This window comes from Anser cygnoides, chromosome 22, assembly GCF_040182565.1.
Source record: "Anser cygnoides isolate HZ-2024a breed goose chromosome 22, Taihu_goose_T2T_genome, whole genome shotgun sequence".
In the NCBI taxonomy this organism is placed as follows: domain Eukaryota; kingdom Metazoa; phylum Chordata; class Aves; order Anseriformes; family Anatidae; genus Anser; species Anser cygnoides.
This window is the reverse complement of record NC_089894.1, coordinates 6,785,290-6,990,877: the sequence shown is the minus strand read 5'-3', so window position 1 is coordinate 6,990,877 and position 205,588 is coordinate 6,785,290. Positions and strand designations below refer to the sequence as shown.

General features: G+C 62.2%; 21 protein-coding genes and 1 long non-coding RNA gene across 54 annotated transcripts; 11 read left to right on the top strand and 11 right to left on the bottom strand.

Annotated features, from left to right (window-relative positions):
* Positions 1-1,015: 1,015 nt before the first annotated feature.
* On the bottom strand, positions 1,016-4,571 carry GHDC (GH3 domain containing). Of its 2 annotated transcripts, XM_066981399.1 has the most exons (9): positions 4,436-4,452; positions 4,175-4,405; positions 3,914-4,044; positions 3,229-3,805; positions 2,805-2,994; positions 2,649-2,720; positions 2,409-2,542; positions 2,211-2,299; positions 1,016-1,835 (listed from the first exon to the last, which is right to left on the bottom strand). In XM_066981399.1, the coding sequence occupies exons 2-9, from the start codon at positions 4,395-4,397 to the stop codon at positions 1,635-1,637; spliced, it is 1,617 nt and encodes a 538-aa protein (XP_066837500.1). In that variant the 5' UTR covers positions 4,398-4,405; positions 4,436-4,452; the 3' UTR covers positions 1,016-1,634. The 2 variants fall into 2 exon arrangements, with proteins under 2 accessions (XP_066837500.1, XP_066837499.1); XM_066981398.1 differs by having other exon boundaries at positions 4,175-4,571.
* A 585-nt stretch (positions 4,572-5,156) lies between these two features.
* LOC106047991 (signal transducer and activator of transcription 5B) lies at positions 5,157-22,040 on the bottom strand. 3 transcript variants are annotated; one of them, XM_066981724.1, is made up of 19 exons: positions 21,884-22,040; positions 11,566-11,703; positions 11,252-11,408; positions 11,072-11,161; positions 10,349-10,523; positions 10,138-10,268; positions 9,910-10,061; positions 9,669-9,824; positions 9,383-9,562; positions 9,189-9,276; positions 8,822-8,944; positions 8,600-8,692; positions 8,231-8,437; positions 7,695-7,789; positions 7,488-7,618; positions 6,988-7,158; positions 6,710-6,761; positions 6,268-6,375; positions 5,157-6,177 (listed from the first exon to the last, which is right to left on the bottom strand). In XM_066981724.1, exons 2-19 carry the CDS (start codon positions 11,691-11,693, stop codon positions 6,051-6,053), a joined length of 2,364 nt encoding a protein of 787 aa, XP_066837825.1. In that variant the 5' UTR covers positions 11,694-11,703; positions 21,884-22,040; the 3' UTR covers positions 5,157-6,050. The 3 variants fall into 3 exon arrangements, with proteins under 3 accessions (XP_066837825.1, XP_066837827.1, XP_066837826.1); XM_066981726.1 differs by having other exon boundaries at positions 7,003-7,158; XM_066981725.1 differs by lacking the exon at positions 21,884-22,040 and adding an exon at positions 15,264-15,285.
* A 10,143-nt stretch (positions 22,041-32,183) lies between these two features.
* STAT3 (signal transducer and activator of transcription 3) lies at positions 32,184-47,807 on the bottom strand. Of its 4 annotated transcripts, none has more exons than XM_066981728.1 (24): positions 47,657-47,807; positions 41,884-42,030; positions 41,208-41,352; positions 40,958-41,056; positions 40,564-40,659; positions 40,391-40,472; positions 39,866-39,960; positions 39,522-39,673; positions 38,891-39,049; positions 38,675-38,767; positions 38,008-38,067; positions 37,727-37,756; positions 37,500-37,593; positions 37,366-37,413; positions 36,999-37,082; positions 36,656-36,754; positions 36,347-36,482; positions 36,068-36,120; positions 35,883-35,977; positions 35,457-35,596; positions 34,908-35,120; positions 34,587-34,629; positions 34,174-34,286; positions 32,184-34,059 (listed from the first exon to the last, which is right to left on the bottom strand). In XM_066981728.1, the coding sequence occupies exons 2-24, from the start codon at positions 42,009-42,011 to the stop codon at positions 34,004-34,006; spliced, it is 2,313 nt and encodes a 770-aa protein (XP_066837829.1). In that variant the 5' UTR covers positions 42,012-42,030; positions 47,657-47,807; the 3' UTR covers positions 32,184-34,003. The 4 variants fall into 4 exon arrangements, with proteins under 4 accessions (XP_066837829.1, XP_066837828.1, XP_047907828.2 ...); XM_066981727.1 differs by having other exon boundaries at positions 34,905-35,120; positions 47,657-47,806; XM_048051871.2 differs by lacking the exon at positions 47,657-47,807 and adding an exon at positions 43,325-43,694 and having other exon boundaries at positions 34,905-35,120.
* A 1,169-nt stretch (positions 47,808-48,976) lies between these two features.
* CAVIN1 (caveolae associated protein 1) lies at positions 48,977-66,886 on the bottom strand. The gene is made up of 2 exons (XM_013199771.3): positions 66,261-66,886; positions 48,977-51,118 (listed from the first exon to the last, which is right to left on the bottom strand). Exons 1-2 carry the CDS (start codon positions 66,678-66,680, stop codon positions 50,453-50,455), a joined length of 1,086 nt encoding a protein of 361 aa, XP_013055225.1. The 5' UTR covers positions 66,681-66,886; the 3' UTR covers positions 48,977-50,452.
* On the bottom strand, positions 56,462-66,254 carry LOC136786819 (uncharacterized). The gene is made up of 2 exons (XR_010826280.1): positions 58,428-66,254; positions 56,462-58,185 (listed from the first exon to the last, which is right to left on the bottom strand). It is a non-coding gene; the product is annotated as an uncharacterized lncRNA (long non-coding RNA).
* Positions 66,887-70,592: 3,706 nt separating the features above from the next.
* ATP6V0A1 (ATPase H+ transporting V0 subunit a1) lies at positions 70,593-100,956 on the top strand. 11 transcript variants are annotated; one of them, XM_048051812.2, is made up of 23 exons: positions 70,593-70,768; positions 70,870-71,002; positions 71,210-71,288; positions 71,616-71,713; positions 72,215-72,343; positions 77,071-77,174; positions 77,987-78,113; positions 79,442-79,524; positions 80,196-80,289; positions 81,628-81,840; positions 82,475-82,625; positions 82,834-82,973; positions 83,345-83,502; positions 83,961-84,051; positions 84,864-84,982; positions 85,290-85,506; positions 86,126-86,233; positions 86,961-87,035; positions 89,490-89,597; positions 90,251-90,268; positions 92,115-92,232; positions 92,684-92,855; positions 99,044-100,956. In XM_048051812.2, exons 2-23 carry the CDS (start codon positions 70,886-70,888, stop codon positions 99,135-99,137), a joined length of 2,613 nt encoding a protein of 870 aa, XP_047907769.1. In that variant the 5' UTR covers positions 70,593-70,768; positions 70,870-70,885; the 3' UTR covers positions 99,138-100,956. The 11 variants fall into 11 exon arrangements, with proteins under 11 accessions (XP_047907769.1, XP_047907771.1, XP_047907770.1 ...); XM_048051814.2 differs by having other exon boundaries at positions 70,597-70,768; positions 77,092-77,174; XM_048051813.2 differs by lacking the exon at positions 90,251-90,268 and having other exon boundaries at positions 70,597-70,768.
* A 1,070-nt stretch (positions 100,957-102,026) lies between these two features.
* Positions 102,027-106,017, bottom strand: LOC106047992 (serine/threonine-protein kinase 17A-like). Of its 2 annotated transcripts, none has more exons than XM_066981730.1 (7): positions 105,588-106,017; positions 103,905-104,117; positions 103,532-103,676; positions 103,325-103,451; positions 103,196-103,244; positions 102,807-102,986; positions 102,027-102,724 (listed from the first exon to the last, which is right to left on the bottom strand). In XM_066981730.1, the coding sequence occupies exons 1-7, from the start codon at positions 105,680-105,682 to the stop codon at positions 102,472-102,474; spliced, it is 1,062 nt and encodes a 353-aa protein (XP_066837831.1). In that variant the 5' UTR covers positions 105,683-106,017; the 3' UTR covers positions 102,027-102,471. The 2 variants fall into 2 exon arrangements, with proteins under 2 accessions (XP_066837831.1, XP_066837832.1); XM_066981731.1 differs by lacking the exon at positions 105,588-106,017 and adding an exon at positions 104,527-105,410.
* A 492-nt stretch (positions 106,018-106,509) lies between these two features.
* On the top strand, positions 106,510-110,993 carry NAGLU (N-acetyl-alpha-glucosaminidase). Its single transcript, XM_066981553.1, has 6 exons — positions 106,510-106,914; positions 107,860-108,007; positions 108,094-108,240; positions 108,389-108,474; positions 108,648-108,904; positions 109,030-110,993. The coding sequence occupies exons 1-6, from the start codon at positions 106,535-106,537 to the stop codon at positions 110,244-110,246; spliced, it is 2,235 nt and encodes a 744-aa protein (XP_066837654.1). The 5' UTR covers positions 106,510-106,534; the 3' UTR covers positions 110,247-110,993.
* Positions 110,994-111,133: 140 nt separating this feature from the next.
* Positions 111,134-113,320, top strand: HSD17B1 (hydroxysteroid 17-beta dehydrogenase 1). 3 transcript variants are annotated; one of them, XM_066981555.1, is made up of 6 exons: positions 111,134-111,501; positions 111,615-111,776; positions 112,025-112,204; positions 112,277-112,370; positions 112,469-112,652; positions 113,072-113,320. In XM_066981555.1, the coding sequence occupies exons 1-6, from the start codon at positions 111,384-111,386 to the stop codon at positions 113,240-113,242; spliced, it is 909 nt and encodes a 302-aa protein (XP_066837656.1). In that variant the 5' UTR covers positions 111,134-111,383; the 3' UTR covers positions 113,243-113,320. The 3 variants fall into 3 exon arrangements, with proteins under 3 accessions (XP_066837656.1, XP_066837657.1, XP_066837658.1); XM_066981556.1 differs by lacking the exon at positions 111,615-111,776; XM_066981557.1 differs by lacking the exon at positions 112,025-112,204.
* Positions 113,321-113,973: 653 nt separating this feature from the next.
* COASY (Coenzyme A synthase) lies at positions 113,974-119,785 on the top strand. Of its 3 annotated transcripts, XR_007159364.2 has the most exons (10): positions 113,977-114,594; positions 115,016-115,230; positions 115,318-115,449; positions 115,920-116,109; positions 116,402-116,466; positions 117,137-117,221; positions 117,711-117,808; positions 117,912-118,058; positions 118,517-118,659; positions 119,682-119,785. XR_007159364.2 is itself a non-coding variant. In XM_048051851.2 (9 exons), exons 1-9 carry the CDS (start codon positions 114,006-114,008, stop codon positions 118,586-118,588), a joined length of 1,593 nt encoding a protein of 530 aa, XP_047907808.2. In that variant the 5' UTR covers positions 113,976-114,005; the 3' UTR covers positions 118,589-118,952. The 3 variants fall into 3 exon arrangements, 2 of the variants coding, with proteins under 2 accessions (XP_066837655.1, XP_047907808.2); XM_048051851.2 differs by lacking the exon at positions 119,682-119,785 and having other exon boundaries at positions 113,976-114,594; positions 118,517-118,952; XM_066981554.1 differs by lacking the exons at positions 117,711-117,808; positions 117,912-118,058; positions 118,517-118,659; positions 119,682-119,785 and having other exon boundaries at positions 113,974-114,594; positions 116,591-117,221.
* Positions 119,092-120,996, top strand: LOC125180625 (coenzyme Q-binding protein COQ10 homolog A, mitochondrial-like). The gene is made up of 5 exons (XM_048051854.2): positions 119,092-119,538; positions 119,682-119,783; positions 119,886-120,075; positions 120,422-120,523; positions 120,626-120,996. The coding sequence occupies exons 1-5, from the start codon at positions 119,498-119,500 to the stop codon at positions 120,785-120,787; spliced, it is 597 nt and encodes a 198-aa protein (XP_047907811.2). The 5' UTR covers positions 119,092-119,497; the 3' UTR covers positions 120,788-120,996.
* Positions 120,997-122,002: 1,006 nt separating this feature from the next.
* MLX (MAX dimerization protein MLX) lies at positions 122,003-127,471 on the top strand. The gene is made up of 8 exons (XM_066981435.1): positions 122,003-122,126; positions 122,596-122,632; positions 122,758-122,847; positions 123,650-123,756; positions 124,031-124,130; positions 124,386-124,485; positions 124,835-125,036; positions 125,751-127,471. Exons 1-8 carry the CDS (start codon positions 122,082-122,084, stop codon positions 125,805-125,807), a joined length of 738 nt encoding a protein of 245 aa, XP_066837536.1. The 5' UTR covers positions 122,003-122,081; the 3' UTR covers positions 125,808-127,471.
* Positions 127,472-127,712: 241 nt separating this feature from the next.
* PSMC3IP (PSMC3 interacting protein) lies at positions 127,713-130,622 on the bottom strand. Of its 3 annotated transcripts, none has more exons than XM_048051855.2 (8): positions 130,093-130,585; positions 129,915-130,018; positions 129,758-129,847; positions 129,294-129,439; positions 128,795-128,848; positions 128,351-128,410; positions 128,195-128,255; positions 127,713-127,962 (listed from the first exon to the last, which is right to left on the bottom strand). In XM_048051855.2, the coding sequence occupies exons 1-7, from the start codon at positions 130,395-130,397 to the stop codon at positions 128,196-128,198; spliced, it is 819 nt and encodes a 272-aa protein (XP_047907812.2). In that variant the 5' UTR covers positions 130,398-130,585; the 3' UTR covers positions 127,713-127,962; position 128,195. The 3 variants fall into 3 exon arrangements, with proteins under 3 accessions (XP_047907812.2, XP_047907814.1, XP_047907813.2); XM_048051857.2 differs by adding an exon at positions 129,551-129,662 and having other exon boundaries at positions 127,713-128,255; positions 130,093-130,200; XM_048051856.2 differs by lacking the exons at positions 127,713-127,962; positions 128,195-128,255; positions 128,351-128,410 and adding an exon at positions 128,417-128,701 and having other exon boundaries at positions 130,093-130,622.
* Positions 130,623-131,607: 985 nt separating this feature from the next.
* RETREG3 (reticulophagy regulator family member 3) lies at positions 131,608-140,509 on the bottom strand. Its single transcript, XM_066981434.1, has 9 exons — positions 140,266-140,509; positions 139,174-139,280; positions 137,546-137,576; positions 136,321-136,447; positions 135,567-135,651; positions 134,993-135,130; positions 134,410-134,489; positions 134,065-134,197; positions 131,608-133,448 (listed from the first exon to the last, which is right to left on the bottom strand). Exons 1-9 carry the CDS (start codon positions 140,442-140,444, stop codon positions 133,015-133,017), a joined length of 1,314 nt encoding a protein of 437 aa, XP_066837535.1. The 5' UTR covers positions 140,445-140,509; the 3' UTR covers positions 131,608-133,014.
* Positions 140,510-140,630: 121 nt separating this feature from the next.
* TUBG1 (tubulin gamma 1) lies at positions 140,631-148,860 on the top strand. Its single transcript, XM_066981433.1, has 11 exons — positions 140,631-140,782; positions 141,121-141,233; positions 142,301-142,468; positions 142,676-142,744; positions 143,932-144,011; positions 144,622-144,748; positions 145,408-145,494; positions 145,743-145,892; positions 147,140-147,292; positions 147,571-147,732; positions 148,186-148,860. The coding sequence occupies exons 1-11, from the start codon at positions 140,734-140,736 to the stop codon at positions 148,381-148,383; spliced, it is 1,356 nt and encodes a 451-aa protein (XP_066837534.1). The 5' UTR covers positions 140,631-140,733; the 3' UTR covers positions 148,384-148,860.
* A 1,549-nt stretch (positions 148,861-150,409) lies between these two features.
* PLEKHH3 (pleckstrin homology, MyTH4 and FERM domain containing H3) lies at positions 150,410-158,056 on the bottom strand. Of its 5 annotated transcripts, none has more exons than XM_048051889.2 (13): positions 157,791-158,054; positions 154,729-154,784; positions 154,013-154,101; positions 153,638-153,832; positions 153,364-153,521; positions 153,149-153,272; positions 152,642-152,939; positions 152,340-152,547; positions 152,005-152,141; positions 151,750-151,870; positions 151,125-151,574; positions 150,858-151,049; positions 150,410-150,729 (listed from the first exon to the last, which is right to left on the bottom strand). In XM_048051889.2, the coding sequence occupies exons 1-13, from the start codon at positions 157,935-157,937 to the stop codon at positions 150,547-150,549; spliced, it is 2,358 nt and encodes a 785-aa protein (XP_047907846.2). In that variant the 5' UTR covers positions 157,938-158,054; the 3' UTR covers positions 150,410-150,546. The 5 variants fall into 5 exon arrangements, with proteins under 5 accessions (XP_047907846.2, XP_047907847.2, XP_066837533.1 ...); XM_048051890.2 differs by having other exon boundaries at positions 152,014-152,141; XM_066981432.1 differs by lacking the exon at positions 154,729-154,784 and having other exon boundaries at positions 152,014-152,200; positions 157,791-158,056.
* A 2,129-nt stretch (positions 158,057-160,185) lies between these two features.
* On the bottom strand, positions 160,186-164,361 carry CCR10 (C-C motif chemokine receptor 10). Its single transcript, XM_066981473.1, has 2 exons — positions 162,744-164,361; positions 160,186-161,715 (listed from the first exon to the last, which is right to left on the bottom strand). Exons 1-2 carry the CDS (start codon positions 162,834-162,836, stop codon positions 160,633-160,635), a joined length of 1,176 nt encoding a protein of 391 aa, XP_066837574.1. The 5' UTR covers positions 162,837-164,361; the 3' UTR covers positions 160,186-160,632.
* Positions 164,362-164,955: 594 nt separating this feature from the next.
* On the top strand, positions 164,956-174,586 carry CNTNAP1 (contactin associated protein 1). The gene is made up of 24 exons (XM_048051848.2): positions 164,956-165,125; positions 166,963-167,064; positions 167,294-167,487; positions 167,590-167,737; positions 168,031-168,234; positions 168,319-168,503; positions 168,587-168,730; positions 169,135-169,396; positions 169,483-169,632; positions 169,709-169,880; positions 169,947-170,053; positions 170,155-170,274; positions 170,384-170,587; positions 170,673-170,829; positions 170,929-171,056; positions 171,379-171,546; positions 171,621-171,839; positions 171,929-172,168; positions 172,271-172,507; positions 172,585-172,712; positions 172,801-172,894; positions 172,986-173,219; positions 173,368-173,415; positions 173,509-174,586. Exons 1-24 carry the CDS (start codon positions 165,047-165,049, stop codon positions 173,697-173,699), a joined length of 3,915 nt encoding a protein of 1,304 aa, XP_047907805.2. The 5' UTR covers positions 164,956-165,046; the 3' UTR covers positions 173,700-174,586.
* Positions 174,587-174,819: 233 nt separating this feature from the next.
* EZH1 (enhancer of zeste 1 polycomb repressive complex 2 subunit) lies at positions 174,820-190,907 on the bottom strand. Of its 3 annotated transcripts, none has more exons than XM_066981471.1 (20): positions 190,822-190,907; positions 188,985-189,105; positions 188,241-188,369; positions 187,875-187,994; positions 186,658-186,778; positions 185,849-186,022; positions 184,850-184,952; positions 184,417-184,580; positions 183,484-183,575; positions 182,707-182,881; positions 181,757-181,953; positions 181,216-181,307; positions 180,587-180,627; positions 179,976-180,101; positions 178,777-178,955; positions 178,080-178,175; positions 177,635-177,716; positions 177,405-177,485; positions 177,011-177,095; positions 174,820-176,894 (listed from the first exon to the last, which is right to left on the bottom strand). In XM_066981471.1, the coding sequence occupies exons 1-20, from the start codon at positions 190,869-190,871 to the stop codon at positions 176,834-176,836; spliced, it is 2,289 nt and encodes a 762-aa protein (XP_066837572.1). In that variant the 5' UTR covers positions 190,872-190,907; the 3' UTR covers positions 174,820-176,833. The 3 variants fall into 3 exon arrangements, with proteins under 3 accessions (XP_066837572.1, XP_013055255.2, XP_066837573.1); XM_013199801.3 differs by lacking the exon at positions 190,822-190,907 and adding an exon at positions 189,344-190,173; XM_066981472.1 differs by lacking the exon at positions 190,822-190,907 and adding an exon at positions 189,481-190,173.
* A 1,611-nt stretch (positions 190,908-192,518) lies between these two features.
* LOC125180630 (receptor activity-modifying protein 1-like) lies at positions 192,519-194,000 on the top strand. 3 transcript variants are annotated; one of them, XM_048051876.2, is made up of 5 exons: positions 192,519-192,594; positions 192,960-192,998; positions 193,123-193,149; positions 193,232-193,373; positions 193,498-193,973. In XM_048051876.2, the coding sequence occupies exons 1-5, from the start codon at positions 192,534-192,536 to the stop codon at positions 193,799-193,801; spliced, it is 573 nt and encodes a 190-aa protein (XP_047907833.2). In that variant the 5' UTR covers positions 192,519-192,533; the 3' UTR covers positions 193,802-193,973. The 3 variants fall into 3 exon arrangements, with proteins under 3 accessions (XP_047907833.2, XP_066837837.1, XP_066837838.1); XM_066981737.1 differs by lacking the exon at positions 192,519-192,594 and having other exon boundaries at positions 192,727-192,998; positions 193,498-193,982; XM_066981736.1 differs by lacking the exon at positions 192,519-192,594 and having other exon boundaries at positions 192,648-193,149; positions 193,498-194,000.
* A 1,187-nt stretch (positions 194,001-195,187) lies between these two features.
* On the top strand, positions 195,188-197,840 carry RAMP2 (receptor activity modifying protein 2). 2 transcript variants are annotated; one of them, XM_048051795.2, is made up of 5 exons: positions 195,188-195,555; positions 195,778-195,928; positions 196,909-197,007; positions 197,159-197,261; positions 197,368-197,840. In XM_048051795.2, exons 2-5 carry the CDS (start codon positions 195,868-195,870, stop codon positions 197,618-197,620), a joined length of 516 nt encoding a protein of 171 aa, XP_047907752.1. In that variant the 5' UTR covers positions 195,188-195,555; positions 195,778-195,867; the 3' UTR covers positions 197,621-197,840. The 2 variants fall into 2 exon arrangements, with proteins under 2 accessions (XP_047907752.1, XP_047907751.1); XM_048051794.2 differs by having other exon boundaries at positions 195,189-195,632.
* Positions 197,841-198,368: 528 nt separating this feature from the next.
* Positions 198,369-201,547, top strand: VPS25 (vacuolar protein sorting 25 homolog). The gene is made up of 6 exons (XM_066981829.1): positions 198,369-198,520; positions 198,674-198,819; positions 199,469-199,522; positions 199,864-199,952; positions 200,268-200,343; positions 200,874-201,547. The coding sequence occupies exons 1-6, from the start codon at positions 198,474-198,476 to the stop codon at positions 200,984-200,986; spliced, it is 525 nt and encodes a 174-aa protein (XP_066837930.1). The 5' UTR covers positions 198,369-198,473; the 3' UTR covers positions 200,987-201,547.
* Positions 201,548-205,588: the final 4,041 nt, after the last annotated feature.

Sequence of the window (205,588 nt, the reverse complement as noted above, 5' to 3'; positions counted from 1 at the left end):
GCCCGTATCCTGCAGCCTGGTGCTCAAATCAACCTCGCGCCCTGCAGCCTGGTACCTGAAAGGAGCTTGCACCCTAGCATCCTACAGCCTGGCACCCAAACCCAGCCTGGCATCCTGCAGCCTGGTTCCCAAACCCAGCCTGGCATCCTGCAGACTGGTCCCCAAACCTGCATCTTGCAGCCTGGTGCTCAGATCAACCTTGCACCCTGCAGCCTGGCGCCCAAACCCAGCCCACACCCTGCAGCCTGGTGCTCCGATCGACCTGGCGCCCTGCAGCCTGGTGCCTGAAACAACCTCACACCCTGCAGCTCGGTGCAATGCCTGGCCCAACGCCCTGCTCGTTCAAGCAGGGGGGCTCGAGGCTTTGCTGCGGGGCACAGCGGGGTCCCCAGGAAGGGCTGCAGGTGTGCATGGCGCAGGCAGAGGGATGGGCAGCGCCACGGGGCTCCCCAGGCTGTGTGCTGCTGTACAGCTCCCTGCCAGCACCAGGGAGCCGGGAGCAACCCCAAACCCTACCCCGGCCACACCATTTCTCCCCTGCTTGCAACAGGAATTCTGCTCCAGGCTTTTCTTCCAGCAGGGGATGGGAGGGAAGGGGCCTTTGCATGATTCTCATCCCTGGCAGGGAGGCTTTGGCTGCACCATGGGGGATGCTTCATGCGTGCCTTGTTTAAGACAATGTCTTCTGCCAGAGGCCCTGCTCGCCCCCACCCCGGTAACAGCTGCCTGCACAGCAGGTCCCCTAAGCATCACGGCTCAGTAGCCCTTAAAATAAACCTTAGCGAGCAGGAGAAAGGACCAGTCCCCGCCACGTGTCCCCACCAGACACTCCCAGAGCCCCAGGACAGACGCTGAACTGGTTAAATATTCATGGCTGACCCTTCCCCAGGACCAAGAGCAAGCAACAACGGCAACTTCTCCTCAAAGCGGATAGTCGGGGTCGTCATCAAGAATCTCTTAATGAGGATTAAAAACGTATTAAAAAAAAAAAAAAAATCAATCCCAGAGCGCTGCCCTTTGTTTATATTTGAGAGATAATCCTCCTTTATTTTGCTTCTGTTCTTTACAAAACACTAAAAAAGCCCTTCCTGGAGCTGATTGTTCCCGAAGCAGCGGACACAGCTGGAGCCCGGCGGAGGGGCTGCCCCATGGCAGCAGCTCCTGCGGCCACCGCGTGCCCTGCCTGGGACATCCATGCCAGGGGGGCAAAATGCCACCGGGCCCCGAGGCTGCCAGCTCCTGGGGAGTTTTCTGCTGTCGCCCGTGCTGGCCACGGGCTGTGAGCACCGAGGTGGCCCTCAGGAAAGCCTTAGAAAAGCTCTGAGGCTGGTGGCGGGCACTGCCAAGGCACCGAGCAGAGTAGGGACCAAGCCTGGCACATCCAGAAAGCCCCTGGTGATGCTCACCCACGCCCACGGTCCCCCTCTGTGCCCCCAAAAAGTCCTGAGAAGGGCCAGCAGCGGGCTCCAGAGGTGTGGGAGCAGGCACGTGGTTGAGCTCACTGCCTCCATCCGCTCTGCGCAGCCAAACCCCGCGGGGCCGGGTGCCCTCGCCCCCGCTAGGGAGGCACCCTGGCCCCGATCCCTCCCTGGAAGGCACACACCAAGCAAACCCCGGCGGCGAGCGGGCTGCTTTCAGGAGATAACGGTGCTCTGGATGACGGCCAGCAGCCGCTCCTCCCGCAGGACCCTGGGCATGGGGACGGGGGAGCCCAGGGCCTCCCGCAGCTGGGCGAAAGCCCCGGCCCCCACCAGGTGCAGGCGCAGGGGCCCGATGCTGCCCTTGAAGCGGAACGATTTGTAGACGGGGAAATCCTCCTGCAGGCAGTGGTCCAGCTGCAGAGAGACGGGGAGGAGGCCCTCGCAGGTCCTAAAACCGTTTTCCCTACAGAGCAGCCGCCACCCGCCGCAACACCCAGAACCCCCAGGCTCCCTGCTCCAGGGAAGGAGCCCCTTTGCCAAAAGTCCTCCCGCACAGCCGTACCCACGTCCCCCCCTCCTGCACGCAGCAGCCCCGCGGGCACTGCCTGCGGGCTCCTGCAGCCAGCACAGCTCAGCAAAGCCATTCCCAAGGTGCCCAGGCTGCCGGCGAGCACTGCCACCGCGTGGCTGCGGGGCTGGCAGGGGGCAGGCGGGGAGCAGGCAGCAGGATCTGCAACCTGCCTGCAGCCAGCAGACCCCCCCCCCAAAACCCCGAGCCCCCCCCCTTACCTTGTAGCGCTGCCCCTCCGACAGGTCCCTCAGGCCCCGCAGCTCCACGAACACCTCGTAATGGGGGGCGCAGACCCCCGAGGAGGCGCCTGCAGCAGTGCCACGAGCGCGTTAAAGCCGCCCGCAGCCCCCAGCCCGGCTCGGGTGGTGCTGGCTGCGCTTTGGGGCGACCGGTGGGGCGTTTTGGGGGTGACTCACCCAGCAGGGAGCTCTCCACGCAGACGTAGTCGATCAGGCGAGCGCCCGGCCACATGCCCACGGCGCGGCACAGGCTCCGGCAGAAGCGCTCCTCGGGGATGCTCTCGCCCCGCACGCTCAGCACCTGGCTCTCCCTGCCGGTGTGGGCACGGGTGGGTGCCGCGTGCTGTGGGTGCCGCCAGCACCTGCCCCGCACAGAACCCCCCCTAGGCGAGGGATGTGGGTCTGGGGTGTCCTCACCTGCGCACGGGCTCCACCACGGGACACTGCTTGTTGAAGCCGGCCACCCTCAGCACCTCTCCGGCGCGGCACCTGCACAGGCACGGGGAGCGTGAGGCCGGCGGGGGGGTGGCGCAGGGCGTGCAGCCCCCCCGGAGCACGGCAGCAGGGAGGCACCTGTACTCCCCGGGCCGGGCGGTCAGAACCAGGCTGTACTCCCGTCCCTCCCAGAGCTCGCCCAGCAGCACCGTCCGCTGCTCCTCCTCTTCCTCGGCCGGGCAGGGCAGGAACTCGCAGAAAGCCCAGTCGGGGCACAGCAAGAAGCGGGGCTCTGGCTCCTCCGGCCATAAGTTGACACCGAGCAGAGCTGGACAGAGGGCAGCACCGGTCAGTGTGACCCCCCCCCCCAGGGCCCTCCCTTCTCACCCCCTCCAAGAAGAGACCAAGGCACGGCTGTTTTTTTGGAGAGCTGAGAGGTCTCTGCGGGGCGGGATACCGCACGCAGCGAGGCACCCACCTCTGCCGGGCTTTGCGCTGCCATACAACAGGGGTCCCCCCACCCGCGCCCCCACGGGGACAGCCCTGCTCGGGCCGCGCTCACCTCCTGCCGCCCGGTAGAAGGGGCAGTACAAAGGCAGCCCCCTGCACTCGGCCTGGCGCAGGGCGTCGCAGTAGAGCCGCTCCCCGCCGTGCGCCGTCCCCACCACCACCACCTGCAGCTGCGGCCACAGGCGCTGCACGATGCCCTCGAAGCCCCGGGCGCACTCAGCCCGCAGCTCGGCCGCCCGGGCGGCGTCGGGGACCAGCAGCGCCTGCAGCCGGCCCCGCAAATCTTCGGGCAGCCCGTTTTGGGGGCTCAACCTGCCCAGCGCCAGGTCCTGGGCCAGCTGGGGCCAGCCGGAGCGCAACGCCGCCAGCGCATCGTGCAGCTCGGAGGCCAGCCCGGCCTCCAGCACCCGCAGGGAGCGCGCCCGCAGGGCGAACAGCAGCTGCAGCCGCAGGGCTGCCGTCCGCGAGGGCAAAGCCCCCACCTCGGGGGGCGCGCAGTACAGGGCGGGCAGGGGCCAGCCCGCCGGGGCGCGGGGGCGAGCGGGCGCCCAGCTGAGCAGCGCGGTGCTGCGGGGGGCCAGCGCCTGCGGGAAGGCGGCGTGGAGGACGTCCAGGTAGAGCAGGGACCCCTGCGTGGGGAAGAGAGGCGAGGGATGCAGGGCGCCGGGCCCCGTTTGGGGTGCCGCGGTGCTCCCCTGAGCAGCCCGGCTGTGTCCCCCCCCCCCCCCCCCCCTTACCTGCAGCGGGGGCTCGCAGGCCCAGCAGCACCGGAGCAAAGCCCAGAGGCTGAGCGGCGGCACCGTGTCCCCCTGCTCCCCATCAGCGCAGCCCCCCGGCAGGGGGTGACGCTCCCGAAAATCCTCCGACCCTGCGAACAGACGGGACGGGCTGAGACGCGCATCCCGCAACCCCCCCCCCCCCAAAAACCCCCAAACCCCAACTCCCCTCCGCTTCTTAACCCACCCCCCCCAACCCCCCGCAGCCCTCCCCGGGCTCACCGTGGGCCGTGCCGGGGGGCAGCAGCCCCCGGAGCCGCCGCTCCTGGCTGTGGCGCACGTCGGTGCCCAGCACCTCCAGGCGGCGCCGGTGCCACCGGGCGGCGCGGCGGAGCGCGGCCGCGAGCAGCCGGGGGGGCAGCGGGGGGGGCCCGGGCAGCACCGCGCACACGGCCACGGCCACGGCCACCGCCAGCAGCAAGCCGGTGGCCACCGGCAGCAGCATCCCGGGGGGGGCCACCGGCAGAAGAAGCATCCCGGGGGCCGTCGCCAGCAGCACCCCGGGTGCGCAACCGGAGACCCCCCCCCCAGCACCGCCCCGCCGCCCCCGGGACCCCCGGCCCTTGTCGCTGTCCCTTCTCCCCCAACCCCCCCGCCCCGTACCGGACCCGTTAGCACCAGGTCCGCCCCCCCCCGGTGTTTTCCGGCTCCGGCAGAAATGACGGGCAATGAGCGCGCCCGGCCCCGCCCGCTGAGCGCGCCCCCCCCCCGGGGGGAAAGGGCGGCTCCGCCTCCGCCTTAAATTACGGGGTTTATTTCCTTTTGTTTGCTCCTTTCTACAAATTAAAATAAAATAAAATAAAAAAGACACAGCCCCGGCCCCAGCCTCCCCCAAGCCCCTGCTCCGCCCCCCCCCCCGCCCAACGCAGGCAGAGAAATAAAGCGGGGATAAAAAAAACCAAGAGCGAACCCCTCCCGCCCTCCAAACCTTGGCAAGGAACGGCTCCTTTGCTTTAAAAAAATAATAAAATAGTGCAATTTGTTTTGCTTTGCTTTGCGCCTGGGAAAATGCCCCCAGCCCCCCCCCCCCCCCCCATACGCTCGCCTGGGGGATGGAGCAGGGGGCACCCATGCTGCCCGACCCAAGGGGGTGCGGGAAAAGGGCTCCTTCCCCCCCCCCCCCCCCAACAAAAAAAAAAAAAACAAATTTATTAGGGCAGGGGGCTGCGCCCCCCCCTCCCAAGACACACGTGAAACCCAGAGCTTTTGTGTTACAAAAATATTCCGTGCTTTATTTACTCTGTGGTAGAAAAATAACATCGCCAGGCAACCAGAGTTTCGGGGACACGGATGGGACGAGGCGGTGGGGGGGGGGGGAATCGGAGGGCTCCCATCCTGCCCCCCCCCACCCCCCCCTGCCACCCCTTGCCCATCCCTGCCGCCCTCGCTCCGGTTCCCCTCCCGCTCTGCCCCCCCCTCGCTGCGCTGGTGCCGGAGGGGCCAGAGGGGGACACGGCGGGGCCGGGAGCCGAGAGGAGGGGGGGGGCTGCCAAAATCCTTGGGGGGGGGGGCAGAGGAGGAGATGAGGTCCGGGAGGGGACCCCCGATGGCGCCAGCATGGGCCATATCCCCCCCTCCTCCCGCCCCACGCTCCCCCCTCCCTTGGGGAACAGAGTCAAGGAGATAAAAACACCAACGCGCACATGTACATTCTTGGTGACGACTGCAGAAAGCGAATCCGGGCCCCCCCCGGGCCCCCCGCCCCGAGTAGCCCCACATTGTTTTTTTTTGGGGGGGGGACACACAGGCTACGGGAAGCGGGGCAGCTCTGGGGGCCGGTGCTTGCAGAAGCGGAAAGCCGAAGCCGGGCCTTTTTGAAAAGGAACATAGAGGGGGGGGGGGGGGGGGGGGGAGAGAAAAAAAAACCACGCGACAAATCCGCTGCCTTTTATACAAGGGCATAAACACCAAAAGAGCCGGACACCACCCTGCGTTTCTGGACAGCACAGAGCAAATCTCGGGGGGCGAGAACACCCCCCCCCCATCGCCGCCTGAACAACCCCCCCCCCAGCTGGGCACAGAGACACGAACACAGCACAGTCCCCACAGTGCCGGGGGGGGGGCGGGGGGGCCGGCGTGGGGCCGGGACGCCCGGCGGTCACGACTGGGCGTGGGGGATCCACTGACTGTCCATGGGGCGCCGCAGCAGCTCCTCCACGTGCCTGGCCACGTCCATGGTGTCGTCGAGGTCGAAGTCGCCCTCGGGGTCCAGCACGGCGTCGGGGCTGCGGGAGGCCAGGGGGGTGAGGTTTGGGGTCGGGGACAGGCTGCTGGAAGAGCGGGGTGGGGGGGGGGACGGGGGACCCGATACCTACTTCTGGGCATACATGTTGTAATGGGGCTGGGAGCAGACGGCGGGCGAAGGAGCCTGGTCCATGTAGGTGGCCCCCCCGGGGGCAGCGTCGCCTGATGCGCTGACAAACCTGCGGGGACGAGGTGGCACGGGCTGGGACGTGGATACGCCCCGGGGAATTTCACCCACCTCCCGGCACGGACCCAGACCCCAAACCCTATCCCCGTCCCCATAAAAAGCAAGCAACCAACGAGGTCCCAACCCTGCTGGCTGGGGGGAATTCGGTCTTTTGTGGTGGGGGGGCGCACAGCAGCCCTTGCTTGGCCACGGCACCGCACCGCGCTCTCCTCGCCCCCCCAGCACTGACACGGTCCCAGCCCTAGGGCTGCGAGGGCAGGGATGCAAAGCACCCGGGCTGGCTGCCCCGGGGACGATCCCGCGGCGCCGTGCGGCCTCGTACTTACTCTGGCACTACTTGCTTGATCTGTGGCTTCACGTACCCATCCACGGCCTTAGCTAGAGGGACAAAAAAAAAAAGGCAGTGCTGAGGCTCGGAGCAGGAGGCGCGTGCTGCAAGCCTGCGGAGGGGCTGGGGGCTCACGGCACGGCGAGCTGCAGGGCCACCCCCCCCCGGCTGGATGTGGCCCAGGGCAGGGGGTGCCGGCAAGCCCAGGCTCCCCCCCCACCAACCCCGGTAGGATGCACAGAGAGGGATGCGTGAGGGGTGAAGGGGCAGCGCTACCTGGCGTGGACTCACAGAGAACCGGCGTGTAGTACTTGGAGAAGACCTCGTCCTTGGGCCGGTCGGGGAACACGTAGATGAGGTAACTGAGGTCCCCGAGGCGGTCGGCCAGGGAGCGGATGGAGAAGTCCCTGGTGGTGAAAGGCATCAGGTTCCAGAACATCCTCTCAGCTGGAAAACAAGAGCGAGGACCGCGGTGATGCCCGGGGCTCGCCGTGACGGCGAAACCGGTCCAGAAAATCCCAGTTTCCTGCGCTTTATCCTTCCTGTAACGTTTAGGGACGAGGCGCAGCTCGCCAGAACGCAGGACGGGGCAGGAGCTAACGGGACCTGGGGGCAGGTTTGTCCTCATAGGGGCACCGTGCGCCTGCTGGTGACGGTGCTGGCACCGAGGGGACACACGTAGGTGCCGAAGGAACACCACGAGCCCCACGGACGGGGACACTTCGGTCCCCAAACTGGGAAAGCCAAGCAAGGGGGAGCTCGAGGGCTGCGCTCACCGGAGTCGAACTTCCACGCGATGGTGATGCCGCCGATCTCCGAGTCGCTGAAGCGCAGGAGGAAGGTGCCGTCGGGCTTGTTGATGAGCAGGTCGTGCGCCTGCTGCTTGTTCACGAAGCCCAGAATGGCCCTAGGCAGAGCGAGGGCGTCAGGGCGGGCGGGCAGGCGGGCGCGGGGCGGCGCGCGCGGGGCGGGAGGTCTCTTACCCGTCGTTCCAGTGCGGCTTCAAGTGCTTCTTCAGCACCTCCATCACGCCGTCGAACCACTGCCAGAAGGTGTAGTTCCTCCCGGGCAGGTTTTCCTGTTGAAATGCCCAGAGAATGAGCGCTCTCGTCTCCAGCCGCGTAGCTGCTGTTAAACAGCACAAGCGCACACGGAGACCTGGCCCATGGCACGGAGGCCGAGGCTGCGAAGCCAGGCACCAGTTGGCCTTGTACCAGCGCCCAGCCACATGGCCCAGCCCCGGGGGAACACCAGCAATGCCTCCCCGAGGGCGCAGAGCACAGCTCCAGCCCCCCATAACCTTCCAAGCACAGAAGGCAAAGCCTTCTGCCCCGCTGCAGCTGGCTCCTGTTTGGGTTTTGCATGACTCTGACAAAACCCAGCTCCTTGGGAGGAACGTGCCCCATCCTATCCCTCGGCACAAGCGCTGGCACCGTGGGCGTAGCAAAGCCCCGGTCCCGGCGCACGGCAGCACCCCGGGGCTCCCCGGCCCTCCCAGCGCCGAGCCGCCCCCCCTCACCCGGTTGAACTGGGACCAGGACACCGTGGTGCTGCTGTAATCCTCCAGGTGGGAGCTGGTGCTGTTGAAGAGCTTCTGCGCCAGGAACACCAGGTTCTCCTTCGTCAGCCCGCGGCTGCTCTGCACCTCCGCCTTGAACTTCATGTTGAGCGCCTCGCAGAGCTGCGGCCACTGCACTTTGTCGGGCACCGCGAAGGGGACGCGGCCCTTGGGGGGGGGAACACGGCGCAGGGTCAGCACAAGGAGCCGCCCCCTGCCACCATCCAGCCCCGAGCGCGGCCCCACCAGGCGAGCCCTGCTCCCTCCCGCAGCCCCCCGGGGGGATACGGAGCCCCTCTGGTCCCCCCCCCGACGGGTGGTGGCACTCACAGGCTCCGCAAAGGCGTTGTCCCAGAGCACGGTGGCCGTGGCGTTGTTGTCCTGGCTGCCGTGCACGATCACCACCACGGGCAGGGACAGCGTCTGCCAGGAGGAAGGACGACGGGACGGCGCTGAGGTGGGAGGGGACGTGGGGCACCGCGGCTGCCCCATAGCCCCAGCCCGGCCCCACGGCGTGGGCACGGTGCCCTTGCAGCTCGCTGGTGGCTTTACCTTCACCTGGAAGACCAGCTCGTTGCCACCAACGCTGAACTGCGACTCGAAGAGGATGGTGAACTTCTCCTCCGTCACCGACTCAGCACCGCGGCGGTCTGAGCGCTTGATCCGCTTCAGGGACTGCAGGGACACGAGGGGTGAGCACGGGGGGGACAGGGGGACAGTTGGGGGACACAGGGGATAGCTGGGGGCACGAGGGGCGAGCGCATGGAAGGGGAGCGCAGGACAGCTGGGGACATGACCTGCGAACACAGCAGGGATGGCAACACAAAGGGTGACCGCGGGGGGGACATGGCGCAGATGGGGACACGAGGGGACACGAGACGGGGTGAGCGCTGGGACAGGGGGACGGGGGGGCTCTCACCATGTTGCGGAAGTGGGCGCTGAGCGTGCCGGTGGCCTGGTGATACTCCATCACGCAGCAGTTGTTGAGGATCTCCCCACTGCTCTCACTGCGTGGGAACACACGGGGTCAGGGGGACCACCAGGACGGGGGGCAGCCCCCCCACCGTGTCCTGCTTCAGGCCCCCCAGCCCCCCCCGCCCCCTCGGGCATTACTTGCGGGTGCTCTCGTTCTTCAGCAGGGCCTTGGCTTGCTGCTCGCTGATGATGGTGGCCTTCACCTGGGGGGGGTTCATGTGCACGTTCAGCTTCCCCCCCACCAGGAGCCGCACGGTGGCCGCGAACTTGGTCTGCGTCTTCAGCACCTGGGGGGGCTGCTTCTCGATGATGAAGGTGCTGGGGGGGCACGGGGGTCAGGGGCAGGCGGGCACAGAAGCCCAAGGCCCCCAACCGCCCCCCCCCCCCCCAAATCCCCCCGAGCCCACGTCGAGGCCGCCTCTACCTGGTGACCAGGGCAGAGATGATGTCGGTGATGGTGCCGTTCAGCTCCGACAGCATCTCCTCCACGGGGCCGGGGATGGGCAGCTGCTGGCACAAGTGCTCGGCCCTGCGGATCTGCTGCCGGTTCTGCCAGATGATCTCCGCCAGCTTCTCGCACCTGGGGGGGCAGCGAGGCTCAGCACCCGCCGTGCAAGGGCTCAGCACCCTGCCCGCCCCCCCCCCCCCCCCCCCGGCGCACCCACCAGGTCTGCAGCACGTCCAGGGTGCCCTCGGGGGGACCCCCGTTCCCCGCCAGCTGCTGCCGGCGCTTCCACTGGATCAGCTCGTCGTCCAGGATGGTCGTTTGCTGCTTGCGCAGCAGCTGCAGCGTCTTCTGGTGCTTCTCGGCCAGCTCCTGCGAGGCGGCACGGTGTCACGGGGCGCGGGGACGGCGGCACAGCCGGCGCGGGGACGGTCCCCCCGGCACTCACCACGCGGTACTGCTGTAGTGTCTGGGCCTCCCGGTGCAGCCAAGCCTCCAGCGACGCCTTCTTCTGCTGCAGCGTCGTCTCCCGTGACAGGCGCTCCTGGGGACCCAGCTGGGAGAGCTGGGAGAACTGGGCTGGGGGACGGGGCGCAGCGTCAGGGCCGGCACCGCCAGCGCCCGGGTCCCCGCGTCCCCTCCCTGGTCCCCCCAGCCACCTTGGAGGCGCATGTTCTCCTGGTACTGGATGATGAAGTACTCCTGCGTCTGCTGCAGCTTCTTGAGCTCGTTCTCCGAGTCCTGCGTGATGAGCCGCAGCTCCTCGAAGGTCTGGTTGATCTGCAGGTGCTTCTGCGACATGGCGTCCACCAGGGAGCCGGCCGGCGAGGGGCTCTGCACAGGCACCGCCGGCGCTCAGCGCGGGTTGGGAGACCCTCCCCACCCCACCTGGGTGCTGGGGGGCAATGGGGACCCTCCCCGCCCCACCTGGGAGCTGGGGGGCAATGGGGACCCTCCCCAGCCCACTTGGGAGCTGGGGGGCAATGGGGACCCTCACCAGCCCACCTGCCTGCTGGGGGGCAATGGGGACCCTCCCCACCCTACCTGGGAGCTGGGGGGCAATGGGGACCCTCCCCACCCCGCCTGCCTGCTGGGGGGCAATGGGGACCCTCCCCACCCCACCTGGGAGCTGGGGGGCAATGGGGACCCTCCCCACCCCGCCTGCCTGCTGGGGGGCAATGGGGACCCTCCCCAACCTGCCTGGGTGTTGGGGGTCAATGGGGACCCTCCCCACCCCACCTGGCTGCTGAGCACCCCCTGCCTCAGGGCTGCTCCCACAGCCCAGGTGACGGACACCCCCAGCACCCCCCCCACCCTGCAGGACCCATGGCCTCCCCCCCCCCCCCCCCCCCAAATGGTGATGCCCCTCAGCCCCCACTCACGTTGTTCGCCTCCCGCACCAGCCTCTGCTCGTGGTAGAGGATGTGCCGGATGCAGCGCACCAGCTCCATGGGGCACCGGTCGTACGTGTTCTGCACGGGAGGCGAAACTTGAGCCAGGCGTGGGGCAAGGACCCCCCCCCCCCAGACCCCCACCCGCCGCAGCCCCCCCCCCCAACTCGCCTGCAGCTGCGTGGCATAGTGCCCCAGCTTGATCTTCAGCAGGAAGCCGTCTTCACCCACTTGGTGATCCGCCTTCTTCTGCAGCTCCTGGATCAGCCCCTCCAGCAGCTGCGTCGCCTTCACGTTCTCCTGGGGGTTGTCGAGGTCGATGGAGTCCCTTGAGAGGAGGGGGGGGGACGGACACAGAGCGATGGCATCAGGCCAGCCCGGCCCCACGGGGGGGGCTCGGCACAGCGGAGACCCCCCCCCCCCACGGCACGGACACGGGGTGGGGGGCAGCAGGACCCACGGGGACGGGCACCCCCCCGACCTACCATGCCTGGCTCTCGATCCACTGCGACAGGTAGTGCCGCACCTCGATGGGGAAGTGCTGCCCGTAAAGCGCCTGCATCTGCCGCAGGGCTTCGCCCTGGAGCTGCTGCGCCTGGATCCACACCGCCATGGCTCACCACCTGCCGGGGACACGCGGCGGGCGGGCATCACGCGGGGGGGCCCCGGCACCGAGCACCCCCCCCAGATTTACAGGAGTTTCCCGGCTCCTCAGGCACCGAGCGCTGCCGGAGTCACCGCAAGGGGACGGGGGGGCCCCCGGCTGCGTGCTACCCGCTATTTTCTAGGGAAAGCCCTCGGAGAGCTCTGCTGCCAAAGCTCTGCTGCCTCGGCCGCGCCACGCAGCCGTGGTTTCCCTTTGCAGCACCGCGGGCGCACGGCCAGGGAAGCGAGGAGGGATGGGGGGGCTGGAGAGGAGCCCCAGCACCGGCCCGCCAGGAGCAGCCCCCACGGTCACATAGGATCACAGCCGCCCACCCCGCGCCCCAGCACCACAGCGTGGGGCTTTACCAAGCGCCTTTTGGGGTGACCCTGGCATCCCCACTGCTCCTTGGGTCATCGTGGGGCAGCCACACACCCACCAAACGCAGCAGGGAGACGGCACCTCCGAAAAGCCCGAGCTTTCCTCCACACCCTGCCCCATGCACAGGAAGAGGAACAATAACCCAGTTGGCTATAAATGATTTTTTCCCCTATAAAAAGCAAGGAACATTTCCACATTCACGGAAAAGGCGCTGCGTTAGAAATCCTTCTGGTAAGGAGGACCTGGGGGAGGCAATAAAAAACTGAAAGCGATGAGGGATAGGGAAAGGGGGAAGGCCGACAGCAGGATGCGTACGGGCACTCAGCAATTGCGAACAATTGATAAGAGGCCCTGATGGAAAACGCTGCTGCTGGCGGAGCTGCAGGGAACGCCAGGAATGGTTTGTTTTTTTTTTTACTGCGCCAGGAATGGATGAAACCCCGGGAGCAGCCCAAGCCCAGCGCAGGAACATCAGCACGGACAAAACCCAGACAAACGCTGCTCCTCCTATCGAAACGGGGTGATGTATTCCCAGCGTACAGCAGCTGAACGCTTCCTATTCCACTTCACCGTGTTGTTAAGCAACAAGTATTGCTCTGCCGCTGCGGTCAGCTCGCCATCAGGGCGGACAAAAGGCTGTGGCCTTGGAGCAGGAGCTGTGAATATTGCTGCTGGGAACGGCCGGGCGCAAACCGAGCCAGCGGCACGCCAGGGCTGGCGAGGGGAGCGGCAGGACGGCGAGGACAGCCCCGAAAAGCACTCGTGAAGGGCTCTGACACACTCGCTATGTGCCGAAAAGCACCACCGATGCACCCGCGGGCGTTCCTCCGAGCGGCTCATTTTGGTCTCCCGTGCCTCACCCGCAGGCTGGCAAACCTCCCCGCGGAGCCGCAGGGCGCCCAGAGCGCGCCCGCAGCCGGCGCGGCGCCAGCCCCCGCCGTCACGAGCGGAGCTTCCCCGCCACGAGAGCCGGCCACGGCTTCAGCACGATCCCAAAAGGCACGGCAAGCCCCGCAAAGGGCATCCCCACCCCGCAGAGCATCCCGAGCCCGCGGCGTGACCACGCCGCAGCCGAGGTGCCGTGCTTTGCCAGCAGCCCCACGCTCCTGCATCGCACGGGCGAAGCCGTGAGCGATCGGTGCCTCGGCCGGACCCAGGACCGGCACCATCCTCCCCGAGCAGCACCCGGGGCCGGCTGCAGCAACCGGCCACACGCACGTTCGAACAATTGCAAGAGACGGGTAATTGCAGTGGTTTTTAAGCTGCTTTGCATGTGCTTAGTGCTGGCAGCGAGCTATAATCCCACCCATTACCGCAGCTCGGTTAACCAGCAGCAACTCAATAAGCCACAGCGACTTGCTCGCCGGTGACTTAGCGCCTGCGAGGCTGCACGCACGGCGGCTGGACAAGGGTCGGGGACGGGGACGGCAGCCCCCGAGGGGACAGCTCGGGCAGGGGATGCCCGTGAAGAGAAGGATGGGAGATGCGGACGATGCTTCAGCATCCAGTGGCCTTGCTGCCCAATCGGCCTTGCCAAACTGGCTGCAAAACGGGCGAAATTCACCTCAAAGAGGTTTCCCAGCGGGCTAAAGGCGGTGACGCGGGAAGGAATGCACGGAGGGGTGCGGGAGCACCCTGGGGGATAGCAGGTGGCCAAGGGACCCTCGTAAGGCAGCAGCGGGGCCGGGCTATGGCCAAAGTCCCCCTTGGCAGCCCCGGAGCCTCCCAGACACAGCGGCGGGCTGGCGGCCAGCTCCGGATTGCGTGCTGCAGGAGAGCCAGAGCCCACGGGCGAGCAGACAAAAGGAGGGAAGTGTCTCACAGGGCGAGGCTGGCAGCGGCGCGTTCCCATGCGCGGCGAGCACGGCAAAGCCCCGCCGCGGGCAGCTCCTGCCCCGGGGCCTGCACCCAGGGGCTGCTGCTCGCCCCAGCGAGCTGGCTCGGGCTGAGCCACGGGATGCTTATGGGATGCTCGTGGCGCAGAGCTATGGGGTGCTGGGGGCACAGAGCTGCAGGATGCTCGCGGGACACTCCTGGCACGGCTGTGGGATGCTCATGGCACAGCCGTGGGATGCTGGGGGCACAGCCACGGGATGCTCGCGGGACGCTCGTGGCACAGCCACGGCACACTCCTGGCACTCAGCTCACAACCCAGGTTCACCCCCTGCCCTCACCCCGCCACCGCCACCGAATGCAGCCCCAGCTCCCTTCCTGCACCCCGCAGAGCCAGCTAAAGCCCTGGGGGGGGGGGGGCCACCAAAGGGCTCTGGCTACACCCCCCCCACACGCCTGCCCCGTGCAGCCCCTCTGCCGCCGTGGCTCCCGCGCTGCCCTTTGCCTGGCGCTCCCCCGGCCCCGCGGAGGGGGGGTTCTGGGTGCAGCTTCCTTCCCGGCAGGGAGCGCGGGGCCCCAGCGGCGGTGCAGCCGCGGCGCCGGCTCCGTCCCGCCGGCACGTAGCAGCCCTGCGCCCGCCGCAGTAAACACACGGACACGTGGTTTCTCGGCACCTCCGGGAGCCCACGATCGCTTCCAGGTCAGAGCCGGCCTCGCTGGCGGCCGCAGGGCCGGACCCCGCGCTCCCAGCAGGGTTGGTGCTGCCGGGGGGGGCGGGAGTCGTCTCCGGTCCTGCCCTGGGGGCATCACGCCTGCCCCCGCCGGATGGGAGCCCGCATCCCCCCGAGATGGCAGCCCCATGCTGGCTCCCCTCTGGGGCAGGATCCGGCCCCCAGCCCCCAGCCAGGCCCCGGGAATGGTAACGCTGGCAGCCGACAGTGGCTGCTCGGCACATGGATGGGCTCCAGTCCCCTCCCGACCCCCCTTGCAGACAACCGCTCGTCCCCTGCATGCCACACGTGTGCCTGGGGGATGCACGGAGCCCCCCGGGGCAGCCCCTATTGGCTCGACCCCCCCGGGGCTGCCCCAGCTCAGCCCCCTCGCCTCGCACGTGGCCGCCGCGCACCGCGTCCTGCCCTGCCCGGAGGGGACACGAAGGGCTCGGCACGCACCCAAAGGGGCCCGGAGCCCACGGGCAGCCGTGCCACGGCCTCCCCACGCATGGCTTTGGTGGGGGGTGGATGAGCCCCCGGGGACGGTGCTCAGTTCCTCCTCAGCACCGGACCAGCAGCACCGGCTGGGTGCCCATCCCGCGGCCGTACTCACCGGGGGTCAGCGCCTCTCTACCCACTGCGGCCCCCCCCCCCCCGCCGGGGGCAGCCCGGCCACGGCTCCGGGCAGGCGCTGCCGGCGCAGCCGGGCTCCCGTTGCGGCCGTTTCGCAGGCTGCGAGCTACAGGAAGGAGCCGAGAGCAGCTATTTCCTTCCAAAATGTCAGCTGCCTGCGCAGTCGGGCAGCGCCGGGCTCCGGCAGCTTCCTCCGCTGCCGCCTGCATGGTGCGGCCGGGGGCACGGGGCCGGCGCCCCCTGATCCTTAACCCCGCAGCGGGGCACGGCCTCTCCCCGTGGGGCTGAGCCCCCCCACCCCCACCCCGGTGCCCCCACACCCTGAGGGCAGCCGGGGAAGGACCCGGAGGACTGGTGCGGGAGGGATGCGGGAGGTACGGAGGGCTTGGACTCACCTGCACCCCACGGCTCCGCTCGCGGCCCCGCGCCTCCCCCGGCGCACGGCACCGGGGCAAAGCCCCCGGAGAGCGGCCCCCGGCCTCCCCCCCGCCCGCTCTGAGCTCCCCAGCGAGCACCGGGCTGCGCCGGGGCCGGCGTGGAGGGCAGCCGGCGCTGGAATTGGCGCGGCTCGCCCCTTCTACGCCTGCCTGTGGTTTCCAGCTTTCGGTCGAGAGGTGGAGGCAGCGCCGGGCGCAGGAGGCGAGCTCCTTCTAGAAGCGCGGCGCTTTGATGGCTTCTGGTCGCCTCGTGCACCAGAGCGGCGGCGGCCGAGGGCTCGGCCCTGGCGGCATCAAGGTCGGCGCCCTGCCCGCCACCGGCCTGCTGCCCACGCTGGAAACCGCCCGTGCCGGGGCAGGGGAACTCGGGGCTCACGGCCGAGGCATCGGCGGCTCTGAAAATTCACTATTTCCTCCCCGGGGCAGGGCCGAGGGCCCAGCAGCCGGCGGGCGGAGGTGCGCTGCCCGCTCTGGGCTCTCCCATCCGGCAGCGGCCCCGTGGGCCGGCGGCTTTGGGAGCCAAAATGGAGAACTTGAGCTCCGACAGGAACAAGGAAACCCCAAACGCGGCCTGACGCTGTCCAGGGGGAGAAGCTGGCCGCGCCCGTAGGTGGCAGCGCCCCAGGGCCCCTGCGCAGCCTCAGCACGGGCAGGGAGCAGCGCTGCCACCCGAAAACCCGCAGCCAGTGACTCAGGATGGCAGCAGGGACTGCCTCCAGGTGACATTACTACGAGCCGCCGGCGCTGGGTTCGATTTGCCCTCTGGCATTTGAAGCCTTCGGGAACGCGTGGCTCCCCTCTGCAGATTTTCCCTCACGACCACAAAGGCCCAGAAACCCGCGTCATAACAAAACCACCGAAATACCCGACGAAATCCCGGCGAAATCCCTCGAATCCAGGGGCCGAGAGACAACAGCCAACAGCTCCTGCGCGCTGCAGGAGCAGCCCCCGGCTGCCCCCCCCCCGGCTCACCCCAACCCCGCGCGTCCGACGGAGCACAATATTTTCCCCGACACACCGAAAGCTCAGCACGACGGCGAGGAGCCCAGCCCTGCCCCACACCTCGGGATGCAGCACCCGTCGGACACGGTGCCAGCCCCTGCTGGCACGCAGGGGACCGGGCGCAGCCACCCGGGACCCGCGCCCCCCCCCCCCCCCCCCCTCGCACCCACCAGCCCCAGGGCACGCCGCTAATTCCTGCCCAGACCCAGCACAAGCCCGGGAGGGCCGGGCTGATCGGAAGGACGCGAGGATTAAGCTCATCGCAGCGTCGAATTAGTCCCGATTTGGGGCTGGAGACACAATTTCATTTTATCTGCCATGCCTCGGCGAGCGCGCACAATCGGGCTAATCCAGTTACCCGCCCAGCGGGATTTGCAGCGCGGAGCCCAGACGGGGCAGCGCAGGCACCGGCGGCCCCGCTCCATCCCGGGGGGGAGGATGTGTGGGAGCCACCGACGGGGGACCCGCAGTGACACCCCCCCCCCGCCTCCCCCGGGGGTCCCGGCGCAGCTGGCAGCATCTGGGCTCCCTTGGGTGCAGACGAGCAGCCAATTTGCGTGCCCGGTCAGGAGGAAAACCGCCTGCTGTCGGTGCATGCATGCCGAGGCTTCCCGCCCTGCCGCGGCACACCGGGCAGGCACTTTGGGGGTTTTTTTGGGGGAGTTTTTAGGAGCTGAGGCGCAGGTGGCACAATGCAGCCCCGCGGGGAGATGCTCCTGGAGCGGGGCAGCAGAGCAGGCAGGGAGGCAGAGCAAACCTCGCTGCAGGAGGAGGGGGCGTGCAAACACCCCGGGAAGCCGGGAGCAGAGGGAACTCATCAGAATGGGAACAAAAAGCCAAAACACGGATGTTTGAGGCAACAAAATCCCATTCCTAGCAGCACCCCGGGGCTGGCGGGTCCCTCCCACGGTGGTGGCAGAGCTCAGCGTTTGCCTTCACGCTCCCGGTGCCCGGCGCACGCCCCGGCCACCCCGCGGAGCGGCCCCGTGGGGATGCGACCCCCCACAAACGCGGGGATCAAAAACCAGCCGGGTCCTGCCCATGCCATGCCGTGGCTCCTGCTGGGGGTGCGGGCAGGGCAGCGTGACCCCCCCGGCAGCGTTCAGGGGGCAAAGCGCAGCCCAGGAGCCGGAGCCGGCGGCGCTCTGCGGGACGGCAGCGCCTGCTCCGCCAGTGGGAGCAGCACCCGGGGGCACCACAGCCCCGAGTTCAGCAGTGACACTTGGCACGTGGGCACGGGCTGCGCCGCAAATCCCCCACCTAAACATTTCTAAGAGGCCTAGGTGACGAATGGGTTTATAAAAGGAGCGTGCCGGGGCCGAGGCAGCTGTGCCGTCGAGCCCCGAAGCGCCAGGGCTGCGTTTGAACAACAGCTAGGCCAGGGATCGTTTTACAGCTGTGTTTTAGCCCAGGCGAGGGGCTGCGATGTGCCACAAGCGAGACCTGCCTCTTTTCCCTGTAAAAAGCTTTGCAGGCGGAGGAACACAAAACCAGACAGGGGCACTCGGCCGCCGGGGCCGCGCAGGCGCTTCCAGCCCCGGCCGAGCACCAGCCTTTTCCCCAATTCCCTCCCCAGGCAGAGCCCTGCCGGAGCCCGGCCTCTCCGTACGGCAACGAGAGGAAGACGCGAAGTCACAGCGAGAAATGGAGATTGCAAAACTCACCAGCGGCCGCTTCAAAAACGGGGAGCAGCGTCGCGACCGTGTCCCGGACCGGCTGCGGCATCCCAGCCGCCAGAGCCCCGCTGCGGAGCCAGGCGGGCGCGCATCGCTCCCGGGCTGCTTGGAGAGCGCGCCCCGGGGCGAGAAGCACGCCCTTCTGCAGGCAGCCGGCGCTCCTGGCCCCTCTGGTGCAGCTAGATGGGTGGATTCTGCTTTATCAGCAACTCGGCTCACCCCTATCGGCCAGGAAGCCGTGTTCACATGTGTGCCTCCCCCTCGACATTTCCCAACGCGGCAGGGAGAAGCAGTTCACGGCAAACGTACCTTTTATCAGCCAGCAGATGTTGCTAGAACTGTTGCTGCATGTAAAATACGGGGCATGCCCGGCGCAGCTTGGATCCCTGCACCGGACACGCGGTGCCAGGGTGAACACCCCCGCCCCCCTTCCTCCCGGGATCAAAACACTTGGGGGTTGCAAAATAGACACCCCATGAAAGGAAAGGCACGCCACAGAAACATTACAGCTGTCGAGGCTGCTCCTCCTGGAGCATGCTGGAGCCCCGGGGCAGGCTGAGCCCAGCCAGCAGCCGGCACAGCCTCCGGGGCCAGAGCCCAGCCCTGACCCCCAGAGCGGCACCAGCACCCCCGGGAGCCCCTCGAGCAAGGGGACGGTGCCCCCGCGACGCAGGCACCCCCACTCCACCTTCCTGCCGTGCCCGGGGACTGCTGCGAGGCCCCTCGAAGGCTTACAGTAATTCCTTGCAGAGCAAAAAAGTCATTTCCCAGCTGACGGGGCCGCTTTACTGTACGCAGCACGGCACAGTCACCGCTCACCACCCGGCCGCCCACGCGGGGCAGGAGTACAAGGAGCAGGGATTTTTCGCGAGCAGGGTATCTGGGTTTTGCTATCACTCGAGAGAGAGCTGGGAAACCCCACGGCGAAGACCTCACAGCCTGTTTGGAGTCAGCACTTCCCCTGCAGCACGAGGGGAAGGTCCCTGCAGCGGCTCCGTGTCACTCATGGCGCAGAGCATCCCCGGCGGCTGCTCCCCGGCCCCGAGCGCTCGGGCGAGCATCCCTGGTGGGGCCACATCCCCCCCCCCCGAGGCACCGGCGTCGTGCTGCAGAGGGACAAGACAGGCGCATTGAAGCTGGTGACGCAGCTCCAGAGACAACTGCTGGGGGGCCAGGCACCCCCCGAGGGGCCACACCACAGGGAAAGCCCTGAAATGCGGCGGTGGTGACAGCAGCCCATCGCTCCCCGTTTCCAGCGTGGGCTCCCCCAGGGTCAGGCTGTTGACGCCTCTCGGTCTCAGCGGGAGCTCCTCCTCCCATGCTGTGCAGCACGGCACGGCCGGTCGCCTCCCCGGTGCTGGGGGCAAGCCCCGAGCTCCAGGGATGGTTGCACAGCCCACGGTGAGGGGCTCCATCCTCGTGTCAGGCGCTCGGGAGCCAAAGCAAGTCGGGCTGGGATCCTGCCAGCTTCGGGAGCCCCAGAGCTTGCTGCAGCTCCCCCATGGGCGCGTGAGGCAGACACCCCTAAAACCTTCACCTCCTGACCCCAGAGCAAGGCGCCGGGCCCCAAGCACCCTTCCAGCACCACCAGGTAAGGATTGCCGTGCTGGTGCACGAGGCCGGGCTGCTTCCCCGGTCCCTGTGGCACGGGCCAGGCTCTGCAACCGCCCCGCACCAGATGCCCCGCGCAGGATCCAGCTCCAGGGCTTGCACAAGCTCCGCGCTGCAGCCACGAGCTCTGATGGAGGTGCAGGGCTGGCAGGGGGGCCAGGGGTGCCCTGCTGCACCAGCACAGCCCACGGCATGCTGCTGGCGAGAAGCACGCCTGCTTGCATCCTCCGGGCTTCCCAAGGACGTTGCCAAGAGCTGACAGCGTGTTGGGGTTTAACCCACGTTCCCCCAGAGCACGGGGGCCGGGCAGCACCGCAGCTCTGCTCCGGTCGCCGTCCTCCAAAAGCCCCAGGTGCTCCACAGGCTCCTGGGGACTTTCTGAGCCCATGTCTTGCCACGGGTGAGCCCTGTTGCCCCAAAAAGCATGGCACGGTCGTGCCATGCCGCAGCGTGGCCCATCGATGAGAGCCAAGAACCCACGGGCAAATTGCCGGGGGTCGCCTCCCCTCCCCGAGCCGTGGGGCTCTCCCGAGCAAGGTGGGGCGCGCGGGGCTCCGACTGCAAGCTCTCGCGAGCCAACGGCCCCAGCTCCGCGCTGCCATCGGAGGTGTTACCGCCGTCAGCAGATCAGGCGGAGGTGCCTGAGCCGGGCCATGCCCCCGGGGACGAGCCCTCACCCGGGGCTGGGTGCTGGCACCCCGGGGCCCTGCAGCGTGGCCAGGAGCACCCGGAGAGCCCTGCCTGGCACGGGCCCGCCGGCTGGCCGGACCCACGCAGGGCCCTGACAGCTCCTATATCCTATCCGACAGGTGGCTCTCCCTCCCGAGGGGTCGTAATTAGCCCTGCCGCTAACGCCGGCCGGCAAACGAGTTGGGTGAAAGGCCACCGGGCGCCGCACGCCAGGGCGCTCTCGCCGCTCCCATCTTGGCCGAGGGATTTATTTTCCATCCCGCTGCGGCTCTGCCCAGCGGCACGCCGCCGCCGCCGCGCTCCCGAGCACTGGCGAGCAGGAGGGGGCTGCCCCGCTTTCCCCCCCCCCCGGCACCCCAAGCCCGGGGGGGTGCCAGGCTGTCCTGGGCACGGCGCACACGACCTCCCCAGACACCGTTTGGGCACTTTCCGAGTTGCCTCCCGGAGGCAGAGCCGCTGACGAGCGGCCCCTTCCCGCACCGCTGCGTCCTCGGCGGCTCCAGCCCTGCAGACGGCGGCCCCCCCCCGGTGCCGTGTGGCCCCCCCCACGGTCCCGTTTCCCCCTCCCACCCCCCAGTTCCTTGTGTCCCCCCCCCCGGTCCGGGATGCGCCGTGCCCCCCGCCGGGCTCCGCGCAGCGGCCGCGCAAAGTCCGCGCCCCCCGCGGGGGCGTGCGCCCGGCCCGGCCCGCACCTGCCGGGCTCCGGGGGGGGCCGGGGACACCCGGGGGGGTCCGGGGAAGGTGGGGGCTAGGCGCTGCCGCCGCCGGGGTTCCCGGTCCCGGTTCGCCGTCGAAAAAAAGCGAGGCCAAGGGCCCTGCGCCGGGCCCCGCCGCGAAGTTGCGTTTGGCCGCCGCGAGTTACGAAACAGCCAAAATATTTACCAAAAGGAGGAGGGGAGGGGGGGGGGGAGGCAGAAAAAAAATAATAAAAACGAAATAATCAACATTTTAAAAAGCCGAACGGCACCGAACCCCCCGACGGCGCCTTGGCACGGCCGCGGGTGCCCCCCCCCCCCTCCCCGCATCGCCCCCCCGGGAGCGCGGCGCTGCACGGCCCGGCTCGGCACGGCTCGGCCCGGCCGCCCCCCGCGCCCTGTTTACGGCCGCGGAAAGCGAAAGCGGGCCCGGCCCGGCCCGGCCCGGCTCGGCACGGCCCCGTTCGGCGGCCCCGCGCCCGCCCCTACCTGCGGCCGCGGCGGCGGCTGCGGCTCCGCTGGCTCCGGCGGCTCCCGGCGCTCGGCTCCGCCGCCGCTCTGCCCCCTCCGGCCGCCGCCGCCGCCGCCGCCGCTGCCTGCGCCGCCCCCCCCCGCCGCCGCCCGGCCCGGCCCGGCCCCGCTCGGCCCCGCTCGGCCCGCCCCCGCCGCCGCTGCACCGCCCCGCCCGGCACCGCCGCCCCCCCCCCCCCCCCCCCCCACCGGCACCGGGCACCGGGCACCGGGCTCCGGCATGGGGGTTGGGAACCGGTATCGGTACTGGTACTGGGAAGCAGCACCGGGTATCGGTACCGGTACTGGGTTTGGGCACCGGGCACTGAGTGTTGGGACTGGCACCGGTATTGGTACCGGTATCAGGTTTGGACACCGGGCACGGGGTGTTGGCACTGGCACTGGGTATCGGTACTGGTACCAGGTTTGGACACCGGGCACCAGGCACCGGGAACCAGCACTGGGCGTTGGTACCAGTACCAGGTTTGGGCACTGGGTGTTGGCACTGGCACCGGTATCGGTACTGGTACCAGGTTCAGGCACCAGGCACCGGGCACTGGGTACCAGCACCGGGCATCGGTACCGGTACCAGGTTTGGGCACCGGGCACCAGCATGGGGACTGGGAATGAGGTGTTGGTACTGGCACTGGCACCGGGCACTGGCACTGGCACCAGGCACCAGGTACCAGCACCAGGCATCAGTACTGGTACCAGGTTTGGGTGCTGGGTGTTGGCATCAGCACCAGGCGTCAGTACCACCAGTACTGGTACTGGGCACCAGCACGGGCACTGGGAACCAGGTATTGGTACCGGCACTGGGCGCTGGCACTGGGCATAAATACTGGTACCAGGTTCAGGCAGTGGGCACTGGGTGTTGGCACTGGCACTGGGCACCCACATCTGGGCATCGGTATTACCAGTACTGGTACCAGGCACTGGGGACTAGCAGCCATACTGGGCACTGGCACTGCTACCGGGTACAGGCACTGGGCACCGAGCACTGGCACCAGTACCCGGCACTGGCACCAGGCTCTGAGTATTGGCAGCGGCACCGGGTGCTGGCACCAGCACTGGGCACCAGCACAGACACCGGCACCAGGGCCAGCACCAGCACAGCGCCGGGCACTGGGTGGTGGCACCAGCACCAAAGGAGCTGCGAGCTTTAGTTCTGGTTACAGGGGGAGAAAAAACCAGCCTCGGGCATTGGCACCGGGTACAAGGGGAGCCCCAAACAGTACGGGGATTGGTGCTGGGCAGGGGGGGAGCCCAAAACGGTACCGAGCATGGGCTCCGGCCTGCACCAGCAGTGGGATCTGGCAGCAGGCACGGGATGCTTGTACTGGGGGATCTGCTCCAACACCGGCACGTAACGGGGGAGCCCCCAGCAGCACCGGGCACTGGGCTCCAGCATCCCCCTCGCCGCCACCCCTGCCCGCAGGACAGGCTCTTCTCCCCTCCGCCAGCGCCAGCCGGCCCCTCCGCGCTGCATCCTGCTGGTTTTGGGGCTGCGGCGGAGCTGGGGACGCTGTCTTTCGCCCCAAGAAGGGTTTCTGCCTGGTTTCTCCGTGCTCCGCTGCCTGCAGGCCTGGGCTGCTTCCTGCTCGCGCGGAGCCTCTCCCCGGCAGGTCTCCTTGAGGGCCGGGGAGGCCGTGGCAGGGTTTGCACGTGAGAAAGGAAATCGCCACTGAGATGCAGGATGAGTAACTCCAGCACCCCAAATCCCACTGGCTATGCAGACTTCCTTATTTCTGGTAAATCAGCGACAAGCACGTGAGGGCTGCCCCGTGCCAGGAGCGCGGGGCCGGGGCTGCTTGAGCGGCAGGGAAAGCTGTGGCTGCGCCAGCCCGGGGAGCTCCGGAGACAGAAGCAACCCAAAACGCAGCACTGACGAGGACGGCACGGTCCCCAAGTGCCACCGCAGCTGCAGCTCCCGGCAGAGCACGGCTGGGTTTGGGCAGTGGCCGAGGCTGGGGCTGCTGCAGGACCGGAGGCCAGCCCTGCGTGGCAGCGTCTGCGGGGTTTCTCAGCACCCGCCGAGCACCCGCTCTGCCAGGACACGGTGCCCAGCGTCCTCTCCTCGCTGCTGCAGTACGGGGCGATTGCACCAGGCCCACCACGTGAAATGAGCTCGCCCACCCCGTTGGGATGGCAGTGCCCTCTCCTGCTGCAAATCCCAGCGGCTGGCACCACGAGGACCACGGGCACGGCTGGAGGAGCTCCGCACCTTGGCCAGCAGCAGGTCCCCAGCCCCGCCGCAACCTCTTGCACCCAGTGGGACAAGGAGGATGGGAGCAAGGGCAGGGGACAGGCAACGGGGGAAATGGGGCACCCAGGGCGACGGGGCACCCGAGGGCGATGGGGCACCCAAGGGCGACGGGGCACCCAAGGGCGACGGGGCACCCCGGCAGCAGGGCAGGCTGCTGCGCGGCACAGCGGTGGCGGGGCAGGAAGCAATACGTGCCGTACTCGTTTCTGCTTGAGCGCTCTCGCCAGCCTCATGGGATCTCCTGGGCTTTCACTTTCGTTACCGGTTAATCTTCTGCGGCCTGAAAAAACTCTGGAGGGAACTTCAGCGCGGCGCTCAGGGCTGCGCCCGGCCGGCACAGCACCGGCCACCGCAGGGAAGCCGGGAGAGAAGGGCTCTGCTCGCCTTGCTCCGGTGGTGGGAGTGCTGGGGCAGGATCGTTACCAGCCTGGTTAATGAGCCAGCAATTGCAAATCGCTCTGCGATCATGTAGGAGCACGGCCCCGTGTTCTCACCTCTGCATTATTATTTTTTTTTGTCTGTTGCTTTTGTACTTAAGCCTTTCTCTTGCTTTCCAAGGAGTGCAGCAGTGGGAGCAGGAACACAGTGGGATGCTCTGGACTCTCTTTTCCTGCAGCCACAGCTTTGGTGAGCAAAGGCAGGGCCTTCCCCTGGCCTCCACGGCCCCCAGGCCCTGGGGCTGGGTTTTCCTGCCGACGCTGACACCCCCAGCCGCAGCCCATCTCCAGTCCCAACTCGCAGCATCCAAAATATCCAAGAAATAAACGTCTGCAGAGCGAGCAGGCACCACCCCAGCAGCTGCTCCATCCAAAACCAGCTGCAAAATGCTGCTTTTTGGCTCATTACCCCCTGCAACGTCCCCAAAGCATCCCAAAATTAACGCTACAGCCTGGGGGGGACAAGTGCCAGCAGCGCCGGGTGCTCCCAGCTCGCCCTGAAGTGTTTCCTTGCCTGCTCGGGTACGCTGGGGAGGCACCTCCTGCACCCGGGGCTGACACATCGCTGCTGAGCTGCTGCCAGCCAGCCCTGGCCGCCTTCCCCAGCGCTCCCACTGTGCTCCAGACGTCGCGGGGAGGTGAGCCGGGAGCCCGGTGAGCCGCAGACGGACTTTTTTTCCACCAAGACAAAGGAAAAGAGAAGAAATCAGCTGAAGGCTTGCACTCCCTGCCCTCTCTGCCTTTACTAGGAAAGCTCCCACTCCACGAGTTGCATCACACGGACAAACGGCTTTCACAATCCCTGGCCCATGAAACCTCCCAGCGCTGTCAGCCAGGCACTGGCTGCTCCGGCCGAGAAAATCAAGGTCGTCGGCACCGCCAGCGAGGGACGGGCCCTGGGGCAGCAGCTCCTGGTCCTCAGGAAGGGCACGAGGCACATGGAAAGGCCGGGAGATGAACGCGAACCTCTGTGTGTTCGCTCTCCTCTGACCTCTTCCACCCCTTTTTAGTAGGGAAAAAAAAAAGGAAGACATTAACGATGGCAGAGAAAGCGGAGTTCCTCTATCCCAAAAGGGCAATGGAATCAAATCACATGAGAGCAAATCCCAGGGAAAACACTGAGCTGGCTGGCAAAAATGTTACAGGAGGGAAATTTTCCTTTCTGGAGGGAGGACAGGACCGGGCACACCGCGCGTTGCGAGAGGGCGGCCCCAGCCCGGCCCTGCGGCTGTGCTGGTGGAGGCTCTCCAGGACCCATCCCGGCAGGACGGATCCTGCAAACAGCAGGGGAGGCTCCTGGGGCGTGAGGCCAGCCCTCAGCTCCCACCTCTGCCATTTGGGGCCGGGAGCCAGGCAGTGAGACCCCACGGACGGGAGAGGTAGTGCTGGGGCCGAGCTTCGGCATCCCCAATGGCGCAGGGCAGAGCGGCGCCTTGGAGAGGGCCGGGGAGGTCGTGTCCAGCCCTCCCTGTGCAGCAAAGCACCCGGCACCTCTCACAACGGCCCTCGGGAAGCCTCAAAAAGCATCTGGGAGGTAAACGGTGTCCAGGCTGAGCCGGGGCCGAGCGCTTTGTCATCTCGGATGAGCTCAACAGGATGCCGGGTGATGCTGCGCATTCAGGGGAGAGAGGGAGCACGGGGCTTCGTAATTGATTTCCTAGAAAATTGCCTCTCCTGCCTCCTCTGTTTGGAGCACGAGCGTGAGGAGCACAAGCGCAGCGGCCTTCTCCTCTAAGTGGCATCTCGAGGGTCTTAATTATTTTTCAGGACTGGAAGCATTTATTTAGGCAGCTGCTGGAGAGGTCCCGAGGGGGCTGGTTGCTGCCCTTCCCTCTCTTCCCCAAAAGCCCTCCCAGCACGTTTTGTAAGCAAGGCTCCTCTGCAGCCCTCGGCGCCACTCGAGGGATGTGCATGGCACAGGGCTTCATGTTCTCAAGCACAAAAGCCATAGAATGGGGCAGCTGCAGGCTGAGCCCCTGCTCAGCACCCCGGTGCTCGTCGGGAGGATTCACCCAGGAGCGTGGCCTCGCCTCCGCCTGGGCTCCCACCCGGTCCCAGATAGACGTTAAGTCCAGAAAAATACACTGTGATAATCCAGCCCGGGTAACGAAAAACAGATGAATCCCCAAATTAGTCACAGCTTTGTGCTTTCCCACTCCAACATCCTCGGTTTAAAATGCTCGGCGAGGGCGCAGCCGCGGGGAGGCTGCTCTGGCACCGCGGGGTCCCGCTGCTGCCGGCACGGTGCCCGGGTGCTGCTGCTATGGGTGCTGCTGCCCTGGGTGCTGCTGCTTTGGGTGCTGCTGCTTTGGGTGCTGCTGCCCCGGGTGCTGCTGCTCCGGCTGCACCCACCTGCAGGCAGAACCCCGCAGTGGGGCTGAACCCTGCGGTGCCCCGCGAGCCCCAGGCATTTCCCACCCCGTGCGGATTTCCCGGCACTGGAACCGCTCTCGGTCCTGTCCCCACGCCCCAGCCCTGAGTCAGAGCTGATTCCTCCCAGCCCCCTGCACCGTGCAGCAGGACCCGGGGACCCGGGGACCCGGTGCCACCGATTGCCGGCAGCCCCCTCCTCGCCGTTTCTCCCCGTGCACCCACCCAGCTCCCACGGTCCCAAAGCTCCCCGCGCGCTGCGCTCAGGGTCCGCCTGACCCCGCTGCGGCACCGGGGGCCACTCCGGCGGGCGAAGCCTGCGGGCTGCTCTCATTTCTTTCGGGCCTCCTCACGCACACACGCACTTGGGAAGGGGCCATTTCCTGCAGCGCCGACTTAGTCATCCTTTGAGGTTCTTCCCATCCAGCCCGTGCCAGCTGCCCTCGGCAGCGATTTCCCCGCCGCAGAGCACGGGGGAGCTGGGCACCTCCACAGCCCTGGGGTGGGACGGGGAACGGGCTCAGCAGGGCACGGGTGGGCACGGAGGATGGGGACGAACCCAAATCTGCAAACGGGGCAGCAAGGGCACCAAGAGCTGCTGCTGGCTTCGCCCTGCTGGCTTGGACTTTTTGCTGCCCCGACCCCGGCTGTGCTGGAGGAAGATGCCAGAGGACAGCATGTCCCGGGCACGGAACATCTCTCAGGCCTCCAGATTTAACTAAACTGGGCCATAAATCATCCTCTGGGGAGCGGGGGGATACACTCAGTGCTGCCAAAGACAGGGTGGCCGCTGGGCGCAGCCTGGTGGCCCAGGGCATGGTTGTCCCCTGGGACTGGAGCCTGACGCAGCGGGGTCGGTGCTGGGAGCCGGTTGGGTTTATTTCTGCCGTGGCCACTCCGGGAGCCGCATCCTGCCAGCCACCATGGCTGGGAGATGTGCAGGAAGATCTGGTTGGAGGCAAAACCCCGGGGATGGACAAGGGATGGAGGCCACGAGCTGCTGGTGGAGAGCAGGGGATGGAGCTGGGAGCACGGAGCTGCCGTGCGGGGAGGAGAGCGGGGGGCCCGGGGCACCTTGGAGGAGCTGCTGCAGTGGAATACCTGGAAGGGCATTCGGTCCGAGGGGGAATTTCCACAGGAAACCTCTGCTTCCATCCTCCCAGATTCAGCTGAAAGTAACCCTAGCGAACGCTCAGGCTCAGCAGCCAGGAAGCTTTGAAGCCCGGGCAGGAGCTCTTTGTTCCCTCGCATCGTTCATCCAGCTGGGAAAAACAAAAAAAAAACCAGCCAGCTTTCTGCTCACGGATAAACACAGAGAAATAACAGCCAGCACGGGGTCCGCAACGCCACCAGGAGCCCTCCACCAGCCCCATAAGTGCTGCTGCACGCAGGGGTCCCATCCAGCACCCACGGCCCAGCCGGCACCGAGGGCAGGAGCATCTGGCCGGGGGTGTCGGGAGCGGGGGCTCAGCGGGAGCGCTCGGCCCCCACCTCGCACCGGTGCCGCCGCGCATCCCCGTGCTCCCCAGGTTGCCACAGAAACGGCTCGGGCTCGGCCGGCTCCTGCCATAAACACGCTGCTGCCGCGGGTCAGCCCAGTTCAGCGTCGCCTCCCCAGCCTGCAGTGAGGCCTCATGGAGCCGGGGGTCCCTGGTGCACCCGGTGAGGGATGCACCCGGTGCGGGATGCACCCGGTGAGGGATGCACCCGGGCCGAGCACAGTTGGGTTCAGGCCAGGCTGCAGGAACGGGAACCGGGGCCGAGGCGGAAGCAAGAAAAGCAGCAAAAAGCAGGAACCCGAAAGCAAGAGCAGCCCCAAGCCCCCCCCGCCCCCCTTCCCCAGGGACCCAGTGGTGTCCCTGCAGTAGCTGGAACTGGAGGAGCAGCACTGGGGACAAGCCCAGATCCCGCTCATCCTCGCGGGGCAGCGGGATGGGGACGGGGACACAGCCCACGGGACCGGCACCCACTCTGGGGGGGGCTGCGGTGGGAGCCCGGGGTGGGCGAAGCACCAGGAGCAGCTCGGGGGTCCCCCACGCTCAGGGACCAGCTCGCAGCCCCCTGCCCAGCCGACGGGCGCGCAGAGGGATGGCCGCACGCGGTGGCATTTGGGGACCGCGCTGCGCCCGGCTCTGACCTCTGCCACACCTGGCAGCGGGCGCCGCCGCCGCCGCCGAGACCTTGCTTGGCTCTGCTCTGCTGCGTATTAAAGTTTGAGCGTGATGCAATGTTTGCCTGTTGCTTTAGGAGGTTGAGGAGGCAGGGATGGCGCTTGGCTCGGGCGGCCGGGGCTTGCGCTCGGCAGCTCAGCACAAAGCCGCCCTTGTGTGTCGAGCTGGCGGCGGGGAGGGAGCTCAGATGGGCGGCCGGAGCCGCATCCCTGTCCTCACTTCAGGTTTCACCTCGGTGGCCGGCGGAGAAAAAGGACGGAGGAGACTGCAGAGCCTCTCCCCCTTTGCAGAGCAGCAGGTACGGGGCGTTTCGCTCGTGCAGAAAGCCTCGCTGAGCTTTGCAGGGCCGCAGGCTCCGCGGTGGGCACGGGCAGCGCAAGTCTTGGCGAGGGGGGCACGGGAGGATGGGGGGGAGCTGGGGCCGAGCAGCAAGCTGTGCACAGAGCCAGGGGCAAATGTCCCTGCCCGCCCCGTGCTCGGGCACACGGCGCCCCGTGCAAGCAGCCTGCGTGCCAGGGAGGAGCGCGGTGCCCGGGGGGAGCAGCTCGGGCTGTCCCTCAGCCCGCTGGAGATGCCCCTGGCTTTGCAATCCGAACCTGCGGCATTTTGGAAAACCCCAACGGCACCCCCGGGGGCACGGGGATGGGGTCCTCCGGGAGGGCGAAAGGGGAGGCCAAAAAGGGAGGCCGGCTCCATCGGCCGGAGGAGCAGGAGCCCCACTGGGGCAGCTAGCCCGAGGCCGGGCTGGGCGAGGGGCAGGCTTGTGGTTTTCCTGCCTCATTGGAGCCGCCGGGGTCATTGCAACAGCAGTCAGGGAGCGGAGGTGCACGGCCCAGCGGCCCTGCACGTGCCCTTCTGCTCGCTCCGGGCTCACGCAGGAGCTTGGCACCCCTGGGCAACGCTGCAGAGGGCACGGCGGGGCCGGTGCTGGCACCCCATAGCACCCTGGTGCTGGCACCCCAGAGCAGCCCGGTGCTCAGTGCTGAAGGCATTCAGACCGACCTGGGGCTGGGGGGATGCAGAGCTCGGTGCTCAGGGGCTGCCGTTCCCGGCCACCAGCCTCCTCCAGCCCAGTGTGGGGTGGGCACGGCCTGGCTGGGCACGGAAACCCTTTGGGGTGCAGGGAGGGGATGCAGTGTCCCCCAGAAACAGCCCTATCGCCCCGATGTCCCTGCCACGCGGTGCTGCCTGCGGGCTTGAGCGCCGTGTGAAACAGCCTGGGGACAGCAAAGGAGCACGGGGACAGGCAGCGATGGCACTACAAGAGCACCCCAAATCCCGGTCCCCACCCCAGCACGGCGGGGACCTCCTGGAGCAAGGCAGAGGCACGGCTGCAGCCAGGACCCCGCGGGAGCTGCCGGCTCCGCTGTGCCCACGGCCGCTTGCTGCGGGTCCCCGCAGCGCAGGGCTGCCCTGGCAGGTGGCCGCCCGTCCCCACGGGGCCACCCCTGTCGCTGTCACGCGAGCGTCTGCAGCCCAAGCAGCTTATCCGCATTTGGAAACCCCTAATCCCTTGCCGCGTGTTCGACCCAGACGCCGTCCCCGCTCCCTCCCCGCTGCGCGGCCGGGGGCTGGAGGGGAGCAAAGCCGCTCCAGTGACCTCCTTTCGGAGCCACAAACAACCCCACACCCCACAGCCCACCCCAATGCTTCCAGGGGACAGCAGGACAGAGCCCAGGCCAGCCAAACCCCGGGGTGGTTTTGGGGACCAGGCTGACCCCAAAGCGACGAGAGCACCCTCCGAGCTGAGCTTTGCCGGGTTCTCCCCAAAACCCCAAGCCCTGGGGCTGCAGCAAGCCCTGCCGGACCCCAAATTGCACGCTGCCTGGTGGCTTCGTGCTGACGCTGCCCCGTCCTGCGACTTTCCTGGGGTCCGGCCCCGTGGCAGAGGCAGGGCAGGGGATGCCCGCTGCGGGGCCAGGGAGCTCCGGCGGCTGCCTCATGCTGCAAATCAGGCCGCCGCACTCGCCAAGCGCTCTGCCAACTGGAGCGTTCACAACAGCAACGATTGCGATCAGATTGGCAGCCAATTAACGCAGCCAATTAACCCGCGTTACTCAAGGGGCCGGGCCCCGGGGCTAACGAAGCGGAGCGGAGCAGGTTGAGGCAGGGATGCAGCGGGGCATGTGGGCGCACGGAGATAAGAGCTCCCTTATCTGCTGCGGGACGGGACGGGACGCTGCGTTCCTGACCCCCAACGGTTGGGGTGAGCCCAGGGTTTGCATATCGGGGAGAAAATTCCCTCTTCTGGGGTTTTCCGCCCCATCCCGCAGCTGGGAACGGAGGGGGAAGGAGAGCGGGGCTGGGCGATCCCGTATGGGCCAGCTGGGCTGCAGCAGGTGCCAGGAATGGGCTCTGCGACCCCAAACTGGGGGGGGCTGCATGGTGACATGGAGGGGACAAGGGGGTCCTGAGGGGCCCACAGCGGGGCTCACGCCTGCCCCTGCATAGCCCAGATGGGAGCGGGATGCTGCAGGGGGGGGGCAGCTCCAGGGCCCCTCCAGCACCTCAGGGGAGCGCAGGGCAGAGGGGATCGGGGGATTTATTGCGCGTGACCTGCATGAAAATCCCCCTGCTAATCCCGCCCCGACGCAGCAGTGATCTCTCCCCTCTTGGTCTCGCCCCAGCCCCGCATCCATCCCGCTGCTGCCCCCACCCTCCTGCTGTGCAGGGGACATGGGCGGAGGTGCAGCAGCTCCAGGGGGAAGCCCTGCAGGAGACTGGGGGGGCTCAGCCCAGTCCTACAACCCCCAGCCCCATAAATTCCCCCCCCCCCCCCCCCCCCAGGGCTGCAGCTCCCCGGCGCAGCAGCGCTCGCTGCAGGCTCCGGCACCTCCCCACGAGAGGGCAGGGCAGGCCCGCGCTGCAGCGCTGCAGGGCCCCAACGCAGCCGCCTTGGGCTAAAAACCTTGCAAAAAGGGGGCTGGGGGGGGGCCCAACCCCATCCCTTCCACCCGCAGCCTCCCCACCAGCGCTGCGCCCACCCTGGGAAGCGGCCCAAGGACCACGAGTTCCGAGATGCGCGGGAGAGCCGGTCGCTTCAGAGCCTTTTATTTTGGAGAAAGTTAAAGCCTGTAGATACAGCAATACAATATACAAAAAAATAAAATTTTTTACAGTATTGAAAGTTGCCCAGGGCTACGGTGACTGCAGCTGGAGGCAGCTACGCGCCAGCACGGGGACAAGCAACGAGCATCCCCCCTCGTCCCCTCTGAGCACCTACCGACTCCAAAGGGCCACCGTCCTGGCCCCGAGGGCCACCGTCCTGGCCCCGAGGGGGGCCACGACCAACTCCGCAGCCCTCTTCCCCCTTTCCCGGGGCGCGGGACGGATCCTGCCCTGCCCACGACACTGCCCTCTGGCTCCCTGCCTGATCCCGACCAGCACGGCCCGGGGGGGCAGGAGGGCTGTGCGGGCACCCCGGCACTGCTACGGGGTAGAAAAGCCAGAGCCGTGCCCCGAAGCCACCATGCAGAGCCCCCCTGCCCCACAGCATGGCCATGGGTACGGACAGCTGAGCATCTCTCCCCCCCCCACAACCAAGACCTGCACACCCCCGTGCTGCTGCCCCCACTAAGACGTCTCTGCTGGTGCCAGCACCTCTGGGTCCCACCGCTCTGCCCCGAAGTGCACGCACCCCCGTGCCACCCCGCAGCCCCCGGTACCAAAAGGGGCTCCCAGCTGCTCTCACGCTGCCTCTCCCCGCATCTCCTTGGCCACCAGCATCTCGTTCAGACCGGGGCTGAACCAAAAAGCCTGTGCCCGGGAAGGGCAGGAGGGCTGCCCCAGGCTGGGGGGGCACAGAGCAGCTTCTCCAACCCTCCTGGAGCTGCAGCATCGCCTTCCTACGGCCCCCAGCAGCCTCCTCCCCTTCATCCGCCCCGCTCCCTCCAACCCTCGCCACCTCCTAGCATCACAGCCACAGCCGACCCCGGCCTCGGTGCCGCACCAAGCCCCCGAGGAGCTGCAAGCCCCCTGCCCGGGCCACCACGAGCCACGTCGGAGGGGAGAGGGCCGAGCCCGGCCACGCACCGCTGGTCCCTAAAGAGACCCGAGATGCAATCGCTGCGCGCTCGCGGTGCTGGGACACTTCGCCCCCGTTCCCCAGGGAGCTCTGCCCAGCAGGGAAAGCGGCCGTGCCCGGGGCTGCCGCATCTCACCGCGTCCTTCTGCCCACAGCAGGAGGGCAGCGGCCAGCACGGGCAGCTACCGAAGCTCCCTGCTCCCGGCAGAGCCCCCGAGGACGGGGACGGACAACTGGGCTCAGCGCGGAGCCGCTCGCGGGTCCTGGGGCCAGGGGGAGGCGCAGGGGCGAGCCCCCTCCGCCAGCTCCCGGGGGGGCTGCTGGGGGGGGACCCGTGGCACAGCGGGTAACCCCCGGAGGAGATTAGGGCTGGCTGGTGCCCTCTCAGCCCCGCGGAGGAGAATCCGGGCTCGCGGGATGGCCGCGGGGTTTTGGGCGCTGGCGGTCAGGGGGGGGGGCAGCGTTCAGCAGCACGGCAGGGGCTGCGGAAGCGTTGGTAAGAACCGAGGCTGCGATTGGAGGCTGAGAGGCACTTGAATGAGCAAAACAAGGATTAAAAAAAAAAAAAAACTGGTACGGAAGGAAATAGAAAAAAGGTTCTACACCCCCCCCCCTCGTCCCCCCCCCCCCCAAAAGAGGCGACAGCCAGCACCACCGCCGAGAGGGGGGTGTTCGGGCGGGTCAAAGGAGGAGGCGGTGGCAGGGATCACGGCCCCCAGCTCCTCCTGAGAAAAGGCCCAGAGCAGACAAGACCTAACGGGGTGAGGCCGGGGGACGACGGGGAGCCGGGCAGCCCGAGCCGGGGGGGCCCCGCGAGCAGGGGGCAGCACGTCACATCGGCGAAGAAGCGCACTCCGGGGTCAGCTCCATGTCGAAGGTCAGCGACTCTGGGGGAAGCAAAGGCAAGGGGGGGGGTTACAGGGGGCCGCATCCTGATCCCTCAAGGCTCCAGCCGCCGCCAGGCTGCCCTCGGGTGCTGGGTCCCCCCCCCCCAGGCTCACCGAACTGGCCGCCCGCGTTGGCCTCGGCCCCCTCGCTGCTGTTGCCGAACTGCATGAGCGAGTCCAGGGTGCGCGGGGACATGGGCAGGTCGATGGTGTTGCTGAAGGAGGTGCTGGCAGAAGGAGGGGAAAGCAAAGAAACCACCCGAGTCAGGGCCTGGCCGGAGCTCTCCGACACCCCCTGCCCTCCCCCCGGAGGGCCCCAGGGCGCAGTGCAGCCGGGCTGGGCGCTCTCGGGGAGGAAAGGGGCCCCCGGAGGGGGAGAACGGGCTTCGGGAACCTGGCTCAGCACCGCTGCGCTCTCCCCCTTCGCAGGCAGGGAGCCCCAAGGCACCCGGGGCAAAGCAGCTGTGAGAAAGAACCCCCCCCAGCCAAGGCTGAATGGGTTTAGAGACACCCCCGGGAACACTTACGGGGTGACACAGATGAACTTGGTCTTTAGATAGGGAGCAGCACCTGCAGGGGAGAGAGCAGCCTCGTCACCAGCTGCCGGAGGAACAACTCCTGTCCCCAGAGGGGCACAGCCCTGCAGGCAGCCCCCAGGCACTGCCCGGACCCCGCAGGGTCCCCGGACCCTCCCCAGACCCCGCAGGGTCCCCGGACCCTCCCGTAACCACCACGGCATCCCCCTGCTGGAGAGGGCTCTTCCACCACGGTGCCGTCCCTGCAGCCACCCCGCGACCCGTCCGAAAGCGGGCAGGAGCCACGCTGAGACGCGGAAAGTCAACGACTACCTGTGTCGGTAGCTTCCGAGTGCTCCTGGCTCTCGGAGCGGCAGTACTTCCCGAACGCCTCCTCCTTGGGGATGTCCGGGTACAGGTACACCAGGGGGGACACCAGGATGTTGGTGGCGTCCATGATCTTGTAGCCCATGATGATCTCGGCGAACGACATGCTGTTCAGCTGCTGCTTGGTGTAAGGCTCCACGGACTGGATCTGGGTTTTCCCTGTACAAGGAGGCTTCAGACGCAGGGCACGACACCTGCGCTCCTCGGGAGAAGGCAGGGACTTTCCTCAAACACCCCGGGGACGGGACGGAGCAGCCTGGGGAGGCACCCGGCGGGGGCAGGACAGACCCGCACGGCGGTTTCAGTGCCACGGGAAACGGCTCCACGCGGCCAGGGGGCACCCAGGACGCAGAAAGCAGCGGAAAGGGCACCCGGGCTCAAACAATTAACCAGGGAGAGGGCCCAGCGGGACGAGGACAAGGGAAAATGTCTCATCAGGGGGCCCCGAGCCCCTTCTGGAGGTGGGGGGGGAGCGGCGCGCCCGGGACGACGTACCGCTGATGTCCTTCTCCACCCAGGTGAAGGTGATGCCGCCCTCCTTGCTGCTCTCGCTGAAGCGCAGCAGGAAGGTGCCCGGAGGCTTGGTGCTCAGGATGGCTCGCTCCCGCTCCTTGCTGATGAAGCCCATGATGTACCTGGGGGCAGGGAGCAAGGCGGGGGGGGGTCAGGGCACCGGGGAAGGTGTCCCAGGGCTTGAATCCTGCCGGTTCTCCGCACGGGCAGCAGCCGCCAGCAGAGCCACCGACATTTAGGGGACGGTTTGGGGATTCCCAGGGGTTTTCGCCCTGAACCAGCCGACAGGGCTCGGACAGAAAAGGCAGCCCAGGAAAGCCGGCCTGCCCCTGAACCCCCCCTTCCAACGGGACAGGACTCAGGGGTCCCCAGCCGCAGATGACCGGATCGACGCTGGCTGAGGCTCACCCTTCGTTCCACAGCGCCAGGATGTATTTCTTCACCAGGTCAATGATGTTGTCCAGCCAGACCCAAAACGAGAAGCCTTTGCCAGCCATGTTCTCCTGCGGAAGAGAGCAGAGAGGCTGGGAGGACAGCTCGGAGGGGGGGAGGCGGCCAAGCGGAGGCACCGGGGGGGGAAGAGGGACTCGCACCTTGCAGAACTTGGCCCAGGTGATCTGACAGCCCGAGTAATTCACGCCTGGCCCTGGCAGAGAAGAACAGGAGCGTCAATTTTTGGTTGCCACTCCCAAAATTACCATTTCCAGACAGCAACTGAAAGCTTTACGGTGTTTGGGGGGGGGAAAACCAAGCAGCTAAAATTGACAGCTTCCTTCCCAGACACCCTGATCTTGCCGCTGCACCGCGTTTTTACAGGCAGGGAGCAGCCAGGAGGGGTGGCAGCGAGAGGCAGGACGCCCACGGCAGGTTACCGAGAAGTTTTTCTGCCAGCGTCGTCAGCTGCTCGATGCTGAGGCCTCGCTTGGTGGTGGAGGAGAACTGCCAGCTCAGCACCTCCGCCACCTGGTCCCATGTCCCGATGGGGGGCTTGGTGAAGAAGTTGACGTTCTGCGGGAGGGAAAACGCAGCCCCTGAGCAGGACGAGGGGGCAGGAGCAGGGCCGGGTCCTGGAGCCAGCCCTGCTGATGGGGCTGAGCAGTTTTTCTGCCTGCCAGCCAGGATGCTGTGGCCCGAAGCAAGCCCCGCTCCTCCGGCAGCCGCCGCGCGCTGCTGGGCCCTACCTTGGGGTTGTTGGTCAGCATGTTGTACCACAGGATGGACGCCCAGGCATTGGGCATCTGGCAGATGTTCGAGATGACCACCACGGGCAGCGAGTGGGTCTGCAAAGAGAAGACGCGACCACGGGCTGGGACGTCTCACCGACCCGCGACCTGAGCTCCGTGCTGCCTTGCCAGCCAGCCTCCCCAGCCCGGACACATCCAGCAGAGCGGGGCACAGCTCCAGAAAGCCCTCGGGCTGCAGATCTGCCTCCTGGGCTTCACTTCTGAGAGAGCAGAGGGCGCCCCGAGCTGCTCCTCCGCAGCGAGGCACGGCCCACAGCCGTGCAGCTACCCCACGGCTCACCTCCAGGTCGATCTTCAGCCCCTGGTGATACACCTCCGTCTCGAAGGTGATGAGGTGCAGCTCCTCGGTCACAATCAGAGAGGCCTGGGGGGGGAGGAGGACACGGTGAGCCCACGGGAGACACCTGCCCTCAGCCCGAGGCACGGTGCTGATGGGGTCCGGGCGGGCAGGGCTGGGCTGGCAGCTGCCAACGTGCCAGGGGGTGCCACGGACACCCCCCTGGGGCAATCCCTGCTTCCCCCATGGTTTAACTGGGAGGAGACGCAGGGAAGGAGATGCAGCGATGGCTCCGGCTGCCCTGCGCAGAGCTGCCGGCAAAGGGCTCTCCTTGCCGGGACCCCCCCCCCCAGAAAAAAAAAAAACTTACATCGCAGTTGGCTCTGCCTCCGTTCCCGCACCGCTGCTCCCGCAGGGTCTGCGGAGGGAAGGAAGAGGCTGAAGCATCGCCACGAGGGCAACACGGCCCCGGCAGGAGCAGCCCCGGGGGCTCGCGGCACCTACCAGGTGCTTGAACTCCGCCGAGAGGCTGCCGTTGTTGGACTCCTCCATGTTCATGACCTTGGTGTTTGTCCCCAGGATGTTAAACTTCCGGGACCTCAAAAGAGGAAAAGACACAGCGTGGCTGGCGGCCTCCTCGGGGCGAACGTGCGGTAGGACATTTGCCAAGGTTAAAAGCAGAAGCAAGCAAGAAAGGAAGAAAAAAAAAAAAGAGAAACCATTGCGCTTACCCCCGCAGTGCTGCGACATCACCAGAGTCCCTAGGAAAGGGAAGAGAGACAAGCCGTCACGGCCACAGCCTTCCTGCACTGGTGGGGTGGGGGACAGCGGCACGGCATCGAGTCCCACGACCCCCCCAGGCTGTCCCCACAACTTGGGAACGGATCTCGGGGACCCACGGCCACCCTGCGCCTTCCCCTTCTACTTGGGGCCACGTTGGCCCTAAGTGCAGGAACACGTCCGACCCCAAAACCTCCACGCAGCGCTTCCAGGGTGAGAGCACAGGACTCACTTGTCGATGCAGACTTTGATTTTCAGCTGGTAATTCAGCTCTGGAAACTTCACCAACAACCTGCGGAGCGAGCAGAGCGCGAGCATCAACATCCGAAGCCCAGCAGGACGCGGCACCGCCCGGCTCCTCTGGCACCCCTAAACCCCTCTGCACACAGGGCTGTGGCACGTCACCCCGACACCCGCCCCCAAAAGGGGACTGCTGCTCCCCTAAGCCCCCCAAAGAGGGCTTGTTCTGGCTGCTGGCTGCCCACATCAGGCAGATTTTGCCCCGAGCAAACCCCATCTGTGCTGCCCTGCGGCCAGAGGCTGCCTCGTGCCAAAGAGGGGCACGGAGGGGTGGAGAAGAAGCTCGAGGTGTCACTGCAGGGGCTCCCTGCAGAGGGACGCAGGCCAGATGAGAGGCATCTGGCCGGGGTGTGCTGACGCTTCCCGCCGGCCGCCCCCGCAGCGGGATTTACCAGAACCCTGCCTGCCTCCAGGAACGCGGCACAGCCCCGGCCAGCAGCCACGGTCCCTGCCCTGAGTCACCCAGGCTGTGCTCCAGCAGCATCAGCCTGCAGGGAGCCCTTCCAGGGGCTCCCTCCAGCTCCCCTCCAGGGAGGCTGGGTCTGCAGCAGCATCCCCGGCTCCTGTCCCCCTCCTGCAGCACGGAGCCGGCGACCGACCTGACTTTGGTGGTGAACTGCACGCCGGTTTTGATGACCAGGGGCCGGTCGGGATGCATGGGCATGCAGGGCTGCCTCTCCACCACGAAGGCGCTGTAGGAGACGACAAGAAGCGCCGTCAAAGCTCAGCGCCCTCCCGGCGCGCCCGGTGCTCGCTCCTCAACGCGCTGCCCGCGACCGAGGAGCTGCCCCCGGCTCCCTCCCAGCCCCCGGCACCTTTTCATCAGGTTCCTGAAGAGCTCCACGATCCGCTCCTCCAGCATGGGCCGGTGCTGGACGATGGGGTCGCCCTTGTAGGACACTTTCTGTTGCAGCTCTTCCAGCTTCTTGATCTGCTGCCGGGTCTGTAGCTGCGATTCGGCGAGAGAGGTTATCCTAGGGGAGCAGGAAGAACCAGCGTTAGCTCCGGGTGCCGAGCACCTGCACAGCCCCAGCCTACAGAGCCCTGCACAGCCCCGACCTACGGAGCCCTCCTCTTCCCTTGCTCGTGCACGAGAGGCCGCTCGCCGTACCGAAGCGGCAGAGAACAGAACGTGCCTGCAGCTCCTGGCTCAGGGCATTTTTCTAGGCTGTGCACCACGAAAGAAGCCCGCCTGCGCCACGCTCAAGGGGCGCAGCAGCCAAGGGCTCACAAACAGCGGTGCTGGGCTGGGGATTTCTTACACCCGAACCCCCCCCAAGCCTGGGGCTCACCAGCCCCGCGCTATCAGGATCACCGAGCGGTGATTACCTCTGTGCCTGGGGGCATCAGTGACCACTTTGGCAGGACGCTGCCGGAGGCAGAGCTCATTTCCACGCGACCGCTGCCTCCCTGGGGACCGACACAAGCCCCAGGCGGCTCTCTTACCAGTTCTCGAGCCGGTCTAAGCAGATATTTGGTGGGCCACCGATGCAAGCAATTTGCTGCCGTCTCTTCCAGTCTGCCAGCTCCTCGTCTGCCAGCATCTTCTGCACGTACTCCATGGCTGACAGCAGGCCAGCCAGCTCGCTTACGATACCCTGTCAAAAAGGAAAGCAGACCTTCAGCTCCCTCTGACACCCCCCAAAACCTGCAAGTTTCACACTCACGAGACGCGAAGTTGCCCAAGGCCGTATTTCCAGGGCTGCTCCATGCACAAACCCCAAACCCACGTCCCAGACAAAGGCACTTCCGTGCCCCGGGGGATCTGGAGGGCCAGGGGCACGACGTACCCTTCGCATCTGGTCCAGCGCGGTGAGCATCTGCTCCAGCTGCTGCATCTTCTGCCGCGTCACCGACTGATTGTTCCCGTTCAGATCCTGCATGTCTGCGTGAAGAGGAGACAGCGCTTCAGCCGAGCACGCTCCTCCTGCCCCCCCAAACGTCACACAAAGAAAAGACTTCACGGCTGGCTGCGAAGGAGCAGGCACTCAGAAAGGTGTCTGTATTTTAGCAGCGAGCTCCTGCTGCCAGCGCTGCCTCCGAGCACCTGGCTGGCATTCCTGCACACCCAGCAGCGCTACCACCTCCCCGCAGCCATTCTCCCTTGGGGATAGAGCTCTGGTTCAGCTCCCACAGAGGCTATATCAGGGGCAGAAACAAAACCCAAGCTCTCTCCAATCAACATGCAAATGCCCGGAGCTTAAAACACCCCCAAGGCCTGGGGAGGAGGCAGGAAGGGCTGGAACATGCCCCCCAGCAATGCTCCTTGCAGGAACACATTTCGGCTTTGCCAGATGCTAACGAGCTTCCATTACCCCCTTGGCTTTTCAAAGTCTTGTAGTTAAAATCAAAGTCATCCTGGAGATTCTCCACCACTTTCATCTTCTGCTCCAGATCCTGCAAGGCGAGAGAGGCAGGAATTTGCTCCAGGCACTCGATCCCGGCGGTGCTGCGGGGAGAGGAGGCGGTGTCCGGGCAGCACCCTTACCTGCACCCTCTTCCTCACATCCTGCAGGTGCTGCTCCAGCATCTGCTGCTTTTCTGTCACCACGGCTGCTGTCGGATGCGTCGCCTGCCCTCCTTGCTGCGGAGGGGACAAGGGGGGGTGTTAGAAAGGGGCCGTGACCCGATGGGACAAGGTTCTGCAGGGAGGGTCTTTGTCCCCTCACTAAAAAAGCCAGGGGCGGAGCGCCCAGGAGGCAGCCCGGAGAGCAGGGGGTCGGGCGCCCTTCCCTGCAGCCCGCCCACCCCTCTGCACCACCACTGCTGAAGGCAGCGAGCAGGGGGGCTTCGGGCTGGAGCTTCCCAGCGGCACCGGGAACCTGCCCAGCGCCACGGGGCGGGCGGCAGGATGGTGGCCCCAGGACACCCGAGCCCCTTACCTGGGCTGCGGTGGCAGCTGTCTGCAGGAGCCGGGACTCTTCCCAGAGGCAGCGAGCCACGATGCGAGCTATTTCCATCGGCTTCTCCAGATACCTGCTCTGTAAACCGGTCAGATCCTCAACGTTAGCCTCCAAAACCCAGCTCCCGGCGTCCCCGCACGCTCGCGAACAGAAGGTTTGCGAGCTGTGCCCGGGGAGCCGCCGGGCACCCGCGCCCGAGGGAAAACCGAACGGGGAGCTCCCGCCTCACCTGCAGGAACTGCTTGATGCGCCGCAGGTTGTGCTGGTACAGGACGTTGGACTCCTGCAGGAAGCGGCTGTACTGCTGGTCGATCTCCCCCAGCAGGTTGTGGAACACCAGAGTGGCGTGCGACTCCTTGTTGGCGGCGTACGCCCTGCGCGGGGGGGGGAGAACAAACGGTGAGTCCCGGTGCCCCGGGGGCAGAGGCACGGCAGCGCCCAGTGCCCCCCCGCGGGGTTTAGCATCCCTAACCCACGCCGGGACGGCAGCCAGAGCAGGCTCACGTTTGCTCGGCACCAATAAACTGAGGCAAGCGACCGCAGGGTGCTGGAGGCGTCCCGGATTCGCGCACGGACAGCACGCCCCAGCACCGCACCGGTCCCCCGTGGCCTCCGGAGGGGACGCGGGAGCTTGCGGCTCCATTTCATCCTCGTTTGCAACAGAGGGCGAGGGAAACCGGCCCTGGGTGGGGACAGCCCTGCTTTGGACCTCCCCTGGCCTGAGGTCTGATGCCACCCACGCAGAATCCCGCTCCCTTTTGTGCCACGGGCATCTCGGGGAGAAAAAGCAGCCCGGCCACGCCAAGGGGAGCTGGCAGAGCTCCCCCGGGGCTCCCCGGCACCCGCCAGCACCCAGGCCAGTGTCCCGAGCACGGTCCGTACAGCAGAGCTCGGCGGCGCCTTACCAGTCCTGGCTCTCAATCCACGGGGCCAGGAACTGCCGCAGCTCCATGGGGAAGCTGTCGCTGTAGAGCTGGTGGAGCTGCTCCAGGTAGCGCGTGTCGAGCTGCTGCAGCTGGTTCCACTGCGCCATCCTGGCCGGCTCCGGAGACCTGGGGGGGGACAGGGGGTGGGTCGGGTCAGAACAGCCCGCCCTCAGCCTGCGGGAAACCCTGCACGGCCCCGAGGGGAACGGAGAAGAGCTAAAAGAGACGGCTGGGACCGGCCGTGTGCCCGAGGGGCTGAGGCAGGGGGCTCTGCGGTGACCCCAGGCACGAGCAGGAGGGGGCTCCCTGCCTGTCCTCGGCACCCAGCGAGGCAGGACCACGGCCAGACGGTTTTCCCCCCCGCCCTAAGGACCCACGAGCGCACCGGCACGGCTCCGTCTCGGCAGGGAGCGCAGCACAACGCAGCAGCTTGCCGTGGAAGCCGCAGCTCCCCGCGCGCTGAGCACCAGGACGGCTTTCTGCTCATCCCAGCGGCTGACGTCTGGCGCCTGGGGGGGGCGGGAGGGGGGGGCTCGGGCACCGCACGCAGCCCCCAGCCATCACCCCTTTGGCCGCGTGGGGAACGCAGCTCGCACACCGGGGCAGAACTGGCAGGGTCGAGATGGCAAAGCGAGCACTCGGCACCGCAGCGTGGGGAGCCCTGGCTCTCCCCTCCGCTGAGCTGGAGCTGCCAGCCCCGATGCCCCCCTCCTCGTCCCCGCCGAGCCCCCGGGGTCCCAGCCCCGATGCCCCCTTCCTCGTCCCCGCCGAGCCCCCGGGGACCGAGCGCCCCCGGCTCTGGGTGCAGGCGCCGCTGTCGTCACCGGCACAGGGCCCTGCGTCGAGAGGAGGCGGAACCACAGACCCAAACCACAGCGCCGGCGAGGGCATAAGTGAGCAAAAAAGTGCGTGTTTTGGGGGCGGGGTGGGGGGGGTGGGGAAGCCCTGCTGGCACCGGCCGTGTTTGTGCGCCAAGCGCCGAACCTGCCCTGTCCCCGGGAGCCCAGGCCACACGGGGAAGACACACCGGGGCACCGGGCTGCTCGGCACGCAGCGGCACCGCGCCGGCTCCGGGGTCTTGGCGTGAAATCCGGCCGCAAACGAGCAGGTTCTGCTGCTGCCGGGGAGCTGGAGAAAGCCCAGGTCCTGCCCCCCTGCCTTTGCACCCCGTGCCAGGAGATTAACCCGAAATAGCTGAGGTCGGAGCAGGGGGCCCAGGGCGCAGAGCTGCGCCCCCGCCTCCCCCACTCGATTTCGGGGTCGTGCAAACCCGGAGGACTTGTACAAGCTCGGGCAGGCCCGGAGCCTCGCTTGGGTTTCCTCGCAAAAAAAAACCAAACCAAACAAAACAAAAACCATTTCCCCAAACGCTGCCTTCAGCCAAACTTCCTCCCGGAGAGAGGCACCAGAGCTTTCCTACCTTCTTGCCGGGGGGAAGAGGAGGGGTGTCGGGCATGGAGGTGGCCAGCGAGAGGTGCGGGGCTGTGACCCGGTGCCCGTCCCTGGCACACGCCCTCCGGCCGTCCTGCGCCTGCTCCGGCGGGGCAGGGAAGGAGCTGCGGGGCTTACAGTAAGCGCGGAAGGCGGGGACTGCCGGGAAGCGACAGAAACAAGGAAGGAGCAAATTTCGAGCCCGCCGCTTCGCTGGAAACCGAAGCGAACCCTGAGGAGGGGACGGCGAGGCCGGCGCGCTCGGGAAGCGAAGGCGCCGGGCGGCCGCTTCCCCGCGGGAAGCCGCTCGGTTTTCTGCCCTGGCCACCCCCGGCGAGCGCCACGTCAGCTGGCGGGCGGCCGAGGGGCCGTGCCGCGGCCCAGGAAGTCGCAGGGAGCCTTACCCGAGGGGCACGGGGGCAGCAAGGCGGCCGGGGGGGGGAGAAGCGGAGCCACGGCACCACCGTCGTGCTCGGGGAGGAGGCGGGTGGGAGGAAATCAGCGTTGAGCCCCATCCTCCCGGCTCCAGGATGGGCTGGGAACAGGAGGAGGCAAAGCAGCCAGCCCCGGGGGGCACCGCCGGGTGGGTTTTTATTAGGAAATAAAGCAATGAGCGAAGCCTCAACGCGTCCACCCCCTTAGCTTACCCCCCCGCAAGCTCCGGGCGCGCGGCCGTGCGCGCTCGTGCACGTCTCTGGCAGCGCGGGGGACACGAAGGACGCTGCCCGCGCCCGCGGCTTCGTCACGGCTCCGTGCCACCGCGTCCCCTCCCGTCCCAGAGAGGCTGCTAATCGAGCCGGGCTCAATTATCGGGTTCTCCAAGGGGCTCCGATCACCACCGGCCGAAATCAATGCCAGCTTTCCGGGTGTCTGCTGCACACCGCCTTCCCCTACGTTTTTCGCGAGGTTTTTTTTTTTTTTTAATAAGAGGAGGAAAAAGGGGATATTGTCCTGGGCTGAGACGCGGGGAGACGGCAGGCACCTGGCGAGGGGCTATGAGGGTTTCTACGCCTCCCCGGGCACCACGCAGCCCGGCCGGCAGCGGCAACGCCCGCAGGACGTCGCAGCACGGGGCTGGGTTCAAGGTTCAGCTGCAGAGAAGCCCCACGTGAACGCAGCCTGGGCTCGGTGCAGCAACGGGCGGGAGGAGGAGGCAGGGGCAGGAGCCTGGAGAGAGCCAGGAGCTCCCCCGGCCTGCAGAGCTCCCCCGCGCTCGGGGCACGACCCGGCTCCGTTTAACGGGGCCTTTGCAACCCCAGGGACGTTTGGGTTTTGCATCGCGGCTGCTTGCCGAACGCGGCGGCGAAAGCCCCGTTTCGCAGCTCCCTGCTGGTCGTCCGCATGCCTGCAGCGGCGCGGGGAGGGGGCCGACACCCCCGTTCGCTGCTCCTGGTGCTGGGGGGAAACAAAACGACAAAACACGCGGCCGGCAGGAGCCGGGAACCCGCAACCCACCCGCACCCAGCGCCTCCTGCCCTGTGTTTCCCTGATCCAGTGGGCATCCCCCCAGGGAAGCCCTGACCCGGGCACCGCGGGGTTGAATTCGAGCCCCAAAACGCCCAGGACCAAAACCCCGAAGCAGAGCAGAGCCTGGGGGCAGCGGTGCCTGGGGGGGGGGGGGGGCGCAGGCACGGCGCTCCCTGCCCAAACAGAAGTTGCGTGCGGCGAGAGGCGAAGGCTCGGCCCCGTCCCACCGCAGGCGCCCCTTCGCCGCGCGGGCGGCCGAGGAAGCGGAGGAAGTCCCCGCAGACCGCGCACGCAACGCGAGGGAAAGCGGCCGCGGGGGGGATTTGGGCCCGCGGGGGAGCGGGGCAGCAGCGGCGGCCGGGAGCCGTGCTCGTGGGCAGCCCCGCGGGCTCCCTCTCAGCCCCGTCCTGGCCTCGAGGGATCGAGGAGCAGGCGCGGGAGGCGGTGCTGGGTTTTTACGGCCCCCCCCCCCAGCTCAACGGGGGGCCGGGCCGGCGAAACCTTCAGGCGCTGCTGCGGGGGGAGAGGGCTGGGAACGGCCTCGGGATGCGATTAAACCGTGGGCTCACGGCGAGCGGGACGGCTCCGCCGCCGGGGGTTGATCGGGGGGACGGAGGAGAGGCCGGGGACGTCGGGGAGCGGCCGGCGGCCTCCTGAAAGGGAGCTCCCCCTGCGGCGCAGCAGCCACCTCCAGCGCCGCGGGGCAGCGGCTGTCCTCGAGGAAAAAGGGCCCGGGGATCCCCCCCCCTCGCCGCCCGACTCGGCGGCGTTACCGAAAACGCCATCTCCTTCGCCCAAAGCCCGACGTGGGACCTCTCTCCAGCCCGGCCCCGGCAGCGGGAAGCCTCCCTCGGGCAGATTTGAAGATCCGAGGCCGGGACCTCCCCGATCCCGCTCGTCGCTGGAGCGGAGCCCGAGCGCGGCGCCACGCGGGCCCCGAGGTAAAGGAACCGGCCGGAGCCCGGCACGAAGCTGCCAAAAATCGCCCGAGAGCTCAGGGTCGGCTTTCGTCGGCTCCCCGGCAAGGGCAGAGCTCGGGAGGCGGTGGTGGGAGCCGTAACCCGTGCGGGGCGCCGGGGAGCCGCATCGTGCCGCGGGGCCTCGCGTCTGCTTCTGCGGCCTGGTGGCTGGGGGCATCCCCAGGGACCCCCCCCCCGGCTGCTTCCAGGGGTCCCGCGGGCAGCGTGAGCGGAGAGGAGGCCCCCCCAAAAAATACGGGGTCAGCGGCGAGAGCACCGGCACGCTCCGGACACGGGCCCCCACCCACCGGCAGCGCCTCGAGGTCCCACAGGAGCAGCGGCGGCCGAGGGGCTGGCGAAAAACCCCCTCGAGCGGCTCAGCAGCTGCTAACGAACGCTAAAAAAAAAAAAATAATTAATTAACGAAGCGGCCAAGCGACAGCTCCGGGCAGGCGAGGGCTCGTTTTGCGAAGGAAGGATTTGGAGTAAAAATTCGGAGTTTTCCTCGGCTCTGCTCCGCCGGGGGGGCTTCCAGAGGGAGCCCCGGGGGGGATTTGGGGAAGGGGGTGGCCGCGGCGGGCGGGGGGGGGGGCTCGGGGCAGCCTCAGCGTGGGGCTCCCCCAACCCCCCCGTTCCCAACCGCAGCCCCGACCACGGCGCACGGTGACGGCCGCCACCGCGACGCCCCCGGGGATTTCGGGGTGCGGAGCGGGGCCCGGTGCTCCCACACAGGCAGCGGCGCCCCGGGGCGCTGAAGGGCCCTCCCGGAGAGCCCACCCAGGGCATCCCGGCCTCCCCGGGGCGGGGGCGCAGGCCCAGGACCCCCCCCCACCTCTGCTCCCAGCGGGCGCTCCCCGTGCGGGCCCCGTCCTCCTCCTCCTCCTCATCTTCCTCCTCCTGCCGGGGTCGGCAGCGCTGGACGAGGCCGTGCAGAGCCGCCCCGGGGTACGAGGCGGCCGCCCCGCTCCGGTCCCGCTCCCCACGGGGCCGAACACGGAGCCGAAGCCCGGTCCGGGGCCGAAGCCCCCCGGTGGGTGACGGCCGAAGCCCCCCGGTGGGACACGGCCGAGCAGCGCCAGCCGGGGGGGGGGGGCACGGCCGCAGCCCCGGGCCCCACGAGGGGCACGAAGCCGTTCCCTTACCCCGAACCCAACGAGCGGCCGCGGGACCCTCGGCTCGGGACCGGGACAGCCCCGGGGGCCGCCTCCGGTAACACCCCCCCCCCCCGGTCCGGTAACACCCCGCCCCCTCCGGTGGTAACCCCGGTGCTGTGAAGCCGGGGCTGGCGGCCGCTCCCCGGTGCTGCCCCGCCGCTCCCGGTGCCGTCCCCAAACCGAGGAACCGTCGCCTTGGGGGGCCCCCGGTCAGTCCCGGTCGGTGCCCCCCCCCCCCGGGATTTGCCCCGTGCTTACCGGATCCTCCCCCCCCCGGGGGCTGTCAGAGCGGGGCGCCGCGTTAAAACCCCCCCGGGCTCCCCGAACCTACCCCGGTACTGCAGGGGCGCAACGGGGAACGGGCAACCGGGGACAACCGGAGGGCAGCCGGTACCGAGCGGGGACGGGGCGGGTAGGAGAGCCCCGGTAACACCGGCACGGCGCCCAGGGGGGCTCGGCAGCACGGGGACCTCGCGCCCGCGGCGGCCGGCACCGGAGCCGCGGTCCCGGTTCCCCCCGGTATCCCTTGGTACCTCCCAGTTCCCTCCGGTTCCCTCCCGGTTCCTCCCGGTACCGCCCCGGCTCCCCCCCGTACCTCCCAGTTCCCTTCGGTTCCCCCTCGGTTCCCCCCCGTACCGCCCCGCTACCCCCCGGTTACCCCCCGGTTCCCTCCGGTACCTCCCGGTTCCCCCCCGGTGCTCCCCGCCCCCCCCGGCCCGGCCCCCCCCGCCCCGCGCTCACCGTCGGGCCCGGCCGGGGCGTGGCGGCGGCTCCCGGTACCGGCGACGATCGCGCTCCGCTCCCTGCCCCGAGTGACGCCACCGGCGCTGCCGCCCGCCAGGCCCCGCCCCCCCGCCTCGCGTCACGCCCCTGCCAGCCAATAGCAGCGCGCGGCCCCGCGAGGGACGGGCTGCTGCGAGCCAATCCGCGCGGTCTTCTCCGCGGTGACGTCACGGCGGGGGAGGGGGGGCTGCCCCTCGCTGGCTGTTCCCGGATCTGCGCCTCCTCCCGCCGCGGGGCGGCGCCGGGCGGTGAAGGGAGGGAGGAGCGGGGGGGGGAGCGGCGGGTGCCGGGAAAAGCCGTGCGGGAAACCCGGCTGAGTTCCGGGCAGCGCCGTGACGTCAGCGCGCGGCCCGCCGCCGCCGCCGCCGCCTCTTAAAGGGGCCGCGCCCTTACCGGGGGGGGGCCCCCCCGGGGCACCGGGGTAGCACCGACCCCGCACGGGGCGGCGGAGCCACGAGGCCTGGGGGCGCGGAGCCGAGCCCCGACGAGGCCTGGCTGCCCCGACCGGGCTCCCCAAGGGGCTTTCGGTGGCGGCAGGGGGTGCCCGGTGCCCCCCCCCCCGGTGGGACGGGTGCCCCCGGCCCCGGGCGCTGTGAGCAGGCGGCAGGCCGGTCCTCGTAGGAAAGAGCCTTTATTAGCAGGGCTGCTCACCGGGAGGCAGCCGTAGGGAACGGTTAGAGGCCTCAGCATCACCCCCCTTGCCCCCCCAGCACCCGGTGGTGGCACCGTGCCCCGGGCGGCTGCTGGGCGAGGAGGAAAAAGGCGTTAAAAATAAAATAAAATAAAAGGCGATAACCGGGCGGTGGGGAGTGCGGAGCACGGGGGTGATGAGCCGCCCGCGGTGGGCCCGGCGGGAGCGGCGGCACATGGGGCCGCCCGTCCTGGACCCCGGGGTGGGGACGGTGTGGGGCCCGGAGCACGTTGATTTGTAGGGCCCGGAACCGGTTGATTTATGGGGCCCGGAGCTGGTTGATTTGTAGGGCTGGGAGCCGGTTGATCTGTAGGGTCCGGAACCGGTTGGTTTGTAGGGCCCGGAGCCGGTGGATTTGCTCTGTCCGCCATCAAGGAGCCTTCACCTCGCAGCCCCCGTTCAGCCCACGCACCTTGGCCCCTGCCCGCAGCCGCCCCCCAGCCCCGCGTCCCCGGGGGTCGCACGGGGCTGGCGCCTCGTCCCCTGGGGGCAGCGCAGGCGGCAGGGCAGGACCGGGGGCTGGAGGCGGGCTGGGGGGCACCGGACAAGAAGAGGGGAAACAGGACAAGAAGAGGGGAAACAATGCGGAGAGGAAAAGCAAGTTTATATATTTAGTCGGGCCAGCGGCAGCAGCCCTCCCTGCTCCTGGGGAGGAGCGGGCTGGGAAGGGAAGCGGCGGCACCGCCGGGAGGTGCTGAGCCCCGGTGCTGAGCACGGCCCAAGGCCTCCCTCGCCCACCTGCCGGGAGCAGCCCCGGCGTCCCCACGTGCGTCCGCAGCTCCCCCGGGGCGAAGCTGCCGAGGCGAGCGAGCGGCCTCCTGCCCTCCCGCCGGCTCCCGCGGGGCCGGGGCGATGCTGCGGCGCTGGCTGCGTGCGTGAGAGCCGGAGCGTGGCAGCCCCGGGGGGGAGTTGCGGGGTGCGATCCGAGCGCTGCCGTGCTGCGGGGGACGGAGCGAAGCCGGCGGGAAGCAGGGAACGGCGAGGAGGGAAAGCGCAAGGACGGGGGTGCGAGCCTGAGCCGTGCCGGGCCCCCTGGAGGAAGCAGGGGCTGAGGAATACTCAAGGTGTCGAGGCCGCTCCCTGATGGTCGAGCGCCTGGCGAGGCACCGGCACATCCCGAATGCCTTCTGGCAACGAATTTCACCTGGTGCTGGCTTCTCCGGCACCGCTGCCTGCCTTCGCCCTCTCCCCGGCCAGCGAGCAGGCACCTCGCTGCCCGCTGCCACCGCAGAGGGGGGGACGCGGCGCCCCAGCTCTGCGTGCTGCCTGCCCCGGGGAGGGTTTTGGCAGGCAGACCTTTACCCCAAGCACGGGAACGGGCGCCCACCCTGCCCCTGCAACGGCAGCGCCGCGGGGAGCAGCGGCAGGCGCGGGCTGTGGGAACGTGGCGGCGGCCGGGCTTCGGGGTGAGCCTGTCCTGGCACCGCGCGGTCCTCGGGAGGGGAGAGCGGAGCAGACCCGCCTGCGCGCCGCGGGGCTCGCTCAGCTTCGCCTTCACCCTGCAAATCCCCGGGATTTGCTCGGTTCTCCCCTCCCGCCTGCGGGGCGCGGCGCAGATCCTCTGCCCCGCAGCGCGGGGGCTTGCTGCCCGCTCGGCCTGGCACGGGGAGCCGGGGTCCGGTGGGCTGGGCAGGCTGCTTGGCGCGAAGCTTTCTTGACGCCAGGGCTTTGCTCACAGAGGGCGCTTGGGTTTTGCAGGTGTACAGCCGTTATTATCTTGGTTTTAGCACTCTCCAGCTGGGCTGGGTCCCCGTCGCTCAGAGCTCGTCTTCAGGGCCGGTGGCTGGAGGGCTCTCACGCAGCCTGTGGCAGGAATGGTCTCCGAGGGTGATTTTTGACGTGTGTAAGAAAAAACAGTCCCGTGTTCCTAGTGTTCCTGTGTGCTAAAACTAAAATATAAAATACACCTCGTCCTAGCAGGCAGGGGATTGGCGTCGGCTCTGCAGGGTAGTAAAGATGCTTGGTGTACGCTTCCCCCGGGGCACCGGGGCGGAGAGATCTCAAACTGTGACTGGTTCCGCGTTCAGCCGTCCATCCGCAACCCTTCCGCGCCGCCGCGGCTCCTACTCACTGTCACTCTTGTCCACCAGTACCGCGTCGGACTCCTCCGTGATCTCCAGCAGCGTGTGCATCTCGGGGCTCTCCCCGCGCATCAGATCCGAGTTTTCTCCCTCCTCTCCGCCAACCTCCACCAGCTCCGTGGCTTTGACTTCCACCTCGCCCTCTCTTATCTTCTTGACGTGGAAAGTGAAGGGTGGCACTTTGTAGACGGCCGTCTTGGACCTGGCGTAGATGGTGTGGTCGGGGGTGAAGGACTTCCTCAGCTTGTCCCGAGAGGTCTTCATCTTCTCCCTCCTCTCGTTAGTCACAATCTTGGTGCCCAGTTTGTTCATCCTCTTCTCCAGGTTGTGGCGGGTCTTCTCCAAGTTGTGGCGGGTCTTCTCCAGGTTTTCCTTGGTCTTTAGCTTAGTCTTCTCCATCTTCTCCTTTGAGAAGGCCTTCTTAAAGTCATCCACTCTCTTCATGCCGCTCCTTTTGATGCGCTCTGCCCTTGACTCTTCGATAATCTCCTCGATCTCCACCTCCTCATCCGAGGAGAGCTGGATGTGATCCTCCTCCGCGTGGTCCTCGCCAGCCGGCACCTCCTCACCCTCGCCTTCCTTCTCTTGCTTCTCACCCTCCTTCAGGGACTTGCTGATGCTCAGCTTCGAGGGGAGCTTCACTTCATCCTGCAAGACACAGAGCGGAGCCAGTGAGACACGCACCCAGCCTCGCCACCCCCCGCCGCGCTCCGTGGTGCTGCCGAGCACAGCGACGGCTCGCGGCCGAGCAAACCCAGGCAGCCTCCGGCCCGGGCTCGTCCTCTCCGTCAGCACACCTGATAAATTACTCTAAAGAGGATCAGCTCTGTCCCACTGCGTCTTTCGGCTCCGCTGTATTTCAGCTCCCGTACACCGCTCTGCGCACGCCGGGCCGGTTCCAAACCCACCGCTCACCCCGGCTGGGCGAGATGGGGCAGGCGAGCACTGGGACTGGAGACTTCTCCCTTCCTCCTCTGCCCCTGCCACAGCCCCGTCCCCTCCTGCTTCATCCTCGTCCCAGAGCCCCCAGGTCCGGCTCTGTCTGTCCCCTTCGGATCCTGCAGCTGAGCCCGTCCCCACACGCAGAGGCTGCTCTGCCCACGTCCCACGCCACGGACATGGGGAGGATGAGGCAGCAGGACAAACCACGGAGAATCCGTAATCCTGCAAACAGCAGGGCAAAGCCAGAGCCTCCCAGGAGCTTCCCGCTGCAGCACGCCATCCCTCTCCCTCGCAAGAAGCGAGCAGCAGCCTGCCCAGGGACCAGCGGCTGTGGTACAGCCCAGGCGTCCTGGCTGCTCGCCCCGAAAAGTGCCCAAACCTGCGGGCAGGGCAGGGCAGAGCTGCCCTGCAAGGCGCACGGCGACGCTGCGGCTCTGGGGCTGCATCTCCCCCCCTGCCCCAGGGCTCCTGCAGCAAAGGAGGGAAGGAGACGGGCAGCAGGAGCCCCGGAGGAAATGCCAGGCGTTATTTATAGCCCTGCGCCTGGTGGCTCAGCGTGCTGGAGCACAGCACACCTCCGCTGTGCACCTAAGAAGCACCCAGCAACGGCGCTCGTGCGTGGGAGCAGAGACCGGGAGCTGGAGCCATCGAAGCGCGGGGGAGCCGTCGCGGAAAGCTCCCAAACCCAGGGCTCCTGCCTCGTTCCTGCCTTTCCAGCCCCGGTCTCTCGGCCGAGACCCCTCCAGGGCGGAGGACGTGGGCTGTGTCTGCCCGGTGGGCACGCAGGCTCCAGCCGCACCCAGCCCGCAGCCGGGGTGGTGGAAATGCTGGCAGCCGGCAGCGGCAGCGCTCGCTTTCCCAACAGCCCTTGACCGGGGCGTTGTTTTCGCGGAGATGTGCCTGCACCGCGGCTGGAAAGCTCGCACAGGGCTGTGAGCCGAGAAGCAGCTGCCTCAGCGGGCACTCGCCTCTCTGATCCACCCACCCCCGGCACCGCCTGCCCGCGGCAGGACCCTGCTCCTGCTCCCACGCGAGCTGCTGAAGCATCCTCTGCCCCTCTGCCACGTTGTGTTCCCCTGCGCCTTCCCCTCCCCATCAGCCCGAACCCCTTCCTGGGGCTTGTCTTCTCCTCCCAGTGATCCCAGTGCCCATCCCAGTGCGGCGCTGGGCTGCAGGTGGCAGCACAATCCGGCCCCGGGCACCCGGGCACGCCGCCCAGCCCGGCCTTGACCCCTGGGTCTGCGCTCAGCCTTTCCCAAGGCCTGCAGGGATCCAGATGCGGGGCCGGGCCATCTCCCGGGACGGAGCGCGCAGCCCTGTTTTTCCCATTTCAGCGCTGGGGAGCTCGGTCAGGGCTCTGTCCGAGCCAGTATCCGAAGGAGGCAGGAGGCGACGGGTCCTGAGGCGCAGCGGGGTTACGCTGTCTCTGCTGGGGACAGAAGGCGAATTCATTCAGCTTCTCCGCTCCCCTGGGTCAGCCAAGTTTGTGATCCCTGCGGCAGAGGACAAGCATGTGCACAGGAGAGGCGCTCGGGCCAGGAGAGGGGCACAGGTCTGGGGCGGGATTGGTTTTCATCCGAGCAGCACATAGCGTGCGGCCCTGCCGCCATGAATCACCTCCGTGTTCCCAGCACAGGCTGGAAATAGCCCCTCACTGTACAAAGCCTCGCAGCTGCGGGGCTGCAGCCCACGGCCCAGAAAGTCATTGCCCGAGTTGTTTTAACCTACGGAGCTGGGAGGGCGAGGCGCGGAGCAGCGAGCCGGGCACGGCCAGAAAGCCAGCAGGAAGGAGGCACGGCCGCCACTTAGCCCGAACGTGCTCGGAGCGGAGACTGCGGGGCTGAGATCGGGAGAAAACTCTGCGGGGCTGAGATCTGGAGGGCTCGGATGGGTTGAGATCCGGAGAAGACTCCGTGGGGTTGAGATCTGGAGAGGACGACGGGAAAGCAGGACGCCCAGGTGCCACTCCCAGCCCCGCAGGGGACAGGACTCGATGGGAGCAAGGACCGGGGGTCCCGGCACAACACCGGCTGTGGCCACTGCACCGACCCGGCCGCAAGCCAACGAGCCACGCAGATGTCAAGAGCCGGGACGTGCCGGTCATCACACCGTCAGAACAGCCCCTGGGGACAGGTCCCCGAGGAGCCACGCTGCCCCCAGACCTGTTTCTGTGCAGGTTTTTTCGGCGCTGCCTCTGCGCCAGCCCGGCGGGCCCGCGGCGGCCGGGGACGTCCCGGCCCCTCGTGCGGTGCCAGAAGGGACAGCGCGTTCACGCGCCACGCGAGTGGAATGCGAAAGTGGGATGTTTTCGGTTGTTTTCTCATTCTTCCCCAAGAACAGCGCTGCTCCTTGGGCAAGGAGATCTAGAAATGAGGGGGGATCTGAGGACAAGTGTGTAAACGGTGACAAACGAGCGCCACGGCTCAGCGAAGGGGTTGCCGTGCCGTGGTCAGAGTGCAATGTCTGGGGGTCTCGTTCCTGGATTTTATTCGAACAGAAAGCTGCAATGGACGAGGCTCTTCACCCCTTGAACCTCAGCTCGGGTCTCAGATGCTTTCTGGAGGTGAAGGTGACGCACCAACACGTGTTTTCTCCATTTCATTAGCCGCTTCAGGAGAAAACAATGCCCACACTCTCAAGAGGGCCAGGTCAGGCCGGAGTAAATTCCCACCGCTAGGAAGCCGGGACCACGTCCTCCACAACAACACCTGCTGGAGCAATCCCCGAGACTCGCACAGACCCTGGCCCCACGGAGCCAAGAACATCAGGAACTCCAGCACTTCCTTCCCTCCGCGTCAACACAATGAGCCAGAACAAAGGCATCCCCCGCTCCCCCTGGCACGACTGTCACTGGAAATGGGCCATATCCTGCGCGCTCCGATACCTATCAGCCCCTTGTTAACTCCAGAGCATGTGCGTCCGAAAAGAAACACCAGCGCAAAACCCCCACGTCTGCCGCGTAGGATAACCGCCGTCCCTGGTGTTAGAACCATCAAATTTTGTCTTCTCGCTGAGTTTTTCCGATGCAGCTGAACGGGTCGCAGCGGCAGCTGCGGTGTCCCTCCCGACAGCCCCAGAAATCTGCTCCCCTCGCAGGCGCGAAGGCGCAGTTCCCACTGGGCAGCCTTGCTCTGGTTGGGGTGAAGGTGCCGCTCTCGGCAGTCCGCCCCATTGCATTCTGAGAGGAGCAGCTGACCCTAATTCCCCCAAACCGTACCTGTTTACCCATTTACACGCAGCCCAGAGGCACTGCGGACTCGGACTCTGCTCGCACCTCTCTCAAGGCACCCTTCTTGCTCAAACACCAAAGGCTCCGCACAGCTCTCTCCGTAAGGAGGCCCCCACACGCCCCAACCCCAACCCCGGGCCGTTTCCTAGAGCTCACCTCCAGCTGTGTTCGGGGAACCCTTTGCAATTCTCCCCTGTTCCCTTTCCAGCAGGGCCTGAAAACGAAGGCAGGGTGGCCAGGGGGGCACCGTGCCCACTGCAGGGCCTTCACGCCAGCCCGGGGGCTCGGGGCAGCACCTCTCTTTTTTATGATTTCTGGTACGATTCCTACGTTTCTTCCCTGACTCTTCTTCGGCCTGACCGCTTACCCTAGTGGTAGATAACCGGCTGGAGGACAGCTGCTGGATTTTCAGCAGCGTTTTAATTCGGGTTCCTTTCCCGACTTTACATCGACCCGCACTGAGGGAGCGTTGCTGCGGACCGAGCTCCAGGTTTGGCACTGGGCAGGGGTGCGAGAGCCACCAGCAGCTCCGGCGTGCTGCGGCGGGGACAGGAGCGCTGCTGCCGAGCATCCCCAGCGTGTCGCCCCCAGCTGCACCCAGGCGCTGCCCAAACGTCCCAGCAAGGATCTTCTCCTCCGTGCCTGGCGGGACAGGCACGCTCGGGTCCCCTCCCCACGCTGTGACAGCAGCGAGGGACAACGGGGATCCGCTGGAACAATCAGGAACCATCCCGGGGCCACGGGTGGCTGCCGCCCAAATCCCCGCTCAGGGCAAGGCACTGTGCTGCGTGCGCTTTGTCGCGCTCGTGACCCGTCCAGATGAGCCGCAGTTTTAGCAGCAGGCATTCCAACCGCTCTATTTTTACTGGGAAAACGCTGACCCTTGAAGTGGGCGAGTCCAAAGTCCTGGGTCTTGGCATCCCTGCGTGGTGGGGCGTCCGAACGCTCCGTCCCCATCGGCAGATGCAAACCAACCCTGTTCTCTGAGGCAGCCTGAGTCCAGCTGGCACAAAGGCAGCGGGTAAACAAGATTTCGCAGCAGATTTTTATCCCGAGACGACAAAAATCTTCCCGCTGTGTGCACACAGCACAGATACGCCCAGCACAGCGTGTCCCTGCGTGTGCCGAACCGAGCAACGAGCCCCTGCCAGCCCGACGTGCTTCACGTTCGGCTCCGGCTCCCGTTCGACCGTTCCGCTTTCCTTTCACCCCTTTACAGCCTGCCGCCCCAAAGCCCATTTCATAATCTGACACGTGCAGCTGCGCCATCCCTTCGGCACGGAGCTCCCCGGGGGGAGCAGCTCACTTCGGGGCGCTCCCTGCCCGCTCGCGGAGCCCGCGGCACCGGCAGCCTGCCCGCCCGGAGACCCGGGGGGGGCACCCGGCAGGGGCTCGTGCACCGTCCCCAGCTGGCTGCCAGCTGGCAGGGGGCCGAAGCGCCCCGTGTTGGTTCTGCTTCCAGCCATTCAAAGCTGCTCGGGTCTCCGCTTTGCTCCGCTAAGCGGGCCTGTTTTAATCTGGCTTTGTTTTCGGAGCCCCGAGTTCCCTCGCAGTGAGTCAGCCGGGGCCGCGCGCATTCCGCCCGGTTGCCACAACACGGGTAAACACGTCCCCTTGTCACACGCGGGGGGCCAACGAGACACAACGCCGAGCCGCGTTCCCAGCTCCGCGGAGCTCCCCAAGGGCTGCGGAATCGCCAGCAAACCCGGGGAACGCTCCCAAAGCTCCTGAAGGGCCCCTGGATTGCTGTCGAAGAGAGGGCTCGTTTTATCGGCATGTTAAAAAAAATAATAAAAAATAAAAGAGTCCCAGCACTCCCAGCCGGTCTGATCTCCAGTTCGGAGGTTTAATGGAAGGACCGAGGCATTTTTCACACGCGCATGCTAATCACATCTGCAATTCATTTCGTTCAGCTATTTTTACGCGGCTGCAAGAGCACACGGGGTTGGGTTTGGTTGACATGCAGCTGTAACATGCAGAGCACGACCAGCTCGCGTCCCCCCCCCCGTCCTCCTGTGACCAAAAAGGGCCGATCCTGGCTGGCGGCGGCTGGGCCTGAGCTCGCTGCACCCCCTGCGCCCTTCCCCTGCCCACCCAGGGCAGGGCGGACAAGCCGTGGCCCGGGGGAGGCTGCGGGAGGAATTACAAGCATCTGGGCACAAGGCAGCCTTCCAGGTCAGGCTGAGCCCCGCCAGAGAAGTAAAAGTTCTGCGCTCCCACAGCCGCGCGACCTGCTTCGCTCTGCCCGTCCTCTGAGGATGCTTTGCTGTGCTCGCCTTCCAGCAGTGCCAAGGGAAGGAGGATTCAGGTATTGCTGCGTAACAGCAACGTGCCTGATAGCCACCCAGGAGAGCTCGGGGACTTCGAGATGCCCTGCACGGAAAAGAGGAAGGCTGTCCTTCCTTCTTTCAGCACCTTGCTGGAAAAGGCTTTGCCTTGGGAGATAATTGCTTTCAGGCTCTTGGTGTATCCCTAACGATAACTGGGGGGTTTTGCTTGCTTGTCATTTTAAATATCTCGTCACTCTCCTTGAAATGGAAAAGTTTTCACTGGCAGCTTCTGCCAGGTACCCAGATTCCTGCGCTGAGTTCACCTTCGCCTGGCTCTCCTTCTGCTCCTTTCCTCCGACGGGACGGCATTTTGTACGAAACTGAGCGATCACCCCGAGCGCAGGCAACTGGAGACTGAGATATTCTCTCCAGCAGCCACACAATAAAAAGAAGCGTAGCGGGGCACTGTGCCCGGCCACCCTTATAGCTTGAGATAAGTGGTAGGGAAATACCTGTCAAAGTCCCTGCCCTCTCCAGGTGCGTGCGAAGTGTAGTCCCTAGGGAACAGAGCCCGGCACTGAACAGAAACGGGTGCTGCACTGCTCGCCTGGGACAGATTTAGTTTTACACCATGCAGTTCGTGCTATTAAAAACGTCTCCAAACCATTTCACAAACACCCACAAAAACCTTACGGCAAGTCTGAGGAGGTCGGTATTATCAAGTCTGGATTTCAGAGGGAGAAACCGAGGCTCAGAAAACGGGCAGGATTTGCCCAGCCACGGCACGACTAACAGGGCCAACTGCACTTGGCTGCCAGTGCTCTGCGCAAGCCGTACGGCGATGCCTCCCTCCCTGGCGGCAGAGGTAGCGTGAGACAAGTCCCGTAATGCCCGAGAGAAAACGACAGCTCCTCAGCTCCCGTCCTAACGCCGGCAGCAGCATGCAGCAAACAGCGAGCGGATTAGTCAACAAGCAGAGGCGCTTCTGGCAGCTGCAAGGATCAGCCCTGCAGGTCCAAAGGCTTGCAGCAGCCTCAGACAGGCGGGGAAGGCAAAGGCGCTGGAATTAGCAGCTTTCAGAGGTTCAGAAGAGGTTCGAAACAATCTTCGGGGGTTCTCCTCCGAGGCCCTGAGACTGCCGCCTCCTCTCACGTCTTCTGCTGGGTTGGGCCACGGCACTTTGGGCAGCGCGGGCGTGGGGAAGCGTTCCTGGAGAGGGCTCAGAGGGCAGTCCCTGGCGCAGGCTCACAGGGCGCACTCTGCATCTTCTCGGGCTGAGGTGAGGAAAACGGCATTTCAATGGCCGGCGGAAAGGAAGCACAGTGGAAAAAACTTACCGTCTCCCCGCTGGCCGATCTGGTTAGGAATATTGCCAACAAACATAATTCCCCGTTAGTGTAAGCACAGGCAGAAGGGAAAGACACGGCGGGATTTAGCAAAGGGAGAAGGCAGGCAGCAAAATGTGACAAAAGACAGTCAGCAAAGATTTATGAGAAGGAAGAGTATCTTCCTCTACCTCACGACAAGCCCTAGGAAATGCAGAATCCCCGCTGTGATTTCATGCACGTTTATGTTGAATGCTGCCTTAGGGTCAGACCCTGCTCTCTTTTCACGCTGCTGTTCAGAGTGGTTTGAGACAAGTTACGCTGGAGATACCTCCACTTCGTTCGGGTGTAGCTGAAAGCAGAGCTTGTTTCGATGTGTGAGATTCTGAAAAGACAGAGACTGTAAATTCTGTACTTGTTAACTCAAATACACGAGCTGGGGAGATGGAAAAAGCCCTGTGCGATTCCAGAACTCCATCCACCCGGCTTTTCAGAGCACTGACAATGCCCTGAACCAGCTGGACAATGCCCAGCAGCTCAGACAGCTCCGCTCAGCGACGCAGCAAATTCGCTCCCCGCAACATCAGAACCTCTCTCGTCTGCTAAACACATCCTGAGGACAGCGGGTGGCTACTCAGCAGCCCGAGGAGCAGCTGGCATGTAAAATTAACCCCTCCAAATGCAAAAAGCTTGGCTTTGACTCTTACGGTCCAAAAGCTGGACGGATTTTGTCCATAGTGTCACAAGAGGTCCAGAAAAAGAGAAGCTTTGAATCCTTTGCAAGACTACTGAACCCTGCAGTGAGAAGTCACCAGAACAACGCTGCTGAGACAAAGGAAAAGCTCTAAAATATGAGGGGAAAAAGCAAAATAGGTTGGGATTAGATAAATGTTAAAGGGATAAACTAATTCCTTCTCAAGCAGCATCTCCCTGACTAGCAGAAGCTGTTCTACCCTCTGTAATTTTGTGCATTGTGCAATCTTTCTGGCACCTTTTTCGAGCAAGCATCTCTAGTTACTCCGTGTCCTAGAAGTTATCTCTTAAAAGGCCGTATCTTCTTCATTAGCTGGTGAGAATGAGCAGCTTGGTACAGGCGCTGGAGCAAGTTCAAACTTGATGGTGAAGGGCCAGGGAGGAACGGTGCAGGGAGTCCTCGCTGCGAAGGAGGCTGTGTTTGGAAAAAATGCTTTTGCCTAACAGTGAGTCAGAAGAAAGGCAGGTCTGTAGGAAACAGCCAAATAAATAGACTGCAGAGAGAAAAGGCTTTTTTTTTTTTTTTTTTCTTCTCTCTCTGTCAGAAGAAAAATGTTTTGATTCTATTATCAGTCTGTTTGCACAACTGGCTCCTCCCGGATAAACCTGTCCCAACTGATTAATAACTCCAGACCTATTTCTGAGCAGCAAACCAATAAAGATGGGCTTTGCCTTACAGATGATAGGCAGATGGATCGGTGCTGATACTGACATTTGCAACCTCACGTAACAGGTACAGACTAAACATCCTGAGACTTTTTATTCCAAATATTTGATTTTCCCTAACTGACACGGAGCATCTTTGTCTCTGGTCTTTGTCTTATCTCGCAGCTGGACAGCGCTGGGCAGGATTCCTCAGATACCTTATAACTTGGAGAAAATCTTCCAGAACTAAGAGGACAACGTTATCCTAAACAGGAAAAAGAAGGCTAAGCATGTTGCCTCGAAGCCTAGGAGGCAGTACCGGGCTTTATGCTGCTCACAGATGCATCAGAGTGGAAACTGCATCCGTCTCTACTCGCTACTTGGATACAGACAGCATTTTACGCTTCTGGCCAGCACCACAGAGCAAGAAGCAGCTTCCACGAAGACGCAGGAAAAAAGCCCCAGCTGCACAAAGTCTGTGCGAGTCAAGCAGCGAGCTCTTTGGAAAAATGGCTCTGCTGGAGCTTAGCTTCTCGCTCCTCGCGCCCGCGGAGCCCTGCAGAAAGGAGCGTGCCCTGCCCGGAGCTGGGATGGAGCGACCGCGCTCTGACTCACGCGCGAGCAGCTCGGTGCCTGTTTGTGAGCAATGCTGGAGGGCGCAGGGGGAAGCGTGCCAGCCAGCGCGTCGCGCTTACTCAAAAGCATGAGAGCAACTAAGATGGGAGAAATGGAGATGATATGCGGGAACGCCGCTTCTTCCATGATGCTCGCATCCCTTGCGGTGTTCTGCGGGGCCCGTTACACCAAGCAGCCTTCACCAGCTGGTCGGACTCCCTTCCAGGGAGGGGCGCAGTCTGAGCACAGACCGGCTTCTTGAATCCTTTGGCTTCTAATCCCAGACCTGCAAACCGGGTTACATGTGGCCTCGACGGGTTAATTTGTGTGTGCTAAGCACTCTAATCTAGCTTACGAATGGGAAAATGAACCGCGATCTCACTGGGAACTAGAGCACAGCAGCCACCTTGCCCAGTAAGCACTGCGGGCAAATTCTGCTCTCGGTTATTCTGCTGTGTGCAGCGGCCCTGCTGGCATCACAGACACGATGACAAAGGCTCAGATCCACTGCTGGTAGGCACCAGAGATGCCTGCGAGAAGAATATGTGATTAGAAGGAATATTACCTTTGGTTTTATTTTTATGAGCCACTAAAAATCTAATCTAACCCTATCGCAACTGGCTGAGAAACCTCTGGCCCTTTGCTCTGAGACGATTTATTGCTGCACAGCTCAGTGTGTCACGTTAGTGCTGAAAGGGTTTCAGCAAAACAAACAGTCCTGGCAGTAGCTGCTTATAAATAATACCTGAGGGATGAAATATTAATCAGGTCGATTCCGAGCTGCAACAGAGAAACCCACGATCCAGAGCTGTCTTTTGGTAGAAAGACTGACAATTTGCACTGGGGAAAACCCTGGAAACGAGAGCCATTAACATCCTGAAATCCTTCAGGGTCACAGTCTCCTCTGAACCATTATCTTGAGACTTTTATAGTCCAGCAACACGCAGAGAATACGACGGGATCGTTGCCCATCGGGACGTCAACACGGTGCCCGTACAACGGAGGGAGAACACACAGCTGAAGTCGGGGCTGCAGCCCGAAGGAAACGACTGGAACAAGATTTCCCCCCTTCCCCGGGATGGCAGTCTTTCACCTCTCATTTTGCTACTTCTGTGGCCAAAAGTAGGAGAAGTGAAGATACAACAGCTTTCTGGGTTGATATTCCCACAAAAAAAAAAAAAAGATGCCTGTAGTTGGGTAAACTCCGCTGAATCCAAGCTCTGTAAGGCACACGGGCTGTTATTTGGGACGGCAGATCGCTCCGGTAGTCACAAACTCTCTGCTGTCCTTAGACTCATACGGTTTTCATTTCAGAACAATTAATTTGAAACGAAACCGTAGCTGGGGGCAGCCAAAATGCTGCTGAGGACGGGGAGAAAAGCGACAGCCGCGGGGAAGTCGGGTGCGGCTGCTGCAGAGGCAGGAGCTGCCCGTGCGCCCTGCGCTGCCGGCGGCTCTCCTCCTGGAGCCCCGCGCTCTGCTTTGGGGAGCGCAGCCCCCAAAAAGCTCAGATCTGGCTTCCGAATCCGCCACGGCAAGGCGTGGGTTTGAAATTCGTCCCTCCTCCCTGTGATCTTACTGCTCCCGTCCGTATAAGGCCCACTGGAGGCACAAAAGCCAAGCCGTGCTATTTATACTCCCCGCGCAGCCCTACCTACCCCACTCATTGTACCGCCGGCGGTCGCTTTCGGCCCTGCTGCAGTAACTTCCCGGCCCTTCCCCGGCAAAACTCCGCTCCTTGCGGGGCTCTGAGCGGCTGCTGGGTTCAAACAAAGAGCAGAGAAGTCCTGCAGGAGCTCCCGACCCTGCGAAACCATCGGGAATTTGTATTTCGTATAAATGAAGCCGTACATCACGAGCCAGGCTTTCCCTAGAGCTCAGCTCCCACACAAGCCTCAAAAGAAAGGACCGGCACATTTCAGAAACTCAACACCCAGTACGTGTGCCGAGGGCTGCGAGCGTTCAGATGCCCGGCTGTAAGAAAAACCAGGCCCTTGACATTTACAGGAATAGGTTTAATTGTCAAAAAAAAAAATAATTTTGGAGGAAAAACCCCGTGCTTACATAACTGCTGACACGTGCTGCTCGTCCGATGAATGAGGCGCCCTGCCTGGTCTGGGCGCGCAGCTTTGTGCATTAGGCTCCCATTATTTCACCGTGAACTGCAGTAACCAGCCCAGTTTCTTCTGTCTAAACCCAGGGTATTTGGGATGAAGTCGCTTCGTTTTGTTTTCGTTAGCAGCCGCTCTAACCGGGTTTGGTACTTCGGTGTCCTAATTTCTCTGCAAGGCAGGAGCCTGGGACCGAAGGCACGAAAGGAGCGCTGAGGAGCTCCGTACGCGCTGCTAACAAACGCACGCAGCCATCCGACACCAAACGTTTTAGGAAGGAAAGTCCAGTTTCTGATAAGAACGCTGAACTTCTGTTCACATGAGTGGTGTCACCTTTTTTCGGTGGACTCATTTTCAAAACCAAAAGATGTGGCAATTTGGAGGAGTTTTGGTTTTTTTTTTTTTTCAAATTTCATTCTCCATCTAATTGCCCAAGTTAAGCCCGTAGGAAAACTCTTACCTCGGCGGCGATCAGAGCAGCCCCCGACAAAACCAGGTCAGAGTGTATTTGAGAAAATGAGCAAAAGCAAGTGTGCCTACATCTGTTGCTGCAGGTGATGTCCGTAAACGTTCTGTCTAATGCCTTGCTCTCAGCAGGCCCCCGCGGACGTGATTTTCAGTACTGAACTTCTTCCCCCACATTTTAAAACTAACACAGATGCGCTGTAGGCTCATCTCCGCAGGTCAAGCCGAATACAATTTGATTTTCACTTCTTCCTAAGCTAACAGCTAGCAAAATCTAACACTTGCATGCAGTTTGACCTCTTCTCTCAAGGTGCCAAAAGATCTTATTTGCACTCCTGAAATAGTCCCTTCCGTAGCTGCTGGAGACCCAGCATTCATCGCTGAGAGAAGAACCAAAAATCTATAACCTGGAAAGAGCTGATTTGTCTGTAACACCTTTTATTTCTTCAAACCTCAGAATTGTGCAATATTAAATCTGTTTAGAGCATGATGATTGAATAGCCATCGCTGTTTTTATGTGATATTTGGTGTCTAGAGTTTGTCTCTTCTCCAGAAGAGAAGACTAATAAATCTTTGCATTTTTATCCACAGCAACTGAAAACACAATTACACAGGGAAGTTAATCACAGCTTTCCAAAGGCGGCTTTTTCTGAGTTAGAAAGTAGCAATAATGTTGTTCCCCATGACAGAACTAATTAGATTTCCAAGAGACTACATAACTTAAGCTTTGATAGGCGGTTGGATCTTCAGAAGCAAAACACTGAATTAGACAAACGTTATTTTGTAATTTGGCTGTTTGTTTTTATGATAGACACAGTTAGGAAAAAATAGTAATTTCCACATTTAAACCCCCAGGGTGGAGGCCACTGTAAAGCTTTGGCTTTACAGACTGTTAATACATTGCAAATATTTCATCATTATTAAGACTAAAACACAGAAGGATATTAGTAAATGGGTAATCTGGAGAGAATCAGTAAGGCTTCTTGCAACAAACAGCATCGTTTGATATCAGTAAAGCAGCACAACGTCATCCTTGGTTTGATAAATGCCTCTGCGATGTATACACAAAAACTATCACGTCTATCCTTGTCGAGTTTTACTATTTAAATGCATGAGAATAATCTGTTTTGCGTAACTCCAGACAAAGTACCACTCTTGTCATTGATACGCCTAGAATTACCGACAGCAATAAAATATACAGATGAATAAATCAATACACAAAATTGTAACCCGATGTTTTGGCAAACCTGCTCTGCAATTCCCAGTCAGCCTGTGTTAGAAATAATTTCTGAAGATTGGCATCTCCGTAATTACAGTAAGATGCAAGCTCTAAAAACACTGTTGTCCCAGGTAGGGGAAAAAAAAAGTAGGATAAAACTCCCCAAAGCCTAAAGCTACGCTTCCCAAATCCCCCCAAATGTTTAACTTCCATAAAATAGAAGCTTTTCACCAGTAAGAGAGACTCTTACACACAAGAGGTGCTTTTTCCTTACACCAAGCCACACCGTCCGGGTTTCTGTACAATGAAAATCTCGTGGTGATCTTTTTATGGAGTTCAATCTACAGATTAATGCAGCTATCAAAAAAACGTTTCAGTTTTCTATATGAGAAATAATCACTGCAGCTCTGAGACAGACTGTAGACTGATATAATTTAGGAATATTTTCTGTTGACCAAAACTCTGTGTTTCTGCTGTATGCGGAGGGCAGTGGTTATGCTGCAGAGGACGGCAAAAATACACCACGTTCTTTGAGGGGATTCCCTGTGGTCCTAATCCTACAATCCAATTTCTCGTTGCATGGGTCTGCCTTTGTCACAGCAACACAGCGCAAGAGTACTCTAGATAACGGTGTTTGTTACTCAGTCACATTAATATTCTTCTTGCCCAGTCCTTTCTAGTATTCACACATCAAAAACCCATCGTGGATTTTATTGTAAAATCCCTGATGCAGTTCCCTCTCATCTGATTCACTCAGAAGTTGCTCAGGCCTCATCGCATCAGTGTCAGTTTTGCCCCGATTTCCTTCAGAAGCTGATTTGTATTTTTTAAAGTCAAAGAAAAGTTTTACTTTACATTCATGAGCAACACCAAAACCAAAACGAACAGCTCACAAACTGACTATCTCAATGTTTAGGATGCTTCCAAAGGACCCAGGAGCTTGCCAACTTCCTACCTATTTCCATAACCACAAGGAATGTTTTGTTTAAACAATTCCCTTCACTCTTCTCATTTTGTAACGTTTGTGGCTTCTGCAGGACACTGAGAGAGTTCTATCGTATTTTTCCACGGTTAGGTCCGTCCTCCCAAAAAAAAGCCTTTAAGGAGCTTGCAATAAATACAGCCATGAAACTGGTTATGTTGCCCGCAGGATCTGAATATGCTCGCGTGCTTCAGCCTTTCAGGCACGATAAAACTACAAATGCTTAAGCTCTGATTCACAGAGTTACACGGGCCCCACACTTGTTAGATTCCTGAGCCTACTATGATAAGCTCTCCCTTCAAACACTGTAGTGAGAAGTGTTTTCCATTTTTTTTTCCTGGTTTTCTTCTCTCTCTTCCCGGGATCAGCGCTAGGCACTTCTCTATTTGTCCCTGTCGCTGTCTAGTACTAACCCCGAGGCTTCCAGCTGAACCATTAACTATTTCACTCGCTTTTCTTTCGTGGCCCAATGTGAGAATTTGCTCTGACAAGGAAGACTAGCTCCAAACAGGAAAAGAGAGAAACGTATTCCTCCTTCTCCTCCTGTTTATTATTAAAGGAAAAATCCAACCCTTAACACGGGGGATGAACATGAAGCAGACTAAAGCCGTTACTGCAATTAGACAACTAGAGGACTCCAGACGTGCGGGTTACGGTGACGAGAATGTGGAAATAGTTCCAACACAATGGCAAAGGCAGACCCAAGAACTAATGACTTCATGCAATTGTTCTGTATTTTCTCTAATGGCTCTGTCCTAGCCAGTGAGATTAACCCCGGTGCCGGGGTTACTGTGTCTTGTTGTTATAAAATGCACGTCCCAAATCTGAAATATTATCGCTCCCCACGGAGCACCACACATGTTGCCCCTCAGTAGAAAAGACGTTAGCGGACAGATTCACCACCGAGCCTCCCAGACCCCAGTGCATTCCTGTTTGTTTTTTTTTCAGTTAAGCAGTAAATCGGGTTATTTTGGTACTTCTAATCCTTTGCAAGAAGTGCTTAGGGCCGTTCTCGCTATTTTCATTACAATTCCTGTTAAATGCAGCGACTCTGTCTTAGGACACACAGACGGCACTGAAACATGAATGAGAGCTATTTCAGACCCACCTCCGTTTGCAACACCAGCCAGTCAGGGGAACTGGGGCGAGTAGGGGACCGTGCAGTGTGTCAGAACCATCGGGGATGAAAACACCCGCTGACAGAGCGTAAAGAAGTCGCGGAACAGCTCCTTACCTGGTAGATCATGACTTTGAAATTCCTGCGTTTCAAGAGCTCCGCTTCATTGGCCTCCAGCTTCTTTATCTGCCCAGCCTGCTTCTCCAGGTTCTGCCGAACCGTCTTCACGTTGACGCTCACCTTGCGCACTTTTTCCAGCATCTTGTTGACGGTGTTACTGGTGGTGGTGTGCGCCTTCGTCAGCTTGGTTAGCTCTCCTTGGATGCTGGTCACTGCGCTATCCATCTCTTGCTGTCTCTCCTCCAACTGGGTTTGGGTCAGCTGGATCTGATCCACTGCCCCGATGATCTTGTCCAGAAGGGTCAGCACCATCACGCCGTTGATCTGGTCTGATTTGATGGGTTCTTCGGGCGTTTGCTCCTCGGAGGCCTCGGAAGCAGTTGGTGGCTCGATAATTTGCAAAGTAGTATCCTCCATGATCGCTCGCGCAGCCCGGGGACGCTGTCACCGCAGGGAGAGAGGGGAGGGCAAACTAAACCCGAGCCTCAGCTAAACTCTGTGCTGGGAGACACGCCAGAAATGGAGAGCACAGTGTGCGGAGGTCTGTGCTGAAATTCAAATGGCACAGCCCTGCAAAGCTGTCCAGTGAAACTGCCCTGCAAAATTTTCCAGGCTTGCAGGTCATTGGCTGACTCCACCTCGGCTATATAAAAGGAGCCCGCTGCCAAATGCCTGATGACCCACCCTTTCTGAAATGATTAAAATAGTTGGAGGGGAGGCGATGGCTTTGCATGCAAACACAGGCACGGCTCAGCGAGGAATGCAAAGCTCTGGAACTCAAAAACCTTTACCGTAAGTCTAGAGGCACGACAAGCAATGAGAGGAAAAAACAAAAACCTTGAGCAAACGGCTCGGGAAGCTGCTGGAAAGAAAGAAACACCACAGCTGTATATATTAAAGGAAGGCTGGGTTAAACAACTGCACGCGTTCAAGTGCAGCTGGAGAATTCAGATCTTTTGCCAACAGTTAGCCTTTTTTCCAGGATTTTGAGAGCCTGATTTTCAACACTGTGTAAAAAAAGCTGTGATTTGGATTGAGTAGTTACGGCACATAACCTCCTGGGTCATAAAAACACACGCTCCAGTGTGTGTGAATGTAACTGTAGGAGTGCCCCTGCTGCAGGCAGAGTGCACCACAACTCCGTACAGATTTAACGCAAAAGGAGTAAGAATAATTTGCTCCTGAAGTGAAGCAGCTGGCCGCTCCTGCCTCAAAGCAGCTCTCTCAGCTCTGCAACCCTCAGTCATGGACAAATCTAGTCACCAGCCCTAAATGCAGGGCACGCTTCAGCAAACGCCATGCAAAAATTTACCTGTAAGTGCTCGCATGCACGGTGCTACGCAGGGCTTTACTGGATAAACAAACAAAACACCACCAACAACAAAACACCAACCTATTTATTTCATAAATTAATAGGATTCATAAATTAACAGAGGACAGAACGCTTTGGAAAACGAAGGGAAGGAATAACCCTTATTTTGCTGACTTGTAACCTCGGGGCTGGCACGAGGCATGTTCTGGACTCTGACACAGTGTCGGCAGAAGATTACAGCTTGTGGGACCAGCACTGCCTGGGGACCGTGGGGCAAGGAGGCGCTCGGGAGGAGCTCCCAGTGTCCACAGCCCACTAAGACCAAGCACGGGAACACGAAGAAGGAAAGCTCATGTCTCGGGAGCTACCCTGGACGGGGTCACTTCGCTACTCCCGTGTTGGCTCAGCCAAAGGAACGCGGCCACCCATGGATGGGCCGAGCTGCTGCCCAAGGCAGCAGAAACCCTCCCAGGCTCCCAGGGATCTCTGGAGGGCTGTGGGCACCCTGGCAAGGCTGCAGGTTCCTCCTTGCCTTGATAACGCATCCTGCCTTGGGTCGGGGTCCAGCCCGCCCTTGCCCTTTGCCCCAGGCTGGCAAATAAAACAAATGCCCGGCAGTTTTTGTCCTTTCCAGGCTCACAGCCTCCCTCGACCAGCGCTGGAAGAAGTCCTTAATTCCTAGCGTACAAGCTGGGGAACCCACTATGCGCAAACAGATGTATAGGGGCATTGTTTCATGAGGAATGCTCGCTGCGCTCAGCGCTTTCCGTGCCCCCGTGCTCTCCGTCGCGTGACAGCTTGCTTTTTAGGGCCGTTGTACCCGCACCGCGCCATTGAGCTAGGCTGGGTTTTAGTAAGCCGCGCTGTGCAGCCTCCACTATGGCATTATGTCACGTATTAAAAATAACTTGCTTGTCTACGCCCTGTTTTTTTTCCTGGAGGGACCTTTTTTTTTTCTCCCTGCGCGTTTATTTCCAGCGTTTGGTGCTGATGAGTCAGTCCCATGTAAAAAACCATCCCCCCTGCCAGAACGCGTTGTTTCTCACCGGGGATCTCTCTTCGGAGTGGCTTCCCGCAGCCGTCTGCTGGGAAGTTCCACCGCGGGCCGGGCCGCGAGCACCGCGCCGCTCTCGTCCCAGCTCTGCCCTGCGTGACTTCGGCACAACCGCTGCGCCTCGGTTTCCCCAGCTGGGAATAAAACCACCAGCAGCAGACCGAGCGCATCAACCTAGACAGGGAAACATAAATCGTCAGAGCAGGAGTTTGGTTTCGGTCCTGATGCTCAGGATGCACCAAGAGCCACGTACTGTGCTCCCCGAGCACGCAGCAGCCGCGCCCCGCGCTAAAACGCGATGAGTAATTTTCTATCTTGAGCCTAATTTCGTTTCAGCCATTTTCCGCAGCGGAGACATACCGGGAAGAGCCAATAGGTGGCAAACCGCAGCCTTCCCTCGGGAGCCTTCCCGCTGGTTTGATCCCAAAGGGCAAGCGAAAAGTGTCTCGACCTCTTGTAGCGCGAACAATGTCTCGGTGCTCTTATTGCGCACACACAGTTTGAGCCTTGGATCTTCCACGCCTAGGCTGTGCCACAGATATTGAAATATCCCAGAAATATCTCAGACCATTCGAATACCTCAGCAATTTTCACGGCGCCACCGTGGCCTCTTTCTATAGGCGGGGGCCAGGCAGTCCTAAGAAAAACGAGAGTAACTCAGGTTCAGAGAAAAGCTGCCAGATGTACGCAGGACGACAAAGGAAAGCGAGGCGCAGCATCTGCTTCCACACCGGCCCGTGGAAGTTCCTGTGACCAGAGGAAACCGCTCAGCTCGCCGACTTCAAAAATAGCCAGACCCAGCTGCCCGGGGCCTGCGGGAACAAGGATTAGCCGCAGCTTGCAGCCGACAGGGTCTGCGTTAAACAGTCACCGGGAGCAGTCGACACACTTTGTGTCCTTACATTTAGCTGCAGTGCGGAGGAATGACTGGACAGAGAGAAAACCTATCCCCTCTGTCCTCCAAAGAAGAAAACGTGCATGGAAGCTTCGTGGATTTTAACTTCGGACCAACTCATCTGTGATATCTGGCTCGCTTCCCAAAGAACCACATTTACAGTAACCGCCGGCCGTAGGGAACCCCTGACAGGCCGCAGGGTTTCTTGTATTTCACCGGGTTTCTGCGTCACGGAGCTGGCCCCCATGGGCTGGCCTTCGGTCTGCCGGAGGGAATGCCCTACCCACCAGGACGCGCTTCTTCAGCGCTCGGGTCTGGCTCAGACGAGCTCCGCGTTTTGCTGTTTTGCTCTTTTTTTTTTTTTTTACCCCGTAATTCCACCGACTCCGGCTAAATCACGCCTGTTCCAGGGCAGCCCAGCGGGCTGGGGGGGGGGGGGGGGGGGGGGCGCAGGGGGCTGGTTACAGGTGCACGAAGTGAGCGCAGAGCACGCGGGAAGGGCTGGAACGGCACGGGGGGGCTTGGGTGGGGGGCTCTGAGGGAGGGGGAGTTCAGGGGGGGCTCTGAGGGGGAAAGCCTTGGGGGGGCTCTGAGGGAGGGTTCTGAGAGAGGGGGAATTTGGGGGGGGGCTCGGGGGGGTCTCTGAGGGAGGGGGGTCCCTGGGGGGGGCTCCGAGGGAGGGCTCTGAGAGAGGGGGAATTTGGGGGGGGGGGGGACTCTGAGCAGGAGGCCTCAGGGAGGGATCTATGGAGGGGGTTTCTGAATGGGGGGCCCTAAGGGAGGGGGGGGGCAGCTCTGAGGGAGGGTTGGGGGGGGAGGTCTGAGGAGGGGAATCTTTGAGGGGGGGCTTTGAGGGATGGGGGATCCGGAGGAGGCTCGGGGGGGGGGGGGGGGGGGGGGGGGGGGGGCTGAGGGGATAGGGCTCTGAGGGGGGAGGGTTCAGCCCCCAGGCCCAGGCCCCCCAGGCCCAGGCCCCCCAAGCCGTGCCCCCCCCCGTGCCCCCCCCCGTGCCCGCCGCAGCCCAGCCGCACCCTCACACCTCGCCCACGCGCCCCGTGACGTCACCGCTCACACCACGCCCCCCCAGCGTCACGAGCAGGCCGGGCCCTCCTTTTCCCCCGGCCGCTCATCGTCACTTCCGGTGCGGCGGCGCCGTGCGTCGTTGCTAGGAGACGTGCGCGGTGACGTCAGGGGCGGGCGCCGCGGTCGATCAGCTGGTGGCGGAGGTGCGGCGGCGGCGGCAGGTACCGGGGCCTACCGAGGCCGGCACCGGCGCTGTGAGGGGCTGGCTGCGGCCTGGCAGCCCCCCCGCCCCCGCCTCCCTTCTCCCCGTTTGTCCCCTCAGGGACCCCGGCGGCGCCATGGGGGAGCTGTTCCGCAGCGAGGAGATGACCCTGGCGCAGCTCTTCCTGCAGTCCGAGGCCGCGTACTGCTGCGTCAGCGAGCTGGGCGAGCTGGGGAAGGTCCAGTTCCGCGACGTGAGTAGCTGCTGCCGCCGGCAAGCCGCAGAAAGGGCGGCCCCGGCACCCCCCCGCCACCCCCGGCCCGGTGCCCCCCTTAATAAGGCCCCGAGGGACCCCCCCCCCCAGTGCCTGTTGGCTTCCCCTTTCCCCTCGGCGCTGCTCCCCTCGGGGGGGACCTTGGCGCTTGGGTGTCGCTGAGGAAATGTGTCTCTGTCTTGGCAGCTGAACCCGGACGTGAATGTGTTCCAGCGTAAATTCGTTAATGAAGTCAGGAGGTGCGAAGAAATGGACCGCAAGCTGAGTACGTTTGTCACTGGGTTTTCATGTGCCCGTAACTCTGGGGCTTTTTACAGAAGGAAATTAACGTGGGTTAAACCTGCAGCACCCTGTTAAAAGGCAAAGTGCAGAGCAGAGAAGTGAAGGCTGCCTTCCTTCTGCTTATCAGCCAGCCAGGCTGCTTCCAAGGATTCATTTCCTTGTTGAAAGATGACTCTAACCAAATTAGACCGTGTTGGAATAGCAGGTGAAAGGGCGCATGGCTACTAACCAGCCTAGGTGGGGGTTAGCGTGGTGATAATTTGACATTGAAGGATCTTTTCAGTTAACATTAACACTGCTATTTCTCCAGGGTTTGTTGAGAAGGAGATTAAAAAGGCAAATATTCCTATCATGGACACTGGTGAAAACCCAGAGGTGCCTTTTCCGCGTGACATGATTGACTTGGAGGTAATAATGCGTCTTAAGACTCAAGTAGTGTTTGACTTTAGATGAAAATAGGTGACGTTAGCTCCCCTGATAGATATAGAGTGACTTTCGTGGTAGAGATGTCCTCAGTGGTCACTTGAAACGCTAGCTGTGCTGGTTCACATCAGTTTGGCTTTGATTCACAAGCACTGTTTTGCTTGCACGTTTATCCAAATACGATTAGAAGCGAAAGCTTGTAATTTGGCTCACTTGAACAGGTGAAATGCCACCAAAACTGTTGGGCTTGCATGATTTATGGTGTGTCTGTGTTGAAGTTGTTGAGGGTTTCTAATGATTTGAAGAGCAATATATAAGTCCTGTCTAAAATAAAGAGTGGCTGAGTATGAAGTGCGTCAAGTTTCCTGAAGAGAATGTTTGGAGATAGCGTCTTTATTTGTATGCAAAGTGCATGTAAATTATTTTAATAGGCTTAACAGCACGTATTTATAGAATTGCTTTGTCATTTCTTTCTCTATCTTGCAGGCAAACTTTGAGAAAATTGAAAATGAGCTTAAAGAAATCAACACAAACCAGGAAGCTCTGAAGAGAAACTTCTTGGAGCTGACAGAGTTAAAATTTATACTGCGTAAAACTCAGCAGTTTTTTGATGAGGTCAGAATACCGGGAGTGGGGTTAGCACTTGGGTAGCAGGTTTTTCTCCCACAAATTACCATTGTTACTCTCAAATATATTTTTCGTTGCTGTTTCAGACAGCAGGGTCATTTTTCTGCTTTATTTATGAAAGCTTCTCAAATTATTTTCCGTTTTTCATGCAGTACACATAGCTGCCCATGATTTGCCTCTTTTGATGTCTTTTTTTTTTTAATCTTAAGCAACGGTTTCACTAAAAACCATTGAAAATAAATAAGGTACTAGTAGCTCTTAAAGAACATCAACAGACCAAAAATTTTGCGCTACAGTGAGCGCTTTCTTCACTGGAAAAGAGTTTTAGTATGTATGCAGATAAGCAGTTATGCTTCACTTACCCAGAGGAATTACGATGAAATTTAACTTTTCAAACCCTGGAATTGTAAGGAGATTACTCATTAGGGACGTAATACAAAGTCCATTTAAGGTAATGGATTTATTTATTAATTTTATTGAGTCTTGGATCAAACCCCCAAAATTTTCAGAGGTAAGTACTAGAGCAAAAACAACACTTAAGGTAGCCAGCATTTTGTTAAATAAGACCTAGGCTGGAAACTGGCATCGCTTTCTTTCTCTGATGTCATTCACCATACAGTGGCATAAAGCCCGAATGAGAGAAGAGTTAATGCTTCATCTGAAAGGTTAAATGTTTCAGAGTCTAGAGAGTTTTCTCAAAGAGCTCTTGTATGTTTTTTGGAATGGTAAGGATGTGTTTTTTGCTGAGCACATGTCCAGTTTCCTCTAATCAAGGATTTCCTCAAAGAGTTCTTAATGGATATGGCTTCTAGTATTTACAAAAGCTGTGGTCAAGTGGAGCTGGGCTCCTGCGAGCTTCGGTTTATCTAACGGTTCTTTTTTTTGGCACGGGATGCTGCCTGTTCAGGCATTAAGGCTGTTCCCGTGCCAACATAAGCCTTAGCTGCTGCTTACGTAGGTACTGCTGATACAATCGGTTGATTGGTCGTGGGGTTGGTTTCAGTACAAAAAGGCTCATCTTCGAGTGTTGAATGTCCACTTAGAGGTTGCTGAGAGTCTCTTTGGACTAGCAGCATTACCGTGAGAATCTATGACCAAGCTTCATTAAGAAGCTAATCAGCTTGCCTGTTCTAACTGAATATTGACTAAAATAAAGTACAGCTAGTGCTGTGCACTTTTTTTATGAATTGTTATTATCTGGTGAGAGCAACCTTTTGCTTTTCTTCAAGTACGGTATGAACATGCGAAATTGAAAGATTAAAAATTAATTTTCTCCTGAAACGATCCGTGTCAGGTCACCCCCAGAAGGAGTCCTTGTGTCAGGCTTCAGTGAACTGGCCAGAGAAGGTTTAGATGTGTTTCTGCTCCCGTTTGATAAATGTTCTCTGCGGTAATAAATACGACACGTTGCTATGTGTAAAAGCAAACTGAACAGTTCGTGTGTGAAGTTCAGTACAAGATAAGTGTCAAAACCAAGTTTCACTTCACACTGCAAGCAGTTAACAGCGCTGTGCGAGAGATCCTGACCAGCCCAGGGCTTCTGAGCCTCGTGCAGTCTTATCCTGAAGTACCAACCGCTTCATTTTGTCATGCTGTCATTTGCACAGTACCTTCAACACTTGAAGACCTTAAAAACTTGTAATTAAGATTGTGCTGTTCATAGTAATAAGTTGCACAAGAAATGGCTTCCTCCTCGCTCTTTTACACTTGGCATTTGCTCTGCTGCCTGGAGTTCCTGCCCTGGGGGAAGGGGATGGTGAAATTCTTTAGTTCTTTTTGTGACCGATCTAGTCACAGTAGCCATTTCTTGTCTCAACGCACCATGTTGATGATTATGCTCCTTTTCTCAGTCTTCTTGTCTTTGCTTGTGAAGAGCAGTAAGAGCCGGAGAGATTTCTCTGGAAGTTTTGCCATAAGCATCCTAGAGTGTGAGCGTAAAAGAAGACTGGAAAAGTAATGGTTAATGGCATGCAGTCCCCTGTCTTTCTTCCCTCTAACTCTTCCCACCATCTGCTTTTTTTCTGTTCGTTTCGCATCTGTCATTTCTGTCTGGGCTCTGGGTTAATAGCTTAGATGGCGAAATGAATCCTTTTTAGCTCCTGTGCAAACTGGTGTTTGTTCTGATCGTGGACTGGAAGGGGCTTGAATTGTATGGCGTTGCGGGGAGCAGTCCGGGGCCAGCACAGAGCAGAACCTTAAATCAAGAGCAGGGGAAATGAAACTTTTTCCAGGCCTTGAGATTAAAGGTGCTGATTTGGGTGAACAATGAGCAGTTCTTAAAAAAATATTTGATAATGAAAGGGGCATGTTCTAATTTCTGACGTGTGAATGCTTGAGGTTTTTCTAATCCTGAATGACCTGATGTTGAAAAAAAAAAATCAACAAACAACTTCACAATAATTTTACGATGTTTCATTCACTATTGGGGAAAATCATTATTCAAAGTACATTTCCTAGAGTCTTGTCTCTCTGCATTGTAAATGGCTAGCACTTTCATTCCCTTAGTCTTTTTTTTTTATTTCTATTAAATCTTCTAACACTGCACATATCCTTCCAGAGCAGAGCTGATGTTCCTGTGCCGTTTCCTTTTTAAAAAGGGCGTGATCATCAAATTAAAGTGATTGGGAGATGAATTTGAAGAACATGCTGTTTTGTTTTTTTTACACAAATAATTATCGTGTATGTAATTCTTTGCTAGTAAAACTAATCTAACTAGGTTTTCTCTAAGGTGTTTTGTTTTTTAATTTTGACTCCTCTAAGCAGGACTTTTTGTTTTATATGGTGTCCCAAACAAAGGACACAGCCCCAAGAGGGTCAGAGGTACCACTGAACACTTGTAAGAGCTACTCTCGCAAGTGAGGTGGATCCAAAGTTTTCATGTGCTAACCTTTTTATGCTAAAATGTGGTGATTAGAAGCCACGCTTCAACTACTCTAACATTTGCCTCGCAAAAATTATCAGAGAGAATCTTGCTTGCTGATAAATGCAATACAAGCCTCTTAGACCTTCAGTGGTCTTGTTGTTTTTCAACATCTTGAGTCTTGATACTAAATAATCACTGGTGTGTTGGCGTGTATGTTGTGTTTTGGGGTACCAAACTTGTTTTGCTGTGTTCTCTGTGAAGCAAAATTTTCATTCTGTTTGTTTGATATTGCAACGAGTTGGCGTAAGGTCAAAAGGACCAGAACTTGTTGTCTTTCCAAAATAAATTAAGGGCTCCCTTACTTTTGTAACATCTATTAGCTAAAGCAAATGTGTGGGCAAGCAATTGAGCTGGATTCGATGTCAGCCTTGCAAACGCTTTTATTTGGCATGCAAGTAAAATGTAGCAGAGTTTTCACTAAAAATATTATGCAACCATTGCAAGAATAAAGAAATTATGGCTGAGTTGTTAAACTTGCCATATACATTTGCAAGGCTGCGTTGCTTGCGTGCGTGCATTTTACGTGTTGTGCGGTCAAACTCTACCTTCCAATGTACTGTAGCAAGTTCCCCAGCAGCACAGTGGGGAAGGCTGAAGGCCTCTGTGTACCACAGAGGGTAGAATTTGGCCCTTTGCTTGTGCTAAAGAGCTCTATCAATTTCTTCCATTTCATTATATAAGCTGCAGAGGTAGAAATACCTGTGACGCTGGGTTGTGAATGAAGTATGAAGATGATGCCCAAGAGGATGTCATTTGAGCATCCTTCCTGACTCAAATTGCTGATGTTTACAAGCTGTATTCCCAAGAATTTCAGTCTCCAAATCAGTTGCAATGAAGGACTGTATAAACTGCTTCATATTTTAATGCCTAGCTAGTCAAAAAGTAACGTTGTCAGACAGCCTTAAGCAATACGTTGTGTGTGACTGGCAAGAATAGACATAGTGAATAGGAGAATAAATGCAGAATAAATGGATTTAAGCAGCAAGTGTGTGCTTAAGCTGGAAGTACTGTGTTTTTCCTGGAGGGAGATTTTTTTTTTTTATAGTCAGTAAAGAGAATTCATACCCAGTCCTTCTGGATTTTGTTGCTTATTCTGACTGTATCCATGCTGATGTAGCATGGAATTCATCAAACTATTGTCACCTCATTCGCAAAGGAATAAAGTCCTGCCTTGTCTCTGAAGTATGGCAGAAGCCTGATGTATAGGATATGCAGGTCTTGCGTAACTGGGTTGGAGGGTTACAAATTTGTGAAGTTATAGGGTCAGTTAAGCTGTCTGTCGAAGGCTTACCTGCACAGCACTCTTATGCCTGTGTAACTTCACAGGCACCTCTTAGAAATGCCTTCTGCATCTTTATTAATATGCAGAAAATGCACAAATAGGGCAAGAGTGAATCAGCCTCTGCTTTCACTTCTTTCTCCGTTTAAAATCAAGGGGAAGATAAGAGTAAGGTGTGTTGCTGTTTTGTGCTGTTAAAAATGGTTCTTGGGAACATCACTTGTATTTAAAACTGGATAAATTTCTTGGAATTCTGCCTTTCTTCAGACTTATATATCCCCCAGCCCATCTGTTCTGTTGCAGCAAACTTTGGGCTGTGGGAGCTTAGAGCCATTCCACTTTTCCTCTTGTTTTTTTCCTCCTTGTGTGATTCTTGCTGTCTTTTCTATCATCTGGTTCCTCTTTCCACTGTTTTTTGTTCTTTTTTTTGTCTCCCCCAACTATCTCCTGGTTCCTCGTTCCCTGCATGCCACTAACTAGTTTCATTAGATATTAATTGATTTGTGAATTCAGGCTGAATTGCATCATCAGCAGATGGCGGATCCAGACCTGTTGGAGGAATCCTCTTCGCTCCTGGAGCCAAGCGAGATGGGAAGAGGTGCCCCGCTACGGCTCGGGTAACGGCAGTTTGTGCTTTCGTCTGTCTTGCGTTAGGGTTGCTGGCTTGTGTTTATCTTGCGGGGAGTCCGTGGTGATTTGAGCACAGTTGTTGCAGAACTTCCCAGACTGGCACTTGAAGCAGCTCCAGGCTGATCTAAAACTAGCTGTTGGTCTCCATTCTTGTCCCATGTGCATTAACTTTCCAGTTCATATTTGTGCTTTGCACGTTTCTCTCTACACAAAAAAAAAATGTACTAGTTTATTTATAAATCTGTTCTGCTTGCTTTTTCAGACACTGAGCTCTCCCAACTTTGTTGAAACCAGTAACTGTGAGCACCTAATGCTCTGAGAAATCTGTATAGTTCTGTATCTTCTTTACTAACTGCTTCCAGGCCGTATCCATACGCGTGTAATTCTTTGTCTGGACATAGACATTTGAGTCAGTGAGGTCTCCTGAAGCACCTGCCTAGAACATAGTCAGTGGTAGCCTTGCCTGGTAAATGCTTGGTGTGTAACGTACCGTGAGCCTGTTGAAATGAACAGTAGCAGGTATAGAAACCGTATGTCTCAATATATTTTTCTTCTCCTTTTTTCTTGGTAGACATTTTTCTGTCAAAAGTCTTAGTTTTGGTATAGTGCCACTGTTTTTGTTGTAGTTTTATCTCTGTGTGTGTAGAGGATTTTTCATTTTGCATCAGGAACTAATTTCAAAGCAAGGTTTTTGTCGTTTTCAATCTGATGGTAAACTCCAGTCGGTGTCAGTGTTTTGGGTGCTGGGCTGTGTATTCTTGTAGGTGCAGGGCTCACACTCATACTGTCCCCTACACAGGTTTGTGGCTGGTGTGATCAACCGCGAGCGAATCCCCATGTTTGAGCGCATGCTGTGGCGAGTGTGCCGAGGGAACGTGTTCCTGCGTCAAGCAGAGATTGAAAACCCCCTGGAGGATCCTGTAACGGTAAAGGAAACCATCATTTACAATCGGATTTGTAAAAGGATCCGCTTTATAGATCTAAGCCTGTATCCCTCCATGAGCTCCATGCAGGCAAACATTTGTGTTGCATCCCTTCACAGTACCTGTGTGCAGCGCCTGAGGCTCTAATGGCAAATGTTTTTCTGCTCTTTAAAAAAAAAAAGAAAGTGAGATGGGTAATGAATGCTGTCGAGAGGGGAAAAACAACTCTGAATTTGGACTGCAGCAGGGCATAGCTGCTTCTCTGGCAAAAATGTACAAACACAACTCCTTCGTGCAGTTCTGAGTAAGTGGTAAACCTTGAAAGAGAGGCTCCTCTGGACATTAGCATGACACCAGTAGCTCGTTTAATTTGAGCTTGGACCTTTCATTTTTCTTAATTTGTTACCCAAAAATGTAAACATCCACTTCAGAACTGTTGGCTTTATTACGAATATAAATAGTAAATGTTGTGATTGGGCCTGGTTTTACATACGGAGTCCTCTTTGCTCAGATCAGTGGACAACGCCTGAATTTTTGGAGCTGTTGATCTTAACGTGTGAAAAGAAGGGCTGTATGTAAGCTGCGCTGGAACAAAAAAAAAAAATAGGCATGATGAAAGTCAGTGACTGCTTCTGTTTCTCAGAAGGCTGACTTGTTCTCTTGTCCCACCAGCCCCGGTAGTTGACCTGTTGAATTATCTGTCAGCAAGGAGACACTTTGTTCTTATTGTGCAACACTTCCTTAAACTGGGGTTACACCTAATGTAATTATTCTTGAAACATTATGGTAAGGTTTCCTAAGTAAGGTAGAACAATAACTTATCAACAAATGCAGGAAAGGGGAGCTAGCTACCGACATGAAAACAGCTGTGCAAAGAATGTGCTCTTGGCCTCCCTGGAGAATCAAAGTTGCAAAATTCCCTCTTACTTTAATTCACTCTTTAGCTTTTTGCTTGATTCTGTAGGCGGGCTGCCTTCAGTTAGTGATGAGATATATATATATATACATATATAATTTCATTGCATCTCTGTTCTTATGATATTTTTCCTCAAATTTTCATGTTTATTGTTTGCCATAGAATAGATAGTAGGATGATCTAGAATTTTGCTTCGGTAACCACAAGTACAGCTTTGATGTTCTATACTGTGTCTAAGGAAAGTGCTTTTCTCGTGACTTCGTGTGTTAAGGTGCGTTCTTGACTTGCTATGCAAATACGATCCCTATGTGTACAGATTTCAGTGAAGGGAAAGTAGAACTCTGTTGTAATCTGCTGTAATGCTGATTTCTGCAGACAGCTGGGCTATTACAACACACCCTTTCTTCTTTTCTAGGGGGATTATGTGCACAAGTCTGTGTTCATCATCTTTTTCCAAGGTGACCAGTTAAAGAACAGAGTCAAGAAGATATGTGAAGGGTATGCAAGTTACTTGAATGTCTTACAGCTAGGCATCTCGCTGCGTACAGTACCCGTAAAGGAACACACTCGAGCGTTTGAAATACACTGAAGTGGCTTAATGGCCGTAGTTTTCAGCTACTTGTTTCATGATGACTGTAGTCTGACAGCAAATAAATCCTACCCTAACTAGGTGAATCATGTTTTACAGTCAAACTGGCTACTCCCTAAGCCTATAATGCTCGACGCAGATGACTGCTTTGTTTGAGGAATGCCTTAAACAACAAAGTAAATGTTGAATTCAGGCCTGTCGGGATGTCAGCAGGCAGTATTGTCACAGGGGAGACCAACAATGACTACTTCTAGCAGCAGCTGCATTAGTGTGATAACAGCACCCTGAACTGGGATGGCTAATCAACTGCACAACAGCGCCTTTGAAATGCTGTCAGTACAGGGAACAGAGGATTTTCTTTCGCTTCATTTTTTCCTAAACGTTTAGCTTCTGTTTTGGCCTTAAGCAAACTTCTGCACCCATGTGATTTAGCAACTGAAACTGCTTGGCAGGTTTGCTGAACAGAAACTACTTTAAAGGTGCTGCTTGCTTTATGCCTGTGTTCGGTCTCAGCCATCTATTTCCCTGACTGGTTTATTCCTTCCATCTTTGGTACTAAGGAGGCTTGCATGTATTTCAGATTCCGTGCCTCCCTCTACCCGTGTCCAGAAACACCACAGGAGCGGAAGGAAATGGCTTCTGGTGTCAATACCAGAATTGATGATCTTCAGATGGTAAAACAAATCGGGTCAACGTGTTTTGTTTGTTTAATTGATAGTTGAATTCATCTGTGGATCCTATTAAAAGAGGAGAAATTTCGGACGTATTAAGTGACCATATTTTCAGCTCAAGGTAGCTTGAGACCAGCAGCTCAGCAGTGCAAGAAAGGTGTTTGGAGGCTTTCTCTTCTGCTGTTTTGTTTTTCAGGGCTTAGGGTGGTGAGGTGGTTGGATCTTTCCAGAGGGCTGAGCAGTTAATTATACATATGTAAATACAGTGTTAATATAGAACTGTATGCTAGGGAGCAGAGAAGAATATTCATGTGTAAGAAGATACCCTGCTTCCAATTCTGAAAGCATGCTTGTATAATTGTCTGTTTCATCTGCAAGAATTTAATTAAAATAAATTTTAAACTTAGTATTTTTATCTCAGCTTGGAAAAAAATTTGACTTAGCTATTTTTTTTCTGCCTGTCTTCGTATTTTCACATTGTGTTGTCCTGAAGAGTTTCTGCTTTAAAACTAAGCTCTTGTGCAGCAGCCTGGATGTTGGTAAAAAGCAATCACCACAGAAAACTGCTGGGTGCCAGCTCTGAAATATTTGATGCTTGCTTCAAGGGAGAAAGGCAGTATGTCATAATGCAAAAAAATGTAAGGGATCCAAGATGAAAATAAGGAAAAAGGTCAGGAGCTAGAAGAAGGAATGATTTAATTTGACCACCTTATTTTATACAGAACCCCTCTCAAGCTGGAGTTGTGTGGTGCAGCTGTTTAGTAATTCTAAAGAATGCAGAAGCAATTTGACTGTTAGAATTCAAAGCTGCATGTGATAGCTGTGCCCTGTGTCCTCACTTTCCCTTGAGTATCAGACTTTCCAGGCTGGGAGTCTGACTTGGCCTGAGTTAGACTTGTTCCAGTTGGAAAACACCCGTAGTAGAAAACACTTTCTCCTTTTCATTTTTTTTTAAAAAAGTCTGTAATGTTTTTGTTTTCTTAAGGCAGTGTACACCTCACTTGTAGAACTCTCCTCTGCTCTTTTAACCTGGGTGGAGGAAAAAACTTCTCTGTGATCACAGAACAGTTCATTGTTTGAAATAACCACTGACCTTGGAGTTGGAGGAGGAAGGTGTTCAAAGGCTATACCTGGAAGGAAGCCCTAAAATCTTTTAGCGGAACATATTAATATGGAGACTAAAGCATATATGGCAGGCATGTGGCAGTCTTGTGCACGGGATGGGTGTCAGGGCTCAGGCACCCGTCCTCTGGTGGGTAAGCCCCACTTCACTGCAGTTCTGTGTGCTGCAGGTTTTGGCCACTGATTTTGCCTCATTTTTGTCCCACTTTTCTGTGAAAGGTGCTGAACCAAACAGAGGATCATCGCCAAAGGGTTCTGCAGGCAGCTGCTAAAAATATCCGTGTCTGGTTCATCAAAGTACGCAAGATGAAGGCCATCTACCATACCCTGAACCTGTGCAATATCGATGTGACACAGAAGTGCTTGATTGCTGAAGTCTGGTGTCCTGTTGCTGACCTCGATTCTATCCAGTTTGCTCTCAGGAGGGGCACTGTGAGTATCTGCTGCGCTGCTCCTGTCTGCTTCTGTTCAAGCTGTCAGCAAACGCAACGTGGATTAATTGATTTTTCTGGAAACCATCCCTTTGGGCTGTTTGAGTCAGTCCTCACAGAGAACAGCTTATTTAACATGCAGGAGTCATGGCTTGTAGCTATAATGCTGTGTACCTCATAAATCCGTTGTGTAAGCCTTGAAGTTCAGGAAAATGCTGTGATCAGGTGTTTTTCTGTGTTGGAGTCGTTTGGTTAACCTAGCTGTGCTTTGTAGTCCTGCTGTTTTTATATGTAGTGCAACTTCCTGAAGGGAGGTATCCAGGACGTTAACAAGCTTGCCTTCTGCTCAGGTAGATAATGAAGAGTCAGGTGTCTTTTCATTTGCTGTTTTAGTAAGGAAAAAAAAAAAAGCTTCTCCATACTAAAAGCGCTTCTCCTGAAACACGAAGTGGAGAGCAGAGGAGATTTGGCAGCCTTCTTCAGCTGCTCAAGTATACTTCTTCGTTACACAAGCAGGCTACAAAAATGCAAGCCTGCAGTTTAACAAATACTAACAAGAAAGTAATGCTTTACTCTGTCCTCCCTTACTCTGAGGATGTTTTCTAGGCCTGATTTTTTATTTTTTTTAAAAACAGGAGCACAGTGGATCCACTGTCCCATCCATTTTAAATAGGATGCAAACTAATCAGACCCCACCAACATACAACAAAACTAACAAGTTTACTTGTGGCTTTCAAAACATTGTTGATGCTTATGGCATTGGAACTTATCGGGAAATAAATCCAGGTAAATCCATACTTATAAATGTGACTTCTTCTAGTCATAGTGTTTCTCAATGTTGACTGTCATGTGTGAAAACTTCTATTAGTGAACTTAACACCTTTCAGGAGCAGGGAACAACCCTGGGAATTGTACTGCATGTAAATTGTACCGTAGCAAGGCTGGGCTTACTCAGATACAGCGCACTAGGAGTGTCATTTCTTTTCTCCTGCAGCACCGTACACAATCATTACCTTCCCATTTCTGTTTGCTGTGATGTTCGGAGATTTTGGCCATGGAATCCTGATGACTCTGATTGCTGTCTGGATGGTGTTTAGGGAAAGTCGTATTCTGTCACAGAAAAGTGACAATGAGGTAAAGAGACGTGGCATGCTCGGCTTTGCATCTAAAGCAGAGAGTTGCAACTTGACTTACTTGCGTCTTCCCCCTCTTCAGTTGAAAATGCCTGTTACTCCTTGCACTTGATATTTGTGAAGCACTCAGACTGACAAGTCTGTAGACCACAGACTGAGTAGCGTCATTCCATAGTCAGATCCTCTGATTTTCCCTTCAGATGGTTCTAAGAAATTATTCCTATTATTTCTATACCACAAGAGAATAAAGACTGTGTTTTTAGTCCATATGGCCGGTGTTGCTTGTTCTGCAGCTGACTGATTTTACTGTTTTGTCTGTATGAGAGACTTCCCTTGTTCTCATGGACTTTCTTTTCTCTTTTTTAATATCAGATGTTCAACACTGTTTTTAGCGGACGATACATCATTCTACTGATGGGACTATTCTCCACTTACACGGGCCTCATCTATAACGACTGCTTCTCCAAGTCTCTCAATATGTTTGGTTCATCGTGGAGCGTCCGGCCGATGTTCTCAAAAGGCAATTGGTCGTGAGTAAATAGTTGGTAATTACGTAACTAATGAGTGATAGCAATAAGTAGGTGACTTATCTTTACCCGTCATCCTCCCAAGTCAGTAAAACCAAAACTTCTGAACTCAGGCTTGAGCAGAATTAGAAGAGGGGTGTCAATGTGATACCCATCAAGTTTCAAACCAGCTTCTTTTCAGAAAATTCATACAGAAGCACTTTAACACCGTTTTTCTCATAGATTCATGAGATTCAGGCAAGATTCCTGTCCCCTGAATCTTTTTTCATTGTGGCACTGAATAACAGGTCAGGAGACAAGTTTGTTACTCACTTGGCAAATCTCTAGGGCCGCGTGGGAACCTTAAAGTTCTCTCAATTTGAGATATTTCTTGCTCTCACAAGGGAAGAATGCTATTACTTTTAAAAGGAGGTCAGCATTGCTTGTGCTAATGTTTATATAATCTACTTATACCCAAACAGAGATGCTCTGCTGGAGACTACTCCTCTGCTTCAGCTGAACCCTGCTATTCCAGGGGTGTTTGGTGGACCATATCCCTTTGGCATTGACCCAGTAAGAGCTCTTCCTTCCTATGCTGTCCTTTAACAACATCTTGCGTAAACAGAAAAGCATCTGTCCAGTTCATTGTGAAAGATTTCCCCATCCCAGCCATTCCATTAGCAGTCTTTATCAGTGTTGGAAACAGTCCTGAATGATGAAAATGTTCCTAAGAGACGCTAAATGGAGGATAGAAAGACTTGGGGCCACAAGAGGCTTCTTTCTCATCCTTTCTGACCTGCAGCTTTTTAATTGAATCTGGCATGAGACGTAGAAATCATTTTATGATTTTTTTTCCACCTTGGAGAAAGTTAGTTATCTGTCTTTCCAATCAGTCTTGGAAATGTAAGTTTGTGAGTAATCCTGACATTTTGTAGCTGCCTATATCAGTAACGCTGCTCCTTGCACTTAGAATATTTGACCAAAATTTTGTGTGTGTTCCACATCAAAAAGGAAGTGCAGAAAATGAGAACTTCTATGTGTAATTGCTCATTGAAATGGATAAACTTTTTTTTTGCCAAGATAACAGCCTCTGTGCTCTTTTCCTGCAACTTCTGCCTACCATGAAAACAAGCAAGGCTTGATTCCTGCTCTGATGGTGGGATCAGCTGCTTTAAGTGCTCTTATCAGAAAGATTGTCTGCTTGTTTCCTGAATAGGTATCTGCATGACAAACATCTTTGTTAAAAGCCAAACAAATAGAACCCTGCCCTTAGAGCCTGATACTTTCTGGATGGTTAATGCTGTTTAGCTTAAAGAGAACACTTTCATTCTTCTCTGTTTTCCTTTTACTCAGTGCTTGGCTGACTTGGTGGTGTTTTTTCACAGATCTGGAATATCGCCACCAATAAGCTGGCCTTCCTCAATTCATTTAAGATGAAAATGTCTGTGATTCTTGGCATTATCCACATGCTCTTTGGTGTCACGTTGAGTCTTCTCAACCACATGTAAGTGCTTTGTTCTGCTTTCCTGATGGGGGAGGGAGGAAAACTTCTCTGGGTATAATGTGTGTATCTGTTTAAGACGCAGGAGTCTATCAGACTTTAACTGAAAGGCATAATACAACTATTTCTGTGTACATATTACCATGCATGTTAAGTAGTTAACTGTGTTAAGTCCTAACTATTATAGAAATGTGTAGTCTCTGCAGTTTTGTTCCAGAGGTGCTTTTCCCCTACTCTTAAAAGTTTTTCTCCTACACATGCCTAATGTTAACTAAATATAATTTCAAACTCTCTCCTTTTTTTTCTGTAGATATTTTAAGAAGCCACTGAACATATACCTTGGATTTATTCCAGAAATTATTTTCATGTCCTCACTGTTTGGATACCTTGTTATTCTCATTTTCTACAAATGGACAGCGTACGATGCTCACACATCAAAGGATGCACCAAGCCTTTTAATACATTTTATCAACATGTTTCTGTTCTCCTATGGTGATACCAGTAACAAGATGCTTTACAAAGGGCAGGTGCGTGCTCTTGCTAGAATAGTAAGATCAGAGATGATTCATGATATTTGTCTTTCTAATGTAACCTTATAATAATTGTAAAATCAGGCATTAAACGGTTTTTTCTTCTGAGACAGAAGAAACGTGGCATCATTTCCAAAGCCTGATTCTATGTAATGTTGAAGAAGGAAGGAGTAATTCCTTTGCAGAGAATTTGTGTCATACTGAACATAAGTCAGCTGTGCCCCCGGCGTATTTGGATCCAGATTAACAGTGAAAAGTCATTAGGGATATTGCCCTGCATCCGCAATGCAGTGCCTTGAAGCTTAGCTAAGCTGCTAATGCGACTTCCCCACAGCACTCTCAGATATCTGCCAAGTTGTCATTCCCTGCAGAATCCTTTGTGTTTTTCCCTAATCTAAACCAGTATCAGCATAAGTAGCATGTGTACAGTCAGGCAAGTTGCAGTCAGTTATCAAGTACAGCTCGTGTTGCTGTTCCTGGGGGTGGGGAGAGAGTGTGTGAAGCATCCACATACTCTGGGAATTGTCGTTCAGTGTTGCATAAGACCCTCTTGAAAGGGTTTGGTTTTTTGAGCGTGGACTGCCACTAAATCATCTGAGACTTGTTTCTGTTACAGCAAGGGCTCCAGTGTTTCCTCGTGGTGGTGGCGTTACTGTGCGTGCCGTGGATGCTGGTAGCTAAACCTCTGGTCCTTCGCCATCAGTATTTAAGGAGAAAGCACTTGGTGGGTGACTACCTTGTATATTTTCAGTATGAGAACTTATTACGGTTGAAAAGCTTTGTTCTGCACCTGGATACATGAGTTCACGCTGCACTGTGACCTGTAAAGCCTCTTTGCATATTCCTAGTCAGAGAGGCAGGTGGGTTTTACTGGAGACGAAGTATTGCCTGCCTGCTTAGCAGATCTGGATCCAGCATCAAATCGGCTTTTAAAAACCTTACCTGTGGGTAATGATAAAAACAATATAACCGCTTTGAGCATTGTCAGCTGGTTTGGGAACAGCTTTATTGGTTGCTGGATGCATTTCTGTGCTTTTGCTAGGATGACAGTTTAAAAGCAAAGTAAGCTTCATGGCTGACAAACTTAATGGCCATATTTCTTAAAGCAGTTTGGATGGTTAAAAGTAACAATGATTGCAGAAGTCTGTTTTTTCCACTTTTATTTGAGAGGTTATCTCCTGGGGTAGTCTGTAGGTTTCCAACTGTGCTGTAAAGTATCTTTATATAAAATGCAGGGACCTGGCACATGTGCACTGGGGATACTTGAAAATTTTCCCTGCATGTATGGCAGACAGCTTTTAGGATGTTAAGCGAGTCAAAGATCAGTTCAGTTAAAGACACTCCCTCTCCCTTCTCTGACCATCTTTCATCCTCCCATGTCCCCTCCATTCGTCTCCCTTTCTCTTTTTGTTTTCTTCCTCCTCCCTTTCTTTTCTTCCATTCACTATCAGGAAGGGCAGCCCGTGGAGGCCCAAGTCAGCACAGTCCCGAACGAGCAGGCACTAGAGGCAGCAGCGGCTGCAACAGTGAGTGGATTTAAAAAAATCACGTGATGGATTTATATCTAATTATCAAGAGAGCATGGAATGTATCTGAATTTCCTAAGCGAATGCCAACTGCACCTTTAGGGTGAAAGACTCTTTGTCTTGGAAAGAGCAAAGTTCAGCGAAATTGATACATTCTGGAAGAACTACCAGGCTGGTGGACAATAGTTCCATATGCACAGAATGCAGAGACACTTCTTTGCAGGAGTGTTGCTGAAATCAAAACCTGCAGAGCAGCACCAGAATACCTTGCTACCACATCCCCCCAGGTTAAGTTCCCCTTTTTTCCTTTTCTTGCATATTTGTTTAAGCTAGATTAGGATTCTTCTCAGTGAAGCGTTTTTGTTTGCATTGTGTGTTCCCAAACATCATGTTTATGTGATGGCCTCCCAGCAAGTTCATACCAGTAATGACTGGATTTTTAACATCTGTGCCCTTGTAGACACTTGGACTTAAAAACTGCTATAAAATGGTTATGCACAAATAAGCAGTTGTTTCTGCTTCCTTGTTTGTGTCCAAACCTATAGCCAGCCCTTTAATGTGAAAGCTTTCTGGTGGAACGAAGATTGCAGCAGCTCCTAGAACTTTATCTCTTTCTCTGTACTGCATGTTTCAAATTGGTTTTGGTTATGAATGCTACCTAACTAGGAAGCTTAAATCTCACAAACAGTGAAACAAATTCTGTGCCTTACGTGCTAAAGGTGCTTTGAGGATAACTTCTTAGCTGTTGGCCTATGTTTCTATCATAAAATTGTAAGTAGCCTCACAAAAACATCAGAAATAACAATGGATTTTTTTGTGCATAATCCATCCAGCATATTGAGTGCCTCTCGGTAAAAGAATCTGCAAGTGAAGATCTCTGTGTGAGGTGTGGCTGGAGTATGAAGTAAACGGTTGGAGCTTTTGGAGCTGTGTTTAGTTTGGACTCTTTACAGAGAACAGATGCAAGTTGGGTGTGAGGGAAAAGCTGCAAAAGTACAAATTCTTGCAGGCTAGGAGGATAGAAACGGGGTGCTGATACTGTTCAACAGTAACTTACAGTGTTTCAAAGATACTGAAAACTCAACGCATTGTCTTACCTGTAAACATATTCTATTTTTTTCATCTTATTTCTATTTTCAGAGCGTAAACAGCTACCTAACTTGTTTTTAGAAACAACTTGACAAAGTCTTTAATTCATGTCTGCTAGTTTAGGCAAATTCATAATTCGGCATAAAGTAAAAGTAGGCTTCTAAGAACAAAGTGGCTGAAAGAACATTGAGAGGCTGTTCTGCTCATATGCCAGAGCGATGAGCTGTGAAAGCCACAGAATCTTAAGCCTCCTCGGTTTGTGTTGTCATCCCTAAAGTTATAAAGTATTTAACTTTGCTGGTTAGCCTGTTTACATTCCGTGTTACAAATGACCCTGGTACAGTCCTAAAGCTGAACGCAGGGCTTTTATTTCCATTTGTGGCATTTCAGTCCGCCTCTTTAGGTGGGTCAGGCTCAGAGGTCTTCGTTTATAGTATCTCAGATCAGACACAAGCGTTTTCTGTCTTTGGAACATCTGGGAGGAAACAGAAATCCTGCTGTACCGTGCACGCAGCTGCTCGCTGAACAGAAATCCAGAAATAGTGATCTGCAAGTTAGGCCTTCATTGTCTAGTACGTATTTACAGTGCATAAAAGCTCTTCTTGAGGTCACTATCAGATGTTGAACGGTTCTCTGCATCCTTTCTTGGTGGTGGTGAGACAGTATGGAGGAGGAAGCCTGCTGTAACTGTGCAATGAGCGCAGTCATCAAGCGATCCTATCAGAGGAAAGTTTCAACTTGCTTTGTGGATTATTCTTTCCTACTCAGAGTGCAGTAGATTTATGAGCGTCAGACGCTGAGTGTCAGAACCAATGTCTATAAAAGGAACTGCTTGCACAACACCGAATTTCCAAGTAAGGGAACGTCTGATTTCCCACGTGTGTCAGTATGCCTGGCGCTGGTGGGGAGCGAGTGTGTGTGTGTGCCCAGATTTGTGTCAGTCAGTTCTGCTCTGAGTTGCCACTGTGCGACTTGTTTCACTTACAGCAGTGGTGCTGCAGTCCTTCTGAGTGCTTGTTCAACAGCTGCTGGGCAAAACGCTGGTCTGTTGCACATCAGTTACAGCAAATGTTCTTGTGAGAGATGTGGCATTTATTTTACTCAGGATTGCAATTACCTTTAGAGAAATGTATCAAGTATTCATGCAGGAAGACTTTTTTTTGTCCCCCCTCCCCAGCCCTAGCAGGAATCAGCACCTTTCCCATCCAGGCTGGGAAACAGAATTGTACAGCTGCTTTAACCCGGGCCTTAATGTCTTGTCTTCTTCTGTGAGCTACTGCTGCTGCACTTGGAGTCGTAAGAAGCACCCCCTCTTGTAATAAAGCACCAACAACACTCTGTTCTTTCTTTTTCTGCATGTATTAGGGGACGCACAACTTTGGTGGGATCCGGGTGGGCAATGGACCAACTGAGGAGGATGCTGAGATCATCCAACATGACCAGCTGTCTACCCATTCTGAGGAGGGGGAAGAGGTAAGCACCTGGCCAGCCTCTGTCCCAGGTCAATGTGCTTGGTAGCAGAACGTGCTAGGTTTTTTGGACTGTATTTACTGATTCCCAAGCTGTTTAAATAGCAACCTTTTCAGTGAAGTGTTTTCATAGCAGTAAAGTACCACAGACCATCTTTTGGTCATTCCCAGGAGTTCTGGGGAAAAAAAAAAGGCAGCATAATTTGCAGATACAGGGAAATGTGGCTTTGTTCTCATTACAAGGAGCCATCATCTTAGAGGCTGCACAGTGAGAGCTGCAGAGTGCTCCCAGATGGCACATTCAGCTCTTGCTCTGGCTGAAGCGCAGTGCAGTTGTGCTGCTTGCTTCTCCAGTGTTAGCCAAAGTCCAAGGGCCGTGTTTCTGCAGTAATGAGATCTCAGTTTATGTTCATTTTGACTGTTGGGGGTTACTTTAGCTGCTTTGCCTTACTTCTGATAGGGGAGAAAAAGGAGACAGTCTCTTAATTTGGGAGTTTTCTGATGCTTCTTAACAGTTCTCCAGCATTACCTTGCTTCCATAGTGCATGTAGTGGGTAACTGCTTTACTGTGTCGTGTTTAGGAGGGAATTACTGAATGTGCTCGTGATTAATGTTGTGATTGAGAGACCTCACTAAATGTAAACTTGTGTTTTCAAGCCTACAGAGGATGAGGTGGTAAGACTACAGCCAGCTTGGCGTTCATGTGTATCCGGAATGTTTCCCATTGGCGTAAACCACACACCGAATTAAACATGTTATGTCATGGCATCTTATCTTCCAAATGATCTAGCTGCTTACGTATTACAGGCCATTTTTAATTCTTCATACAATGTCATACCCATTAACAGACCTTTAATTACGTCATCTATTTAGCTTGTGTCTTATCCCCTGTCTGCAGATCTTCTCTTAGTTTACCTGAAAAGCTGCTAAGCCAGAGATCTGAAATGGAAAACTTTATGCTTCTAAAGTTTGTCTCATTTGCCTTACGTTGTGTCATTGGTAATTCTGCACTGCAACGACCACCATCTCGAAATGATTTTTCCCAAACTGACTTTATTTTTAAGGATGATACCAGTTGTTGCCAGTGAGTAAATAACAGCAAAAGCAGTCTGGTTCCATACAGCTCAACAACTTACCCAGCCAGGATCTTTCTGTAGAAGAGAGTCTCTGTTGTGAGAAACTGCTCATTCATAAACACTTGTAACAAGAATGAGTATTAAAAAATTGGATTTTAGGAACTCTCATGCTGAACTGATTGTAGGTTTCAGGCTATCAGGTAACCTTTTTTTTTTTTTTACAAAAAAAAAACACAACATAAATGCCATGAAATTAGAGTAGCTTTGCAACAACGAGGTCATAAATTACGCTAAAAGCGACCCTGTTATGTGGAAGGTGGTCCTATTATGTGTGGGTCCATGTGGAATTGGTGGGGTGGAGATCAGCATGCTGGTGTACTGTTAATTCTGTTTATCAGTAATCCTGTGAAAAATGGCTAAAACTGCCAATACCCTGCCAAAGCAATCTTGCTGATTCTTCTGCTCCCTAGCATAGTGGTGGCTCTCTCCATAGCGGTGACTCCAGCAGTTGCATGTGGCCGTAAATTGTCATTGTTTAAATATTTGTCACATTCCGTTTATTGCACGCTGACGTGCCATCTGTGCTGGGAGGTGGTACTGTTTGCGAGGGCAGTCTTTATTAAAGAACTTTGCAGTTCACATTCTGTGGAGAAGAAATTAGGCTTTTGACAGCGAATTTAACTTCGTTGTTTGAAATATTTATTGCCCTGGATGTACCAAGGGAGAAATAAGAATATAAATAGCCTGCTCTGCATGCCTAGAACGCTAGTCACACGATGTCTTTAAAGTATCACATTGACTTAACTTAAATATGAGCAGTTTCTGAAGCATGGATTAAATCCAGAATGTAAGGAATGCTTTCCCGAGCTGCGCAGTAAGAAACTGTCCTTCATGGCAGATTTTGAGTTCTTTGTTTATTATTATTAAAAAAAAGACTTCGCCAATGAATTGTGCACACATGACGTTTTCTAGACTGTTTTGTGCATTCTTTTTGCTTTCAAAGAGGGAAAGTTCCCATCTTGTAAAATGCTTTTGATGATCCTGTAGCAAAGGTACATGCACAGTATCGACTTGGAATACTGTCTCCTTTTTTGTAGAAGTCCATGCAGTTTACCAGTGAATTCATATGAATACCATCTTGTTGCTGAACAGTCTTTTCCTGGCAAAGTCCATGGCTGAATTTACAGTATCTTGCTTTCGTATGATATAGCAGGAAAGCAATAATATTCAAGCAGTGAACTATTATTCTGCAAAACCTACAAAGACAAGAGAATTAATTTATAAAACTGACATGCTAAACCAGGAGAAGACAGTATCAGTGTCTAACTTTCAAACACGATGTCCTTGGTGATAGCACCAGGTAGTGTGCCCGTTTTCCCCAGCCAGCCACTCTTTCCTGCTTGCAAGTCTTGCAGCTTTGGTCATTTTCTGTGTTCGCTTTGCAGTTCGACTTTGCCGACACGGTGGTGTACCAGGCAATCCACACCATTGAGTATTGCTTGGGGTGCATCTCAAACACCGCGTCCTACTTGAGGCTCTGGGCTCTCAGCTTAGCCCACGCACGTGAGTACTCTTTCTGGAGCAGGAGTTTGGATCGGTGTCACGGTCAGCCTGGACCAAAGGCAGGAATGCAAGCAGCTTCCCCGGAGCTCTCTCCGGCAGTGTCAAACGCTGCTGATTTAGGACAGAGCTGTGTGCGTCAGCTGCTAGTGACCAAGTCTAAACACCAAATATCTGCTTGCATAGCACTCTGCTAGAAGCTGTCAGGGATGGATGGAAGCTAAAACCCTAAATAAAGCAAAGGTCTGCTGTGCAGGTAGCCTGCCCTGCACTGCTTACAAGAGATGGGGGCAACATCCTGGTTTACTTGCCTGCAAAAACTGTCGTTCCTCTGAATTTTCCCACCTTGTCAAGATGCGAATTTGCTTGACTCCAATTTTTGCAATGTAAATAACCTGTAACCTTCTTGTTGAATGCTCTGAAATGAGTCCTCTCCTCTCCTTTCTCCTGGCAGAGCTCTCGGAGGTGCTCTGGACCATGGTGATCCACGTTGGCCTCAGTGTGAGGAGTCTGGGTGGAAGCCTCGTCCTTTTCTTCATATTTGCTGCTTTTGCTGCCTTGACGGTAGCAATTCTCCTGGTCATGGAGGGCCTGTCTGCTTTCCTCCATGCTCTTCGCTTGCACTGGTGAGTTACAGGAATGTTCAGAAACTGTAGAGCTCTTTGTGGTAAGGAAATTGATGTCACCTGGACTACCTGGAGAAATGCCCTCTTCCAGAAGACTGAATTGGCTGTTACACAGTAAAACTAAGGCTATAAAATGAGGGTAGTGGATAAGACTGAGTTGAGATCAGTAATGTTCAGAAGTGGGAGAGTACCAGGGATCTTATCTAAACATCTAAATGCCCTATAGCAGATATGCTCTGGCAGCAGAAAGCCTTTAATAGGACCAGAGATTTTCGCTCTCGTTTCTAGGAATACACTTCTTTCCTGATTGCATGCATAAACGTAGAAATTACGGGGAATAGCTGTTCTACAATTAAAAATAAATCAGAGTAAAGCTTTGTGAACAGTGGGACTGGAAGGTTGTGCTCGATGGATGAGAGTGCTTTTGGCTTTCAGTAGGATTTTTTGTTCTGTCCTTTGCTCTGTTGCTTGGTCCCAATGTTTGTTTTCCCTGATGTGTGATAGCTGCTGATTGCAGTTCCCTTCACATCTGGTCTGCTCTACGAGGAAAACTTTGTGCCATTGGACTGTTTGAATAGGAAGTGTGAAGAGACAGGCAGTAAAATAACAAATCAGCGTATCTGGGCGGCAGTTATCTGAAAAGGGATGCTACCCTGTAAATATCACTACTTTAGCAGATAATAGATTTTTTTAACATGGTAATCTATTCTAAATAGATTTTTCTTTAGTGCATTTTGCTGCCTTACAGGAAAGCAAAATCTGGGACTGCAAGCTCAAAGATCAGTTCAAACTGAGCTCTATAAGTTGTCTCTAAAATCTCTCAGCCGTGAACTATTGTGTGCACGTGATTTTGTAGCTGTAGCTCGGCGTGGTGCATGTGACTTTGCTCATCTTCACAAGACCTGACATTGAACAGAGGGCAGCTTTGTCTGTCTGCCTTCTGGGGTGCTGTGGAGTATGAGGAATATTTCTTACTGCTCTTGCTTATTGACTGATGCTTCCTTAGTCTCTTTCCCCTGATTCTTATGCTCCTATGTACGCAGCCAGCCGGAAAACAAGAAGGAATTACTCACTTAGAGTGCTCATCACTTTCTCTGCACCCAAGTACGGAAAAAAGTGTTCAAGAGCTTTCTCTAATCCGTGTTTAAGAGCACCTATTGTTCCACTTCAGATTCTCCGTTTGGCGTGCCGGTGGAATCAAAAGAGCAGCATGGGAATGCGTTGTGCTCTCTGCTAGGGTTCTCTTCAGGCTAAAGCGCAGAAGAGTGAGTCTGCGCCTCTTCTCTGGGGAGTTCTGGTTGCTGCCACCTCTTATGGTCATTCCTCTCCTGGTAGGTTGAAAGTGAAGTCACATGAAGTTCACAAGGAGAATTCTGTTTTGCTTAAGTGGGAGAAAAAGGCTGTTCTGAGCACTTTTTAAAAATAGTCTCATAAGTGGAAAAGGAAGCCAGTGCCTTTTGGAAACAAACAAGCAGAAGTCTCTTTGCACTCTTCCCCATCTCCTGGGGAGTGAAAACTTCGTCCTCTCATGTTCTCCGTTGACAGGCGTGCTTCAGTGCACACTGAAGCATCGCGGTGTGCCTGGTCTCTGTAGCTCGAGTGAGTCGGGATTCGCCCAGGAGTTCAGAGGTGTCTCCATCTTGTGCTGAGGGAGCCTCTCGTGGGGGGGCTGCTCCTGCAAATGGCTGCTGGATGGTGCTTCTGTTTTTCCTGGCATCCAGCCTAGAAATCGTCATACCAGTCACTTGAGATCTTCTTGTTGACTGGCTGGTGTTTCCTCATCCTCACACTGCTGTCACTGTACTGCACGGTTGCATCAGTGTGAGGAGAGAGCTCTGCACACCCTGCTCGATACTTGTGCTAACAGCACAGAGCAAACAGCGCTCTAACTCGGTGTGCGGCGTTCCTGACCTTCAGTGGCTTGTGAATTCGTGGATTTTCAAAATCTTGCTTGTCTGGACCGCAGTGCTTTATGGCACACTCCTGAATAACAGTACATGAATGGTTCTGAATGCCTCTTCTTTTTTACTCTAGCTAAGAAAGCGTGTTTTTCTGCAGATACTTATCGTGTGATAATAATCGCAGACCACACTTAGGGATACTGCTGACAGAGCACCTGAAACAAGGGTGAACTAGAGTTTACAGCTCAGCAAAGAGGTGGCTTTTCACATTGCCACGCTATTTCTCAAGTATGATTAAAATATGGTCTAGAAACGTTTAAAGGGAAGATTCACGTCACTGAAATGGCAAGCAAAGAGAAAAATCCAGCTGAGCAATAGCAGTAGGCACGTGGATCACAGGTGCTGTGCAGAGCAGTGCCAGGCACCTGCTGGAGAACTGCAGGACTGAGGTTCTTAATCGGGATATTTTCCCTGAACATATGTTTCAAATTTCTATGAGAATGTAAATAAAAGTTTTACCAGAAATCTGCTCGAGCTTAGGGTCTGAAAAGCAGCAATTTCACACAGCAGGTGATGTGCTGGAATTATTTTGGGTTTGTTGGATTTTCATTATCCCGGTGGAAAGGAAAGCACCTGCAGTTGTTCAAAAACAACATGCTGTTAACATTCCTTTTTGCTTCTGAACGTGGAATCAGTATGTTTCCAGCGCTAGGTGTTTCCTTTTCAGAGGGTGGGGGGTGGAGGATCAAATGCAGCTGTCCTGGGAAGAGCAGATCATGTTTTGTGGCTCTGGGAGAAGAGTCACCTATCTGGAATTCTGAAGGTGTGGGCGGCTCAGCCTTCCTGGAAAGGAGGAGTCACTCAGTGGGAAGAACAGATTTTTCCACGAGCTCTGCCTATCGGTCCCAAATGAGGAGGATTTGCTGCGTGCTCTTTCAGAAAGCGAGCATTTTTTCTGCGGGCTGGGTTCTTCTGGGGCATTTTGAGGTGGAGGAAAGCACTCCAAGTGCTGCCAAGATCGCAGTCTCCTTTATCAGAGGTCTGCTGGAACTCAGTAGCAGTCTGAGCTATGCCCATGTTGTGTGGTGAATTCCTCTCGTTGCAAAATCCCTGTTCTGAAATATAAATTGTATTTGTTTTTTGGTAAGGTAGCTTGACATCTCTGCTTACATTATTGTATCTCACTTTTTTTTTTAAGCTGCTCAGCAGTTCTCATGAAAGCAAACGTAGACTTTGCCCAAAAAGAGACTGTTGTATCTGGATGCAAAGCTGGGTCGCAGCATCATCAGTTGATGCAGAAATGTTGTTTCGGTGGAGGTGACTGCCTGGTAAAGCAAGGTTATAGGCTTGGTTTGGATCTGGAAGCTCTTTTCCTTAGAATACGTCCCAAGAGCAGGCCATTTCAGCATGCTGAAAAGAATGGATAGCAGCAGGCATAATGCAAAGCAAATGGGGTTATTTCAGAGCAGCAAAGAGCGGGGTTTGTGCTGCTCTGCAGGAGACAGGTGAGTGATAAAAGATCACTGATGTGGAGGCTCAGTTCCAGGGTTGGGAGTTTTTACCCTTGCCAATGCCACAGCCAAACCGTTGTCCAGGCTTGGCTCTAGTCACCCCGGTGTGTCTCAGCTCCCACACCTCAGTCCACGTCCATCAGAGTGGAGAGAGCGGTTCCCAGGCACGTGTGAGCAGAGGTTTGGCAGGCACAGAGGACCGTCTGCTGGTGCTAAAGGTTTTGAGTCTGGTTTCTCCTTCCTGAGTGCATGAGCAGCTTCCCTGGGAGGTGTGTGCACTTCACCGTGTACTTGAGCCAGATATAAATGTGATTTTTCTTTACCATGCGTTGCCTGAGCTGTCGGAAGGTCTGTGAACTGGTGGCAAAGGATGAGCGGAGTCCCTTGGAGGCAGCGAGACGGATCCCAAGCATTCCCCCCGCTCGCACGGCGTTAGGTGCAGCTGCAGGTGGGGAGCTCGCACAAAGCCCGCTTTGTTCCAAAGGCTGTGGGGCCGCGCGGCGACACCAAAATAGGTTTCAAACACGAGCGTGGTCAGCCTCAAACAACCGTGCGGAGTAAATAAAAAGCAGCGGTTCTGTGGTGCCTCGCAGACGGCTGTTCTCAGCTGTAAACTGAGAAGAGAGGCAGGCCCTGCCCTGCCCTGCCCTGGCATTGCTCGTGGCCTGCAGCCAGCGAGGGGGAGTGCTGCTCTCTGAGAGGCGTGGGCGTGCTGGGGCTGCATCCCACTTGCAATCCAGCCAGCGGACGGGGGAGTAGTAAAGCCCAGCTCCCCACCCACTTGCCAGAAATGTATTTATTTTCCTTCACAAAGGTCATAAGCCAGGGTATGTCTTTTAGCGTGACCGTAACAGCAGAGTACTGCTCTAAAAGGCCATCTGCTCTAAGTGTAGGATGGAATGATCCCACAGCATGCGAAACTGCTGTCCTTTTGGGGAAAGGGAGGCTACAGCAACCTACACGAACACCCTGCTCGCTTCGTACCGCAAGGTGCGCCGTAGGCTACCCTCGGAGCCGCTGCCAGCTCGGGCATCGACGCGCTCCTTAAGGACATAAATACCAAGCAGGAATTTGCACTTGAGCTAACTGCAAGTTAGGTTTCCTGTTCAACAGGTGCCTCTGCAGTTGCTTCCCGATGGGACGGTGAGCGGCCTGGTTTTCCAAACACTTTGGTTATTCTGTGACCAGCGGGTTGGAAAATCCCTGCAACTTCAGTCCGGCAAACGCTTAACTGTTGCTACAAAAAAAGCTGAAGAGAGGGTTTTCTTTGATGCAAACCGCCAGAAAGCTTTCTCTGGTCTGTTTATTTACTTCGCACTGCTGTCTAGTAAATTCTTCTGCAGAACTCGATCACTGAGAGGCAGTACAAAGTTTAGCAATAAAGTTAGCGGGCATGAGAGTGAGTGACCCTGGGAACAGCAATTTCTAATGTCAGAAGAGGACCTTGGGTTCTGGGCACTGCTCTGGAGACAATTGCAGGAAAAACACACAGTTGAAGCTGCGGAATTTGGTTAAACTTTTTCACTGGTTTTCTAACCTTACAACAGCCTCTCCTTGAGCTGCGGGCATCCAGTTGTGGCCAGTTGTAACCGAGTCTGTCCAAACGGAGCTTTCGGATGTCAGGGCCAGCTGGAACAGTTAATCATCGGGGTTAAAATTTCATTTACAGTGGGTTCTGTGTGAGTCAGATACCCAACCGTCTGCCTCTTATTTCCCTTTGCTTACAGAACAGTCACTTAGTCACAGGATACTTATGGAGATTATCAGGGTTCCTGAAAAACTGGAGCATGCTGGCAAGGAGCCCTTCCTCCCACACGGAAAATCCTGTTCATCCTAGGGATTCCTCTGCAGGGAACTCTCTGCTTATCAGCATGAACAGGCAGCAGAACATATCAGCAAAAAGCTCTTTTTATGAGTTTCACTCCTGAGCTCTGTTGAGAAACCACTTTTTGCCAGCTGAAATGCCATCGGCTTTGGACCTCGCCACGATTCTCAAACTTGAAAAAAAATAATTAGAGTGAGTTTTTTTGTACTTATTCTGAATTGTGCTAGAACAGCTGTACAATTTGCTGCCGCTTGATTCCTGCAGAGACTTAGGTTTTTTAGCGGGCCACGCAATGGAAAGTGTTGCTCATGAGGCTCCTGAAACACTGTGCTTGTTTTTGTTGTGAATCATGGGATTATTTTTCTCTCTCCCTATTTAGCTGTTGCTGACCATTGGACAGTTCTCGAGAATAATTCTTTTTTTAAACGGAGTTTATTAAGGGGAAGCAGGCAAACAAGGCGAAGTTAATGTTCAGCTTCAGACAACAGGCACATCTCGAGCTCGGGAGAAGGAGTCATGTGGGCAGAAACCAAATATGCTTAAGTAAATAAACAGAAGCAGCCGATGGAGGAAGTCGGAGCCAGCACCGTGCAACTGAGCTTTGTTGTGGCGAAGATGTGAACTTTGGTAACGTGATCTTGTAGGAAACGCTGGGTGTTTTTAGGTGCTTCTAAGTGATACCACGGTTCAAGAGTTCTTATTTTTGTTGCCCTTCGTATTGCCTGTGGCGCTGGGATCAGTACCTTGACAGTTTTCCTGTGCTCTGTTCCAGAAACATCAAACAAACTGGCTTTTGTGCCAGTAGAGGTGGTACATCATAATCCTGCTTCTTCCTCTTTAAAGGCTTATTTTTATGGTCAATAAACAGCTACTTTTTCATGGGGTTCTTGCTAATCTCTAGCTCATATGAGACCTGCCTTTCTAACGAGCAATCGCTCTGTTCTCTTGCAGGATTGAGTTCCAGAACAAGTTCTACACTGGCACTGGGTTCAAGTTCCTCCCCTTCTCCTTCGATACCATCCGCGAAGGGAAGTTTGACGACTAGAGATCCCTCTGCTCCAGCAGTGTTAAGCATCTGTGATCTACGGCTAGTACTGTCCCGTGTGTCTGAGTTGCATGTACTCCTCCCCTAGTGAAAATAACTTATTGCAGCAGACTCGAGTGTTACCGTGGAATTTCAAAGCCGAGAGCTTTGGCGTTCCCGAGTACTGAGTGACACTGGATCAAAGAAACTGCTCCTTCCTTAAGTTTACCACTGAAGATACTAAGTGCATGAAGTGTCAGTGTGGTGTGTAGTAGTGTCCTCCTCGTGTTGTGAGCTTCCTGGCAGGCTTAGCAGGGCAGCATGAGAAAAATGCAGCTACAGCTGAGTGGGCATAAAAGCACACGGAGAAGAAAAGGCAACTTCAGCTTGCATAAAGCTTGCTGCTCAGGAAAAGAGATTTTTACAGGAAGCTTTACATGTGGATCTACGTGTCTCTGCCTCTGATTAAATTATGAGCAATGGGCAGTTCAGGGTGTGCTTCTCCTACCTCCAGTGCTTCCACATGTGCAATGTTGCAAAAACAACCTCGTACCCTTTGCTGAGATTCAGCTCTTCTCTGAACTCTGGACAAGGCTTGAGGTGCTGGGATAAAGGGGCACGGCTCAAGGGGCCTCAGCTAAGTGTAGGGTGGTTCTCTGTGCCCCCTAGGGATGGGGAAACGCCTGACCTTTGCCTGGCTTGACCTTGAGGGGAAAAAAAACAAAAAAAGCTGGTTCCTCTCCTTCATGGAGAGGAGATGCTCCTTTAACTGAGCTCAAATATCCCAGGCAAAGCTCTGTGGCTGGTTCTGCTGCTCCTTTCTGGAGTCTGGTGAGCACGGGGGCTTTGCTGCCGTGCTGCTGCTAACCCAGGCCTGTGAGCAGGTGCCCTGGGGCCAGCCCGCACAGATCAGCCTAAAAACATGACTGGAAAGATGGACAGAGAGAGAGGTGGGGTGGTTTTTGGACAGACGTGGGGTATGTTGGGAAGTGCTCTGGTGTTTCTTACACTTGTGGCACGTGTCCCCATTGTGCGGGGCTGCTGCTGCACAATGGGGACGTGGTCCAGCTGTACTCGGATACCGCCAAGTACCGGTTGGGATGTCTTGGTTTTCTCATTTAAAAGCAAAGCCCTGGGGCTGCAAAGCCCTCGGAGGTCCTGGCACATCCAGCTAACGCCTTGCGCACGTGACAGCAGCGGGAGCAGCTTTTGCAGAAGCAGAGGTACCGCTGCCTACGCCGTCGTGGCGATGGTACGCTCATGGTCTAAGAGGGCCTTCGAGGGAGAAGAGAGGCTGGGTCTTCCCCAAAGGGTCTTCCTAAAAAAGTCTCCATGGCAATGGAGTCTCTGCCGTAATTCCCCACTGCAGCCGTTGCTTTTTCTCCTGTGCAAGATGAGGGATTTCTTGCCCTCCTCACCGTGATGTAGCTGTAGGAGCAGTGAGGTGTGTATGTGTGTCTCGGTGTTGTGTGTAAACTCATTGTTTTTAATCGTCACAGTGGATCTGGAGTATTTATGTATGGACGGATCAGAACAGTAACCAGAATCATCGTACCCTGGATCTGGAGAAGAAAGGCCACGCAGCGCAGGGCTGTTGAAAACAATGGGGGAAAGGGGAAAAGTGTGTGCGCACTTGGTGCAGGTGGGGTCACGCGTGCGTGCGGAGCTGCGCTTCGTCACCTTCTGGGCCACTGCTGTGTTTACAGGCAGACGTTGCTGTATGTTTACAAGGGTGTTTGCAGAAAGCCAAAATCAAAATGCAGCTGGAGCAGCGACAGCAGTCCTGCCCAGGCGGAACGTGTTGCCGATGGTCACTATAAATTAAACTAACTGCACTACCTCTGGTGTGGCCTCTCCTTGTTTCCTCCCCCTGGTGCTGGGGAGGCTTTGGGGGAGAGCGGGGCCCTTAAACCTTCCTGCTCTGGGTTTTTCTGTCACCTTGGCGGCCGCTAGGAAGAGAGGGGATGAGAGAGCAGGCCTGTAAAATGAGAGCAGCATGCCTGTGCCTCGGCTGGAATGTCTCCGTGCTTTTCAAGCCCCGGTGCCCAGCCTGAACCGAGGCCAGCTGGGGCACAGCAGGGCTGCCTCGGCTGCTCCCCGCCCCGCTAAATCCCTGCTAACTCGCTGAAACAAGCACGGACGCAGGAATTACAAACTAAACCTCGATTAAACCCGGTTTTTGCGGATGCCCTTCCAATGGGGCTGAGGCAAACACCCTCTGCTCCAGGACAGAGCCCCCCGGGCCGTGTTTACTCAGGCCTTTCCTGCAGGCTTGGAGCTGCCTGCGGGTTTTTTTTTTCCAAATGCGCAGGAGGAGCGGAAGGGAGGTTGCCGTGGGGTTTTGGGTTGATTGTGTTTCCGAAGCTGCTGCAGCTTGCTGTGCTTCCCGTCTCCTAATGGATCAGGGAGGGCAAGGAGCGGGGTTGGGCAGCCTGAATTTGTCCCTGGAGCTGGCGGCTGCCTGCCCCATGCAGGGAGGGGGTTCCCCCGCTGCTCGGGGTGCCAGCTGTGTCCAGGGGCTGCTCTCCCCTTTCACCCCTTCCCCTGCTGCCTCGCACCGCTCCCAGAGCGAGCTCCTCGCCTGCAATCCAAATCCGTCTTCTCCCCGACCCCCGGGGCCGGCCGAAGCCTCCCCCGCCCCGGGCAGGGCAGCGGGGCAGGCCCCGGTCCCCCGCCCGGTGGCCCCGGGGCTCGGAGGGGGGGGGGGGGGGCTCGGGCCGCTTCCCCCGCCCGCTGCCCGGTCTCGCAGTGCCCTCTTCAGGCCGGAGCTGCCCCTGCTCGGGGGCTCCCGCTGCACGGCTGCCCCCCAGCCCCGCTCGGTGCCGGTCCCGGTGCCCCGGTGCCGGTGCCCCCCTCCCGGCCCGGTACCGCCGCAGCCCGGCTCAGCTCCCGGGCGTGGAGCCGGCGGGGTAGAAAACGTCACCTTTATTTATGAGAACCAGAACAATGCGGGCACCGCGGCCAGCCCCGGCGCTCCCACGGCTGCAGACGAAGCCCCGGGAGCTCCCCCGGTCCTGGTCCCGGTCCCGGGACCCCCCCCCCACCCCCCCGCAGCCCCCGGGCGCCGGGGCTGGGCAGGCCCCCGGTGCCTCCCCCGTGGCTGTGCCCAGCAGCGCAGCAAGCAAAGCCCCGAGCCCCCCGCCCCGAGCCCCCTCCTCGGGGCCATCCTATGGCAAAGCTGCTCCAAGCAGCTGCAGGCCGAGCACCCCGGTGCTGAGCCCCCCCGGGGCCCGCTCCCGGGGCTCCTCCGGTTTGGGGCTACCGGCACTGCCCTCACCGGGACTCCGGTTCCCAGCCAAGCCCCGCTGGCCGTACCCAACGTCCGAGCTGCTGCTGCCCGGTGGCACGGCCGCGCTCAGCTCAGCACTTCCCGGGCCACTTCCCGGGGGGCCAGCACCGGTTTCCCCCCCGGCTCAGCCTCCCCGGGCTGCGGGCAGGGGCAGCGCAGCGTGCAGGAGGCCACCAGCACCAGCTCCTCGTCTCCTTCGGGGCCAACCGGGGGCTCCGCGTCCTCCTCCGCCTGCTCCGACGCTGCCAGCCCGATGGCCGCGTCCGGCCCCGGGGCCAACCAGGGGTGCTGGAGGCACTGCTGGGCCTGCGCCCGCTCCCTGCGGGCAGAGGGGGGACGGTCACCGTGGCCCCACGGCTCCCCCAGCCCCGTGGCTCCGGCCGTGATGCCCGGGCGGGTACCTGGGGTCCCGGATGAGCAGCGAGCGGAGGAAGTCGACGGCCAGCAGGGAGATGCCCTGGAAGAGCTCGGCCGGGTACCGCACGTTCACCTGGGCGATGTTGAGGAACGTCTCCTGCTTGCTGTCCCCCAGGAAGGGCGACTCGCCCGTCAGCATGACGTAGGTCAGCACCCCCACGCTCCTGCGGAGAGCGGGCGCTGAGCCGGGGGGCACGGCTGCAGCCTGAACCTCACGGGGACCCAGGGACGTGCTGGTTTGGGACCGCGGGGGCGTCACCAGCACGATGCGGCTTCCCCCAAGCCATCCCCAAGAGCTCAGCCCAGCTCCCACGGAGGACGCAGGCGACCGCGGCGCTTCCCAGCAGGGTCGGGGTGTGCGGATGCCCCTTACCACATGTCGGTGGCCGTGCTGATGGGCTCGTAGCTGAGGACCTCTGGAGCTGCAGGGAGCAAGGGGGGAGCTCAGAGGGGCCCAGGGCAGCAGAGCCCGGTGCAGGATTGGCCCCACCGTGGCGCTTACCCACGTACTCCGGCGTGCCCAGGATCTCCCGCACCTCCTGCACCGCATCCACCCGCCGCGAGAGCCCGAAGTCCACGATGCGGATGTCACCCGGGGGGCTGCTGCGGGTCAGCAGGATGTTCTGGGGCTGACGGGCAGGGGACGGCATCAGCGTGGTCCTGCTTCCACCCCAGCCCCTGCCCGCAGCCCCCAGCCCCGGGCCGGTACCTTGAGGTCGAGGTGGACGACGCCGTGCCGGTGCAGGAAGGCCACGCCGCTCAGGATCTGCCGCAGCAGGCGCACGACGTCCTTCTCGGTGAAGGCTTCGTCCTCCTCGGCCACGCACTGGTGGAAGATCTCCCCGCCGGCGGCGCTGGGAGCGGAGCCACGCGGTGAGGGGCCGGCGGAGCGGGCAAGGACCCCACGCAGCCACCGGTGGGGGCACGGCCCCGGGGACGAGCCCGGTGCAAAGCCCCGGGATGCCGTGCGAGGCAGCCAAGCGCGGCTCTGCGGGCAGGATGTGGCCGGGGCTTGGCGGCTGGGGCCGGGTGAGAAGCGGGGCTGGAAGTGTTTCCCAGGCGAGCGCCGGCTCCGGACTCACCACTCGAGCACCAGGACGATCTCGCGGGGCGTCTCGTAGACGGCGTGCAGGCCGATGACGTGGGGGCTGGCGGCCGCCATCTCCAGCACCGCGACCTCGTGGAGGATGTCGGGCCGGCAGTCCTCGCCCTGCCGCCGCTTCCGCAGGAACTTGGCGGCGAACTCTCTGCCCGTCGCCTTCTCCACGCACTTCTTCACCACCGCGAACTTGCCCCTGCGCAGGGAGGGCCGTCAGCGGGGCGCCCAGGGGATGGGGGCGAGCAGGGACCCCCGGGCCCTGGGTCCAGCATCACTGCTCGGGGCGATGGAGCGGGGCATCGCGTCCGAAAATCAGAGGCTGCGCCCCACGGGGACCCCGCTGCCCACGCAGGACCCGGTGCTGCGGGAGGGCCATCAACCCACGAGCCACCCCATGCCCCCTAGGGCCCCTCCAGTGGTTCAGAGGTGCCAGTCCTCGCAGCCACAAGTGTCACGAGCCAGCAGGCCTCAGCTGCGGGGCCACCTGGGAGGCTCGGCCTCCCTCTCTGCCACCGGAAAGCACAGACCCGGCTCCGTCAGCCCGGCAGAAACCACACGGCGCTGCTGAGCGAGGCGCTGCGGGGCCCCCAGCCCCTGCCTCTCACCTGCCACAGGAAGCGCAGGCGTACCCAAAATGGCAATTCCGCAGCTGCTGGCCCCAAAATTTCGGCATCGGTGCGAGCAGCGCGGAGGCCTCCGGGGCTTTGGGGAGGGCACGGTGTGCAGGGGTGCGTGGAAGCACGCTGCCGGTCGCAGCTCGAGCACGCGGCACTGCCAGGAACAGGGCACCGGGCAGGAGAGGACCCAGCTGCCTGCGGGTCCCTGGGGGGCACTGGAGAACCCCAGGACCCCCGCTGCGGGCAGAGCCCCGGCACCCTCGGTGCCCCCAGTTGTAGGGCTGGGACCTGTCCCCCTCCCCAGAGAAATGGGGAACCGGGGGTGGATTCTCAGAAGAGCAGAGGCGATGCCGGCCCGAGGCCCCGCAGGTGGTGACGACACCGCAGGCTCTTGGCAAACGCTTCCTGCGCTGGTGGGAACCGCTGCGGCCACCCGGGGGGGTGCCAGCCGAGGGGTCCCCCCTGCTATGTGCCCCTCCGGCAGCCCCCGGGCTGGCTCTCAGCCCTTCCACCGGCGGGGTTGGGGCTGAGCGAGGTGCCCAGGAGGGTGCGGGGGGGCAGGACGCACGGGGTGCCGGGCCCTTTGCTGCCCCTTTGCAGGCCGGACCCCCCCTGCCCCAAAGCCTGGGCACCCAGCGCGGGTGTGGGGAGGGTCCCGGGGCTGCCCCTCGGCCCCAGCTGAGCCCCGAGCCCAGCTCCTGCCCGTCCGGGCTGCCAGGACCCTGCAGCGTCCCTGGTGCATCTCAGCCTCCCGCACCCCGCTGCGTCCCCCCCGCACCCCTGCTGCAACTCTGCTGTGCCCCCCCCCACACCCGTGCTGCGTCCCCCCTGCATTTGTGCCCCCTACATCCCCCCTGCATCTGACCCCCCCCAGCACCCTGCTGCGTCCCTGCTACACCCCTGCTGCACCTGCGCTGCACCCCCCTGCACCCTGCTGCTCCCCCCAGCACCCCCCAGCACCCCCCAGCCCCCACGCCCCCCGCACCCCCCGCACCCCCCGCACCCCTACCCGTGCCCCCACGCCCCGGTGCGCCCCCACCCGCTCCTACCTGCCCAGCTCCCCGCCCAGCAGCGCGAAGCCCTCTCCGAAGGGCTCGGTGCGGATCGGGCTCCGGGGCCCGGCCAGCATCCCCGGGCGGCTCATCCTGCCCCGGGAACGGCACGGCCGCTGCGCCCGGGCCCGCGGCTCCCGGCGCAACGGGGGGGGGGGGGAAAGCGCAGCCGGAGCGCGCTCCCTCCTCCCCCGGGGGGGCGGCCCCGCGGCCGGGCCCTCCCCCGCCCCGCCGCGGGTCCCGGGGTCCCGGAGCAGCGCCCGGCCGGGGAGCCGCGGGGACCGGGGGGGGGCTCCGCGGGGAGAGGCGGGGGACGAGCGGGGATGACCGGGACCGGGACCGGGACCGTGCCGGTTCCGCCTCTCCCGGGGGTGCCCAGCCCCGGGGGTGCCCGCGGGGCGCCCGCACCACGGCCCCGGCCCCGGCCCCACCGGGTACCGGGCACCGGGCGGGGCAGGGCGGAGCGGGGCCGGTGCGGGCACCCAGCGCCGGTACCGGCACCGGGGAGGATGCTCGGGCCCCGCCCACTGCCGCGACCACGCCCCCTTCATGACCACGCCCCCTTTGATGACCACGCCCCCTTTAATGACCACGCCCCCTTTAATGACCACGCCCCCTTCATGACCACGCCCAGTGCCGCGACCACACCCACTGCCACGCCCGCGCCCATTGCAATGACCGCACTCGCCGCCGTGACCACGCCCACCGCCATGACCACGCCCACTCGTAGCCACGCCCATTCCCGTGGCCACGCCCACCTCCCTTGACCACGCCCACCGCCGCCACACCCTCAGCCTTGACCCCGCCCACCTCCCCGCCCCGCCCATCTCCCCGGCCCCACCCCGGCCCCCCTTCTCTCCGATTGGCCGCGCCGCGGCCCCGCCCCTCAGCCGGCGGCGCGGATTGGCCGAGCGGGACGTCGCTCAGGGCCAGGCAGCGCGGCCATGGCGGGGCCGCTGCGGGTGGCGGCGCTGGCGGCGCTGCTGGCGGCGGTGCGGGCCCCGGTACCGGAGCGGCGGCAGGAGGCGGCGGTGCGGGCCCTGGCTCGGCGCCTCCTCGGCCCCCGGGCCGCCGCCGCCGTGGCGCTGTCGGTGGACGGGACGCTGGCGGCGGGCGGCCCCGACGCGTACCGGCTGCTGTCGCCTCCCGGTGCCGCCGTGGCCGTGGCCGTGACCGGTTCCAGCGGCGTGGCGGCCGCCGCCGGGCTGTACCGCTACCTGCGGGACTTCTGCGGCTGCCACCTCTCGTGGGCCGGGGCGCAGCTCCGCCTGCCCGAGCCCCTGCCGCGGGTACCGGCAGAGATCCGCGTCGCCACCCCCAACCGGTACCGGGGCCGCGCACCGGGACGGGGCGGGACGGGAGGGCACGGGACGGGGGTGGCGGTGTGCCTGGGTCCCGGGGGGTGGCGGTGTGGGGGGTACGGGGGGGCTCCGTTACTGCACCAGGCGCCCCGGTGCTGCCGGTGCACGGGGCTCCCGGGGCTCCGTTGCTGCCCTGGGTGCTGAAGGTGCAGGGGGGGCACCGGGGGCTCCGTTAACGCACTGGGTGCTGGGGGCTCCATTACTGCACCGGGCTGCCTGGTGCTGCTGGTGTGTGGGAGTTACTGGGGGCTCTGTTAATGCACCGGGTGCTGGGGGCTCCGTTAGTGCACCGGGCTCCCCCGTGCTGCTATGCCGGGGGCTATCTGGGGGCACCCGGGGGTGCTCCGTTAATGCACCGGGCTCCCTGATGCTACCGGTTCATGGGGCTCCCAGGGGGCTCTGTTACTGCTCTGGGTGCTGAAGGTGCAGGGGGGCACCGGGAGCTCCGTTAATGCACCGGGCTCCCCGGTGCTACCCATTTATGGGGCTCCCATGGGCTCTGTTACAGCACTGGGTGCAGGGGGGGCACCGGGGGCTCCGTTAATGCACCAGGTCTCCCAAATGCTACCGGTGCACGGGGCTCCGTTAACGCACCGAGTGCTGCCGGTGTGTGGGGGCCTTGGGGACCCCATTAACGCACTGGTCCCCTGGGCGTGGGGGCACCCTGGGGGCTCTGTTCCTGTCCCGGCTCCCCCCGGTGCTGCTGACGTCCGTACGAGGGGGGCTCCGCTGGTGCCGTTCGTGCCACGGGTCAGCCCGTCCGTGCCAGCTCGGGCACGGAGCCGGGCACCGCTCACACCTCGTTAGCCCGGGACAAAAGGCTCTCGCCCTTACGTAACGGGGGAGGCAGCGGGGGGCCGGGGCCCCCCCCTCCGTCCTTCTGTCAGCACCCCTTCGTTCTGCCCCAGGTACCGCTACTACCAGAACGTCTGCACCCACAGCTACTCCTACGCCTGGTGGGACTGGGCGCGCTGGGAGCGGGAGATCGACTGGATGGCGCTGAGCGGCATCAACCTGGCGCTGGCCTTCGTGGGGCAGGAGTTCGTCTGGCAGCGGGTGGAGTATCCCCCGGGGCCGGGGGGCTGCAACGGGGCCGTGGTGGGCGTCGGGCAGGGGGGAGCTGACGGCCGGGCTGCCCGCAGGTCTACCTGTCCCTGGGTCTGAACCAGTCGGAGATCGACGCCTACTTCACGGGGCCGGCGTTCCTGGCGTGGAACCGCCTGGGGAACCTCCACGGCTGGGCAGGGCCGCTGCCACGCGCCTGGCACCTCAAGCAGCTCTACCTGCAGGTACCGGAGGGGGGATGTCATCCTGCTCCGCCGTGCTGGGGTGGTGCTGGGTGCGAGTTTCTTTCCCCCGGTGCCCAGAAACTCCCCCGTAGGGCCCGGGGCTCCTCTCCCGTTGCTCGTCTTCCTCCCTCCTCTTCCTCTCTCCCAGTACAGGATCGTGGAGAGGATGCGCTCGCTGGGGATGATCACGGTGCTGCCGGCCTTCGCGGGCCACGTGCCGCAGGGGGTTCTCCGGTACGTGGGGCTGCGCTCGCAGACCCCAAAGGTCCTTGAGCTCCCTGCCCAGCGGGTCCTGGCTCCGGGTCCCACCTTCGGGCAGCACCGGGCACCCCTGAGGGCTCCCGCGCAGCGTGCCCAGTGCGTGCTCCCATCCTGCTTCTGATCCCCGTCCCTGCCCTCCGGCTCAGGGTCTTCCCGCGTGTGAACGCCACTCGCCTCGGGGGCTGGAGCCACTTTGATTGCACCTACTCCTGCACCTACCTGCTGGACCCCGAGGACCCCATGTTCCAGGTGATCGGCACCCTCTTCCTGAAGGAGCTGATCAGGGAGTTCGGCACCGACCACATCTACAGCGCCGACACCTTCAACGAGATGAGCCCGCTGTCCTCCGACCCCGCGTACCTCTCGAGGGTCAGCAACGCCGTCTTCAGGTCAATGACGGGAGGTGGGTCCGGGCCGGGGCCGCGTGGGGGGCACTGAGCTCGGGCAGACCCCCAAAGCCCTCCGTAAGAGGGTGGCAGTGGGGTCTGGGGGTGCTCCCCATGCCTCACCCCGTGTCTCCGTCCCCAGCCGACCCCGAGGCGCTGTGGCTGATGCAGGGCTGGCTCTTCCAGCACCAGCCGGACTTCTGGCAGCCGGCGCAGGTGCGGGCGCTGCTGCACGGCGTGCCCCTGGGCAGGATGATCGTCCTCGACCTCTTTGCCGAGTCCAAGCCCGTCTACCCGTGGACGGAGTCCTTCTACGGGCAGCCCTTCATCTGGTGCATGCTGCACAACTTCGGCGGCAACCACGGCCTCTTCGGCACCGTGGAGGCCATCAACCGCGGCCCCTTCGAGGCTCGCCGCTTCCCCAACTCCACCATGGTGGGCACGGGGCTGGCGCCCGAGGGCATCGAGCAGAACGACGTGGTGTACGAGCTGATGAACGAGCTGGGCTGGCGCCACGAGCCCCTCGACCTCCCCGCCTGGGTGTCCCGCTACGCCCAGCGCCGCTACGGCGCCCCCAACGCCGCCGCCGCCTCCGCCTGGCGCCTGCTCCTCCGCAGCGCCTACAACTGCACGGGCGTCTGCGTCAACCACAACCGCAGCCCGCTGGTGCGCCGCCCGTCCCTGCACATGGACGTGCAGCTCTGGTACAACGCCAGCGACGTCTACGAGGCTTGGAGGCTGCTGCTGAGCGCCGGCGCCGCGCTGGGCTCCAGCCTCACCTACCGCTACGACCTGGTGGACGTCACGCGCCAGGCGGTGCAGCAGCTGGTGGGCGACTACTACCTGAGCATCCGCGGCGCCTTCCAGAGCCGAGCGCTGCCGGAGCTGCTGACGGCCGGCGGCGTGCTGGTGTACGACCTGCTGCCCGAGCTCGACAGCCTCCTCTCCAGCCACGGCCTCTTCCTCCTGGGCCGCTGGCTGGAGAGCGCCCGCGCCGCGGCCACGAGCGACCGGGAGGCCGAGCTGTACGAGATGAACGCCCGCAACCAGGTGACGCTCTGGGGGCCGAGCGGGAACATCCTGGATTACGCCAACAAGCAGCTGGGGGGGCTGGTGCTGGATTATTACGGCGTGCGCTGGAGCCTCTTCGTCTCTCTCCTGGTGGAGAGCCTCAACTCGGGCAGCCCCTTCCACCAGGACCAGTTCAACCAGGCTGTCTTCCAGGTGGAGAGGGGCTTCATCTACAACAAGAAGCGTTACCCTACGACGCCCGTCGGCGACACGCTGGAGATCTCCAGGAAGCTTTTCCTCAAATACTACCCCGGGGCCATGAAGCGGAGCCGGGCTGGGCCAGCGTGATTTGGGGCCGTGCCTCTCGGAGCCTCCCCCAGGAGGGAGGGCAGAGACCCCGCATCCTCGCACGTCGAGGCTCCCGCAGCTCCTCGCCTGATCGCCGTGTCCCTTCCTGATCGCCAAGTCCCAGTGGTGCTGGAATGAAGACGCAGAGCCCTGCTGGGACCAGGCTGTGTACTTTGTGGGGGCAGGATGAGCCCCGGAGGGGGCTGGCGGCCAGCTGTGGGGCAGGCTGTGCTCCGGGGCCGGTGCTGGGCTGTGCTGCAGGGACCGGTGCTGCGCCGTGCTCAGCCCTGACAGCCCCCCCGGCTGCCCCACGCCCGCCCCACTGGAGCTGAGCTGCCCCACAGCACGGAGCAAGGAGGCAGGGCTCTCTGCTGCCCCGCTGGCCACTCGGTGGGACCTGGGACGGTGCAGATGGACAGAGGACAAACGGACACAGGGGCTGGCATGGCCCCCCCCAGGACAAGCACCTGGCCAAGCAGCAGGGAGCCAGCCTTGCCCCATGGCTTGTGCCCCCTGGCTCCCCTCCTGGTGGGGTGGCCAGCTGCCCAGCTTGGTTCCTGTGGCACTGAAGGAGCCTTGGCAGTTTTCTGCGGTGATGCTGGGGCTGGGCTCCTCAGGCCGGGCTTTTTCTGTGCCTTTTCCTCCCCTCGCTGGGGCTCGGGCCGAGGCTGCATGGCCCTGGGTCTCTCTGGCCCCAGGCAGGGTGGGGGCTCCAGCCTGCAGAGCTATTAAAGGCTTGGACACTGAGTGCTGTCAGGTTCCTCCGCTTCTCCCCAGCGTGCAATTTGTTTGAAATTTGGCAAGGGAGCAGCTCGCTGCTGAGATTTTTTTCCCCTGAGGGGGAAGAAAGCGCGGCCAGCTGTGGGGCTGCTGCTCGGGGCTGTCCCCGGCTGGTGTGGAGCTCGGGGGCTGCCTTCCCCTGGTGCCCCCGCGCCTCCTCCCCAGGGTGGGATCCTGGCTCCGCCGCGGGGTCTTTATCTCGGCAGCTGCACCAGCATCAAGGCAGAGGGAGGCAGGTGGAGGGGCCTTGAGATAAGCGGGCAGACAAAACACGGAGGGGAAGAGGGGGGGAGGGGGCCCCTGCCCAGCCCTTTTAAACAGCGCAGCCCCCCCGGGCCCGGCACTGCCGCGGTGCCCATGGAGCAAACCGCGGTGCCCATGGAGCAAACCGCGGTGCTGATCACCGGCTGCTCCTCGGGCATCGGGCTGGGGCTGGCCGCCCGCCTGGCAGCCGATCCTGCTCGCAGGTTCAAAGGTAAAGGGGCGATGCTGCGCCGCGGGGATCCCGGCACCGCGGGGGGCCCGGCACCAAGGGGTTCTCCCCCCGCTGGTCCCTGCGCTGCCCCGTGGCCCCGCTCTCTCCCCCAGTGTTCGCCACCATGCGCGACCTGGCCAAGGGCGAGCGGCTGCGGGAGCGGCTGGGGGGCGGCTGCCCCGAAACGCTGGAGCTGCTGCAGCTGGACGTCACCGACCCGCGCTCGCTGGCCGCCGCCACGCGCCGGGTGCTGGGGCAGCGGCTGGACGTGCTGGGTACGGTTCTCCCTGCCCCCCCCCCCCCCCGGGGGGCTCCCCGGGGATCAGCCGGGACCGGGTGCCAAATAATAGGATGAGCCAAGGCGGTCCCGCGTGGGGCTGGGGGGCGCTGCAGCCCTAAGGATGGGGTGGGATGGGTTTTGGGGTGCAGGGAGGAGGAGTGGGGTTTGGTCCCCGTGTCCCCGTCCCCAATCCACCGGCCTGGTGCTGAGGGTGCCCAGCTCACGGGGGCCGTGCCCCGGCAGTGTGCAACGCGGGGGTGGGCCTGATGGGCCCCCTGGAGACGTGCACCGAGCAGGCCATGAGGACGGTGTTCGAGGTGAACCTCTTCGGGGCCATCCGCACCATCCAGGCCTTCCTGCCCGCCATGAAGCGCCGCAGGGCCGGCAGGATCCTCGTCACCGGCAGCGTCGGGGGGCTGCAAGGTGGGCGCTGCCTGGGGGGGGGCTCGGGGGGGGGGGGGGGAGCCTGGCTCTCAAAACGCCGCTCTGCCCCAGGGGTGCCCTTCAATTCCATCTACTGCGCCAGCAAATTCGCCGTGGAGGGGCTGTGCGAGAGCCTGGCCGTCGTCCTGCGGCCCTTCAACATCCAGTGAGTGGCGGCGGCGGCGCGGGGAAGGGGCGCGAAGCCTGCGGCCGGAGGGGCTCGGGGCTGACGGCCCCCCCCCGTGGGGCTGCTCCTTCCCGCAGCGTGACGCTGGTGGAGTGCGGGCCGGTCCGCACGGGCTTCCTGCAGAACCTGCAGCGCGCCGACCCCGAGGGCAGCGAGCTGCAGGGGCTGGACGCCGACACGCAGCGCCTCTACCGCCGCTACCTGCGGCACTGCCGCGGCCTCTTCCGCGACGCGGCCCAGGAGGTGGAGGAGGTGCTGCAGGTAGGGTGGGGATGGGGATGGGGATGGGGATGGGGATGGGGATGGGGATGGGGATGGGATGGGGATGGGGATGGGGATGGGGATGGGTTGGGCTGGGATGGGGATGGGATGGGATGGGGATGGGATGGGATGGGATGGGATGGGGATGGGGATGGGGATGGGATGGGGTTGGGGATAGGGATGGCATGGGGATGGGGATGGGGATGGGATGGGGATGGGGATGGGATGGGGTTGGGGATGGCATGGGGATGGGGATGGGATGGGGTTGGGGATGGGGATGGGATGGGGTTGGGGATGGGGTTGGGGTTGGGGATGGGGATGGGATGGGATGGGATGGGATGGGATGGGATGGGATGGGATGGGATGGGATGGGACGGGATGGGGGCTCGGGGCCGGGGCTGAGCCCTCTGCGGTGCCAGGTGTTCCTGGATGCCATCGGCACCCCCTGCCCACCCCTGCGCTGCGTCACCACCCAGCTCTTCGCCCCGCTGGCGCGCCTGAAGCTGGCCAGCCCCGACGGCTCTGACTACGTGCGGGCCATGCACGACTTCGTCTTCGGCCCCGATGAAGACGGCGGGGACCAGCCCTGAGCACCGGCACCGGGAGAGCACCGGTGGCTGGGGATGGGTCCCCTGGTGCCGGCAATAAACCCCCGCTGCTGCTGCGCAGCTCCGGCTCCGTCCCTGCTGTTTGTGGGGCAGGGCAGCACCGGCAGGGGGCAAGGATGGGGGGGTGGGGGGTGGGGGGTGGGCATCGCCAGCAGTGGGTGGCTGGTACTGGGGCTCCCGTGGGGGGGGGGTGGCTCGAGTGGGGGGTATGGGGGATCAAGGGGGTGATAATGGGGCTGGGTGGGCAGCCGGTACTGGGGCTGGGCAGCCGGTACTGGGGCTGGGTGGGCAGCTGGTACTGGGACTGGGAAGCCGGTACTGGGGCTGGGCAGCCGGTACCGGGGCTGTTTCAGTGACTGGTACCGGGGCTCCAGCGGGCACTACCGGGGCTGTTTGAGCAGCCGATAGCGGGGTACGGGCGGCAGTACCGGGGCTCCAGCATGCAGTAGCGGGGTGGGGGCAGCCGGTACCGAGCCTCCGGCGGCGGCACCGAGCCTCCAGCGGCGGAACGGAGCCCCCAGCGGGCAGCACCGAGCCTGCAGCGGCGGCACCGAGCCTGCAGCGGGCAGAACCGAGCCTGCAGCGAGCAGCCCCGGGGCTCTACCGGGCGGTCCCGGCCCCTCGCGTCCCCTCCGCCGCCCCAAACCCCCCCCGGGGCGGCGATGCCGGCCCCGCTCCGCTGCCGGGGCGGCGCCGGGGCGGGCCGGTGACGCGTTCCGGGCGGGCTCCGTCTTCCGGCGGGGCCATGGCGCCGTTCCCGTCGGGGCTGCTGGTGCTGACGGCCCCGCTGGGCTCGGTACCGGGCCGGGCGGCGGCTGCCCTGGCGGCGGCGGCGGGGCCGGTGGCGGGGCCGCTCTACGTGCACCTGCAGCCGGGGCTGCTCCTGGGGGGCCCCGCGCCGCTCCCCGCCGCCCCGCCGCCAGCCCCGGCCCTGCTCCGGGCTTTGGCCGCCCTCTACTCGGCGGCGGCGGCGCACCGGGGGCTGGACGTGCGAGTCCTGCTGGGCCACGGGCACCGCCTGGCGGAGCCGCCCCGGGTCCTGCTGGCCGACGGGGGGGCGGGCGACGAGGGGCCGGTGAGCTTCGGGCTCCGGCAGCTGGCGGCCGCCGCTTACGGTTGCCCCCCCGGTTTACCGGCCCTGCTGCTGGACGGCCCCGACGGCCCCCGGGCGACCCCCGAGGGCTCCGAGGGGGAGCTGCCCGCCTACCCCGACGTGGTGGTCGGGGGCACCTTCGACCGGCTGCACGGCGCCCACCGGCTGCTGCTCAGCGCCTGCTGCGTCCTGGCCCGCCGGAGGCTCCTGGTCGGGGTGGCGGACGGGGAGCTGCTCCGCCGTGAGTGCCGCGGGGGCTGGCGGCGGGCTGCTGGGGATGTGGGGAGGGCGCGGGGACGGCCCCGGGGGTAGGGGAGGTGGGAGAGGGTCACGGGGGGGGGTTGGGGTTGGTGGGGAGTTTGCCCCGTGAAAGCACTTGGGAAGCCTGGAGGGTCTTGGGGGGAGGCCGGTGGGAAGGGGGTTGAGGGTCCTGCACCCCAGTGTCCCCGCGCCCCAGTGCCACCGCGGGTAGGGTGGCAGCGGGAGACCCACCGGGATTTGGGGTGGCAGCGGGAGACCCACCGGGATTTGGAGAAGGCAGGCCCCCGAACCCCAGGACAGGTTCCTCTCCCCCTCTCCCTTCCCATTTTCCATCGCCGCCCCGGAGCCGCGCGCGTCGCGGCCCCGCGCTCAGCCCCTCCGCCCTCACCCGCGCCCTGCAGACAAGGTGCTGAAGGAGCTGATCGAGCCCTACGAGCTGCGGGCCGCCAAGCTGCGCGAGTTCCTGGCGGACGTGAAGCCCTCGGTGCTTTATGACATTGTGCCCCTGGCCGACCCCTACGGCCCCGCGGTCACGGACCCCGAGCTGCGCTGCATCGTCGTCAGCGAGGAGACGCGCAAGGGCGGGGAGGCGGTGAACAAGAAGAGACTCGAGAATGTAATTTGGGGAGGGGGCTGAGACCTCCCAGCCCCACCGCCGCCTGCGGGGGCCGCCGGCGGCTCAGTGGGTGCCTTCTCCTGGCAGGGGCTCGCTGCGCTGGAGCTCTTTGAGATCCAGCTGATCAAGGACCCCGAGCACGGCCAGAACGAGGAGGAGAAGATCAGTTCCTCCAGCCTGCGGCAGAGGCTGCTCGGGACGCTGCTGCGGCCCCCGCGGGTGAGGGGAGAATGCTCGGAGGGCTTATAATGGTGTTAGGGGTCCGGAGGGGCTGTGGGACCCAGGAACGGGCTGGACCCCACTCCTGGCTTTGGGAAGCGTCCCTAAAGATGCCCGTGGTGCTCCTGGCCTGAACTCCTGGCCCGAGGCATGGAGCAAATCTGGGCGAAATACGGGGCAGAAAGCAGGCGCTGGTCGGGGTTTGCCCCGGTGCCCATTTGGGTGAGTTACGGGGTGAAAGCTCGATGCCCCTGTGAAGCTGGGGAGCTGCAGGGACGGCAGCCTGGGCTGCTGGAGCCAGCCCGTCCCCTGCCGCAGAGGGGACGTTTGGAGGTCTGCCTGCCTGCCTTCGCCGTGTCCCAGCCCCGGGGAAGGACAAGCCCCCGCTCTGCAGGGCCGGGAGCTGCCACGATGCCCGCGGGATCCTCGTGCGCCACCCCCCCGCCTGACAGCAGCCCCCGTCCCCGCAGGAAGCCCCCACCTTGCCGTCTCGCCCCTATGTGATCGGCCTGACCGGAGGCACCGGGAGCGGCAAAACCTCCATCGCCAGGCTGCTGGGGCAGCTCGGAGCCTTCCTCATCGACGCCGACAAGCTGGGCCACGCCGTCTACCTCCCCGGGGGCCCTGCCTACGAGCGGGTGGTGGCAGCGTTTGGGGCAGGTAGGGCTCCGTGGGGACGGCTGGGTGGTCCCGGCGGGGCAAAGTTTTCCCCGAGTCCTCCGTGCCCCGTGTCGGGGCTGCTTTAAAGTGGCTGGTTTGGAAGCCTGGGCTGAGCTGCTGCGTGTCCGTCCTCTTCTGGAGTGTGATAAGGAGATCCTGGGTCAGATCCTGCACCGTGGGGCCCTTTAGGGTCCTGTGCTGAAGTCCTGCTCTGCCCCGTGGGCCTAATCGTACCACGGGGGCGTCAGCTGGGTTCATCCCGTCCCAAACACGTTCCCCTTCTGTCTTCCAGAAATCTTGAACGAAGACGGGACGATTAACAGGAAAGTCCTTGGGGCCAAAGTGTTTGGAAACCAGGTAAAAGCAGCGCGGGGAATGTCAATATTTAATCTCCCGAGCAAAGAGCTCTCCCTCTGTGCCGGGGCTTCTTGGTCTGCAGCCCTTTGAGCTGCTGCCACGTTCCTGACCGTATTCCTGGCAGCGTGGATGGCGAGGGCAGGACACGGAGATCGCTTCTCCGTCGCCGCGTCAGCAGTCGTGCAGGACGTGCCCCCGGCACCCCTGGCAGCTGCTGCTGCTGCTTCCCAAGCCCCGCTTCCCCCTGTCCTTCACCCAGCGCCGAGCCAAAGCCGCGCCGCGCACGTCACCCGTGCTCTCTGGCCGTTGGGGGACTTGGACCCGTGGCAAGTGGGGCTCGGTGACGCCGCAGCTGAACGTGAGCCTACGCTCGCTGGTGCTGCCGCAGCCCAGGCGTGAAGGCTTCTCCTGAGGGTCCCTCGGGGGCTGGCGGGTCCCACGGGGATGCTGCTGTGCAAGGGTGGCTCTGCAAAGCGCTCCTCGTGCTGGAATTGTGCCGTGCCCGGCAGAGCAGGGATGGGAAAGGGAAAAGAGCCCACAGCCCGTCGGTAGGCGCGAGAGAGCCTTTAGCCCAGCGTCTCTCCCGGTGTCCCCTGGGACTGCTTTCTGCCCCCAGCGTTTCCCTCGTTAGCCCCCCAGGAGCTCTGACCCCGCCGTGGTTCCTTTCCAGGAGCGGCTGAAGAGCCTCACGGACATCGTGTGGCCTGAGATAGCCCGGCTGGTCAGGAAGGAGATCGGGGAAGCCGATGCTCAAGGTAACCGGGACGTGAAAACTGGGCGTTCAGTCCTGTGCTGCACACCGGGTCCCCCAGCCCCCGGGGCGTCTGCTGCTCTGAGCAGCGCTGCGAGGGTTTCCCATGCTCAGCCCCTGCGTTTTGCTGGGGATCTTCACTGCTACTAGCGCATTTCCAAGCAGATCCTGGGCAAGGAGCTGGACTTCACACGAGCTTCCTGCTCTGAAGTAGGGCGGAGATCGCTTTCTCTCTCCCAAGCGACTCCGAGTTCATTTTTGGTGTACTGCCCCTGCAGGGAGCACGGCGTGTGCTGCCTCTGGGAGCAGAACCTTTCCAGCTCCTGGGGGCTCGGTGGGCATTTGGCTGCGGGCATCGGCTTGTGGTGTCCAGGGGGCACCTGCCCTCCGTGATACAGGGCATTCAGGCAAACGCAGCCCCTGAACGCAGCACGAGGAGCGCTCGCGCTGCCCTGCGTGGCCAGTAACGACGAGCGACGGCCTCGCTCCGCAGGAAAAGCCGTGTGCGTGCTGGATGCTGCCGTGCTGCTGGAGGCTGGCTGGCAGGAGATGGTGCACGAGGTGTGGACGGCCGTCATCCCCGAGGAGGAGGTGGGTGATGCCCTGCTGCCCGCAGCTGGCTGCTGGTGGATGTTCCCCGCTCCTCCCCCCCCTGGCCCCGAGCCCCTGAGTGTCCCCCCCGCGGTCCCCCCAGGCTGTGAAGCGCATCATGGACAGGGACGGGCTGAGCGAGGAGGCTGCGCGCAGCCGGCTGCGGAGCCAGATGAGCAACAGCCAGAGGGTGGAGCAGTCGCAGGTGGTGCTGTGCACGCTGTGGGAGCCCGACGTCACCCGCAAGCAGGTGAGCTGCTGGACGCCGGGCTGGGGGCTGCCCCGGGGTGGCGAGGGGGGGACCCCAACCCCTTGCTAGAGACCGGGACGGGGACCGGAGGGCTGCGTGGTGGGGCTCACCCGCGAGGCTGCCTCTGGGTGTGGGACGACGGATGAATTCACAGAATCATCCAGGTTGGAAGAGACCTCCAAGATCACCCAGTCCAACCCCTGACCTAACACTACCAAGTCCTCCGCTAAACCGTATCACTGAGCTCTACATCTAAACGTCTTTTAAAGGCCTCCAGGGATGGTGACTCGACCACCTCCCTGGGCAGCCCGTTCCAACGCCTAACAACCCTTTCGGCAAAGAAGTTCTCCCTAATATCCAACCTAAAAATTCAGGGTTGTAAATCAAGCAGGGAAGGGACAGAAGGTATGGGAGCGCTTTGTGCGGTGTTCCTGCCCCTGACGATCGTTCCCTGGCAGGTGGAGAAGGCCTGGGACCTCCTGCAGCAGCGCATGAGCCACGCGCCCGCGGCTGGATCGCCGTCCTCCTAACGGCCCCGCGGGGCACCCCCGCCTCGAGCAGCGGTGGGACGTGGGGCGAGGGCAGAGCCGTCGTGAGCCGGGTGCGGAGGGGCTGGGGCTGACCCCCCCACACCCCCCCGCTGCATCCCCACCCCGCAGAGGGGCCGGGAGCGCCCTGCCCTGCTGCTGCTGCTGCCGGACACCGTGACCCCAGGAGCGGGAATGAGCTGGAATTGCTGCAGCGGCGCCTTGGGCCGAAGGGCTGAGCCCCCGCTGGTGCCTGCACCTCCCGAGAGCAGGGGGCACCTCCCGAAGCCAACCCCAAAGGGCTGGGGACAGGCCCTAGGCGCTGTGAACCCGTCGCCGTGTGACAGTTAAAGAGCAGTTTTCCTTGGCAGTGTCTGCGGGGTGTTTTTGTCCCCTTTGCCAGCCGTTCACCCAGGGGCTGACCCCACCGCCGCCACCCCGGGGGCTTTTTCCCCGCTCGTAGGGGGGCAGCAGCCCCCTGGGGTGTCCCCCCGGTGCCACCATCCCGGTGTCCCCCCCGGTGTCACCAGCCCACGGCCGGGGCTGCTCGGGGCTCTGCCCTGCTCCCGGTGCCGTCCCTGGTGCCTCGTCCCGGGGCTCCCCTCTCCGTTCCCGTTGCACCGGGGGTGGCTCCACCGGGAGTGGGACAGGAGCCCCGGAGGGTCCTGGTCCCGGTGCCGGTGCCAGTCCCGGTGCTGGTCCCGGTGCCAGTCCCACTCCCAGTGCTGGTGCCAGTCCCGGTGCTGGTCCCGGTGGTGCTGGTCCCGGTGCCGGTGCCGGTCCCAGCGCGGGGAGGGGGCGGAGCGCCCGGTCCCGCCCCCGGCGCTCCCCCCGTGATGTCGCCGGGCGCACGGGGCCGTCCCGCCCCGGTACCGGCACAGGGCGCGGGGCCCCGCAGAGCAGAGCCAAGCCATGGCCGGGTGCGGACGGACGCTGCTCGGGGCTGCTGCCCGGTGAGACACCGGCACCGGGCACCGGGACCGAGACCGGGACACCGGGACCGGCACCGGGGCACCGGGACCGGGGTCGGTGCAGAGCACCGGGGGTGGGGGCAGCAGCTCCGGTTTTCTGACCCCCCCCTTTTTATCTTCTCCAGGTGCCCCGGTCCCCACCGGTCCCCGTGCCCGCAGCCGGCGCGGCCGTTCCTCAGCCTGGTGGGCTCCGGTCCCACCGGGTACCGGGAGCAGCGCATCCTGGGGTGAGTTCGGCACCGGAGCCTGGCGGGGGGGGGGAACCCGGTTACCGGGCGGGTGCGAGGTGCTGGTGCTGACCCGTGTGTTTTTTTTTTCACCCCCCCCAGGTATTCGGCGAAGCAGATGTACGAGCTGGTGGCCAACGTCGGGGACTACCGGCTCTTCGTGCCGTGGTGCCGCCGCTCGGCCGTGCTGTCCCGCCGCGGCCACGTGCTGCGGGCCGAGCTCGAGGTCGGCTTCCCGCCCCTCCACGAGCGGTACCTCTCCGAGGTGGCCCTGGGGCCCCGGCAGATCCGGGTAAGCCGTGGCGTTCCCCCCACCTTTTGGCTTTGGGGTTTGCATCCGAGGGCTGGGGCTCGGCAGATCGATGTGGGGAGGGGAGAGCTGGGTGCAGGGGGCACCGGGGGCGAGGGGCTGCGATGCAGCCCGGATCCGGAGACCCCGCTCCGCTCCTGTGGAAGGAAAGCTGCCCCCATCAACGCTGCCCCTGCCCTAAAAGCGCTCCGGCAGGCGTGCAGCCCCGTGTCCCGCCTGCGAGTCCCCTGGCTGACACCTGGGGATGGGGCCGGGGCCGTTTCTGCTGCTCCGCTCGGCGCTGGGTGCACGGCGCCTGGGCTCCCAGCAGCTTTTTGCCCTCCCGCAGGCGGTGAGCAGCGATTGCCGGCTCTTCAGGCACCTGGAGACGCTGTGGCGCTTCGGGCCAGGGCTGCCGGGACGGACGGACACCTGCTTGCTGGATTTCTCGGTGAGTGCACGGCGCCGGGGGCCGGGGCAGGCTTTTTTGGGGGGCCTGCCAGCCCCGCGCCGTTCCTCCGAGCCTCCCCGGCACCTCTCCGCCTCCTGCCAGGTCTCCTTCGAGTTCCGCTCGGCGCTGCACTCCCGGCTGGCCGGGCTCTTCCTGGACGAGGTGGCGAAGCAGATGGTGGCCGCCTTCGAGGGCCGGGCGCGGGAGCTCTTCGGGCCGCAGGCTGCCGCCCGCCCCGCGCAGCGAGCAGCGCGCCGGGCCTGAGCTCGGCCGGACCCCCGCCGTCAGCCCCGCTGAGGGCCTCCCCCTATTTATGGCTATTTAACCTCCCCAGAGATAAGTTATTTTTTCTAAGCCCCGCTTCTGTTGAACGCTGTCGACACGAGGACCAAATGCCCGTGGGCCAGGCCTGTTCGCGGACCGTGCGGACGCTCTGTTTGTAGCGCTTCGCCAATAAAACGTGGTGCACGGACTGGCTTGGGATGATTTTTTCTCCCCGTGCTGCCCCTTGTCCCCTTGCTGTCCCCATCCCTGTCCTGTCCCCGTGCTGCACCCCATCCCTGTCCCATCTCTGTCCCCGTGCTACCCCTGTCCCGTCCCCATTCCCTTTGCTGTCCCCATCCTGCTCCCCGTCCCCATGCTGTCCCTGTCCCATCCCTGTGCTGTCCCCGTCCCATCCATGTCCCTGTCCCCATCCCCTTGCTGCCCGTGTCCCATCCCTGTCCCCATGCTGCCCCCATCCTCGTGCTGCCCCTTGTCGCTCCCCTGTCCCTGTCCCCATCCTGTCCCTGTCCCTGCCCTGTGCTGCCCACATCCCTGTCCCATCCCTGTCCCCATGCCGTCCCCATCCCCATGCTGCCCCTTGCTGCTCCCTGTCCCCGTCCCCATCCTGTCCCCGTGCTGTCCCCTGTCCTATCCCCCATCCCTGTCCCGTTCCTGTCCCGTCCCCATCCCCTTGCTGCCCGTTTCCCATCTGGGTCTCATCCCTGTCCCCTTGCTGCCCCTGTCCTTGTCCCATCCTGTCCCCATGCTGTCCCCTGTCCCGGTCCCGTCCCTGTGCTGCCCCCATCCCCGTCCTACCCCCATCCCCATCCCCTTGCTGCCCCTGTCCCGTCCCTGTCCCCTTGCTGTCCCCATCCCCGCGCTGTTCCCCGTCCCCTGTCCTGTCCCTGTGCTGCCCCCATCCCCGTCCCGTTCCCGTCCCGTCCCTGCCCCCGTCCCCGTGCTGTCCCCTGTCCCGTCCCCTGTCTTGTCCCCGTCCCCGTGTCTGCTGCCCCCGTCCCGGTCCGGTCCCGCTCCGCACCCCCCCCCCGGCCGTGCCCGGGCCCCCCCCCGCTGGGGTCGAGGCCAAGGGAAGGCCGCGGCCGACGGCCTCTGCCCCGGGCCCGGCGCCCCCTGCGTCACGCTGACGTCAGCGCCGTTACGCAAGCACCGGGCAGCGACCCGGGACCCCGCCCCCCCCCGCCCCCCGGTCCCGTCCGGGCGCCCCCTGGCGGCGCCTCGGGACTGCATTTCCCACAACCCCCCGCGGCGCTCACGTGACCGGGGCGGGCGGAAGATGGCGGAGCCGCCCGGGGCCGCGGCCGAGGACTCGTGGGGCAAGGTGAGCCCCGGGGGGGGGGGGGAACCGGGAACCGGGCCCGGGCCTCCCGGTGCGGGGCTGCGGGGGGTCAAAGGTCAAGGTGAGGGGCAGGGGGCAGAGGGCGGGGGGGGGAGCGGAGGTCGAGGGGGCCCGGGTGGGCCCGGTTCGTCCCGGGTGGCCCCGGTTCGGCTCGGTTGGGCCCGGTTGAGCCCGGCTGGGTCCGGTTGGGCTCGGTCTGACCCGGTTGGGCCCGGTTGAGCTCGGTTGGGCCCGGTTGAGCTCGGTTGGGCCCGATTCGTCCCGGTTGAGCCCGATTCGGTCCGGTTGGGCTCGATTGAGCCCGGTTGGGTCCGGTTGAGCCCGGCTGGGCGCGGTTGGACTCGGTCTGACCCGGTTGGGTCCGGTTGAGCTCGGTTGGGCCCGGTTCGGTCCGGTTGGGCCCGGTTCGGTCCGGTTGTGCTGACCGCCGCCTTCTCCCTGCCGCCCCAAGGTGGACGCCGCCTACGGTGACAACGGCCTGGACTCGGGTAGGTGCCGCCGGGGCTCGGGGCCGCGGCCGGGCCGGGCCCGGGGCTCCCCGGGGCCGCGGGGGGCTGCGGGGGGGGGCCCGTGGCCGCCCCTCGCCCCTCACCGGCCGCCCGCTCGCTCGCAGCGCTGCTCGGGGACTGCGCCCGCAAGGGGAGCGTCGTGTCCCGCGCCAACAGCATCGGCTCCACCAGCGCCTCGTCCGTCCCCAACACGGGTGGGTGCCCGGGGCTGGCCCCGGTTCTTTCCGATTCTGTCCCCAAAACGTGGGGGGGGGGGTTGGGGTCGGTTCCCCGGTCGGTGCGTCCTCCGTCCCTATGACGGGGGGGGGGGGGGGGTTGGGGTCTGTCCCCTGGTCGCTGTCTCCTCCGTCCCCCGTACCATTGGGTTTTGGGGTCTGTTCCCAGGTCATTGTCTTCTCTGTCCCCATCACGGGTGGGTTTTGGGGTCAGCCCCCTGGTCGGTGCCTCCTCCATCCCCAGCACGGGTGGATCTCGGGGGCTGTTCCCCAGTTATTGCCTCCTCTATTCCCCCCACAGGGGGGTTTTGGGGTCTGTCCCCCAGTTATTGCTTCCTCCATCCCCATCACAGGGGGGTTTTGGGGTCTGTCCCCTGGTCATTGTCTCCTGTGTCCCCCACAAGGGTGGTTTTTGGGGTCTGTCCCCCATTCGGTGCCTTCTCTGTCCCCATCACGGGTGGGTTTTGGGGTCTGTCTCCCTGCCCACCACTGCCGGCTCTGCCCTCCCTCACAGCTCCCTCGTTCACCCCGAGAGGCGAGGGGAGGCGGCAGGGGCCGCGTCGGGGCGCGGGGGGCTCCAGCAGCGCCTTTGGACCCCTCGGGGCGCCCTCCCCGGGGATCTGCAGGCGTCCTCCTGCCCGGCCTCGCGTGGAGAGAGCCGGCGGCGCCCCGGGGGGGTCCCCGAGCTGCCTCGGGGGGGCCACAGCAGAGCTGCGGGAGGAGGGGGGCCCGGCTTGAGCCCCCCCTGCTCACGTGCTCACGGTTTTTTGTCGCCCCATAGACGATGAAGACAGCGACTACCACCAGGAGCCCTACAAGGAGTCCTACAAGGACCAGCGCAGGCGGGCGCACACCCAGGCGGAGCAGAAGAGGCGAGACGCCATCAAGGTAACCCGAAGCGCTTCCCGGGGCCCTGCGGCGCTCAGGACCCTGCTTTTTTTTTTTTTTTTGGCCCCTTTCCCCTCGTTTTTGCTGCTGGATTTGCTCTCCTGAGCCCTGCGCGCGCCTCCTTGGCGCTGTCTGGCTGCGTGGTGGGAGCTGGGCTTTGGCCCCTCGTGAAACCCCCGCGTTAACGGGACGCCCGGCCTCACGCCCCGAAGGCGTGAGCTGTGGGGCGGGGTGTGACCCCACGCCCCGAACGCGTGGCTCTGCTTCCCCGCAGAAGGGCTACGACGACTTGCAGGCCATCGTCCCCACCTGCCAGCAGCAGGACTTCTCCATCGGCTCCCAGAAGCTGAGCAAGGCCATCGTCCTCCAGAAAAGTGAGTCCTGAGGCGGGTTGGAGAGGGTAAAAGGGTGCTCCCAAACCCCAAAACGCCCTGCCAGAGCCACGCAGGGGGGACCTCGTGGTGTGGCGGCGCTCTGGGGGAGGCCAGGTGCTGGCTGATTCCACCTCCCAAGGGAGAATGAGGGCGGCCGGGAGCTGACGGTGCCCAGACATGGGTCTGCCGCTGTTTTTGGGGGCCTCAGGGGGTCGTGCGTGCTCCCAACGCCTCGCGCTGTGGTTTCTCGCTCAGCCATTGACTACATCCAGTTCCTGCACAAGGAAAAGAAGAAGCAAGAAGAGGAAGTTTCTATCCTCAGGAAAGAGGTGATGGCCTTGAAGATCATGAAAGTGTAAGCAAAGAGCTGTGTGGTCGCCGCCCTCTCCTTCCTGCTGCTTTTCTCCCCTGTCCTTGCGAGGCTCCTTTGGTGCTCCCCTCCCCGGGCAGCTCAGCACCCGGGGTACCAATCCTGTGCCTCCCCGCTGCCGTCACGCCTCGTTAGGGGCTCGTTAGTCTGTCTCAGGCCGATGGGTGGGGTTGTATCTCAAGTGGATCCGAGGCCAAAACTGAATCTGCTCCCTGCGTCAGGGAGGCTGCAGCTCCCCAGAGTTTATTCACTCGCAGGACCTTGCGCAGCCTCGCGGTCGTGTCCGGGGCTGCAGCTCAGCGGGGCTGAGCGCGGGGCTCCTGGCTCCTTGCAGGAACTACGAGCAGATCGTGAAAGCTCATCAGGACAACCCCAACGAGGGGAAGGACCAGATCTCCGACCAGGTGAAGTTCAACGTTTTCCAAGGCATCATGGATTCCCTCTTCCAGTCCTTCAACGCCTCCATCTCGGTCACGAGCTTCCAGGAGCTCTCGGCGTGTGTCTTCAGCTGGATTGAGGAGCACTGCAAGCCCCAGGTGAGCACGGGGCGGGGAGGCGCAGACGGGGCAGAGGACGTGGTGTGCGTCTGCACCTAGCCGGAGCTCAGGGCTTTCCCTTCCCCCTGGGGCTTCAGGAAGGGCAGAGGGGGACCAGCACCGGGCTGGGGCACGGCGGAGAACGGGAGGTGGTGGTCGGGGGGGCGTTAGGAGACGTTTCTTCTCAGGAAGAGCAGCCAGGCGTTGGGACGGGTTGCCCAGGGAGGTGGCGGCGTCCCCGTCCCTGGGGGTGTGCAGGGAAAGGTTGGACGTGGTGCTTTGGGGACAGGGCGTGGTGGTGACGCTGGTTTAGGGGACGCTCAGACCAGAGGATCTTGGAGGGCTTTTCCAGCCCTAGTGGTTCTGTGACTGTGCGATCCCAGCTGCTGGGCTGGCTTGGGGCTGGAAGCTGGCCCCTGTAAAACACTTCAGGAGGGGTCCTGCTCGTTCCCCAGCACATCCTTAAGACACCCAAAGGTTTGCTGGGAATTAAGAGGCCTTCGAGGGGGGTGACGAGGCACGCAGGCAGGGCCAGGTCCTTGCTGTGCTGAGTCCCTGCAGCCCAGGACCACGGAGGTGTGATCACTTCCGTGCAGGTGCCGTGCCCTGCAGCACCACCTGTGCCCCCCGACAGGGATTTTTAGCAGGAGCGGCTCGCCAGGGAAGGGCTGCTCCTCCCCTGCAACAGCTCACCGTGTCTCCTCTCTGCCCCAGACCCTCCGGGACGTTGTCATCGGGGTCCTGCACCAACTGAAGAGCCAGCTGTACTGAGCCTTCCCTCGCCGGCGGCTCCGGGTCTGCCGCCTCCTCGACCCCTGCCGGAGCTGGGCGCCTCCTGCCCGGGTGACGGACGCCAGGAGAGGCTGGGCCGTGTCCCTCGGGGCTGTTCCTAAAGCTTCTCCGATTATTTATTGCGACTACAGAACCAAAAACGAGGCTGTGCAAACAGCTCTGCTCCACAGGTACTGTCACAGCTGATGTTACCAAATACTTCTAGGGACTTCGCAAAGGGAAAAAAGGAAAAAGTGTTTTGAACGTGTCTTTTTCAGACACCAGAGAGTCCTTAGTTCAGGCAGGCGTGGCGTGGTTGGCTTTGCCTGTGCCACGGACTCTCCCCAGCCACAGCTCGGCTGGCAGAACAGCGCTGCTCCGTAACCTCAGGCCTGTGCTAAAAACCCTTTTGACCCTGGGAGAAGGGAAATGAAAAAAGCAGGCATGCTAAAAGCTGTTTTGACGTGGACTAGGAGGCGGGTTCCACAGCTGCAGGCTCTCCCTGCCTCCCCCTGAAGCAGCCCTCAGAAGGGCAAGAGGCTGCTCTTGGCTTGTGTAGATGCTTTGGGGAACTGAAGGAAGGATCAGCCCCTCGCTGCCAGGGCCGTGCTCGCGGCGAGCAGCCGGGAGCTCTCCTAGCGCTGGAGGAGCGCGCCGGGGCCTCGCTGGCCTGACCTCTCTTTGTAGCCATAAAACCCCGGAAAGGGAGAAGGGAGCGAAATTTCTCTGCGGTCTTTTCCTGCTTGTGCTCGTTGAGATGTGCCTGGCTTCATCTCGCTTCAGGTCGGGACGTGGCCGTACCGATCAGGAAGGTAGCCCAGTAGCTGCAGCCCCACGCTGCCGGGAGCTCTCACTGCTCCCCCTTAGAACCACAGTGGTTTTTTTTTTTTGTTTGTTTTGTTTTTTTATACATACACACACATAACCAGCCGTGATTTTATTTCATAAATCCCTGAAATCATTGTGAAGCCCTCTCGATGTCAGTTTTGCAGACTAACGCTTGCCGGGACGATGTTTTAACGTGTCGCATGCCGCTGCTGCTGTCGGCACGCTCGTGGCCGTAGCCACCACACGCACCAGGTGGAGCAGCGCAGGAGCCATTTGCGGCTCACGGGGGGTTGTTGGACCCCCCCCCCTCCACCTGCAGCAGGGTTTGTTCTCAGTAATCATGTTCTTGCTACCCCCTCCTGCAGCAGCAGCTATTTATTTTACGGGGGCTTTCCCCCTGTGATGCTGTTCCTCAGCTCCAGGTTGCTTGGTCGGAGCGCTGCAGCTTGAGATTGTTCAAGCTCCTGCTTCTACCTGGCTCAAGTCAAGCGGAGCCTTTCCAGGGGTTAATTTTTTATCCAAGATTTTGCCTCAGACCCCTCGGTTGGGTGTTCTTTTTAATACAAAGCAATAGAAGCCCCCGAGGAGCTGAGCCTTGTGGTGATGCACGTAGTTGGTAACGCAGGGGCAGACGCGTCCCTGGCAAATGTTGCTTTGTGAGGGAGGAAAGGCGCCGCTGGGGGCTCACAGCCTGGGCCACCGCCAGGTGGCACAGCTGAAATCCCTCGAGCTTCAATCGCCCTCCTGCCCCGCGAGGAGGACGTGGATTTTTACAGACCTGCCCTATTTTTCTATGATGAGAGAAGTAATTAAATAAATTTTGCTGGATGTTTTAACGACGTCTCTGCTTTTATTTCTTGGGGCTGGGTTCCTGGAGCCTTTCCCTGGAGCAGGTAAGAGAAGGACACATAGGTTCTGGAAGCCCAGCCCTCCGCAGCAGCTGTGGCTCAGCTTTCCAGGGCAGAAGCACCCTCCTGGCTCTCTCCTTCCCCCCCCAGGCAGGGGTGCTGCACCCAGGGCCACGTCCAAGGGTGGCCCTGCGGCCCTTTGAACACAGAAGACACCACACAAAGCACGTCTGAAACAAAAGGATGGTGTTTAATGAAGCCTAGTCTCGTGTACAACTCCGTACACACCCTGGGAAGCCGCCCCCTGCAGTTCAGTTTGCTGAACTCGTGGTAGGGCTCTGCAGCCAAAACCAAAACCAGTTCATTCACCTGTACCAGGCTTCCTCTTCTTGCTACAACACCAGAGCCTCCAAAACAGTGCAGTTCCACCTTCCTGGCCGCAGCCCCGTGAAGACACCCGACCTCAACAGGACACGGGGCTGAAGGGTAAGAAAAAAATGGCATTCCCTCGGCAAGGGAGAAAGGGAAAGGGCTCGGTGCTGAGTTAACCGTTCCAACCACCCTTCCAGGGGCAAAGCTTTTAAAACAAACGCATACAAAAGATGCGGGACAAGCCCAAGCCCTGCGAAAAAAAACAAAAGCCCCAAACCAGCAGCTGAGTTTCAGCAGCAAGTTCTGTTCCCTGGAGCGAAGGCCTCCCTCCCTCAGCACCTCACACAGCTGCTGGCAGGGTGACGTTGTGGTCCTCGTCCGTTTCTATGCCAACTTCCTCCTGTGCAAGGACAAAGGGGGCTCGCAGCAGGATGGGTGCCGCTGGCACAGCGGGCACGGCCCCCCCCCAGGGCAGAGCCAGGCTCTGGGACTTACGAAGAACTGCTTCTTGCTTTTGGGGTACCCCTCCAGGATGGCGTCGAGCAGCTCGGTCGCCTGGCAGGACAGAGACGTTCGGTCAGGTTTGCTCTTTCTGATGCAAAGAGCATTTCGTTTTGTTTCCACAAGAAGAACCAGAACGTTCAAAGACGTTTCTTACTTAGGAATTTCAGTGACATGGCCTTCCCAAGGGGCTCTTGATACACATCAGTCCTTACCAAGCCTGGGTGGCACTCGGCAGTGAGCACAGAGCGCCTTTAATAGTCACAGTGTTTGCCTGAAGTCCCCACGATCTGCGTCACAGCTCACAGAACGCTTGCCGAGCAATTCCGCCGACTGCGCCTGTCCCTACAGGCAGCCGTGTCCCCGTGGGGCTGTCACTGCTCCTGCTGCCCCCCGCCGGAGCTGCCCACCCACCCTGCGTTCACTGCAGAGCCTTACCATCCGCTTCCTCTTCCGCCACTCCTTACAGTACAGCCTCTGCTCACTGCACACCTGCCAAGAGCAAGGCAAAGTGAGAACAACCCAGCCAGGAGCCACCCTGCGGAGCCTCTGTAAGCCCAAAGCTGGGAAACGTCTGGTTCTAAGGACGCCGTGCATCTGGGCTACGGCCAGAGGGGTTTCTGGCAGCAGGAGCGACTCGCGGCCCTTACTGGGACATGAACCGCGCCTTGCGACAGCTCACGAGAGAGAGGAACAGGCTGAATCGATAAAGTGCCTGGGGACTGCCTGAAGCCAAGGTTTGCAACGGAGAAAGAGCTGAGGCTATTTCAAGGTCTCTCTAAGGGACGCGTTTTCAAGACGTGCACGTGGTCTGTGCAGAGCCCACGCAGGAGCACCGCTGGCGTCCTGGGGCGAGCCAGGCCGGGGAGCAGGGTAACGCAGCCACGGGTTTGGTATGCCTGCCTCCAGCTCTGCTCAGCCCCAGCCCCCTTTTTACCTTCTCTTTTTCCTCCGGCGTGACGTGGTTGGTGGCAGACTTGATCCTCTCCAGCTTGTCCGCGTAACCGGCGCAGTCCTTCCTCAGCTCCTCGACCTCCCGGGCCATCTCGGGTGTCGTCATGGAGCCGCTCAGCTCCCTCAGCTCTGCGAGGGGACGCCCATCGATCACCGGGCGGGACCGGCAGCCAGCTCCCAGCCGCCGCCCGGCCCCGCAGGCCACCCGGCCGGTACTGGGGCCGTGCCGGGAGCCCTCACCCGCTTCCAGCTGCCGGCAGCCCTGCTGCAGCGCCTGCACCTGGGCCGACAGAGCCGCGATCTCCCCGTCCAGCCCTCGCAGCTCCGCATCGCTGGCGGCCGGGAGCTGCTCCTGGAAGGGGGAGAGGAGGGGGAAGCGGCAGGAGCTCAGCGGGGCCGGGGTGAGGAGGAGCCCGGGGGGGGGGCTGGGGCCGGCCCGGCGCTCACCTGGTCGGCGAAGTAAACCTTCTGCTTGCCGTACGCCTTCTCGCGGATGCGGCCCTGCTGTGCCAGCTGCTCCAGCGCCTTCACCACGGCCTGAGGGAGGTGTGCGGTCAGCAGGGCCCCGCTCCCCGCCCGGCCCGGCCCGGCCCGGCCCGCTCACCGCCTTGCCCAGCCCGTGCTCCCGCTGCAGGTTCCCGAAAGCGTCCTGGGCGCTGTAAGGCCGGTTCTGCTCCCGCAGGTACCGAAGCAGGACGGCGGCGGCTCCTGGGGGACAGCGGCGCGGTCACCGCGGGCAGCCCCGGCCCCTCCGGGCGCCCCCCGGCCCCGCCGGCCCTCACCGCCCGCCGCGGGGCCCTCCCGCCCCTTGCTCATCTTCCTCCTCCGCTGCCCGCCGACGAAATGACGCGCTTCCGGCGAGACGCGCGAACCACCCCCCGACGCTTGCAGCCAATCGGAGCGGGAGGACGATGAGGGGAGGCGACGGCGATTGGATGAGGGAGGCGAAGCCACGCCCCGAAGTGGGAGGGGGCGGGGGTGCGCGGGTTGTGTGGCTCCGGGTCACGTGGTGTGTGCGTGTGGGGAGGGGGCGTCGAGGCTCCCTCAGGCAGCCCGTTTTGGGGCGCTTTGCCCTGAAAAACGTCATTTAGGAAGGGGGTGCTGCGAAAAGGGAACGTGGGCCGCTGGGACTCGGCCCCACAAGCGGTCCCACCAGGAACATGGCCCCAAGAAACGGCCCCAGGGGAGGGCACTGTCCCACCGGAGGATACGGCCCCAAAACCGGCCCCAGTGGGGGGACACGGCCCCAAAACAGCCCCACCAGGGGGACACCGTCCCCGAAACAGCCCCAGAAAACTGAAAAATTCCCCCAAAACAGCCCCACAAAACTGAAAAATCCCCCCAAAACAGCTCCAATAATGGCCCCACCCAAGGGACAGAGCCCCCCAAACCAGCCCCCCAAATGGCCCCCAAACCAGCCCCACGGCCCCAAAAACGCCCAGCAGCCGGAGCTCCGTGCCAGGGCCCTGCCTGGTGGCCACAAAGGCCGGGCACGGCCAGCCCAGCTCCCCTCCTGCCCCCCCCACTTCGTGAGTGGCAACGAAGGGCTTGATGCCAGGGGAGGAACGCAGGACCCCAGAGCTCCCCCAAACAGGCTGCGGGCTCCCAGCCCCTGCCCCGCCACCCCTGAAGGCAAATAAAAGCGGTCCAGCGAACGGAAATCCCTCCTTGCTGCACGCCTTTAGCTGTAACTCACCCAATACAGGGCGGTTTCACAAGGAAAAAAAAAAAAATCCTTTTGAGAACCGTGTAGGTAGCACGGGCCTTCTGAGCTGAAACCAGCACGGCCCTTGGCAAGCTGTGTGCCAGAGGCTCTGCAGCTCCTCCTAAACATTGGGGTTCTTGGCACGTTTAACAAGCCCAGCTCTGCTGATCCGCTAGATAAAATTAAGCTTGCTTCGCCAAAAAGCCCACGGGGCAGTAAGGCAGCCGCACGGCACCAGGCTCCGGTTGCGGGCCCAGACCCAACGGCTTCAGGCTACAGAAAGTGCCAGTGAGGGGCTTGTTCTGCCACTGCCCCCCGGAAAGCTGGGGCACCCGACAACTCCGCTCTTGTAGAGCCCCTGAGGCAAAAGAAAAAGAAACCAAGGGCCGATGCGGAGGTGACGGAGCTGACCAAGGCGGCCAGGTACCGGCCCCAGCCACCGCCAGGCAGGAGGGATGAGAGGAGGCTGGAGAGCAGCCAGCGCCTCCCAGGGAACTCGGGGATCCCAAGATGGAACAAGAACTGGATTTCAAAGTGTTGAGTGCACGTGTAACACACAGACTTGGTCGTTCGGCATCACCCAGCTCTCCTAGTGGTTTGTGACAGGCTCTTTACTTCAGATCCCAAAGTAGGCTGACATTTTACCAGGTGACAGCTTGTCCTTGCAAGGCCAAGACAAAGATTTACGCTAGTATAAAATTAACAAAGCCTCCACCTTACCCATGCCTCCTTAATTCAAGACAGTCTAAGCATCTGTACGGCCAACACTTTCAGGCAAGCAGATTTAGACAAAAAGAAGCACATCCGTGGGAGTTTCCCTGAAGAGGTAAGTTGTTCGCTGCACAAATGTGATCTGTATCAGTTTGTTATGGCTTAGAAAAAGCAATGGGAAAGCTCAGTGACTCGGAAGGGGCTGGAAGGCTCGGGCCATCCAGCTTACAGAACGTCTCTCCCCTACAGGTTGCTGGTTTGTTTAAGTGCCCGCAGCAGCTACAAGCTCTTCAGTCACTCGCGGTTTGAGCTGGTGTCCTCTGCTCGATTCCTACCGGCAGGTTCCCAGCTACACAAAGCTGTGAAAGGGGCCCAGAACAAAAGCGGCCGAGCAGGCCAGCTCTCCTTCTTCCCTCCTCCAGAAAACCTCTCCCTAGCCATTCCCTACGAGGCAGTGTCAGGGGAAATGTAGTATTGCTACCGTCCATGCCGAACGTGTTCGGGGATAACATGGGGGATTTTTAGTAAATTGTTAGTCCGGTATTTTAAGAAAGCAACACAAGGACAGCTGCCACACGTAGATGTTCTTTGCGGGACTCTAGTCATCACAGTAGATGTCTTATTGCCATTATGTCTCTTACAAAATAGCATCACTAGAAAGCTTGAGCTGGAGATGAGTGGTCGTTACGAGTACAAACATTTGTGGCCGCACGCCATCACGTCCACGAGAGGAGCAAGGTGTTTGTTTCTACCCAGAGCTGGATATTGCTGGGAGAGAAGAATCGGGGTTTCTGTGCACATTTTAGGAGCAGGAAAGGGTCGTCGTAAAGACAGAACAGCATTAAGTCCTAGACACAAAGTCTGAGGGGAAACCAGTCCCGTTCACCTTGTCGTGTATCAGCCCCGGAAGGTCGGCTTCCAGATTGTTCTCAGTGACGCTAATTCAAGTCTGATTCGTGGTCTCCAGGCTGCAGACACCAGATTTATTGTCTTAGGTGAGGAAATTTGGAGCAAGCAGCGTCCTGGCAGACACTGCAGGGCAACGCATGGGTGATTGTGGAGCCATCACATCAACACCTTTTCCCTACGAATTACCGGCGTGGTTTATTTTAAAATCCAAGCGAGGCTACAGAGTCACGGGTCACAGTGGTGTTCCCAGCCAGGACTGGTTGTCGTATCACTCGCGCTCACACGGGAGACAATCTAGAGAACTGTGCAATGCTTTTTCCTTCCAGGATTCCCCTCCACGACGCACAACGGAAAACCAGAAAGGAGGGGATGTGATTGCTTACTGGCCCCGCGAGCCAGCAGGATCCAGCTGGTTCAGCTCAGACTGATCCAGCAGTTCAAAGTCATCCCCTTCCGCGTCAGTGTCCAAGTCAGAGCTGGCCGTCCTGAGGTAAGTCTTTGCACCTCTTTGGGGATTGTCACTGTGCGAAGAGCCTGGCTGAGCGGTTCCTGACAGCGCGAGCTGTATCATCCCTCTGGTGACAAACCCGGCTATGTTGTCAGTGAGATTCTGTACAGACGGCAGTGCGGCGGCTTCTTCCTGGTAATAAGGGAAATGCAGCTCTCCCGTTCCTTGCGGGCGGTAAGCCAGACTCGGGATCCCAATGCTGGTGTCGTCTTCGTCGTCTAGGCCAGTCGCTTCTGGGTTGATGGAAGGGAAGTCGGGGAGGTCCCTGGCGAAGGATTCTTCTGGGTCACTGTGACCATCCAGGTCTAGAAGAGGAGAGAGTCTTTTAAATACACAGCACATGCCAAACGCCCTGCAGGCAAGGACGGCACAGCACTCAAAATCTGGGCCGTTCCCTCACCAAGACAGACTGTCTCCTATCATCTCCACACGGAGCTCTCTTTAATCTCCCCCTCACATAGCTATTCTGGGTGCCTGCCTACCTCCCAGCTCACTCTCAAGGAATGCAGGTGCTGACCAAGAGGAAACCACCCGCTCGCTCGCTCAGCAGATAAGCAGGGGGTGCGGAAGGGTCGCGGACAGGACGAGCTGGTCGTGTCTGTGCTATAATGACATGACCAGAGGGACAGGTCGGTCACGGTGACAGAGGCTGTGCTGCAACACGTATCCCTGCGGTCAAAGGCTGGTAGAGCTGGATCTGCCCTTGAAGAGCAGCCGAAATTGCTCTACCAAAGCACCACAGGAATTAAGAAGGAAGCTCCGCTCTGAAAAAACAGGTAGTTTCATCTTGTCTTGGCCAGCAACAGACATCAAACAGCTAGACCTCAAGGACAGAAGGGGATGCACGGCCTCCCTCCGACCTGTCACACCGGTGCCTGCTCGGCATTCCGCACCTCTGAGGAGCCGCCAGTTTCCTCTCACCTTCCGATCCCTCCGTCAGTGGAGTCTGGCCCCTTGAGAGGTTAAACATCCCGTTCTCAGTGTAGGAAACCTCAGCATCTGAATGCTCCGAGTCAGAGATGGTGAGTTCCTTGGCAACCACGGAGTCGTCCAGCTTTGAAACAGGAGATACAATAGAAAACGTTAAATACTGGGAACGCTAATTCCTGTGCCGTGATCCGGTGGCTGCCAGTTAAACCCAGTCCTCATGGGAGGCTGGTGTCTGAGGCTCGTTTCACACGTTACTGCCTAGCCTAGGAGACTGCAGTTGGTACGAGCAGTTCTGGACACCCGCAGTACCCAGAACCTTCACGGACAGTTCATTACCTTGGGGCAGAAAGCGGCAAGCTCCTCTTCACTGTCACTCCCATCGTCCGTGCCCTCCTGATTAAGGGATCGGTGACGCACTGCCAGAAACCAGAGTCGAAGCTTATTATTGCTGTTAGGACAGAGATCTTACAGCAAGAAAACAAATAAATAAATAAATTGCCAGGCTCGGACATAACACAGCATACTCGGTTCCTCAACAGAGCAGCGGGATCATTTCTGACTTGGGCTGCTGCAGGTCCTTTGCTGAGATGAACACGCTTAGCAGCAACCTTGCACTGAAAAGAGGAAGGACTCGGCAGAACTGCAATAGTTCCGCGTCACGGTTCTGACAGCTGAGAAGTGGCGCAGCCCAGCACCACGAAGAGCTCACACCGTGCGCTCACTGGCAGACTCCCGTGGAGGCAGAGCTGCCTCGCTTCCCCCCCGAAGTACTCGCAAGTATTTGCCAAGGGAAGCGGAGCGACTGCCACGCGAGACGTGCAGGGCTATCCCGCTCCACGACCAGAGGCTGGCTTTACAGATGGGTTCAGGTACCAAGCATCGGCGTCTGAAGGGCCAGAAACACCCTCTAGAAACTTACGCTGCTTCTCCCGCTGTTTTGATATCATGTAGCCTCGAACACTGAAATCCAGCCGCTGCAGAGCTGGCTCCAGCTTCAGGTACACGCGGTGCCCCAGCCTGTGGTACACAGCCAGGGGCCACAGCAGGACGAAGAGCACTGAGGGAAGAGGGAAGGCCGATGAGAAGTCTGTACGGTCAAACACCTTGCCCGTGTTGTGACGCAGGATCACACATATCCAGAGAGCAAGATCTGGGTACTGAAGGTAATGATGCTCCAGAGTTGGTGCAATCACCTCTGCCAACGTACCAAAACGGAGAGGCCAACCTTTCAGTGCTCAGATCTGTTGTTAATGACCGCTCCAACATGTTCTGTCCAGACCAGAGACCTTAGAGTCCTGGACAGGAACCACCACGTTCTAGGCAGAACGTATTATTTTAAATTTTAAAGCCATTAACGTGACCCTTCCTTTGGAGCGGGAATGGTTGCTGCTCTCTTTGGAGCAGAGCCCTACTCCTCAGACAATCAGACCCTACTCGTTTCTACCCCTTTTTCATTTGCAAGTCTGTATTTGGCACAGGGATCTTCTACTTACACAGCAAGTATGAGAGCAGGAGTCCAGGGACATACCGGCCCAGAACAGCCAGGAAAGTAAAGACTCCACAGACTAGAAGGCAAAACTGGAGACATGGGAGACGGTGAGTTTCCAGGGTTAAGCAATGGAACCACTCACTTCTTGACCATCTTGCTCCCAGCAGAATTCTAGCTACAGTTGTAATTTAACAACAGCCACGCCTTCCTAGCGCTGCCCCGTTCCAGGACTAGAACAGATTCAGGGAGTATCTGCCTTCAGAGCCATAGGCCCAGCAAAGTTTCTCGCTTGGGATTACAGGGAGCTTCCCGAAGCAGGTATGCTAAAAGCGAGGAAGGGACTGAAGGAGACAGAACTCTTGCACAGTGAACAACACAAATACAGTTACAGGTTCCTCGTTGCATAAGCCTCAGAAACAAAAAAAAATGACACCTTTTCTGCCTGTTAAAATCCAATGAGGGTGATGCATTTGACAGACACTTTAAAAAGCTAGAAACCTACAGAAGGAGCAGCTCTATTTCCGCTTCACTAGCGCAACCAACATGCCAACGCTTGTTTTCTCCTCCCTCCTCCACACGATCATGCTGCCTGCGCTTTCTATTCCTCTCCACCGCTTCACAGCCATGCCAAGCCGGGAGACTTCCCACGGTAACCTCCCCTGTTCGGAACGCGTTCAGCCAGCGCTGGATGCCATCACAAAAGGATAGCAGCAGAGGCTGGACAACGATGTCATTTGCTAGCGTCTGTACATTCTCACCTTGCCAGGGCTTTGCCTCTTGAAAACGAAGAGGTTATTTAAGAAGTTGGTCCCAGTCACCCATCCTTCAGCCAAATGGTGACAAAGTTCCGGCACTCCGAGCAGCCGAGGGTGGACGTATCCCCAGCTGCGGTGAAGGGAAAAAAATCAGCAACAGACATTACTGCATCGGATTCAGGGCAGACGTCCCTCGTCACAAACGTTTGCTGTAATACCACTTTCTCCTCTCCCAGCTGCTCGGCTCTAGAGGTGAGTGTCCGCCTGCCTCTCAGAACAGCGCCCTGCCAAAAGCGGCGTTCTGCGCCCCCTTCTGCAGGTATCTCCGTTCTCCCACGGCAGCTGAGGAGCAGCGATTTGAGTCATTCAACCTGTCGTCTTAGGCTAGAGTTTCCACACTACCGGAGGAAAGGGGCACGGCAGAAGCAAATCAAGCGCAGCCACCTGCTTTCTCTGCATCGACTCGGTCAACGGCAACCCCCAAAAATTCAGCACGAGGTTTCCGAGCAGCCTTGTACCTTACTTAATGCGTTCGGTTACTTTGGAGGTATTATCTTTGGCGGGTTCTATTAGTGCTTCTTAACTGCTAGTCACGGGCGCCTGAAGCTTAGGGATAGCAATTCCTTTTGTATTTGGGCCTCTCGCAGCAAACAAACTTATCTGGCAACAGCTCAAGTGATTTAATCAAGAGCTGAGCATCCACGTGTGGCTGGGCAGCACAAGCAGGCAGGAAGGTGTGCCAGAGAGAGGAAGGCGTTATTAGTACGGCAACACCCAAACATTTCTCAACCCACCATTATTAAAGCTGCAGTCAGATCAGAGCTATGCAGGAACAGCTTCTGGGAAATGCCTCTTTAAACATCCCAGGTCTACTCTCAGAAGATTTCGCTGTTTCCAACAAAAATCCCGGTTGTTTTCCTACTACTGGAGACCCGTACAAAAGGAACTGGTTTTCGGGCAGCACCTCCAACTCGGGGGTGCAAGGGGAAGGGGCGGTGGAAGTTTTACAACGCTCAAGCAGGCAGAGATTAAGTGTAACATAATGGCTTGGGCAAGTCAAGAACTTGTCACAACGGCACGACGGAGGGCTCCGTCCTCACTCCATCAAGCAGCTCCCTACTCCCCTTCCTTCCTCTCTAAGAAGCCAGCATTGCAAGCACGTGCAGGTAATCATCACACGGGATCACAGCAAAGTACCAAAGAGCAGAGGATTCAATTAGTTTCCTACCTCTCATTGTCTAAGTCGTCAGGTCTTGCCACTAAAATATTAAGAACAGACAGGACGTTAGTTGCAAGGAATTTGCCACAAGAACGCTTAGCTCTTGGGATTTAAGTAAAGCTTTAATGAGTTGGGAGATGCCTGGAAAAGACACTAACTGTTAAGAACCGGAGGCGCATCACTCCGTAACACATTCCGGATTTGTACAGTGACGGTACAAGACTGCAAGAGAGCCTCCTTGCTGCTCCTCAGACTTGTCGGACAGCACCTGGAAGGCTGCTCTGGTTGCAGCAACAGGTATTTGCACAAAATACCACTTTTATCTCCCTCCCTTCCCCTGCACACACCCAGAAGGCGAAGGACAAACAGCTTGCTTGTTCGGAGGCATCAGATTTAAGCCTTTAGATATTTTCTCACCCAGGCCGGGATTTGAAAAGTGACCCAGGGATGCACCAGTTCTCCTGACGAGTTTAAATCAAGGTTATGTGGGAGGCGAGCAGATAACTCTCCACATTCCCCTCACCAGTAAGAGCACTTCAGTTATAAAGCCTGCAGAAAGCTGATGGCAGGAACCGAGCGAAGCTTTAACAGCTTCCAAAGAACTACGCAGAATCCAGGCTGAGGCACAAAAGCTGGGGTAGAACCTGCTCATTAGTTACAGAACTCTCTCTGGGAGCATGCAAACCACACACACTGCTTCAAAAGCCATCTGACCAGGCAAAAGCAACAAAATCCTGCTAGGATTGGTATTATTCATGAGTATATTAATATTACAAATGAGAAAAAGAGCTGCTTTGTTCCCTGAAAGCTTAAGACTAATTTAATTAACAGCCGTTAAGATGCCTCTCCCTTTAATGAATTCTCTACTTTGTAGGCAAGGCTGGGACTCAGCTTTGTCCTAAAGCATGAAGCTGATTTATTACCGAATCTGAGGAGAAATCCAGACGTATTCCATAAACGCTTGCTTTTATATTGAATTTTCGAAACTGAAATGTCTCGCTTCTATATCGAATGCTTAGAAGATGAATCACTGCTTCAACACCTGCCCTAATTCACACACACCAGCTGTTTCAAACATTACCATTTAGTGAAATGCTCCCTTTATTCTAGAGTTCTTCTCTTAGCAGAATATTCCATACAAACACAAGTTGCGGAGGTAATTTCCTTGTAACTCAAGATTAGTTTGTGCTTCACTAAAATTAGACAGAGAAGACAAAAGCCCAAACCGGCTAATATTCCAACACGCCATAAAACCACACCTGACGGGCGAACAAGAGCCTGGGGAGACATCCCGCAAACAGAAGTGTCACAAACAAGTGGGCTACTTCATACCGTGTTAAAAGATCTCAAGTCTCTACAGAGCAAAACGGAAGGGGAAACTCTGAAGGTTATGAGACACTGGCAAAAAAAAAACAACTCTTATTATTTACATAGGTTAGGACTTCCCAGAGCAACTCCAGGAAGAACGTGCCTACAGCATTCTTGGCTGCTTCCAGACTGACAAAAGAAAAAAGCCCTGGATTTTACCTATTTCACTCCAAATTCTGGATTTTACCTATTTCGCTCCAAACGCTGCACACTCCCGATCTACAAACAGTACTTAGTTTTCTGGTATTAACTTAAACGTTGCAACTTACCTCCAATTTCAGGCCAGATTTTGTTCTTCCACTGATCTATGCAAACTACTACAATAAGAGTGAATGCAACCAGGAACACCAGTCGAAGAGAAGTCAGAGCAAAGAACCTACAGGGAAGAAACGAACAGCTAAATAACCAGCAAGATCTGCGCGACGCATACGAAAGGAGGCACAAACCACCCTCAAAACTTGGTAACAGCTACAGCAAGAGAGAAGCAAGCAAGCAGTAATCAGCCAGCATTCAGCCTGCCCGCGCTGCCTGGGCCAGGAGCTTATCTCGCAGCTGCCTTGAGAATGTTTTATGGAGCTGTAAAAACACGAGCTTGTGTCATTTCTAGCACAACCACCCTCATTTACAGCTCACCTGCCAGAGGCGAGCAGAGCCTGCTGCCCTTCCCCTGCTGTCCGCCTAACAGCTTAATTTCTGCTGGCTGCTTTTACGCTTTTAGATAGCGAGGAAAACATGCTGAGAGGGACAAAGCTAAAGCAGAGCTCAGCGCTTCCAGCACTTGTACGCAGAAACAGGTCACAAAGTCAAGCCGTTCATTCGCCTAGCAGCTCGGCTCGCAGCCCAAACCCCAAACCGTAACCGGCCGGCTCTGGGAAGGGCTCTGAGGAGGAGGCAGCGCTCCCCAAACCCTGCGAGGGGCAGGGCTGGGGGGCACAGAGCGCACCCCTACAGCACCGAGGGGCTCGGCCCGGGGTTTTGAGGCTCTGCCTGGGGTTTCAAGGACCCTGCCTGGGGCTTTTGGGGCTCTGCCCGAGGTTTGGGGGGCCCTGCCGGGGGTTTTGGGGGCTCTGCCCAGGGCTTTGGGGCCCCGCCCGGGGGTTTCGGGGGCCCTGCCCGGGGGTTTCGGGGCTGCCCCCCCTGCCGCAGCCCCTTGCCCCCCTCTCCCCAGCCCCTTGCCCCCCCGGGGCTTGCTGCCAGGGCCCCACGCGCACCAAACCACCTCAGCGCCCCCCCCCCCCCCGGCTCTCCCCACCCCGTCAGGGCCCAGCAGGGCTCGAAGCCTCCCCCCGGGAGCCGCCGCCGCCGCCGCCGCCGCCCGGTTGGGCCCTGCCCGCCCCCCGCGGTCCCCGGGGGCCGCTCACCAGAAGAGGCCGTGCGCCGCCGCCCACCACAGGGCGCTGCGGCCCGGCCGCTCCCACACGAGCGCGGCCTGCACGGAGCTCAGCAGCGGCTCGTAGGGCCCCAGGCGGCCCCGCAGCGCCGCGCTCAGCTCCTCCACCCGCCGCCGCCGCTCGCCGGCCCCGCCGGGCCGCGCCGCCATGGCTCCCTCACGGCATCAACATCCGGCCGCCGCCAACATGGCGGCCACCAGAGGCGAGGGGGCCGGAGCCGCGCTGGGCGCCGCCATGTCGGCGCAGGCGCGGTGGAGGCGGCCGGGGAACGCGCACGCGCGTTGCCAGGGCGCGTCGAGGGGGGGCGGGAGAAAGGGGGGGGCAGCGGCGGTGTGGCGGAAGTGCGCGGCGCGCAGGCGCAGTGCCCGTGGCGGCGGGCGGGAGGCGGCAGCGGCGGCGGCGGCGGGGAGGCGGGAGGGGAGCGGAGCGGCGGGCGCCATGCCGCGGGAGATCATCACGCTGCAGCTCGGCCAGTGCGGCAACCAGAGTGAGCGGCGGGGGGGGGGGCGGCGGCGGGGCCGGGGCGGGCCGGGGCGGGGCGGGGCGGGACAGCGGGCCCCGGGCGGGGCCGGGGCGCTGTGAGGGAGGGGGCGGGGTTTGGGGAGGGGCGGGGCTTTTGGAAGGGGTGTGGCCTGGGGGAGGGGGCGTGGCCTGCGGTGGGGCGTGGCTTCGGGTGTCGTGGGCGGGGCCTGGGTGGGGAAGGGGCGGGGTTTGGGAAGGGGCGGGGCATTTGGAGAGGGCGGGGTCTGCTGGGGGCCTGCAGGCGGGGCCCCCCCCCCCCCCCCCCCCCCCCCCCATGACCCCGTCCCCCCCCGCTGCCCGCAGTCGGGTTCGAGTTCTGGAAGCAGCTCTGCGCCGAGCACGGCATCAGCCCCGAGGGCATCGTGGAGGAGTTCGCCACCGAGGGCACCGACCGCAAGGACGTCTTCTTCTACCAGGTACCCGCGGGGGCACGGCCCCCGGAGTGCCGAGCCGGTGGGTGCTGCACCCATGGGTGCTGGGTGCTGCAGCGCTGGGTGATATGGGTGCTGCGCCCATGGGTGCTGGGTGCTGCAGTGCTGGGTGCTGCGCCCATGGGTACTGCTCCAATGGGTGCTGGGTGCTGTGCCGATAGGTGCTGGGTGCTGCGCCCATGGGTGCTGCGGTGCTGGGTGCTGCACCCATGGGTGCTGGGTGCTGCAGCGCTGGGTGCTGGGTGCTGCACCCATGGGTGCTAGGTGCTGCGCCCATAGGTGCTGCTCCAATGGGTACTGGGTGCTGCACCACTGTGCTGATGGGTGCTGGGTGCTGCACCGCTGCACTGATGGGTGCTGCACCAGTGGGTGCTGCAACACTGGGTGCTGGGTGCTGTGCCGGTGGGTGCTGGGTGCTGCAGCGCTGGGTGCTGCACTGCTGCACTGCTGGATGCTGCAACACTGGTGCTGGGTGCTGTGCCGGTGGGTGCTGGGTGCTGCACCCATGGGTGCTGGGTGCTGCAGCGCTGGGTGCTGCTCAGCTGCACCGATGGGTGCTGCATACTGCCCCTCTGGGCGCTGCACCTTGCCCCAAGGAACGCCTCCAGAGCTGTCCCGGCTGCTCCAGCTCTGTGCTCAGCAGCCCCCCGCTGGGGACGGCCTCGGCCCCCGTGGCAGCGTGAGCCCCGCTCCTGCCGCCAGCACGCTGCCGGCCCTCCCGGCCCTGCCCCGGGTGCCGGAATGGACGCGGTGGGGAGGCAGGGCGTCGGGCCGGGGCTGCCCCGTCTCACACCGCAGCGCCTAACTGCCGGGAGGGCCGGCCTGCTCGGGGACAGCCAGCCCTCTGCGCTCAGGGGACGCCGCGAGGCACGTAAAGGGGCTCCGTGACATACAGCCACAACGAGCTTCTCTTCCTCCTCTCCCTCCGGCAGGCCCCGGCTGTGCTGTGCTCTCCTGCGGCCAGGGGGTGGCACGCTCAGTCGCGGCTTCCCCGCAGTAAGGAGCCTCGCCGAGCCGCGGCTGCGTCCTGATCCCCCCGCTCCTCGTTGCAGGCGGATGACGAGCACTACATCCCGCGAGCTGTGCTGCTGGACCTGGAGCCCCGAGTCATCCACTCCATCCTGAACTCCCCTTACGCCAACCTCTACAACCCAGAAAACATCTACCTGTCCGAGCACGGGGGCGGAGCTGGGAACAACTGGGCCAGTGGCTTCTCGCAGGTAACAGGCTCTGGTGCCCCCGCGCACGAGCGCAGGTCGGTCATTTGGGCACGAGGCTTTGCCACAGCCCTGCTCGCGGCAGGCCGGCGGGTTCTGCAGAGCACCACGGCGCTCAGCGGGGGGCTTCGGGCTGACGATCTGGGGCACCCCGGGTGCGGGATCGCGTCGGCGGGGAAGAAACGAATCCCGTTCCGGTCTCTTTTGCAGGGAGAAAAAATCCACGAAGATATCTTCGACATAATCGACAGAGAGGCTGATGGGAGCGACAGTTTGGAAGTAAGTAAATGGAGGGCTTTGGCTTGGGGCTGCCCTGCCTGGTGTTTTAAGAGCCAGGCTGGTGTTTTGTGAGGTCGAGCTCAGTCCTTCAGAGCACGCAGACCGGCTCGGGTTGCTGAGGTGCTGAGCAGACAGCGAGCAGGGAGGGGAGCTGGGGAAGCGAGGTCTTTTCTGTCCTTACTACATTTACCAGGCTTCCCCAGAAATCACTTTACTGTGTGGGGCATTTTTCTGCCCCAAACGCTGCTTCCCCCAGGACCTAGTCTGCAGGAGGAGTTCCCGGCATTATCATGCGTTTTCCTTTCCCTGTTCCACCCCCGTCCCGTGGCTCTCCCCCGCATCAGCCGAAGCAACGCGCCTGCTGCCCTTCTCCTGGCTCATCCTCCGGTGGAGGTCCTTGGGGGTGGGAAGGGCTGCGCTGAGACGAGGCCCCTGCTGCTCCTCCACGCCTGCCGCAGCGCAGGGAGCCGCAGGGTGCCGGCAGGACGGGGTTTAAACAGCAACAGGGTTGCCGAGTGCCCTGAAATCCGCAGAACGAACGCGGGCGGCGGCAGCTCCGTTCTCTCTCTAGCTGGATTGAAGGGGCACCAGGGACACCAAGGGCTTGCAGGCAGCTTTCAGGCTGCTCTGCCGTCTGCCTCTGGCAGGACCTTGGCCGCCGTCGCGTAAACCCGGTTTCCGCGTGGGGACAGACACGGCTCGCCGGCGTTTGTGTCGGGCTGTCCCATGGCAGCAGAGGAAGGGAAAACGCGGTTTGCAAATAAGCCGGCAGCTCCAAGAGCGGGTGGTGGGGCCTGCAGCAAGGCCGGGGGAGAGCTGCCCCGAAGTCAGGTAGAGGGAGTTTGGCTTCAGAGACCGTGGGAGGCTTGCCCAGGGGAAGGGCTGAGAAGGTCTGCGTCCGTTTTATACGACCACCTGGGTCCCGAAGGCGAAGTCTGAGCTGTTCTGAAGCCTGGTTTGGGCTGGGGGGAATCCAGGAGGCTCCTGAGCAGCGCTTGTGCTTTGTGGTGCGTGCAGAGAAGCGGCGTGACGAGCGTGCGGCCTGGAGGAGCCAGGGCTAAGCTCTGCCTGCCTTCGGCTCCCTCCCTGCAGCCCTGGCCACGGAGGGAGGTTCTCAGCCTTGCCGCCAGCGCGCCCCTGCCCTGCTCTCGGGGCTGACCTCCGGACCTCGTTCTGCTTCCTTCCAGGGCTTTGTGCTTTGCCACTCCATCGCCGGCGGGACGGGCTCGGGGCTGGGCTCCTACCTCCTGGAGCGGCTGAATGACAGGTGAGCGCTCAGCCCCGGCCCCTTCCCGCACCGCAGCAGAGCCCGGCCCAGGCCCGGGCACCCGGCCAGAGCCGAGAGCTGGAGAGAGCTGACTCAGAGCCCGGGCCGCCGCCCCCACCCAAACACTGTCTTGTGCAATCCCTGGCGAAGAGCCCCGGGGAAGGGACGGCTCCTGATACGCCTGGGGACTACGGAGGCTCTGGAGCTGGGCTCGCGCCGTCCCAGCGCCGCCTTCCCTCGGCCCTTCTTAGCAGGCGGCTGCCTTCTGCCGCCCTGAGCGCGCCGGGGAGGGGAGGAGGCTCTAGCTGTGGGCTTTGAGCCGCCGTCCCCGCCTGTCGGAGCTTGCAGCCTCTTGAAAAGGCTTGCGAGCGGCTGCGTAATCAGCCTGCGGATGGCTCAGCCTTGCCTGTAGCTCCGTCTGGCAGCCTGCTCCTGTGCTGCTGGGGTAGGCACTGCTGGGACAAATTCCCTCCCTGGGAGCCGACTCTGGCATGCGGCGCTGGTGACTCACTGCTGTCCTGAGCCCCGGAGACAGCAAAGAGAGCTTGTGGGAGGAGAGAGTGCTGCCTTGGCCCTGTTAACCCTTGAGGGGGCTGGGCTTTCTCGCCAGGTACCCCAAGAAGCTGGTGGAGACCTACTCGGTTTTCCCAAACCAGGACGAGATGAGCGACGTGGTGGTGCAGCCCTACAACTCCCTGCTGACGCTGAAGAGGCTGACTCAGAACGCCGACTGCGTGGTGAGGGTCCCCAGCAGCTCGGACCGGGCATATTTGGTGGTTCGGGGGGCGAGGACGCTGCTCGAACCCCTGCCCGGCCGTCCCGCTCGGCGGTTCTGCCCCCAGGATCTGGCGGATTTTTTCCCATGGCAGCGAGGGGCTGGCCGTGCTTCCCCTGCAGCGCTGCAGCCTGCCGCTCGAGCTCGGTTCCAGCGGCGCTTTCAGCACCCACAGGCCCCAACCACGCAGCACCTCCAGCCCGCATGCCCCCCCTCCCCACCGTCGGCTCCTAACCGCGACACCTGCTCGTCCCCCCCAGCTCACCCCCGCCTGTAGCAGGGCAGGGGAGGCTCTGCCCCGGAGCTTGGCCCAGAGGCTGCGCTCTTCGGGAGAGCGCTGGGGAGCAGGGCCAAGGCGGAGGGCAGAGCTCCCATTGACAGTGTCAGTTACGCTCCCCGAATGAGTCAGCTCGTGGTTTCCAGCGTCTGCCACCTGCCGCGGGAGGGCTCGGCCGGGCCGCGGCGCTCGGGGCCCGCGCTGGGCCGGGGCTGCGGGATCCGGTGCCCTCAGCCACGTGGCCGGGGCTGGCTCTTTTCCTCCGGGTGCCTCCTTTAGGCTTCACGGAGCTGTTCTTTTTTTTTTTTTTTTTTTTTTTTTAATTTATTTTTTTCCTCTTGCAGGTGGTTCTAGACAACACAGCCCTGAATCGGATCGCCACAGACCGGCTGCACATTCAGAATCCCTCGTTCTCCCAGATCAACCAGCTGGTGAGAAGGGAGAAGCTGGAGAAGCTGGCACGGGGCTTCCCTGGTGGTTTTTAATTTGGTTTCAGCCTGCTCCCCGGGCTCAGCGTGACGGCGGGCAGCCCGGAGCCGTGAACGAGAGCCCTCTGCCCTTCCTCGGGGGGTGGATTTCCCCGGGCACCCCAACCTCCCTCGGCCCCGCTGCGCGAAGCGGGCTTCGAACACGCTCGGTGGCCACGCGGTGACCCGCTCCTCTCCCCCCCCCCCTAAAGGTTTCCACCATCATGTCTGCCAGCACCACCACGCTCAGGTATCCCGGGTACATGAACAACGACCTCATCGGGCTGATCGCCTCGCTCATCCCCACCCCGCGGCTGCACTTCCTCATGACGGGCTACACGCCGCTCACGACGGACCAGTCGGTAAGGCGGACCAGTCGGAAGGGGGGGGGGGGGGCTCCTCCCTTTCCCCCGAGGGCAGCGGGAGCTGCCGCGCTTCGCCTGGTGCCATCCCTCAGCCCCGGAGCCGTGGCGTGAGCTGTAAATGCTCGGTCCTAATCGGCGTGACGGCCCCGAGCGTGCCGCAGCTGCGCGTGTGCTGGGCTGCCTCCTACACGCCTCAGGTCGGCGGCGGCAGCTTTGGCAGAGCCGGCAACGTTGTTCGATTCGGCAAAAGCCATCCTGAGAAACGGTCGGAGGGAGCCCAGCGAAGCAGCCCCGCCAGGCCTGTCACCGCGGGGAGCCACCAGCTCGGGCCACGCGGGGCAGAACGCCGTCGGGCGGCGTCACGCCGAGGCTGAGCGTGGTCTCCGGGTGTCAGCCCCTTCCCCGAAGGGACGGTCGCCCTTCGGCTGTATCAAATGCTGCCGCTCGCGTTCAGCTTGTCCCCAGCCCGTGCCCACCATCCCCGCCCCCGGCTGCAGGGGAGGCCGGGGCTGTGTTGTTTTGAGACGCTCACCTGCGTTGGCCGCGTCTCGGTTCTGCTCGGGGCTAACAGCTGCTGTTCTCCTCTCGTTGTGTGCATTTCCTCAGGATGTTACTCAGAGAAGCAAATCTGAAAAACTGCTGGCTCTGAAAAGGGTATCGAGCGTGTGATCTGTCCTCCCAGGGAGGAGTGCGGGGAGGGGTTCAGCCAGCAGCTCGGAGGGGGGCCTGGGCCGCCACACCGCCAAGCCGGCCTCGCCACGGGCACGCTCCTTTGGGTGCTGGCAAAGGCTGACAGCACTCGGGGACTGCTGTGGCCCCCCATGGGCTCACTGCGGAGCGATGGGGGGGGGGCTGCAGCAGGGGAACGACCCCATCCTCTCCTCCAGCCCCGCTCCTCGTCTTGGCAGCGGGGCAGGGCAGGCGGTTGGCGCAGCAAACGAAACGTGGCCCTGGCACTCTGAGCTCGGCTGAGCTTCACCCCCTCAGCCCCCGCTGTGCTGCTGGAGGAGCTCAGCTCCCTCGTCGGAGCCTTCGCTGCTGCTCCAGCTCTCAGCCTGGCCCTGCCTGTGGTGTGGCTTTGGGATTTGCCCATCCTGCATGCGGCTTTGCGTGTGGCTCCATCCCCCGGGGCGAGGGCTTCTCCCTCCAGCCGCCCTCAGCTCCTGCGTGCGTGTGCCGGGCAGCGGGAGGGCAAGGGGGCAGCGCGCCCGCCGCCTCTGACCCCCCCCGACCGCCGTTTGCAGGTGGCCAGCGTGAGGAAAACCACGGTTCTGGATGTGATGAGAAGATTGCTGCAGCCTAAAAACGTCATGGTGTCCACGGGGCGAGACAGGCAGACCAACCACTGCTACATCGCCATCCTCAACATCATCCAGGGGGAGGTGGATCCCACGCAGGTGAGCTCCCGTGGGGATGAGCCACCGCAGCCATTTCAGGTGCTCATGGGAAGGGCACAGTCACCCCCTTCCTGCATGGGGATCCCTCAGCGAGCCTGAGGTGCCCGAGAACTGGCTCCAGATTGCTCCTGCAAGGGGCCCTGACTTCCCCGGAGGGCCGTGTGTCCCTGCTGTTTGCTGAAATCCTCCTTTCTGAGGTCATACGTCCTGCAGGGAGCAGCTCCTGGGGCTGCTTTGCCCACCGCTTTTCTCCCCCTCGCTGGCTCTCGTCCCACCAGGTTCACAAGAGCCTGCAGCGGATCCGGGAGAGAAAGCTGGCCAACTTCATCCCCTGGGGTCCTGCCAGCATCCAGGTGGCTTTGTCGCGCAAGTCCCCCTACCTGCCGTCCGCACACCGCGTCAGCGGCCTGATGATGGCAAACCACACCAACATCTCCTCGGTGAGTGCCTTCCCTCTGCACCGCGGGCAGCACCGGCACCCCCGGAGCTGAGCTCCTCACCTTCCAGGCGCCAACGTTCCTTCTCTTGGCCTTTCCCAAAGCCCCAGCAGGGCCTGCAGATGAGGGCTGGGGGCCAGTTGCCACCTGCAGCACGGCGGGGTTCAGCTCTAGCCCGGGGTCCCGTCCTTCCTTGCTGTAGGCAGGGTCCCCACCCCCGGTGCTGCTCTCCCAGGAGCACGATTCCTTTCTTCCTGGGCTGAAGCAGCCTCAGGAGCACGAGCTGAGGGCGAGCGTTGGCTGGACGCAGGCCGGCCGGGCAGGAGCTGGTGCTGCTCGCCGTCCTCCCTCCCGAGCAGAAGCCGGGGGAGGCCGAGGGCCCCATCCCGCTGGCTCTGCGTGCGGGCTCCCCGGGGACCCGCGGCCCTCCTGACCCGCCGCGCCGCCGCTCTCCAGCTGTTTGAGCGGACGTGCCGGCAGTACGACAAGCTGCGCAAGCGGGAGGCCTTCCTGGAGCAGTTCCGCAAGGAGGACATCTTCAAGGACAACTTCGACGAGCTGGACAACTCCCGGGAGATCGTGCAGCAGCTGATCGACGAGTACCACGCGGCCACGCGCCCCGACTACATCTCCTGGGGCACGCAGGAGCAGTGAGCGCCCCGTGCGGGGGGGACGGGAGGGTCCCACGGCCGCCCCCATGCACGGCTCGGCTCTGCTGCGCCCACCTTTAGCACCCCTCCGAGCTGCCCGGCCGCAGCCGGAGTCGCCGCAGCGGCTGCACACACACACACGCCTTCCTCGAAGGGTCCCCCTGAAGACCCTTGGCAGGGGACAGCCTCCGCTCCACCGCGTGCCCTGGCCCAGGACGGGACTGGGGCAGCTGCCGGTAGGGAAACCACTTCCCCTGGGAGCACGCGCTCGCACGGAGGAGGGCGAGAGCGAAACTGGGGGGCCTGGAGCAGGCCTGGCCCAAAGAGCCAGGTCCTGGGGCCGAGGGCTCCGCGTGGCCGAGCCAGTCCTTGCCCTGGGCACGGGCCTTGCTCCTCCTTCGCCACATCAGGCCTGGGGCACAGGCTGTATCTATATTTTTGTAGGTTATTTTGCTTTAATAAAGGCTGTTCCTGCACCGACCCCCCCCCCCCCCAGCAGCTTGAGAAGCAGCTCGCAGACAAAGCCGCCAGAAGCCAGCGCTCGCCTCGCCTTGCCGGCCGGCCTCGCCAAGCACCCAAGGGGCTCCTGCTGCTCACCTGCACGGCGCGGGGCCGGCCGGGCAGGGCCGGGGAGCCGGGCGGCAGCTGCAGCAGAGCCAGAAATACTGGAAGGACCTGCCCGCACGGCTGACCGGGCGCCGGCACCGCCCTGCCTTCGCCGCCTTGTCCCGCGCACGGGTGCCCGCGTTAATGTTTCACAGGGAGCGAGGCCACGTGCACGAGGTGGGGGCGCAATAAAAAGGGCTCCCCACCGCTCCGACCCCCAAGGGAAGGGGATGGCACCCCTCGGGGTGCCGTGGGCCAAGGGCTCGGGGCTGGCCGGCGTCGGCGTGCGGCCGGCTCCGGTGCTGCCCCACGCCAGCGGCCCCCGAGGCAGGCGGTGACCGCCTTGGGTGCAGGGGCGGCGCTGGCACCAGCCCAAACCCCGGCGGCCCAAGGTGAGAATGAGCCTTTTCCTCTGCCCGTGTGGCACGGAGCAGCGGGCTAAAAATACTCGCCGGCCGTCGCAGCGCCGATGCTCCCACGCCCTCTTTGGCACAGGGCCCGCGGAGGCGCCCGCTGCGGGGACGGTTCCCCCCCCCCCACACCACCACCACCCCCCCAAGCCGGGGCAGCCAGTGCCAGCGGGTGCCGGGGGGAGCTGGAAGCGGAGCCGCGGCGCTGGCCGCGCTGTTGACGAAATGCCAAAGGGCAGAGCGAGGAGCCCGGCTCCCGGCGCTGGCCGCGGGGACGGCGGCTCCCTGCCCCCCCCCAAGGACACGCCGTACCGATCCCTCCCCGCGGACGGGGGGGGGCCGCCAGGGATGGGGCCCTTGCTGTCCCACGGGGATCGGATCCCGTCCGCGCCTGCTGCGGGTGCCAGGCTGGGGGACAGGAGGGCTCCGCTTTTCCTTTGTGCATTTATTTAAAAAACAAACAAAAAAATGACAATAACAACAAAAACAACAAAAAAAACGAACAACAACAACAAAAAACCCAAAGACTGAACCGACAAACTTTACAGAGGCAATGCCAAGGGGCTGAGCCCCAGCCGTACCTGCCCAGCCCACCCTGCCGCCCCCCGGGCCGGCCGCCCCTGCACCGCGAGCCCCACGGCGGGGCCACCCGGCAGGAGGGCGCCGGGCCCCGAGGCGGCTCGGCCAAAAGCCGCCCGCAGCTTTCCAGGAAGGGTGGGTTCAGCGGACGGACGGACGGACGGACGGCGGCAGCGCTGCTGCCCAGCACCTCCTTGCCCGGGCGAAGCCGCGGGGCTGGAAGGAGCCGGGGCAGAGGCAGAGCCGCCAAGGGCAGCACGAGTGCTGGAGGCGAAGGCACCGGGGGGGACGGGGGAAGGGGACGGGCCTGGGGGGGGGCAGCGTGGGGGGGACCAGCCGGGGGAAGCAGGAGCGCAGCCAGCACCGGGCGCCCGCGACACGGCGGTCCCGCTGCCCCCTCCAGGGAAAGTGCTGGGAGACGTGGGCGAGCGGGCGTCTCGAAATAAATTAAGGAAATCACCAGAAAGGCAACGGTGGAGCGGGGAGAGCGCGGGGCACCGGGGGTCGGCGCGGACCCCGCCGCTCGCCCATCCCCGCGCCGTCCATCCGGAGCGTCCTCCGTGGCCGCCGGGCTAGCTGCCGAAGGAGCCGGTGGGCGGCGGGCGCTGCCAGGGCCCGGCCACGGGGCAGAGCCCCCGGGGCAGCGCGGCGGGGTCTGGATCGAGGGGGCCGGGGGCCGGCTCCTGGGGCCGGGGCGGCCGGCGGGCAGCCGTGGAGGCGAGGTACGTGGTGAGGAGCTGGGCGATCTCGTCCACCTGCGGGGCGGAGGGGAGACGGGTGGAGGAGCCCGGAGAAGCTGCGCCCTACGGCCCCCGAGGGGAACAACGGGCGGACGGAGGGACAGACGGGCAGATGGAGGGACAGACGGGCGGACGGCCCTTACCTGGGAGGTCTCAAAGAGCAGGTCCCGGTCTTCCATGGAGAGCCGGAACGTGCTGCTGTCGGAGGCCCCGAAGGAGGAGATGCGGCCGTAGCAGAAGCTGTCCAAGGGCTCGGGCTCCCCCGGCCTGTACAGCGACACCGCCTTGGCCCCGATGCCCAGCCACAGCCGCTGGGGTCCGGCTCCCACCGGGCTCTGCGGGGAGAGGGGCGTCAGGGCCACCCCCTTCCGCCCGTTCCCCGTCCCCTCGCCGCCGCGCCGGGGCCTCACCGCGCGCAGGTCGACGTCGAAGAGCGTGGAGCCGAAGCCGGGCCACTCCCGCACCAGCGCCACGTAGGCGGCCATGGCTTCGGGCCGGCCCATGCCCTGCAGCAGCTTCCACTTCTCCACGATGGCAGCCATGGTGCTGGCCCCCTCCTCCCGCAGGCGGCCCCGCAGGCGCTGATCCCGCTCGGCGCGCTGCTTGGCCAGCGAGTGCCCCCAGAGCCCCCCGGCCAGCAGCCCCGCGCGCAGCCGGGCCCCGCGGCACTTGGGGGGGGGGTCGGGGCGGGGGGCCGGCAGGCGGGCGTGCAGGACGTGGGGGGGGAAGAGCTCCTCCAGGCGCGGGAAGGGGGCGTGGGTGGAGAAGTCGCTGTTGAGGCTCTGCAGGCGCAGCGCCGCCAGCGTCTGCAGCGTCTCCTCCGAGGTGGGCACGTAGCCCCGCAGCACCATCTCGTGAGCCTGCGGGAGGGCAGGGTGAGACGGGGGCGCGGGCACGGCACAGCCACCAGGCCGTGGCACGGCCACCAGTGGCACGGAACAGCCGCTACGGCATGGCAGGGCCACCCGTGGCACGGCACGGCACAGCCACCATGGCACGGCACAGCCGCCCGTGGCACCATGGCACGGCTCTCACCTGCTCAAAGAGGAGGGCAAACTCCAGGCTGTCCCGCGGGACGTTGTCCGTGTCCAGGAAGCCGTAGTGCTTGAAGCAGAGCCGGCACGGCGCGTCCTGCTCCCGCTCCTCCCCGGCCAGGCTGCACCAAGAGAGCGGCGCCGTCAGCGCCGGGCAACGCGGGCGGGCGCAGCCCCCACAGCGTCCCCTCGTCCCCGGGGGACCCGCCTGCCCCCTCCTTCTCCCTCCCCGTAGGCAGCAGAGCAGGACATTTACTTTTCAAACCTGGTGAGGACGTCGGCCAGCAGCGTGGAGCTGCCCACGGGCTGCTCCCGGAGCCGGGACTGCTCGTAGAGCGCAAAGAGGTTGGGGCTCTGGGACAGCCCCAGGCGCGACACCAGCTCCCGGGCCACCTGGGGCGAGACAAAGGCAACCAACGGTGACTGCGCGTCCCTGGCCGCGGCGCTCAGGGCTGCAAAGGGACACAGACAGGTCACGGCGGGCAAAGGCAGGCATCCCCGCGTCCCCCCCCCCCCCCCATTGCCTCCCCGCCCCTGTCCCCTCTGCCCGATGCTCCCCAGCCCCGCACACAGCACGGACGGGGCCCTCACCTCCTCGGCCGTGGTGTGGGAGCTGATGGCCACGCTGCAGGCGGCGGCGCCGGGGCAGTGCACGGTGCAGACCATCTCCTGCCGCCGCATCAGCACCAGGATCTCCTCCAGGGACGGCACGCACTCCCGGCCCCTCGTCTTCCCCAGCGCCTCCCGGATGAAGCAGGCGTACTTGGCCATCTCCGAGGCGGGGAAGCGGCTCTCCGTCCTGCGGGGGGACACCGGGGAGGGGGGGGTGTCACAGCAGTGCCGGGGACCCCGCGCCGTCCCGGTGGGAACCCGGCGAGCTCCGCGGCACTCGCCTGTCCAGGTGGAAGCGCAGGAAGCGCAGGACAGGCGGGGAGGGCAGGAACGTGCAGCTCATGCAGGTGAGCAGCTGCCAGTAGTGCAAGTCGCCCGGCCCGCCCGGCGCCGGCGGCTCCGTGGTCTGCTTCACCAGCTGGCAGTAAATCTCGTCCACCAGCGGCGGCAGGTCCAGGCAGGTCTGCAGGATGCCCTGGATCAGCGGCACCGGGTCCCGCTGCGACTCCAGCTGCTGCAGCGAGTTGAAGAGCTTCACGGCCTCGTCGCGCAGCGTGGTGTAGCTGCGGGGACCGGGGGCTGCGGGACGGGATGGGATGGGGGGCGGGCGCGTTAACAGCCACGATTTGGGCTTTCCAACCAGGCACCGTACCCACAGCATGGTGCGGTTCAGACCCAGCCCAGCTCCCGCCACTCCTGCTCAGCACCCAGCCCTCCCCGCTGCACCGGCGGCGTGGGACCGGCGCCGCTTTGGCACCCTGGGGGTCCCCCCCCAGCCGCCCGCTCACCGCTTTGGTCCAGGCTGCCGTAGGGGAAGGGCAGCAGGGGGGCGTACAGCGGGCTGCTGGTGTAGCGCAGGATGGGGTTGCAGCGGTAGATCTGCTCCAGGACCTCGGGGCTGCCGCAGTGCTCCTGCGAGGGCGAAGCGACGGCGGCGGCTGCAGAGGGGCCGCCCGGCCGAGCTCCCGCAGCCGTTCCCCCCCCCCGGGTGCCGCGGACTCACCTCGACGTCGCGCATGAGCAGCTGGGTGGGCGTCTGCACGGGCGCCTTGCTGTCGATGACCTTCTGCACGGCGCACACCCAGCGCACGGCCTCGTTGAGGTGCTCGCTGTACAGGCGGTAGCAATGCTTCCTGCCGAACACCGTCACGCTCCAGTAGCCTGCGGGGTTGGGGGGGACACACAGCTCACCTGCCGCCCCCCTCCCCGGGCGCCGGAGGGTGACGCGGGGCACGAGGGCCTGCGAAGGGGCAGCCCCCACCCGCCGGGCGCCCTACCCGTCTCCTTGTAGGTCTGCTTGTCCGGCCACAGCACGGAGCAGAGGCTGGTGAGCACGAGGGAGCCCAGGCGCTTGGCTCCCTTCTCGTTGCTGCTGTAGTAGTCCAGGGAGTCGGGCGTCAGCACGAACCAGTACTTCCGAGGCCGGATCCAGGGGGTCTTGACGCCGCCCCGCACCTCCCGCTGCAGCCAGCCTGGGAAGGAGAAGCCTCAGCCCCTGCCGCCAGCACCATCCGCCCCGCCGGACGTCCGTGTCCCCTGCCCCGTGCCACCCTAGGTTGGCATCCAGCCCGTCGGGGCACGATCCTGCTAACCCCAGCTGTGAATCCGGGGTGGGGTGGGGGGCAGAAAAACCCCTGTAGCGCCGCGCCTACCTTTCACGAGGGCATCGGGGTCCTCCTCCACTGGCCCCGGTCCCTTCTCCACGATGAGACTGCGCATCTCCTCCGACACGAGCAGGGACCTGGGGACATCGTAGGGCTGAGCACGGGCGCCCGCGGGAGCCTGCCAAGCCCCCAGGAGCCGGGGCCAGCGGTGCCAGAGCAGCGGGGAGCCACGTCCCCCGGGGGGCACCGGACACCCCGCGACCCGGCGGTGGGAACGCGGCAGAGCCATCGGGTGCAGATGACCCTGGCTAAAAATAAGCTGTTTGCAGTCGCGGCCCTGCCAAGGAATTCGGAAAATGAACAACGAGGAAGGAATGCTGGCAGCGGTGTCGGCACTGGGAGGACGGGGAGCGAGCAGGCCCCTGTGCCCCAGCACCCCGTCTCCCTGGGCACGCAGCATGCCGGGACACGGCCCCCACGGACGGGCACGGCCCCGCAGAGCCTCCCGGGGTGGGGGACCACGCACGGCCCCACCGGCTGCCACGGCCATGCCATCCGACACGGCGAGGCCGAGGCAAAGGGATGGGGATAAGCCCGAGGGCGCAGCAGATACGGGGACGGAGCCCGGCAGTCCCAGCACCACCGTCCCCTGCTCTTGCCGACGGCGCAGTGCCCGGCCACGCGAGCGGGGCAGGATGGCGCACAGCTCCTGCAGCACCGTGAGGGGGACGCGATGGGATGCCCGGCGGCACGGGGTCACTCACCGCTCCGAGCCGCTGCTGGTGCGGGTGGGCTGGCTCAGGCTCACCTCCAGGGACGCCTGGGGAGGAAGGAGACGCGTCTTAGCCCCCACAGCCACCGCCTGGCGCCCCAAAACCATCTCCCCCTGATCATCGCTCGGCTCCAGACCCCGAGGGACGGGCTCGCGTCCTGGGGAGCACCTGGGGCTGCAGCTGGGGCACCCCTCGGGGGCAGCCGCCGGGCGCGCTGGCCCGCGTATCCTCAGCTGACCCCAGCAAGCTGAATACCGTGCAGAATTGCACAAGGTCAGTGCTGAGTAATACGCTTACGGCACAAAGTCCCATTGTAATGGGGCCGCTGACTTCCTGCCCGCGGCGGTGGGACGCTGCGCAGGGAAGTCCCTGGCCCCGCAGCGGGACGGGGGCCGGTTCCTCCTCGCGCGGCACGGCCTGACGTTGGCGGTGCCACACACGTGACGAGCCTGGCACACGTGCCGGGACATGAGGCAGAGCCCAGGCACGGGCAGGCACCGGGCAGGGCAGGGCAACGCAGCAGCACGGGGCGCTTGGATGCGGCGGCACGGGCAGGATGCGGCCCCAGGAGAGGCGCGGGCTCCCCCCCAGCCAGCTGCAGCTCCACGGGGCAGCCGCAGCCAGGTCAGGGCGCTCCACAAAACGCCGAGAAAAGGAGACGGCTGCTAAAAATAGAGGGGGAGCAGGAGCCACTCCAGGTATCGCCGCGCCAGGGCAGGAGCAGGCTCCGCTGACCCGTGGCATTAAGGGCACCTGTCACGCACCGCCGGCGCCTCGTGCACGGGGCCGGCTCCTGCCGGGGCTGTCCTACCACCGGGGCCACGGCCAGGGAGGGCTCCCCGTGCTCCTGCCCGGCTGCAAGGCACGGAGACGGTGCCCAGCTCCTCTCGGCCGTGGCCCGCAGGAGGAGACGGCGGCGGCCGGCTCCTTCTCAGGGTTATAAATAAACAGGAGAGGAGAGGAGCCGCCACGGCAGGGCCAGGGCAGCTGCTCCCACGCTCCCGGGAAGGGGCGGCTGGCGCCGCGGGTTTCCGAGGACCCCGCGGCCGTGGGGCGGGCAAAGGGCTCCCCGGGGAACCGGCGTCACGGCCGCCCACGCCAGCCTGGACCTCCGGAGCCAGCGCAGCCCGTGGGATGCGGGAAAGCCCAAAACGGCTTCTGCTGCTGGCCCATGCCCTCGGCACCGCCACCAACGCCCGGTGGGCCCAGCTCCGGCCCCTGGCACTGCTGGGGAAGGGGATCCCAGCACAGCCATGCCCTGCTGCAAGGGGGGAGCCCGGGGTGGGGGGGAGGAGGGGGCTTCAGATCTGTCCCCAGCCTGGCTGCAGTGGAACCAGGCTGCAAACGGTGCTGCGGGGCAGGAGAGGGGCTGCAGCGAGCTTGGCTGTCACCAAGCCCCGCGTCCCCTAAGGGCAGGGATTCAGCCCCGTGGCTCCCAGGCCGCCCCCGCGCTATCAGCCGTCCCCAAGGCAGCCCGGCAGGAGGGAAGCGCCGGCTTCCGCCGCGCTGCTCCGCTTCCCTGAGCAGAGGAAGCAGCCGGAGCGGGGAGATCCAGGCCCTGCTCCCCGGCGCGGAGCGTGCCGGGAACGGCCCCGGCAGCGCCGGCTCGGCCGGCAGGTCTGCGCAGAGGAACCCCGAGGAACCCGTCCCGCAGGGACCCCCGAGCCAACCCGACCCTCGGCGGCGGCACGGGGATGATCCCAAGCCAGGATCCGGCCCCGCTGCTCCTGCCTGAGGAGCGGGCGCGAGCAGCTCCGCTCCCCAGCCGGGCACCCAGGCTGGCAGCACCCCGGCGTTGGCTGCGCCCCGTAGCCCTGCGGGTGCCCAGGCTCCCACCGGGCTGGCAGGGCACCAGGAACGGCCCCGCCAGCAGCCCCGCGGCCGGGAGCCAGCAGCCGCCGCCACGGCCCACGCAGCACTGAGCGAGGGACCCGGGGGCACCGGCACCGCTTGGGCCGAGCGGCCAGGAGCCACCGCGCCAACCCTGCTTGGGCACAGGGGCTGGGAGCACCGGGGGTACTGGGAGCCCCCAGTGCCCCCCCCCATCGACCAGACACAGCCTGAGCTAACGGGAACACGGAGCCAGGGCCCGAAGGGCTGGAAGAACAGCCAGGCTGCCTCCTCCCGAGGAGGGCAGGCGGACCCCTGGGCTGGGGGACCCCGTCCCCTCTGCCACCCTGCAGATGTAGCCCCATGGACATCGGCCAGACACCCCCGTCCCTGTGCCCCCCACCGTGCCAAGCCCCAGGCCCTGCTCACAAGGGGGCAACACCCCCGGCCAGCCCCCCCCCCCCAGTGCCCCAGCTCAGCCGGGGGCAGCACACGGGGGGCTCAGGACGAGCCCAGGGGGTCCGCAGTGCCCCGGGCTGTGCCAGGATCGGCCCCAGCCCCCGGCAGCCCCCCGGCCGCACCGCGGAGCAGCGGGAGCCCGGCCCCCTGCGCACCGCAGAGCCCCCCCACCCCCCCACGCAGCGACCTGCGGTGATACCGGGAGCCCGCACGCCCCCCGCGGCCGGGACACCCCCCTCTCGGTGCCCGGGAGCCCCGCCGAGCCCCGGTGGCTCCGGTCCCGGTGCCCGGGGAGCGGCCGGTGCGGGGACGCGCCAAGGGCACCCCTGCCCGCGGGCCCCGGCGCGCCCCGACCGCGGTAGGGACGTGCCCGGGCAAGCGGCGGCGGAGACCGGAGCCGGCCGGTCGCTACCGGGAAGGGCCGGATCCGCTCCCGGTGCCCCGACGGCCGGGCCGAGCTCCGAAGCCTCCCGGGACCGGGCAGCCCGTGCGCACCGCGGCGCCGTCTCCGCACGGCGCGCACCGGGACGGGCTCCGGGCCCCGTGCGAGCCACGCTCGGGGCCCGCAGGCAGCGGCCGGTGCACCGGGAGCGGGGCCGGTGCGGAGCAGCCAAGCACGGTACCGGACAGCCGCGGGCCGAGCCGAGCCGAGCCGAGCCAAACCGTGCGCCCCGGACGGGACGGGACGAGAGGCGCACGGCGGCACCCACCGCGCCGTGCCCAGCCGCGGTCCCGGTGCCGGTGCCGGTGCCGGTAGCACCCACCTGGTCTCCCTGCGCACGGAGCTCGAAAGACGCCTCCTCCTCGGCCTCGCCGTCCGCCTCCCGGTCCCCGTCGCCGTAGTCCCGCCGCAGCAGCGTGAAGCCCTGCCGGCAGCACAGCAGCCACCAGAGCCCGCCGGGGAACGGCATCGCCCCGCCGGGCCCGGCCCGCCGCCCGCGCTGCGCCGCGCACCGGCCTCCGCCACCGGGACCGGGACCGGGACCGGCCCCTCCGCCGCCGCCGCCGCCGCCGCCCCGGGCGGGCCGGCCCCGGCGCGTCACCGGCCCCCGCCAATCGCCGCGCACGGCCCGGGGCGGAGCCAGCGCGCCCGGGGCGGCGGGGCCGCCGTTTGCGTCATCCACCGGGCGGGGGCGCGCGGCCGAACGGGGCCTGGCGGGGGGGGGGGGGGCAGCACCGGGCACCCCCCACCCCCGGGTGCCCACCCGCCTGCAGAGGGGAACCGGGCACGTCGGTGCTTTGGGGGGGTCCGGCTGCCCCCCGGTGCTCCCGGTGTGGGCACCGGCACCTCGGTACCGGGCACCGGGTGCTCGGTGCCGGGTAGGTGCCGGCCGGGCTGGGAGCCGCCGTGCTGGTGGCACCCGGTGCCGTGCACCGGGGCTGTGACCGGCGGCGGCATCATCGAGGTGCTGCATGGCACCGAGGGCACGCGCTGCGCCAGCCCCTCGGTGTGCCGCTGCCCCCGTGCCGGTGAGGCCTGGCACCGCCGGTGTCGTGTGCCGGGGCTGGGAACGGGGCCCCGCGGGGCGCACGGTGCCGCCACCCGCAGCAGCGTGGCCTTGGCCACCCCTCGGTGCCACGGTCAGGCGGGGCGCTCCTGCCAGCCTTGGCCACCCCACCCATGGAAGGAGCCGGTGCCGGGGTCGCACCTCGGCCCCGTGACATCGCCCGGCCCCGCTCCCGCAGCCCCCGAAGGGGTTAAGCCCCCCAGGCCCGCTCCCCTGGAGCCGCTGGGACCGGGATGCGCAGGCAGGAGCCCAGGAGCCGCCGGCTGCCAGCTCGACGCCCACGCAGCGCCGCCAGCCCCACGGGGCCAGGCAGGGAGGGAGCTGAGCCCGCCGGGGGGCCGGGGGCCGCCGGGGCCGAGCCCGCCAGCCGCAGGGGCCACGGGGCCAGCGTGGGCGATGTGCCACGGCCGTGGGGCCAGCAGAGATGGGATTGGGGTAGCCCGAGGCCGACGGTTGGGTGGGGAGATGGGGAGCTGCGTTACGGGGCCAGGTGCTCCCCATCCGGCCCCGGCTTTGGCGCGGGGGGCCGGGGGGCGGCGGGGGGATGGGGGCTGTGCGGTGCTGAGTCAGCGGTAATTGCATTTCCTGCCCAGAAGTAGGCGAAGGGTCTGGGCTGGATTCTCCCAGCGCGAGCACCGGGCTAATCCCAAAGCGTGTGTGGGTGAGCGGGAAGAGGCCTCCAGCCCGCAGCGCGGGGAGGCACTTCCCCGCTCTCAGAAACCCCAGAAGTGGCTGCGTGAGCTCGGCCAGGGCCAGAGGCAACCCCCCCCCCCCCCCCCCCGCTGCTGGCATCCCACGGCCCAGCGCTGCTCAGCACCACGGCGCCGCTCAGCACCACGGCGCCGCTCAGCCTGGCCCCAGGCAGGAGGGCGAGGGCACCCTGCTTGTGCCCAGCCCGGAGGCACCGACCCCGGCCCTGCCGGGATGGGATTTGCTGGGCCAGAACTCAAGGGGAAGTGAGAGGAGACGAAAGGAGAGGAAAGCCCCTCTCGGCCCTCATGCTGGGGGGGGGAGTTTCCAGCCTGACCCAGAGTAGGTTTTTCCCAGGGGATCACGCTGCTGCCGGCCCCAGGGGGATTCCCAACCCCTGCAGCCAACGGAGGGGCCGGCGGAGTGGGCTCCGCCGCCACCTCGGCCGTGCTGGTGGGGACGGGGGCCGTGATGCCCCCTGCTCCTGCCTCTTCCTGGGCCAGTGCCCCCTGCCCTGCACAAAGCAGAGCCCCCTCTCCCCACTGCGGGGCTGCGGCCAGGTCCCCTCCTGCTGCTGGAACCCAGTTGGGGGGGTCCCCATCCTGCGTCCAGGGGTCCCCATCCTGCGTCCGGGGGTCCCCATCCTGTGTCCGGGGGTCCCCATCCTGCGTCCGGGGGTCCCCATCCTGTGTCCGGGGGTCCCCATCCTGCGGCCAGGGGTCCCCATTCTGCGTCCGGGGGTGCCGGCCGGGGCAGACGCGTTCAGGCCCTGCAGTGCTGGGCAGCCGGGCGGGGACAGGCAGGGACAGGCAGGGACAGGCAGGGCCGGGCAGGGCCGGGCAGGACGCGCTGGGTTCTGCTGCCGCCTGCAGGCATCCCCCGGCCAGTGCCGGGTCCCTTCCCCGCTCCCCGCCGCCTCCCCGGTCCCCTGAGCCCGCAGGGACAGGGCCGCTCTCCCAGCGGGGTTCGAGCAGGGTTTATTGCCAGGGTGGGAAGGGAAGTGGAAGGCGGCGCCCTGCCCAGCGCCCTGCTGCGCCCGGATCCGCACGCACCGCTCTGAGCTCAGGGGCATCGCACGGCCCCCTCCCAGAGCCAGCGTGGCCATTGCACCGTCCCGCCGGAGCACACGTGGCACGGCACGTTCCCCCCGGGGTGTGTGTGACATTGCGCGGTCCTTCCAGAAGGCAGCTGGCATTGCACGGTCCCCCCGAGCTCGGGGCATCGTCCCCGTCCCAGCGCTGGGCAGGATGCTGCGGGGCTCCTCGTCCATCTGCCCAGGCGTGTGCTCTGTCCGTCCTGCCCCTGCCGGGCAGCTCCACGGGCACTGAGGGTGGTTCGAGCTCCCCCAAAAGCGGGGTGTTGAGCCCCAAGGGTGCCGGTACCTGCCCCGGGCACGGGCACCGCGTCCCTACGCCACGTCCTGGCAGGTGGAGAGCGACGAACGCCGGCGGGGACTGGGGCAGCCGGGGCAGCGCGGGTCGATGGGCCCCACGCAGCCGGCATCGCTGGCCAGCAGCCACAGCTCCCGGCGGAAACGCTGCCCCAGGAAGGCGTAGAGCAGGGGGTTGAGGCAGCAGCGCAGGTACGCCAGCCCGCCGGTGACCAGCAGCGCCAGGTCCTTGCGGCGGCTCTGGGCGCAGCTCACCTCCCAGCTGGCCAGCAGCTCGGCCGTATCCAGCAGCACCATCAGGCTGTGGGGCAGCTGCAGGGCCACGAAGACCAGCACGAGGGCCAGCAGCACCCGCAGCGCCCGGTGGGGCTGGGTGCCGCGAGCCGCCAGCAGCGTCCGAGCCACGGCCGCGTAGCAGCTCGCCATCACCAGGAAGGGCACCGCGAAGCCCAGCACGACCTGCGCCAGGTTGGTGGCCCCCCGGGCCGCCCGCGAGACCGCCGGGGGGAAGACGACGCGGCAAATCCGGAGGTCCTGGTGCTGCTCCGCTCGGCCGTAGACGAACTGGGGCAGCGCCAGCAGCGTGGCCAGCAGCCAGGCCAGCCCCGCCGTCAGCCAGCCGTGGCGGCGAGCCCGCGGGCGCAGGCGGCAAGCGGCCGGCACCCGCACGATGGCCACGTAGCGGTCCACGCTGATGCAGGTGAGGAAGAGGAAGCCTCCGTAGAAGTTGAGGGCGTAAATGCCCTCCAGCGCCCTGCAGGCGGCCGTGCCCGGGGCCCAGCCCTGCAGCGTGACGGTGACGGCGAAGGGCAGTGTGAGGAGCAGCAGGAGGTCGGACAGGGCGAGGTGCAGGAGGCAGACGTCGGTGACGCTGTGCGCCCGGCGGTAGCGGGTGTGCGTGAGCAGCACCAGCCCATTGCCCACCGTGCCCAGGAGCAGGAGCAGCAGGTAGACGGCCGGCTGGTAGGTGCGGGCGAAGCCCTGCACCTCCTGCTTCTCGCACAGCTCGGGCAGCGTGCCGTCGTCCCACGAGGGGTCGTACTCCCAGGAGTAGAAGTCGGTGGTGGCCGCTGTCTCCATGGCGGTGGGGCTGGGGTTCGCCTGCGCAGAGGGATGAGGAGCGAGGGATGCTCCGAGCATGCATGGCAGCCGCAGCCCCGCTGCGGTGTGCAGCCTCCACCCAGCCCCGTGGAGCGGCGCGGCTCGCCGCAGGGAGCCCCGGCAGCGCCACCGCCCCGGCCCCGTGTGGGCCGCCCCGTGCACAGCGCGGTTTCTGTCTCACACCCTCTCCAAGGAAGCGGTGGCTTTTGCCTCGCTCAGTCATTGCGAGAGCAGCCGTGCCCTTCCCGTGCTCCCTGCTGCAGCGCAGGGCTGGAGGGGAGACGTGAGCCCAGCCCCGGCATCCCCGGCACAGCCCCAAGCCAGCCCTGACCCCACCATGGGGGAGCTGCTCCTGATGCCCCTGGGGGCTCGCACCCAGCCCATGGCCCTGGGGGGCCCCAGCCAGCCGGCCCCCAAGCTCCACGCTGACGGTGCCAGGTGCTGTGGGTGCGCAGGGACCTTCCCAAAGCACCCGCATGCTCGTGCATGGGCCTTGGGGACCCCTGTGGGGCTCAGCCCCACACTGCCTGGTCCTGATCCCGGCCAGGGATGTGCCTGGAGCATCCCCCTGCCTTGCCCAGGTTGCAGGTAGATGTGCCCAGCGCTCCCAGTGCTCCCAGGTGCTTCCAGCTCCCAGCCCTGCCACGGGGGAAAGGGGCAGCACCGCAGCCTGGCACAGCGCTGCTGGGCCCCCATTGCCGGGGAGCTCAGGATCAGGCACAGCTCTGACCCAAAGCAGCCTCACAGCTGCCGACTCCCTCCAGCTCCATCAGTGAGCCTGGGAGGATGGGCTCGATCCAAGCCCTGCTGCAGGGCTGAGTCCCGGCGCCGGGCAGGATCAGTCCCCAGCAGCTCCCCCAGCTCCTTCCCCGCTCTGGGGACGTGGAGCACCCAGCACTGCCCTGCCCTTCCCCAGGGCGCTGCCTTCCAGCCTTGCAACCCACAAGAGAACGGTTTAAAGCAAAAATAGGAGCCAGGGAGCGGCGTCCCCACCCGGTCCCCTGCGAGCCCTCACTGCAGCCCCTCACCTTCTCCATTGCACTGCAGGACCTCTCCCCTCCTCGCCCAGAGGCTGCGGAGCCGCCGGTGTCTCGGAGCTCTGCAACCTGTGGTTTGAGCATGTGCTGCACCCGATACCGAGAGCTGCGCTGAGAGCACAAACCCAGCCCCGGGGGGGGAAGGAGAGGCAGCCACGACCCTGCTCCGGAGCCGTGTCCCACGTCTCTAGCTTTGTGGCCAGCATCTGCCCGCGGGGTGACAGAAATAGCCGTGCTCCGCTCAGCGCTGGTGACACAGGGCTGGGGACAGCACCTGGGGGTGGGAGGAGAGCCGGGCTGCGAGCAGGGGCTGGCTGGGGACACCCAGCGCTTCCAGGAGACCCCAGCCCCCCCGGGGCTGCTGTTTGCGTCTCCCACCCCATGTGAGAGTCACAGGGGGGCGATGCCAAGGCGGGGAGCGTGGGCTGCCGTGGGCTGTTGGCACAGGGCTGGGCGCAGGCAGGACGCTGGCCTGAAGGGATGAGCTGTCCTGGTGGGAAACGGGGGCTCCAGGAACTGGGGGCAGCCGCTGGAGCGTGACATCCCCCCCACCCCTGGGGTCCCACGCTGTGCTCTGTCCCCAAGCCCCCGTGCCCCCCAGTGCTGGGGGGACGACCCGCTGGTTGTTGACAACGTTCCCACCTCCTCCTTACGGGGCAGATTAGGAGCTGCGGGGAAGGGGCCCCGCTTTCCTCTCCCCAGGGGGGAGCAAATTGATTCCAGGCTCCAGCAGGCTTTCTGCCTCTCGCAGCGGTAATCCCTCAATCCCCCTTTCTCCTGCTCTCCAGACATCTTTCCCTGGCTTATCCCGGCTCTGCGCAGGGTCCCTGCTGGCCCCAGGGCCGTGGAGCTGCTGGTTCCCCCTTTCCCTTGCCCTTCACAAGCTCCAGACCCTTGCTCCGTGCCTGTTACAGCGGTGCCATCCTGCAGGGGGAAAGGAAAGGGGCAGGGGTCCTGGGGACAAATGTCCCAACACAGCTCGGTCGGTGCCACCAGCACTGCGAGGGGCCGGGGGACGGGACGGGAGGGCACCTGCATCCCCAGCCCCGGGGACACGGCTCCAGCTCCCCCCGCAGCCCCCCTGCACCTGGGGCTTTCTGTTCCCTCTTTCGCCGCCTGCTCCGGCCCCAGCTCCGCGCCTGCACAGGAAGCAGCCCCAGCACCGCCGCAGGTGACAGCCGCGCCGTCCTGCCCCTTGCAGCGAGGTGCCCAGCCGTGCTGGGGTCCTGGCCGGCACCGGGACCCCGCTTGGACCCAGCGACCCCCGGAGCATCCCCGTCCCTCGGGGTGAGCCTGCGGCTGCCCACCGAATTCCCCGCAGGGCACCGCAGGGGCTGGGGGGCAGGCAGCGTATGTAGGACACGCGGCTGCCACCCCCCTCTGGGGGTGTCTGGCACGTTTGGGAGCAGACACGGGCTAAATCCCAGTCTTCTGCACCACTGGGAGGACAGGCGACCCCTAAACCCGCAGGCCTTAATCTGCTGCTTGATTACAATCACCGCCACATCTGCTGCCATGGGGCTGGGGGGGCCGGCGTAAATCCCTCCCCGCCTGGGCTGCAGCTGCGGGTGCTGGGTGCCTGGAACACGTCTGTGGGGGGGGACTGCGCCGCCCAGCCACCCTGCAACGCTCACCCCGTGCAGTGCTCACCCCGTACAATGCCCACCCCGTGCCCCCACCCATGCCCCACGAAGGGCTGCTGGCACCCAGTGCCCCTGCAGCCCCTGGGCTTTTGGTGCTGAGGGGTCCCGGGGCTGCCCGGTGGGATGCTCGGGGTTGTCGGGACCAGGACTGGGGGTCCCGGAGATGCTCCGTGGGGGGACTGGAGCTGTTGAGAGTGGGACCGGGGGTCCTGGGGATTCTTGGAAGGGTGTCCGGGGCTGTTTGGGGAGGGGACCGGGGGTCTCGGAGATGCTCGGTGGGATGCTCAGGGCTGTCGGGACCGGGACCGGGGGTCCTGGGGCTGCTCGGTGGGATGCCTGGGGCTGCCAGGACCGGGACCGGGGGTCCTGGGGATATTCGGTGGGATGCCCGGGGCCGTTGGGGCCAGGACTGAGGGTTGTCGGGATGCCCGGGGCTGTCGTGGACCGGGACCGGGGGGTCCTGGGGCTGCTCGGCGGCAGCTCGGCGGGGCCGGGGAGTTCTGCGCTTGGCTCCATCCCCGTCCCAGCACCCCGCCCGTCCCGGGACCGCCCCGCCGCCGCCGCCCCGTGGGCGGAGCCGCCGGTCCCGCTCCGCCGCGCGGCTGCAGCACCGGGAGCGGCGGCGCCGAGGGCGCTCGGGGCGCTCCAAGCATGGGCGTTCGCCGCCTCCTCGGGCTCCTGCTCGCCGCTAGCGCCGCTTTCCTCCTCCCCGGCCCCGGTTGCCTCGCACGTAAGTGGGGCCGCGGCCCCGGGAGCCGCCGCTCCGCACTGCGGGACGGAGCCCGGCATCCCCCGGGCATCCCCCGGTTCCCCCCCGTCCGCCGCCCCGGTGTGTCCCCCCCCCCCAATCTCTCCAGCCCCGGTTCCCCGGTTCTCCCGAGCATCCCCCGGCGCTTTTCCCAAGGTCACCGCCGGACCGAGCGGCCGGGCGCCCCCCCGCGCCTCGCCCGGGGCTGCCCCGCCGCAGCCCCCCCCCCCCCCACCCCGGTCCCGGCCCCGCCCGGTGTCTCCGGTGGCCCCGGGGATGCTGAGCACCGTGAGCCGCATCCCGCGTCCGTACCGGGGAAGGGGTCCCGGTTCCGGCAGCCCCCGGGTACCCCGAGGCGGGTGGGGGCAGCCCCCGGAGCCCCCACGGGCAGCGCCGCCCGGCCCCGCCGCAGGGATGCTCGGGGCTGGCCCCACGGCAAGGGGGGCTGGGGGGGGGGCAGGGGGGGCCGGGGGTAGGGGAGGGCCGGGGCCTGGTGTCTGCAGCACAACTGAGGCGGGGGGCAGCGGGGGGGGGGGGCCCGGAGGGGCGCTGGATACGGGAGAGGGAGGCAGGGGGTGATGATGGGGGCGTAGGGGGATGGGGGGGAGACTTGGTGTGGGGGGGGGTTCTTAGGGGGTGGATTTTTGGGGGGGGTGGATCTATGGGGGGGGATCTATGGGGGACACATCTATGGGGGATGGATCTATGGGGGGAGGCAGACAGAGAGAGATGGAGGCTCGGGGCGGGGGCTGGCACACCGCAGCTGCCCTTGTCCCCAGCCAACCCCCCCCCGGGGGCAGCAGACCCTCCCGGAGCTCCTTCGGGACAGCTCACGGGGGGCTGCCCGACCCCCACCCTGTGAGGGGCTCGGAGCCCCCAATCCCACCGCGGTCCCCTCTGCGGATGCCACCAGGATTTGCGCCTCCCCCCCCCCGCCCCTGCAACCCCCAATCCTTCCCCCTTACCCCCCCTCCCAGAGCCCCCAGCGGGCTCCTGGCCCAGCAGCTGTCCCTGGGCCATGTGGGGCCGGGCCGGGGGGAGCGGGGCTGGGTGGGGAGGGGGCTTCCCCGGCCGCCCACGGCAGTGCGGAGGCAGCCGGTGCGGCGCCGGGAGCCCGCAGAGGTGCGTCAGCTCCCGCTGCAGTGGGAGGGCAGAGGCAGGAGCCGAGCTGCCAGAGCAGGAGCCGCCGCTCCGCCGGCCCTGCAGGTGGCTTGGGGGGGCGATGAGCTGCTGGTGAGGACCCTTCCCAAAAGTGGGGACCACGGGAGGAGCCGGCAACGGCAGCGCCACCCCCCCCCCCCCCCCCCCTCCCCTGGGTTCTCCGCTCCGGGCTCAGCGGGGCGTGGAGACGCAGAACCGCTGGGTCACGGTGCGGGGCGAGGGCCCTGCTGCTGCTGCTGCCACCGGTGCGGGGCTCGGAGGCTGGCTGTGGGGTGGCTGCCTCCACCACCCCATGGATCTGTCAGCCCGTGGGTCCCTCACCCCACAGATCTACCACCCCGTGGATCTGCCACCCCCTGTCTCCATCACCCCTGCCTCAATCTCCCTCTACCTCCATCACCCCAAAGCTCCATCACCCCGTCTCCATCACCCCAAAGCTCCATCACCCCCACGTCCGTCTCCCCCGTCTCCATCACCCCGAGGCTCCATCACCCCCTGCCTCCATCACCCCTTCCTCCCTCCCTCAGTGCAGGCACCAGGGAGCTGCTCCCCACTGCGTTTCCCCACCTGTGTGCGATGCCCAGGCTGCTGGGGACGTGGGGTCATCGCACCCCATGTCAGACCGCCGCCCCGTGCCCAGCACCCCTTTCCCCCACAGGACCCTGTTACGATGAGCTGGTCGCGTCCCTCTACTCCTCGTCCATCGGTGCCTCCTCCAGATACAACATCTTCTACTCGGCCAGCTTCGCCCGGCTGCACAGTGAGTCCCCCCCTGCCTGCGGGGTGGGGGACAGCACACGGGGACCCCACCCCACCGTGGGGCCGCCACGGAGCTTGGGGGGCTGTGGGGAGGGGGCTCCTTGCAAGGTCTCACCCTCAGCATCCCCCAAGGGTATGGGGAGCTCCCCCAGCAGGGGTGCAGGGGCCGGGCTGAGAGCGGCTCTGGTTGGGGCTGCGGGGTCCCTCCTGAGCCCCCCCCAATCCCGCAGGCACCAGCGGCTGGTCCCCCGACCCCCGCGACAAGCAGCCCTGGCTCCAGATCGACCTGATGCAGAAGCACAGGATCAACGCGGTGGCCACGCAGGGGACCTTCAACACGTACGACTGGCTGACGCGCTACATCGTGCTCTATGGGGACCACCCCACCAGCTGGAAACCCTTCTTCCAGCAGGGCAGCAACTGGGTAGGAGCCGTGGGGTCCCCCCTGCGGGGTCGGGGTCCCCTGGGAGCAGGGAGGTGCCGGGGGGGGGGCTGGCGCCGCGCTGAGCTGCCCCTTCGTCCCCAGACGTTCTTCGGGAACGTGAACGAGAGCGGGGTGGTGCGGCACGACCTGCACTACCCCATCCTCGCCCGCTACATCCGCATCATCCCGGTGGCCTGGAACCCCCGGGGGAAGATCGGGCTGCGCCTGGGCCTCTACGGCTGCCCCTACCGTGAGTACCGGCCCCGGTGGTCCCCGTGCGGGGAGGGACCCGGGAGGGACCCAGCCCCACAGCTGCGAGGCACGGGGCCAGCTCCTGCACCGAGGCCAGCGCTGCAGCCCAGCTCTGGCATGCCCAGAAAACCCTTTTCCCATCGGGACCGCGTCCAAGCAACCCGCAGCCATTAGATATGCCATAAACCTGCCCCGGCTCTTAGCACGGTTGGAGAGGAGCGCTCCCCAACGCCAGCGTGCCTGCTGCTGTGGGCGGTGACGCCGCTGGGGCCGCTCTGCCTCTCCCCCCAGGGTCCCACGTGCTGTACTTCGACGGGGACGACGCCATCTCCTACCGCTTCCGCGCCAAAAAGATCAGCACCATGGAAGACGACATCTCCTTCAACTTCAAGACGGTGGAGCAGGACGGCGTGCTGATGCACGGGGAGGGCTCGCAGGGCGACTACATCACGGTGGAGCTCAAGCAAGCCCAGCTCTTCCTGCACATCAGCTTAGGTGAGCCGGGGCCGGCGGGGTGACCAGGGGGGTCAGCGGGGCTGGGGGGAAAGGGGCCGCAGGGTGACGGTGTCCCCTCCCCAGGCAGCAGCCCGGTGCACGCCACCGAGGGCCACACCACGGTGGCAGTGGGCAGCCTGCTGGATGACCAGCACTGGCACTCGCTGCACATCGAGCGCTACGGCCACCACGTCAACCTGACGCTGGACGGGGAGGTCAAACGCTTCCGCTGCCACGGCACCTTCGAGCATCTCGACCTCGAGACCGAGGTGGGTCCGGCGAGCGGGGAGCTGCCGGGCTGCCGGCCCCACGGCGTCCTCGGCCCGAGGCTGAGCCTCCCTCTGCCTCCCAGATCTTCTTCGGGGGGGTGATCGACCAGGACAAGCAGCACCTCACCTACCGGCAAAACTTTCGGGGCTGCGTGGAGAACATCATCTTCAACGGGGTCAACATCGCCGACCTGGCCCGGCACCGGAGATCCAACATCCGCTTCGAGGTGCAGCCCCCAGCCAGGGGGCAGGGGACCAGCCCCGCCATGGGGTGCCCCCTTCCTGGGTGGTCCTGTCCCTGTTGTGGGGTGACAAGTTTCCAAGTGGGGGCCAGGTCCTCAGCCCCCGCTATGGGGTGACCCCTTCCCTAGGGCTGTGTACCCGCTATGGGGTGACCCCTTTCCCAGGTTCAGGCTCCACTTTGGGGTGACGTGAGGCTGGAGGCTGCCGCACTCAGCCAAGCGGCCTCACATCGACTGCGCGAGGTCGTCCCTGGCCCGGGGCACCCATCCGGCATCACCAGGCAACGGGATCGAGCAGGGCAATCGGGGCTGGGGGGGGGGGCTACAGGGCGGATCTCCCTGCCACGGGAGCAATCCCATCCCTCACGGCCTCCCGTGGCCACCCACAGGGCAGCGTGGGCCACTACTGCCAGGACCAGGTGAACACCCCCATCACCTTCGCCGGCATCAACAACTACGTGCAGGTGCCGGGGATCCCCCGCAGGAACCGCCTGGCCGTCAGCTTTCGTTTCCGCTCCTGGGACATGGCCGGGCTCCTGCTCTACACCAGCTTCGCCGACCGCCTGGGCTCCCTGGAGATGGTGCTGAGCCAGGGCCAGGTCAACGTCTCCATCGCCCAGCCCGGCAAGAAGAAGCTGGAGTTCGCAGCAGGTGGGCCAGGGGCTGATATATGGGGCCTGGGGGTCCCGCTGCGGTGTCGGTGCCCCCCCCTGCACGCCCACCTCTCCCCCACGCAGGGCATCGCCTGAACGACGGCTTCTGGCACTCGGTGCAGCTGGTGGCACGGGAAGGCTCGGCCGTGGTGACCATCGACGACGACGACGGTGCCGAATTTCGGGTGGCCCACCCCTTCCAGCTGCGCACTGGCAGCCAGTACTTCTTCGGAGGTGGGCGCAGGGTGGGCAGGGGTGGGGGGGCGTGCGGTGCCCGGGTGCCGCTCACCCCTCACCCCGTGCCTTGCAGGCTGCCCCAAGCCGGCCTCGATCACCGGCTGCCGGTCGAACCAGACGGCCTTCCACGGCTGCCTGCAGATGCTGAGCGTCGACATGCAGCCCGTGGACCTGGAGATGCTGGTGCAGCACCGGCTGGGGAAGTACGCCGACGTCTTCTTCAACGTCTGCGGCATCACGGACAGGTACCGGCTCGGGAAGAGGGCGCGGGGGCCGGCGGGGCTGGGACCGAAACCCTCTGCGCCCCCCAGGTGCACCCCCAACCTGTGCGAGCACGACGGCCGCTGCGTCCAGTCCTGGGACGACTTCATGTGCATCTGCGACCTGACAGGGTACAAGGGAGAGACCTGCCACAAATGTGAGCGCAGCGGGGCGGGATACGACGGCACCCACGGCTCTCTCCGGTCCTGGGTGCCCATCTCATGTCCGTCACCCCCCCGCCCCGTTTCCCTCTTCCAGCCCTTTACAAGGAGTCGTGCGATGCTTACCGGGTCAGCGGGAAGACCTCGGGGAACTACACCATCGACCCGGATGGCAGCGGGCCGCTCAAGCCCTTCACGGTGTACTGTGACATACGAGGTGGGTGCAGCAGGGGCAAGCACCAGGCTCTCCCCCTGCACCCGGGGCTCGGGGATGGAGCGAGCTGGGGCATCCCGGGGGGCTTCTCCTAACACCCCCTGCCCTGCAGAGGACCGGGCATGGACTATCATCCGGCACAACCGCCACTACGCCACGCGGGTGACAGGCTCCAGCGTAGACCAGCCCTACCTGGGCACCGTGGAGTACTGGAATGCCTCCTGGGCCGAGGTCTCGGCGCTGGCAAACGCCTCCGAGTACTGCGAGCAGCGCATCGAGCTGCACTGCTACAACTCCCGCCTGCTCAACACCCCCTGTGAGCGCCAGGAGGGGAGCGGGGCCGTGCCACGGGGCCATGCCGTGTCCCCCCCCCGTGTCCTTACCCTCCCCTGTGCCCCCAGCCGGGCTGCCCTTCAGCTTCTGGATGGGCCGAAACAACGAGCGGCACTACTACTGGGGGGGCTCGCGGCCGGGCATCCAGCGCTGCGCCTGCGGGCTGGACAAGAACTGCGCCGACCCCCAGTACTTCTGCAACTGCGACGCTGACCACACGCTGTGGTGAGGGCTGGGGGCTGCGGGCACGGGCTGGGGGGGTCAGGGTGGTGGTGGTGGGGAGCAGCCCCTGCGCAGCCCCTCTGACGCACGTGCCGTCTGCAGGAGGACGGACAAGGGGCTGCTGACCTTCGTGGACCACCTGCCCGTCACGCAGGTGGTGGTGGGAGACACCAACCGCTCCGGCTCTGAAGCGCAGTTCCTGCTGGGGCCCCTGCGGTGCTATGGAGACCGTGAGTGGCCGGAGCTGTGTTGGGTCCCATGCCCATGTCGGGTCCTGTATCCATGTTGGGTCCATGCCCACGTTGGGTCCTGTATCCACACTTGATCCATACCTACGTTGGGTCCATGCCCACGATGGGTCCATACCCACGTTGGGTCCATGCCCGCATTGGGTCCTGTATCCATGTTGGGTCCTGTATCCACATGGGGTCCATTCCCACGTTGGGTCCATGCCCACATTGGGTCCCATACCCATGCTGGGTCCATCCCTGCACTGGGTCCATACCCACATTGGGTCCATGCCCACCTCTCACCCTCTCCTGCTCCCCGCAGGCAACACCTGGAACACCGTCTCCTTCAACAGGGGCGCAGCCCTGCTCTTCCCCACCTTCCAGGCCAACCACAGCCTCGACATCTCCTTCTACTTCAAGACCACCGCCCCGTCCGGCGTCTTCCTGGAGAACCCCGGCTCCCGAAACTACATCCGCGTGGAGCTCAACAGTACGGGCGTGGGTAACGGGGGCGCGGGGGGACGGCGGGGCTGGGGTGCCCCTGCCGACACCGCGTCCCCGCAGCCACCAGGGACGTGGTGTTTGCCTACGACATCGGGAACGGGCACGAGAACCTGACGGTGCGCTCGGCGGTGCCCTGGAACGACGACGAGTGGCACCAGGTGAAGGCTGAGCTCAACGTGAAGCTGGCCCGGCTGCGGGTGGACAAGCTGCCCTGGGTGGTGCGGCCGGCCCCGCCGCAGAGCTTCGTGCGCCTCGAGTTTGACAGACCCCTCTACGTCGGTGAGAGCCCCCCCTGCCCCGTGCCCCGTGTCCCCGCCGTCCCCGTGCCCCCGCGTGCCGCAGGGCGCTGAGTCTCGTCCCGGCTGCAGGCACGGCGGAGCACAAGATGCGCCCGTTCCTGGGGTGCCTGCGGGCGCTGCGGATGAACGGGGTGACGCTCAACCTGGAGGGCAAGGCCAACGAGACCGAGGGCGTGCGGGTCAACTGCACCGGCCACTGCCAGGACCCGCCGGTGCCCTGCCAGAACAGCGGGCTCTGCGTCGAGCGCTACAGCCACTACAGCTGCAACTGCAGCATCTCCGCCTTCGACGGGCCCTTCTGCAACCACGGTGAGTGGCTCCGTGCTGCGGGCACCGCGGGGGGGACCCTCTGCGGGGCCGGGCTGGGGGAGAGGAGCCGGCGCCCCCGTCACCCCCGTGGGTCCCCCGCAGACATCGGCGGGTACTTCGAGGAGGGCACGTGGGTGCGGTACAACATCCTGCCCATGTCGCTGTACGCCGCCCGCGAGTTCGCCAGCATCGTCAGCAGCCCCTGGCAGCCCCTGCCCGGCTACAACCTCACCAGCGAGGAGGTCAGCTTCAGCTTCAGCACCACCTCGGCCCCCGCCGTGCTGCTCTACGTCAGCTCCTTCGTCAAGGACTACATGGCCGTGCTCATCAAGGACGACGGTGAGGGCGTTGGGGGGGGTCCCCCCCGTCCCCAGGCCGATGAGCAGCGCTGCAGCCGCCTTGTGCTCTGCCCGCAGGGAGCCTGCAGCTGCGCTACCAGCTGGGCACCAGCCCCTACGTCTTCGCCCTCACCACCAAGCCGGTGACGGACGGGAGACCCCACCACGTCAACATCACCCGCCTGCATCGCACGCTGTACACGCAGGTACGGGGCCGGGGCACCGACGGGGTGGCAGGGGGTGCAGGAGGCTCCACGGGTGCTGACGCCGTGTGCTTGCCCCCCCCCCCCCCAGGTGGATTACCTGCCCGTCATGGAGCAGCAGTTCTCTCTGTTCGTGGACAGCAAGCTGGACTCGCCCAAGAACCTGTACCTGGGGCGCGTGATGGGTGAGCTGGGTCCTGCCCCCTCGCGCCGGCGTCTTCTCGGCCCAGCTCGGTCCTTGGCGGGGGTGAGCCACCTCCTTCTGTGCCCCCGCAGAGACCGGCGTGATTGACCCCGAGATCCAGCGCTACAACACGCCTGGCTTCTCCGGCTGCCTCTCGGGGGTGAAGTTTAACAGCATCGTCCCCCTCAAAGCCATCTTCCGCCCCACCAGCGTGGTGCGGCCCTACAGCATCCGGGGGGAGCTGGTGGAGTCCAGCTGCGCCTCCATGCTGCCCCTCACCACCATCCTCATCCCCCCCGAGATGGACCCCTGGTACATGGGCACGGGTAGGTGCTGTGTGGGGAGCCTGGGGGGGGGGTGGGAGTCCCCGAGCCCCCCTTAGGTAAGCGTCAGATGCTGCCCGGGTGATGCGGAGGCGATGCTCCAGCGCAGGACCCCGCGGCCCCATCCCACCCACCCGCTTTGTCCCCGCAGAGTTCCCCCACGTGCACGACGACGGCTGGATCGGGATCATCATCGGGTGTAAGTGAAGCGCCTGGCCGGCGTCCCCCCGCCGTGCCACGGGTTGTCCCCAGGTCCCCTCCCCAACGTCCCTCACCGTCGCCTTCCCTGCAGTCGTGACGTTCCTGCTGCTGCTGCTCGGGGGCTTGCTGGTGCTGCTCTACCTCTACTACCACCGCTACAAGGGCTCCTACCACACCAACGAGCCCAAGGCCATCCAGGACTACGGCGGCACCGTCAAACCGCTGTCGGTGCGCAAAGACCAGAACCTGCCCCAGATCCTGGAGGAGGCGAAAGGCGATTAGCGGGGCCGGGGAAGGGGTGGGAAGGGCTCGCAGCCCCCCCCGCGGCCACGGCGGGGGCCGCCCGGAGACCAGGAGCGAGCGTCGCGGGACCAAAGGGCCGAGCACACCTGAACTGCCAGCACCGCCGAGCCGAAGCCGGCCCCGTAGCCGGAGCGTGGCCACCTCCAGCCCAGCCCGGCCACCGGCACCCCCAGGTCCCTCCGCCGGAGGCCACCCGCTGCCAGAGCCCCGCTCCTCGGCGGGGACCCCCCCGCAACACCTCGTGGCCCACATGGGGGGGGGGGGAGCAGCACCAGGGGGGTGCCCCCCGCCCCGCTCGCGCCTCGATTACCTGCTGCTTTACTCGCTTAGCAAGAGCCACGAAGGAAACCACGCAATACCCAGCCTCGGAGCACAGCCCCGGGGCGCCCCAGCAATACCCTGCCCGTGCGTGCACCGCGCATGACGCCACCGCACTTTGCTGAGATGCTGCTTTCCGGCCGTCAGGTACGGATGATCCTTTCTACCTTTTTTTTTGTTCTTGTCGTTGTTGCTGGATATTCTACTACACTCTGGTGGTTTTTTTTAATTCTCTTGGTTTGTATAAAAAAAAAACAAAACCAGAACAAAAAAAACACAAAACGGAACTTTACGTCGGGTGTTATACGTTCAAAGTGTCGTGGTAAGTGGTCCGTAGTTCGCTACTTCTCTGCCCGGGGTGCTCGTCCTGCCGTTACCGCCAGCCCGGGGAAAGCTCCCGTTCGCGCGCTGTATTGTGGTTAAGACGATGTTACAGAAATGCATTTACCTACCCCAAAGGCCTGGCTCTGCTGGGCACTTTATTTTTAAAAATCCCCGTTTTGTTGGACGAGGCGCGGAGAGACTCAAATAAAGGCAGAATGACGGCGTTCGACGCGCTTCCCTTGGGCAGCCTGGGTGCGGAGGGAGAGCGGCTCCGCTCCTCCCCAGCACCAGGGAAGGGCACAGGCAGTGCCCGGCGTGGTCCCCACGGGACATCCGCCAGCAGCCGGGGCCGCAGGGACCCGCAGAGCCCGGGCTGGGTCACGGCACGGGCTCAGCCCGCGGCTGCGCTCGGCTGCACGGCAGCCCCGGGGAACAGAGCGCAGCGAGGCGCAGGGGGTGTTGGCGACCGCTTTATTATGACAAAGGCTACAAGCCGCGTTCTTTTTAAAGTGCATTATAATTCACCGTCAACGAACCACAGACACAAGCCTGGCATAGTGCAGATACGGCCGACGTGGCAGAGGACACCGAGCAGACAGCGGGGCCGGGGCAAGCCGGGGGACGGAGGCAGCGGGAGCGGGGCTGGGGGGCGAGGGAGCGGGGCTGGGGTACAAGCGCTGCTCCAGACGGACCCAGAGCCCCGCCAGCCCGGACGGACAGCGGGCAGGACGGGAGCAGACCCGGGCCAGGAGGGGCTCGGCTCCCCGTGCAGACCCAGGGCGCTCTCTGCATTTGGGGGTGCGATGGGGGCCGTGCCCTGCCCTGCGTGGGAGCCCTGCGGTTCCCAGAGGAGCAGGGCAGCGGTTCCAGCCCTGGACAAACACCGTCCCGCAGCACCGCTCCAGGCTGGCACAGGAGCCCAGCAGCTTCCTGCATCCCACGCCAGGCCAGCTGGCAGCACTCGTGGCTCCTAGGGGACAGCCCCAACCTTCAGGCCCAGCTCCCTGCTCAGGGAAGGGGCTTCCCTCCATCCATCCCTCCCTCCATCCCTCCATCCATCCATCCATCCCTCCATCTACCCATCCAGGCCTGGACAAACAGCCCCACAAAGGTGCTGCTGAAGGACGGCGGCGGTCTGGGACGTCCGTGGTCCCCCCCCAACCTGAGAGCACCCTGGGCAGCGCACGGGGCTCAGCCGCCTGGCTGGGAATGCTTATTTAAAGTGCTTTTTTCTTTTTCTTTTTGCATGGGGTGCTAAGGCCAAACCTCGCCTTGCCAGAGAACATTTCCCCTTTACCCCCAAGGCCAAGGCCAGGACCAAAGCATCAGAAACCTCCGGAGAGCTTTCTGGGGAGCCTTTCCCTCCCTCACTGCACATAGCAGCTGCGGGTCTGCTGGGCCCTGCTCGAACCTCACCGAAGCAACATCCAAGCAATTCTGTGCAATGAAAAGGGCTCCTGAAGCGCCTGGCGCGTCTCAAAGGGCCCATGCCTCTCCGAAAAGGACTGTCCTGGCAGAGGAGGGTGGGGGAACCAGCTTTGGTACCGCGCGGTCAGGAAGCACCTGCCTGGAGCACGGCCAAAGCCCCAGCTCCCCAAGCTGGCTGCAGCCCCAGCCGAGCAGTGGGGGGCTCCCCCCGCAGCCCCAAAGCTGCCCCGGCCCCAGCAGACCCAGCCAGCTGCGGGCTGGGAGGGCTCCCTCCCGCTCCCCAGGGCTTTCTTTCTGTGGATTCCCCTTGTGCTTGCAGCAGCACCCCCGTAACATCGTCTCTAACCAGCTCAGTAGCTTCCCTACCCAAAGTGACTTTTTGCATAGTGCTGCTCGCCCCGTCCCAGGGGATCGTGCCACACGAGCCACGTGCTGGTGGTCTCTGTCCTCCAGCCAGCTGGGGCAGAGGGAAAAAAAGAGACCCAGGGACAGCAGCTGTGGGGCTCGGGGACGTGCAGGCATGCGGCCACAGCTCACCGGCTTCCGCTGCTGTCGCTGTCCTAGTCAGCAGGACAAAAGAGGCAGCGAGAGGCAGCACCAGAGACCAGAGCTTGTCCCAGGGGAGCTGGCGCAGCCCCCGAGCCGTGCCCCAAGGGTCTCGGTGCGGGCAGCCCCTCGCTTGCTTTCAGCAGCCAGCAGAAAATTGGAAAGAGGCTGAAAGCTGGTGACTGGCAACCTTGTGCACCACAGCTTTTCTTCAAGCCCCGGCTGCCTCGGTCCACGGGCTCCCTCCAGCCCAGGAGGCAGCCAGCAGGGAAGGTGCTGGAGCCTGCCCCACGCCGGGGCTGGGCAGAGCTGATAGCCGGGCAGCAGCTGCTCACACTCCTGCCCCGAGTCTCTCTCCGGGTGTCTGGGCAGCAAGTAGCACTTGTGACACACACAGCAAGGGGAACACGGGCAGCAGTCATGTCAGCGTGAAGCAAACATGGCATCGCTTACAAGGTGCAGCAGCAAGGAGTGCTGGGGACCCCCCGGCACACAGCCTAGATGATATCCGTCTCCCTCTCTATGCCAACGTACTTCAAGGCGTCTGCCTGGCTGTACCTACAAGACGGGAAAAGCCAGAGCTGCTGTAACGACCTCTGAACTTCCCGCAAACGTGCACAGAAAGCAGGGTCGAGCCCTGCCCAGGGTCCCCAGGCAGCCGCTCCCCACGTTACCGGTAATCAAAGAAGAGCTCCTCTCCCGCCTGGATGGCCCTCTTGGCAAAGATCCCTATCCGGTGGTCTCCGTTCACCATCACAACTGCAACCAGAGGGACAACATCGGGGACACGCGGCTCAGGTCGGGTCACGGATGCTCCCCCGGGGGGGCTCCAACCTGCAGCGACCCCTCTGCAAGGCCACGGCCACAGCAGAGCTGAGCGGGGCCCCCCATGAGCAGGAACGTGATTTGCAGCAGAGCAGAAGGAGAGTTTGCCCACGCCTCTGAAGTTCTGCGGCTGCCACAGGCTCCGGGTGACTTGGGACCCCCTGAACCCCCTGAATTCCCAGAGCCGAGCAGGCCCCAGAGACCCTTCCCCAGCCTTGACCTGCCCGGGTGGGGACAGCTCACCTTTGGCGTAGCAGTTGGGGTTCACGGAGTGGTTGGCAAAGCGGATTTTGTTTCCTTTGCGAGTGGCGTCAACGACAAAATCTATCGAAAGGCAAAAGAAGAAAACCCTGCAGCGTCCTGTAAAGACAAGACTGCTGCTCACGGGACGGAGGGGCTCGAGACTGCCCACCCACCAGCCCCTGCCAGGAAGCCCACATCTCTGCCACCCCCTGAAGCCCCACGCGAGTTACCGTTGTTGAGGTTGAAGAGGAAACTTGACATGTACTTGTCATAGACCTTCCCTCGCCGGTCAGCCTCATCCTGCGAAATAAGCTGGAGAAGGAGAACGCCTTGAGAGAGCCTCAGTGCCTGGGGGCACGGTAAGGATCGCTGCAAGGAACAATGCTCTTGGATCTCCTGGAGGCGCCTCCCGCCCTTCCACACCAGTGGGTGGGGGTTCGCCAGGGCTCAGGAGGAGCAGAGGAGGAGCTGGGCTCCCAGGGAGCAGCACGCACGCACCAGACATTCCTCCTTGGCGGAGGGCCTCGAGTTGGGTCCCAAAACAGTACGGGTTTCTAACTCTAAGCCGGGTCAGAGTGAGCCCGTGGCCGTGGCCGAGCTGGGGAAGGCCCCTGAGATAACTGCAGGGCAGCACTTCCACCGCGCGCGTCCGCCCGAGCACGCGGCGGCACTGACCTCCCCGCAGTACTCCGAGATGAATTCGTTCTTCTGCACGGACTCCTTGATGAAAGTCCCCCAGCCAGCGACATCCGAAGGCGCCAGCAACAAGTGCTAGAGCCAAGGTGAGAAGAAAACAGCTCGGGTGGGCAGACCTACCGCCCCCAGCACCGAAGCAGCGCAGAGATCACGCCCCAGGTGCCTGTGCTGGGCTTCGGGCAGTGCCCAGGAGCAACCACGCAGTGCCGGCTGCTGCCCTCACCGTGCCAGCACCATCCGGTGTCCCCTAGTGTAAGGTGACACACAGGTCCCTGCACACTTACGTGTCATAGCATCGTTAGGCTGGAGCTGCACATTACTTAACACCCAGTAATTTGCATCTTTCTCTGAATTTCTCCCTCTTTTGTACGCAGTCCCTTGTCCTGACCAACAAAATCCAAGACCTGACCTTTCTTTGGAGTCATTTTTTACACTCCCTTGTTCTCCCCCTTCCTCATATACCCCCCCGTCTCCCAATTTTCACATCCATAATCCATACTCCAGAGTAAGTGCTAGAGAAGCCTGGGGCAGAGCAGCTTCTGTTTGATTTTTTCCCTACTCAGACAGCTGCGGGTGGCTCACGCCCCCCTCTCCCACACAGCAGAGATCTGTTTATCAGCCCTACCCTGCGGCAGCCCTTTGCCAGCAGCCCAGAGCCACACAACACAGCAAATACCTTTTTGAGACCTCGCTGGATGCTGCAGTTCTTGCAGGAGACCACCTTGCAGTCCCAGTGCTCCGAAGCCCCGCAGGTCAGGCAGAGGTCCGGGTCGCACTCCCGCACGGCCAGGTAGCACGGGCACTGCTTGGTGTTGCACTGGGTTTTGCAGCGGCAGCCCGGGAAGCGATTCTGACCTGCGGGAACACAGCGCGGGTTTTTCAAGGAGAGGGCCGTGCCGCGGGTCCCCGCCCCGCAGAAACACAGAGGCTCCCGCTGAGCCGGGTCTCACCCCGGCAGGCTGTTCGGGCTCTGTGCAGATACACAACTAAAATGGTCTGTGACCAAGGGCCAGGCTGCCCGCCCACCACCCAGCCAACACAAGGAAGGTGCCTTTGCGCTAAGAACGAGCTTTGCAGCCCCCCTGCTCTGGGCAGGAGAGACGGGAGCTCCCAGGCCGCCTTCCTGAGCCCTGAAGTCACCAGAACGGGGCTCACCGAAGGATGCAACGTGACAAAGGGACATTTTTCAGCCTGGGCACCCACGGCTGAAAGCCAGAAAGCAGAGCAAGAGCCTGGGGGCAAGGCAGCTCTGAGCACCGCTCACACCTCGCAGAGCACAGACCCACGCGTGCTTCCACAGCTGGAGATGCTGATCTGCCTCTCGGGGCTAATTACGTGCAGTTTGAAATCAGCTCTGATAATACGAACAGATCAGGACGGAGAAGCCGGGAGCCTGAGCTGGCTCCCTGTCGCCCTCTAGCCCTTCCAGCCCCAGGCTGTGTCATAATCCTACATAAATTCACCCTCAGAAGCCCCAGTTATGTGGGCGAGTGCTGTTATCTCCATCCCAGAGCTGGGAACGGGAGCCCAGAGGGGAAAACGAGCGTGGCAGAGCAATGACCCAGCTCCCACCCTAACTGCTGGCCACACGTCCTCCTTCCACGGGACTGGCAGCAACACCCAGGGCTTGCTGCTCGATGCAGACATGCAGATGAGCAATCTCTGACGAGAGCCTGTATCACTTGCTGCTGGGGGACACGGGGCATAGTTTCCCCTCAGATTTATCAGGCTGCTAATCAAACTGCTGCAGATGGACAGAGGAATGAAGGCAGGGATAAAACAGGCCTTCAGCAAGCCCCAGGGCTGCACCCTCCCCTTGTCTCTGCGAGAAGAGCTGGCTGCTTTCAGCTGCGGTAGTCCCGGTTTTTTCCTTACAGTCAGGGTTGCACTGGCAGAACTTCTCACAGAAGTTCTGGGTCATGATGCAAGGGCAGGAGCTGTCACAGGGATGTTCGGGGTGGTCACAGGGCTGGTAGTTGTACACCTGGGTAGGCGAGTTATCTAGAGCAAGAGGAGAGACGGCAGGGTTAGAAGCTGCGCTTTGCAGGAACGTTTGAGAGCAAGCAGCACGCCCAGGGCTCTGGAGCAGAGCACATGCACGCTCCCCATCTGCCTGCAGAGGGCGGGAAGCCCAGCAGCGCCCAGCACACAGCTGTAATTACAAACGCATGACACATGTCTGCTTTACACCTCCGCAGCCCGTTTTACACGGGGACTGCATGCCAAACCTCAGCCCCCCTCCGGCTGGAGCAGGACTGCGCCTCTCCCACTGCCTGGGAGAGAGCGCTGGCACGGCAGGGATGTGGGTGGCACAGCCACAGGGGCACCAAAACCGGCCCTTCGGTGGGGAGCTGCTCCCCCTGCACCCCTACAGCTGCCGGGACAGACAGCAGGACACGGTGTCCTGTGCAAGCCAGGGCTGGAGAATCGGCCCCTGGGGGAGAACGGCCACGCAAACGGCAGCCGAGCGCAGCCACGGACGTTACCTTTCTTCAGCTGGATCTTCCTGCAGTGCGCGGCCCACAGCCTGGGAGAGAAGCAGAGAAGTGTCAGAGGTGGGGGCACGAGCCTCCATCGGGAAGGGCTGGCTGAGCACCGCGCTCAGCGCCGCCAGCCAGCGCAGCAGCTGGGGCCAGGCGATTCCAGCAGGGCTGCCTGGCAGCGTCATGCGTTAATCACCATCAGGCGGCCGCAAAGCGCAGAAAGATGAGAACAGCGCAGCTACAGGAGTTATTTAAGGCAAGTGTGAGTGCCAGAATAACGCTGGATACACCGGATCAGCACACAAGAAGTAGGTTAGGAGGCAGGGAGCTCGGGCTGAGGCTGCTCTCAGGACAGCGCCGGCCTCCTTGCAGCAGTGCAGCACGGCCACCGCGCCGCCCCCTGCTCCGGGGCTGAGCCCGTGGGCGCGGGACCCCGCAGCTCCCCAACCAGGAGGACGGCACCAGAGGAGGGCCAGGGGCCAGCTCCCAGCCGGCAGCACAATCAGCCCTGTGTGACAGCGAGAAGTGTGCGCAGATGGGAGCCAGATGGGGATTACCAGGAATGCTTTGGCACAAAAAGCAGTGGATCTGGTTGCGTTTTTAAGAACAAAACAAGCTTGTCCAACACTTGCCTGTGCTTCCTTTTCTTCTTCTGGGATGGATTCATTAATTCGTTTGTTGGCAGTTTTGTTATAAGCGATTCTTTAACTGCAAACTGAAAGACCTACCAAAAAAAAACAGAAGCAAAAAGAAGAATAAAGTTCAGTATATCCAAGTTACCTTTATCTAAAGCATAAACGGAGAGAGTGCAAGCACACACACACAGTAGGGATCCCAGTAAGCAGGCAGCTCTGCCCCCAGTTTCACTAAGCCACGGGCGGCCTTGCTTTTCTTGCCTGGGAAACAAAACCACCCCCTGTCCCACCAGGCTGGGATAAGGCACGCTGAAGAAACCTCACAGCACCGGACGTGTGCGGGGCTCGTTCTGTGAACAGCAGCCACACTGCAAAATAACACCACCCAACTTCCCAAAGCGTTGATGCAACACGTTCCTCGAGGCGGTTTGCAGCAGGGAAGAAAAAAGAAGAAGCAAGCAGCAGCAAAGGGCTCCCTCCTGCCCCAGGGCCAGGCGCTGCGGTGCCTGCCCGCCCAGACCAGAAGGTCAGGCCATACCTGCTTGCACGTCTTTGTCCCCAGCAGCCTGGCGATGGAGCAGAAGTTGTTGAAGTAGGTCCCATGGAAGACGCGGAAGAGCGACTCCTCGGCTCCCGTCCACTCAACCGGCTCCTGCTGCGTCTCCACCGCAAACAGCTGGGACGAGGCTGGGCTCAGCTTCTGCTTGGTGGGGGTCTGGCAGCGGGAGTTTGCCTCTGGCGAGAAAGGCAGATGTTAGGGCCAGGGATGAGCGAGAACACACCCCTGCTGTCAAAGCTTCCTCGGGCAGCGGTGCTGCAGGGGTGCCTGAGCCTGCCTGCCGCACCTCCAGGGCACCGTGCCACCTCCCCCTGCCACGGCTGTGCCCACAACGCAGCCTCCTGACCCCGGCGGCAGCACCGGGGAGGCCCGAGGATGAGGAAGGTGCTCCCTTCTCTCCCACCCGGGATGGGATGAGCGTGCTCTTTCTCCCCTGGGAGCTCATCCTGCCCCGGGCGCTGCCACTCACCCGGCGAGGCAGCAGCCCGCTGCTCCTCCAGGGGGAACGCGGCTGCAGACATGGCCCCAGCCTCAACAGCTCCCAGGTGGGTGCTCAGCACCCCTGCAGGGCCGAGCACCCAGGCTGGCACTGCCACCAGCCCGCTTTGCTGCCTGCGTTGCCCTAGTGTGCAGCCAAGCAAAGCACTCAAAGCCCAGGGCGCTGCGTAAACACCGGTGCCAGCAGAGTACTTGCCGTGCCTGACAATGAGGATAATGAACCCGCACCGCAGCGCAGGGCAGGACTGGGTGTCCCCGATGTTTGCTTAAGGCCAGCTGTGGACACTTTGTCACTCCAGCTCTGAATTTCACGGCCCCAGCACAGGGACAGAGCAGCAAGACAGGGATAGAGCCCCGCGTGTGACAGTGCCCGCTCGTTATTTGTCACAGCGCTAAATGGGAGAGGGTTGTCTCCAGGGATGGCGCCGTACCCGAGGAACTAGAGGCCCACTCATTGCCCGTGTCTCTGTCGCTGTCTCCCTCCCTTGTCTCAGCGAGGGCCGGGGTGTTTGAGCAGGAAGCACTGACCACATGGTGCCTCCGGCGGCGCCTGCCCGAGCACTTGGACCGCGGGTTGTGCAGCGCAGCGAACTCCTTGGCTCCTTCCTGCAAGCAGAGCAGAGCACGGAGTGGGTAGCACGCAGCCAGGACGCGCAGAAAGGCCTTGGGAGAAGCCCTCCGGCCACCACGAGAAGGCAGCAGACCTGTCACACGTAATAGGGTCGCCTCCAGTAAGTGCCACGGCCCTGCCAGCTGCCTGCACTGCACCTTTCTGCTTCGCGTCCTTCAGCATCGCCGCCCGGTATGAGCAGGCTCCCTCACCCCGCTCCTCCAGCTGGCTTCCCCATCTCTTGCCCCGGCAATGACATCCTCCCGGCCTCTGTCCTACATCCTCCCGGCCTCTGTCCTACATCCTCCCGGCCTCCGTTCTGCCTCAGCCCTGCAGCTCCCCTCAGACGCTGATATCTCAGCCAGATAATCTGAACGTGACATCAACACGCTTCCGGTAAGGCTCATATCTGGATCCGTGCTTCCCCAAATTCAGTGACGATTAGACAATCAGCTTAGATAATCAGGTGAGATTTCAGAATTAGGTAATTCTGAAAAATCGCCAAAGTTGTGAAAAAAAGACCCACAGAGTGCTGAAGAGCATGGCTGGCTGGGCCACTTCCTACTGTGGTTTCAGAAGCTGCAGCGCAGAAACGTACCAGCCAGAGGAAACAGTCTGCTCCGCAAGGGTCCGGCTCGATTTTCGTCTCTCTGTTCTTTCGTTTGTACACGTTAGGAGTAGCATGAAAAGCTGGAAAAATAATAGTGAGCTTTACTATCAGCATCCTCCAACAAGGGGCACTCACCACACAGCAAAGGACAGGGACAGCACGAGGGGAGTGACGGCAAGTGGGAGCCTGAGGCAGTCGCCAGGAGCACAGGAGCAGATCTCCTAAGAGCAGGGCACAAGGTGGGGACGTCTCGGCCAGCCCTACTCCTAACGATGACGGGAACTGAGCACCAGAGGGGGAACGCTTGGGAAGGAGAGGCCGTAGGAAAAACGTCTGCTTTCAGACTGAAACAATAAGACCGCATGATCTTAATAATAGATCTTTAAATAAATAATTCACTGGAGAGAGTCCTGTGACTTTCCAAGGAAGCCCTCAGACCTGGGAAATAGCAGGTCCAACAGCTAACCCCTATCCAAAAGGCTTTGGCGGAACAAACCGCAGGAACATGACTAAGATGGAGCTGTAAGTTCCAGCGAGGCAACAAAACACAGGGGCATGTCCGGACTTTGGAAGCGTGACAGTCGTGCCTTTCCCTGACGAGCTTCTGTGAAGTGAGAGTGAAGCCCAGTCACAGCACTACTCCTGCAACAAGGTGCCAGGAGGCCCAGCGCAGCACAGCGAACAACGGTGAGACAGAGCGGGCTGCCACGCGGGTTGGTTTCCGTCCACTCGTGGGAATTGGTGGAGCTGTCCTTATAAAAGGCTTTGGGGCACCCGACAGCCTCTAAAGGCTCCGCTGCCAACGCCAGGGCGGCATCACCCTCTGACGACCGCAGCACAGACGCCAAGCGAGGCACGCAGGAGCACAAAGCAGTGAGGAAATGAAGAGAAAAGGGAAGCGTCCGGCGGGACTGCACTTACGGTGCAGAAAGCAGTCGTATTTGAAGCAGCGCCGGCAGAAGAGCGTGTGGAAGGAGTGCAGGGACTGCTCGCGCTGCACCGACTTCGCGCAGGGCCCGTCGATGTTGGGGGTGCACTGCGGGGGCAGCACATTCGGGTCCGACACCTCCGTGAGCTCTCGGTACCTATCGAGCAAACAGAGGCAGCCACCGATGTGCATTTTTTCCTAATTCGGGACGTTTTACAAGGCTTTGTGTGACTTAGGTCTTATGACTCTGGCTCAGATACCTTGAGGCTAAACCAAAAGTTTCTAATACTCAAAAAATGTTCTGCTCACAGCGCCTGCAGCCAAGTGAGCTCTGCTTTCTGCTCAGAGCACAGGGCTGTCGTCTAAAATACAGATTTTAACCGTCACTAACAAAGGTAATAAGCAACACACGTAGAGATCTTCTACCTCTCTTTCATGTCATCTGGAAAGCCATACTCAGGGAACATGGAAGAAATGGCAGTGAATATCATGTCGTTTGGAAACCGCTTCTTTGAACACTTCTTGTTACCTAAGGAAAAAGAAGAGAAATTCTCAGTTACGCTGGACGTGACCGTGCCTCTCCTTTTTCCAGAGAGGGCGAGTCCAGGAGGTGTTCTGGACGGCAGTTTAAGAGACAGAAACGTAACCACACAGACAATTCTGTCTTGCAACTAGGCTAAATCATTTCCAGATGCGTTGCACTCTGCCACCTTCCAATTAGCATAACGTGTTGATGGAAGTACTAATGATTTCGTGTGGAATATTGCTTTTCTTACCAAGACAAGGTTTACAGACAATACTTTCCTACGTCTGCAAAAAGTCCTGGTATTTGTGCTGCTCGTATCGCTATAAATCAAAGGTGAAACTCCCAGTCAGCATTCCTAAGGGCATGCAGGACATGTGAAAATCCCACGAACCAGAGCTGCTTCTACGCAGCAAAGCCCCCAGGTGGCACAGGAGAAGGAAGATGAACGCTAATACGTGGAAAACGAGGCTGGAAGGGATTTGAAAAGGTTCACCTCCCTGTCGTACAGCAGAATTAGATCTCCCTACAAACTTACTGACAGATGCTTGCCAGGCCGGCACTGTGAAACCTCCAAGAGCAGAGATCTCACATCCTCCCCAGGTAATGCCCCACTGCTTTGCTAATCGTACCATTACACGGCTTTCCAGATGACTCATCTGAATTCCTCCTTGCTACACTTAAAGCTGATGACTGCTTATCCTGTCCGCAGGGGACAATGAGAATAACCGACTTCCCTTCTTCTTTCATCTACCTTACCAGAACTTGCCAAGCTGGCTACTACCCCTAAGTGACACACAAATAACCAAAAGACCAAGGGCAGGAGAGCACTGGGCAGCTCCTAAGGCAAGGTAGGATGGGAACACGACCATCACAGCCCCAGTTTCTGCAGCCAAACCCACCTTCCACTGCAATTCGTTTCCTTTTCCGCGTGACTGGCAGCTCCTCTTTCCCATCCTCCTGCTTAACCTCAGAATCATTGTGTCCTTCCTCTTCCTCGTCCGAGTACTGATTCAGGGCGTTCACGAGCTCCAGGAACACAGCGTCGCTGATGAGGACCGACCCTGAAATCATTTCTGAAACACAGTGGTGTCAGCCAGTCTGTGGGAGGGCCATCATCCTTCATGCTCCTCGGGGTGGTAAATCACAAGCCAGCCACAGGATATTTTCATCAGTGAGAACCTTCCTGGCAATTTTGGAAGGATAGGTGGGATTTTAATGCTATAGAGTCATAAGAGTGGTGTATCATTTTTGTGACTCTGGGGACAGGCCACACCAGAGAGTTTTCCACAGCCTTCTTCCCTCCAGACAGACCTTTACGATGGGCTAGGAAACTACGGAGGGAAACACACTGGCTTTTCATCTCTGAAAAGAATGATTAAAGTCTTGACTGAGGTAAAAGTGAAACGATGTTGCTGAGCTCCTCCTAACATCTAGCACATTTTTCAGCTTCCCAGAACCGCCTGTGGATGCCCATGAACAAGAGCTCTGGCTCCAGAGCATCCTGGGCCTAGAACGGAGCCGGGTATCAAAAGGCAGGACCGCGTCCTTGCAAACCAGCACCGCAGGCACATTCCTGCTTTCCTACTCTAAGAGCTCTCAGAGAAAAGCTGGTTACTGCTGCCACCTTTTGACTTCTTAACTGCCTTGATATTGAATTTGCAAGAGGACAGTGAAAGGACAGTGCTGAGCGCTCCCGCTCCCACGTTACCTTCCTCTCCATGAACTTTCCCATCGTAGTTATTAATGAGTTCTTCAATGAAGGTTTCATCCTCTTCCTTCACCTCATCTCCCATGTAAGGGATGTTGCACAGAACAGTTTCATCCTCCACCTGTAACGAGATTCGATGCGGTTCAGTAACCCAGCACCTGCCGATTCCCACCCAGGCTGTGCCTCTAGGGCTGCTCCAGTCCGTTCCACAGAGACTAGATGGCGTAAGGCAAAGGTTCAGCCTCCCCAGCAGAAGTTTTGGATGTCACATCACTGACATTTCATTGTTATTCCATACCAGCAGCATAACCCTGATGCCAAAAAGTGCAATCTGATTTAAAAAAATAAGAGTAGTGTATCCAAGGGTTATGGAAACTCAGAAACACACACGCTGCCAAGAATAATAAACAACCGAAAATGTCAGAGGGGTCACGGTGATTAAGGTGGAGTGGGACTAGTAACAGTGAAAGGCAAAATGGCAACTCATTCCAGGAGGAATACAGCTGGAGCCGAGGAGCGTTCTCACATTAACTGCATGGAGAAAGGACATTTGGCTTTCATTGCCATGGCACCGGCAAGGGGCTCTTTTCGTGTCACATCTCCTAGCGCCACACCACTCCACCAGCCTGCTACACCTGGTCCTAGGGAGCTCCTTGCTTGTAGGAATACACACACACCCACACTGGGCAAAGGGGCAGGCTAGCCACAGACTGCCCGTCTGTTTTGTAAATAATCTTAGCCACGACAAAACAGCATTTAAATCGTCCTCCACACCACTGTGATCCTCAATAGCATCCCTACAAGCAGATCAGCAGAGTAATCCAATCACAAAGGAAAGGACCTGCCTAAGAAATGCAAGTCTTCATTTAAAAGGGAAGTTAAAAGAGAAAAAGAAAAGCTAACAACCCTGCCCAGCCACACAGAAGAAAGCATTTACTCCTTGAATCCTGTGAAATAACAGTGGCCCCATCAAGGAGCCAGGTGTGGAAGAGAGACTAGCTGGGTAAGACAGCTTGGATGCGAGGCTGTTCTGTGGGGTTCAACACAACAAGCAAAAGAAACAACGCTCCCCCTCATCTCTTGAGCAGACATCGCTTGAAACAAGCTGGCTAAAGATGGTTTAATCACTGCACAACCGTGTAATGGTTACGCACTAATCTCACAAAGATCTGCACTAATCTCACAAAGATCCTGCTCCGCAGAGCCTTCGTACCCACCATGAAGTTCTGCTGAAGGGGGGACCAGGAGTACATGATGGGCACCAGAGCCACCGTGTTCAGCGTCCTCATGTACAGCGTCTGGCTTGGAAATCCTGGAAAAATGCTCTCAACGGTACACTGGGAGAGAAACGAAGAGAAGGGCAGTGAGGAAACAGCCCCTGGGAGGCAGTCACAGTCACAGAAGGAAACTGCACTTCAGGACAAATACAGCAAAGTGCTGCGGTCGCTCATTGTGGCTCCTTGACAGTAAAAGCTTTTTTCCCCCCATTTACCAAACTATATATAAATTATTCTCACAGTTCCCTGCAAAGCCCTGGTTCCAATTCACACTTGTTGCTGCCGCGCCTCTTTTGCTCTCCCTACCTGTTTTAGGAAAGGGTGCCCGCTGACTGGCTTCATCAACTGCACTGGTTGAACGCGAAGCTTCTTCCAGTCTTCATTCAGAATTTGAGTCTTTTCGTGAACCTTTGCAAAGTTGGCCACAAAAAGAGCCTGAAACGAGAGAAAGAAGCATTTGAAATTTAAAAATCACGTCGAGGTTTAGAGCATTAAAATCCCTCCTGAGATTTTGTTTCGCATATCAAAACGTAGTCAAGGCAGAGTCCTTCAGACTGATGATACTCGTTAGAAGGAATCCTAATTAACCTCAGCATCGGTACAAAACTGTGCTGAAAACATAGCAAGAGGCAGCAGCTTTTAATAATTCTTGATCAGATCCAACCTGTTCTAAAATCTCACCTGCCACGGAGAAAAGTAGCATTAGAAGTCATCCGAGACCCACAGAGCCTTAGCACCGAGGGGGTTAAAGCAAGGAGACACTTCACAGAGTGCATGGAAATGAGTCCTCTCCCTGCACGTTATGCAAGCACCCAGCCGGGGAACTTCTCTGCCTACACAGCAGAGCTGAGTACCCTGCTCTGCTCCAACCACGGAGCACGGAGGGAGGTAAAAATCTCCTCAGGCTTACCATGGCTACAACTGAAACGCAATTTTGCAGCTCTCATTGTGAAGCACTCAGCTGAAAACTGCTCAAATACCGCAAACTAGAGCGAAGGCGAGAGCAGAAATCCTTCCAGCTAGACCTGGCACCTCCCGTTACGGCTTTACCTTGGCTCCCATGTTCGCCTGAAACCTCTTGAGCTGCCGAAGACGCATGTATTCAGACTTGACTTTTCTTTTCCAGTATATAATACACTTTGACGTCGGAGGAGTGGCGATTTCCATTTTTCTACAAAAAATGCAGGAAGAATAAATATCAAATAATGGAGAGCTTAGCGTTATAAACAAGTGGTATTAGGAAAAAAAAAACCACGCGGATTTTAAATGCATCACAGACTTTAACTAGGAAAAAATAATCACATAAATCTGCGCTAGTCCTTTTTACGGAACAATTAGAGCACAAATTGCACCGAAAAGCTCGGAGAGCTTTTGGACGTAAGAAGCAGCAGAGAACTGCGTGTGCTCACAGGGATTCAGCTGCTTCTGCCCAGCGTGAACCCCTGTGAATCCTCTACGGACAACGTGTTTGCAGCGTTCCCCTTTCTCCATTTGCTCGGGGCACCGGCAGAAAAAAAAAAAACGACGACGTCAGGAGCCTCCTCACATCCAGCTATCGCCTTTCTGGCCTTGCCAGGAGGCCGGGGAGGATTTCTGTTTGTTTTGCAGCCCTTCCCTTCGGAAAGGCACTGCTGTTTACGAGCAGTAACGAGCAGGTTTCGGCGGAGCAGCAGCCAGGACTGGGGACGAGCGAGGGGCAGCCTTCGAGCTGGGTGCCGGCGCTGCGGCATCGCCCCACCGCAGCCCTGCTCGCCCCCCGGGGAAGGCTGCTGCAGCTCCCCCCGAGGAAGCAGGTGCCAAACCCTGCCGCAGCCGCCTCCTGCGGATGTGCTCTGCCTGCCCTGCAGCCAGAGCGGCCCCTTCCCCGGGGGTGGCAGCAGCAAACGGGCCTCTGACGGCAGGAAAACCCTACAGAAATGGGGGTTTCCCTCGGAGCCCGCAGGGTTTTGCGGGGAGCCTGGCTGGGGGAGGCTCGCCGGCAGCGGGGGCCACGGTGGGGGCACCGTGAGCCAGCGCTGGGGGGGACGGAGGGGCCAGCCCGAGCCTCCTGCCCCACATGGTCACTGCCCTACAGGGGCCTGGCCTGCCCCACAGGCCCCAACCTACCCCGCAGGGCCCCCAGCTGCCCCCACAAGCCTTGATCTGCCCCCATGGGGGTCCCACTCTGCCCCACAGGCCCCTCGGCACGCTCACGGCCCCCCCAAACTGCCCCCATAAGCCCCAACCTGCACCATAGGGGGCCCCACTCTGCCCCACAGCCCCCCCCCAGCTGCCCCCATAAGCCCCGATCTGCCCCAGAAGTGCCCCATAAGGGCTCTACTCTGCCCCACAGGCCCCAACCTGCCCCACAGCCCCCCCAAGCTACCCCCATAAGCCCCAATCTGCCCCAGAAGTGCCCCAGTCTGCCCCACAGCCCCCCCAAACTGCCCCCTCAAGCCCCCATCTGCCCCATGAGGGCCCCTCTCTGCCCCTCTCTGCCCCAAAGCCCCCCCAAACTGCCCCCACAAACCCCGATCTGCCCCATGGGGGCCCCTCTCTGCCCCACAGCCCCCCCAAACTGCCCCCACAAGCCCCGATCTGCCCCACAGGCCCCAACCTACCCCCCACCCCCCTAAAGTACCCCCACAGGCCCCATCCTGCCCCCCAGGGCCCCCAGCCGCCCCCCCAGGGCCCCCGGCTGCCCCGCTCCCCCCCCAGCAGCCCCCCTGGGGCCCGGCTCTGCCCCCCCCCGGTGCCCCCAGCAGCCCCCCCCCCAAGCCCCGAGCTCCCCCCGGGGGCTCCCCCGCCCCTCGCGGCCCCTCGCGGCCCCTCCCCTCCCGCCGGCCCGGGCCGCCCCCCGCCCCCCGCCCCCCGCGGGACCCCAGGCCCCGCCCCGCCCCGCACTCACTCCTCGGCCATCGCGCCGGGGGAGGCCGCGCTCCCCTCCGCACCGCGCATGCGCCGAGCCGGGGCCCCGCCCCCTCGCCCCGAGGCCCCGCCCCTCCGCGCAGAGGCCCCGCCCTCCCCCCGAGCCACGCCCCACCGCGCAGCGACCCCGCCCACTGACCCGCAGGCCACGCCCCCTGCACGCACACGCCCCGCCCCCTCGTCCTGAGACCCCGCCTTGGGCGCAGAGGCTCCGCCCACTCGCATGGAGACCACGCCCCCTTCGTGCAGAGGCCCCGCCCCTCCCCGAGACCCCGCCCTCCCCGTGCGGTGGCTCCGCCCCTTAGCCTGCAGCCTCGCACAGATCAAGCCACGCCCCTGCGCTCAAGCCACGCCCCCCGCGCTCAAGCCACGCCCCTCCGCTCAAGCCCCGCCTCCCGGGTTAAGCCCCGCCTCCTACTTAAGCCCCGCCTCCCGGGTTAAGCCCCGCCTCCTACTTAAGCCCCGCCTCCAGGGTTAAGCCCCGCCTCCTACTTAAGCCCGGCCTCCCGGGTTAAGCCCCGCCTCCTACTTAAGCCCCGCCTCCCATCTTAGGCCCCGCCCCTTGCCTTAAGCCCCGCCCCTCATCTGGCAGGTGCCAAGCAGCCCCCAGGAGGGTCCCGGGGGTCCCCCGAGGCCCCGGGGGTGCCGTGGGGCCTTGCCCCGTCCCGGCGCCGTTCCCCTCACAGGAGGGCGATGAGGAGCGGCCACGGCCGGGCCCAGCCCCGTGTGGGGCCCGAGCAGGCCCCGGCCGGCGGCGGCGGGCACCGGGAGCGGCTGCCGGTGTCGGGACGGGGGGGGCCGGGCTGCCCCTGAGGGCACGGCCCCGGTGCGGCGGGGCCAACGCTCGGCCTTCGGGGCTCCACGCGCTTGGAAACGGGCGCGTTGGGAGGCCGCGGGACGCATCCTGCGCGCCTCGCCCCGGGGAAGGGCGGAGGCGGCGGCGCCGGGAAGGAAGCGGCTGCGTGGGGCGGGCGGCGGCGCCGTGCCGGCAGCCAGGGCTGCAGCGGGGCCTGAGCACCGGGCGGTGGGGACGGGGCTGCTCGTCCTTCCCCAGCCCCTTCCTTCCCCGCTGCCCGGCCCCTGAGCGTGGCAGGAAGCGGGGTGCAGGACCCCAGAATGTCGGGGATCGGAAGGGACCTGGAGAGCTCATCCTGCCGGAGCAGGAGCTCCCGGGTCAGGACCCACAGGCGGGTTTTGGGTGTCTCCAGAGATGGAGACCCCACAACCCCCCGAGCAGCCTGTCCCAGGGCCCTGCCACCCTCCCCATAAAAAAAGTTTCATCTCCTCTTTAAGCAGAACCTCCTCTGTTCCCGCTTGCACCCGCTGCCCCTTGCCCTATCATGGGATGTCACCGCGAAGAGCCTGGCTCCGTCCTCCTGGCGCTCGCCCTTTCCATATTTACCAACACCAACAAGGTCACCCCCCCCCGTCTCCTCTCCTCGCAGCGGGTCCCCGGGGGCAGTGGGTGCCCGCATCCTGCCCGCAGCCCCCATCCCGCCTGCCCCCCCTATATCTGATGCCTTTGGAGCGTCGCTGCTGACTCAGGCCAACGCAGGGAGCTCGCTGTCCCCCCCCACCCCGACCCTCCCACCCATTGGGACTGGGTGGAAAGGGCTGGGACGGGCCCCGGGACGGGGATATACCCCCGGCGGCAGCCCCGGCCCCGCTGCAGCCGTCCCGGTGGGTAGGAGGATGCTCCTCCGGGCTCGGGCACGGCTCCTCTGCTGCCTGCTCCTTGCAGTGCTCCGGCAGGGTAAGGGGGTGCTGGGGGAGCAGGGAAGGGACTGGGGGACGGCAGGGCGGCAGGGTGGGCGCCTCCCCATGGGGAGCTTGGCCTCTTTCCGCCCCCCGTCCCGATCAGGCCGTGCTGGGTGGCATCTCCCCAGCCCCTTCTGGCAATCTCCCCACGGACGATGCCGCGGGTTTGCCACGCACAGCCCCCGCCTGCCGGGGCCAGCATTTGCTCGGAAACTGCTCTCCCCCGGCAAAGCCGAGGCAGAGCCAGGAGCCCCCTGCTTGCTTGGGGCAGGAGGAGGGGGCCCCGGTGCGCCGGGACCACCCAAGGCTCCGGCCGCCCCCAGCTGTGCAGCCCTCGCACCCCGTTTCTCCTCGCTGCAGGGCGCGGGGACCCGCTGTACGGAGCCCCCGAGGACGAAGGTAAGGCTGCGATGCCGTCGTCCCAGCACCGCTGTGGCCGTGGCAGAGCTGACGCAGGGGGACGGGGCCCTGGGCACGGTCCCAAGGGTCCTCCCGGTGCTGAGGGCTCCGTCTGTCCTTCCAGGTGACTACCTGTATCTGGACGAGGACGGTGAGTAGAGCTGCCCCCTCGGGAGCCGTCAGCGTCGCAGGGGCCGCTTGGTGCCCCGTGGGTAAGCGACCCCTCTCCTCAGGACCGCTGGAGGTGCTGGGGGGGCCGGCCCGCTGCCAGGACTCCTACCAGGACTGGGTGGCCCTGTACTGCTGGGCCCCCTTCCACGCCGCCCTCATGGCCGCCCCCGAGGGCAGCCGCTGCCGCTGGGAGCAGATCGGGAGGTGGGTCCTGCTGCGGTGCCGGGGGCTCGCTCCGAGCAGCGCCCGCGTGGGGCTGACCCCCCCCCGTGTACTCGGGGTCCTGCGCCGCCCGGCTGCCCTCACCGCGTCTCTCCCCTCTCCGCAGCGCCTACAGCGAGCTCTCCGCCTGCACCGAGCTGCTGGCCCAGCTCTTTTCCTGCCCCTGGCCCAGCACCGCCCTCGATGCCTTCTTCCTGCAGGTCCACGCCGAATATTTCAGCAACTGCAGCAGGATGGAGCCCCCTGGGAGCGGGGGGCTGCCCCCCGGGCTGGCTGCTGCTGCGGCGGTGGCGCTGGGCTGCCTCGTCCCCCTCGCAGCCGCCTTCACCGTCCGCAGAGCCTGGAGGGGGGCTCGGAGCCCGGCGGGCAGCGGCACAGCCCCGAGTGTCCCAGTGGCCACGCTGGGCTGAGAGCAAGCCCTGGGGGTTCAACGGAGGGGGCGAAGGGTGAGCGGGGTGGGGGGGTCTGGGGGTCCTGTGCCATGGGGCGAGGCCGGCACTGGGGGTCCGACCGCCTGCCCCCCGCCCTAGGGTGGGGGAAAATGGGGAGAAGGGTCCTGGGATCGCAACCTCGCTGGGCTGAGCCCCTTCCCCGTGGGCTGAGCCCCCTGCCCATGGGCTGAGCCCCCTCCCCATGGGCTGAGCCCCCTCCCCACGGGCTGAGCCCCCTCCCCGTGGGCTGAGCCCCTTCCCCATGGGCTGAGAGCTCTCCAAACGGGCTGAGCCCCTTCCCCATGGGCTGAGCCCCCTCCCCACGGGCTGAGCCCCTTCTCCATGGGCTGAACCCCCTCCCCATGGGCTGAGCCCCTTCCCCGTGGGCTGAGCCCCTTCCCCACAGGCTGAGCCCCTTCCCCGTGGGCTGAGCCCCTTCCCCACGGGCTGAGCCCCCTCCCCACGGGCTGAGCCCCTTCCCCACAGGCTGAGCCCCTTCCCCGTGGGCTGAGCCCCCTCCCCACGGGCTGAGCCCCCTCCCCGTGGGCTGAGCCCCCTCCCCGTGTGCTGAGCCCCTTCCCCATGGGCTGAGCCCCCTCCCCATGGGCTGAGCCCCTTCTCCATGGGCTGAGAGCTCTCCAAACGGGCTGAGCCCCTTCCCCGTGGGCTGAGCCCCCTCCCTGTGGGCTGAGCCCCTTCCCCAGCACCCCAGGGTGGGTACCAGCGGGGAGCACCGCAGTGCCAGGCCGGGGCGGGGGGGGGACGCCTTGGCGGGTGCTGGCTGGCTGCCCCCATCCCGTCCCTGCCCGTCCCCTCAGGGCGCCCAGGGAGGGGCCGGGCTGAGATCACTGGGTGTCTCCCTGGCACGAGCTCCTGCCGCCGTCGGCTGGAGGCTCCAGCGGCTCCGACAACAAAGGAGCGGGAGCGGGGGCTGCGACCCCGGCAGCGCCGCGGCTTTATGGCTTCCAGATGCGGCCGCCCGCCCGCCCGCGGAAAGGGCTTCGCCGCGTCCCGGGGCCAGCGGCGGCCGCGCAGCCCGGGGCTGGTCGGGCTTGGCCGCCAGTGCATTGGCGAGGGAGGGCGCGAAGCGGGGCGATGGGACCTGTCCAAAGCAGGGAGGGTCCCCGCGAGCCGCGATGCGTCGCCTTGCCGCGATCCTGCTGCTCCGCGGGTCCCGCGGGAGGGTTTTTAAAGGGGAAGATTTGGGTCGGAGCTCGGCCGCCGGCCAGCGGTGGAACGAGCTCGCGCGGCCTCAGCCGGGTCCTCGGGTGGGGATGTCGTGGGGCTGGGGTCTGCAGTGCTCTGCGGGGGGGGGGGGGGAAAACGAGCCCTGAGGGTGGGAGCTTGCCCCCGGCAGCCAGGGGTTTTTGGCAGAGCCCGGCAGCAGGGCTGGGGCCGAGGGCTGCCATCGCCAGCCAAGTTTCTCTGCCCTTTCCCCACCTCCCCGCCCGCCCGGGCCTCGTGCACGTCGTGGCACCGCCGCCGCCCCTTCGGCTCCCACCCGGGGCCCGTCCCGGCGTGGGGCAGGTGCCCCACAGGGGGGGTTGCGAGCACGGTATCGGGGCCACGAACCCCCCCCCCCCCCAGAAGCCGAGCGGCAGCGCCCGTCCGGGGACGACGAGGACGTTTCTCTTCCCCGGTCCACTCCCCCCGCTTTCGGGCTGCCTGCCCTCCACGCAGGAGACGAGGGATTTCACAACCCAGCCCAGACAGGATTAAAGAGAAATACACAAGTAAACAAAATAGCGGCCTCGTAAAACTGGACGGGCTGCACGGGGAGCGGAGCCTCTCCTCCGCCGGGCCGCCCGGGGTGAGCGTGGGGCTGGCGGGCGCGGGGCGATGCCCGCGGGGGGCTGCCGGTGGCGGCGGAGGGTTGGGGGGGGGTGGGGGGTCCCGCCGGGAGAGCTGCTTTAAAGCAGCGCTGAGCAATCTCATTTTTCACACGTCTCCTGTAGTCAAACTGCCCCTGTCAGAGGAAAGGAGTCGCTTCCTGTTATTTCCATTGAAATACTCGTCCCGGTCGGTAGCCCGCAGGCTTTCGCAGGATGGCACCGTGCGCGCGGACGGGCTCCGGCCGCCTCTCCCGGGGGCTCCTCCTGCTCTGGGGTAAGTGCACGGCGGGGTGGCCGTGGCCGGGGGGAAGGGGAGCTCCGTGCCTCGTGCCAGCCCCACACGTGGCCGCCGTCCCGGTGTGCGGGGGCCGCGTCCTGGGGCGCTTCGGCCCCACAACCCCGTGGCGAGCAGGACGCGGGGCTGGGGCGGCCGCCTCCTGCCTCGCAATGGGGTGGTGGCTTTGGGTGCCGGGGGGTGGCCCCTTCGGGGGCACGGCCCCCCGTGGGGGGGAGGCTGGCGGGGTCCCGGCCGTGACGGAAAGCGGGAGAGCGGCGTGAAGGGGCCCTCGTGCGCTCGCCTCCTTCGTGGGGTGCTCCCGTGTGCGCCGTGGGGGTTGTCGCAACGCCCTGCCGCGCTCACCCCCGTGGTTTCGTGAGGGAGCCGGGAGAGCGGCTGGGGGGTCCCCCAGCAAGGAGGGACAGCGGGACGGGGACAGGGTGGGCTACCCTCGCCGTAGCCACCGTGCCAGCCCCGGAGCTCCCCTCCAGCCAGCCCCCGGCCCCAACGAAGAAGCCACGGGGGCGATTCGCCACGAAACGCGGCCTCGCTGCCCAGGGGACAAGATGGAGGGCGGCGATTTCCTGAGGGCTCCATCGGGCCGGGCGGGCGGCCAGGGGGACGCGCCCCACGCCGGTGGCAGGCCCTGCGGGGCGAGACGGAGCGTGGAGGGGGGTTGTGCTGCCCGGCCGCGCCATGCTGCGGTCAGCGCTTCCTCTTCCTTCCTGCCGCAGCCCTGCCTGGGCTGCCGGGCTCCCTGCGACGGGACACGGCTCGGCCCCGCCGGGGCCACCGCACGCCACAGGCTGGTAGCCCCCGTCCCCTCCACCGTCACCCGCAGCCAGGCCGGTGGCATCCTCCCCTCACCTCCTCGCTCCCCAGTACCAGCTCCAGCCGCCCCATGGGACCCGCGGCTCCTGTCCCTTCCCGTCCCCTCCCGTCCCCTCCTGACCACGTCCCCTCCGTCCCCTGCGCAGCGCTGCTGGGGCGCGGGCTGTGCCACACGGACGTCAAGGCGGAGGGCTTCGGCCAGGAGGCGAGGACGAGCCCCCCGACGGCCATATACAACTCCACAGGTGGGTGAGCGCCGGCGGCACCCCCGGGGGGACCGTCCCCTTCCCCTCCGCCCGTCCCCAAATCCACGGCGGGTGATGGGCACGGTGCCCGGTGCCGTCCCGGGCACGGTCCCCGGTGCGGTGCCGGTGCTCAGCGCCTCTCCCCGCGCAGAGGAGATGTACAGCTCCATGGCGGAGAGGTGCTGGGAGTTCTTCGTCCACCTGATGAGGAACGTGACGGCGCCGCAGCTGTGCGAGTGGAAGGTCATCAGCAGGTACGGACGGGGCCGAAACGTGGGCGGGGGGACCCCGAGCCCCCCACCGCGCGTCCCCGTCCCCCCGTGCTCTACCAGCCGTCCCCCCCCCGGCTGTCTCCCGCAGGCCCTACAGCTGGCTGCAGTCGTGCCTGGAGGACTGCGCCGACGAACTCAAGTACGGCTACCCCAACGCGCTGGCCGAGCAGTTCATCTTCCAGAGCCACTACCGCTACTTCCAGAACTGCTCGGCGGGCAACCAGGTCTTCGACCCCCCCGAGGACGTGCTGCTGGCCATGATCATCGCCCCCATCTGCCTCATCCCCTTCCTCGTCACCGTCGTCATCTGGCGCAGCAAGGACGGCAAGGCGCAGCCCTAGGCGCCCCCCGCCACCGCCGAAAACCGGCCGGGGGGAACCGGCAGCGCCCCCGCCGCCGTGCTCGGTGCCCGGTTGCTCGCGTACCGGGGAGCGGGTGCGGGTGGGTGCCGCCCCGAGGGGTCCGGCCCTCCGCCGGGGTGCGGTGGCGTCGCCCACCCTCCCGGTGCCGCCCTGACCACCCGCCAGCCTGCGGCGGGCTAGTAAAGGCTGCTTGCCCCGAGCCCCGGGATGCTTCTTCCGCGCCCGTCCCGCCACCGGCTCACGGCCACAGCCCCGCTCCGGGCTCCGCCGCACCGGGGGGGGCCCCCGGGGAAGGGCCGGGCACGGGGCCGGGCACGGAGCCCCCCCCCCGGGCAGCGCCGTGCCCCCGGGCAGCGCTCCCGCAACCACCGGGCACCGGCGGGGCGCGGCTCGGTGCCGAGGGGGCGGGGCTTAAGGGGAGTGGGCGGGGCTAAGGGCGGGGTTGGTGTGAATGGATGGGGCGGGGCTTCGCTGGTGAGGGGCGGGGCTTCACGGGGGTGGGCGGGGCGTCGAGTGGTGGGCGGGGCCAGGAGGGTGGGCGTGGCTTAGAGGAGTGGGCGGAGCTAGGGAGGGGTGGGCGGGGCTTCGAGTTGTGGGCGGTGCCAGGAGGGTGGGTGTGGCTTAGAGGAGTGGGCGGGGCTATGGAGGGGTGGGCGGGGCCAGGAGAGGTGGGTGTGGCTTAGAGGAGTGGGCGGGGCTATGGAGGGGTGGGCGGGGCTAGGGAGGGGCGGGGTCTGGGGAAGCGGAGAGCGGCGGGGGCGGGTCCCGGAGGGGCGGGGCTTCCGGGGCGGGCCGGAAGCCGGCGGCGGCGGCGGTTCCGGTGGCGGCGGCGATGAGCTTCGCGTGGCCGTGGCAGTACAGCTTCCCGCCCTTCTTCACGTGAGCGTCGCGACCGGCACCGGCACCGGGACCGAGGGAGGGGGGAGGGACCGGGACCCGCGGGGCCGGGCGGGGGGGAGGGGATCGGGACCGGAACCGGGTGCGGGGGGAGGGCCGCGGCCCGGTGCCGGTGTCTGAGCGGAGCCCCCGCAGGCTGCAGCCCAACGGCGAGACGCGGCAGAAGCAGCTGGCGGCCTGGTGCGCGCTGGCCCTCGCCTACAGCCGGCGGCACCGGCTGCCCGCCATGACGGTGCGGGAGGCCCAGGACAGCCCGCTGTTCGCCAACCGCCGCCTGCAGCGTATCCTTGGGCACGGCCCCCGTTACCCCCGGCCCCCCTTACCCCCCCCCCCCCCCCCGGCCCCGGTTACCCCCCCCCCCCTTCCCCGTACCGGTTACCCGCTGTCCTCCCCCCGCCCCGGTTACCTTAACCCCCCCCCCCCCCCCACTGACCCCCCCTTACTGGTTACCCCCTGCCCCCTCCCGCCCCGGTCGCCTCTACCCCAAACCCCCCCCCCCAGTTACCCTCCGTCCCATCATGTCTCAGTTACCCCACCCCCCCAATCCCAGTTGCCAACCTCCCCCATCCCAGTTACCCCATCCTGGTTACCATCCATCCTGTCGTGTCCCAGTTACACCCCCCATCCCAGTTACCCTCCGTCCTGTCCTCCCCCATCCCAGTTACCCCAACCCCCCTCCATCCCGTCCTGTCCCATTTACACCCTCCATTCCAGTTACCCCCCCCCCCCCAGTCCCAGTTACCTTCCATCCCATCCTGTCCCAGTTATCCCAACCCCCCCCCATCCCAGGTACCCTCCATCCCATCCTGTTCCAGTTACATCCCCCCATCCCAGTTACACCCCCCCACATCCCAGTTACCCTCACCCCCAAATCCCACCCGTCTCCCCCCCCCCCGAGCTCGGTCAGCGCCTCCTTAACCCCCCTCCCAGGGAAGCTGCCGCTGGAGTCCATCCAGGTGGTGCTGGAGGAGCTCCGCAAAAACGGTGGGTGTCCATCCGTCCGTCTGTCTGCCCGTCGGGGTGGGGTCTCCCGTACCGTGAGGGCTCTGCCCCACCGGGCGGGCACCGTCCAAGCCCCGGGGCTCTCCCCATGCCAGCCCCCGGGGCCAGCTCACCCCTTCTGCAGCCCCTCGGGTCCCCAGCTGCACGAGGAGGGGTCTCGGGGGAAATCCAAGCTCTGTGTTCCCGGAGGCCCCTTGGGGGAGTGGGTCGGAGCTGGAGCACGGAGGGGGGAGGCAGCACCTCCAGCCACCTGTAGGCGTGATGCCGTGGTTGCTGTCCCAGCCCCGTGCTCTGCCTCGACGCCTTTCTCCTGTTGATTGCAGGGAACCTGGAGTGGTTGGACAAGAACAAAACCAGCTTCCTCATCATGTGGAGGAGACCCGAGGAGTGGGGAAAGCTCATCTACCAGTGGGTGAGGAGGTGCAGGCCGCCCCAGCACGCCGAGCGGGCCTTCCCTGTCCGCAGGGCCTTGTGTAAAAGACTGCTGTGACTCCTTCCTCGTGCTTTCTCCCTACTTCTACTTCCATTTTGCTTTGTTGCACTGAGCTGTGTTAGCACCCTCGGGTGTCATTTCTTGCCTTTCCGATGCCCCAGCGCGTTCTGAGGGTGGCTTTGCTCGTTGGGTGCTGCCCACGTTGCATTTCGTTTGTGCTGGGGTGTGCGAGGGATCGTGCTGAGGGCGTTGAATCCCGCAGGCGAGATCTGCCAACTGCTTTTATGTTTCCAGGTGTCGAAGAACGGCTTGACCAACTCCGTATTCACGCTGTATGAGCTGGTCAGCGGAGATGATACTGCAGATGAAGGTAATGCCACGTCCTGTAGCAGCTTTTCAGGGCACGCTTCATTTGAAAACACAAACAGATGATTGCCAGATCATAGATGGAGTGTTTTAAAGTTCCATATGCAAGCTCACGCTGATCACCACTGGGAAAAGCAGCTCTGAAGGCTTTTTAACGCGTCGCGTTAACGCCTGCCTGTTCTCACCGTTCGGGATTCATGCTGCCCAGCCTTCCCAGCGCCCAGCTCTTTGCCTGGTGTGAGGTGCAGGCCATTTAATTTTCACGCCTGGCTTCTTCGCTGCCTTAGAGACAGCTCTTGCTCACTGCCTCCTGTCTGCTGACCTTCAGGCTTTGTGGCTGATGCAGCAGCGCGGTGATGATTCGATCGGCGGGGCCTTGTGGGTTTGCTGTAGTGGTGCGGTGCTGGAGTCTGAGAGGTGCCCTGCAGGGCCCTCCGTCTTTGCTGTCACCGCCCTGTAGATGTCGTGAGCCTCTTTGTTTCCTCGTGTGTTTTTTCTTCTTCTTGCTGACGGGGCTGGCTGTCCTTCCCCTAGAGTTCCACGGCCTGGATGAGGCCATGCTGCTTCGTGCCCTGCAAACCCTGCAGCAAGAGCACAAGGCTGAAATCATCACGCTGGACGATGGCCGAGGCGTTAAGTTCTTCTGACGGGAGCCCTCTCCCTGCCGCTCCTCTACGGCTGCTGAAGCGTTTCTACTGCGAAGGTTTCGTCTCCTGGCCTGGTTTCAAGCCGTGTCTGCAAGCAGCTGCATACTCGGGATTTCTTGGGGCGAGGAGAATCTGTGAAGCCTTCCAAAGACGTGACTTTTTAGAAATATTCAGAGATCCCTCCGTCTTTCTTTCCTCCCTGTTGTGTTTGAGAGGCTAAAGCTGCTCTCAGCGGTTCTGAGAGGGACCACCCAGAAGTGAAACAAGGGAACTGCTCCCGTGGCTGCTCCCTGCTCCTGGGAGAGCAGGGGATGGGCTCTTCCGTGGCTGGTCAGCCTTGGCCTCTGAGGGCAGCTCCTTTCCCACCTTCCAGCCACGTGCCTGGGCTCGGCAGTCCCCGCTGCTCGGGCTGAAGGCAGGCGGACGGGACGCGCTGCTGCTGCTGCGGTGTAAAAGACCTCGCTGGAAGAACCACGTGCTCGCTGCAAAGCAGGCTGCGTGGTGGGGCGGGTGCCAAGGAGCTAATCTGAAGTAATTAAAATGACGTGTATTTATAGAGCCGCCTGGCTGTTTTGGTCTATCTTTATTTTTCCATCCGAAACAAAACACAAGGGCCCACCGAATCCCTGCCCTTCAGCTGCATCTCCTTGCTGTGCTGTACAAACAGAGCGTGCTGGGCTGGGGGGGGGGCTGCAAAGCCGCCCCGCCTGCCGTGGAAGCAGGCAGTGCGGGGGCTTTTCCACGTGCTACCGGCCACGGGGGCTCCTCCTGCCTGTCCTCGGGGCCACGCTTGCCTTCGTTTCCACGTGCGATCCGCCGAAAATCTAACGGGTTTGTTGCAGAGGTGGCGGGGTAAGCTCTACAATGAGAGGCTGGTGGAGGTTGTAATGGAGTTCTAGATTCTCGGTGCTGATAATGAAGTGCACAGCTCGTTGGGAGCTGACCCAGGTGCAGTCTTTGACCCGGTAAATCCTTAATCACTGACCAGGGAGCTCCGCTGGGGAAGGATCGAGCTCCGCTTGCTCGCTCTTCGCCTCGGCGCTCACCGCAGGCGGATGCGGGGCGCTGCGCTGTAGCGACCTTTAATCCAACCCCCTGAGGTCGTTTTTAGGATCTCGCAGAGCTCCTCTGGCACGCTCCAGCTGGCGCTGAGCAGCTCGTCCTTCCCTGCCTGCCCCTCGCAGGGCTCCTCGGCTCCGGTCCAGCTGCCGTGCTGTTGGCACCCGTTGTTGGCGGTGGTAATTGGCAGTGCAGACGAGATGCCAGAGCCCAGGCTGGGTTTGTGGGACTGGGGGAATTTTAAAACCTCTTTTTTTTTGTAGTGAGAGCCCATTGCCATTCATTCTGTGTTGGTCTGTACCCGTCTGCTTGCAGACGCGTCGCTCCTGGAGCTGCGCTGGGAGGCTGGTGGCAAAAGTTCCTCCGAGTCCTGTCCCTCTGTGCTACAGAGCGTAGGAAACCAGCGCTCGCTGGTTGCACCGGGGCCCTCCCCGAGTGTTTGCAGCTCAGAATGCACCCAGGAAAGTCTCTGCGCAGGGGCTGTGCGCTGCCAGCACCTCCCTGGGGCTTGGTTCAGTGCCTGGGGTCTGCCTTTTTGCTTTTCATGCCGCTCCCGCTGACTTTACCTCTCTCTCTCTCATTCCCTGCTCACTGCTGCTCTGCCCCTGCAGGATTTGTCCCCCCACAGGATGTTTCTGTGCTGGCCGTTCTGTGCATTTAATTGCATCCGCGTTTGACCCGGGATAATGAGTCTACAGCAGACAAGCCCGGGCTGTTTGTATTTCTCCCTCTGCCCGTACGCGGTGCTGACCTCTCGCATTGTGTTCCGAGCTGCCTGTGCTGGACGTAACCTCGCCGTCCTTGAGCCGGTCTGCGTTCTTAATTAAATTTGCTCCCTTCTTAGGAAATGGCTGATGTGACGTTAGATAAGCTTAAAACTAAAGCCTTTTGCTTTCCAAGGCCCTCCTGGCAGAGATCCGCGCCTCGTTTTCAGCTTCCTCCTCGCTGGCTCAGCGAGGTGAGGAGGAAGAGTGCGCTTCCCCTCAGCCCGCCCTCCGGGGACGGGCCGCTGCTGGTTTTCCGTGCGGCTTTTCTGGCTGCAGCGGCGGTGAGGTGCACACAAATCCCGCTCCAGGGGCGAGCTGAAGCTCGTGGTGATGTAAGCACCTGCTCGCAGGTAAAAACAAAGCCATTTTTATTGTCCTCCCAAACCGGCCTCCTTATCTTTATGGCGTGGAGTGCCGTAATCACGGAATTGGGACATCAGAGCCCGTCTGCTTCACGCTGCCCGGGGATGCTCGAAACCCCTGGTTTGGGAGCCCCGGGGTGCTGGCTAGATAGGAAGGAGATTAATTAACCTGCAAGGAGGCAGGGAGCGGGGTAGCCTCCAACCACGACTTCCCCGTACCTAAAGCAGCTCCTCCCCGTGCTCCCCGTGCGCGCTCCCGGAACGAGGCAAAGGGCAGGGGAGGTTTGTGTTCATTTCCCTGCGGGGCTGAATCGGCTCGGGCAGCTTCCCCTCGGCCTCTCCTGTCGCAGCTGCGAGCTGCCTGGGCAGGGCGTCGGGGTCCGCACCGGCGCAGGGGGACCTGAGCCCTTCTCACGGGGCTTTGGCATCGATGGTTTGAAAATAAAACAAAACCTACCCATGCTCCTGGGGGCACCATCCCGGGGTTAGTCCTGCTCTGATCGATGTAGGGCTGCGGTTAGGGGAGCTGGTTCGGAGAGGGAGCGGGCACGAGGCAGAGCCCTGCTCCCTCCGTGCTTTTTGGCAGAAAGGAATCAAACAATTCCACGTAACCGAGAATAAAACGACTGGAAAGCGCGCGATCCACCAGGGCAGGGCAGAGGGAGCCGAAGCAGGGGGCACGGCCCTGGGACGAGGCATGGGGGCCGCGTGCCAAGAGGGGAGCAGCCGAGCGCCCTGAGCTTGGCCACCAACGCTGCCAAAAGCCTCGTGGGGCAGATTTGGCATCCTGGGGCTGGGACGAGGCAGGGACCCCGCTGGATGGGGCTGGGTCGTGGGATGCGGCGGTTCCCCAGCTCCGGCTCTGAGGTCACCGCCGCCGCCTGGCCGTGCCGATTAGGGCTCGGGGGCCGGGGTGAGGTGGAGCGCAGGGGGCTGGGGCCGAGATAAGGCGCTATCGGGCCCCGCACACTCGGCTTCTGCTGGTCATGGGAAGGGAGAGAGCTCGGAGGGGTTTTTCTTGAGCTGGTTGAGGATCGAGAGTTGCTTCGGTCTGATAAATTTATGAGTCGGGATCATTTGTCCGCGGGTTGCTTCTGTCGTTCTGGGCTAAGGAAATCCTCAGCAGAGTTATCTGCCGGGGCTAAGGTCACGGCTGAGGTTGGAGTGGCACCTCCTCCTCCCCAAATTTCCAGGCTTTAGGGCATGGGGGCACGCTGGAAGGGGAGGCTGAGGCTCCCAGCAGATGTGGGGTGCTGAAGCCAAGCAGGACACGTCCCCTTTGTCACCGGGGAGCCTTCCTCCTCCTCCCGTGCTGGGGATGCTCAGCTCCCACGCAGCCCCCCCTGGGCAGAGGAGCTCTGCGGATACGCTGGCTCTGCAGTGCTTGGGCCTGTCCCAGCTGATGATTTCTGGCAGGGCTCGCTGGAGTCGGTCTTTGATTAGCGACCTAATCCCGAGGAGGGCGATCGCAGTCTCCTGCTCTCTTCCCGGCAGCCAAAAAAATAGGCAAAGCAGCCTGGCTCCGGCGGTTCCTCAAAGCGAAGGGCTGGCACCGGGAGCCCCGGAGGAATGTCACCCTGATAACGTGCCGGGGAGCCCCGTGTGTTTTCTGAGCAATGGCAACGGGTGGCTTGTTGCGGGCCGGAGCTTTCTGATTTCAGCCCAAGCCTGGCTCCAGCTTGGTGATTTGGGGGTGGGTCGGAAGGGGACCTGCGTCCCTCTGCTGGGTCACCTTGCTCCTGCCATGTCTGCGGCACCCCTGGGCTGGGGAGAGGAGACTCCTCCAGCTGCTCGCCGTGGAGGTGTGGGAGGACGGCGAGCAGGGCGAGCTTCGTGCCCGATTTCCATCCATCTGCGGGGGCCTCAATGGGGCCGCCTGTTCACTGCTCCTCCGGGACCTTCCGAGGCATCTCCTTCCACGGTGAAAACGTTCGGTGACGGGACGCGAGCCTGCTAGGAACGAACCAGGGATCCCTGCCTGGCTCCCCGTGTCTGAGCCCTCGCCGAAGAGCACGGGCTCCTCGCCAGCCCCGGACGTGTTCCAGCAGCTTGGCGGGGAGCGGGGCTGGAGGTGCCTGCAGGGCTACGCCCCTCGCCGCCAACGGGGCCGGGGCCGAGCGGGCGCATCTTCGCGCTGATCCTGGGCAGGGTGCAGCTGAGCGCAGCGCATTGTTTGGCACCGCTGAGTCAGTCCCTGCCAGGTTTGACAAGGCAGAAGCCTCCCACACCAGGGACAGCGCAGCACCGCACCTAGCAGCAGCCCATCGCTCCTGGCTTTGGGCTCTGGCAGACGTCGCTGCCTGCTGCTGCGGGCCAGGAGGCTGCAGCCACTGCTGCCTCTGCCTCTGCTGCTGCTTCTGCCGCTGCTGCTGCAGGCACCAGGCAGACCCCGGGCTGCGCACCCCGAGCAGCCT

What these genes read in the sequence shown, in the direction of transcription:
- GHDC (XM_066981398.1), bottom strand. Translation starts at nt 4,427, where the DNA reads ATGCTTCTTCTGCCGGTGGCCCCCCCCGGGATGCTGCTGCCGGTGGCC. An exon ending in CCTGCGAGCCCCCGCTGCAG is followed by an intron (nt 3,806 to 3,913) that starts GTAAGGGGGGGG and finishes TTCCCCACGCAG; the next exon opens with GGGTCCCTGCTCTACCTGGA. An exon ending in CGTGGAGAGCTCCCTGCTGG is followed by an intron (nt 2,300 to 2,408) that starts GTGAGTCACCCC and finishes GCACTGCTGCAG; the next exon opens with GCGCCTCCTCGGGGGTCTGC.
- LOC106047991 (XM_066981724.1), bottom strand. Translation starts at nt 11,693, where the DNA reads ATGGCGGTGTGGATCCAGGCGCAGCAGCTCCAGGGCGAAGCCCTGCGG. An exon ending in AAGAACGAGAGCACCCGCAA is followed by an intron (nt 9,277 to 9,382) that starts GTAATGCCCGAG and finishes GTTCCCACGCAG; the next exon opens with TGAGAGCAGTGGGGAGATCC. An exon ending in GCGCCCACTTCCGCAACATG is followed by an intron (nt 8,945 to 9,188) that starts GTGAGAGCCCCC and finishes GTGTCCCTGCAG; the next exon opens with TCCCTGAAGCGGATCAAGCG.
- STAT3 (XM_066981727.1), bottom strand. Translation starts at nt 42,011, where the DNA reads ATGGCGCAGTGGAACCAGCTGCAGCAGCTCGACACGCGCTACCTGGAG. An exon ending in TTCAGGAACCTGATGAAAAG is followed by an intron (nt 38,768 to 38,890) that starts GTGCCGGGGGCT and finishes CGTCTCCTACAG; the next exon opens with CGCCTTCGTGGTGGAGAGGC. An exon ending in GAGGCAGAGCCAACTGCGAT is followed by an intron (nt 37,083 to 37,365) that starts GTAAGTTTTTTT and finishes CTCCCCCCCCAG; the next exon opens with GCCTCTCTGATTGTGACCGA.
- CAVIN1 (XM_013199771.3), bottom strand. Translation starts at nt 66,680, where the DNA reads ATGGAGGATACTACTTTGCAAATTATCGAGCCACCAACTGCTTCCGAG. An exon ending in TCAAAGTCATGATCTACCAG is followed by an intron (nt 51,119 to 66,260) that starts GTAAGGAGCTGT and finishes TGTGTCTTGCAG; the next exon opens with GATGAAGTGAAGCTCCCCTC.
- ATP6V0A1 (XM_048051812.2), top strand. Translation starts at nt 70,886, where the DNA reads ATGGGGGAGCTGTTCCGCAGCGAGGAGATGACCCTGGCGCAGCTCTTC. An exon ending in CTCAGCAGTTTTTTGATGAG is followed by an intron (nt 72,344 to 77,070) that starts GTCAGAATACCG and finishes TTGTGAATTCAG; the next exon opens with GCTGAATTGCATCATCAGCA. An exon ending in AGATGCTTTACAAAGGGCAG is followed by an intron (nt 85,507 to 86,125) that starts GTGCGTGCTCTT and finishes TTTCTGTTACAG; the next exon opens with CAAGGGCTCCAGTGTTTCCT.
- LOC106047992 (XM_066981730.1), bottom strand. Translation starts at nt 105,682, where the DNA reads ATGAGCCGCCCGGGGATGCTGGCCGGGCCCCGGAGCCCGATCCGCACC. An exon ending in GGGCACGCCGGAGTACGTGG is followed by an intron (nt 103,245 to 103,324) that starts GTAAGCGCCACG and finishes TGCTCCCTGCAG; the next exon opens with CTCCAGAGGTCCTCAGCTAC. An exon ending in AGCACGGCCACCGACATGTG is followed by an intron (nt 102,987 to 103,195) that starts GTAAGGGGCATC and finishes CGCTCTCCGCAG; the next exon opens with GAGCGTGGGGGTGCTGACCT.
- NAGLU (XM_066981553.1), top strand. Translation starts at nt 106,535, where the DNA reads ATGGCGGGGCCGCTGCGGGTGGCGGCGCTGGCGGCGCTGCTGGCGGCG. An exon ending in CGCGTCGCCACCCCCAACCG is followed by an intron (nt 106,915 to 107,859) that starts GTACCGGGGCCG and finishes GTTCTGCCCCAG; the next exon opens with GTACCGCTACTACCAGAACG. An exon ending in GTGCCGCAGGGGGTTCTCCG is followed by an intron (nt 108,475 to 108,647) that starts GTACGTGGGGCT and finishes CCTCCGGCTCAG; the next exon opens with GGTCTTCCCGCGTGTGAACG.
- HSD17B1 (XM_066981555.1), top strand. Translation starts at nt 111,384, where the DNA reads ATGGAGCAAACCGCGGTGCCCATGGAGCAAACCGCGGTGCTGATCACC. An exon ending in CAGCGTCGGGGGGCTGCAAG is followed by an intron (nt 112,205 to 112,276) that starts GTGGGCGCTGCC and finishes GCTCTGCCCCAG; the next exon opens with GGGTGCCCTTCAATTCCATC. An exon ending in AGGTGGAGGAGGTGCTGCAG is followed by an intron (nt 112,653 to 113,071) that starts GTAGGGTGGGGA and finishes CTGCGGTGCCAG; the next exon opens with GTGTTCCTGGATGCCATCGG.
- COASY (XM_048051851.2), top strand. Translation starts at nt 114,006, where the DNA reads ATGGCGCCGTTCCCGTCGGGGCTGCTGGTGCTGACGGCCCCGCTGGGC. An exon ending in ACAAGAAGAGACTCGAGAAT is followed by an intron (nt 115,231 to 115,317) that starts GTAATTTGGGGA and finishes TTCTCCTGGCAG; the next exon opens with GGGCTCGCTGCGCTGGAGCT. An exon ending in CCGTCATCCCCGAGGAGGAG is followed by an intron (nt 117,809 to 117,911) that starts GTGGGTGATGCC and finishes CGGTCCCCCCAG; the next exon opens with GCTGTGAAGCGCATCATGGA.
- LOC125180625 (XM_048051854.2), top strand. Translation starts at nt 119,498, where the DNA reads ATGGCCGGGTGCGGACGGACGCTGCTCGGGGCTGCTGCCCG. An exon ending in CGGGAGCAGCGCATCCTGGG is followed by an intron (nt 119,784 to 119,885) that starts GTGAGTTCGGCA and finishes CACCCCCCCCAG; the next exon opens with GTATTCGGCGAAGCAGATGT. An exon ending in TGGGGCCCCGGCAGATCCGG is followed by an intron (nt 120,076 to 120,421) that starts GTAAGCCGTGGC and finishes GCCCTCCCGCAG; the next exon opens with GCGGTGAGCAGCGATTGCCG.
- MLX (XM_066981435.1), top strand. Translation starts at nt 122,082, where the DNA reads ATGGCGGAGCCGCCCGGGGCCGCGGCCGAGGACTCGTGGGGCAAG. An exon ending in CTCGTCCGTCCCCAACACGG is followed by an intron (nt 122,848 to 123,649) that starts GTGGGTGCCCGG and finishes GTCGCCCCATAG; the next exon opens with ACGATGAAGACAGCGACTAC. An exon ending in GCCTTGAAGATCATGAAAGT is followed by an intron (nt 124,486 to 124,834) that starts GTAAGCAAAGAG and finishes GGCTCCTTGCAG; the next exon opens with GAACTACGAGCAGATCGTGA.
- PSMC3IP (XM_048051855.2), bottom strand. Translation starts at nt 130,397, where the DNA reads ATGACGTTTTTCAGGGCAAAGCGCCCCAAAACGGGCTGCCTGAGGGAG. An exon ending in AGCACGGGCTGGGCAAGGCG is followed by an intron (nt 129,848 to 129,914) that starts GTGAGCGGGCCG and finishes CACCTCCCTCAG; the next exon opens with GCCGTGGTGAAGGCGCTGGA. An exon ending in AGGTTTACTTCGCCGACCAG is followed by an intron (nt 129,440 to 129,757) that starts GTGAGCGCCGGG and finishes GTCCCCTCGCAG; the next exon opens with AGCTGAGGGAGCTGAGCGGC.
- RETREG3 (XM_066981434.1), bottom strand. Translation starts at nt 140,444, where the DNA reads ATGGCGGCGCGGCCCGGCGGGGCCGGCGAGCGGCGGCGGCGGGTGGAG. An exon ending in AATCTGGCCTGAAATTGGAG is followed by an intron (nt 137,577 to 139,173) that starts GTAAGTTGCAAC and finishes TTAATATTTTAG; the next exon opens with TGGCAAGACCTGACGACTTA. An exon ending in GACGACTTAGACAATGAGAG is followed by an intron (nt 136,448 to 137,545) that starts GTAGGAAACTAA and finishes CCTTCACCGCAG; the next exon opens with CTGGGGATACGTCCACCCTC.
- TUBG1 (XM_066981433.1), top strand. Translation starts at nt 140,734, where the DNA reads ATGCCGCGGGAGATCATCACGCTGCAGCTCGGCCAGTGCGGCAACCAG. An exon ending in ATGGGAGCGACAGTTTGGAA is followed by an intron (nt 142,745 to 143,931) that starts GTAAGTAAATGG and finishes GCTTCCTTCCAG; the next exon opens with GGCTTTGTGCTTTGCCACTC. An exon ending in GGGAGGTGGATCCCACGCAG is followed by an intron (nt 147,293 to 147,570) that starts GTGAGCTCCCGT and finishes TCGTCCCACCAG; the next exon opens with GTTCACAAGAGCCTGCAGCG.
- PLEKHH3 (XM_066981430.1), bottom strand. Translation starts at nt 157,937, where the DNA reads ATGCCGTTCCCCGGCGGGCTCTGGTGGCTGCTGTGCTGCCGGCAGGGC. An exon ending in CCCCGATGCCCTCGTGAAAG is followed by an intron (nt 153,833 to 154,012) that starts GTAGGCGCGGCG and finishes TCTCCTTCCCAG; the next exon opens with GCTGGCTGCAGCGGGAGGTG. An exon ending in TGCTCTTTGAGACCTCCCAG is followed by an intron (nt 150,730 to 150,857) that starts GTAAGGGCCGTC and finishes TCCGCCCCGCAG; the next exon opens with GTGGACGAGATCGCCCAGCT.
- CCR10 (XM_066981473.1), bottom strand. Translation starts at nt 162,836, where the DNA reads ATGCTCAAACCACAGGTTGCAGAGCTCCGAGACACCGGCGGCTCCGCA. An exon ending in CCTGCAGTGCAATGGAGAAG is followed by an intron (nt 161,716 to 162,743) that starts GTGAGGGGCTGC and finishes CCCTCTGCGCAG; the next exon opens with GCGAACCCCAGCCCCACCGC.
- CNTNAP1 (XM_048051848.2), top strand. Translation starts at nt 165,047, where the DNA reads ATGGGCGTTCGCCGCCTCCTCGGGCTCCTGCTCGCCGCTAGCGCCGCT. An exon ending in CCGCCTGCTCAACACCCCCT is followed by an intron (nt 170,588 to 170,672) that starts GTGAGCGCCAGG and finishes CTGTGCCCCCAG; the next exon opens with CCGGGCTGCCCTTCAGCTTC. An exon ending in GATCGGGATCATCATCGGGT is followed by an intron (nt 173,416 to 173,508) that starts GTAAGTGAAGCG and finishes CCTTCCCTGCAG; the next exon opens with TCGTGACGTTCCTGCTGCTG.
- EZH1 (XM_066981471.1), bottom strand. Translation starts at nt 190,871, where the DNA reads ATGCGCGGTGCGGAGGGGAGCGCGGCCTCCCCCGGCGCGATGGCCGAG. An exon ending in CCCGGCGCGATGGCCGAGGA is followed by an intron (nt 189,106 to 190,821) that starts GTGAGTGCGGGG and finishes CATTTTTTGTAG; the next exon opens with AAAAATGGAAATCGCCACTC. An exon ending in CCAGATGACATGAAAGAGAG is followed by an intron (nt 184,581 to 184,849) that starts GTAGAAGATCTC and finishes TTTGCTCGATAG; the next exon opens with GTACCGAGAGCTCACGGAGG.
- LOC125180630 (XM_066981736.1), top strand. Translation starts at nt 192,663, where the DNA reads ATGGGGAGCTTGGCCTCTTTCCGCCCCCCGTCCCGATCAGGCCGTGCT. An exon ending in CCTGTATCTGGACGAGGACG is followed by an intron (nt 193,150 to 193,231) that starts GTGAGTAGAGCT and finishes CCCTCTCCTCAG; the next exon opens with GACCGCTGGAGGTGCTGGGG. An exon ending in CGCTGGGAGCAGATCGGGAG is followed by an intron (nt 193,374 to 193,497) that starts GTGGGTCCTGCT and finishes CCCTCTCCGCAG; the next exon opens with CGCCTACAGCGAGCTCTCCG.
- RAMP2 (XM_048051795.2), top strand. Translation starts at nt 195,868, where the DNA reads ATGGCACCGTGCGCGCGGACGGGCTCCGGCCGCCTCTCCCGGGGGCTC. An exon ending in GGGGCTCCTCCTGCTCTGGG is followed by an intron (nt 195,929 to 196,908) that starts GTAAGTGCACGG and finishes TCCCCTGCGCAG; the next exon opens with CGCTGCTGGGGCGCGGGCTG. An exon ending in GAGTGGAAGGTCATCAGCAG is followed by an intron (nt 197,262 to 197,367) that starts GTACGGACGGGG and finishes TGTCTCCCGCAG; the next exon opens with GCCCTACAGCTGGCTGCAGT.
- VPS25 (XM_066981829.1), top strand. Translation starts at nt 198,474, where the DNA reads ATGAGCTTCGCGTGGCCGTGGCAGTACAGCTTCCCGCCCTTCTTCAC. An exon ending in CGCCAACCGCCGCCTGCAGC is followed by an intron (nt 198,820 to 199,468) that starts GTATCCTTGGGC and finishes CCCCCCTCCCAG; the next exon opens with GGAAGCTGCCGCTGGAGTCC. An exon ending in AGATGATACTGCAGATGAAG is followed by an intron (nt 200,344 to 200,873) that starts GTAATGCCACGT and finishes TCCTTCCCCTAG; the next exon opens with AGTTCCACGGCCTGGATGAG.